At 40.0% G+C, this 288,358-nt stretch overlaps 11 protein-coding genes and 1 non-coding gene across 17 annotated transcripts; 7 read left to right on the top strand and 5 right to left on the bottom strand.

Moving 5' to 3' along the window:
* Positions 1-135,467: 135,467 nt before the first annotated feature.
* ttll7 (tubulin tyrosine ligase-like family, member 7) lies at positions 135,468-206,304 on the bottom strand. Its single transcript, XM_034146840.1, has 21 exons — positions 206,138-206,304; positions 199,306-199,686; positions 198,812-198,943; positions 196,130-196,251; positions 193,177-193,244; positions 192,724-192,882; positions 188,710-188,926; positions 186,327-186,491; positions 181,209-181,367; positions 170,681-170,775; positions 168,638-168,785; positions 167,188-167,261; positions 163,978-164,113; positions 158,069-158,155; positions 155,068-155,284; positions 152,789-153,084; positions 151,441-151,575; positions 147,900-147,980; positions 146,099-146,259; positions 143,070-143,243; positions 135,468-136,936 (listed from the first exon to the last, which is right to left on the bottom strand). Exons 2-21 carry the CDS (start codon positions 199,328-199,330, stop codon positions 136,816-136,818), a joined length of 2,772 nt encoding a protein of 923 aa, XP_034002731.1. The 5' UTR covers positions 199,331-199,686; positions 206,138-206,304; the 3' UTR covers positions 135,468-136,815.
* Positions 206,305-207,993: 1,689 nt separating this feature from the next.
* trnat-agu lies at positions 207,994-208,067 on the bottom strand. Its single transcript has one exon. It is a non-coding gene; the product is annotated as a tRNA-Thr (tRNA).
* Positions 208,068-211,527: 3,460 nt separating this feature from the next.
* On the top strand, positions 211,528-223,069 carry prkacba (protein kinase, cAMP-dependent, catalytic, beta a). 2 transcript variants are annotated; one of them, XM_034146837.1, is made up of 10 exons: positions 211,528-211,857; positions 215,095-215,156; positions 215,525-215,653; positions 217,080-217,178; positions 217,500-217,582; positions 217,749-217,875; positions 218,124-218,219; positions 218,762-218,884; positions 219,104-219,268; positions 219,689-223,069. In XM_034146837.1, exons 1-10 carry the CDS (start codon positions 211,812-211,814, stop codon positions 219,812-219,814), a joined length of 1,056 nt encoding a protein of 351 aa, XP_034002728.1. In that variant the 5' UTR covers positions 211,528-211,811; the 3' UTR covers positions 219,815-223,069. The 2 variants fall into 2 exon arrangements, with proteins under 2 accessions (XP_034002728.1, XP_034002727.1); XM_034146836.1 differs by lacking the exon at positions 211,528-211,857 and adding an exon at positions 213,110-213,553.
* Positions 223,070-223,595: 526 nt separating this feature from the next.
* samd13 (sterile alpha motif domain containing 13) lies at positions 223,596-227,632 on the top strand. The gene is made up of 7 exons (XM_034146838.1): positions 223,596-223,812; positions 224,163-224,282; positions 224,968-225,010; positions 225,125-225,236; positions 225,325-225,475; positions 225,630-225,637; positions 227,305-227,632. The coding sequence occupies exons 2-5, from the start codon at positions 224,255-224,257 to the stop codon at positions 225,466-225,468; spliced, it is 327 nt and encodes a 108-aa protein (XP_034002729.1). The 5' UTR covers positions 223,596-223,812; positions 224,163-224,254; the 3' UTR covers positions 225,469-225,475; positions 225,630-225,637; positions 227,305-227,632.
* uox (urate oxidase) lies at positions 226,240-231,501 on the bottom strand. The gene is given in 9 exon segments (XM_034146839.1): positions 226,240-227,741; positions 227,838-227,921; positions 228,427-228,550; positions 228,750-228,936; positions 229,339-229,417; positions 229,719-229,835; positions 230,284-230,378; positions 230,381-230,495; positions 231,455-231,501. Coding segments are annotated over 9 exon segments (897 nt in total). The 5' UTR covers positions 231,476-231,501; the 3' UTR covers positions 226,240-227,666.
* A 2,450-nt stretch (positions 231,502-233,951) lies between these two features.
* On the top strand, positions 233,952-239,155 carry LOC117495552 (deoxyribonuclease-2-beta-like). The gene is made up of 6 exons (XM_034146835.1): positions 233,952-234,121; positions 234,743-234,917; positions 236,103-236,181; positions 236,457-236,618; positions 237,655-237,852; positions 238,494-239,155. Exons 1-6 carry the CDS (start codon positions 234,012-234,014, stop codon positions 238,829-238,831), a joined length of 1,062 nt encoding a protein of 353 aa, XP_034002726.1. The 5' UTR covers positions 233,952-234,011; the 3' UTR covers positions 238,832-239,155.
* Positions 239,156-240,428: 1,273 nt separating this feature from the next.
* Positions 240,429-243,810, top strand: LOC117495551 (deoxyribonuclease-2-alpha-like). Of its 5 annotated transcripts, XR_004557189.1 has the most exons (9): positions 240,444-240,525; positions 241,208-241,305; positions 241,402-241,567; positions 241,650-241,728; positions 241,829-241,987; positions 242,074-242,265; positions 242,791-243,110; positions 243,230-243,406; positions 243,444-243,810. XR_004557189.1 is itself a non-coding variant. In XM_034146834.1 (8 exons), the coding sequence occupies exons 1-8, from the start codon at positions 240,514-240,516 to the stop codon at positions 243,263-243,265; spliced, it is 1,062 nt and encodes a 353-aa protein (XP_034002725.1). In that variant the 5' UTR covers positions 240,429-240,513; the 3' UTR covers positions 243,266-243,810. The 5 variants fall into 5 exon arrangements, 4 of the variants coding, with proteins under 4 accessions (XP_034002725.1, XP_034002723.1, XP_034002724.1 ...); XM_034146834.1 differs by having other exon boundaries at positions 240,429-240,525; positions 243,230-243,810; XM_034146832.1 differs by having other exon boundaries at positions 241,829-241,936; positions 243,230-243,810.
* Positions 243,811-245,148: 1,338 nt separating this feature from the next.
* On the top strand, positions 245,149-249,671 carry rpf1 (ribosome production factor 1 homolog). Its single transcript, XM_034146828.1, has 9 exons — positions 245,149-245,455; positions 245,924-245,980; positions 246,122-246,202; positions 246,295-246,390; positions 247,023-247,176; positions 247,842-247,924; positions 248,280-248,461; positions 248,590-248,716; positions 248,979-249,671. Exons 1-9 carry the CDS (start codon positions 245,225-245,227, stop codon positions 249,018-249,020), a joined length of 1,053 nt encoding a protein of 350 aa, XP_034002719.1. The 5' UTR covers positions 245,149-245,224; the 3' UTR covers positions 249,021-249,671.
* Positions 249,622-251,250, bottom strand: LOC117495549 (guanine nucleotide-binding protein G(I)/G(S)/G(O) subunit gamma-5). Its single transcript, XM_034146829.1, has 3 exons — positions 251,040-251,250; positions 250,750-250,905; positions 249,622-249,949 (listed from the first exon to the last, which is right to left on the bottom strand). The coding sequence occupies exons 1-2, from the start codon at positions 251,118-251,120 to the stop codon at positions 250,780-250,782; spliced, it is 207 nt and encodes a 68-aa protein (XP_034002720.1). The 5' UTR covers positions 251,121-251,250; the 3' UTR covers positions 249,622-249,949; positions 250,750-250,779.
* A 1,042-nt stretch (positions 251,251-252,292) lies between these two features.
* On the top strand, positions 252,293-258,564 carry spata1 (spermatogenesis associated 1). The gene is made up of 12 exons (XM_034146826.1): positions 252,293-252,352; positions 252,512-252,618; positions 253,299-253,416; positions 253,729-253,782; positions 254,617-255,001; positions 255,500-255,656; positions 255,752-255,812; positions 256,129-256,243; positions 256,325-256,450; positions 256,751-256,926; positions 257,262-257,360; positions 257,874-258,564. The coding sequence occupies exons 1-12, from the start codon at positions 252,293-252,295 to the stop codon at positions 258,021-258,023; spliced, it is 1,608 nt and encodes a 535-aa protein (XP_034002717.1). The 3' UTR covers positions 258,024-258,564.
* A 438-nt stretch (positions 258,565-259,002) lies between these two features.
* Positions 259,003-265,194, bottom strand: ctbs (chitobiase, di-N-acetyl-). The gene is made up of 7 exons (XM_034146827.1): positions 265,013-265,194; positions 262,708-262,846; positions 262,289-262,497; positions 262,001-262,172; positions 261,804-261,901; positions 260,756-260,917; positions 259,003-259,814 (listed from the first exon to the last, which is right to left on the bottom strand). Exons 1-7 carry the CDS (start codon positions 265,124-265,126, stop codon positions 259,626-259,628), a joined length of 1,083 nt encoding a protein of 360 aa, XP_034002718.1. The 5' UTR covers positions 265,127-265,194; the 3' UTR covers positions 259,003-259,625.
* Positions 265,195-267,087: 1,893 nt separating this feature from the next.
* LOC117495550 (vitellogenin-2-like) lies at positions 267,088-275,727 on the top strand. Its single transcript, XM_034146830.1, has 34 exons — positions 267,088-267,127; positions 267,400-267,420; positions 267,540-267,691; positions 267,810-268,061; positions 268,145-268,306; positions 268,396-268,544; positions 268,654-268,804; positions 268,896-269,053; positions 269,134-269,299; positions 269,389-269,514; positions 269,603-269,821; positions 269,912-270,129; positions 270,213-270,310; positions 270,395-270,519; positions 270,623-270,724; positions 270,837-270,956; positions 271,049-271,235; positions 271,320-271,413; positions 271,535-271,720; positions 271,807-271,914; positions 272,055-272,245; positions 272,332-272,690; positions 272,777-272,821; positions 272,902-272,967; positions 273,058-273,264; positions 273,346-273,488; positions 273,641-273,779; positions 273,887-274,016; positions 274,111-274,294; positions 274,402-274,496; positions 274,599-274,693; positions 274,775-274,940; positions 275,255-275,416; positions 275,504-275,727. Exons 1-34 carry the CDS (start codon positions 267,088-267,090, stop codon positions 275,614-275,616), a joined length of 4,929 nt encoding a protein of 1,642 aa, XP_034002721.1. The 3' UTR covers positions 275,617-275,727.
* Positions 275,728-288,358: the final 12,631 nt, after the last annotated feature.

Genomic DNA, 288,358 nt, shown 5'->3' with positions numbered 1-288,358 from the left:
GCACATTCACAGTCTGTATATTGCACAGTATGAATGTTATGCATCATATGGAATTTTTTGTTTTTGTTATTCTTAAGAATATTGGAATCTTTTGTCTTGTGGTTATATCTGATTTTGTAATACACGTTTACAGCTTTTTGCACAAAGACTTCATTTGTTTCATCTCTTCCAGTGATGTCATGGCACAAAAGGAAATAAACATCTTGCCAGCTCAGCTCAGGATGATTTTCATATTTCAAAAGGTGCTGTTTGGTTTAAACTCGTCAGTTTGTCAACCACTAATCAGGACAGTTGGAATCCCTCATGATTTTGAGTTTATCTTTGGACATTCATTTTATGATATGAAGTCGAAGTTATAGTGTGTGAAGCACCAAAACATCCACAAAGTGAGTGCAGGATGCTCATCGTGTAATCAAAGGTTTTTCATCAGACTCCTCTCTGTAAACATTGGCATCCCTAAGCAAACCACGCAGTGATTAAGAGGAGTCCGCTGTTTTCTCTGAGACTTTCAACTTCTGCCAAAAGTTTTAGAATGATCAAGAGAGGCATGTTGTTTTTTGTTCTCTCTCTGGATAGATAGTCATCAGTCGATGACTGAATTTAGCCCATAACCCCCCGATGATCAACTCTTGCCTGGTTTGTAGACCTCAGTTAATTATGTTGTAGTTGTGGAGTGACAACTCAAACGTCTTATTGATTTTGTATGTAGTTCATTGTATGGGATTGCAGGGCCTTTATTCTTTGAATTCAGAGTGGTGTATTCTGTGTTGTAATTCTTGGCTGCAAACCCACCTTGATGTTATATCACAGAGGACGGGTGTTGTATCCAAATCCCTAGCGTGTCTGACAGATAAAGAGTGAGTTGAATGATGATTTACATTTGTGTGCAGGTCAGATGACTCAAGAGTCAGGACTGAACATGACCACAAACCGCACTTTGATTAAAATTGAGCAGAATCCTTCACTACTTTCACGGCAAAATAACAACTAATGTCACCTCTTGACCTGACGTTGTTGGCCACTCCTCCTGCAGACATTCAACAAGATTAATGCCGGGCTTCACTCTAATCTGCTTTGTCTAGATAAGAGTGGACTCAATTGAGAAAGAAAAGCCAGAAATACAAAAATAGTCTGCCAGCTTTTCAACATGTTGAAGTGGTCGAGGTGACTGATATTACAATTTTGTAAAGAAGACATATTGAAGTGAGGCTGTGACTAGTCTTTGTAGGATTTATTGTACAATTCTTTCTCAGCGGTGTCCATGAGTTTGGATCAGAGCAACTTAAATGTTAAGCAACTCATTCAGTGATCTTATTAATGCCACAATCACAAAACCGCAAGTGACAAATCATGAATACACATGGCTGCAAGTGTATACTCTGTGAATGTGTGTAAATCACTTTAGCTTTTATCATTAAAGGCAGAAAAAGCTTTTGCATTGAATGCCAGTTTTGATCTTCGCTGCACCGCAAAAAAAATGAAATGTGGTAAAATCAGATCAAAAGCTGCTCAAACTGGAAAGTGTTTTCAGTGAGTAAGTGCTTTTCAGTTAAACAGACTTCCGCTTAAGGTTTCCCATATAAAAAGGTAGATGATTTGGCTGCATCCCGTAAGAGTGAATGATCTCACTTGCAAGATGATGTGCTGTTGCCAAGAACACAGAGTATGAAAACACAGGACATCATCTGATACATGCAGGCATTTAAAGGATGGGATAAATGACACAAACATGGACAAATGTCGTCTAACTTGAATGATTAGTGTCTTCATCAGTCAAGGCCTTGTTGATGAAAGCTTGAGGCTCTGAGAAGATCTTTGCCATTGCAGTGTGAGGGCCATCTGTCTCTATCGAACCCTCAGCCAGCGCTGCTACCTCTGAACCAATGGGTGCAGAAAAGCCAGGCAGGATTTATGGTGGACAATATACGGAGCCTGGCCGACTGCTCTGAAAGGAAATAAAAGAAGACAGATTTTCAGGCATTTGAGGAGGTGGTGCTGCTAAAGTTGTGCTGTCAGCAGGATGGAGGTGGAGCACTGGCAAGCTGCTGTTCCTGGCTAAAAAATGTTCAGACAAAGTGATCAATAGATCTTTGATAAGGCTTAACACGCCCTGGCATGTGGTTGTTCTTTCAAGTTGTGCATCGGCCAAGCACTCGTGTCAGCAAGGGCACGCATCAGTGAGCGGACCCTGCTGTGAAAACAACCGGCGCACTGTATCTCTTTACAATAGACCCATGAAACAATGTAGACAACGAATACTTAATTATTGATTAGCAGCTTCTCACTATGGTTGACAAATACGTGATATAAAGGTCATGTAATTTAGTGTGAGCAAATCAGAATTTGATAATTTTTCAAAAAGTGATAACCTAAGTTAACTGTCCATTTTCCGATAAATCAGATTATCTAAGTTTAAAATGTTAAGGTATTCCACACTTCTTTGAAAGGTTCTTGTTCAGTCATAAATATACGAGAAGTGCTAATAAAAAAGAGATCTATTTAAGGTCTGATAATACTTTTTCTAAGGCTTTATAAAGGACACTTGAATTGTGCAGCAGCATATAATATCATGAAACAAAACAAAGCACTTTGCTGTATTTCACATTGTTTTACAGTTTAAACTAACTGTGTCAGTCCACATTTGTTCTGTGTTTTATCTGGATGTATTTCGGCATCATGACGCCAGCATAATTTCCACTGCCAGCTCCAGTGTCTGTTTCTGATCATTTGACTAAGTTAGTCAAATTATCCACCACCCTGACGTCAGGACAAATTAGATGACCGAATAAGGAGAGTTTTAAAGACCAGTTCTGTTGTAAAATTACATTTCTTTAGAGTGATAGCGGTAATCTGAGGTTCAATTATATAATGTATGTCGCTCACTGTAATTTGGATGCAATGTTTTTCCAACATTCTCGACGGTAATGTACAAGAAATGCTGTGCGAATGGAAATGCATACGAGTGTTCACTTCTCCGCTGCACATACTGTATATAGCACAGGTTGCAAGGCACCGTAAGCCTCTGTTGTGAAGCGTTCCTGATGTATGGGTCTCTCTGGAGTATTTAAATCCAGCTGAGATGACTGATGACCGCGGCTGCCACAGAAGCCACACTGACATGTCCTTCTTGGTTTAAGCCAGCGTTGCAGGCCTTTGTAAAAGCAAAGATTTGGTAAATAAGTGCAGTGAAGCATTGAAGATAAATTGTTCCTCTCACCCAAATTCATTTATCTCTCTAGCCAATGATTTATTTAATTCATTTTCTACAAAAAGGGGCATAATACCATTGTGAGCAGCCACTGTGCATTTTCACATCGATGATGCCCACCAACTAGGCCAAGAATTTCCCTTAGATTTAACTCATCATTTTCCGGGCATGGAAACTATGTATTTTATATACATGTGTCAAGACTTTATTAAGGCACCATTAAAGGGGAAATCTGCGGTGAGTTCCTCAGAGATATTTAGTCTCTCTTTACCAATACTTAAAGTGTACTTTGACAAAAATCAGCTTTTGTTTTAAGTGATTGCCATTTTAGCAACCCTCCCTTGCCGGCAGACTTAAATAAACATATCACTACAACATTTGGCCTCAATTGTCCCCCCCCCCCCCCCCCCCCCCCCCTACTTATATAATTACCAGATTCTTTCCATCTAGGCCTGTTTGCAGCATTTGAACTGACAATCCCCCCCAAAAAGTCCCTCATCAGGTTTACCATATTTGAAATGGAGAAGTTGGGTCTTTCAGTCGCTCAGAGTTCAATATTGTGACTGTTAGCCCTGAGACAGTTATTCAAATTCATTCAGTGTGATTCATTTAACTCTCTGGCTAACATTGACGACATGGCACAGCATGTTGTTTCCACTGAGTCTGGGATATGTCAATTTGCTCAGGCACATAGCTTAAAATTAAACGGTTCTCATATTCCAAAATGAAACCCCTCCCTCGCCTGCCAATCAATTCATTCTGTCCCAAATAGAGGTGCCAGAAAAAACAAAAACATGGCTAATTCTAGTAAGTTCCTATATTTTAAACAAACCAATAAAGAGGAAACAGTGTTGTCAGAAAACTGTTGAATCGAACACGATTTGATAACTATTTTCTGAAACCAAATAGGGCAACCAATCAGCTCATCACCCTTCTTTAAAGGGAACGTTTGTGTGCATCACACATAACAACCACAATTAAACAATACAAACTATCTCTAGCCTTAAAATGTTTATAATAAGGTTTGTCATAAAATACCCTGGTTAGGGAAATGTCATGGTTCTGGCTAAAATAACTTGTAGGTTGCAAGGTTGAAGGACCTTTCTTGTTATAATTGAGTTATTGCAACTTGGCTTAGCTCGGGAAGGGGTCATAGTCATGGCTTGAAGAAGGTAGGAAACAGTAGAAAGCGGAAAAGTAATATCTTCTTTCCATGACCATTGACCCATACATCCACCGTGAACACAGCCCCCCACCCTCTCAGCGGACCTGTTATACAACGTGGTGTCAATCTCTAACAACGTCACTCTATTTCCTCATTTACTCCCAAAGGACAAGAGTCAGAAAATAACCACTAGAGATCTTTGTTACCTGAATGTAGACATGTTGCAATGCTGCAACCATAAATAATGCTGTTTTGTCTTTAGGTAAGGCACAGGCATCTCATTATCTTTGTGACTATGTGATGCTGGACATTCAATTATTTAACATGCATTAACAAAGACACAAAAACGTACTGAAACCCCATCAACTCATAAACTCAGGGATGTTGTCATTTAGGGGGTGGAATTTGTAATTCAAGGGAAACTCAGATCAACAGAAGTGTCATAGAACAGATATTAAAGGAATAATGTATAGTCCAAATAATTTACAGCACTGCATCTACCCTTTATCCTCCCATAGTTCTGATAATAATCAGAAAATTATAGTTACAGACAGTTCCTTATTGCTATTGTAACTTCACAGAATAAGAAAAGGGTAATCTATCAGAAAAGGGGCGTTTAGTACAATTTAAGGGGATTATACTTATTTTGAAAGAAGATTTAACGTTGGATTAGACAGAGGACTTTTTTTCCTTCTGTTATTGAAGGCAATTTTGCCTGACTGTATCATCTGGTTTATCTGTCATAATGTGCTCATCATATATCAAATTTTTATCTGGGCCACCTTGTTGACCAGCAGGTACAGATTTTACAGAAAAAACTTGACCGCTGTTTCTATTATCAGTACCAGAATACCCAGATAGACTCCAGTTTATTCAGCTTCCAGGCTCAATTGGAAGTGCACTTAAACAGATAATGGTTCATGGAAAAATTAAGGCCAGGAAGTTCTTCAGGTTTTTGTTTGGTCTAACAGAGCAGAGACTGTTTGCAGCATGGAAATGTGGGTTGGAGGAATATCTTACAGATGTTTACTTCATTGTTCACATCTGTATGATGTGATATCGGGCATCTTGTGTACTGAAAGAGATGTTTCAGTCTACCACCTCTGAAGCAACATGTGCTCCCTAACCAGCCTCGGATCAGATTCCAGCTGTTTGATGTCCTGTGTCTCCTTTGCTTTTTAAATCTTCAAACAGATAAGATAAAATGCAAAACATGTGCCTACCACAAAAATATATGGACACAAAAAAGTTTTTCTGATAAATAGCACACATTAAAGCACATTCAACATCCTGTGTCCAAATGAAACATACATTATCTATTTCAGATAAATTCAGCCATATGGCCTCCAAATGTTGTTTTAATGTATCTAAAACATTTGAATGGCATGCTGACAAGACATTAAGTGAGTAAGCGAGTAAGATTAATATGAAAGAAATACAATTAAATACTTTAAGGCAAGATTGTAGTTTGTGTTGTTGAAATATGTTGACATATTTTGTCACCTTGACAAATATATATGGTGATAACAGGAAAGCATTATGACTGTAGGTCTGTCTCCTAAATTGGTCATAAGAGTTGCACATATTCTGTATTAGAACAGATTTACACCGGAGAAATACAATTTCTCCAGTTATTGATATTATATAAAAAGGACATGCTGTGGAATGTAACCAAGCAAAACAATCAGATAACGTCCAATTTAAAATCATGTACAATTTTCTATCGGCTAAGTACACTTCTCACTGTAGTTACTGTGCACCCACCTGTTATTGTGACACTATCACAGAGTCCAGCGGTCTGCATCAGGTACGCTTCATAACAAATTCAAAACACTTTCCCAGGCAGTTGTAGCCTGAGGCTCTCAAGGTTTGTCTTTGTAACAATTTGATAATACTGGTCACACTGCATTGTGTGTCCTTGAGCTGCAACAAGGACGAGAGATTTGTTTTTGAGGTCCATACAGACGCAGAGAAAGAAACAAATTGTGAATCCAGGTAGCAGAAAGTCACCGCTATTGTTTTGAATGACAAGGTTGACAATTCTCAGAGTGCATTATTAAATATTACTTTTGAAGGAAGTGAAAGAGCAATGGAACAAGCCATTTGTTAAAGTAGGGGTTAGGAAATATATATGAAGGTAACAATAGATGTGTTTAATATAATCAGCTGTCATTCTGCGTGCAGGAGAAATGATTCATACCACCATACAAAATTCAATGAAATGTTATTGGCTATATGAAATTCTAATACACATGCATAATATGTAATAGTTTCTGCATCGTAGCCTACTTATTGTGTTTGTGTGCACAGAATAATTCCTTTGTTAACCCTTTCACTATCTGCTACTAGACCTGTTATCATGGTAACTGATGACTTGCTGAATCCACTAAGTAAGCAGCTTAGGGAGAAGAGCATGCCTACGGTATCTGTAATCCACTTATCAATCAGAAATTGGATTAATCTTCAACAACAAAACAAAAACACATAGTGGAGCGCGCTGAAAATGACAACGGTGCTGCACATGTATTGTCTGAAAGTTATTAAGCTTCTGAAATGAGAGAACATTTTTCATATACTCCCACATCCTCTCGCCCACTACTTGTAGCTCATCTTAGCTTTAAGAAGAAACTTCAACACTTTTCTTTTCCTCTGGCGAGTATTTCATTATCATACACTTCTCAAGTGTACACAAACCTTAAGTGCTACTTTTATTTTTCTTCTCTATTGTTGTCGCTAGCTGTCCTTATTGTTATGGTGGATAATTATGATTTTGTTTTGAAGGTTTTTAATTAATGAAGATTATTTTACAAAACAGTATTGTTAATTTTGCATCAGACACAGCAAGTCAAATTGTAGTTGTAGATTTTCAGTTTGAACTTCCCAGTTATAACTGTCAAAGTCAAAGTACCACAACTATTTATCTCAACATTTTTTTTTAATAATAATAGTCTAGTCTTGAATTCAAATATTCTGATTCATTGATTCTGAATTCCTACCATCCACACAATGAGAAATCAGGTATAGACAGACAGTTGTTTTGCAAATCCAACAATTGCATTCATTTTCTAATTTGAATCAGCACACACGTTCAGAATGAAACATTCTGTCTGAATTATGTTTCAGAATAATGGGAAAACATGAATTAACATATTTGCCAAGTAACAAAATGCTGTTGCTAAGAAATCTGCTGAATTTCCACAGTTGTTTTCCTGACAAAATTCCATTTTGTAATATAAATGCCACTCATAGCAACCACAGAATTAATAAACCTTTTTTTCTGAATGTGGGTTTAGGTATTCAATGTGGGTTTAGGTATTCACGAAAGTTTGTAAACGCCTAAAACAACAGAACTATATTTCTCTCTGCAGCAACTTCTCCTAAAGTTTGGTCAATCCTCTCTAAAGTCTGGGTAGGTGTTATCTACTGTACTTTATCCAGCAATATCTACTTATCCACCTAGAGTGCAGTGCCAAAAAATCAATGTGGCTGAGAGCAGTTGTGAGGGTTGATCACCTCGACCGGAGACTTGTTCTCAATCAATGAGTTTGATGTTGGTTCAGTTGCTGGGAACGATTGATTGGTGGGAGACGTAATTGGTCTCATTTGACACTGAAGCGGGTTCAATTCAGAGAGCTGGATGCAGGTTGAGGCGTGGATCATGTGTGCTCTTGAGTCCCGGAGAAATAAACACAGCCTTCCTCCTGAGTGAAGGACAGACCCTAGGAACTCGCCCTTGTAGCTTTCTACCAGTGTTTTTCTTTTGTATTTAAATGTGCTGCAAGATTGATTTGTGTCACTTAAGTACACGTGGCACAACCCTGTCTCCAGGGTTGCGTGGCATTACATCTGAGTTGTCTTGTCAAGGTAATGACAGTGATGCTCAGATATACTGAAGGATTAAGCTGGTATCTGCTTTATCAAAACGTAATCAACTCATAATGATGTAGCATGATTAAATACAGTAAATGCAATTTAAAAGGCCTTTTGTATGTATTGAAAGACAAGGTTTTACATATTAGTCTAGTTACACTGATGTGGGTTTTTATTGAAAAAAACTTCAATTAATAGTTCAAACATTTTTTTTTTTTAAATATATCTATATGTATTGTAAGATGTAAAGCATTCCTTTAAAAATTATATATACATATATTAATATAATGTGCATTACAGCATTACTTTGGATTATGAATACATGTTTGTGATTCAGCAACTGTCTTAAATTTGTCCTTTGTTTTAATCATCTAAATGAAGCGTCAGTGGTTTTATTAGCAAAGGTCAGAGTTAAATATTGGATTGTGAGAGGACACAGTAATTATGATAGTGAGTAATGGCAGACTAATGCGAATTTGGACCTCCTCACAAAATGGTCTCTGACTTCAAAAGAGCCCATGATCTTGTCTTTTGCTGAGCTCAATTTGTCAAACAAAGCAAATAAGAGTGGAAAGTCAAGGTGGATTACATATGAAAAAGTTGAGATGCAATTAACCTAGGATTCAACATTAGCCTGACTTTATGGAAATTATAAGCATAACACTTTGTTGAAAGACAAGGGTCTTTTTTAGACAAATAAAGACCCAACAAATAATGCCAAAAGAAAAGAGAAAGCGTGTAAATACATTCGAGATGCAAGCTCAAACGGTTTTTAAATAATTTGTCAAATAATTTGGGTAGTGCAGACTAATAGAAGATACTCTAAACCAAATGCAGTCCAATAATTGTGTCAGGATGTCAACCATTTTGTGCTAAGTGCAGTTTCCCGGTTGTTGAGCACATTTAGTTGCACCTTGAATTGGTCTTTGTAGGAGTTTTCGTAAAATGTCTCAAATCTTTGTGCTTTGAGTGCAACTTCTACAATGGCTTGGTAATTTTCTTTCTAATTCCCTCTGTCCTCAGGCAATGAATGTTTGTACGTGCGTAGCCTTCTTCCTCCCTCTGCCTCTCTTAGTGTCTCTCTCCCTCTAAACTCTCTCTCTTCCTTCTCCCTCTCTGTGCACATATCCAGCTAATTAAACAAAGCACACGATTTGATTAAACGAGTAAATTGTGCTAGTCTGTGTTTGCGATAATTAGGATAAGCCAGAGTTTCCTTAAGAACATTAACTGGGATGGATGTTTCATCCCCAACTTAGAATAGCTGTGCCTCGACGACACAAGAGGATACGGTGTGACAGAAAGAGAGAAAGAACATCAAGACTAAATCTGTTTAATAATCTCGGACGCAGATGGCCCAGCGATGCCATTTGGTGGAGATCAGGATTCTAAATAATGTATGTGCACAATATGTATGTGCTTTGGGTTGGGATGGCCTTGGGAAGGACTTCATGTTGAGTTAATCAGATAGTCTTGCCCGCCTTTACAATATTGTGACATGAATTTAAGTGTAATAGTACATGATATAGCCAATAAGCAATGTGTGAAGAAGTATAAAGAAACATGACTTAATTGAAATCTGAGAGACTGACAGCGGGCATTTTGCTGCCTAGTGAGCATTACTACTTGTAATACTTTAAGTACAAAATATTAAAATGTTTCTATTTGTTTTTCTGCAGTGTGATGCTTCTTCTTTTTCTCTTTATCACATTATTATTACTAAGACTAAGCAGCCTTTTAATAATGTATGACGTAAAGGCGGCGCTAGTGTTATTGTGTAAAAAGAATATTGTTTTTTACTGAATCGTAGTTGAGGGTTGACAGTAGGTGAAGAGTCCAGGGGTTCTCTAGAAAAGTATTTAAAATAATTAAAATAAATGAAACATCTTTCTGAAGTGGTTCTATTATCTCCCAAACCCTGAACCTGATAAAGAGGTTGGATAACTGAATGGATGAAGGGCTAATCATTTCAATAGCTTGTTAGATCTTTTGTTTTGCATTATACTTACAAAAAATAATAATAACTGATAGAAAATCAAGGACTTTCATCAAGTTTAATCACCTTCTCTTCAGTAACTTTACCAATTCAAACCTACAGTTTTGTGCAAACACATTTTGTCTCATTTATCTGTGTGGGTGGAAAAACGAATTACTTTTACAAGTATGTGATGAATGAGACGTATTGGGACATTGTTATTAAACACAACCATTTCTGTTCAGAGCCACTTTGTTTTCTGGGCTGCAGAGCAAAAGTTAGAACGAGAAGTACAGACAGTATTTCCACCCTACACAAGTATGGTTCACATTGGCTTCACTACCTTATTGTCTGGGGTCCTTAAACCCTAATTCTGTATCAGTAAAAACAAAATAACTGCAACAATTAACTTCAAATGTTTTTTTAATGTTTTTTCTTAATATGTAGAAATTAACTCTTTCAATTAACAATGAGTAGCAGCACAACACATTGATATTACAGCAAAAAAACACATCTAATCCCCAAAAACTACAAATGAACAAAGATACGGTTTATCCTTGTGTTTGCCACAGTCATTTACAGACCGAGTATGGTATACTACATACTGGTGTAACTTATGTAGAGATCTGTAAAAGGTCACATATGTCTAAAATGAAGAATGTGAACACCTATTAAGTTTCACAGCTGGGCTCCATGAAACCCTCAGAATGTCTGGACAGAGGTTGTCAAATGCTATACACACTTTAAAGACCCCTGAGAGAAATGTGTAATGTGTGATATTGGGCTATATAAATCAAATGTTATTGGTTGATTGATTGATTGAAAAATAATGTAACATTTTCAGTTCAAAATAATGTTTTTAAATAATACAATTGTGGGGGGAAAAAGTGACAAGATGATAAAAAAAAAACATTCTCCATCAACACAATTACAGCATAAGGGTTAAACATGAGTAAAACATAATCTCATAGCTTCAAAACCCTTTGCTGTCTAAAAGAGATACATTGATTCCATGATTCATTCTCTTTTCATTTATTTATTTATAAATGTCAGGGTCGTTGTGAAGAATCTAGCCAGTTGAAAAGCAGCGTGGCTGAACACGAAGAAGAGCAACCACTGGCTTTTTTTCTCCTTCTTCTATTATTTTCTTGCTCATCTCACAGATTGCAAGAGGATGAGAATGAGAGATAGAGGACAGAAGAGGAGGAGGAGGAGGAAGGAAGCTGCTAGGGGGTGCGGGTAGGGGAGGGGATAGGCAAGACCTGATTAAAGACTGTCTTTGTTATGTAATTAGCTCCAAGAGAAGAAGGCCCCGCTGCTGCAGGGACGGAGAGCAGCTGGCCCGAGGTTGTCTAATTGCCTGTTCGGATTCTTTCCAGGCCTCATCCTTGGGAGCTCACACCCGTAATGGCACAGATGTTTACTGCTGGGTACCGCGGCGAAGGCTACATGGTAACCACTGTCTGTTTCTACTGTTGTGATCCAGTCACACCTTTCTCTCTCCGGGGACCCCCGGATATCCATGGGGTTTGAATGGGCTCAGCTGCAACAGAGAGGAGAAGTGACTATTTATAGGGCCGACACTGAAGGGATCGCATTCATCCTTGAATCAGTGTGTTCTCATTTGAAATTGATAAATGATTCACTTGGTATTTTTCCACCATTTTAGAATCTCTTAACTCGTGAGTCAGTTTTTTATTTTAATTTTGACCTAAAGTGGTATTGACTCTTGATCTTGCTTGAAGGTAGACTGAGGGGCTGTTTATTAATGTTCTCAGCAGCTCTCTGCTGTAAGGAGGTGTTCACTGTTTTGCTTTGCAGATGACACACCTGGGCAGCTTCTATCTTTGTTAGGGAATAGTAAACTACATTACCTCAGGGCTCCTAACTATATTTAACAGCACCTTTTTCTAGTAATTCCTTCCCTGTCAATAAGAGATACTGTAAAGGATGTTGTGATTTTGTTTGGCTTGAACAATCTACTGTATTTTCTACTGATGATAAATGTTTAGAAATCCTACCCCAAGGCAATCAACTCTGATGCCAAACAATGACTAAAGAAAGTGTTTAAGAATGCAACTTATTATTTGCACATTACATTTTCTGCATCTAACAACTCACTGTGGATTATAATCTTTTGAACTGTTGCATAATCATAACCTATCCATACAAAAATTCAAATAATAATAATGAAAAAAACTAGTGCAGAGAAGGCAAATGGTACAACAAAACCTTCCCACCTGTGTAGGGTATGTCGTATGCTTGCTCGTGTGTATGTGTGTGTGTGTGGCATCCACATCCGTCTCCTCTGTGTGTGATGCAGCTCGCAAAGCCGGAGGTGTGCAGGTGTTGTTTTTTGAGGAAGGGCTCTAATGCGGAAATCATTTGCAGTCCCTCGTCAGAATTATTCCTCTCAATCTTAGTGGTGTCAGTGCTTATTTCAATATTTCGCTGGCTAGCATTACCCTTACGCCACAGTGTGCACACACACAACACCTGCTCCACAGAAAACAGCCAAACACCTGCATCGTCCTGTCTCCCCAGGTCTGCCCACACTTCCCTGATGGCCAGTGAGCCTCCTCTACTTCCCTCCTTTCTCATTTCTATCTGACTCACAGCTTGTGGCACTCAGACACATTTTGATGACCAATACCCACCTCCTACTCTCACAGACACACACATGCAGACACAAAAAGACATACACACACCTCTCATTCTTTGTATCTTTTGCTGATATTAAAAAGTAGAAAGCAGCTGGGTCTATGCAGAATAATGAGGTCAAAGCCATTCTAATAAGTCTGGGGGATGAGCCCGATGCGAGTAGGGAAAGAAGAATGAGAAATGAGGAAGAAAAGAATAAAAGGAAAGCCGTTCTCTAGGACAAATAAAGCTGTGGCTGGAAGCGCCATGGCTGGCTGGCTGGCTGGTCTCTTTAGATTTGGCTCTGGACACTTCTTTGAAACTTAAGCTGCAGCCTGGATTGAACTAAAGGTCCAGGAATCCTTCAAGTCCAATCTGACTGATGGAGTAAAAGTAAAAGTGTGACTGATTCTTACTGTGAATCATTATGTAGATGTTAATATGATCAATAAAATAAAGGCAAAATATGTGTTTCGTAAAATACAAAGGAATATTTTTTGGAGTCCTTTTTTATTGCACAGTCAATGTTTAATGTTCAGTCAAGTGTGAGTTTTTACCTTCTGTCTGCCTACTTACAGAGACAGAAGGTAAAGGCTCAGGGTCAGCTGTAAAGCCACACTTTGAGGTGCCTGTTACTCACTGATTTGAAAGCATTGCAGCAGCCTTGGCAGGTCTCAAGATGTAGAGTATTATAGTATCCACCCACCAGTCGAAATTGAGCCAACAGTCTTTCAGTTAATACACATTCTTGTTACCTATAAGCCAATCTGCCCCCCAAAGTTGTACTTATTTGAGGCTGATTCAATCTGAATTGAGGGCGTAATTCACCCCTGTGCAATGCCTGTGAATGCAGCAACAAATTCAAGTAGTAGGTAGAGGCTGTCAAATCCCTCCCTGCCCTGATAAATATCCATTTACTGTGAAATGGCAGCAGTATAGGGAGGGTGTACACACTGAGACACTCACAATGTTTTCTGGAAGTGTTTTCTCAGACAGCCGGTGTGGTGAAACTCAGCCTCAGCCGCACATGTCTTTGCTACACACTTGGCAATTGCCATAAAGCTTGACAGACTATCCTGGTGTTGGCAGGCGTGTCTGTAAATCACAATAAGGTGGTGACATCTGCAGAACTTTGCACTGAATATAGTGTCAATTATACAGTGCATCCAAAGATCTTTGCTCGATAATTGTTGAGACATCACACATATGTGTAAATGGCTGTGAATTGAGTAGTGCAAAGGATTTATCAAAAGTTAGGTAGCACTTGAAAAAACATGACAACAATTGGCTTGTACTGTACATGAGGGAGATAGAGAGATTTTTTTTTAAATGCAAATGTTAAAATTCAGTGAAGAGACACCTGTGCTTTCTCATTATCAGAAAACAAGTCAATGGTAAGATTTATATCGACATCCTCTGCAAACAGAAAGCTGAAACGCTAACCCCGGCAAAAAGAAACTGCAAAATCCATTTTCTTTTCCGTGGTTGAGCTGGTGATTTAAAATACCGTTGATTCAACAAGCTAATAAAGTCATCAGGAATCCAAAAGAGAATGAGATTAAGTTGTTACTCTGCATGCTGCTAGTAATGTCCTGACATAAAAGTGCACTGGACTGATGGGAGAAAAAGTTGTTAACCTCCTAATCTAAAGCCTTTAATTTAGTGCTGACGCAGAGCTGGATATACTGCAAACACATGTCTAAATGAGGAACTGTTTTTGTTAGAATGTTTGTGCGCTTACACCTGTTTGGGAATGCTGTGGCTGCAGATGAACCCACCTGAGCTGATGTTGGTGGAGTGGTGCAGCTGTTTATGCAGATTTGACAATGATGTGCAGTTGTAGTGCTTGTTTTGGCATGAAATTGGTGTAAACTGCAAAAAGTGATTTTCCAGTTTTTAAGGAATAACCAACCTCTCCAAAATTACACCATTGATACATTTTCACGCAAATGTTTATGTAGAACTGGTTAAAATCCATTTCAAAATGAAATTTGTAATGCAATTAAGAAAGAATCTGATCTGGTTAGAGTAACGTGTCAAACTTGCAAATCATGTCCACAGCTGCGTGTGAGATGAATAAGGTCCTTTGCATTGATTAAATACCTGAAGCCATTAAGCTACAGCTGCAAGAATGAAATGTGCGTTCCATCTGCAGTCTCTCATTTGAAGAATGTGCGGCACTTAATTATGCATGGGTCAAACACCGTGTACTGTATACCTTCGTTAATTAGTTGAATCTTCCGATGTGCATGAGGATCTAACATTAGTACACAGCCTTTTGTGCTTTTGTCTTAACAAGTCAACTAGTCCACAAACATTTTGCAGTGAGTTAATTTAGTGAATAGCAGCCATCTTCAGGAACACCAAAATCTCCATCACCATTAGAGGTATTTTGAGTATTTCTTCTGAAGAACAACAAGAGCATCCGTTGTTTCAGTAAATGGCCCGAAACAACATATATGTTCAAAGTGATTAAGGTGTCCAGAGGTCGTAGTAAATATGACTCATCCAGAGGAAGTGGGGGAGGAGAGGATGTGAGGTTGAATGGACAGGTCAACAAAACATAGGACAATACCAAACATCAGACACAGGAGATTGCTGTTCATTTCCCTATTTCAACCAACCTTGGTGTGTGTGACCGTGGCTTTTTCTAACCGTGACCAAGAGGTGGTTATTCCGCCCATAACAACAAAGTAACCTCCTCTTTTTGAAGTAGTCATTTTAAACCAAAACATGAACTTTCTTCAACCCCTTACCAGGTAGGTTGTCAGGTAGGAAGATCAGAAAACTGTTATATTTTTAAAACACATGACACCCTGTTGATAGTAGTGCCAGATTGGAAAAAATCATGTATGTGTCATTTTGGAGGGTAAAGATAAGGGATGTTTTTTGTAATTTAATTTGGACTTGTTTGGAAGACTAATGTGTGTTTACAGTATTTGTAGTGGTAACTAATAACTTTTAGATGGTCATACAATGAACAGAATATGGTGGGTCACACTTGGACTTGTTGCTCAAGTTTGATCTATAGCAAAGAGAAATACTTTTAAGAAAATGTTTAAGGTGACTGCACACAGTGGTTGAATCTGAAATCAGGTCCCATGATGTCCTCTTAATGCCTTTCACAATCATAACAAAACAATCATATGTTTTTTTTTATTTAGCCTTTATTTATACAGGTGTAAAATCTCATTGAGACACAAGGTCTCATTTTCAAGAGAGACCTGTTCAGTGGTAACACTACCACACAAAGTTACAGACAGACAGGACACTAAACACAGAGGCAACACTAAAATACAACATCGTAAAAAAAGTAGTCATTGAAATCCATATAAAGTAGTCAAACTGGTCAGCTTAAGTTCCTGCTGAAGTGTGTTCCAGGTCGAGGGGGCAGAGTATGATATGTCTTTTTTCCCAAGCACCGTGCGTACTGAGGGGACGGACAAAGTGATGTAATTTTGAGATCGTAGTCTATAGCTGTACTGTTTGTGTGATATGTAAGTGGATATGTAGAGGGGCAGCAGTCCAAGCATAGCGGTATAGATGAGTTTGTACCAGTGCAGTGATCTGCGCATTGATAATGATGTCCAGTTGACTAAAGAGTACAGCGTGCAATGGTGTGTGAGGGGTTTACAGTTGGTTATGAACCTCAGAGCCCCATGGTCGACAGCGTCCAGCAGATGAAGGGAGTGAGCTGAGGCGTTCATGTACACAACATCCCCGTAGTCCAAGAGCGGCAAAAATGTGGCAGCTACTGTACAAGCCGTTTCCTCGCACTTGTGGAGAAGCAGGCCTTATTTCTAAAAAAGAATCCCAGTTTTAATTTCAATTTCCTTAAGAGATTGTCAATATGTGGTTTGAAGCAGAGATTTTCATCTATAGTGATGCCTAAGTATCTGTAGGTGTTAACAGCTTCAATGGGGTTATGCTGTGCAGACATGATGCAGGGAAGAACAGTTGGTAACCTTTTCTTATTGGAAAACAACATGACTTTTGTCTTATCTGTAAAACCAAAGACGATCTGCTGAATGTCAGACATCTACAAACACATTTTGGAATCTTTACACTAGAAACAATGTATAATGGTATAAAGTTGATTCAGTATAGTGGACGAACAGTGGATCTCTGATCATACGGGGTCAGCCATATTGACCACATCTGTTTTATTATATTCACATTCTGCTCACAAAAACATTCTTGAATGCAAGTATTATATGAACTGAGAGTGAAAGAGCTTCCGCTGAATTTGAGCCAAGTGCGTCAGCATCGGTTTATCATGACTGACAAATTCCTGTATATTAATTGAGTTTTTAACTAATTCTAAACAGATTCTGCTTTGGCCTTTGTCTATTATGATTTGCAGTTGTTGCCTGAAACTAGAATAAAATATAAAACTAAAACAGCTTTCATAATGTCAATGAATATTACATTTTTGTACTGACATAATCATAATGTTATATCTGGCCCACAGTATACTGGATGTAATAAAGAAATCATGTGGTCCTACTTATGACCAGTACACATATCTTCCTTTTGGTTCCACACACATGCAATTCTCAATGTTCCCTTAGCATATGAAATAATTTAACTCAGGATGTAGGAACTTATCAAATAGAATATCAAACCACATATGCTTTGGATTGCTGGGCCTGTTTCCTGGTACCTATCTTTAGCTAGTGTCCCCCGTGGTCCTGTTTTTTAATGGCGAATATGCCTACCAAATGTCTGCCGAGCCTCCTGAGAAGAGAACAAAACATTCAGTAGACAAATAGACAGGGAGATGCACTGAGTGTCACAGTGTAAAACTCAGTATCATGTAAGACACCTTTTTAAGACAGCTGCTTTGTGAACCAATGGAGCACATAAGGAAGAAAATACAATGCTAACAGAATTGTTTGCTGAGAACTGTCTTGGTGGATAAATACTTTTTAATTTAGTCTTGTTCACAATCACTCTACTTTATTGCAAAATGTATACCTGTTTGCCGCAGAGCAAACTACATGCCATGCATATTTCAACACCATATATACCAAAACAATGGTTTAGTAATATCATCTTTCAGTCTTTCTAACAGGTTGAATCCCAACCTGAATGATTCATCAGGGTTATAGATGTTGTTTATAAGCGCACAGTTTTGATTCTGCTTTTTGTAAAAGCTTTATTCTTTTTGGCACTTTCCATTTTGTCTTTGTTGCAATTCATTTATAACCCTTTATTGTATGTTTACTGTTTGTCTTGTCACATACTGTATGACATATTATTTAAATATTTCATATCTCCATCACTTTAAGATGTACGTATTACTTTGTTGTAATTAAATAATTCAAATCATAATGAAATAATAATAAAACATGTAAATATAACATTTACATTTATAATTTTACATCATATATGCTATATAAAGTCATTGATTATTTACTTAATTCAAATGGACTAATTATTTTACGTCTATGAATAATAATACCTGATTTAACAAGCATTGTCACGCGCACACACACACACACACACACACACACACACACACACACACACACACACACACACACACACACACACACACACACACACACACACACACACACACACACACACACACACACACACACACACACACACACACACACACACACTTAAAGCCCAGTTCCAGATGGATTCACTGTACATGTGACAGACTCAGCTCTCCTCATGAACATCGGCCTTTATGGAGGGGGAGGTCAAAAGTACAGCACACAGCGGGACACCAGACAAGAAACGGCACCCAGACATATGGGAAAGTGTAATGTCATATGGCAGCTCTGGATATACAGCCACTCTATGGCTGCTGCGCCCACATAAAGTTTACCATGAATTTCTTTCCATGAGGAGATTCATGTTCACTTCATTTGGCTGTTAGTCTGTCTAACTAAATGCCTTTCAGAATGGCACAGGTGTACATTTTAGTGTAAATCAAGTCAATATTTATGGCAGCTCCTTTAGCAGGAAATACGTTTTTCTCCTCGGGGGGGAACATCGGTTATCTTCCGGCCGAGTGCAGACGGAGAGTCTGGTCGTAATATATCCAACTGCTACATAGTGAAGGAGGGAGAACAGATATTTTCCACAGCTGCACACAGTATTTTGTAGGCATCCTAGAATTGCAAAACAGTCATTCCAGGAGATGTTTCACATTGCAATCAATCTGAATTTTACTTTCAGCCTTGCAGCACAACAACTCTGCAGTCCGATGCTGAGTTTGGACAGAGGGAAGTGTAAAATCCAATGCTCATTTGTGACACATTTGAGTTTGATATTCACAACTCTGTCCTGGTCAGCTCCAGGCCACCTGTTATGTCAATGATGGATGCCAGTGTAAACACCCGACGAGTAGCTGAAATGTACAGTATACGAGAACTTTTCATAGTGTAAATGGTGTGGGCATTTGTCATGGTTCCTTATCATCACCCGCTGTGCGACCGAGAGCACACACACAATTGTTCTTACTCGGACAGAAACACATGCCCACACAGTTTCCGAGCCAATTAAGTTCACCAATTACTAGTACTTATTTATGACTCTTTATTTCCCTGATTTCAGAAGATTTTAATATACATAATGAATGCACTTTCCATCTAATATAAATGAAGAAAGAAAGATTTAATAATTGTTGAACACCCACACACACACACTCAGACTCGAATCAAGCATGAACACACAACTTTCTTATCTCTTTTGTTCCTGTTATCCATGGACAGACTTACCACAACCTTATTTGCCTACGAACGGGATATTTAATCACATTACACCTACAGTACCACCCCTGCAATGACTATGAAATTAAATAAAGTGTTTAAATGTATTAAATTAACAAGTCAAATGGAGTTGTTTTGATCATCATCATGCCTGCCTGCCTGCCTGCCTGCCTGCCTGCCTGCCTGCCTGCCTGCCTGCCTGCCTGCCTGCCTGCCTGCCTGCCTGCCTGCCTGCCTGCCTGCCTGCCTGCCTGCCTGCCTGCTTGCCTGCCTGCCTGCCTGCCTGCTTTAGATCTTTCTACAGGTTGAACCAAATTCTGTCAAGCACATTCAAATGTTTTATATTGTGCATGCAGGGTCTGGTGCACAAAAGCCTGAGTCATTGCATTGCATTTGATTTATTGGGCACCTTCTGCGTTACTTTTTAATCTATCCAAAATTGTGCTGAGCAGGAACCGCGGGAAATCAAATTGAATAGCAACTGAAATTGATTTGATACAGGAAGAACAGAATCATTTTTGTACACAGCAAAATCTCCAACACTGCACATGCCATGTGGGGCGCGAATACACACCTAAACACAGGTGTTTGCTTGTTGCTGCTCAGAAGCATGAACACATACAGGCGCACACAAACCCACACACACACACACACACACACACACACATACACACACACACACACACACACACACACACACACACACACACACACACACACACACACACACACACACACACACACACACACACACACATTGGGTGCTGTTTGTTGAGAAACCTGCTTGTTAGTATTGTGAGCTTTTACTTCTCCAACATTCTGTCAAAACAGAGAGATTCGCACCAGACATGGTGTGGTGTTCCATCTTTGGAAGAAAAAGTGTTTGATGAAAGTATTAACCAGACAGCTGTGCATGCACTGCAAAACCCACATAATACAACTTTAACTGGATCCAAAGTTTAACTAAAAATATTCTGTAACTCCATATATATACAGCCATGCCACATGGGATTTAACGCGGCTACTAAAGGCACTATTTGTTACTCTAAGCCTGAACTTTTGAGCAACCTAGACTAGCCTTGAATAACGTTATGTGTTTTTCTGTGGCCCTTGAATGAGATATTGATTTTTAAAAGGGCTTCTTTCATTAAAGCATTCCAGCAACATGATGTCTAAAAGAAAAGCACAAAAAGAAGCACATGTTCAAGACTCCTTTGGCCAGAGAGAGGATGATCGTCCTTTCTCCTATGAGATGCATTGTGTTGAGCATACTGTATGCGGTTTGGTGCTGGATATCTTGAGGCCTTTCTGCTCGATACATTCAGTTATCTGCATACATCCTGGCCCCGCCTCCTCTGATGCTGCGATGTCATTTACTCCAGTGACCCTGTAAAACCTCTAAGCTAAGGTTCAGCGACAGCGACAGAGATGGACCGACTGTTAATCTTAACCGATCTCCTCAGACACACTCACTCTGTCACAGATAGCCTCAAGCAGCAGCCGCCTCTTTTCCGCTTCTCCCTCGTGAACACTGACAGGTGAAAGAACTGGATGAGTCTTATATCCCGGTATCTCGTCAGATCAGGCACCATGAGTGTCTGCTACTGTATCTGAGTCTGTCAAGGTCACTTTAACTATTGTTCAATATGAACACTGATGGCGTTGCTCCCTTAACAAAGAGCCATACTTAATCAAGGCCATCGCCTGTAAATAAGCACTGGTTATATACTGTAGGGATGTAAGAAGTTATAACATGTTAAATTCAGTGAAACTTTAGAGTGTAGAAATAAATCTAAAAGTAAGAAAACTTTTCGTAAAATGTTTCCCAAATGATGGGATACTTTCAAGATAAAATCTTATTTCATTTCGCTTAAATTGTATTTATCTTACATAAGAAACTAGAGAGAAGAGGGGCAAATACCTACCAATTAAGGAAGTTGATATAAATAATTAAGACAAATATACGAATAAATTAGATAAAAGAAAACTGGAATCAAACAAGAAAGTGAAATCAAGAAAATGGGTTTATGATAGATGAAATACTGTGGTTGATTTCATAAGGCCTCTTTCAACATAATGGCTTCCATTAAGACACAGAGACGGGTGATCAAGTGAAGGAATAACAGCTAAACACTGATTGGATTCACTACCTTTTCAGTCCATTAATGAAGCACTTTAATTTAGCTGCTGGAGAACTTTGTCTGTGACCTTCTCCGCTGACCTCGTTCCAATATATTGAGCAGTGTTTGAGTAAAGAGGGCGAAAACACCTCTTCAAGGGAAATTAATATTCACAGAGGATGCTGTCCAACGCTGCACTAATCTGCATGAGATCTGACTTCCTTTCATTAATCAAGACGAGTATGCCCCGGTGCATCGGCATTGTTTACCTTCTGAGTTTGTTGTTTTCCCAGCCTGTTGACTCGAGGCAAACAGCATAAATCATATAACAATACATGACTTAACTTAACAGCCCACACCGGCTGCGTTGGTGTCGTATAGATGTGAAATATTCTTTAAGTTTTAGGGAAGATGCCTGAAGGCTAGGGCCGGGATTAATACATGTTTAATATATTCATATACCAATGTATTATTAATGTATTAATAATTCCTAAATTATAGGATCAACAGTCCCAGCTGGTTATACACTAATGTTCCCGCAAAATGACCTGTTAACAACAGAGAGAGTATTATGGCCTTTTATAAAAAGGTTACTTTGTCTATTATATTTTATATATTATGAACCTTTATCCTGAGTGATATATGCATAACCAAATTTGAATTAATAAAAATCCATCCTGCTGTGATTTATGTGAGCTATCAACATGCTAGTACGACATTTACTTACTAATAGGCTGCTTGACTGACACTACCTGTAATTATGTTTTAAAACATGAATGTGCGGATAATCGCAGAGGATTTCAAGTAAAAGCTTGGAATCCTGTTTTTTAAATAATTTGTGCTTTGCGCTGGTCATTTTGGTTTAGTTTCCAAGGACATTTTTAAAGGCTGAGCTCCTTTTGTTGGTGACATACACACAGTAAAAATAAAACAATCAAAAAGACTATGCATTTTAGTCATGTAATGTTAACTATTTCAGTTAATCTCCAGAAATGTTTGTTTGTTGTTTAAAGAAAAATATAACTGTTGAACATTTGTATTCCTTCAACACATGTTTAAGCTCATCCTTGCCTTTTGCATTTTGCAATGTTAAAACTTTCATTGTGCTCATCAAGCATTTACACACAGAGAACACGCAGTATTTCTGTCAGAAATATGATTTAGTGGCTCCTTTTCTAGCAGATGAGATACATATTATATGGTAATGTGTTATACAGAGCACCTGCTCCTCTACATTTCTTTAACAGAATAAGCAGAGCGACACAGGTTACAGCGTCGGTGTCACACTGAGTAGTTTCAGCTCTGCAGAGTCAGACGCAGAAGTATTAAACTGCACTTGAATTAAATCCTTTAGACGCTTGATCTGCCTTTATTTTCTTTATAAGAACATGTATTTTTCCTTTAAAGGTGCAGTGTGTTTAGGTTAAATGAAATCCATTCAAAACACATAAGAGTTTTAAAATGTACCGATCTGTTAACCAGACTGTTATACTGATGTTTAGAGTACACAAGGTTTACCTGTGACAGAAGGGCCCAGTGTCATTTGTCACTAAGCACTCGGCAAAGAGAACCAGTTTTTGTTCACGGCCTTATATAAAAGTGTTCTGCACTTCACTTCCTTTTGTAGCAAGCAAGGTCAACTACGCAAAATTGCTAGATTGAGAAGGTAGAATCAGCGATGTGAGAGAGAGAGAGTGTCATAAGAGGTGATCTAACCAGTTAAACCCCCACGGCCCACCTCCCACACATGGCCACACACTGATAAATGTAATAAGAATAATTAAAACAATTACCAGTAAAGGTGAACTCAAAGTGGCATTTCTTTACATTTTCATATTGGAATTTTTGTCTGTTACTCTAAAGACTGAAAGTCCTCATTTTTAGAGGGTTGGATAACCTGTTATTTGGTACGTTAAAAATGTTATTATATGGACGTGTGCCTACAAATGTAGGTACTTATAATTTCAATATTAAATGTAACCATTTTGTACCTCTCTGAATGCTGTATGTAAAGTCTGACTTTTAGGTTGGTAAATGATGGATTTTAACCATTTGAATAGAGAGGTATTCATCAAATGTATCCATTTATTTCTGCACTCCTGAACATGAGACAATTGTTAACAAAATTAGAACATTTGGACAATTTCAACGACCATTAGTTAACCAGCTTCAGTTAATCTGTTCAATGGTTGCAAATACATTCAACATGTAAGATTTATAGAGGTTCCAAGTACTGGTTCCAGTTTATTTGAAAAGTGTGTCTCAGCGACAGAGAAGCTACAGCACATTACAGTCGTCTTATTAATCCATTACATCACTGAACCCTGCGGGGAGTCCGCTTAGAGGTTAATAATTTCAGAAATATGGGCAAAACAGAGGAAGGATCCTTGAAACACAACACAAAGAGGAGAGAAATAGACCTAGGTTTAGCTTCATCTTTAATAAACTAATAAATTAAGGGCCCCACCTTTTATTACTTCAGAAATGGAATTAAAGTATAAATTCCTCCCTTTTACCTTTGATATGTTCTCTCATTAAGAAGGGGCTGAAATTGCACCTCCTGCTGCTTGGTGCTCTCTGAGCAATTGTTCTTTTACAGTGTTGTGCTTTCAAGGCAATAGTGTAATCAAAATCCTGAGCATTGCAATTAGATACAATGGCTTTCTCTATCCCTGTGTGGGCATCTGTCGAACAGAGCACGCAGGGAAAAGGCGGAGTGAATATATTGTGTCTGCATTGAAGGAGGGTGAGTAATCTGGTATGTATTGTGAGTGCACACTCCACAGACCACTGGCTGTGAATAGCCTTTGTTTTGTGAACTGGCTTTAAAGTTCTCAAAGTAATTTTAAATAGTGCTCGAACATGATTATATCGCTGGATTTTCTAGCCTTCAAAGAGAGAGAAGAGCGGGGAAAAAACCTCTTGATTGACACGTGAAGTCAATGAATATCCGATAGAGACAAAACAATAACACCCGCCTCAATTTAAAGATCATATCTAGGCTTCAGAAAATATCTCACATGGTTTAAATCTAATGCCCATATTCACTGACAGACCCCCATTGTATTATCTTATATATATATATATATAAATAACGTACAGTATATTAGTCATTTGTATTCTAGGCATTAATAGGATTGTTTAGCTTTCTTTATATGGTGCAACACTGATAATTACAGAATATCTAAGCAATCTAGTGGGTGAAAAGAAAAAAGCATGAAAGAATATGTATTGTGCAAAATTGGTCAAAAAAGACATTCCTGCTCCAATAGTTGTTTTGCTTTTTTCTCTCCTGACCTTTGACTGCTCCCTATTTCCTGTGGTGGAGGTCTGTTATGAGATGAGGCATTTTTGGGATGGGACACGTACTATTTGGACTTGACTTTTCCTTTTCACTTGTCTTACCAAACTGGAGGGATAATCAGACGCACATGTGTACATCGTGGAAAAGGAAAAAAGGACCGAGGTGGGTGTTGGATTTCAACACAGTAGACCCCACTTAAAGGAGAATATTCAGCAGGCACAAAATATTTGAAACTGACATAATTAACCCCGGGGGCAGACGGGAAACCAAAGCAGTTTGTGAGAAAAACAACCTGGGATTTGCCCTCCATTGTTCGGTCATGAATTAAGTTGCTGTTTTGCACAGTTAGGGCTAACTATGCATATGATGGTCTGGCTTTTTATTCATGTATTTTATTTGTTCATTTTAGAAGCAAGTATGAATATAAAGAAGAAAACATTCATGCTTTATTGTGTGTGTCTGTGCTCGTGCGTTTTGTTTGTTTGAGTGCCTGCGTTGTTAACTTCTTGCGTTCACACAAATGTGGCTACACATTGAGTTTGAAAGACTTAATGGGCAGGCTACCGATGTCTGATGCATGAAGTCATGCAGAGCGAAGCTAACTGAGTCTATGTTATGTTACCAATTATTGTCAGAAGAGGAGTGATGTTGTAAAGAATTGGTGCTATAAAGTCAGGAAGTCACTAATGAACCAATAATGAACATTCAAATTAAGAGAACTAGTGCACACAGGAGACTGGCTTTACACACATTCAGATCAAATTGCTCTGCCTGGCTTGGCTTATACCCTGGAAACAATTTGAAATCAATTCAGCAGTATTTAAGCTAATGCCTGAACGCTCACCGGGCTCTCTCTTTCCCTTTGAATTTTTTTTTTTATAGTTTTATGTGATCCTTTCATGCACCAAAAAGCTTACGAAAAACAGCAGTGGAATAAAGGCATCTCTTTGGGTTTGAGGAGGTGGGGAATTGGTGTGCTGGTGTAAAAAATCGTATTTGTTTCAACAATGGGAAATGGTGAACACAAATATTTTTGATGTAATGCCAAAAAGGGGTCTCAGCCGTGAATAAATCTTCTGCAGGTTATTGCCATTTCTCACACTGTCACACTGGGATTTCAGCATCTGGAATTGGTGGTGGTGGTTGGGGGTAACACCACCTTGGCAAGGGCTCACTTTGTCAGCTTATTACAGAGAGAGTAAAGTTTGTAGTTCTTCCTCATATTGCAAAAGCAAGTCCCAAATGCACAGTGAGACACACCATGGTAATAGAAACACAGTGTTGCCTTTTGTTTTCATTTTCGAGTCTTTTACAAGAAGCATGCTTTCAGCCTATTTTGCTTCAATATTCAAGGCCCTGGCGTATTATGTGACACTGAGTGCGTCTCATCTTGGAGATAAACGCCTCTTTTGGATCTTACTTTAGACGATCCATTTTATTTATGTGCAGCTTTCAAGTTTCTCAGACTGCCACACATTTGAGTTTCAACCAATTCTTGCCAAATGGAATGTGGAATGTGGAAATGTGAAATGCACAAAATCAAACATCTTTGTCACTGAGACAGGTGAAACCTGGCACCTGTAGAGTGTGAAGCTTTGCATGATTAAATGGAGGTAGATTCTAAATGACTTGTTTGTTATTTGTTATGTTGTGTTATTAAGTCAATGTGCTTCATTGGACTAAAAAGGCACCACAATCATATTTTAAGAACAAGTTTAGTTCACATTTTTTTTCGTCTTCAAATTTGTATCTGTGGTTATTTAGAAAGAATCTAGTGCTTCCAGATGAATTTCTCCAGGTGTCTGTTTAGATTAATATAAATATGGATTATCATGCCTTATCAGATGACATTAGGTTTTGCAGTCAGTCCTGATTTGCCATCTGCATCCCTGCTAAAACACTATGTACAGGATTTCCAAGGTTTGTAATACAGGAGGGATGTGGAACCAATTCCAGCAGACAGTGCCAGTTACTGTGAGCAGGGACACACTGAGGTGGTCAGATCAGGCCTATGTGAATCAGAAAGAATTAAGCTACGATGAGGTGAACCGTGATTGAGTGTTGATCTAAAGCAGCTGGGCGCCTTGGACTGCGTCCACACTAAACCATGAAAGACAGATTGTAGAACGGTCGCAGACACATATACCCGCCGCAACAGGCCACACACACTGGATCACACAAATACACACCTCACTTGCAGGCACAGAAGTAATGAAAATATAAACATAGATACACAAAACCACATATTCAATTATGTGCATGTAGATATACACACTTAATTACAAACTCACATGCCTAACGACATAATCTGACATGGACACACATGTGCATGTGTACCTGTGTGTGTGAATGTACAATCAGTGATACACTGCAGATTTACTGTCGGGGGTCCAATGCTGCAGACAGAATTGGTTGCAGATGCCATATCTCTTTCATGCATTCTGTGCGGCACATTCTTCTGGCCTCCCACAGAAATCCTTTTTCCATTCATGCTCTCAGTAACATTGCTTCTCTTTACGATTCAGAGCATAATAGGTGGACGTCATGCTCTGAAATCTTTTCCACATGCCAGTCGCATCTTCATTCAAAATGTGACCTGGGTCAGGAGAGCGGCATGAACAATGTGGCCTTCTGTGGATTTCATCCTTGATGAACCCTCGGTATCCAAAAGGCATCTTAGCTCATATAAATAGAAGCACATGGAGACAGTTTCTTAGACAAACAAAGAAAAAAGGATTAACAACAAGGCAAACAAACCACAATTATGTACGCTGATATATTAATTAAACATTGTGTCTATAGGACCACGGCAATGCCCCGGGTAATGAAGGCCTTAATGGACAGACACAAGCAGTCTTCTGATCACTTGTCAGTGATATTTGCGGAAACACTCCAGCATTGTCATCAGCATTTTATATCCCCGTGGTGGTTGTTAACACTGATGCCAGTATTGAGATTTATGGTAGCCAAGAGTGTCTACTGTTTCCCCTCTAGCTTATCAACATGATCCGATCATCATTAGGGGAATGATGCAGTGGTTGTGCAACTGCTGCAGTTTTACACGGCAGGCCTCGCTGCAGAACAGGAAAGCTCATTCTTTAGGCTTTTTATGGGGAATATATATTTCTGTGACTTTCTACATCATAGAAGGATGGACCAATTAAAAGTGATAATTGGGGATGCCTTTCTTGCTACAGGGAAGAATTGTGTTTTGTAGAATTTATTTATTGGGGTCTAATGAAATTCAAGGGTGGGAAAAGGATCAGGGGTTATTGAGAGGTGTTGAGAAGTGATCTGAGCAATTATCTCCCAACAATTATGTAGCGAAATTGCCAAGTTAACATTTGAAAACAAACATTAATAACATAAAAGGAGACCAAATCCTTTTTACATTTGCTTCATCTCAAAGGGCCACATTATAGTGCAGCCAGACAATGTCCTGAGCCCATCGCCATGTCCTGACAATGTTATTTTGAGGAATGAGAGCAATTTTTTATGGTTCCATAATGAGCATATGTTTCAGCAAAGTACTTCAAGCTGAGGAGGGGAAGTCAGCTGTCATCCTTTGTGGACTCTTACTATGGAGGTTAGCAATACAAATGGGCTCTCTCTTATAATGAGATGTTAGCCCAAGTATCACATAGAGCTTTTAATCGTCCGTAACATGCTCTGTGGGAAGATAAAGTGAGATAACAAGCTAAGTGTTGGAGTTCAAAGGAAGTCTTGCCGAGAGAATCACACTATGATGTCGGGTATGCGTTGGCCCTTGCAGAATTAATCTGCAATGTTTATGATGTAAACAGGCAGTGACTAAGCTCTTTAAAATATCAGAATGATAGATATATTTTCAGTAACATGTGGCCGCATCTATTTCTTTAGTTTTAGTAAATGATTTTTAAACATTTATTGTTTCTATAAATATTATTTTTTGGCAAGAACATACATTTTGCAAATGCATACTGATTTGTCAAACTTTTAACACCAGCAGCAATTTTTCCTGTGAAAAGAAAGACATCATGGTCCTTAACTATCTCCAGTGTTAAGAAATAGCCTGCAGTCTCTTCTCACTCTGACACTAACACACACGTACAAGTTTGCTTTACTTGAAAATAGTTCGATTTTAATGGAACCCAATACATATTGATATTCTTTGAGTTATTGTTCCAAAGTTAGAAATGCCAGTATCGTGACAACACTATTTCGAGTACACCTTAAGGGGAGTTTCGCTTCCTACGCTGTTTCCGCCCCATGTATCGACAATAAATTAATGGACTCCTGTAGCACTCAGCACTCAGCCAGTGAGTGGCACCCCATTGATTTCAAGGTGTACTCTTGCCCATATATGGCTTTCTGAATAACCCTTTAAGGTGCAGGAAGAGTGCTCAGACAGTCCACCGCAAGGATGAAGCTCTGTCTGGATAAATATTTCAACACTTGGACTTTGCTTATTGATTGGGGCAGTAATTTCCACACATGCCACCCTAGGGAGACAGGCACTAATGATGCTGGTTCCACCATGTCCAGCCAAGGCTTTCCCACAAAGACGTACTCCCAAGTCCCGGGCCTGTGAATTATGGGATAAAACATTAACAGCTTTAAAAGTGTTGCGCGTGTTTCTTTTTTCCCAGCCACGAACAAAGTCTGGTGTCTCTTATCAGCAGGCCCCAAAGAGGGTAATGGCATCCTTGGTTTGAGGCCAATTGCCTGGTGCAATAAGATATACGAAACAAAAAGAAGAAGTTTTCAACACTTTGAAAATAATTGTCTAAACACTTTTTGAAGTGTAAAGTTATGATTTGTAATATTGAAAAACTACAGCAACTGTTACAATCACAGTCATCTTAAGCATTAAAGCAAACAGCAGGTCTTATAAACCTTGTGGTCCATTAAATATCTTCCCCTCTCTGCTATGTGTGCCGTAAAATTGCAGCAAGACTTCATCCATGCAGGATCGCACATTAGGTAAATTCCTTCATCTCTTATTGTCTCAGAGCCCGTGGCATTGCCACCACTGATGCATTTGCCCAAAGCACTCCAATGGCTTGTCACTTTTCTTGCCTCTGGCAGAGGAACCACTCTAAATCTCAGTTGTTTGTATGCATGTCTTCGCCTGTGCCCCTCTAAAAGGGAGCTGTATTGGATTTGTGTGTCCCCCATGGGCTCCATAAAAAGTAAAATATCTCATGAAGACACTGGCCACATGCTGGGAGGATAGCGGTTTAATATATGTTGCTGTGTCTCACATCCTCTGGGGTGATGAGGTGATGAGAGCTAGTTTCCCACCTGTGGGGCGACAGTAACAATTTGTGCTAACGCTAAGGCAAGTCAGCCCAGCTCCAGCAGCAGGAGAGCAGAGAGGAGGAGCTCTGCTGTTACTCAGACGTGCTAATTACCTCTCCGGTAAAGTGTACAGTGACTTCCCCCCTCTCCCCTTGGCCTGGCGCCTCACGCCATCACCATAATGAGAACATAACTTTTTATTCTGAATATCTAAATATCTCCTTAAGTGATCGATAATGTGCATCATCATAAATCAAGTCTGAGATTGCCTGAAATTATTCCAGAAGTCAATACTGTGCGCCGCAGAATACTTTTGAGAGCGACTAATGGTGAGATATAGCTGCCTTTGGGGAGATATGAGGGATATTCCTGCATATGTATAGCGCAAAGTTTCTCACCCCCGAGCAGGAGTGAGAGCGGGGTTGGCGCTCGACAGGCACTTCTGGGCCCGCTGTGTGGCATTGGGCCCAGCAGGAAGAGCAGTGTAACCGTTGTCTGGTGGTAAGCTTGGCCGTGAAAACGCACCATTAATTCTTAACGCAATTAAGCCGGCTTCGAGAAGAGAAATTAAGAGAGCTTCTTATTTAGCAGACAGAGAAGTCTTTTGAAAAAGGGCACTAACACTGTGATTACTCAGATTTTAGGGAGATTATTCACAAAGGGGCCACATGGGAAGAATGGGAACTATGTTCATGCTTTGCTGGCATTTCAGAAAAGTTTATTCTCCCTTGTTTTGTTCTCACTTTGATACATTTTTTATTTAGTGAAGGTTGAATACAAAAGGCATTTTCTTGTTGTTATTATTTCCAACATTCTGCGTACATGGGCAAGAGACCTTTGTGAGGCTAATCAAGTCATAAATAGCCCCGATTCAGTTTTTTAAAAGCTTCTTGAGCACGGAGATTCAGCTCTCCAGTGGCACCGCACGCGATCAGCTGCAATCATTACTTGTTACTTGGGGTCGAACGGGGATTACCCCACGGCAACTCCAGGGCTGAGGGTTTGAATAATAAAAATGAAAAAAGAAATGTACACAGCAACAGCTTGCTGCACATGTGATTACCCAAATGAGGTTAGATGTTGACACTTGAAAATGTGTGTGTGTACATAATTATAATACAGTACACCATGACTGAGATAGGTGGAATTCACAAAGAATGGGAAACGAAGCGTGAAGAAAACCAATAATATATCAGTTATACCAAGGATAATCTCAACCTAATATATAAATGAATACATTTCAATAAATCACTTATATCTCCTTTGATAATTATCTAAAATTGTTTTCCCAATTACCGGAGAATAATAATAATAGAAATTCCATTATAATTTGTTACCTTCTTACTCCTTGAAAATAATAATTTATACTGTGACAAACACAAACATCTTTATTTATTAGACCCACATGATTGAAAATGGATTGTTACAATAAATGGGTGATCTTGTGTTGCCATTTGTTAAAAAATATGAAACAGTATCTTTATAACTAACACATTTTTTAATGCATCATACATTTTCCTAATTAATCTTGATAACTGATTCTAAAAATTAACAGCATTTAACAACTGTACCTCTCCTTTAATACATTTTATTAAACATTTGGTGCTGTATTTTATTGTTTTGTGGGTAAAGTTTAGTTTAGTTATTTTAGTTTTTCTCTTTCGTCATTATATTCATATTCATATTCATTTCATATCTCTGCTATTTAAATCTGAAAAATCCAACAAATTGTCAGGACAAGACAGTAGGCTGAGCAATGAGCAATCTCTGCTCCTTAGTATGCACATGGTATTGTGATGGACTTGGGAATACAGCTGTGGAGGCACCTGCAGGTTCATTTGCAAGCTAGCATTCAAAATCTCTGAGGAATCATTTCAAACTCCTGATTGGACACCTGTCAGCTCTTCCGATTCCTCACACATTATTAAATTGTAGCTAATGATTGGTACATTTCAGCCAATCACATGGATTGACAAGAGAACTTCATAAGGAGAGGAATTTGTGTCAGCGCTGCTGTGGAAAAGGCGAAAGCTCAGTAAATTAGTGTCTGTATGGATAATACATTTGATCCTGATTAGTGCATGCAAAATGTCAGCATATTTTGAGAAATGCTGACAACAAGCAGAACATCGTCTAAGAGCAGTCAAAAGTTTTTGTATGTGCAAGTATTTCGTGGGCATAGGAAAAAATGGAGAGCGTGGGTGTGTGTTATGTACAAGGCCTTTGTGAAAGCATGTTGTGTGAGTGAGCATGTGTGTGAGTTCGTGTGAGTGTGTGTGTGTGTGTGTGTGTGTGTGTGTGTGTGTGTGTGTGTGTGGTGTGTGTGTGTGTGTGTGTGTGTGTGTGTGTGTGTGTGTGTGTGTGTGTGTGTGTGTGTGTGTGTGTGTGTGTGTGTGTGTGTGTGTGAGAGAGTGTGTGAGAGAGAGAGAGAGAGAGAGAGAGAGAGAGAGAGAGAGTGTTTTCCTCCTGTCCCAGAGGGAGGGTGCTGAATAACAGGCCCTTTTTGACAGGCCGGGACGCTGAGAGCTGTCAGCCCCCTCGCCAGGACGGGGATGAGTAGTGAGAGAGAGAGGGTGACGAAGTGATAGAGAGAGAGGAATAGAGAGAGAGAGAAAGGAGATAGAGGGGATTGGGGGGCTCCATGTGTTTAGACTAATAGGAGGCCAGCGTTCAGCTTCTCCTCCAGCAAGAACAGACAGTTGAAATCTCTGGGCAGTTAGCACAGCGCTGCTTCTCAAAGATTTCCTGTCAGATCATGTCTATAAGAGGGGAAGAGGTTCTCAATACCAAGGAGAGCAAAAAGGATGAAGGAGAAAAAAAAACGCACCTGGAAAAATGGTGTGCTGTCATGAGAATTGAGCAGCCTGAATGGAGTTCTAAAGTTTGGCTTGATAAGACGCATGTGCTTCATATTTGACAAATTTAAATTCAAAAGGGCAGATAAGCTGAGGATGTCAAAGCAATTAATTACAAGAGCATTATGATATTTGGGATTAACGTGATAACATGCAGCTGTTGATGGGTTTAACCTTCTGGCCATTGGCACAAGTTGAATAAAATGTATCTGAATAGAATAATTTCCACAGCTTTCATATCTTCATTAGGCACAAAATCGGATGGAAATTATAATCAGTTACTGAGTGCAAGCATTCTGTCATAAATCTGAGAAATGTTAATTGCTTTACAAAAGTGAGTAACCTCATTTTGTCAAAATTATTGTCAACTTTAGTTACACAAAATGGTGCGTGTTTAAAGTTGAGGGCTAAATACTTTGTTTGGGTTTATTAACATATTATCATAATGTAAGATTATCTGCTGGAATGATTTCTTTATTGTGTTATTTTACAAACACAGCGTGTTTGTAATTTAAAAATGAAAGACGCTGTTAGTCATTTGGAAGATGTGGCAATGCATCCTAAAAAAGATTTTACTGCTGTCTAAAAATATCAACACAATGAGAGGGTGCTTTTAACTGACGCACACACAGGGAGCAGCAATCGAAGCAGGCTGTCTTTAGGCCAATGAAGTGTCTACCCCCTGCCTATATCCAAGCTTCACTTCTCCATATAGAGCATCTGTTTATTTGCACATATCAAAACAAATATTGTCTTTCGCTTGTTTATTCTTCCTATTACACTGGTTCCTGCAATAAGACATGTTTACAAAATGCCCTCATTTGGTTGCAAGAGATGCTGACAACACTGACCTTAAGCCCATTATGATGGGCTTTTCTGATTTCTAAATATTTAATTGCATCCTGTTATGTAAATGATGCAACACACAAATATCAATTACGGCACTCATTGTGTGCAAACATGTTGGTTTTCTGTGGTGACTCAGTTTTTATCTTTGGATAATTTAAGTATTCTCTAGGCAAGGAGCAAAGAAAGAGTTTAGAAAGCTACCTCATCGCAGAATAACATTACTTAATGCAAGAGTAAAATGTCAACATTACCATACATTGCTAATTGGATGCTTCATCTCCAGTTTTAAAAACTGGGGTTTTTCTCATAATACATTGTTAGTTTTAGTCAGTAGGAGTATTATATTAAATGCAAATATCTTCAATGTATTTTCTGGGTTGTTGTCAGAATTAGTAAATAAGTGTGGTGGTGACATCTGGCTGAATTCATTTTAAATGGATGCATTCAGCTTCATTTGTAGTCAGATCTCTGCCCAGGTTACACGGACAAATGCATTTCGTCTAATTAACAAAGCCTGCTTCGGAAACATTTGTACACGAGCAGACAGGAAGACAACGTGTACCCCGCATCAGATAGCTCAGACATACTGTTGGCAGGGAGGCGTGCCTTGAAGATCACATAAGACTTTAGATTAATTTGAATTGAAGTTAATCTGATTTGGAGATTATAGTAAGCCAAAAATAATGGCGCTCGCTTCCTGACAGTGTCCTTCACCCCTGACCCATCCGATTTCTCCCAAAAACATGAGTCATGCAGTCAGACCTAAATGGGCAACATTTACTTAAGATTATGTAGCTTTTGATTTAAAAGTTAACTGACAAGTTGATTTGGAACAACTTTTGAAAAAAATATTACAATGGAAATAACATTTATTGGATATTAATACAGAAAAATGAATAAAATAAATAATGTTAACATTACTATTGTATAAAAGGTGTGTCTTAATATTAGAAAATTACAATTAATACAAATTGAAAACAAAATGTCAGGTTCACTGTTATTCCAGCTTGAAGAGCTCCTCTGTTTGCATGTGGTCAAAATGATGTGATTTGTTTTGACCAGTGACAGTCATTTAGTTCAATTAATTTGTTCTTACAAAAGTGTAGCAAGATGGCTGCAGCTGAAGAAGCAATAGAAAGATAAACGTCCTGAAACAGAAAACAATTAACACACTGTCTGACCCACAACACTGACAGCCTTCCCAGCTTGCCACCGACGTGCTCCGTGGGCTGTCCAATCCTTTGCTTTCCGTTAGGATGTGTAGGAATGCCTGTCTGCTTATTGAATTGTTGAGAGGGGACCCTTGCCTGGGGGTTAATACAACAATTTACTCTGGACTGCCTGTGGATGTGTTGCCATGATTTGTTTGGTGAGCGTTGTCAGCCTGCAGGGTTTGGCGTACTCTTGCCTCCCTGTTAAGTGGGAAGATGTAGTGAGTTCCAGGGGAGCTCCATCATTTGCCTCCCAGAGTAACTCTGTTTAATAAGTCAATGGAAATGAAAGATGGCTCAATGCATCATGAATTTGTTTCTACACATCACCCTTACTCAGTTTTAATTTAATTCATCGTTTTTTTACTCACGCCTCATGGCCAAATCCTATTTCTCTGGGCTTTCTAAATATCCAAGTCTTAAATAAGCTTAGTTAAGTGTTGCATCAGGGCAGTCATCTTTTCACCCTCCATAAGCATCACTCTGCCTTAATAAATATATTCTATATTACTTTATCTATATCAATTAAAAAGTAACCATTATAACCCCAAAAGCATCTATAAAGACTATTTTATTGCTGTGTAAACAAAACATTTTCACTGGCTGTAATATAATTTCAAATTTCTGTAAATGCACTGCATTGTGTTCTGCAAAAGAAAAGTTGTCAGGCTCAGAATGTCATCTTGTGGGAATACAGTGAATAGTTTGATATACAGCATGCTGTTGATACCATCACATTCATTCATGACAGATTTTTGTTCCGTTGCAACCTCCATCTCTGCACCTCTGCCATTACTTTATGCCTCATGTGTCAATGAAGCTACGATGGCTTGGAGTATAATGAGGTTTATATTTAGCTCTTTTCTGTGTACAGCCTTACCGAAGGTTTGAATGCAAGTACAGTCTGTCAAAGAAAAGAAAGTACATTTTTTCCAAATACACCTTCTCGATACAAATGATTCATTCCTGGAGGATTTTTGGTTCTGGTCATGTCAGGGAGATCAACATTGAGCAGGTTTTTGCCAACTGTGCCTGTCCAATGCCAATAATGACCAATTCCAAGGCAAGAACACTTCCATTGTGGATTGTGTTTTACTGAAAACAAATCTCAGAAGCTTGCATTTAAAACAGATGAAATCAAAGCAGCTTTCCTTTATTTTGTAATTCAAAATAATGTCCGGATGGCAAACAACCACCGCTGGAGTTGTATCAAGTGTCCTTATCCTCAGTGATGGCATCAGAAAAATATCAGGTTGGAGCAACACAATATGCTGCTGATCTTGAGAAGCCATGAAGCAGCTTTTTGCCAAATAGAGGTGGAATCATCTTCCAGGTGGGTAGCTTCTCCTTCAATTTAAGATTTCCCTTTCATCAGGATAACTACTGTTTCACCGTTGTCCCCTTGAACAGAAGCTGAAAAAGACTGGGAAAAGGAATGTCTGCTGGCAGGTATGATTGTACTGCAACACAATGTTATCATCCGGACACAGTTTTGCTGAACATTTGGAGAAAATCATTTTGCTCGATCTTTGACTGTCTGCTGGGCTGCGAGGCAGCTGTTGGGAGACTCACCACCTGGTGAGCAGCTTTGAAGTACACTTTGAGGATTAAATTATTCATTCAGAATGGCGACATGTATCCAGCTTGCCTGAGACTGTGGAGAAGATTTTGCCTCCTGCAGCTCAGCTTTACCGGACAGTCTTTCAGCACTCCCAGCTTCATCCCGCCTCAGGAAAATAAAGACTTTTCACAAAAGTCCAAAGCCTTTGTAGACGAGACTTAGTAATAAAAAAGAACATTGTCTCCCACAGTCTAAATGGAAATTATGATCACTAGCATGATACAATAATATTGTACATGGAATGTTTTGATCTGTGGCCTTCCAGCAGGTCAGTATCCAAGATTAGGAAATGATTGTGTCCACCAGTGGGCTTTGTCTTTAAAAGAAATCCTGCTTCAATGAACATTAAGCCGGATATCCAGCTCTAAAAAAGAAATCAACTATTTTGACATTCAATGCAGCCACAGCACTTTGGAGATAAATCCTTGTGTGTTCACAAAGGTTTGAGGCTACACATAGAAAAAGCAATTTAGATTTTATTAATAATATGGGTGATTGACAGGAAATTAAAATGGGCCTGGACTTTGACAAGGAGACCCTGCAAAAGAAAAAACAATTATGCCATTAGTGAATGGGTTTGCCTATTTGATGGTCTGTTCGTTACTTGTTGTTCATTTATTTTTTAGAAATACTCTGTGCCTGGTTTTCTTACAAGTGAATGAAAGATGTTACATATTGTACACTATAAAGGTATCCATGTTCCATTATCATAGAAAAGGTTCAAATAGTACATTTTAATTTATTAAACTTTTTTAATCAGTAAATTGCTGAAAATGTTTGAGGGTATTTACAATTTATTGCAATAACAATTTGTATTTTTGTTTAATTATATCGGCTTTAAAAATAACTGCATGAGTTCAGACTTTGCAGGAATGGTGAGAAATGAGTAACAGTATCACAGGTTTCATGTACATAATAGGAATGTTATTATGTTCAGTGTTAAACTATTGTATGTTATTGTTTATGGTGTAAAGTGACAAAGGGAGAGAAAATGTGTGCTGGTGCAATATATTTAAATAGGTGTTTTTTCTTTTTTTCTAAATTAATGAATACACACTTCTTATTAACTAATTATGTCAGCATGCTGCATGCTCCTTTGATGGAGTAAATGAAGAAAAGATAAACAGAAGGTACAGACTTGAATGTAAATAAGGCCTAATTGTTATACAGAGAAGCTCTATATCTAACCATGAAAAATAGTTGTTTGAGGGGGATATGCATAGTTTCACAATTATGTCCTGCACACTAGGATGTCTCTGAAAATGAGCAGTCTTCCCTCATTCTGTCAAGATATACAATGTAACCTGTCAGCATATTTAACACGCTTGATGTGCAGTATGATTTACATCATGATTTTTTTGTCAGGAATTCCTGTGTTGCACACCCAGTTTTCCTCTGTAATATTAACTGGTAGGCAAAACCAGGAATAATTCAATAAGCATCCAGTGGGATACTGAAAGATGATATCTTTACTGACAGATTGGAGCAAATTATGAGAAGGCCCTAAAGGCCTGCATGCAACAGAAAAGTGTGAACCCTGTGGTTATGTCATAATTGTCTAGCCTGACTCAATACACCATTATTAGGAAATGTGGCAGCATTACTTGACCAACAGAATAAAGCAAATCCATATTGTTAACTGTGGCCATTTCTGACACTGGGTTTAGTGCCTGCTGACTGGTTTCTTCCTTATGGGATATAAAATAATCTATAGGGTAATGTCTAATATGTCACTTTCACTTTTTCTTTTTGACTTCATAAACTGCCTCCTGAAACAAAGAAACAAGACTTGATTGATTTATATTGAAGGTTGATCTGAGATGGTGTCAACTTGTAATTTGTCTTGTCAGCTTAATGATTATCCTGATGTAAGACTAAAGGCCCAGTGTACCATGATGTCTAACAATGTTACTGCAAAAGACCAATACACTGCGATTATATTCACGATGCTCCAGATCTCATGCTATATTCTCTCAGGTATACGTAGCTTCAGGGTACTTCCATGTGGCACAGATTTAATAATGTGCCATATTTAGACATACTTTAAACTGATTGGAGGGACACAAATAAATGATGGTCCAAATATTCCAATATGAAGCACAACTGCAGTCCGAAAAGCTGATAATCTGGTTGGGTAAGCTATCTATGTGGCTCTTAAAAGTCCCAGACAGGTTTCAAATTGTTGTTATTGAATTAGACAGTCATAGTTGAAAGACTATTATGGCTGACTTGAGATGAACTGGAGAACCCTTTACTCAAAAAAAGAGTTACTTGGCTGGTATTCCTGAATTCAGAGACCATAGGGAATGTCCTCTATAACATTTATATTCTGAGACGGAGGCAGAGGGCACCATATGTTATGAGATTCCTGTAAAGCTCCCTAGTAAGGGGGAATAATTCAACTTGTCACATCTGCTCAGAAACCAGTCCAAAAGGATTTATCACTAATTCAAGTGGTTTCTAAACTGTTTGAATTACAACCATGAAGGCTGTACTTTCCTCCATAATCTTCTTACATGATGTTGCCATCTGCACCACAGAAGACTTAATGTTTTTTTTCCTAAGAGGAAGGGGCCAGCAGGCCAATACCTATGATCATTGTTAATGGAAAATGGGGGCCATTTGAGCGAACTTGGCGTGGGTCAGACAGGGTGGCAGAAGACGTGGTGGTTATCCTGCAGACTGAGATAATGAATATGTCCAGGGAAAGTGGAATCTTTTGGTCACTTTGATACATTACACTAAAAGTCCAAAAGTATGTGGGGAATGTGATCCTATTCAGGGAAGCACATTTTGTTGTTTTTAATTTTTCTGAGTTAAAATAATACCGGCAAACAAACAGTTATTCAAATTCAAATACATGCAACCAAAAGTATCCCCATAACCCTGTAAAAACTGTGCTAAAACAAAATAGTTTGTCCTTGCAGAGGTGTCTGTGTGATGAGCCCCTCAGCCTATATTTGCAAATTGAGACGTAAAACTCAGCAGCCTAAATGACAATTGAAACTTTTCCAAATTAAAATATTACTGGTCTTGCAATGTAGCTACATAATTACACAAATCATCCCTAAATTATTTTTGCATAATGACTGTAGAAAAAAACATTGTGAGCAAGACTAACTTATTAAAAATATGTAGCTCTCTGTGAGTGTCCACCAGCTATGTTGGTAGAGTGCCAAAGAATGAACAATACATACAGTAATAATGGCACAAATGAGGAGCTCCAACTAAAGCGGTTGATGTGTGATGTAGGTAAGCAAACAAAGAAGAACAATCTATCAGTGTCTGAGTGCAAGATGTAAGTACTTCTTCCACCTCTGAATTCATGCACATACATTTTAATAAATGTAAATGTAAAAAGAGAAACATTGGTAAATATATTTATAAATGGAGGGTAAGAACACTGGAGCAGAACTTCATATGGTACACTTTAATACATTAACAGGAAGTTGAAGTCCGCCTCCACCTTCCATAAACCGTCAACTGGTGCAAGGAAAGCTAATGTTAGCATCTCAGCGGCTAGCATGCGTCAGGTGCAGCCTTTTTGGCCTGCTGCTGATCTGCTAACGTCAGACAACAACTCTGGATGTTTTTTTATGATGGACACACTACATTGAGTGCACAAACTCAAATGAGTTCCCCAGTCAATGCTTACAAATTAAAGACGCTCAGTGGATGTGATTTTAATGGATAACGTGATGGAGAAAAATTGAAACTGAACTTTGAAGAGCTGCTTCAACAACACACACGCAAGGCCCAGATGGCTTCCAGAGACCCTACCTGCAACTGGAATAATGACTGAAGCCTGCAGCTGTTTAAATAGTAAGTCAATCTTATTTTATTTTTTTATTTTACTTCAATGTAACCCCTGGCAATGTTGTGCGTCTGTTGTGCTGGAGATTAATTCGCACATCAGACACATCCGCATCTGTCTGCTTTCCACATTTAGTCATGATTGTTGTTGTCCGTGGTGTTGAATATTGGATTTAATAATACATGAGTACTTTGGATATACTGTAGAATAAACTTGTCTTTGCTTTCTGTTATGTTGACGCTTGATTTTATTGTTCATTCAATGTTGTTGGTTCTGGTTAGTAGGCCTATGGTTATTTCTTTCGTTTCAACAGCCTTGAAGCCTGTCTATTTAATGTTTTACCCTGAATGTTTCACTGACCGTTGTTTCTATGTTTCAAAGTCTGCTGCTAACCGCTTGGTGTTTTAAAGCCAAAAAGAAGGGCAGTAATAGCATCTGATTTGTTCCAGTGACCAGCCAAATGTTTTGATGATATTTTGACTTTGGTGGTTTAATTGACCAAACTTTTAGTGTTTTTCACATTTACACTGTCACCAAACTTTAGCAGGACATTGTTTTGTTGTTGGAAGATTCCTAACTTTTCCTTGAATTATTTTCTTTTTGTTCACTGACTGAGTCAATTACTTCCACAATAGTAGCACAGAGTTTTGCGTGACTTTCATTTCACCAGACACACTGCAGTGTTGAAAATCCTTATTTACTCCATTTTCTGTGCTGTTATCCCTCGGCTGCTCTTATTCTAGTTTGTAAGCTGCCATAGATTAGTTGACTTATTCATTACAGAGGGTGTCTGTTGTCGATTGCAGAGCTTATCGAGTGTGATTAATGTTGGGTTTGTGTTAGTACCAAAGCAAACACAGATTGGTCTTTTAAAGGGTCTTCGCTACCAAAGGATACATTTGAAAGCTATACTTACAGTACAATATGCCACACACTGTGCTTAGTTTATATTTTTTCTGTTAATGTTTTGTCCATGAACAGATGAAGCCACAGAGGTCTCTTTTTTTATGACATGCTTGTGTTACTGCAGCTGCACCATCCCAAGATAAACTGAATAATTTAAGTTTCCTTTTTCAGCTATTTGGCATTACAATAAATGGTCCAATAAGTAGTATTGTTTAAATACATACAGGTGTCAATCCTGACAAACATGAACAGTAATCATTTACCGTAGCCTGCACAGGAGATGCCATTTAATGCATGAATGACACATTTTACATTGTCCATCACTTGTAATTCTCTTTTACATTGTGTGTGTGGGTATGTCTACATGTACACTATGTGTGTGCACATTCATGAATACACACATATGTGTGCCCATAAAGCCTCAACACTGTTTCAGCTCAAGTTTAGTATTGGACATTGGCAATTCCCAGAGGCGAGGATCCGCTCTCCACCCAAACAATGAGGTGCAGCTTTTGCTCTCTCGGTGAAAGAGGGGAAGCAAGCCCGTTCAGGAGGTCAGCTCTGAGCTGTTGACATTGCTCCCTGGTTGCCTGTAGTTCTGGGCAGAGCCTCATTATCACAGGGTCTGCTTGGAAGAGAGTGGGCTTCGTTAGGAAGCAGCTGTCAGTGCTGAGGGGGCGAAGGCAAGGGGAAGGAGCAGAGAAAGCAGAGCCTACTCTGCGGTTCCTTCGCAGTGGCGCTCAAGGGCCAGTTGGCTGCAGTATTATAGTCTCCAATCGTATGCACACGCCCGTGCATGTGGCATTCTGGCACGTGTTTGCGCACGCAAGGGTTATGTTAATCCTGCAACTGTTTCTACAGAAGTCTAAATGTTAGCTCCTTTTTTATAGTATTTCGAATGTCAGGGACCATATGCTGGAATGAGATTGTTTTTCTCGCTGACACATCTAATGTTATTTTTGTTATTAAAATGCTATATGTAAATCTAAATTAAATATATCATTTGTATAATCCATGTAGATATAACAGACCCTTGGATTACATAAAAAAAAGACAGTTAAAATAAATGGTTTCCGTGTATACGTTTTGTGGCACATTTGCTTGACTCAAAACTTTCTCATCTGTGCAAGATTTAAAAACAAAAATCTCTTTCAAGGAGAAAAAAAGTTATTGAAAGATGCTCAAGCATGCAAATGGAAAAGAAAAGAATAACAATATAAGGACATATCTGAGGCAAGGGCAAAGGAAGAAAAATAATTACACACGCAGAAAGCCATTTTTCAAACATTATGGGAAACCAGATTAAATGTATAGTGGAGGTCTGCAGCATGTGTCAGGTTTCATGTCTGTCACACTCGATCAGTGACCGGATCTAATGAGATGCTGTTCTGGTGCACATTAGAATCTGGGGAATTCCAAAAATCTAGCATTTGGTGAAAAAACAGAGCAACCCTCTGTGGCACCGCGGTCATTAACTTCTGGGATTTACTGAGATACAATACCCTGTTGAGAAAAAGTTTCCACACTGATGAGAACAGTTCTTCCAACTTCACCAATTTTCTGCTCAGCGGAAGCTGCGCGAGTCAGGATAAGAAGCTGCCAATGCCTTTCTATTAGGAAATGTAATGGATATTAAATGATGACATACAGATGTAGTTGAAGACGTGTGTGCGCCGCAGTGAAGCGGATTAAGGCACAGATCAGCAAGCTGTAGAAATAGTAGAAGGATTGATATTGTGTCACTTGAGGAAAGTTTAGGCAAGACTTAAGGACATTCTGGGTTTAAACAGTTGGTGGATTTGTTGCATTTAAATACATTATTTAGAGAAAAACAATAGTAACATCATGTAGAGAGACCAATTTTGACATGCGATGCTTGTATTTTATTCAGTTGTCTGTTTATTCAGTTGTGCATTATACAAAACTTTGGAAAAAACAAAAACCCACTGGGCCTTTATTTAACATATTTTGAGGACATTTTTCCCAAGAGAGCTAGAAGAACCAAGAATAAATGCACTTTTTTTTTTGCATGAGTGGTCCCACTGGGAGTCGGACCCCCATGTCTAGTACTATTTGCAATGTGCTCTGCCTACTGATGTATGCAGAACCACACTGACATGAACAATTGTATATTTGAGTCTCGATTGACAACTGTCATGGGACATACTGCTGAAAAGAAGAATGGCACATTTCTACAACTATTTCCAGAGATTTTTAATCACTGACATAATGTGTCATTAAAAGTAGAGCTGAAACAATAACTATTTGATTCATCATTTCAGTAATTTTTCCAAAAATGTCTTTCACATCTGCTTCCTCAAATATGAGGATCTAATGCTTTTATTTGCCATAAACTGGATGATATCCATCCAAGCCATTTGATAGCAACTCCTTTACCTTTAGATATTTATTTGCTTTTTTTAAATTAAAAACAAAACAAACATTTAACCTATTGTTTATATTTTTGTTTTATTTCTCAACTATTTCTTCCTTGTTGGTGCAACTGCTGCACAAAACACAGCATATTATTTAAAATTCTCTTACAGTATCTATTCTTAATGTATGAATCTAGAAGAAGAGCATATTAATTGACAATGGAAATAATGTTTAGTTGTACCCCTATTTAAATCCCGACTTTTTTTCTTTCATGGTGAATTATTTGCTGTGAAATGTAAAATCATTGATTTAATCAAAATCGATCAGATTTAGATTTTAATTGTGTTATTTAAATGTAAGCCTGTCCTTCTATGAGACACAATGAAACTTAAAATGCATGTTTCTTTCCCTAATTCAATGTAGATGAAGTCAGGGCTCAACGCTAACCTTTAAAAGTGGTTGCCAGGCTGGCGCACACGTCACCAACACCAAGATGGCCGTCACGTTAGTACATTTCACTTCTTTCTTTCAGAATGAGGCGAAAAGTATTAAAAGAGGTGAAAATCACTACAAGTCTGGGCATGTTGAGAGCTGTACATACACAAAAGGGGAGTTAGTCGGTTCCGTAAGAGCCAGCATGCGGGACCGGGATTCTGGGATTTGTAGTCTTTCTAGTCTTTCTAGTTGCGTATTTTTCATAGTCTTATATTTCAACAGTTTTACGACAAACTGTGACTTTTTTGACATGGAAATTATTATTTAAGATTGACAAACATCATATGTGTAATTCGTGGCACAATTCAAACGGGATCGAAAGATAATCTTTCTCTCCCCATTGACTTCAATACATATTTTTTCCGAAATAAGGTCCCATGGGTCGGAAGTAGATGGGCGGGACTTCGCCTCTCTATAATAGAATGCACCGCGCACGCGAGTAAACATGCATCGCTTTCTGGCTCCGTAATCACACCAATGCACGTGCAACTTAAGTATCAGGTTCCGACTGGTCACAACAATAATTAAATATCACTCTTAATACAACAGATAATTCACATTTTTCTCTTTTGGGGTGCACATTTAGCTGTTTGCTGTCCTTATTTCTTTATGTTAAAAACTGGTTGCCATTGATGGCAACCAAAGGCCAAGAAGTGGTTGACATTTTTTCTGAATGGTTGCCAATGGCAACCTGGCAACCGTTACTGTCGAGCCCTGAGTTGCTTAGTTGTTTCCCTTTACCTAACAGTTCAAATTGTTTGTCACTTACTTGTGTAGCCATGACTCAGATGTGGATAGATTACAGTTCACCCAGGGCCTCACCTAGTGACCACCACATTGTGCTGGCTTGATTTCAAATCAAGGTAATCCCTCAGAAGATAACTGCCTCAGGAAGCCTTCACTTTTATTGTTGAAAGACGAGTCGCTCAGTCACTGAACTACTGCTGCCTAATCGATGGGGATCTTTAATAGCAATTTCCAGGAACTCCGATGCTATTGATTTCCGTCGACAAACATTTCACTCTGATCATTATGCCTTGCAGCACAATTGTTGGGGCTTCTCCTCATGAAAAGCGTATTGGTTTTGAAATGGCAATATACAGTAGTGATGAAAAAATGAGTGTTTACTGGCCACACTTATTTTTCTTTTTCTAATGTCTCTCTAGAATTCATCGTTTTCCAACTGTGTGTTAGAATATTCTGCCAGCTTGAGCCTATTCTCCTTCCTCTTTCTATTTTTTAAAATGGCTCATTACTTTCCCATGCACCCAATGGTTAGCCTTATTGTTGAGCAAACCAATATTATATGATGAGAGGAAGAACATGGAAGGAGCTCTAGAGACTAATTAGAAGTCCTCAAACTTAAAAATCTGTTCAAAGTATTGTTGTTGCCAACACACAGAGGCAGTGACCCGGGGTCTCATTTAATGTTTCTAAGTATCTATTAATGTTCCTTGGGTTATGTTTAGAGCTAGGGGAGGCACAGGAGCAGGAGCTGATGGATGAGAAACATTAGACGCCCGGCAGGCACTGAACTCTAATATAATGCAGTCATATGTCTTTTTTTTCTTTGGATGTACTTCATTACATTTCTCTTTGGTGGAATATGTTTCTGTTTAAATAATTAATTGTTCCCTTTTTTCCATGTTTTCTCTAAAATCAATTGGTGGCTGTCTTCTCAGAGATAAGCATACCTTATTAATGTTAGATCTTTATCGTGCCAAGAGGACCACCAGCACTGCTGCTGAGTCTGCTGATGATTGACATTTTCTCAAGATGAGGGTATTTATCATTCTATCATTGTCCATGGGAGGCCCCATAGCTGACCATACCCATACAATTTTCTGAAAAAAAAAGCTGGTATTTTGTACTCTGTATCCAGTATGTCATGCAGTATTCATGTTTCCTCACGAGGAGAAAGTTTGTTTCTTAAGGGAGAAAGGAAGGATTTCCATTGCAAAGCAAAGCATTGAGCAGAATAATACGGGTGATTGTGAGCTTTTGAAAAGGTGATATGCACAAAGTGACCTTTAAATCTCTCTCCTTTTTCAAATGACTTGGGAAGTGCCTTTCAGCCACACTTAAGTACACACGGAGCAATGTGACCAATGTCCCCCCTCCAGAGGACGCTGGATATTGGAAGCTTTCTCTGCAGCTGACAGTGATAATGGTATAACACTGACAGAGCAATGCCACTTTAACCATAATAATTTGCATTTTTATTACATAATTGGAATATTAGGGATTTGAATTGTATTATTCTGTGCAGATGTAATGACGTAGATTTGGATCCATCTAAAAAATAATGCACCCTCTAATCAAAGGTTTAGTTTGTATAACTCAATATTACTCAATCAGCATTGACTGAGAGCCATAGTAAGCTTTATTTTAGTCCTCTATAAAAAAGTTTTGATTTGAATTTGAGAGCAAATTGTTAGGAGGAAAACAGCCTTTTAGACAAATTGGCTTAATAATAGTCACTCTGGTCCATTCAGTGAAAACCAAGCAGCGATAGACACCAGGATAGGAAAAAGAGCAGCATCTGAGAAAAGACGCACTCTAATGTTTTTGCTTATTCAAAACAAACACCACAACAGTCTTTGATTGTTTTACTGTTCAGTTGCCATTGTCAATAGCACTTGATACAAGATGCAACACATCCAAATGAAAAGCTTAGGGGTAAGATTTGATACATTACTGAAATAAGTTCTATCAGGGAAATGCATTTTGAATGAGATCACTGTAACTGCATTTGACACGCTTCATTTCATCCTCATCTTTCAACCTTAGCGTCAGATGATGGTGGATATGCTTGCCTTAATGTCTGGGACGTGACGATTTATGAAGTTTGAATGCTGTCTGAGTGATTCTAGGTCACTTCTGTCTATTTAGAGTGAAAAAGCAGCATAAACTCCCTTTTTTGGTCACTGCTAAATTTAAACTGCTTAAAGAAATTCAAGCGTAGCGTAAACTCTCTCTCTTCCAGAAATCAAGATTAGGATAGGGTTTTAAGGATAAAATCCTCTTTCAATTGTGTATCATGAGATACTCAACATTATGACTGGATAATTAGCCAAATGATGTGGTAATAGCAAAATATCCAAAATGTGCATTTATTATAGGAAACAGTTTATAGATATAACAACTGGAAATGCCTTACAACACATTAAAAAGGCTACCTGAGAAATGTACGGTACTTCTTCATATTGAAGCTTCAGGCATATACAAAATGAGTATAGTACCATGGAATATTAAATGGGGTGGCAAAATGTCACTGACATAAATCCAATCGGACATTGTCTAAATAACAAACTAAGCCACTGGTTAAAATTGAGTATTTTTCCATTTATACATTTTACAGAAGAGATATATTCATAATCATTTCAAACAAGCAAAGGATGAACACAATTTTGGAGCTAACTTCTCTCTTTAAAGCAGACATTGTTATTCAATTGGAGTATCTATTCTTTGTTACATGGAACTACTGTGCCTTAACACACGGCAATGTTTTATTTACACGTATCATTTGCCGTGAAAACACGTCTCATTGGATAATCCATATCACCTTACCCGGCAGCCATGAATATCATCATGACACTTGAGTGAGTAAGAGGGTTCAGAAAGATTTAGATTTTTCCTCTCTGACAAACAAAATCTGATTATGGACCCCTGATAAAAGACTTCATTAGCACCACACTCATTTAACCCTGAATACACAACTCTGCAGTGAGTCAACAAGGCGAGGGAACTTGTTTGTGTCCGTCTGGTATATCACTCATCAAGGCTCTGCAATTCATGTCAACAGTAAAACTTTATTATATATCATTAATTTATTATAATAAAAAGCTAGACCCAGCACACGCTCAACATCTGGCCATCATTGGTCTAATTATTGCAAGTAATGAGATGCTAATTTCTACACTCATACTGCATGCATGAGCGGACAGATTTATGTGACACAGAACTTTATGACAAAACTAATAAATAAAACATCTTACTGATGGTAAACATTAAGCAACGGATGGTAAGCAAACAAAGTGGGGAGGAACATGGGCCAGATGATTAACAGTGCCTTTACATAATCACGCCTGTGCCTAAAGGATGGTTTATTTTGCCCTACTGTTTACTGGTTTATGAGGAGAGTGATGGGCCATTTCATTACCTCAGCAGTAATTCATGCACAAAATAAAGCAGCCTTTGATACATTCTAGGGGCCAGTCTTGTCAGGGATTTCATTATTTAACGACTAAATCTGTACTGGAACTGTATGCTAATAAGTTAGCGTGTCAGCATATTATTAAGGTACAGTAGAATGGGTAACCATGTCAGATTTAGTTTAACGTTGCTGTTGTCTGGCTACTGTGTCACACTAATAGAAAATGTTCAATCGTTAAGTCTGAGATCTGTGTCTTGGGAAATAAACTGGCTCAGTGCGGCAGAGTAAAAATGGTCTCATATCTCCCACGGTGAGGCACGGATCTCCCCTGCTTGCATAAAGAATAGATCTCTGGGGGACAATTCCACACGGCAAGATAAATGAGTCAACCAGAAAACTGTCATTCGTCAACACGCATATTAGTGCTAGAGCTTTGCTTGGTTCATCTACCTGTTGATAAGGCACTGGTAGGCACCCACTATTTGAAATGACTGCCATTGGTAATGACAGTTGTATTGGAGCTTTAAAAGAATCAGTAGTAATAAAGTGTGATCAAACACAGAAGGACAAATAACTCTTATAGTCTTATCTCAGATAGCTTAATGAACACTCCCTAAACATCGTCCTGTGTGCGTCTGTACTTTTCTCTTAGAGATGATATAACCTAGTTTATTTGTACAACGTTGTACTTTTTTTGTCTTTGGATGAAGATTGAGCTTTTTGATATGTATTATATTGCTCAGAAAAAACCTTTGCTGATCATGGATGTGGAATGAATTAAGTTGTTAATAATTAATTGATTTTGATATTATTGAACTTATTTGAGTACCATTTCTTAGAGTTAACACATTTACAGTGGAGTCTGATTAGTGAGGCAGTGGATCCAGTTGCAAAACAAGGATTAAAGGATCGGTACAATACAGCCAACATTTTCTTCCTCTGTGGTTTCGTTAGCATTTAAAGAATGTAAAACTTTAGGATGAAATATCAGTCCAAATGTGTGTTCATCTTTCTAAAGGAAAGTGAATGATACAAATTCTTCATCTCTTCTTCCTACTAACGCTTCTACATCTACAAATATCTTAAACTAAAACGGTCTGTACAGTATGGCTTGGTACCATTAGAGATACGAGGAAAAAGTAACATTTTATTTTGTTGTTTGGGGCAAACTAACCTCGTTCCTTTTGTATGAAAACAAGGTTTGTATTTGCAAAATGTAAAAGTATTCCTGACAAAGCACTTCTTCACACAAGCAACAGTAAAGCATTCAAAAAAAATAAAATAAAAGTCTTTGACTCATGAATTATTTCCTCCGGTTACTGCAGTCTTTGGCACTTGATCTCCAACTCTGTCGAGAGAAGGGATTTGAATTGATGTGACTAATGTAAAACAAGGCCAACTGTCAGATGTAAGCCAGTCACTGCTTGTGCACTTTTGCACCCTCCATTTCCAAGGCATAATGATGCATAGCCATCACACTTAAGCCCAGTCTAGTGCCTACATATGGAAAAGGTGTCAGTTGCAGACAGTGAAGAAAATTATGCAGTCCACTAGTTCCCTGTCTAGCGTGGCATCTCTGCTGCAAGCCGCTTTCCCTGAAGAAGAGATGACATGTTTATGAGTTATTCCCCTGATGGAGCCTACACCTATACAGACTTGTCCTTTACCCCTGACTGGCCCACTGAGGGAAGTCTATTATGAATAACTGAATACAAATATTATTTTCACCAAAACGACTATTTAGGCAAGCAAGCTGCTAAATAGTCATGCAAAAAGTATAATAATTAACTCAAAGACTATCCTCCCACTTATGATTCATATAATCAAATTAACCTTGAGGTTTCATCATTTGAACCATCTCTGCTGTATGAGTTGTTTAATAATGGCAGATGGGGGTGGGGGGGGGGTGAAATATTAGACATGAATGATATGCCATACCAGTCATTTCAGAAGCAGACTAACAGGATGAATAAGTGTTTTGAAAGCTTGTAGGCATGGTGTGTGAATGTTGAAGTGTCACTTGAATGAAACAAAGACCCCTAGGGCTGTTTCTCTTCTGTAACCAACTATTCCACTTTATAAAGCTCCCATGTTGAACATGATCTGGTTGCTTTCCTAAGTAGCAACCAGTTGAACACTATATGCGTTGTTGTGGAAGTAAAACGCGCCATTAGTTAGGTTAAAAGCCATCTTAAGAACTGCTCACAAAGTAGATATTAAGGGCATGTAATCATGTGGAAACACTGAGCAATGCATATGGACTAACAATGTGTTATCTATAAACTGACAGAAAGCATCTTAGAATGAAAGCATCTGTATATTCTACAGTCCCACATGAATAACCAGGGCTTTTGAGAAGAAGAGGAAAATAACCTGTAATAATTTGTCCCTCTAGTCGTGTGGAGATACTGCTGTGGCGTTCCTCTATTTGTCACTGTCAGCCTCCAGACTGAGGATATGAGAAGGCGGCAGAAAGAATGGGGGGGGGGGGGGGGGTCGTGGTGGTGATAGGAAGGGGAGTGTGAAGAAAACGCTGAAGTATGTGATTAAGAATAATGAGTAAAAAATTGCATAAAGCCTTCTCCCAAATCACATATCAACTCCACGCCTGGCATTATCCCTGAAGCATCTCATCAGTCCTGGACCAAGTCCCCGTCGTTCTGTGATGCAAGTACTCGCGCGCACACACACACACACACACACACACACACACACACACACACACACACACACACACACACACACACACACACACACACACACACACACACACACACACACACACACACACACACACACACACACACACACACACACACACACACACACACACACACACACACACACACACACACACACACACACACACCATTAGCAGCTAACACATGAGCCAACATCTCCCTCTGTCTCTCTTTCTCCCTCTGTCTCTCCGTAGCTATCTTTCTCTCCGTAGCTATCTTTCTCTCAGTGGATCTACATTCTCTTGGATAGTAAAAGCAAAGGCAGGAACAAGACCTGTCAAGTCTCATATCAATACGGTGACCCTCCGTCCCCTGCTGCTGTCCCACCATTACAGCAAACACTGCCAGGCCTGCCTCTTATCTCCAAACCACTGTTTGGAGAGGCATCTCTATCGGAACCGTGGGAAAACATCCAATGCATATCAATTGGAAGACTTTGATTTTTATTTGTTCTGCATTTCCTCTGTCTTGCTATAGTACACAGAAATGTCAGCATGGTCCACTGTATAAACTCTCAAACCACTTGATTCTTGTTGGACTTTGGTGAAGAAATTCAATCTGTAAATGTTAAACATTTGAGTCATCTCTCATTTTGCCTTCCCTTTTCACCTTTGTTACACAATATATGCCACAGAGGGCTGAAAATCTTTTTTTCAGTGGGAACATTTGATCAAATGCCGAGCCCCTTTTTAGTCTGTTAATTTGGAGATGTTTTAAAAGAAAAAACATGTCATGAACTTCATGTAACTTAATGAACACGGACTTATCCAGTTCTTTAACAACAATTTGCCTATTTCCTGCAGGATAGGTCACATACAACTGGCTCATGGGGGTTTTGTGTGGCAAGCTGTTCCTGGTTCCAGCTGTTCTTTGTCATTTATGATAGTTAAATGAATGTCTTTTGAGCGTTGGACTGTTGGCCGATATGTTTCATTATTTCATGACATTTTAGAGTCAAAATGAAATCTGTCTTACAATGCTTAACATAGCCTTTTACATATAATGTATATAACAACAGCTGGCTATCATACAAATATATTTGGCTAATAACCTGTTTATAACATCATATTACCTTATGTTATCATACAATATTCCTCTTATACATGATCTAAAGAAGGTAATCCCCCACAGTGGATCAACAAATCATCACCAAATAGAAAATGCTGCTTATATCCCACTGTTAATCTTGTTATAGCGGAGCCGCAGAAATGTGTCCTCCTACTTTCCAAAGCAATTTAGATTACAGCTTGAATGTAATATGCTACTCGGTGTTGGGGGAAACGGAGCAAACTAGTCAGATATACGTTGAAGAGATTGTCTCATTTCCAACTATGAGATCCAGAAATCCTCCACAGCAAGTCAATATCTAGTAAAATAAATGCAATCATTTATAGATGAGGGGACAAACTGCAGTTTAATTTGAATGTGATTGACGGACGGACTTGCTGAATCAAGCATAAGTAAATAGTGTGTTAGTGCTTCAATGCAAATCTTTTTCATTCTGGCATTGCATTTTTAAAACTACTGGTCGTGGTCCATGCCATTTTCAAAACAATCACTCGCACATTATGTGATAATACACAAGTGTGGTTCCAGACACCTGCTGCTGTAAGTGAACAATGACACCAGGTGGGGGATGAAAGCCATCTGTTAATAGACGGGTCATATTGACTGCCTCTGGATAGAGAAGCTAACTATCAGCTCCGTAGGACGCTGATGAAGATGTAATATTAAGAGCCTCATGGCACAAAAAGGCCCTGATATTTTAATTAAAATGCTGCATAATTTCAGTGAAAGAGTGATACAAGACTGGACTTATCTGCTTTTCAGCTGGTTTTATATTTATGCCTCATTGCAGAAATAGCTATTCTTTACCTTGTACTTCAATTGTTTTCATTTCGTATCCATCCATCTCTCCTCTGCCAAACCAATCACCTGGGGAGGACATCGCATTTTGAGAGTGTGAGACGACGACATAATATCTGTCAACATCAACCTCTCTCTCCCTTGTTGTCAGCGAACACTGTGTTCTCTCCTCTTTCACACCGTCCTCTTCTCTCACCTTCCATTTCTTTCTTTTTCAGTATTCAGACGTTAAGAAATGAAGAAAATCTCCTGACCAATGTGCACTTGCTATAGTTTATTTTGGACTTGAGTCATAATGTATGTATAAGTATTGAATTAATTAAGAATGATTAGACTTGGTAACGAAACTTTTGTAAAGCTTTAGACTTGTGAATTAATTGGCCTTTAATACAAATTACTACTCAGATGGGAATGACCAACCCAATAGAGAAAAGGCTAATAATCACAAATTATAGGTAATTATTGGATATTTTTCTGATCAAACTGTTGTTTTTCATTTTTGGTAAATCTAGAAATTGTGTATTACTTTTTTCATATTCATACTGTACCAGTAATATTGAGACATGTTAATAATTTATGGTCGTGCACAATTATGCCTCACAAGGTCCACGCACATAATACACTATACAGCACTTTATTAGGAGCCAAACAATATTTTTGTGTGCAATTATTATATATGTGCACCCCTGGCATGCAACATAGTTCTACAATGCATTGTTTTTTGAGGTTGTGTAGCACCTTTTTGTTTATCAACAGTTCTCTCTCCCTAAGGTGTTAAAATGTAAAAATACTCATCGAAGAGCAAAAGACCATTGTGATAATGAATGGGCATGGTGGTGCTTGTTTTGGGGGCTTTAAAGCTTGTTAAAAGGGTTAACCATGTTTCCAATAGTCAGTGTCAGTTCTTTACTTGAATAATTTAGGGGCACGGATCTATAGCCGCTTTCACACCAAGTACTTTGCCGTACTTAGTGCCGGCACTTAGTGCCCCGGCACTTATTACCCCAGGGCACTAAGTACCAATCACGTTCACACCGGAGTACTTTTCCCTGAGGGAAGATTACGCAAATGAGCCGCTGGCGTCACTTCGTCTTCTTCTGCTTTGGGTTTACTGGCAGGCCGCAAACAACTTCACGGCGTATACTGCCACCCGGAGTCCCCGGCCGGAAGTCCCCGGAGTTGGGGACTGGCTTCAGTAGAAGCTGCTGGGACTCCCAGCAGCTTCTACTGAAGCCTTCCGAGTAAATCGCCAGAACGCCGACATCTCCTCATCTCCACCGCTCCCATGTTTTCTTTTGTGTTGCCATAAGTTAGTCTCTCTGCGTTTCTGCGCTGGGCTAATGCTAATGCTAATAATGCTAATGCGAGGATAATAAAATGGCGGCTTCACAAACTTTTTGGGAGTTTTACGGGGCGTGGTTTGCAATTCGCCCAGCCAATAGAAATTGGTACTTTTTTGGTACCACCTCTCTAGCAGGCACTGGAAATGGGGGTACATTTCCCGGCACCAAGTACTCTTTTTGGTGTGAACGCGACATCAGGGGTACTAACGGAACTAAACGGGAAAAGTACGGGGTAAAAGTACTCCGGTGTGAACGCGCCTTATATAACACTCCTAATGTCATTATCATTCAAGTAAATATCACAACACATGGGGTTTCTGTTAAAAGTTACAAATGTAGGAAAATGTATATTTGAAGTGGTTGCCGGGCAGGTTATCCACGTTCTTATGTTTATGCCTCTAGTCTATTTTCTTCTGTTTTATACTCAACTTCTATACAGTGATTGGGTATTGGACTCTGAGCGCTGACCTGATACATCCTGTGGAGACACAGATGTTTCTTTTGACTTTACACTTTTGGTGAAAGACTTAAAACAAAGTACCAATTAAGCTACTATGCTTTGTTCGATTTGTAAGGGTGGTTAGAGACATTTCATTCAAGGAAAGGGGTTGTCTTTCTGAAATGGGAATGGCTATAATAGTGTTTCATGGCTTATTAGTGAAGATTATTCACAGTGTCTTTATTAATTCAGAATCTTATCTAATTTAATTCGCTTGTTGCACAGAATACATGCTCAACATTAAGGGTAGGATCTATGGTGACAGCATAATACTCTTTTAACAGTGAACCAAAGATTATTAATGCAATCGGATAAATCTGGTATTCTTAAAACATTATTGATGCTCATGCAGAAACTGAGATTTTGTAGCAGGAAATAATTAGCTACATATTAAGAAGGCCATCATAGATGTAAAGCTCATAGCTTAATAAAATAAAGAGCAGCAACAGTTGGGGTTTTTCAACTTTGTACATATATTTCTGTTTAATTTTCCCAACATGCATCTACAATGTTTGTAGACATTCTTTATTTTCTATATGGAATAGTTGAAAAAAAAAATCACATTGGGACATTTTGAACACTTATATTTCTCATATTGAAGAACAGCATTCCACTGCAGGCCACCGTGAAGGCAAAAGTATATTTATTGTAGCCTTCAGCAGACTAATAAAAATAAGGGATTTACCGCAGGGCTTACTTACTTACTTACATTTCCAACAATTTATGAATGTATAGCAGTCAAACTTTAGGCGCAAACTTGAGCATACTGAAAATGATTGTGGCCAAGCGTTCCAGTGCCCAAAAACAAATCTACTCTTGCCCAAAATACAAATGAGAAACAAATGATTATAATTAATGGCAACAAAAGAAATTGGGCCTATTTTTAACAGTTGCTGGAAGTTTAAAAATATACTGAAAATGTTAGAAAGGTGAAAGTGGGAGCTAAGCAAGTAAATGTTAACATTGCCTATTAGCCCATGTTAATAATCATACTGTAACCATAAACAGCTTAATGTTCTTATCTAACATATGTATTGTGTTGCAACAACAAATGTGTTAACTATACGATTCTCCCTTCAAAGATGTTTCAGTATTCCTGTTATCTGTATTCATTGGTTGATAATAATAATTGTATTTAAGACATTTTTCTTTTCACCATCAACTTTTCTAAATATTTGATTGCCATCATTTTGTTCCTTGTCAAACAGAGACAACATTATAACCTTTTTAGAGAGTACACTGGCTTGAACAAATCAGGAACGTGTAATGTTCATCTCACCTTTTCCTTTCACCTTGACAGGAATTCCAGTACATCTATTGACTTGTATCACAGTTTGACAGGTCTAGCTGGTAACAGACGTATCCTTAGACTAATAGACTGAATACATGGACTCGGCTCATAAGACTGTTTAAAGTGGAGTTAATCCTCCAAAAGCTGTCAAAATGGAAAGTAATATATTCTTGCTCATCGTTTTTCAAGCACTTTATTCTCCAGTTCCTTCCTATTCCCCAAGTTGAGAGCTTCAACAGTTGTGTCTCTTCTCGAAGTGAAGCAATATTTACCTTTAGGAATACAAATCAAAATGAACATGACAGAATGCACAGAACACTGTGAAATGAGATCAACAGTAAGCTTTGGAAGAAATAAACTGAATGCAAACTGAATACATTCTAATAGACAGACAGGCATGTTGTATAGGATCCAGAAATAGATGTATGCGTCACACCCTTAGGATTAAACAAAAAAAAAAGTAGAATATATTCTGCAGCTTACCCTTGTTCATCAATGGGGGGTTACAGCTCTTGATAATTAGCACTACTACTACTACAACAGTTTCTGCATATGATTCTGCTTCAACCAATGAGCCTGAGTTGCAAATGTCACTTTCACATGTGTCCAAGTGTGTGTGTGTTAGTGTGTGTATTAAAATGTGTCTGAATGAGGAAGCAAGGAATACTTGTCACCGCTGACACTCTGTGGGTCTCTAGAAGTGTCAAGGCGCTCACTGCTGCTGGCATAATTGAGTGGAAAGATTTCATTTCCACTAACATGGAGCGAGACAAGCTACTCACACAAACACCTTGTGGAGTCAAATATCGCATGGACGACTTTAGTTCACATTTTATCACGGGCCACAAATGAAACACGTATACACCATGACACAGGGACACAGGCAATCCTTTTCGGTGCTTTGCGCCAATTGATTTCTACATCTGTAGGGAATTCTCACGGTTAACCACGATCTCCACTTCCTGCGAATGTTTTTAATTTAGGTCTGAGTCATAACATTTTCTACAAGATATACATGGGTCCATGGGATGTCACATTTATGATTGTATGATAGTGACATTGTGACCCAACATGTAGGAGCAAGAACAAAAAGAAAGTTGGCACCAGCCCCCTGGGGAGAAACCATTGTGAGGTGTCCATATAGGCAACATCGGAGGCTGCTGCTGGTGAGAGAGATGGAATGAAAGGACAAATCTAACAACAACTCACAGGTGAAGACATTTTTATGATGTGTCCTTTCTGTTGTTAGCTGTATTTTTGTCCTTTCCGCCATTGCATTTTAAAAATAAAATAAAATAAAATGCAGTTTTATAAATAATTCTTGCTTCTTTTGAAAACTTGTAATGGTTTTACATTATTTGCGAGATAGCCACTCACCTAATGTTTGTACTCCTAATATTCTAGCAGCATTCTTATTTTACTATCCGTGTGTGTGTGCGTTTGTGTGTAAAGAGGCGTGTGTTGCAAAGCACAAACAGTTTAATCATGCCTGCAAACTCTAATGCAGCGTTTCAGAGCAGCGCGGCACACTAAGGCCCGTCTGGGGAGCCGGCCTCCCAACTGCGTCTCACATGAGCAGTCCAGTAAAATTAGTTGATGATTGATCCCACTCTAGTGGGAGTGGAATGTTTTTCTTTTTCTAACTCCTAAATAGATATTGTATACAAATAGAAGAACAACCATTGACTTTGTAATCCCTGAGCAACTGTAGCTGACGAGCAGGAAGAGTCAAGTGTTGTATTTGTCTGTGTGCCACGCTTATCTCCTCTGCTCCCCACAGGCCTGGCTTGTCAATGTCTGTAGCTTCAAGCTACGCTTAGCTGTCTCTGATATTAAAGAGCACTATCTCTGAGGTGGCCATTTGGGGAGACAGGTTTCCTTTCAATACAACAAAGAAAGTCTCTGCCATAATATTGGTAGCATTTTTAAAGTGTCAAGCTGAATGCACTTTCACCAGAATATGACATTTGTGGTCTTTATCTCTCTGGATATGGTTTCCACTCCCATCCTGCCCTTCATGCAGATTTATAAAATATCCATACAATGACTGTGTTTTAATCAATTGAATTTTCAATATTTTAATCTCAAAATGTAATCAAGTGTATTAAAAAGATGCGTTACATTTTACAAATAAACTACTTGAAAAATGAATAAATACACTCATAAATAATCATCCTGATTGTATTTAGTGGCTGTAAAATGTTTTAATCAAGGGTTCTAACAATTTTTGATGAAATGCAAAGGTTTTTTTTTTGTCTTTTGAAATCCTGCATTAAAATCAGCCGCCCTGCATGCCCCAATTAAGCAGTAATTACAAAAGCATCCAGTTTTATCTCTACTTGCGTGAGTCCGGTGGACTGTTATGTACTTATTAAAGTGAATTATCCCTGATAATCATTCTAATCGAGGTTCAGCTCATGTTAGCAGGCTTCCTGCTGGGTGCTAATGTCTAATTACGGTGAAGCACGTCCTGATGGGAAGGGTGCCCCGCAGCCCTCCAGCGCCATGTTCTGGTGTGCCTCTCTATCCTTGTCTAATCACACACTGGACTGTCAAGTACATATCGTGGCCAATCACTGATGATAAGCAGTTGATCAAAGACACTAGAAAGAAACTGATCAAAAAGACTGAGAGATGTGGGCAGGGAGTACATTCTTGTGAGATTATATTTTTACCCTCAAGATGACCTTGATACCCTGAAGATGAGCCCGTCATACACTTTGCTCCTTTTCTGTGCGTGTATGTGTGGCTATCGTGCGTCTTCATGTGTGTCCATCGATGTATGTGCACACGTATGGGATAGATGGAGGGTGCGTTGTATTTGGCAACGACTTGAATGTGGGTGTACACTCTCCGCAGGCAATCAATAACATACTGTGCAGCTCTAAAGAGACATGCAGATACTCTGTTAAATACCCCCATGTAGGTGAAATGCTGACAAAAAGGAAAGTACAACTTTATATACATGTTCCTTAAAGTAATGAGCATTGCAGAAAATGTATTTACCTTTTTTATATTGTAGGCAATCCATCATTACCAAGACAGGCGGTGTACATATAGTCAGCATATTAAAGAATATTATAAATATGAATCTTCCTATAAAAACTCTTTGTCTAGAACAGAGACGTTTATTTCCCTTACTGTTGTCTTTCATGAAAATAAATTGAGTGGAAATCCACTTCCAAGGTTGGTCATTACCAGTGGTAGGTAGAGTGATTTCATGGCAGCAGATTGGAAAATGCCCCTTTTGTAGCTACTGCATTTACATAGAGAAGTGCTGATGGTTCACAATAACAAATGTGCCATAGTCGACAGAGAGCAGCTCGGCCCGTTGTCTTTCACTGACACTTGATAGTAGTGCATGTACAATTATGCATAATGCACTAATGGCGGTTTCTCATAACTGTCAGAGAAGCCGTGGGTAAAGTGTTTCCTTTGCAGACAATTTGATGCTAGGTCTACCGCCGGCACGTTTTGATTGTGCTGACGCCAGTACCCTTGACAACAAAATAGCATTGTATCAGCTGAACGCCTGCCTCGGCCATCCTTGCAAAGTTATTGAAAAACGTTTTTTTTGGTTTTCTGTGCTTATTGGACTGGAAATAATATCACAATAGTGAGCAAATTTAAGACGGTTCAATATCTAAATGTTTGCAATTATTTAACATTGTTTTTATTTAGTGAAGGTTAAATATCCTCGTTTGACTAACTTAAAGGCTTTCCCGAACTGTGGGGAGCGAGGCACACATCAGCACAACATTAAAGTATTTATGGAGATATATATTTCATGCTGACTGGTCCATAAGGATTACAGCGGGACACATTAATGGGGAGAAGCAACCATTACAACAACAAGCTGATGAAAAATTGATTATGTTTTCTTGCTTAACTCTGTTAACTATGTCAGAAGGTAATTAATGACAACAGTTACAGTTTAAATTATACTATATTGCTCTAAAACACGTCTTAGCAATTACAACTGGAAACATCTGAAAAACAATTAAAACTTTATACATTTTGTAAATTACACTGTTTATTACTTTACTGTTTTTTAAGAGATACATTTGGAAATAACAATTGCACAGTTCAATTGATTCAGTAGATATGTTAAAATAATTTCAAGCATTTATTTAGTTTTTACCATCTACAGTTCTTCAGAGCAAAATGAACAAAAGCACATCAAATAAATCCTTACAATGTCATTCACAATAAGAGAATTTCTGAGAATATTTTATTCTGATTAACCCACTGATAACACAGTATTGCGTACATCATTTTTATTCCAACAGTTAAAACAGCAGGTGTATTTGGGATTCCACTTTGTATTTCTTAGAATTATTTTTACGTATTATGATTTTTACAAACTTAACTTAAGTTTTGTATTCTTTGCATCGACACATCTGCCTTCTGTTTGTCACATTGAAAATCTGACAACCATCCATGTCAAGTTCTGCTTCACTAAGTCTAAAACTTTGGAGGCGACATTGATCTAATATAAGAATAAAGTGGCATGTCTCGTGAAAAAAAAGTCAAACTCTCAAAAAGTACCCCTTAATTCAGAACAAGTTGTTAGTCCAGCTGTGGTTGCCACTATAACGGTTTTCTTTGTGATAAGAGGGAAGAAGGTTTTGGTCCAGTGTGAAGAAATTATAGTGGCAGATCCAAGTTTTTTAATCATTGCCACAGGAATTTACTTGCCAGTGTCTCATGAACTCCGCTGTCACACAAAGAGCAGTCTGAGTGGCACTGCCACAAACTCACTGAATTAGAAACAGTAGTCTCACACTCTGGTCCTTAGAAGAAAATGTTATTTATTTATTCTGGGCCTCCCCTCGAGTCCATCTCCAAAATCACGTAGCAAAACTCTGGGGGTGTGATGTTTCTCAATCGTTTCCATTCCACTGTTCACAGTTCAAATGAATTTCTCTGAAGACTTATTCTTCACAGCTAATCACTTGTTACTTTGATCGAATGAGTACAGTAAGTCACACTTGCTTGCACTTTAAAGAAAAAGAAAATAACTGACTGAATCATCGCCTGGCGTGAGAGGATTCACTCAAAAGTTATTTCAGAGATTTTCAGAGAATCCCCCCACCCCCATCTAATGTATGAGCACCTCATTGCTTTTTAATTTAAGATTAACTTTACTTTGTATGTCTCTAACAAAGACGAGGGTTTATATCTGTTGGCTCTCTCTCCCTGGCTCTCCCCCTAATATGTTTTGTTCGTTCAGTGCCATCGGTTACATGTCTGCCAAGCATCACACGTCGTCAGCTTGCTCCCAATGACATCCCACTGTTCTGACCATTGATTGGCAGGTCAAGCAGCGAGTGCAAGCAGGAAATCAATAGCAGAGGACCTCTAGACAGTACAGGGGGAGTCTTCAAGGAACTGGCCCACTGGACACTGCCAATCACCAACCACAAAATGTAAGGCCAGCCAGCCATGAACAAAAGCTATCTCCAGGCAGAAACGCCAGCATGGAACACAGATGGATTTATGTTGAGGTAGAACTTTCTCCGATAGTCTGAGAGAAGGAAGGAAAGCGAGGCAAAGTTTTCTTGACATATATTTGCATTACTTATGCTCATTCATATGCTAAAACTCAAGTGGAATCGGGGACCTTTGGGATTTGGCATTACCGAATGTAGGCTCTTTATCTTAACATGCAGTTGCACCAGGTCTGACAGTCTAAGCATGACAGAGCAAGCTTATTAGCATCTAGTCAGCCATTTCCAAACAGTGAAAGACATAGAAGATACAAGCGGCATATACACAGCTATATTCACCCGCTAGCCTCCTTAAAATATGGCCTGGGGGACCCTTGAGGCTTAGTGGAGTTATGTTTTGTCCTCCTTGGTGATGCTTTTCCCATTTTTTCTCAGACACACTTTTGGATGCTTTTGGCGTATAACCAAAACAAACACAAAACTGACACCGGTGACAATAATTCTGGAGCAGATTTGAAAATAAAACCTGGAAGGGAAATGGGAAGACTGTAAATTTAGCAGTGGCACTCGGGTCTGCCGCCTCGTGAGAAACAGTGTTATAGCTTAGGCTCTTGGAGGACCCAAAGGAATGTTTTTTTTTCCCCTTCTTCCAGACAGCACACACTTCTCTTTGAGACATTCCTGATGGTCTACTGTTAAAGCCAAGATCACGTTGTGCTTCTTTGTCTTGTCCTTCAGTGGTTGAGCTATGTTCCACAACCCTTGCAATTTTATCCTCGCACTCCTGCCTCACAATCAATGACCTTTGAACCTGGTCATTTATCTCACTGGTCAAGACGTATTGAGATGATTCATCGTGCACCCTGCTCAAGGGTGTGAGCGTGATGAATCAATAGAACAAAGAATAAAATGTATACAACACTTAGGGCACGTGTGATGCAATATTCACAACAAGCCTACATTTGTCAATTGTATAGATGGCTGCACTTTTGTTTTTTACACTGTTTAAGTAAGGTTTGCTTTTTAATTGAGGTGTCTGCCAAGCCGATATGATTTCATTGGAAAGTGCATTACTTCTACATTAGATTCCAGTCTCTAGTAAATCATCACATCATTATATATAATATAAAACATCACGGCAGACAGGGAATAATCTTATGTCTGTAATTCGTACATTTGCAATTCAAAGATTGCAAAATGATGGTAGAGGATATTTGTTTGTTCTGAGGTTCGTTCCTTCAGAGTAAAAATAGAAATGCTATGACCTTGCTTCTGGCCCCTGGCAGTCGCTGAAACATTTGAACGCCTCTCAGCTACTGTCACTTTGGGTCCCCGCCATGCACCTGCCTTTCACAGTGCAGCTGACAAAAAAAACCTGCATTTCCATGGTAACCACTGGAATTAAAAATGCATCAAAACTTCCCAGTGCAAAAGAAGAATGGCAGCAGAAAGACGTAATGACAGCAGGTGGTAGCGTATTCTCCGGATGCCTGACAGAATTGTACCACATTACGCCAATGTACGAAACAACCTCTCCCTCACATACATGCACCAATGTACTAACGATCACATACACATATCATCACCCTCACCTCACCTCTCGTGTGCACAAAACAATGGAACTGCTTTCACTATAAATTCCACTGTTGCTGACAATGGCTTCTCCCCAGCCTCTGCCCATCTTTTTACGAGCTCTTGTATCCACACCACATTCCTAATGCTTTGTGGATGGATGTTGTACTCTGAGCTCTTGCCTTCACCCTACATTCCAAATGTGGATGTTTGTTAAATGGACTGGAATGAAATGGAAAAAATAACCTGTGTCTTATTTCCACCTCTCACCATCTCGTCCTCTCACTTCAGTTTCATTTGCCTCTCTCTCTCTCTTAGATTAATGATAAAATGTTCTGGATTTGAAATGTTGTCTTCCCTTCCCCTTCAATGACTGTTCATGACAGGGTGATCATAGCAATCACTGAAATGGTACATTATACCAATGACTGACACAAAGTGATCCGACATGGAGGCTGTTAAAAGGCTCTAAGTAGAAAATCTCCAATCCTCAATTTCTTGCTCCACTTCTCTTGAAATTGTGAGTATCTATCAAACCTAATTTTGGCTGTTGATTCCTTATCCAGTATCACAATATGGAGGAATATGTAATATTGCGGCTGCCTCTGAAGGGCAGCATATTCTGGGCAGAGTATGACGTGTCAAAACAACAACATCTTCTGATTTCTAGTGACGTCATGACGTGTGCCATCGCAGGTTGTTTTGTTTCGCCGCATCAAGATACTCTTATTTCCTAGTGTCACTATGCATCAACGCTCAAAAATAATAGTCATTTTATCACGTTCACTTCCTAGATGCACACATCCTGTTTATTATGCAGAGAGTATTATTCTGTCTCCACGCCGTGTCGAGTGTGTGCTACAGGCGTCTCATGACACGACGTTACGTTTCGCAGCCTGCCGGTGTGTTTTCCCCTTATGAATAGTCAGACTGTGACATCACCAGGCGCTGCACACTCCTGTATATTACAAGCATGGCAGGTACCTTCCTGATTTGCCTCATAAGCTTTCCACATTACTATAAAGATTCCGTCCATAAAGTATAGGTCTGAAAGTTTTTGTCGCACATAAAATTGAGCTGTAGTTTTTCATTGCTTTATATTTCCTTACTAACTTTAAGGTGTTAAGGAAGAGTGCAGCAAATACATTCAACAATAATCTTATTTGGTGTTTGTTTGGTTTTGTACAATTGAAAAATGTAATTTGCATTGAATTCTAAAGTTGGCACATAATCCATTTTAATAAACATTTGAGTGAGCCAAAACTCTTAAATACAGACATCAAATTACATCAAATTGTGAACCTTTTATTTGTCTACTATAAATTATGATTTTGAGCTGTGCTGCATGCATCTTTCTTAAACTAATTCTGCATCTTCTCTGGAAACTGCCATGTGAAAAAATATGGCATTTGTAGTGAATTACTGTGTCTTTTTCATGAAAAGGAGTATCTGTGACACGGCTTGAAATAATACATAGTCTTGTAAAAAAAGATAATTTAATTGTTTCCTTTCTTCAAATAAATCAGAATGGGGTAAATTAATACAAGTAAGACATGCTGTAGCAATTATCCTCTGAGAATGAATCATAGCTATCATTGTTGGTGTACCAGCTCTGTTGGTAACCCATTTTACGCATTGGAAAAGCATTACACAGCACTGATTTGCTTTATTTACCTTTTTAATTGAGGCTTTTAATCCTGATTGAAATTGACAGTTGTGTAAAAACGATTTTATCCATCCCAAGTAATACATTTAACACATTTATTGTAAACGGGGCTATTTCGATAGTTGCTTTTTATAGTACAAAGACCCATTGACTGAGTTTATAGAACTGGAAGAAAGGGACAGGTACACTATGTACATCATTTTGAGTTTTAATTGCAGCAATTCAAACCTAAAGAATACCTTTGATTTCTCTAACAAGGCAACATTTATGCATAAAGGCAGACCATTTGACTAAGATGGTACAACAGAATCACAATGTAATTTACAACCACCCATGTGTAACAATATACATTTTTAAGCAGACAAAACTGGTTATCTGTGGGTACATCCCTGAAAAATGTTCTACACTGCAGACAATGAACCATGTCTGTCAGGGTCAGAAGATCACCAACAATAAAATCTCCTTTAAAGTAGAGAGTACATCAGCAGCTCCCAAAGTCCATGCTGACAAGCCAGGGACTTCTCAGACAACCGTTGTGCTGACAGGGCAATGTTTTGGTGCTCTGGTCTTGAGATGTTCTTCTTCTATGCCTTCATTTTTGCTGCCTGCAAGCCACATGTCATGGGTCAAGCAGAAGAAAATACTTAACTGCTTGTTATTCCTCTCTGCTGGTACTGGAAAATGATCTGGTGAGAGACAGATGAGCCTGTCTGCCTCAATAGAAAGGCAGAAGGCTAATAAAGCACTGCTGCCTATGCCAGTACCTTTGTGTGTGTTTTTTTGCCGCTTTTCACCTTTGGGAGACTGGATGGAAATATTAAGAGCGGGGTTTAAAGGTACAACTCGGGGACAAACATTTCTCTGAGTCAGAGGGGAACAATGAAAGACGAATATTTCTCTTATTGTACCCAACTCCAGTGAACGGTTTAATTACTTTTTTAGTGAAAAGTAAATAGTGTCACTGAAACAGGAAAGTTTCCTACTATCCAATTCATGAAAATGAAGAAAATGATAACCCCTAACTTAGACCCCAAAAATGAATGGCAAAAAACTCCCCTGGATACATACCTGTAGGTTAACTGCCGTCAAACTTTAACATAGCAATTGTTGCCAGATCGTAAGCTCACATCCTAGAGGAAGTTACTTACTAAATTATTGTTCTTTAACAAGATCAAATTGGGGCTGGCTGGCAAGCACCTGTCCTAAACCCTCATTGAAGCGGAGAGGAGGCCAACTTTAACCGTTGTTTACAAAACATGGCATGACAAATCAATTTATTCTGCCCTTCAATATTGATTTAAAAATGGTGTGAAGATGTGTTGAAACAACTGCAATGTTAGTGCACAGTCAGAGCAACTTGTTACAAAGTGTTGGCAAATAGTTTTTGCATCTTAATTGGCCATGTTTATTAATAAGTAAGTCAAAAAGCATTGATTTTGACAGTGGAGGGTGAGCTTCTTGCTGTGCGATAGCTAGAACTCATGCTGTTCACTGTGAGCAGGACTCTTGCTGTGTAGCAGTGATTGCAACATATCCTTCTGATTACTGTCAGTGAATGTTATTAGGTGTTTTCTGATTGGGCTTGCATCGGCTGCATGGTTCACTCTACGGGCTTCATGGGAATATGCAAAGTGCTTTGGCAAGTAAACCACCATCTTAAATACAATGCCGCTACTGCTTTGCTTTTGTAGACATAATTTGACACAGATGCTGGGTCTGTCACAAAGCAGTGGAAAACACATTAAGCGATGGAAAAGCCAGCATGTCCTTTCACCCAAAGACAAAGCTGTTTGAGGATTGTGGTTTAACCACCAAAGGATGCCTCTTGATTTGTCTCCATACCATTCCCTCGTTTTCTTTAGTCCCGAAAGTACCGCTTGCTTGTGTGATTATGGAATCACTGGACTGAAAGCATATGTTGCTGGACACTCTCTAATAATTGGTGCGGCTTTAAAAGAATGATATTCATTATTTGTTTTGGAAGATGATGCTTGGTGTTGATCTCCTTGTCAAGCTCCGGGAGGTTCCTCGACCACAAAAAAAGTAACTTCTAAGAAAACAGAATCCTTTTTTCTCCACTCCACATTTCTGAGCAATGAAATACCACCAAACACTCTAGGCCCTGACACACCAAGCCGATTTCGGCCGTCGATAGATGTCTGGCCGTCGATGAGCGTCCTGTCGCCCTACTCAGATTGGTGTGTCCCGCACCGTCGTGTCTTTTCGGCCGTGCCGACGCCTTCCGCTGCCATCTTGGTGTGTGGTGCGAGACGGGAGATGTAGTTCATTGAGCGGTTTCACACAAAAAAAGTGTTACTTCACAGTTTTACGACACATTTTTATTTTTTTGACTTGTAAAATTATCTTTTAAATTGACAAACATCATATGTGTATTTCGTGGCACAATTCAAACGGGATCGAAAGATAATCTTTCTCTCTCCATTGACTTCAATGCATAACCTTTCCGAAATAAGGTCCCATGGAGCTCGACCGGAAGGGGAGGGACTTCGCCTCTCTATACACACTACGACGTTCTTTGGTGTCAGTTTGGTGTGTCAGGGCTTTTAACGTTTGCAGCTTTCCTCTCACTATATCTTTAGCAATAAGACAAGTAAAGAAGTGGGGATATACAGTATCGTCCCAGTGTGCCTCAGATGTTGTTCCACCTCCACAGGCAGTTCTCAGAGGATTACAAACACACTGAAGTATTGTGTGTGTGTGTGTGTGTGTGTGTGTGTGTGTCCTAGTATTCAAAAACCTGACCAGTATTATTTCTTGTTGAGCTGAGAACCACATTCTCTCATTGAAGACTGGCATTTTCACTTCCTACAGAGTTTTACCTGTATAATAGTTTTATAACACTCTTAATTGTAGCTCTAACAAATTCAAACCATCATCTCATCTTTCCAGTTTATTTTCTCTTCCGACATGTAATGCTGGTCATTCAATCTGAAAGCAATTTAGCCCCTTAGCTTGATGTTTAGGAGGCTAACTAAGCCATACAGTATGCAGCTATTCTCCACCTTTCCTATGGAACTGAGGGGTCATTTGTTTGTTAATAATCCAAGCAGTTTTTCTCTGTGTTGGAAACGGAGCACTTGTGAAAATAATGCAAACAACAGGATGTATGGAGGGATTGTGCAAATGCTCATTGAGCAGGAGGAACCATTTACAGAGATTTCCACAAGGTTAATTGGCCAGGTTATGTTCAACACTGTAAGCTCTGTAATTAGTAAGGTACTTTTTCCGTTGAACTATTGTTTTAAGTTACTACAGCCTGTGTGTATTCAGTTACCCCAAGACAGAGACTCTCTAAATTATCCCCTCTTAGAGTATGGTTTTATACTTTTGCAAACAGACCTTTTTAAAAATCAGCTCTTATAATCCAGTTTATCAAGACCATTCACTATTAGTGGTTTCCAGACTTTTTGGCCATAGTCATTTTTTTTTTACTGTGATTGTTTGATGGAAGTCAACTTACAAACGTATTGGCATGGGTTATATAACATAGCCGCATACAAAAGCACTTATGACAATTTAAACATCTAAAATAAAAGAACCAGAAAACTGTTCTGGGTGATTTGAAGTAAGAAATGGACGAACATAACTGGCAACTAAAATGCATCTAGTCATTGACATGGCACCATTAATTGCTGTTTGTCATTATTATCGTCTGCTCTTTCCGTTTACCAAAGAAAACACTTTTCTTTAAATGTTATTTAATCAGGGAAATCATCAAAAATATTCCTGCCAACTACTGGCTACACTCCAGCCAATTAACATTTTAATTAATTCATGCTAGCTTTAAAGAAATTGATCTGAATTATTGCACTTTGAATTTGAGACCTTACTAAGGGTTTATTAAACTGAAGGGTTTTTCTGCAATTTTATCCACTTAACAGAGGCAGTGGAATAGTGTAAATGGATTTTACGATCAACTCTTTTCAATGCGGGTTTTCTGATAAACAATAAATAAAGACAGTTGCAACTTGTCTTAAGTGACCAGATGATTGTGTTATTGTGGCATTATAATGGATTTGCATTTGAGAATAAAGATCCTGTACACTCTTGTTTGAGGTGCTTCAGCCTCGATCGAGCCGCAGAATCAAACATGCAAGCCATTTATTCTCAATATCCAATTATGATCTGTGTGCTTTCCGCATGTGAAGAGTGTTTCTGTGCTATAGACGCACTTGAAGCTTTCAGGTAAAGACTCATCAATCACTGGCCCTCTTCTGACATTAACTTTTTTGTCAATGCCACTGTCTCCAGTTTGTCTGCAGACTGAAAGATTTGAGAGGCCTTTTTTATTTGCACGCTTTTAACTCCGCCCAGCTGGGGTAATGGAGCTGGTTGTGTGCAAGCAATTAATGCAACCACAATGCCAAAAGTGGTGATTTGTCATACACCGGTGATACATAATCATTATATGGAATGTAACTCTGCTAAACTGCCCAGCCATGGTTGATGTTGTGATTCTGTCCTTGGGTTTCTTATGGTCCTGCCCGGTACTCCCATTTCCACATTCCCAGTCAAACAGACACAAGCAAAAAAATAGCACTGTTTCCTGTAATACAGTGCGTGTTGCTTTTTTTCTAGCTTACCGAAATCTGTCTTCATCTGTGGTATCTTTTATGTAAAGCAATATAAGGCTGAAATAACCCTCTTAAAACACATTTAACCTCCTTGTCTGACTTTTTCCTTTTAACTAATAATTAAAATGCAGCTTTTGCATGTTGTTGTATAATTCCTGACTGTCATTAGTTTTCACTGTAAAGCAACAGAGCTGCTAATTTATCGTACCTCTAATTTTAACTCCCTGGACTCTCTACCTCCTGTCTACTCTTACCCTTAATATGAAGGCATTTCACATGCAATGAAGCCCCTAGGCTGACAGCCATGAGATTAGTATGAATGTATTACCCCCTTGGGTGCCATAGGCTGTAATAAGTTCCCCATTAATCGTCTCCTTTAGGGAAAATTTGTTTAGGCCTTAATTACATATCATTAAAATTGGTCTTGATTCTGTGAGATTTAAGCTCAGAATTAGACTGCACATTCTTGCTTTCTTTGCCTTTGGCCATTCAACACATTTATATTACTTTGCTTCCTCCACCAATGTGATTTCTCATGGCCTCCATGATTACACTAATGTTTTCCTGAGGCTTGAAACACAATCGTTTTCACTGGCATTTTAATTCATAATTTCATAGTTTATTCTGTATGTGTCTGTACTTTACACCTAGCCTTATTTTTGTTATTGTTTTAAATGAACTAATCTCTTAGAAATGTGCTTTATTAATAGTTAACTTACACTATTAATGTGGATAGGGAGAAACTGTGAGCAAAAAAAGGTTAATCGTTTCAAATGCAAACCTTGTCAAGCTCAGTTTGACCACGTATCTGGGAAACACATGTTAAATGGAGGCTTGCATTTCATACTACTTTCTGCTTGGGAACACTCTGTTTACACTATTGGAGCTCGAAGCAGAATCATGGTTGTCTTTAAATCCCTTTCCTTGACTTGCCAAAATTCTTTGAAGTCTGCTGCCAGCAGTGGAGTTCACATCTGACTCGCTGAAATGAGCAGGGGGAGGAACTGGTGACCTCTAAGGGTTCTGCATGGCCGCTAATCCATATCAAATGATTCCAGAATATTCTGCATGGAAATACCTCTGCTATCCAAGGGCCCTATTGTGGCTCATTACAAAGGCCTTTTATAATTGTACTGTGTTCACATCCATGAGACCCAGCTGAGCGCAACGGGTTATATTGTGAAATATTATCATCGTGGTTTGAAATTGATTACGTGTTCTGGTTTAACAGTAACTTGATAACGGTATATGATTAGTCAGTTATTCTTCCTTTTTATTTTAGAAGCCGCTTTACAAATGCAACCTTTTCATACTTACCTAGAGTATATATACATTGACATAATTGTTGAAGTCCTCCAGCTATAATAATATTGAATAATTAATCATGCCAGTTAAACACATTACTGGCAGTGGTAGAAAGTGGCATTTCAGGGGTTTAAGTCCCTGAAAGTAATTAGGGCAACAGTGCCTCAGAAATGACGATGATTTGGTGATTGCTGATGACTCATTACTTATTCAAGTCCCTGTCCCTTTTCGAGGATGTCAAGTAAGTGACTCATAATGAAAACCTCATTAGGCAGTAAGTCTTAACTGGGCATTGTTATTTTGTTTTCAATGTTTTGCCTAAGTTTATGATACATGAACCAGATGTTCAAAAGGTGTATATGCTAATTTCATTTGTTGTTGTTGTAGTCTAGTAGGGATTCAATGTGTTTATAAGAATGTTTTATATATGGTTTAACATCTTACTTTAAACATTATTTTATATGTTAAATTCTGTTGCAGGAATCAGACTTTGTGGCATGTTATGTTTAGACATAGGAAATGTTATTTTTGTCGATTCCTACTTGGCCAGGGAAGTCTAAGTTTCTCTATAGCGTTCACGTTATTTTTTAGAATACATACATTTGTATTGTTCTATAGAATGTGTAAAATAATGGAGCAGGCATTTCTTTAAACAAAATTGTTGTTAATAAAAAAACACTTTTAAAAACCGCATTAGTAAAGTATTGGATTTCAACAGACAGAAATATATTGTTTTGTAGTCAAGTTTTATATTGAATTAAATCCAGCTTTTTAGTTTGGTTTAAGATGAACCGTAGTAATATAATACAGATTATCATAATATGTAAGAGATAGAACAACAAAGATTGATGTACAATCTTGGTGGTTCACTGTCATTTTTTCAAAAATGGGGACATCGGAGTTTCTTGTCAAGGTGCTTTTATTTTAGGTTTATGGAACACATTTTGGTCAAATGAATTGCCACCAATTCATAGTTTCAAAATGTTGTCTTATTCAAGTCTTTTTATTCCCTAATTTCAAACGTATCTGAATAAAGCCAATAATAACATGTGCAATGTCTACAGCACAAGATGTGTACATTCCCTGATAGCGTGTAGCATGAGAGGAGCACTCAGGCAGGGACCCACATAATGAGCAGTGTGTTGACTTGTCAGCAGTAACCTTTTCACAGCTCCCCCCCTCACACAGACCACCTGTAGAGCGGTGGATATTTGTTTGGCTTTATTAAAGATTCAAGGTAGAACCATCATGCCTTTTTATTTTGGCTGTTTTAAGACTCTATCTCCAGCAATAAGGCACAACATTTCAGCTGACAACTCTGTTTTACAAGTCTCAACAGTAATAAAGGAGAGAAAATAGACTTGTAGGGGATTAAGGGTTATTTACATTGGCCTGCAGTATAGTCTGCTCCTCTAGTCAGGAACATGGGAATGGCAACAGTTCGTTGGAGCAATCTGACTCGATATGCCGATGATTTATCAGACCACTGGGACCATTTGGGCTTGTAAAACATGAGGTGAAGCCAAGACCATTAAGCTATGTAATCAGCCATGGTGAGCCTGATACCACACTCTTTTAGTTCAATACATTTACGGTCCACGGACCAAGGCAAATACTTGTAAAATTGTTCCTACTGCACTTCAATGTTTTTCTTCTGTTTGTCTGAGCAACTATTTCCTCCTTACAAAAGCGTCTTGTTTGGGAACCAGGCATTTCCTCTCATTGCATTTAATGTTGTTGTTTTAATGTAGTCACACAGCACTAGAGACAGCGTTAAGTTTGCCACATGTTTGTTCCACATGCTCCTGCTTGAAAAACATGATATACTCCAATAACAGCGCCTTCTAAATTACTGCAAGCTTCCATCAGAGCTAAGCACATGGACATTGCTTAATAGAAGCTCAGACTGAGTTATTATTCACATGGACTGGTTCAGCAATATAAAAGGCTGTTCCACAAACTATTTTTAAGGAATTGTATTGACTTATTCTTCCTAATGATGCCTCTCATGGAGACTGTTGTATTTGTAAGCAGCTACTTAACTATAGCTTTGAGTTTTCAGTGAAGGTTCATTACAGTTACATAATGGTTAAACTTGTGGAGAGATGTCAGGGCAATGGTAATTTGTCAAATGTGTTTTTATCTTGCCATACAAGATGAATTTCCATATCCCATAGTAGTTCCCTAAAGACTCTTCTTTTCAGTTGGCAAGCTCTAGGTCATGAAGGTATTCAGCAAGACCAGAACAAATACTATACATGTATATGACTTACTCAGGCATCACCTTCCCACTACTTTCATATAGCTGTATGCTTTCTTGTAGAAAGAAAACCATAGAAAAAAGTAGGTCTTCAACAAAGTTTCTCCATTTGCAGTAGATGCATTGCGAACTTCAAGGTTCATTTTTATTAGCATTATAGAAAACAGGATGCACAATGAGATGCACTTAATATAGAATTTAAAAGGAAAACATGACATTTACTAGAAAGATGTACAGTTACGTATATGAATATAGAGAACATTTGAACTATTTGCAATTTAATTTGTTCTTACATTTGTGTGTAGACTACACTCAATAAAGTGTATATATATGTAAAGAGGATAACAATTATGGACACTTTGATATGGGGTTGCCTGTGAATCAGCTCTACAATCTATGACCTGAATTCATTTCAGACAATTTTAAGCAAAAACTGATTATATCTGTAAACGTACACCATTTAGCAGAGATTTGCTTTTGATTGCAGAGCTCCACCTAATACAGTGGCCCATGAGTTGTTGTTTTCTTCTGGAGGTTGCTTTATAGCCTTGTCGCAGGGATTGTCATTAAAGGTGGCCTGTAGCGCTTTCTTGTTAACAGTTATGTTTACATGCAGTGTTACTAAACAAGGCGCATTGTGTGTAACCTTCAGGCATGTCAAAAACATTGAATGCATTTACATTTTAACAAAACATTTGCAGAGCAATTGCTCTTGAATATTTCCAATTGTTTACATCCAAGGTTGCTTGTTGTTGTCTTTCTCTCTGCCATTGTTGGAGCATTGCTATGCTTCTTTGTGTTTGAAGGCTTGATGCAATGGATGCTGTGTACTACTTGTGCTACCTCCTTGGTTTGGAAGCTCAACATAAACCTTTCCTTGCTTTTCTTCTCTTTAAATACTATAACTGTCATTTATTTATAGGGCCTTGTATCTGCGACTGATTCTGCGGTTGCAAATCGTCTTGATCTATCATTGCCTCAGTTCTCTCAGAAAGCGCTTACCTCTCAGAAGGGAAGCCTAAAAATGGCTTTTCCATTAGCTACCATAAAATAGGTGTTTTCTTTTGATTACTACGATAAAAGAAGTGAGGGGTTGGAAGCTGTTCAAGGACTTGGCCTCACACCCCTCATTGGAGATATTGTGTATTTTAACATGACTGTATGGAAAATACATTTGTTCAACCACAAGTTCATGTGTAAACAAGAGATTTCATAAACCCCAAGGTAGGGTACTTTTAGAAGGGGGAGATTTAAGGTCATGTTCCTCACATCTGTGGGATGGATTCCTGTTAAAGTCAATACTGTCAGGGGCTGTGCAAATATTGTGAGGGGCAGGGAAGTAAATGTTAAATGTTATTCAGGTTGAAAAAGGCCATACATTGTTACTTTCACTTGATCCTTTTTTTCAATAAATGAACTGTAGAAATTCTCTTTTTTAAATAAAAAACAAATCTTATGTTTTCAACTGCTCTTATGATATGTATCTTAGTCTTATATAACTGAAGTAAACAACAAAACAAGATATTTAAATTATGTTACTTTCTGTTATCTTACATTTTATAACACACGTTAATAATGAATGACTCGAGATAATGAGTGGCAGATAAATCAATAACAAAAATAATCATTAGTTACTGCCCTATTCATATTATTAACACATCTAAAGAAAGGACCTTGGGTTTATCAAAAAATAAGTGACCAGAAAAATAAAAACTACATTTTAAGGCAAAAGAGAACGACATAAAAGTTGTCTTTATTAAAGGTGGGGTAGGTAAGTTTGAGAAACCGGCTCGAGATACACTTTTTGTTATATTCCATGGAATGCTCTTAACATCCCGATAGCAATGAATATCTTAAGTGCTTTGACAAAATATCCATAAAAAAATGTCATCTGTGGAAGCCGTAGTACTGTAAAAAGTACGACCAATCATCTGAGCCGGCCCGGCTAAAATAACTGGATGGCCTACCTGCCTGTCAGCCTTCCATCTGTGCACAAACTTATCTCGTGCCCTCATTGGTCATGTGCGCGTTCGTGTGTGTTGGAGGAGGGGCTCTGTAAGGAAGTGGCAGATCTTTTCCGGTTGTGTATTTTCAAATTCTAGCGCACTCGAGCTGGTTTCTCCAAAATTACCTACCCCACCTTTAAGCTTTCTGAACGTTATTTTGTAATGTTGATAATGTGTCGGTGAGATTTTTAAACAGCTTCATTATAATGTGATCCAACACTACACCATCATAAGTTGTTAAGCCTCAAACTGTTGCTGTCCTGTCCACATATGGCCCTCTAAGCAGGCATGACCACATGCAAGAAAACCTCGGAGCAGACTTGTTGCTGCATGTCTGCGACTATCTGCTGCTCACAAGTCGGCGGTCCGCCTCCTGTGAACCTCTCCACCCCGTCCCTTCCCAGAATTCCTCCCTGTATTTCAACCGTCTACTGGTCTTCTCATTTCACTGTGGGAGGTTGGAGAGCAGAGGAAGGAAGCCTTTTGTGGTTCACTTGAACCGGAGTGCAATCCAAGACCTTATCAGCGTGTGGCTGCTTCAGACAATGGAAAGTACATCTGTCTGTGAATGTGCTGCATGACCATCAGCACTTCCCTCCGTCTTCTCTTGGAGAAACTTACACTCTGTAACACTGTGTTTATTGACCAAATATATGGCAGCACAATGCATTTTATGTGTTGCCATTAATTTTGTGAAGTTCATCCATCTGAGAAATACTTGACCTCTGCATTTATTGTTTAAACACACTCCGTTTGTCACTGATATATTTCAAACTATTAAAGTATAACTGTCTCTAAATGATTCTTAATTCTTCCACATACTCTAAGTGACTGTATCTTTATTTGACTCAGCCTGGAGCTGCAGAAGCGCTTGTCCTTCTGGGGTTTAGTGATATTAAGACATGGCTGTTGCACATTGTGCAGTGCAGGCCCTCTGGAAGAGACTCTCCTCTATCTGTGAGGCTTTGAACTGAGGCCAGATGGCCCGCAGTCACCGAGTGCAGCAGGAGGTGTTCGCTGCTGTGGAAGTCAATGGCCTCCTCTGGGTGGAGAAACAAGGAAGCTAACAAGACAGAAATCACAATCCACCTACCCACTTTGAGATGATAAGTAAATGTGTCAGTCTGGAAGTGTGACTTTTAATGCCAGTCAACAACAATGTCCAAAGGCATGTTCTTGTTGAGCATAACGGATCTCTGCAGGAGAAGATTATCAGTAAAATAATGTGTAGCAAAGTATACTCATAAATGTATGGCTCCTCTGATCAGACAGATTTAATGTGACTTGTTTTTTTACTTTTTTAGATAGTTTTTTCCTCTTTTTATCTTATAAATACAAATGCATGTATTCATATTCATTGTGGCTTGACGATGGGTTATCTCTCAAAATGTTTTTTTCTTTTTCTTCCTTTTTTGTTACATGCACGTTTAGGTTCCACATTACTTTTGAACTATTGTAAAAAAAAGAAAAAGGTACAAACATAAATTTCATAATAAAAAGATTGTTATTTTGTGTGCCATTTTGGAAAAACTGGAATTTTGAAAAACAGGTTGTTGGTGTTTTTCCTTTCGTATGCAAATGAAAAATGAAGGCCACGTAAATTATACAAACAACAAATGTAGATGGTGTTGCTAGGCGACACTGTTAGCTAAACAATGGATCACTGCCATACACTGTAGAGTGTATGGCCGGTTGGATACCGGAGTAAAACACATTTATATAAAGTCATGGATGTGGGTGTGAAAAATAAATATATATAATAATGTAATGTAAATATATATTTTCTTTCTGGAGAGATTTAAATGATGGTGCAGTATCTTTAACGTCACGATAAGTGAATCTGGAACATTTGGATAATGCTGTTTGCTGCACATTCTTGGCCGTACAGTGTGGAAGATCTTCCACGTCTCATGTGAGGGTTGAAATAGTACAAGGTATGCACTTTAAAACTTTTTATAGGAACGTCCTGTACTGTACAATCTTAAGAGTGCAGATTTTTGTCAGGAGAGTTTTTTCGGTGCACCAGTTATTGACACCCACTATCAGCTGTATCATGGTAATTGGCTTGAGTTAGCAAAGCTCAGTTGTCAAACTATATGCTGACATGGGTTTTGCTGGCAGGTTTGTCTGTGGATAAAAAATATTCAAACATTAATTTACGGAGGCATAACCTAAATGTGTCCTTTAGCAGAATTAAACTATAATAGACTGAAAGGTGAGTCTTTCTTCCCACAGCTCTGCAGCTTCAGGGGGTGAACAGGGGGTTAGAAAGTCTGCGTCTGCGGCCCTTTGCTCAGACAAAGCTTGGGAAAAGGCGACTCCACAGGAATTCCTTTTGAATAAATAGTAAAAAAGCACACATCCAACTGTGAATTTTGTGTACCGTTCCCCCCTTTATTGTCAGTGTTTCCAAAGCTACGTTTAAGAGGCCGACACCGAGTTGTCTGAGAGAGAAAGATATATTATCTGATATGTATGGCACTGCTCTGGGAGAAAGTATAACTTGTGGTTCTTTCTTGTGGGATACTGTTTCATCCATCTTGAGAAGACAAAAGTCACACTCCCTCTATTATAGTCTTCAGGATCTCTCGACACATTCTCCCTGTCTCTGTGAAGGCAAATGTGCTAATGAGTGAAATCCCACAGATGGGCAGTCATTGTTAAAATGCTTAAGCAGTCAGATGAAGACTTCAACCCTGACTTAACACATGCCACGGGTGGCTACTGTGATTTGGAGTCATCAGAGGAGAGAAATATGGAACCCTGGGAAATCAGGGCAAATAATAAGGCTATTGTTCTGGGCAGAGTTGCAACGCCACAGATTTCCCCTCTGTAAGGTTGATGACTGAAGCCATAAACGGCTCTAACAACTGAGACATTATCGGACTTGAATAGTCTTTCATGCAGGAATGGAATTGATGTAGTGACACCGACACATTTACAACACAGCAAACTTTGATTTCAGCTCCTTTTTATTTGTTCTGTTTGCAGTATTCAGTGGAAGTTCATCCCTTGTTTGCTGTTCCAGCAGTTAATGATGTAGTAGGGAGGGAATACATTGGGTTCACACTCTCCTTTTTTTTCTTTTCTCTTTGTTGTGCCTCATTTTCAAAGGCAACATGTACATAACCCAGTAGTTGATGAAAGGAGAGGAAAAAAGACCAGCCAGCAGGTTTTATTTATGGATTCACTGAGACTGTTTTTTTTCTTTTCTGACCAGGCCCAGCTATGGGCATTCAGGCCACCAGTGAATTTATTCCACACTCTCTAAAATGATGACATACACCAGGCTTTGTCGTGGGGGGGTGTGTTTACTGTGAGGCTGTAAGCTTCCCTGTGCAGTTGTTTGGTCTGACCTCTCCTCCCCGTCAGTGACATACCATTAACTACTACACATGCTTCTCTGTGCACCTACCATCCCTCATCAGCGCAGGCTATATATTTTGTTTGTCTTTTTCAAAGGTGGCCCTGCAGGCACTATACTCCCAGCCGCTTGCTCCACTGCTTACCATACACTATGTTAATGGACCCTTACAGATGTCCTTCAAAGGATGGGGAAAAAGGGGTTTATTTTGTAGTCATGTCACATTACTGTTCTTTCAGAAGTGATGTCAGCTGCTGACAGTTACAATTAAGTGTAAAATAACATGTCGTTCCTTTCCTGTCAAAGCAAAGGGCTTGGGCAGAGGGATAACTCTTCTGCACGGCCCCATTTATAGAGATGGTAGAGTGTGCCAGTGGCTTTTCCAAAAAACTATGGTTGCTAGATTATTTATTTTGCCATTTTTTTTCTTCTTCTGTTGTGACACCTATTCAGTCAATTTCACTACCCCTCTATCTTTGCTGCACACTATCCTGCTGTGTCAGGAGAGGGCTGTAAACTCATCTGACACTCAAGTTGAGATTTAATGTAAAAGTGTAATAAGAGCTTTGAAGAGAGTCAGCTCCCCTCTTAAATGCCGTCCCTTCAGAATTCGTTGTTTTTGGAGGGTATTGTTATGGGTCGTTCAGGAACCGGTGCTTCTCTCCGGTGAGAGTGGCGTCCAACATATTGGCCTGTCGTCCTTGGTGATGGTGGAGTCCATTCTTTATGGGGGTTGCTCTCTAAGTGAAACTGAGAGGCGTTCCTGCAAAATGGGAGATGGAGGGGCCGTGGGGTCACAGTGATGGCAACTTTATTCCCAGCGGCCAATTTCAACTTTGATATGAGTGTTTGGACTCCCGTGGTATCAAGGAGATCAAAATTACTTTTCAGCATCCAGACGCGAGATGTGTGTTTCTCTTACGCGTAAAGTCTCAAATCCAAATAACCTCGTCAATAAAACGGTTAATATTCAAACATTGTTGGTGACATTTGCTACAAAATGGACACTTGAAGATGGGCTACAAGCTCGTGGTTTGGAAGGACTTTATCATGGGGAAATGTAAATGAACCCTATAAATCCTTGAGTATAAAAAAAAAAACCTTCATAACTCCAATGTTTTCATACTTCGAGTCAACATCAAGTCAATACATTTTTGATATTGTTACCTGCTCTGTTCATTATATTGTAACTGGATACTAAAAACAAGGTGAATCCAACACGGTAGATGTCATGTTTCTTATACTTTTAACTACTGTGGCCTTGCTTTATTTTGTATGCCTTACCAAGTTGATAGAATATGCTTTGAATCTCTTTTGATGTATGTATGATTATAGTACACAAATTAATTTCCCAATAAAACAGCAGAACCGTTCTATTGTGGCTGCTGTTCTGCATTTTTCTTCACTACATTTAAAAAAGCATTGTAGAGTTTAATGATTGGCTTGGGCTATCTTTTAATTAGGTTTTTTTGCATTCCACTGTTGCACAAAAACTACAACGACAGAAGTGTCAAGGTCAGAACAAGTTGTATTTCAATGTTATATTAAGACAGGGAAGAAATTGTTTTGTGAAAAGCACTGTCTCTGTTTTTTTGGGGTGGAGATGGGGGGGGCAAAGTTTGGAAACTAGAGAGTAGGAATTGCTAATCAGAATGCGGTTTCTCTCGCAGGATTGTATAAATATAATATATAAACCGCACCCTCAAGTGTCAAGAAATGTGTGTTTGTCATGTCTGTGTTAGTTAGGCTGACAGTGCTTCCTCCAAAGTGGGCAATCTGGATCAGGTTTGACTTTCTATATGACAAGACCCACATTGTTATAACAGAATAATGTGCTTTGTGCTCACTCAGTTAGAAGCTGAAAGGCGGTTTGATTTGAATCTCATTTAAATTGAGTGCTAGAGATTCTTGGAATATAGTGTGACTCTTGAGTTGGAAATGAAAATAAAGAAAAACATTTCAACAACACCACAAACAGCTTCAGAACCGACCTTGAAAAACCTTAACATAACCCTTGTGAAGATTCATTGTCTTGGATAACATTAGCTTTATATAGATGTGCCTAATTTACTTGGAACTGGATCCATGGTTTCCTAGAAAAGTCTTTGCTATGTTTGCAGCATAAATGTATATTATTTTGTGCTGTATGTCTATTTGGTCCACTAGTTATTTGCATTGGTAAGCTATTTATCCGTTGTCTCTTCATTATTGTGAGTGTACTGTATGAGATGTGACAAAACCAGTAAGAAGGGGTAGATGAGAATTGCCAAGCTTTTCTGCCATAATCTGTCCCTTGAGAGTATGGCGTTATTTTTGCAGTAGAATATTAGAGAAATAAAGGAAACCCCTAAAATATCACATTTTTCATCGGTCCTGACAAGTGATCCAAAAAGATCCTGCTTTTTAAGCACATTAAGAACCTGAAAAATGTGAGTCATTTATAGGAATAATAATAACCCTAGGGATCTCCATAGGTCCTTCGCTCTGGCTCCGTTGGTGCTCCGGCCCTAATAAGTCTGCTATACTGCAGTTTACAACCTGGCCTTGACAACACTGAGTGAGTGTACAGAGAGACGGGGTGGAGGGGTTGCATTTGTGCAACTGGGGAGCAGAGAGTCAGGAAAGGTTCTGCATTGTTGATCCAGTATGACATTGATAGACAGCAGCTGAAGGAAAGCTGATAGCCATGTTTGGCGTGCTGGTTTTTAAAGGACGGACGCGACTGGCGATTCAAAGTCGACTGAGCATGAATTCAGCAGGTGATCGCCCCGAGTGGTTGTGCTGAACAGAGGTGAGGAAGGAAACTTTCACATCTGACTTGCTTGACTTTCCATCTTTTTCACCATTATTATTCTCCCCTTGAACTGCTTGTTTCTGCCAGGGTTGTTTAACGTGTGCCTATTTCTCTCTGATACAAGTCTGCTTTTTCTTGTACACTTGTCACAAATGTCAAACTTCCCTGCTGAAAGAATTGGTTGCAGAACGAGTTGTCCACATTAAATGAAGTTGTCTTTCCTTATCTTGTGGTCATCTCGTCAGTAGTGTCATGAGACTATATCTTTTTTTATAGTTTTGACGTCAGTGCCTGGTATGTTGTGTCAAGTTTTTCTAATAATGGTTTAAAGGGTATAAACCTTGCTGCAAAAGATATACACACCATAAATACTGCTTATAACACTATCAACAACAAAATGCCACTGAATTTAAGGATTTGTTATCCTCTTGTGAGATAATTCCCAAAACATTGTCTATAATGGACTGAGAGACATATAGTTTTATCGGAATTATATAGGTCATGCACCTCATACAGTTGTTAGTATATGAATTTAATTGTTTAAAAAAAAATCAAATTAGATAAATGAATGAGTAAAACAACTGTAAGGGGTGCATGACCGTATGCGTTTTGTAAGGTCAACTGATGTGAAAAAGATTTTGCTTTTGAATGAACTCGTGATGCATTGCCTTGAGGTTTCTGTATTCTGTACAGCGTGAGAAACTGTACCTCATCTCAGGGAGTACTTAGCATTGTGTCAAATCCTAACAAAAACAATATCAAATGTAGTTAGCTATCTCGCTACAGCAGGTCTCTGGTTAGCCTCAATTTCTTTAAAGGCCACTTGACACTCTTTTGGGGGGCCTATAGCAGCTGCTGTTTTTCCAACCAAAACAGTGTAATGCAAGCTAAAACACCAACTAAAAGCCCCCGGCAAATTCATCTTAAATGGGGACTGAAGGCCAGCAAATGGACTGCTGTAGAGTTTGTGAGGTTCTCTGGGCTGCCTTTACTCTATCAATTCAGCTGGTTCATTCAATAACCCATGGACCACTACTAAGTCATTTTTTAAATAATAGAATGAATTAATACAACTAAATCTCTCTAAGTTATTTGGACTGAGAACAACTATTTAAATGTTGTGTATTGTAACCAGAGTTTTACTGTTTTTTTCCCGGGAAGACATTGGTAAAAAGCGCTTAATTTATTCTGTGTGAAGAAACTTGGTTTTAGAGAACTGTTGAATAAATCAACTAAGTTATTAGTCCACAAAAAAAGTATCCTCGACAGCAAAAGCATAATATTTGACTTGGGCTATAGTTACCCTACATCTTTCTTTTTCTGTCTGCAACCAAAAATATTCCAAATATGAATCAATTCACAAGTGATCAAAGACTACTGCGTTACATCATAAGAGAACATTGCCTGTCATTCTGCTCAGTTCACTGGGGAGTTTCTATGAAGCCAGTGTGCAGATTGATGACAGTGAAACATTGATGTCTGTTAAGTAAAGAAACAGCATAAACTAAACGACAGGCCATTATACCTTGCTAAGTGAGTTGTGTTTCCTTACATTTTCGGAGCCCTGAGTGGTTGAAGACTAATTAATTCAAGAACAAACGTCCCCAAAGGCTGCAATTAATGATAAACTTATTAGACATGATGGTGCCCATGAGGTCTGGATCTCATTGTGATTTCAACGCTGCTGGTGGCGTTGCTTACCCAGCTGTCGCTTCAAATAAAGAAAAAGGGTACTTAACGTGTTTTTCTGCATACGTGTACGAGTCTGATCATGCTTTATTCCAATCTTCAAGACACAGTTGGCCTTCAAATAACCCTTCACTGTAGTTCTATCATTTGACATTACTCTGTTGAGTTATGACACCAAGGCCAACACTGAGGTGAAGCGATATTAATGGTAACATATAGACCAGTGGTGTTAGTGCTTTTATAATGAGTGTGTCAAAACTGGCGTTTCAGGAGCGTGGACGTCTTCCATACTGCCTTGCAGAGTGTGTCAATGCCCCAGAATGAAGGGTGACTCAATGACCTCCTTCCTTGCTAACTCTTTCAGGCTAGAACAGATGCACCCAGGCCAGCTACACTTGACTTAAATTGTCCCCTTGTTCACGGTCAGCCTACCTTTACGTGCTAAATAAAGAATTGAAAGTGAGTGTATACGTTTACGTGAGAGAGAGGAGAGACGGAGAGTCTGAGAAAAATAAGATATGAATCTCAATTCAGGCAGACTTTGTTCAGGGTAGCCTCACGCCTCACTAGTTTCACCTCAGTTTTACATCCTCAGGAGTTAATTCCTCTCGATGCGCTGCCCTGCTCCCTCTAACGGTGCCACAGGATGTCACAGATGTAGAGCCAGTGTCAACAGATGTGAACGCTGTTTGCGAAGTACTTAAAACAGGTGATGAAGGGACTTTGGCTCTTAAAAGTTCTACTTGCACACATGACTTGACTTTACCAACAGGAATTCCTCAAAAAGAATATTAAACCTTTGTTGAATTAATAAAACTAATACCTCACAGCTTCACTTTATGTACCCTCTATGCTGAATCCAGCAATTTATCAGCGAAGGCAGCCAGAACCTTCCTGCGCATTGAGATGCACAACTGTTTTATAAGCAAACGTTAAGACACACATTTCCATGACAACCCTAAATACTGGGTATTCTTTTCAGCAAAAACATACAAACAGTTCACACGTAGCTTGTGGAACTTAGTGGACTCAAGGATGGAATTTCAAGCAGGAATACTTCGAGGGTGGCCTCTCATAATAGGTGTATTAATCTTTGCCGTTAGATGTGGTCGTACGACCTGGGCTATGAACTCATTTATTTAAGCGTGCTGAACCCTTTCCACACCTTGACGCCGCCCTGTAAAATGACTGAATAAACTGCCAAGCAGCCAGTTCTTTGCTTAAGGGCTCCTCAGTGCTGGTAAAATGGAAGAGGCAACTTCTTTACACCATGGTTTTTTCCCAATTTGATAAACATCAGCCATCTGGCTACTTACATGTTGAAGTTAACTTGCTGAAAGACTGCCAAACTTTCTTAATGTTTATAAGCAGTGCAGCACTCGTTTTTTCCATTTTGCAAAGTTGTCAAACTGAAGAAAGCCAAATGTATAAAAGTAAACCTGGCTCACATTATGGCAGGTTAACCAAGGTACAAATCAGATATATGAGCTCTTTGCTTCATTTCTTTGGAGCCGCACATTCCGGTCTTTGCTACGTGACATCCTCCAGCCACTTTCAGAGCCTCTCCCAGTAGCTAAGGCCAAATAAGCTTTCCAAAAGTGCAAAGAGTTTAATCCAACTTCCAGATCCTCCCAACTACTTGATGACAATCCTCCTTCTCTTCCCAGCTCCTGCTTCCTGTCTTAGAAAAGGAGTCTGCATGGGGGAGTCTGTCTCACTTTTAAAACAGCTAAATTAGGAGTTGGACGGGTTGTGGGCGAGAAGGATGTGGTTGTGGTGGGTTGTGCTGCTGCCAAAGGGCGTGTCAGGGCAATTTATTAGCTTTCTATGCATGTGTGTGTATGTGTGAGTGTGAGAGTGTGTGTTCCCAGCCCTTGGCGGCTTTGCAAACTTAATGGCAGAGGCTTTGCAAACGCAATGGCAGAGGCACAGCTGTACCACTATCCTAATATGGTGTCATTATGGCCATCCACGGTGTGCTTCCAGTTAATTTACAAAATTGAAAAAAAATTCATAAACTTTTTTTTTGGTTAAATTAGCCTGAAGCAATGGGGTTACCTCACTTTTTTGGCCTGGTTTGCGTGTACCGCTCTGACCATGCAATACATGCACAGTAGGTAACAGGTGTTCAACATAAAACATAGATTGGTCCCTCTGGGAGGGGGAGTTTGAGTATATGCTGTCAGTGCTGTAGTTTTCTCTGTGTGTGTGAATACTTGGTTGTGTGTAATTACATGTTAATGACCCCCCTCCTGTATTCAGCTGTGTGTCGAGGAGAGTAGGAGCCACCTGATCAAGGCTCAAATCGCGGAGGAACATCCTGATAAGGTTTACATACTGCCGGCACCTGCTCCGCTCCCAACTTCCTTCAGCTTTCTTTAGAGGCCAAAACAGATGCTCGGGGACACTTAGCCTGCAAAATGCAATCTGCAAGACATGTTCACTGTGTTTCGGGAGCAAACAAAACAAAACAAAAAGCACAATTAGGCTTGGTATCAATGTCCATAAGCACCTGCAGGTTTTGCTCACACTGAAACATTTTAATTGACCAAGCAAAAAATCAACCGGTACAGGGAAGCGCCTGGACAAACATCTCCAACGTGTCTGAACCAATGGCTGGTTTCAAAGCCCCATCAGCAGTCCTTTGCTGTAATGAGGGAGTTTGGGGGAAAATTGGGATATGGTGTCAGTTTGCCGTCTCTGAGTTGTGGGTCCTGCTGTCCAAAACGTGGAATAGCGGCAGATAGGTGCTGTCAAAACACAATAGGCGCAGACATCAGCACAAAGTTAGAGAGAGGGAATCCATGTCACCATGCCTAGACATGCAGTTCTTTTGAGCGCCACACAAATGAAGTCTCTAGACTATTAAGAAGCAAACAAAAACACACACACTTACTGAGTCAGTCACAACAGCAACACAAGTTATTTTTCCCCAGCTTGTTGATTGACTAAGTTTTACAGCGGAACCAACGTCCCTTGTTTGTCATTTATTTGGAAAGTAATCATTGCTCACCAAGGCACAGTGGAGGTAATACATATGTATACCTCTTTTTGGAAATGTAGACCATATCAATTTTTTCCAACCTTTGCTTTTAGAGCAGCTGCCCTTGATGATAACGGTATCATTTAAATGTCTTTTCTCTCCATTTCTCCTTGTTTTCTCTCTCCCATTATCTCACTCTGTTCGCTCCTTTTTCCTGCAACACAATGTTAACAAGCTCCTTTTCTGCCCTATCTGATGTGGGTGAGACAACTCCACAAAATGACAAGGTCAGAGGGTGCCTATGTGTGTTGTGTGTCTATTATCTCTCTGTGTGTGTGTGCATGTGTTTGTGTAAGTGTTTTTGTGTGTGTACTTGTGCACTGAGGGCCCTGTGTGACCACCAACCACTGTCAGGGCTCATGTTGCCCCGACAGTAACAATAATCATGGGATTTGATTGCCAGTTCCCTCACCTTCCATAATTGATGACTCCAATATTTACTCTGTTACCTGTGTGTTGTAAACATTCATTATGGGGTTCCTTCCCTGATAGGTGAGCGGGAGAATAGGACAAGTCCGGCCTGCAGGGACCAGCTGTCAGTTTGACTAATGACAGAAATGAATAAAATCTCATAATTGCTTTAGAAAAAAAGGACAGTCTCCACCTTATCTCGGGCCAATATGCATTTAACATTTTTTGGGAGGGTTTATTAAATTCCACCCCCACCACCACCACCACCTCCGCCACCCAGTCCCCACCATAATACATTACAGACAAAGGCAAGTTCTCAAATTTCAAATTTAATTTTCGGCTCGTCATACACACACGGCTCTGTAATCAGATTAGGACATTATTGTGTTTCTATTGACATTAGCATTGTTATTATTTTGTACTGTGTAAATATCAGTAACCGGTGCACGCCTGCTGTGCCAGGAAGGGGTTATTTTGTGTATTTATTTGGTTGTAATGTTCTCAAGAATTATCTTTTCAAGACGATATCTCATACATTCTATTATCAGGAGATGCTGTCTCTGAATGCTATGATGTCGTATTATTAATGTAGAGCTGCGCCTAACTAAATTAAATTGGCTACCTGGAGTTTTCATGTCTTCCTCATTGTGACACCAAATACATGTGATGAGACACAGCCACTACAGGGACCTGTTGTATGCTACAGGGCCCCAAAATGGGATATGAATGAGACACACCACATTTGCTATTAGACAGAAAACCACCACAGGTCAGTTCATGCTTTTAAAGCTTCTTCTTGTGTGTACTGTTTGTGTGTGTATAATTGAATAAGTTTCCAATAATGCGTATGTGTTTTTAAGTTGGTGCACTGTGAACCACCGTGCACTAAGTCTCAGGAAAGAGCAGAAGTGTAGTGAAGTGCAAAGCTCTCAGCCAAATCAGGTATTCAAGATAGAGGGATGGAGGGATAGATTAATGGCACAGGGGATGGAGAGAGAGCAGAGGGGTGGGAGGGACAGATATGGGGAGAGACAGTGCAGTGATATACAGTAGGCTCTACTTAGACAAGTCGACTCCTCCGTGCCATTAGGCCTAACAGAGGGGGCCGCCTGTGGAAGAGCCAAAGTGTAGGAGTAAAAGAGCGGACTGCTGTCAAATAAGCATCTACCACTGTATGTTTGTCTTTGTACACATTCATAATTTCTACCATCTTCTTTCTTTTTAATACGGATGCAACTCTTAATATCAGGCAAAACTCTATTCAAACTAATTCCATATGAGCTGCTTTTCTCTAATGTCTTTTTTTTTGTGTGGAATCCCACATAGAAGCGTGTAATACGGCATATTTTTGTCCTATGGAGGCAGACGGCTGCTCATGTCCATTTGTCATGCTGTCAAGTTAATTACTAGATTGAAAAGGAAAATGAGATTACCCTCTCCCCTTCCAACGGACACTCACACCTCCACACTTGGCACACACACACACATGCACATGAACAAGCACACACAATCACTCAAAAACCCCCACTTCAGTGTCACACTGCCATTGTAGCTCTACCAGAGTGAGGGAACAACATCAGAAATGAAGGGAAGAAACTGCACTAGGTCAGGCTAATGTCTTCTGCTGTGAGTGTGTGTGTCTGTGTGTGAATGATGCAGCAGGATACCTTTTACATATTCTACTTCATTTCCAGCGTGGGGAAAATCTTGTGGCTCCTTTGAAGGTCTCCTTAAAATGTTCTTTGGCTTGATTCCTGTTCTCCCTCCCAGTGAGAAACTAGATATTTGTCGCAAGAGAAAACTAATTATTATGTACTTCAACTGTGTTCTGTGCAAAGAAGTTGGTGTCTGTACTTGTATAATCAAAGTGGACACTTTGAAAAAGCAGACGGATCATTAGAGCATAATGAGCTGAAGTACTTTGGGCAGTGAGGTGGATTTCCTCAATAAGTGATGGCTTAAGGAGATGGATACAACAGGGTGGAAATCAGATTCTCTCAGCTGCAGACAACCTTTCTTCTCCCCAGGTGAGTCCTATGTCTATGTGCATGTTTGAAGTAAAGTAGAGCCCAAACAAGCTGGCTAAGAGAATTAATAAAGCCTTTTGGCACCCCGACAGTTTGTCTCCAGGTCTTGATAGTTCTCTTCGCTCCTATTATGATGTGGCATGCTGAAGATCTGAGTTATATGTTCACTAGGCTCCAGACATGTGAGGACGGCGCCTACAAAGAGTTTCAGCCTCTGCAATAATTCCAGGATGAAAAACGCCATGTTTCACTGATAAACAGAAGTATCATAGGGAAGAGCAAGAGGCTTTGATTTGCTTCTAGTGGTACTGTATGAGTTACAACAAAGGACACAAGCGGGCTTGTTGCAAACTTGGAAGACAACCCAAGACCCTTGGGAGCAAAGACAAAGTGTAAAGGGATATCAAACAAGTGCTAAAAGGGAGGTGATTCAGTCCTGTGCATGCGAGAAGCTTACATATTCATTAAAACCTTGATTAAACGCCAACTATCCCTCTTTCTGTCTCGTCCTGACAGCCAGGCTTTTTATCTGAGAGGCCGGGGTAATTTGTTTACCTGTTTCAGAGCAGACCCTCTAATGCAACCATTTTTTAATATCCTTGCCGATTATGTAACTATGCAGCTCTATTAATATCCGTCTCCCCGCAGGGTTTTAAAAAGTCATGGACTGCTTAGTTAAGACGTGATGAGGCTCGGTGACGGCACCCAGCTGGCCAAAGTTATGCCAGTATGGCCTCGGTGACATCACAGCAAGTGGCGCGTGACAAACCGCCAGCATGCCAGTCGCGACCCACAAAATAATCTCCGACAGACGAGGACAAGGGCCATCTTGGCTCGCACTCCCACCCGATGCCTTTTCCCCCCATCCTCTGCCATGACGAGAGGCAGGCTGGGCTTTCAGAGAGGTGTCAAATGCACAGCGTGTATCGCCAAAAGGAAAGTTGCTTCCTGTCAGGGGATGACAAGTACGTGGCAGGGGAGGAGAAATTAAACCCATCACCCGGAATTCTTTTTTTCATCACTACTTTCTCATGCTGTCAATTAGTCTCAATCAATCCCGTCGTTCCTGTTTAGAGTTGTTATAACAGCTCCAGTCCGTCTTCCCATCCATCAACGCATAATAAATATGCTGTACAATAAATGTTATCTCACACTTCTGTCAACTGTTGGCAGCAGCGGCCCTCAGTAATTGTCCTGCCACGCTGGACAAAATATGCGCTGCTTCATTTGATCTCTACTGGAGTGAATACAAAACAAGAGAAACCCCAGGCCTGTTTTGTTGGTTTGTCAGGACATGATGCTCTCGCGAGACACTCTAATGGGATCTGAGTCTTCTGATCGTAGATGTGAGACAGGACTTGGGAAAAAAAAAGTGTCAGAAAAAGTAATCTCCTCACACGGGAAGACGTGATTGGCTTCTAACGACTTTCCTCTCGGCTGTATTTGACTAAAGTGTGAGTTGAGGCGGTGAATCAGTAAATTAAGTCTGCAGCAATGTATTATTAACAGGTGACGGCGTGCAGGGAGTTGTTTGGCTAAAAAGGACTTAAGTGATGTGGTAGCACCGTTGTCAATCTTAGTCTTCCTCTGAGAGTCAATTAGGTGATAAACAGGACTACTTTTCTTTGGCAGTGGGGATAATGCTGATAGGCTGTCCTGTGGATGTCCTGGGGCAAGGTAAACTGACAGTGCAGCTCTGCCCTCAGGGAGAGGGTCACAGAGAGCAATGTGCAGCCACTTTGAAGAGAAGGCTATGTGTGTTTTATGGCTGTATGTATGCTATAATGCGCTGGCTATTTATTGTGTGTGTGTGGTTGCCTGCTCAACTGAATGATAAAAAAACTGAATGTGGTAATGATGTTTGCATGATAACATGATTGGATGGCTGTGAATATTGATTAGTCATTTTTCTATACAAACACATTCATATTTACTGCTCCAAACGTATATATAGAAAGTGTAAATAGCGTTCACGCACATGTTTATAGTGTATGGATGTGTGAATACATTTTATGCATTGGTTTTCATGAGAGAAAAACATGAAAAAAACTGAATAGGCAATACTCAAATAACAGAACAGTCTCTATGCATTATTTATATAAATACACTAAACATATTTGTTCTATGTAGTGTGCGTTGTAAAGTCAGAAGTCAAAGTCAAAAGCATGATTACTCATTAAATATGTTCATCACAAGGTCACATATAGCAGCCCTTTCCATAGAATACAATAAATATCTAGAAACAGTGTATTGCATGTAATCAGTGTTGCATTATGCGTGGTCCTGGTACAGTTAACTGTTTTTCACCAATGTATTTTTAGCCAGCATGGCAAAGCGACAATTTGGTTATGTGAGGGAATTGTTGCATGCTCATTAAGTATATAGATATTCAAGTCATACTCCAATAGTGGCTTTTTTCATTTAATTAAGTGTGTCAATATAATGAGATAGTATTTTAATATCTTCTTTCTCCATGTTATTGCATTCACACTCAATACTAAATTGAAAAAAAGCAGGCTCAACAGATGAATTTTAATGAGTGGTGAGCCATTATTACCCTCATTATTTTCCAATTAGCAAACTGTACACTACATCAGCACAGCACAGAAAGATCAACTACTGTGCCATACCATAAATACATCTCCTCTCTTATCTGTAAATAACAAGAAACCCAATACTAAGCACTGAAAGACTTCACAAAGGAAGGATCATTGTGAGTGCACAGCACGTGAAACAATTTCAGTGAGCTAGGATAAAATGCATTAAAGATAATGAAAGCTATGTTAGCCCCAACCAAGAGCCATCCAAGGCTAGAAATACAAATAGAAAATAAAGGAATATCTGAATTAGTAGCATTAATTCCGCAGCGTGGCTTATAAAACATGAAATGTAAGAAAGAGGGCAACAGAAAAACCCTGACTTGGCATGACCCTGCCTGTTTCAATCTTTATAATGGCAACAGGCTGGTTAGTCTTGTCACAGTGAATTAGCAAAGTAATGGTTTTGTGGTTTGAACGGAGAGATCTAAGTTAAAGGAAGCACATTCCTTCCAAGGTTTCAAGTCGAAGGCATGGTCATATATATAAAAGACGGAAATCCTTAAGAAATAGAACTAAAGAAATATCAACACTGAGCTGAAAAGGATGGGCGTTATTGATAAAGGTAAATGTTCATTCAGGAATAAAGAAATTAGCCCACTCTTTTCGTCAAAATAAACCAGAAGGATGCTTTTATTATAAAATGTTGATGGGCTGTGGGTAAAGTTAGAGCGCCGCCCATGTCTGCTCAGTGCTATTGCAGCCGTTCAGTGTGATAAACACACCCTCCACAGCAGCCATTTTCAATTGAACCACATCTGCATGGTGTTTGACCTATTTTTCTGCCATCTTGCCTTCTTCGTGTTAAAGAAAATATACAAACGGCGTCACTGTATTTCAGTCAGCTCAGTTATTTGGGGCCGCATATGTAGCGTGAAATGCAAGTGGCGGACGAGTGACACTGTCAGCTCGTGTTCTCCACCTTGTCTGTTGGTCGTGGAGCGTAAGGGCTGGTTGGCCAGACAGGCGGGGGCTATGGGGTCATTGTGTGTGTATGAAGAGATGCGCTGAGTGAATAACCTTCCCTGGTAACGGCTGTCAGATCCACCGGAGCAGAGCAGAGGACGGAGAGCAGGCCCGTCCCAGATACCAGACTGATAGGGGTGGATGGCAGAGGGGTGGGCTGTTCTGTCTGCCAGCCTCCAACGCCGGGCTCAAGGGTTTCTGATGGGTGGCCACACCGAGCCTCCTGACGGGGGTCGCAGCACCCGGGCAGCTTTTTGTTTAACACATTGCTCATCTCTTTTATTCCCCCCAATGCAGATTCCATGCACAGCAGTGCAGAGCACACAGGCCCAACAGTGGCCCGGGACGCAGCTTTTGTGGAGGTGTCAGTTGCCAACGCAGCGTCTCAGCATGGTTCACCACTGGGCCTGACAGGGGATGCAGGCCCCATGAAGGGGGATTAGCACCGCACCTATTGTCTGAAGGCACAGCGGTGCTGGATTTGTCTGCATGGCTATTCAACGACTGTATTTCTATTCTTTGGCAGTTGACAGGGACGCTCAGTGGCCCCGCTTTTGTTCCGCTGCAGTATCAGAATGTGTTCATGTCATGCCCCCAGCCGAGGCCCTTATTATCTCAGTTGACATGACGAGGAAAGGTGCGATGGTAGATTCTGTTATTGCTGTCTGCTGCCTGACCTGCAGGTTAGGCTGTTTTTTAATGGGTTAGCTAGAACCTTGCTTCTCATGTATAATTTACTGTTGATTCTGTTAACGCTGAAAGGAGAGCATGTTGACCGAGACTTAACCTATGAGGGTTTGATGTTATGAATACAAAATTAAGGGATTTTTGGGGGGTTTGTTTGTTTTGTTTTATTTGCCTTCTTTTATCATTCAAATTAAATCTCATCCATTCTGTTTCACATGAAGCGCTTTCATTTAATCACATCATTTCCAAATGACAGATCTGGTAGTGAAATACTTTTTTCTTTCATTTGCAAGACTAATCATTTTAAATATATATATATAAAAAAAAGGGATAACTACATGACACATAAATGTAATCGGATTTTAATAATAAATAAAACGCCATGCATTTAAGATTTTCATAAAATGTAATGAATTGTTTTTATCAGTCTAAAAAAATCCAATCTAAAAACAATGAGGTAATGGATGTTTAGTTTACCTCGCTGCGTGTGTCGAGTTTTTCCATAAGCCAGAGACCTCTGCTCCGACCCACAATGCTTATTTCTATGTTGAGAGAGCAGTTTGGGCTGTAAAGCACTGGAAAATAGTGATGGATGGCTCCTTAGTCTCTCCTAGAATAGAGAGGCAGTGGAAGTTTTTTATTTTTTAGATTAAGGCAGCAGCTCTAGAAGATACAGGTTTACAGTAAATGTATTTGGTCCCTGCTGTGCTGTCTGAAAAACCTTTTCAACTTCAGAGTTTCTTACAGTTTTGGGCATTTGGGGCCACTCATGCCAACTCTATTACCACAACATGCTGACTCTATTTATCTCAACCTTTGCATCTTAAGAGATAAAGCATATATAGGTTGTCTGAAATCTTACTTAGCTCTTGACTCATTATTTTTGACAATAAACAATGAGTCATTTGTACGATTTCCCCCTGTGAAGATATATAAAAAACATTTTCACATGCAAACAGATTATGTGATCGTTCTGCAAATGTGCAAGCTTTGCCAAAGCATGCTCCAATGTTGATGATACAGTAAACAAAACTCCATTGTGACTTCATCCGGACTTAAATCTGAATTGCAGACATATGCTTCGTTGTACACTCTCCTGGTCTGAATTTGAGTTTTTCCCCCCCTCTCAGCTCTGTTTATCGAAAGATTTTCCACATACCTTTCCAGCAGATGTTAAAATAAAGACAAAAAGAAATCCTGTGAAGCATAGCTCACCCGTGCTTTGCAACGAAGCAATCCCCAGACAAAAGGAGCTTCATTCCTCAGAAGAACTATAAGTGCTGAAATGGATATTTCTATTACCAGCCATTACAAACAATGTTGCCTCACAACTGCTTCTCATTTTTGGGGATTAAGAGGAAATACTCAGAGAATGCCTTCTTTTGTTTTTCTCCCTCATCTCTCCCACTTGTCGTGGAGTTAATGTCACTGCAAGGTGAGCGACTGGGTCATGGGTAGCTCAGAGGTTGTAGAGGTTTTTCTGGCCTTGATCCCTGTCAGGCAGCCATAATGAGGAGGTTCCGCGTTCCCCATCGACTGAGGGTAATGGCCGCCGTAAAGGCCTTGATTGCAGCTGCTGCAGAACACTCCTCCACATTGCAGCATGGCTCTTGAACTCCCTCAATCATCTGTCTGGCTCATATACAACCTGCCATCCCATCAGACCACTTTGTCATGTATATATCACTTGTAGACCCGCCACTCCTTAAACATGCCAAGTGAAACTATAATGTCAAGCACTTAAAATGTAAAAACGAAATGTTCTCCCATGACACAGGATAATAGCTTTCTGAACTGTTACATAAAGTGCTAATGTTGTTTTACCTCTTTGAAATTCAGCCTAAATGGACATTTATAATGTAATTATTATATTAATCATATATATAATTACTTTATAATTGTTAGTTGCTTTTGATTTGTTTCACTTTTTTTTTGTTGGTCCAAAAAACAATATTATTTTTAAATTCAAGGCGGTCAATTGCTAAGCTATTTCTCTCAAATCACCCAAAGGAGAGACGGCATGAAGGTTGAGGGTGGAAACATACAGTGAACCTGCTGATCTCTCTTTATACAGGCTGAGCAAAACACAAATGTTTTCACGTTTACCTGTTAGACAGAGCATCATGTCTTATTAAAGCCACAGTCCATGACAGCAGGGTGTCTCCGGCTGCTGTAAAAATGCCGACAGGCTGTGCTTACACAGGGATTTACAGTGTTACAAATATAGATTGCATTTTTGATTTGCTGTGCTTTCATTAAACTGACAACGCCAGCCTAAAAAACATTTGGTATAAACGTAGTAAGGACATAAAGAAAATGTTGCTAAATACATAAATCAAATCAAGATTTACATGTTTTAATTATAACATTTAACAGTGTATAATTATCCATGACATTTAGATGGCTAAATAAATTCCAGCTTGCCTTGTATCTCTAACAGGATAATATGAGTGTGGTGTAGGGGGCCGGGCAGGGGAAGATTTCTTCACCGTCATTGTGCAGCCACAACAGTGAGTGGGCGGTGACCAGACATGGCAGAAATCTGAAAGAGGTGTTCCACTATGTGTAGGTGGCTTCCAATTCACTGGATCACCATGTTCATTTACAATCAGCCCCATAATTAAGGGAAACCAACCCAGAAATTATCAATCAGTTAATTACTGGGATGCTGCAAAACAAATCCAGCTCCTGATTGAAGCCCACTGGCTGACCTCACAAGATGCTGCCGTCATCCAAAAGAAACCAGAAGGTTCGTGAATTTTGCAAAACAAACAATTGTCATTCAGTGTGGCAATGTATCATTGTTTAAAAAAAAAGTTGTATGTTTGCTTTGCCAATATGTCCTACCTTTTTTTTAATTTAGATTAGTTAAAGATAATTCATTTATATTTTTAAAGCTGCTCAGATTTAGCTAAGATTGCCCTTTTTCTGACTGTTAAATTATTTTTAGGGTGAGGTGAAAATGTAATCCACCTTTTAATTTAAAGTGCTGTTCCAGTGGCTTGGCGACCTTCCAGGTTTGAAGCACTGGTGTGTTTATTTTGCAGTCTTGCAACCATTGGCACAATAAATATGTCATACAACATGTAGAGGTAACATGTAACCAGCTATTAACTCCCCAATGACTGGGAAATAGAGAAGTAATTCAATTGTGGGATGCCATGTTTAGTGGTTTCCTTGTGTTTGAAAATTGTACAGTAGGAAAATGCTTGTGCTGTAAAAAGGCAAATAATCTTGAAGCTTGGTTGGAAAAACTTGGTATTTATTTCACTTTAGTGGTGGATAGAAAAAAAGGGCATGCAAAAAAATACACACACTTATAGAGCTGGGATATACGTCCTTTCCTTGTTATATTTATTTCTCACACCCTCATTGATTAGCTTATTATTATACATTTTTTATTAATTCATTTATTGCACATAAATGCATAAAATCTCCAAACAATTATATTGCTGCTTTATGCATTTTCAGTACATTTAAACGCAGTTAATACGTCATCTTTGTATCTAAAGCAAGCATTTGTAAACACTCCTTCAGAAGCAGTGGGGCCCCAGCTGGAAGCTCTGCACACCACAGTGCTTATTGAGATTCACTTAACTTTTTCCCATAGCTCAAAGGGAAAGACTTTTTTTTAAATTGCTTGACTCGGGACGTCTATTTCCCATCAATACATTTCCTCTGCATTGGACCATCAGAACTCACATCAATCCCCTGATAGTGTCAGCAGCTCATCTCTTAAGTAAATGCTGGTCAGATGGAATTAAAGGGAGGTCCTGGGTTTTTCTTGGCAAAAACATTTTCGCACCATTCCTCTATTAGAGAGATGTCATCGCAGGAGACAGAAACAAAAAAAAGAAAATCAGATTAGCAGTCCAGCAGATGACAACCCATCAGGCACCTACTATATGTGAATACTGAAGTCCCTCAGATAAGGCCTGTGCAATAATAGATCTATTAATAATATTCCCAGAGCCCCAATCTTTCTGGCCTCCACATATATTATGATAACACCTATCATTGCTAAGAGAATAATATTTCCTTACAAAGGCTCTAGATCCACCGTTGCCATGATTGCTTTTCTTTTCTCTTTTTTGTCTTTTTCAACTGCTGTTTCTCTTAAGTCACATCTTGTAATTGGTTTCCTCATGGCTTCTCGGAGTATAACGAAGATTGCAGAGTGCCACCGATTTGAGCTTGTTCCGACTTGTTTGAAATGACCCCATAGTCAGTGACTTCATGTTTTTTTTTCTTCTGGTAAGTGCATCCGAACGGGGCTGCAGCAGGAAAAGGTTCCTGTGCATGGGGGACAGCATGGGGGAAGATTGGAATGAGACTCGAGAGGCAACACAACCAAATCTGGGTCCAGGGTTTTTCGGCAGGCAGCAGAGTTACATGTACAGAATTTCTCATGTTAGTTGTGCAGCTGCCTCTTTGCTATCTCCTCAGTATTGTCAGACTGGCTCTGGGAGAAGATTTAAGGGCTGGATAGAGGCAGTGGGAGAATTCAGATGTTATGTTTTGCCAGCTTTTGTACAACATATTACAATGCAACAAAGAGTTGGTTGGTGACATTGAGTTTTGATTTTTGAATTCAGTGAAAACACTGGCTGATTGAATTATTTTTAATTATTTCTATTGTTTCGATAACTTTTGTACGTCTGTCTTTGTAGTTAATAGAAAAAAAGAAAATTGACTTTGCAAACACTTTAAAATCAGCCATAACTGCAAAATAAGAAGTGGCAAGAATCAAGAATGAGCTTGTAAAAAAAAGGAGGGAGAACCATTTCAGTACTTCACGTTTTCTCCTTTATTCCTCTTTACCCTGTTTTCCTTTTCTGACTCCTTGTCACAACCCAAAGCCACTTATATTTACATGGCAAAAGAGGTGGAAGTGCTGCAGCATGCCTAATTTGCAGCAGGCCCCATGTTTTCTTTACAAATTGCAGTCACATATCATTTAGTTTCCCTGTATTATTGCTAAGAAAAACAATCAGAAAACCTCAAATGGGGGGCCACCGTACTCTGATCTCATCCCTGGCTCCGGCTCCCCTCCCAGTTCATCTCACTAACTGTCTCTGCCTCTGCCAGGATTTGCTGGAACAGATGCCTTCTTATTTTTGACGGCCTGCTGCTTGCCTCAGTCAGTTGGGCAGCGGGTCACAAATGCTGACATATTCGCAAGGACACATGGGCACACACACTCACAGACAACGACACACACACACACAGACCTACGCAGCGATGGCTGAAGCATGTGTGTTTAACTTACTGGTTGTTTAAGTAAGCTGAGAAGAATCCCCTCAGGTGATTAGTTCATTTGCAAGTCCCCGGCTGTGGAGGCTAGTACAGGCCTGCTGCCCCACTCGCTGCCTCTCTCTGTTTAGCCCTTATTATGTTTCTGTCTTGTTCTTTTGCGACCAGCCTCGCTGCCTCCATCCTCTTTCTCCGCTCTGTTCTGCTGTTTGTTTGTGTTTCTCTGGACTCGGAGGGAGGAGGAAGAGACAGAAAGAAGAAAGGAAAAAAAAGCAAGGCAGAGAAATGTTAAGCCAGCTAGAGTAATAGCGCCGGTCTTTGTCCGGCACTCATTATTTTCGCTTTGATTACAATCTGGAGCAGCTCAAGTTACCCTAATTCGGCCGGCTGAGGCTCCGGCTGAAATTGTGCTGTGCTGAGTGATGGTTGAATTGAAGCTGCCGGGGGGGGGGGGTCAGCACTGGATCGGGTGTGGAAAGGAAAAAATCATAATAATAAAATAAATAGATACATAAAAATGCAAAACAAAGGCAATATCTGTGGTAATGATGTGACAAACGCGCAGCATCATAATAAACGCATTCTCCGTGTAAATTTCAGACTCATCCAGCATGGAGGAGATGTAAAACGATGAGACCAACCGTGTAATTCCTTGAGGGACACTTTCATGCCAACGGGACGTCTTGTTTATGCCAGAATGAGAATGTTGAGAAATGGTTTTGGTGTTGCACAGCGCAGGGTGGATGGAAGAACAGGCAGGCATGCTGGGATTTTCAGGGCAGTAGCGGTGGTTCCCTGGGAGGGGAATGAGTGCTGAGGACGCCGCCTAAGGGCCAACAGCCACTAGACACTAAGCACTGCGGAGGCCTGGTCCCCATGTAGCTCTAATCACTACCCCATGCCCCATCCATCTGTTCTCCATCAGCGGCCTTACAGTACCACTCCACCGCTCTGCCACTATCCACCCTCCATCCTCCATCCTCTTCCCTTCTGGCGATCAATCTCAGTGTCTCTTAACCTCCCCTCGTTTTCAGTTTCTAGATATTTCCCTGTCTGGTATTTTTTAAACTTTTTAACAGGATGTGTTAAATCTAGCAAGGGCAGACACTTTAACCCTCAATTTCAGTCTGTGTTTTCAAGCTATTTCCTCCTGAAGCTAAACTAAAACACCTATAAAACACAATTTATTGATCCGGCTCTCGCACTTTCTCTCCCTCTTGCACCATGTTGGTCAATAAACGTCCCTTTTGCCTCCTGGTCACAGCATGTAATCTAGTAGAGATGGCAGAAAGTGTCATCAGACAGATGTGAGTTTTCTAACTACCACGCCGCTGTCACTTCAATTACTAGCAGTGTTCACAGTTGTACTATAGCTATGGTGATTTTGTTCTGCCCCTAATGATCAGATAAGAGGTACTAATTAAAAAAAAAAAAAAGGAGAAGGGAAAAAAAAAACAATATTACGAGCTGCCCTAACGCTTCTCTGGGTGGTGATGAGTGAGCGCAAAGTTATTATTCTTTTGAACTCCTGCGGTGTGGGGGAAAGACGGCAGACATTCAAAGCAGCATGACGTTTGGTGTTTGTTATTTCATTTTCACTTTTTTTAATTCCTGGGCTAGAGATTTATGGCTTGATAAGTGCCTGAAACTTTTCTTTTTTTTTCAAATGGGGATAATTTAAATACACCTACACACAGGCAGATGGGTCTTTTTTCTCCGTTTCTCTTTTTCTCTCTGTTCGTCTGTTTTTCTCTGTCTTGCTGTGTTGCTCTGGTCTTTGCTCTTCTCCTTTATTTTAGCCAAGGTTTTATTCCCTGCCATCTGTAACATAGTGACCGAATCTGTACCTCTACAGATTTGAAGGCAATTCAATCTCAGTTCTTTAGAGAAAAAAAAAACATGCAGCTTTGTAGTCATGTTCAGAAGCTCATGTGTTCTTGCTTGTGAAAAAATGTCACAAGCAAGAACACATGAGCTAGAGAGAACTGTAAATAAAACATGTTTGAGGCCAAGAAAATGACCCGCTCTGACAGACATGCTCTCCCGCTGTGCTTTTAATCCATTTCACCCACTTGCCTCAGATTTGAACAACTCTCTCAGAACTTTTGGTCTTTTTTCCAGAGCAAGTGTGAAAAAAAACTTTGATGTAGGTCTGAATTTTTGGACCGAATATATTTCTCATACATTTACATACATACTTACTTATATCATCTCACCCAGTAGCTTCCTGTGGTTGCTAACTGAGGTATCGGCAAATGGTACTTCCTCATTCAGCCATTACATCATTTGTTTCCATTTCCTGTCAAGCGTGACTGCTCGACAGCCCATCCGTATAATTAAAACAACCTTTAAGCAATTTGCTGCAGAGTTTCTAATATTTTTAGCCTGGTCATTATTCCCGATGTACAGATGTGGCATGTCAATGAGGAAATGAGGGCCTGACAGCATCTCACTCCTATTGTTCATTGGGAGAAAAAAAAAATTGGGTGTAGGTAGTCAGGTTGGTGATGGAGCTATTGCCCAATTTATTCATTCAATTGTCAGATTTACCGACAAATATGTGTAGCGCCAATGTGGGGCTGAATTTTGAAACTGTTACAGCCTGTCAACATAGTGAGAGCGCGGTCATTAATCACCATACATTTGATCAGAATGCAGCAAACCTCTACTGTTTCCTGTGATGGAAGGACAATGGAAGGCTGTGTTAGATCTTGTTCCGCTAATTGGGTTAGTGCAGCTAATGGCCATTTAGATGGAGGATAACAGGGAGGCATTTTACTCCACAAATGTGGTGATGGAAGCAGAAGCTATCATGTATTTGAACTCGAGATACTTGAGATAAAAAAAAAAAGAGCTTAGATTTGTTGTAATGCTTGCTTCACACTTCTTAGTGAGTTTACTTTGGTCAATTCTGCAGTGCATTGGTGCCTTGGTTGTGAAATCATAATTGTTCAAAGTGTATACTCTGCAGGTATTTGTTTTAATTCATTTTTTTCTCATATTAAATCTGTGATGAGTTTGACAGCATAAGTATGCTTAAAAGTGTGTAGAGTGAAAATCAGGAACGGACTAAGTGGTTTATAATTTGAGGAAAATGCTATGTGAAATCACATCACCCGCTACTCCATAAACCCCAGTTTCAGCACTCAGAGCAATTTGAAAGAAATGTTACCTCAAACTTGTTTGAGAAGAACAACAGCCCACTGTACAAGGATGTGGGAATTGAGAAAGGAATTAAAATTACAATACCTGCATGCTCTGCTGCCCTACTCAAATTGCTCGGCTGTTCTATGCTTCTCCACACAATATCCTGCCATCGAGCTCTGGGCAAAGGACGATAATAATGGAGCCGTCTCTGGCTTCAGGATTTCCGTGTGCAGGTCATGAACATTGGAATAGAGGGGATATATATGTGACTGTGCCGACCTAAATGGGCTAAGGGGTTTGCTATTCCCCAACCAAAGTTACGGCTACTGTTTCTGTTGTGTCCAGTAGACATGTCTGCCCAGTTGCTGCATACAAATGGCTTCTACTAAGAGCAACCCAAAAAGTGATAACAACCCCAGGAATATTAAAGCACACACAGCTGTTATTAAAAAAAGATAGAGAAAGACTAAAAAACAAACAAAGACTGGCTGGCGTCCTTGGTTGAGAGTAGTTCTGGGCGCAGTTTTAGTTTGGCTGCCAGTGCATTTTCTGGCCCCGTTATTTCCTTCCAAATGAGATAGAAATGTTGTTTGTCCCCACCATGAGATGAGGAATAGGCCTACTGCTTCACACAGACTAACGTGACAGGCTGCATGACATCACTTAGCCAAAATGGATTGCCACTTCAAAATGGGACTGTTCTGCCCAGTGTTAGCAAGGCTCTCACTGGAAGAAAATAATTGACTCTGAAACGTATTCAATGTATTTTCATTTTGTTTTAGTTCTGGCAGCGGTGTTGTTATTCTGTGGGTGGCAAAGATTAGTTGGCAGCTTTGGTATCTTCATTCTTGTTGGGAAAGTGAATTAAAGACAAAAATGTAGATCCCCTAATTTGAGCTGTTGACGTTTTTTTCAAGACGTCCTATCGTGTTTAATTACTTTCGTTCAGCTGTATTTCCCAGGTATGATTTCTAACTAGTGAAAATTACCCTGTAAACTTGACACAGACTTCATTTAGGGAAATCATATTGGTTGAAAATGTTTGAATATTGCACACCCTGGGATGCCAATAGTCAAAGTCTGACGGCAAAAGACTGCCGGTATTAGATTATTAACTCCCACACGGTCAAAAAATAGTCATGTCTGTTGGCTAATTTGAAAGGACGAAAATGTAATCAACAATATTTCTCTTCAGGAATCTCGTTTTATATTTATATACTCGGTATAAACATAGACCCAGCTCTCACCAATATTTGTTACATGGATGAAAACTAGTATCTCAAAACTTTGGAAAGAAAACAAAAAATAACTGGAAGTCTAGATACCTCTTGGTAAACTGGGGAAATGTGTTCTTTTGTAATGTATGTATTGTTCCCAATATGTATTAAAACAATGGAAAAAAACAGCATGCAAGAGGAATGGAGACTTGAACATACTGTCTATAGATAAGTAAATCCTAGAAAAAAATACAAAGCAAGGTCACCTGATCTGTAACCCTTTTTGGGAGGTTCATATTAGTCAGATGAAATGTTAAATGCATATAGCTGTTTTCCCAGGAGTGTGTCGGAGTGTGTGTGTGATCCTCCTCCCCACTCCACTCTTTCTTAGTTGACCTGTGCACCACTCAGGCCCTGGGGGCTCAGGCAAACACATGGCCTGATCTGTTGCTCCTAAACACTTTCACCCTGGCCAGCGCATATACACATGCACACAAATACACACAAACTCTCACAGAACGAGCACATCTGGTTTCCAGGGCGGCTCTCATGAATGCGGACCTTTTAGCTGCCAGTGCAGGCAGGCTGGTGGTGTTAATGACTGGGGCATTCCTCTGGTCCCAGGATGAAAATGGTGAGAGGATGCAAAACAGAGGCAGCGATCGCTTCTAAGGGGTAACCCAATCCATCCAGCAAGAGCCGTGGTGTGTGTCTGAATTAATGGCCGAAGGGGGTAGGCCAGCAAAAAGGTCCTTGGGGTCAGGACAGGCTGCCGCAACACCCCAGCCCGTATGTGCCAGGTCTGGCTTCCTCCCAAAAGCACAGAGAGGTCACAGCAATTTCCCTAAGTCAGGAGTGGGTCAGGGTCCCACTTCCCTTACGTATCAGTCACTAAGAATGAGGGGGAGAGCGCAAGGCATGGTCTTTGTAGAATAACCTCCCCTAATCCCCAGAGTGTCAGTACTGCGAGGAAAGTATGCATTTGTTTGGCAGAGGTTATGTGAGGAGAAAATGTGAAAGCTACATAGACTGTATTTTCCAGCCTGCAACTTTGAATGTAATTATTCTATTCATAATGGGTGGGAAATGTCCTCACAGGTGTCATTATCTTTCTGATAATTGGCACGGTCCCTGATGCTTTCCGTTAAGTTGTTCTCTAACGTCAGCACGTCACCTCACCTCACTTGGCAGCACTAAGTGAACTGGGATACTTTGCTCAGGAACTGAAAGTGAATACATTAAGGGTGGAAGTAAAACGTTGCCCCGAAAAAGCTCAATAATGATTTAAGTAGCTTGCGGTAGAAGGGATTATATTACTGATCTTTTGCTTTTTTTTCAAGTTTTTACTTGACCCAAATACCCCTCATCTCTCTGTCTCTTTTCCGCTCACGTCTTCTTTCTGGTTCACTTTTGAATCACATAAAAAAGGTAGCAGTCCAAACATACTCCACATTCATTGAGACTGGTCATTGCTAAAAAAAAAACATAGGTACATTTCTGTGATGATTCACCATCATAAAAATCTACGCTAAATATAACTTTTACTGCAGCCTCAAAACATTTGCTGAAGGGCATAGATGTACTTTCCACTAGTGGCAAAAAAACAAAATGTTATTGGTGGTCTCTCCATGATTAATATGAACATATATATATATTTATGTATTTAATTTCTTGATAAGGAAATGCAAAAGCATTCAGATATTCCAAACTTGTGGCCTAAGACGACTCAATCGATATCTGGAGCAGGAACGACTCTAAGCAATAGGGGATAGTAAGGAACATTTCTTTATATGCAAGAAAAGTTTTCCAAGGGCAGAAAATAAACACCAAGAGCCATGAAACCTCCCTTGATATTCTTTCATATTTATTTTTGTTTATTTCTAAATGTGCTACAGCATTTAATGTTCCGGCAGAAACGTTACGTTTTACTGTGCACACACCCAGCCCATGTCATTAACAAGTAAGAAGTATTTATTGGCACATGTAACAAATGATAAACACGTATCCAGGGATAGTTTCGTGCTCTGCCGCTCGGGGAGCCGCTGCCCTGCTCAGATCGAAACCCATCAGAGCTCTGTTCTTTCCAGCTGCCAGAATAAATCTTGACATGAGCGCCCAGTGCTAATCCCGCAGTGTGTGTGTGTGTGCCATAAATAAAATAAGAGAAAAAATTGAAGTGGTTAAAATTCTCACATGCAAATAAACCATGAAATAAATGCAAAGAAAAACAAGTGCTTTCCTTCTTCCTCTCATGGTCTGTGTTGCAAAAACACATATCAATGGATGCATGATTAACTTCACATCTGAAAGCAGGACCCGGCCGCCCAGACGCTGCAACAAGCAGGCAGGCTACGTGGCACTCGAGCTGTTGATAACAAAAGCCATCACCCTGTGCACCGCTAAGCAGTTACCACATGATTTTATGAGAGCCATGCTCATTTATGAGTGCAATCAGTTGCAACCCAATGCCCCATAGGATGTCAGTGTTAGCGCCCCTCTTTGTCCTATGATGATGGACTGTCTGTTCAATGGCGTTATTGTAGCTCTAGTGGCCATCCAGGGAGTAATACATTGATAACAATATCAGCTCATAAAGACGGGCCGTTGAAGAAAAGGTCACTCCCTTTCTTACGTGTTCTGTATCTCCCTCTCCCCTCGCTGGGTCTCATTTCCCTGTCACTCCCTCTCTCTCTCTGTCTCTCTGTGTCTCTCTATCGCACTCGCTCTGGGTGACGACGGCTGGCCCTCGTGTGTAAGGAAGCTGGAATGTCATGTTTTAACTGGAGTTAGAGGTATGTTGACAGGCCAGACAGAGGGAACAGATGGCAGCGTGACATGCCCAAGGTCATCTGGCATGCCACTGTCGGGAGCGCTGGGTTTGAAACCCAACACTTTATCGCCTGCTTCCTTTTTCTTTCTTTAGGCTTTCTGCTGTCCCCCTGCCTCCCCTCCTTCCTCCCTCCCTCCTTCCTTCCTTCCTTCCTTCCATTTCATTCATTTTCTCACCTCCATCTCTCCCCTCTTTATCACTTACTCCTTTCTCAGTTTGTTGTTCCCCAACCTCCCTCCTCTGCTTGCTGTGTCTCTCACTCCTTTTATCTGTTTATCACCCCTTCCCTTCTCAATGTAGGTCACAAAGCCTCCTGTACAGGCTGCTGCCTATCTCTGCTTAAACACACTGCCCCCTAAACTCTCCTGACTACTCTACACACACACACACACACACACACACACACACACACACACACACACACACACACACACCGCTCCAAGAACCTCCGTATTCTTTCGCTCTTCCTTTGCTCATTCTCTCCCACACATGCTCCTATGGAGTCACATCGGCCCCGTTACCTTTTGTCTCCCGGAGTCTCGCCCCCAAAAAGCCCTGTCAGCTGGGATGTAGAAAGAATCCAAATGAGTTTTAATTACCTGTGCAGCCATGCCTGGAAGGTCGTGCACCGGAAATCCCAACCACATCGGTACAGTTAGCATGCCATGTCGCAACACATGGCTTCTTTGTCTTCCAGCTAATTTCTAACAGAAGCATGAAATAGAAAGAGAGAAAAAACACAGTGGGAAAAGGAGGGAGGGAGAGAGAGGATGCAAAGGGAGAAAACCGCTGTTTCCGCTTGCTGCTTACCCATCTTTTCTAAATGTTTTTTAGGGCTCGTACCAAAATCAGAAACAGAGCAGGTCATAGAACAATGTCCTTACTTTACCCAAAATGTGTCAGGAGTGTTTGTTTCAGCTCAGCAGGCAGAGCCGTTTGTCCCAAAACAACATTGGCTTTTTTCTCTGATAAAGAAAACATTGCAACACTGATGCAAAAGGCGGTTTGAAAGGGTTAAAAGTCATTCATGTAATCAACGTGTTGGGAATTACCAGCTGCACTCGGTACAGTGTGTTCGAGATTTGATTGTTTATCGAGCATGTCAGAGAGCGCATGTCCACCCCGCCCCGTAGTAACCCCTTGTTATATGTTTAATGTTCCCCGGTGAGACTCTTACGGGTGCTTTAGCTCCATTTGCAGCTTTCACAGGCAGCTCTCAGCTACACAAAGAGCGGCCCGTTACGAATTCTAACGAGGTGAGAAGTACACCATGACAACAGCAGCCGCCTGAGGTGACGTTTCCTCGACATGAGCAGCTCCAACAAATATATAAACAAATTTGTTTTTTAGAGACCTCTTTTAACTACGTCTCACCCCCCTGCCCTGGATCACTGACTCAAAACAGTCTGCGTTGTGTTTATGAGCATGTGTTTACGGTCGGTATTTGTAGTCATCAGGGCTGTTGTCACTGCTGTTGCTCAGGCCCTGTGATTATGCCTGTTGTTTTTTTTGGCAGAGGGTTGTCTGAATATTAACAACAATGCTAGGGCTGATTAGTCTTGAACGCATGCATAGACGGCAGATCTCTATCTGGGTGATACAGCATTAAAAATCATACATGGGAGAAGTAGAGAGAGAGGAAGCCGAACAAGAGGGGAAAGAGGGAGGAAGGGAGGGAAAAACTGTTTCAAATCTTCTCATCTACAAAGGTTATTTTCTGAATAGTAAGTCTTTCAGCATAAAACCGCATGTTTTTCCTTGAATAGAAATATGCATAGCCACAAACAGAAAGCATATGGATGTATTTATGGCAGGGCTTTGTTCTTGCAGTGTTGAATGTGTAATGTAGAGACTTTAAAAAGCCTCTTTTCATCTCTTGTTTTTTTCCTGCTTTCCTTCTGCGTTTTCAAAAAGGCATTTTACTCGGCGAGAATGGAATTACAAGGTATATTACAAGTAAACGCTAGAATAATTTGTCGCAATTACACCTTATAAACCTAGTCGCTGCTCGGTATATCCCGGACTCTAGCAGATTCCCTGCGGTTGTGGGAATGCGGAACATTTGGAGTTAGTTAAAAAGAAAAAAAGGAGAAAGATTTGTTTTAAAAGCTGCATTTGTCCACTGCGGACAACAAAAGTCTGTGGCAGTCAAAGTTGGTCCGTATTGACGTCTCGGTGAGAAATTTGATTTTGTGAACAACTCCAAAGTTGTTGCTTCGGCCATTAATCACCCGTCCCTGGAGAGGGGAACTCAGCGGAGCACAGGGCCCTCTCTGTGCTGCACGACAGACTGAAAGCCAAACCCAGCGTTCTTGAACAATAGATGCCCCAACGTGACACCATTTTGCTACAGTGTGTGAGTGCATGTGTTTGTGCAAGGGGGCAGGACAGATTCTTGAAAGTACAGTGACACCTAAAGGCCTAATCCTATAGGCCCTCTCCGTCTCCCTCTCTCCCACGAACACTTGAGTCAAGGACACGGTGAAATTTGGAGAAAACTGATGAGTTTTCACTTTTACTGCACTTGATAGTTCTAGGCGCTTGTACAGGGCATCAAATTCCTCTCCTAATGACATGCCTCGGGCTGCCTGCAGGAGAAGTGGCATTTTCATCTTCCATCCTGAGCATCTGATTGGACATTGGGTGGAAGAGCCAAAAAAAATGGATCTTGTGCTTTTTTAATGTTCAATGTGCAATTGGATTGCACTGTGTGGGTGCTGTTTTTATGCCCTCGAACCAGTTATTTCTTCTTATTTTTCTTATTTTATTACTTTGTATTTGTCTTAAATGTTGCCAAGCTGAGATCTCAAGTACCTCTTGTGTAAGTATTTGGGCAGCTTTTTCTATTACGGTATACACACAGGACGGACTGAATAACCAAAAACGAGTTTACCTCTTAATTAATTATAAATAATTATTTTACTCACCATTTTATTGTCACATAAATTCACAGGTAAACTACAGAAAGACGTAGGCCTGAAGAACACAAACATCATGAGATTTAAGATATCTTTTAAGGCTTTTTTATTTGTATTTATATATTATTGTTGGGATGTCCTAATATGACCAACTGAAGGTCATATTTTATCTTTATTTCCCTCTCCACAACACAGTGCTATTTGTTTTCCAACTGAGTCTATTTAAATGTACAAATCTCTCATAACGCACACACACACACACACACACACACACACACACACACACACACACACACACACACACACACATTCCCCAGCTGAACAGTACCACTGTGGTGTTGAGGTCCTCACTGGGCAGTCCTTTGATCTCGCAGCGTCTCTTGTGTCTACTTTCACGGCCAGCTCTGCATGCAGAGCCAGTTTTTAATATGGCAGCGCACCCTGGGTCTCAGAGTTACAATAAACTGTACCTTCAACTGTCAGCAGGTCTTAATCACTGGGATTACGGCAGCACTAAATGTTGGATTCCTGTTAATATTCCTGCCGGTGAAAAAAGGTAAACAGACCCAGAGAGATAAATATCGCCCTTCGTCTCAACAGAAATATCCTTTGGAGTTCACGATCTCATTTTCATCACTTGCAAATATGGCGCGGAAGTCAAAAGGGGAAAGAATAAGCCTCAGTTTCGATGAATGTGGACAAACACAATGGAATTCTTTTTAGGCGGTAAGCTTTCTCCTGCAAATGTACAATCGGTCATTTTCAAAGAGCCTTCAGCAGAGCTGTTATTTGCTGTCCCGGGAGGAACCATAGCTGGAGCTCACCAAGCTAATGGAGCTTCAGAGGCCTGCGAGTGGCAGGCAGCGTGCTCTGTGGGCAAGAGGGATTTAGATATCCATTTAATTTAGTATCAACAAGGAAAATATTACAGAAACAAACTTCAATTATTATATTATAGTAATAAAAAATATAGATGTTTTTATTATTATTAATATTATCAACTGTAGCTAATTCATAATAATATTAGTTGATCGGACAATCATACTGTATTTTTTTTCAAAATAATTTATCATAATTATTCATTTGTCGCAATGTTTTAATTTAATAAATGTTTATTATAAATAAAATGTTAAAGGGGTGCATTTAGTGTTTTGATACCTTTAGTTATTTCGTTGACAACATTGCATCTCTGTGTGTAGGGTTTCCTTACATTCTCCATAACAGGCAAAATATTCAAAATGAGCCCGAACCCAATTTGACAAAAGCCAGTTTCATCCATATATTCACACACCCTACAAATGGCGTCTAGTGGAGTGGAGCGTGCTGTTTCAGAAGCTAAATCTGTGCTCTGCTGGGTCCAAATATTTTACCATAGCTTAGCTGCTCCACTAAAATCTGCACTTGTGTGCACTCCATTGCCCCTTCATCTTCCTTTGAAAACACCACTGGATTAGAGGCCGTTGTCTCAGGATTCAGGCGGCTTGACTCCTTGGCGACACGGGTCCCATGGCTGTGTCGTGGTGGGGGAATAGAGAGAGAGAGATCTAAACAATTCAAGAGTACAGAGTCTTCAGGGACGAGCCACTGCAGGCTCTGAAAGGTTGGGCCTGTGAACAAGTGTTCATGCATTTTCAACAGTGAGATAATTCACAGGGAATTCAGGTTGGTTTGAATACATTAAGTATCAAGGGGCAGCCATTTTTTAGATTGTTCTGTATAGTGAATGTTTAGGCTGTGCATGGCTGCGCTCTGGTTACATGAGAAAATGATTTACTCCGTGCATTTCTTTTCCTTCACTCTTTTTCATCCTCTTTCATCCAATTGTATTCCATGAAAGTGACCCTACATCTGTTCTTTGTAGCACCCTTAAACATATTTGAATGTATGAATAAACCCATGCAATCACATGCCTGCAAGATCCCCAAAACTAGAAGCACATGCATATTTTCATAAATATAAAGGAAAGAAAGGCTAGTTTTTCTCGTACGTTTGTCTTTGCTTTTTGATGCAAAGCTTGGCGAGTAAAGCGAATATTAGCAGGCAGAGACGTTTCCCACCCCTATTCCTTTTAGTTAATTGAATCGCCAGGAATCCTGCTATCACAGTGTTAGCACCACGGATATATGATGGCAGTCTTTATTGAAATTATTTCCATGGGTGTTTGTCTCACTCCTGGCTCTGTGTCAGGCTTTTAGGAAGGGAGACAGAGGGAAAGAGGCAGGTTAGACAGAGGGGACGTGGGGAAAAGAGAATATGAAATTGATTAGTTAGCTGGGATGGAAAATAAAGACTTCATCAGGATCACTTTGTGCAGTCTTCACAATCAGCTGTGAGACAATACAGCCTCCCTAATGAGGACAGAGAGGCAGGGACTGTTCGTACTTGTGTACCTGCATTACATTTGTGTGTGTGTGTGTGTGTGTGTGTGTGCTACTGTAATAACAGTGAAGGGGATCAGAAAGAGAGAGTATTGAGAATGGTAATTCACTCAGATTGTACCCATCTTTCACAAGAGCTTTCATTAATCAAAAAAATAAGCATTGCTGTTTCTTTTTCCTGTAGGTATGGATCCAAACAGATGTCCTTTTATGTTCTCACTGTTGAATACTTGTTCAAGTCAGAATACAGGTAGGAAGTGTGGTGTGTGTGGTGTGGTGTGTGTGTGTGTGTGGTGTGTGTGGTGTGTGGTGTGTGTGTGTGTGTGGTTGTGTGGTGTGTGTGTGTGTGGTGTGTGTGTGTGTGTGTGTGTGTGTGTGTGTGGTGTGTGTGGTGTGTGTGTGTGTGTGTGTGTGTGTGTGTGTGTGTGTGGTTGTGTGGTGTGTGTGTTGTGTGTGTGTGTGTGTGTGTGTGTGTGTGTGTGTGTGTGTGTGTGTGTGTGTGTGTGTGTGTGTTTGTGTGTGTGTGTGTGTGTGTGTGTGTGTGTGTGTGGTGTGTGTGTGTGAAAACCTAATAGGGTTCCGACTATAATATTAATTAATATTTCCTTTTGGCTGGATAGAAGAAGAAAAAAATAATAATACAATTGTAATATTAATAATGATATAACATCTTCCAGTGAGCCACTGTCAATTCTGGTAATTCAATTATATTCCAGTCCTTATTTAGGATGATCAGTATTTAGAACAAAAATATTTGGCGACAATTATTTAATCTTCTATCCTAATACTTTGTTCTTCTTGAATTAAATAAACATTTATTTTATGATTATTTACTAAGCATAGCTATCTGTGCAGTGTACTCTGTTGATGCATTTACAATTAAAATAATCTCTAACAATTTAGATTTGACTCCTCATTGTGAGCTTTTGTAGAAATGTATTTCATTTTCATTAACGAATATATAAATGATGTGATACACATTAATAACTACATTGTTTACCTTACTATTAAACAACTTCAATTGAAGATCTCACTTAAAATGTTCTCATTATAATGAATAGAAAAGCAATCTGAGGAAACAAACCATCTGTATTTCCGTACTGGTCACAGTAAGGTAGTTCCTGTTTCTTCTTCTCTCTCCGTATAATGACAGCTTGACATTATGTATTCAGCCGTGTAGTCGCTGCTATGGGAACATTAACGGCAGACCTCCATATACCTGAAAGCCCACCGAAATGATTGAATAACCCTGCAGTGATAGCAGGAGATACAACTTGAACACAGAAGCAATAATTGACACATTTTCAGAATAACAAATGTTCTCGCTGTGCAAAACAATAATACATTAAAATACATTTACCGAGCAATCATAAATGAACAAGATGTAATATTCTCAATTTTCTCAATTTGCCTCTCTTTAGCTCATCATCAGGGTGCCAATAACGCTGCAAGCCTCTGTATTTATAACACTTCAATACACAAGACCATCATTTAAAGGATAATTGTGAAGTTGTTATTATCAACACCATGGACAGTTTTGAGATTCATTAAACTCAAGTCTCTAACCGTGAGGGAAAGATATGCACCAAATTGGAGCAGGTTGTAACATCCAATCAGGACAGAGCACTGACAACAGGCGTCCAATCAGGAGCCTTCTCTGGGTCATGCTGATGAATCACTCTAAACTTTCTTTCTCTCTTCATTCCCCCCTCCTTACTTATCTCTATGCTGATAGAGTTTTCTGACTGAATGCGAGGATGTCTGTATTGCCACAGAGTTGCTCTCACACTCTCCCCTCCCCTGGTTATTTTGGTATGGTACAGAAACTGTGGCTGACTCCTGGAAGAAACCCTCTGGCGGCTGCTATTTATAGGGAAGGGACACAGTCACATTTGCATCTGGAGCTTATGAGACACAGTAAGACAGAAAGAGAATGAGAGAGAAGCATGAAGGAAACAGTCAATTAAAAAAAATAAATAACAATTTATCCTGTAACCCAAGCCATTTCTTTCCAGAACAAAAAAAGGACGAGAGCAGAGAATAATAAAAAGGGAGGGGGTGGGGGGGATACAGGCGGGAGAGTGTAAGAGACACTTTGTCCAGATTCTCTTTTTCTTGCCCGTGAGTGAAAGAAAAAAAAAACCCACCTTGAAATAAGACAGGCTGACCCAAATTGAATTAAATCGATTTGGATTCTCCTGAGCCAGCTTTTTCCACAGTGTACACAGTATTATCCTCCATTTCCTGTGACAGTGTCATGAGCAGTATGCATTACTCAGCTCCTTATAAAAATACTCCGGAGCTGCGCTATCGATTCTTGGGCTCCAATAATTGAGCCGCCAATGCAGAACAATGACGTCGCCATTGTTCCCGTTTATGCCGTTAAAAGCACATCTCCCTTAAGTCCTGCACAGGGGGGAATAGCAGCGGCCTGTAGGCACGGGAGGCATGCGTGACGCTCACCATGGCATCGGCACAATATCTATGGATGATTACTAAGACCATAGGACAATCCCTGGGTCTGCCTCCTTAAACCACGGGGCCTGAATGCTCATTACAACCTGGTTTATTTCAGGATTCAGTGGAGAAAATGATGGGTAGAAGAAAAATCTAAAACCGCCTTGATGGTTTAAACCCATTTTCCGCCAGTGTTCGTTTGCTATGCTTGCATGTGGAAGTGGGGTGCAATCTGCATGAGTCGTGTGCAAAACTCAACATAAAATGGAGTGTACAAATGCACCAATCGCTACGTCACTTGGTGCATCATAGAGGAGCGCATCAGGGCCTGTGTGACAGATCACAGCACCTTAATCTCCTACCACAAGGCGAGACACCGAGTGTGTGTGTATAGGACCTCTCTACATGACAACCACAGCAGCCAAAACATCCAAATGACCGTTCCTGGAGCAGACTTCGTGCGCGTTAGGGATCACCGGCACATTAAGAGGGCATAATTAAAGAGCGGCGTCGAAGTGTGAAAGGAGTTGTGTTCTCAAAGCTTTCAAATGAGCCCATTTACATTGGCGTTGTTGTCACCATTTTTTTCGGATTGGGGCTTAAGATATAAATGTTAATGCATCTTTACCCCCATTCACCACAAGGGCACGGGCACATTGAGTGTGGTGGAAGGGGGCTGAATGGGGAGAGAGGCAGAGGGAGAAGTGGGGATAAAAAGACGGAGGGGGAAGGGGGGGGAGGATGGCGTATACATTATTAACTACGACTTCATCACATGTTCCCAGTTTCTTGGGGACTTATTATTCCGAGGCGCTTTAATGAATAACAAGAAGAGAGGGCAGAGGGAGAGAAAGCGAGTGATTGATGAAGCGAGTGCAGACACCGCCACCAGCTGGTCTGCTCCAGTACTACTCCACCAATAGCTGGGAGATGTTTGAGAAAATAGCCACAGAGGGCATCAACCTCTAAAGTGTCCCTGGCATTAGCATTTGACAAGGTCCCCGCCTGCCACGCTGCATATAGATTGGGATTTGCTTTGTCAAGGATACCTGTCAGGCGGACGCATGACAGCCAGATTTCATGAGCTCTGCGCAGCGAGGTTGGACATGGAGTCGGGCGCTCTGCACAGCCCCCCAGTTGGTGTGTGTATCAGTTGGTGTGTGCGCCTGCAGAATAGAGAAAGAAAGTATATTTGAGTTAGAATAAGTCTTTGTGACTTTGTGTGTTTGCAGGTTTGTGTGCCAGTGTCCGTACAAGTTTGTGTGATTGCTAAATAAAATTGGAGGGTAAGGTGACCGCTGCCGTTTCTTTTTCCTTTCTAAGAGTGGGTGGGGGCACTTCTGATCACCAGCGTTCTACTTTCCACAAAGTGTATCCTCTAACGTAAGAGATATGGACATTTCTGTGTAATTCCCCAACATATTACTCACTGTCTGCTGGTCATTATGAATGCAGAAAGGTAGATGGGAAGAACAGAAGCAGAGGAAGTTAGAAGGAAGAGCAACTTTCTTGCTTAACAACCTTTGGACATATGAAAAGGTTGTTCTTAAAATGTGTATTTCACCGTTGGCAATGTGATCTTTTGAGAACTTGGTCATTTGAACATTCTGCATATCTGGATGTAAGACAAACTTTCCAAAAGAGTTGCCACTGAGCGGCCTCTGCGCACTGCAGGGCCTCCGACAGAAGAACGAAGAGAGACTGAGTGAGCGGGGGGGGGGGGGAAGAGTGGGCCTTTCAGGGAGAGAGGGAGATGAAGGGATATCAGAGATGTTCAGGTCAGTTTACAGGGTGCTGAGACTCAGGCCTGTGTGCCCCCTGCTGCGGCTGCCTTTCATTTTGACTCAATGGGGAAAGTGTGGCATGTGTCGAGGATTATTACATGGGAATTCATAAGAGAAGAACATCTTTTCCACTTCTATGTGATCCCTTCATTTGTCCAGTCCGCTGACCCTTCTCAGCTTTTTTTTTTTTACCTTAAGCTCTTCCTGACTCCTATCCATACAAATGAACGGACTGGGCGTTTATGACCAACATATTTTATCATGAAATGGGTCATTTAATATTATTTATAATGATATCTCACAATATTGCGTGTCTTCTGGTAAGTCATTCATTAAATTGTGTAGACCGTTTTTTGTATACTCCAATACAATTTCAAAGTACATTTCTTCCTCATTTTATAAAGAACTCCAGATCAATACCACACCTTCGAGAGAAATATAAATAATATTTCCAGCTACTCGCCTTTACTTTTCTACTTTTTTATTTTGAGTAATTGCTATAACAAATTGGAGCAGATGTAATAACTGTAATTTTTCCAGTTTAAGTTCAGTTCATAAATTGCATTGCATTTGATTTGAAATAAAAAATGTGATCTTCAAATATTTCCTCAAAGATTATGAAATATATTTTGGGTGAATTGTAGGTGCTTGTTATGAATTTAGACAACTTTCTTGTGTTTTTCATTTCATCATGGTACGATTTGATTTAAAAGACAATTAATTATCATATTGACTTATCAATCAGGGATGTGGGGCATAACCACGCGTATGCCAGACGTATCCGAAACTGTCGATGGTTCATAATAAAGAATCACTCCGAAACATTCATTATTATTTTTGTAATGAGGGCATCTGGGTTTCTGACTGATCGTCGGACAAAATAAGCATTCTGAAGGTGACAACTTAGAGTTTAGGAAATAGGGATTTGCAAGCTGAATTAAGTTTTGGCAGGTTACAAGATAGAAAAGCATTAGTTTCAGCACAAAGTAAAAGCAAACCATCATACCAGAAAATCCATTAGTCTTCAGGAATGTGCATGAAGAAATGTTCCACATGTGGCAAAAGAGGAAGTCAAAACAGCAGGAGTGTTTGCATTGAGGAATGACAATAAATGAAAAGACAGGGTGCATAATAAGCTCAGTCGTCGCCTCAGTTTTGATGCCACTCCAGATCAGAAGCAATTTTGCCGGCAATAGTTAGTGAAAGGTGACATCTTGTCAAAACTTGAATACCAGTCCCTCTGTAATGGCTTTAGACTTCGACAGTCAGTCTCCCACAAATGACCACAGTCTGGCCTGGTCCTTGTCATCTTTATTTTGTAACTCTAACCCCATCTGCAGCTGTTTTCGCAGCCCTTTGATTTCCCTTTTCTTCCCAACAATCAGACCAACTGGTACTGTGGTGCACAAAAGGCTGCTACTTGTCTCCTCTGATGTGTGACAGCTTAACTGTTTCTCTGCTTGGCCAAAGACTAAGTGCAGCAAACAAGCAGCAAAGACCCAAGGATTCAGCTGGTGACTACCGGCAGCCAGACTTCATAGGCCTGGCTAACCGTGTTTATTACACAGGGTCAGAGGTCATGCGTTGCCTAATAACCTCAGGCGGGGCACGCCGCCGCGGCTGGCTGCGAAGACAAGGCGGTCGCCACCAAGAACGGCTGTCGCACTTGTTCCCTCAGAAGAAGAAGAAAGAAGGGGAGTGTCTGGAGAGCTTGAGTTTAAGAGTTTTGGGAATTGGGAGGGTCTACACCTGTAACCCGTCACTCAAAGCCTGTCATCACCGATATCAGCCATTCATCATGTTTGTAAAATCATTAATCTCATTCCTCCCAAGGAGCAACTGGCTGCAGATGGGATCCATCTCTGTCTTGTTCTGCTAAGCGATACCTTCATCTGTTGTGTCTTGGTACTGAGGCAGCTTACATCCATGCTGACAAGCTACAATCTGAAATGAAGGCCTGTAGCCGCTCTTGTAAAAACTCTTCTCTTTTGTCCCAAGGTTGTAGAACGCACTAGCAATAAGCTGTGACATATAAAGGCATCAGAGTTTTCTCCAGGTGATGAGAACCAGGATGCGTTCACATGCAGCCTCGAGACTAAATCATCTATCATTTTGTCGCACAAGACCAGACAAAAAGATCACACGCACAGACCAGAAAGCAATGGCTTTGTACGCTGGCAGGAGCAGAGGAAATCTCCTAAGACTCGGCTTTATTGCCTCTCTCAGCCCTATAATGATGTTAGGACTCTGGGCTGCTTTGGTTTGTCGCGCTCCGGCTCCCCAATCAACCTCCATTTGGCTTTGGGGAAGAAGCTGATATTGGACCGGCTGCATTGAAACTACCCCGAACAGGTTAAACCCCAGACTGCAGACACACACAATGAAAATATGCATGTTCACACACACACACACACACACAATGAGATTTAAACTCAAGATAAACCCATAATTACTCACCCGCCTCTATATGTTAAAACTCCTTAATATAGTTTCCCCTGTTTGCTATATCTCAAAAAAATACATACACACACACACCGTCAAATATTTAAACCCAATACTTTTTTATGGCTGCACCAGTACACCATGTTCTAATTTCCTAGATTCATGCATTCATTATTTATAACTATTTCCCAAAATTCTGCCTGAAATATTTTGTATGTTTTAAAAACTTGGGCAAAGTTCTGTTGGTTTGAATTTCGTTTTTTGTTCACAGCATGAGTTTGTAATGACCGACCGTTGCTTGTTTAAAGGGTTTGAAATACGAGTTAGGATTAAAGAAGGATAAAACGTTTTGGTTTGTGTCTTTGGTCTTATTTTCTTTTGCCTTGGTTACCAGGGGTAATGATAACGCTGTACCTACCAAACGAATTGCTGAGATTTTGGAACATTGTGGCTATCTTACTACTAGGCCGTTTAAGAGAGCCAGAAACACGAGCATTCAGATGATCAGACAGGTTGTAAATAAGAAAGATCCCATTACCATAAAACTCTGGGTTAACACATTAAACTTTAACTCCAGCCTAAACTGTGATGGATGTTTACAATGAACAGTTTGGGAATTACTTTACGGTTCACCTTTCTTCTGTCTTATCTTTGGCTGCTCATATTTCTCATCTTGTCCAACTTTTTTATGTCTCCAGACCTTAGCAGTTAACTTTGTGAGTATAAACATATTACAAATAGGATTGATGGCCAAATGTAAGAAAATAAGACCCTCTTTAATAAAAGTGGAATTTCCTTTTAAAATCATTGGGAGGATAGAGTGGGTGTAAATGTGTACATGTTACTGTTGCCAAACAAAAATTATTAAATGATGCAATTACTTAAAATGTACTACACATCCCTCTCCCAAATTGCACAGCTGTGACCATGTGTGTGTCTTTGTTAGTGTGTGGCCGCTCGTTCACAGGCTGTCTTCTGAATTTATCATGTCACATCAACTCATAGTTGCTTAACTCATCAGGGGGCCCTTTTAAGAGCCGTATTCTCTCACAGATACACACAATCTCACAAAATATGAAAACACACAACCAAAGCCCCGCTTCTGGGGTTCAACAGTTCACATGGTCACCTTGTGAACTATCCTTCAACCTCCGTTAGACATCAGTGGTCCCTCTTCTCTCCAGAGCGAAGGGAGGACTTAAATGAAATAATAAATATCCGCAGTATGGCTCCCACTTGCACACCAGGCCACTCTGACCCCTCTCAGGACCTTCCAGAGCAGGCAGGAAGAGCCAGCGAGGGGCAGGGAGTGGGAGGAAGTAGGGGAGGGGGGGCTGTACGCTGCTCAGGTGACCCAGGAAATGCCTGGAAAAGGCTGGGGACCATATGATTGTTTCAACGGGGCCGGATGGTTCAGCAATGGCCAACAGAAAAAACTGGAGCCATGACTGAGCTGGGGTGAGCCAAGTTAAGCCAGGCAGCTGGCAGACATCACAGAAAATATGTTTGTGTGCTCTGGACACAGCAGGTCAGGAGGGCGATGATCCAGGAGGGAGTGGGAGATGGAGGAGGCAATGAAATAAGGAGATAAAAAGACAAATAAACTGGAGGAAAAGGCAAGAGAAGAGGGACCTGGAACAGCTCATAAGTTACAAAGATCAACAAGAGAGAAAGTCTTTTCCACAATATAGACTTCATGTTTTTTTTATAAGCTTAGTGTGGAACTGAATTCATATTTAGGTAGTAGAAAGAAGGTGTTATTTCTAAAACTTATAGAGGAAATCTATAAGATACCTCACAGCAACATCTTCGTATGTTAACACTCGTTCATCCACTTCACCAAGGTATATTTTCTTTACCAAGTGATATATGTCGACTCCTTTTTGATCCTCGAATGTGTCCTTGACCCCAAACAGGACACCGTAGGTGTGACGTCTACAGGCCCAGATGCTGCGGTCTGTGAAAACACGGTGTGGGCGAGCCCCCTCTCTCCGAGGGCTAGGGTTCAGAGCTGTTATAACACGAGAGGACAGCGGGACTGGGTGAAAACCTACAGCTGAAGCTGGAGTGTGTGTGGGGTAGAAAGAAAGGATACAAAAGATTGAAGGATGGGCGGCAGATTGAAGGATGGAAAGATTGTGTTTGACATTTGTATGTAAGGAGGTATATGCATGCTCTTGCATATGTGTGTGTACATATGGAGGGGTGACAGGTTAGTTGCTAGCGAACGGAAGATGACTGTAATTTACTGGGCAGGTTTCAGTCATGAATGTGTGGAAGTTTAAATGGAAATATGTGTTATGATGAGGGCAACCAGGCACAGTGTCCTTCAAAGGATGAATACAGATGTTTGTAAACCTATGAAACTATAGAAAATATACATGTGTACGTGTGGATTTAGTAAGTGTGTATACAAAAGTCAAGTATGTGCCTTTGTAATGATTTCCAGTACAAGAAAATTACAGTCTATTTCCCCTCTAAATTTAGTAGGTCTGTAATTGTTTTTGGAAATGTGCCGAACTCTCTCAGTCTGAGGGTCACGCTTTGCTGAATACAGTGAACGCAGATTGATCTGTGTTATAAGGAACCAAAGTTCACAGCTGCCAGTTCCACACAAAAGGATAAATGATACGCTATTATCCCAAAAACAAACGTCTATTGTTCTGAAAATACACACACTCAGTCCGAGACATACTGAGAAAAACAGACACACTTACGTGACCAAGCGAGTTCTGCAGGCTAAAATGCGTCTTCATCCTGACTTTAACAGCGCGTGTATGTCTTTATGCAGATAGCACATGGATGGTAATAATTAAAAGGAACATTTAAATGCCTGGAAAGAACAGTCAAACAGCAGAAAACATGGCAGCAGCGTCAAATCGTCCACCACATCCTGAACTGAATCCAAACCGAGCTGTTTGCCAAAACTCATGCCAGGAACCAAATAACCAGCTATGTCACTTACAGAGCTGACATCAACCAACATCCAAACATCAGAACATTTCTGATCAATTGTTGCTACAAAGTGCTGTAATTCAAGCCCAGGAAAAACACTGCTCTGTGTTTTTACACACGGTAATCACCGGTAAAAACAATTAGCATTTTCTCACAGCTGTCACAGTCTTGTTTTCTCACTGTACCTGTCTTTTACTTTATTTCTCCCTCCAAAAGGCATTCAGGGACAGGCTTCAGTACAGTGCATCTCTAAACAGCCTGTCTATGGGGGGTTTGTTTGTTTTACTGTCCCAGCAGGAGGCTTGATGGGAGTCAACCGGGGTCAGGGCAGGCTGAGACTTCAGAGCAGTAGTTTGACAGAGGGGCATAGCCTCTTCAGACCCCACAGATTGCTGGTTCAATAACGGTGTCGGGGAGTTTGTATACCCTTTTATAGAGGACAACTTTAATCAGCCATGGGTGAGCTGTTTGTGTTATTGTTTTAAAGGAGTAGTATGTCTGTTGTTTTTTGACCGTGTCAGTTTTTTATTTAGGTGTAAAGGGAATGCCTCAAAACTTTCCACAACTTGCAACATTTATGGCCTCAATACGGGGAACGGAGAACAATCTGATGAAGATAGTTTTTAATTTGAAGGTTAACGTAAAACTTTCCTGTTCCATATGGAAAAACGATATAGGAAAATGAGGATGTTATTAAAAATTCAAGCAGCACGCCAGTTTAGCACAGATGAAGTTACTTTTTGCGTTGGGGGATGTATTGAGGCCAGAGTTTTTACCCAGCATTCTCGTCGTCTTGCATTGTGATGTCCCGCCCCTGGAGGATGTGTGAGAGGAGTTTACGGGCATGGCGAACAGCTCTTGGCAGATGTGAGCAGCTGGGCTCTGCAGAAGGGCTACTTAAAGAGGCCTTACAGGTGCTGTAATGAGCAGGTTTTTAAAATCCCCTCGCCGCCTCGCTCCTAATCAGCCTCGGGGCTATTTTTACCAACCCCTACGGGCCCCTCGGGCTCATCCACTTTGAGATGCACTGAGAGGGCACATTGTTCACACTGAAATACAGTGACACAGCACACACACTCATGTACGTAGATGCAAATTCAATATAAGTCGAGACACACTTTCCCACTATTATGAAGCCAAAGGCAAGACAGTAGTCTGATGTTTTGTTTGACAAGAAGAATAGGATTTAACTTTATCTCTCAAGACAACGGTACTGTTTACATTTAAACCAAATCAAACCAATTAAAGCCAAAGGAATGATTTCTCACAAACTTATGAGAAGTATTTAAAACTGTCTTGAAGTATTGTTAGATTATCCAGTAGACGTGTTTTTTTATGTGGTGTAACACTGAGAATAATATATCATCATTTGAAAAAGAAATGTACAGTGATAATAATCCCAGAGCTACAGAATAAGCTGCTGGGACTGAAGTGTCCTGAAATGAGTCCTAAAAATGTGCAGTGAACACAGATTATGGCACATTATTACATGGTTTAGTTGAATACTCGATTCTGATTGGTCAATTCAGAACACGTGACACGTTGTTAATCCAGAACAGACAGACCGCTGTCAAGGATTTATTGACCGTTGTTAAGGACGCTCACATCTGCACAAACAAGTCCGGTCGATTGAACTGTATACAGTTTGGCCGAAAAGCAAACTTCATGCAGTTTGCTTTTCTAACTGACAAGACAAGAGCGACAAGAAAACAGCGGAGAAGTAACGGGCAGAAACCCTCCTTTTTACGCAGCGGTCCAGACATAGACATCAAACGGCGACACATATTCAGTGTGCAGTTCCTTTGGCATTAGGGCAGGGATATCTAGATACTTTCCAAGGTTTGACATAATGAATTGTGCTAATTTTAAAGCAAGCAACGATGTTTTCAAATCTGTAATCAAAAAGCTCCGCCTTCCTGCCGTTGCGTTGCCACGTTTTTTTTTTCAAACGGTAACAACAGACTATTTTCCTTAGCGGATGCATGTCAATTTAAATCAATACATACAACTATTTTTTAAATCAATAAAATCATTTTCTAAATCCATAAAAGCATTTCAATGAATAGTGGGAGTTATATCATTACTTTGTTGAGAATGTGGCCATGTAATAAGCGGGATAATGTGCAGCGACTTGGTCATTATGGGGAAAAGAACACCTTCATGCAGATCTAGATCCCTCCGCTTCGCGTCGGGCTCCTGATCAGCCTGTCGGTGTTCTTTTCCCCATAATGGCCGCGTCGCTGCACATTATCCCTTACATAACAAACAGATGAATATGGTTGCCCTCAGTAGCAAACGTGTTACAACGGCCCTTTACACTTCCATTCGAAGAAACAAGCATCAGTTTCAAAAACCATGCAAATAAAATCTTCTATCATTATTTCAGATCTTCTGTCAGCTAGATAGCTAACTTAGCTAACCTTCATATCAAATCAAATCAGGTTTTATTTATATAGCACATTTTAAAATGATTTTTGGTCGAGCCAAAGTGCTGTACATGCAAATAATAAATAACACATTACTACAATTGCAAAACAGAAGACAATAAATTACAACAGCACATATAAAAATCAAACACAGGGAAATGTCAGGAATCGTACTCCGCTCTGACTAGAAGGCCAGGGAGAAGAAGTGAGTTTTTAGTGTATATACTGACAAAACACTTACAATTATGAAACAGACTACCTCTGCAACAGTGACAGTTGGCCAACTTTAAACCTTGAAACGGCAACAAGCGCACCAATCCTAGCTGTGTGCATCACTTTTCAGTGTCCCCGTTCCCGGCGTGTTTTAAGCTTCTTGCAGCGTTTTGTGTTTGCAGTGTTTCGTTTATGCAGGGCTTGTAGTTAATCCTGCGCATGTTTCGTCAAGTTGGCAAATGTTTTCTTTCCTGTTGTTAAAGGTGGGGTAGGTAATTCACTTCAGAAACACTTTTTGTTATATTCCATGGAATGCTCTTAACATCCCGATAGCAATGAATACATTAAATGCTTTGACAATAAATACATACAAAAATGTCATCTGTGGAAGCCGTGGCGCTGTAAAAAGCACGACCAATCATTTTAGCCGGCCCAGCTAAAATAACTGGATGGCCTACCTGCCTGTCAGCCTTCCATCTGTGCACAAACTTATCTCGTGCCCTCATTGGTCATGTGCGCGTTCGTGTGTGTTGGAGGAGGGTCTCTGTAAGGAAGTCTGAAGAAAGGGGCAGATTGCGTATTTTCTAATTCTACCGCACTCGAGCTGGTTTCTCCATTCTTACCTACCCTACCTTTAAGTTGCTGAAGATGTTTGTTCATTTGCATGTGTTTTGGCTCATTTGTGTTTTTATATTTACATTGTTTTTGTAAGTTCAGCACGTTTTCCCTCATGCAAGTGTTTGCACCTGCCAGCCACCATAGAAGATATACAAACAACACTGGATTGAAAAAGAGCAAAGATTAGCTTGAATTCACAAAATTGGTCATCATTGTATCAAGCACTCTGCTGTACCTTCTCAATGCCCTCTAATGACTCCTACTACAGCTTTTCAAACCTTTTTGTCTCTCTGTTTCTCTGCTTTACTGACACTGTGGAAGGTCAGCAACATGCTCAGTACACGATGCTACAGAGAAATGATATGTAATGTTCTGCAGACGTACTGTACACACACTAACCCACAAAATGACACGTGGCAGCGGTCCTCCACCATATAAAAGGAAGCGGATGCCTCGCGCTGGTCACGTTGCCATGGCAGCAGCTAACATTTTGTCTGTTTGAGCTCTGTTAGGTTGTTACCCGGGTGACTGCGATTAACACTGGTTGTAAGGATGGAGATGGAGATATTCACACAATTAGATTTTTAAACATGAAACACTAAAGTTGTGTTTTATGCGTACAGTCTGGTGCTGGTGCAGGCTTGTTACTTGTGTATTGACGTGTTTACTTCCCCCAAAAAAATATTGTGCTCCCCATCTGTCTCTCGGTCTGTCTGTCAGGGAGAGCCAGCTATGTGTCTCTGTGTCTTTATCTGATACTTTTCATTTCCACCTTACATTACGACTGACCGCAGTTGGTCATTCAGAAGGATAAAGAGACGGAAGAGGACCTTGCTCACATTTGTAATGCAAGATTCAAGGCAGCTCTCTCTTTGCCTTCCACTATTGATGGAGTTTCAAGCCCCTGAAAACCTCATGTGATTTGTGAAGTTTCAATCTGCGCAAGGCCTTGGAAATAAATGCACAGCAAAGGATGCTCATTTAGATATCATGTTACAAATGTACCCTTTGCTTGACTTGACTTTGTCCCATTCGTTTGCATTGAAAGTCCTACATTGCAGCAGAGATGCTTATCGTCTCTGGTGCAACAACGCTGACAAAACCAGGACTTTCACTTCCTAGAGCTGCAGAGCCTATAGCCTAAGTGCATATATTCCTCGATGACAAAAAAGGAACAGAAATAGATTATTAATCCGGTCATTCATCCCCCAGTGACAGGCTAACGCAAGAGATCTGCACCCACAGCTGTAACCCCGGGCTATCGTTGTTCTGACACCCTTACCCATTAGCCTGGCATCGTATCCATGTGGATTCCTAAATTACTGAGTAGATTTAAACACCTACTCATCTTCACTGTCCTTCAAAAAACTCATGGGAATGCTGTGTAGTATTTATATTTTATATAATATATATATATTTATGTTTTCTTAAAGGGGACATACTTTAGGTATTCCCTTTTTTTAAGGACTACTACTAGAACATATGTACATGCTTTATTGTAAGAAAATACGTTATTTTTTCTCATACTGTCTGTCTTAATAAAGTTCTGTACTCCCACGACTGAAACGCTCCGTTAAAGCCCAGCCCACGTCTCTTTGAAACCCCTCCCATAAAAGTCTAGTCTGCTCTGATTGGCTTACGAGAATAATATGTCGCACCTTTATTGTAATGAGTTTGGGGGGGAAATCTGAGTGTCTTGTTGAATCCCAAGTTTTCTGTCAAAAACTAAAATAATTATCCTATTTCACATCTATGTGCGAAACCAGGCCTAGTTTTTTTCATACATTTTTTTTATGTCAACACATCAATTCAAAAGGGCTCACAATAATGTCTGATAGGATCCTACTGAAGACATACGCAGAAAGAAAAAACAAGCCCAGTAATTTCTGGCAAACATGACTTAAACAGGGATAAATAGTAATATTAAAAGTGCATTTGTTGAAGACTATTTACAACTGCAGATGAATACAAATGTGGTGCTTGAGTAAGTATTTAGGTGGTGTACGTGGGATTTACACATATTATAAACTGTTTGTTCATGGTAATGAGGAGGGAACATGTCACCTAGTGCAACAGTATGTATTTAAGCTCTATGGCAAAGAGGAATAAGCCACATCAGGCTTTAACTACACAGAAAATACTTAATAGTAGGATCAAATCATTGTTGGATTTGGTCTTTTCATGGGATTAGTTGACAAAAAATATAAATATATCACCAGTCTTTATCCTCTAATGCTTTCTCATGTGAGCATATGCACTAGCTCTCACTAAGCTGTCGTGTCACAATATAAGTGGTGTAAGATCTTCAGCAAAACAGCAATGTTTTAAATGTATAATTATTACAAGTTTCAGTGTGTGTGACGGGTCTTTTGATGGCTGAACTATAGTCAGTGTCCATTATGTCTGAAAGCAGAGTAACACTGCTCCACTGTTGTTAATGCTTTTAAGATCAGCTATCAAGTCCAAAATAAATCTATTGATTATTTATTTGTGTGTATTAGAGTATCAATAACCACTCTGTTGGAATACATATTCAGATAATGTACAGTATTCAAGTAATAGTAGCATGAGCACTATAGTAAATGCATATTCATGAGAAATCTTTCTTTGCCTAATTATGGCTGAATTTTCTGGCTTTTTCTGAACAGCGAGTAAGGAGTGACATTTACTGTGTTATGGTAAATGCTAAAACATTGAGTAAGATGTACTTTGTGTACTATTCAACAACAACATGCATGTTGTCAGTGGCTTTAATCTAAATGTCCGCTAACCCAAAGTGTGACAGGAAAAAAAATGTATATACTGATACTGATATATGACTGATCGGTGGTTATAGCTGATATGAGCAGCTCTACAAGTAAAAGTACATCCTAATTGTTCTATTTCTAGTTTAGAGCTTGAGTAAATTCCACCACTGTATATAAAACAAAAAGAAAATCTACAAGCAAGTGAGACAAAGCTACATTTCACCCCCGTTAGTGATTGGCATGCTAAGAAGGGGTTGAATTAATGACACTTCTGTGTTTTATGTAATTGTATTGAACTTTGTAGGTGTTCTATATGCATGCTGTTTCATGATAAATAATGTCAGTTATCATCGAAGTGACGTTGCGCAGGAAAAGCATCGGGTTCAAGGATGAAGCTGTACAGGCTGAGAGCTGCAGACACACCGGCAGTCTGCGAAGCCAATTATTTCCAGTTTCAGAGGCTGTGAGAATGCTCCACTAATTATCCAAAGCTGAGCTTGTTCAGTTGCTGAAAAGCTGCAGATACTCCAGAACAATTTGCACCCATTGAGTACCTAGGCTAATTAACGTCAGCCTTACATTTGAAAGAAAGTTTGTTTTTTAGCCATCCATTCACGTAAGCTACTTTGATGTACTACCTTAACTTCTAAAGTATTTAGAGCATCTGCAACACCAGTTTCCCCACCGCTGAAAGAAAACAAAAGTTTGAGGGACCTTGAGTGGTGCGCATCTTCCTGTGGGTACGTATATTTAAAATGTCAGCTTCCAAAGAGTGGCTTTCTGAGACATAATGGGAGCAAGATAACAGCTATATTTACTAAAGTGATTTCATGCAAAATGATCACACTGCCAGTGAAGCACAAACACTGATTTGCTTAAATACACACAGTGAGCACACATACACACACATATAAACACTCCAAAACATAAATGCACACACAAATCTGACTAAATCTGGGGAGTCTCATCACGTGAAACCATGCTGTTTAGCCTCTCACGTTTTTTAAAAGAAAGTCCTGAATTTATTTAAGTGAGAAAACTGCTGTGAAGTAAAACATCACAACATGTCCCCTCTGAAAGGACTTACACAAACGAACAAATCAGACTCACGATGTGACAGCGGACATTATATACAAGATATGTGGATCACTCTCTGGCAGAGTTGTGGGTCACTCTGGGATATTTAGCACACCAGATATGTTTGTCTTCACTTTACCAGAGAGGACCTGAGCACCCAAAGGATCACCAGAGAGGTCATTAACACCGGTGACCTGTGTCGGCTTATTGCTGCACGATAATGGCTTGGACAAAATGGATGGGGAGCCGTAACAGAGACAGTGAGACTCGTGAAGTGGAGTCAGAAAGGCAAAGGGGATTGCACAGACGTAGGGAGGGAAAAAGCTTTCAGTTTTTTAAGAGGGTTCGCAGGGTTACCATTTTTGTATTCCTCCTGTTTTTTTCTTCCAAAAGATGAGGTCACAGAAACGGCTGTTTAAGCCATCTGAGGGGGATTCAAAATGGCTGCTGGCTCCAGAGACCAAGCTGTGGTTTCTGTTGAGGGTTTCTCCAGTTTCCTTCATGCAGGCGCTGAGAGCAGATCGGCCAGAGAGCTGTCCCTGTGAATCATCAAGGTTAAAGGAAAGATTGGGAATGATTTGGCATTCGTGTAGCTGGCAGCAATGAGAGGGGAAAGCTGAAATAATGACCATACGTTGAACATTAGACAGTTTCTCAGTGAGGGATACATTTATTACCCTGTACATCTATATTGGATCTATATTTTACATATAAAGCCTGTTGAGATATGTTTTCATCTACAGTATACACATCTGTATCTTTCAGAAGACAGAAAATACATTCAAATGAAATTCATTCAAAAACAACCATTTCAAACCATTTTAGAGAAAGAACGAATGTCGAGTTCTTTGGCTTCTGTTCAACAAACACAAGGTCAAACTCATTACACAAATGGAATTTCAAATAACTGTGAAGCAAAGTAGAGATGGAGGATTTAAAAAATACAGAGTAATGATACGAGAGAGGTTCAAAAAGCATTCCCCGAGAAGCAAAGCTCTTAAGAAGAGGCGCGTGTAATTACAGCAGCGGGCAGCTCGTTGCAAATGTGGGCGCACCTTGGCACCGTCAAAGGCTGGGAGGGGAATGGGCAAGAACAAAAAGCGGAAGAATGGTGTTAAAATGATAAAAAAAAAGATCTGTGAGAGAAGGAGTAAGGCCAGAGGAGGGACAGTACATTTAAGGGTGTGGAAGAAGGAAACAAACAAAAGAAGAGGAGGGTCAGAAAGACCATGAGCAGGAATGGATGAGGCGAAGATGGAGGTCTGGTTGGCTGAGCCCCCCTACTCTCCCAACACTGATGCTCAGCAGTAGACTAATAGGCAGAGCGAGTCAATGGCTCTGCCTTTAGTCTCCCAGGCTGCCTGGAGGGGCTGTATTGATAATATCCCAGCCTGCTCAATCCGTCCCCCGGGGCGTTCAGCAGCTCCTGCACGAAGAGTCCCCGGACGGTCTTTTGGCTCCACAGCTGCAGCTAGAGGAAGAGATCTGAACGCCATAGAAGGCAGGTACATGCACACAAACAGCCACTGCCCGAACGCCTTCCCTCATTTATTCTCATTTTGAGTCTCCCCTCTCACACTCTCTGCAGAGTGAGGGGCAGAGGAAGAGGAGAATGACAGCCTCATGCCGAGGATCGTCGTCCTCTCTTCTCTCCCATCAGAAGTGCTAATCAAGCCAGCGGAGGTGTGGACCACCGCTCACACCTGCCTGCTCCTCTCCATCTTGTTAGGGGCCATATAGGAGAGAAAGTGACTTCCCGCTGCACTTCCACCACAGGGCTCGTTCCTTCACATTAATACCTTCACTGCTCGGCTCCATTTGTTACACACACTCAAGACACACACTCAGGGGGAGCCCAGGGCTGTGAAGGATGGCCATATGCAGAAATGTGCTCATCTGTAACCCCCTGTGGGTGGAACAAAGTACAGTAGACTCCTTGAGTGTTGAAACCAAGGTGAACATTTTGAATTGGTGCAGTGCAGTGTGATCCAGCGGCTCTGCGGAGAGATACAGGGTCGACAAGTCCATAAAGGTTAGTGAAGTGGATTAATAGGCAGAAGGTCACTGGTTTATATTTATGTGTGTGAGTGTGTTTAAATGTCTGGAAGGGAAGGTGAATGAGGAACTCGCTGCTCAGGTGTGAAAGTGTGTTTATCTGTGAATGGAAGAGTAAAGAGCATGCACACTCAGCATAACCCTCCCCCTGGTAAATAGAGGCAACCAGACCAACCCCAGCTTACCAATACATCTCCAAAAGAAGTGTAAGGACACTTATACACAATGATATCTGTGTGTGTTTGGCCCTGAATCAAACCATGAAAAATCATCCTTTACAATACACAGGATGCAAGGTTTTCTATAGTGTGTTGATTAATGTAGCCTTTTGTGCTCGTTGAAGAAAGCCTGACGTGTGATGACCTCTGCATGATTACAGTAAAGACACATTACCTTGAATTAGCTGTGTGTGTGTGTGCAAATATGACTTTCTCTTAAACTGCACCTCGTATGTTTGAATCACAGTTGAATTTAATAATGTATTACAAATCAGAAAAGAATAGAACTGTTTAAATTATTTTCATTATTCATTAATTTTCTAATTTTGTCTATAAAATGTCATAGAGCTCTAGAAAACATATTGAACTTGTCAACTTTTCAACTGGTCATTTGTTCTGGGAATGTCATTTTCGAGCCTGAGACCTGAAAAACAGGCTCAGGGCTTAAGAGGTTAATATAATATATGACAAAGAAGAACTTAAAATCCTCCCATTTGAGAAGTTGGAGGCAGCAAATATTTTCTTATTTGATTGATATTGATTTGATTTAAAAATGACTGGAATCCATTACAATCTGCAGCTCATTCTCTAATAGGTAAAAATCTGTCAGTCAGCGTCATTCATGTTCCCTGTTTTTCATCTCTGAACTAAATGATCACATCTCCATGATAGAGGCTGAATTTAGCTGGAAAGTCCAAACGGGCTGTAATTAATATGACTTTTCATTGTTGACTTATCTGCTTTAGTTTTAGTATGGAGTGTTCTTTTAATTATTTAGTATATCAATTATCAATGGTGACACTTTTAGTTGTTGTCTTTGTTTAAACAGTACTTTACAAATGGCTCCAATTCAAAGGGATTGTTGTCGTATTCCAGCACCCCTTTTATATGCATCCACTCGCATCCACTGTGGCAACCCTCGCTGTTCTTATTTGAGAGAAGATGATAATGTTATTTTTTTCCATTTGTACTTGATAAATGACTTAGACAACTCATTCAAATTGCTTCTTTATTAGTTTAGTGATGATTTACTAATGAATTAGTGTTTAGTTTCATACAACTTAATCCCCTAATTATGTTACTCTGAGTATTTAAATCATCTACGACCACCATGTGAATTAAACAAATAAACAAACAAGCAAAAATGAGATTTTAATAGTTTTACTCCCTGCCTGAACTGTCCAGCAGAATTCATTTTAGTTAAAGAGAAAATGAAATGTGTCGCAGAGTAAACAGAAATGTGTTTGCAGTAAATAACCCGAGCCAGTGGGACCGGCTGAGTGAAAACCATCCAGGCTCCTCTGTGTGTGTGTGTGTGTGTGCGTGCGTGTGTGCGTGCGTGCGTGCGTGCGTGTCTAAATAATTAAGACAATGAGACGAAGGCTGTCATTAGTTGACGGTGTGGATGTCAAACATATTCCATAGCAAATATGACTTTCTCTTAAACTGCACCTCGTATGTTTGAATCACAGTTGAATTTAATAATGTATTACAAATCAGAAAAGAAAAGAACTGTTTAAATTATTTTCATTATTCATTAATTTTCTAATTTTGTCTATAAAATGTCATAGAGCTCTAGAAAACATATTCAACTTGTTTTTTTGTTGAAAGAAAATGGCAAAATAAAAATGTATTCATCTTAACCTCTTAAGCACGGCGGTCCCCCCATTGGACCCCTCCCACCGTTTTTTTTTCGAGACAATGTCTCAGGGCTTCTTAACATTTATGAAACTATTAATGTGTAGCACCAGATTAACGGGAAGAATCTCAGCTAACTGAAGATATGAACCATTTTTACCAAAACAAATCACAAGTCTCATAAGAAGCGTCTAAATGACCCCTGAGCGAAAAAATTCGAACGCACTGCGGCACACAATTCAAGAGAAAGATACCCTTATTACTTATCGTAGCTGCACATACAATATAGCCGATTAAAGCTGAGACTCCACTGATTATTTAGGTATAGTATCATCACTGAGCGATCCGAATTTGCGACAGGGGAAGCAAACACAGACATCACAACACGTACCTTTACGGAGCATTTACGGCAGATCGTCTCACCGTAGCTGTCAATTAGGTCAAAAGACGTGTTCAATGGCATTAAAACGAAAAAAAAAAATGCTACAACTGTTGATCCATAGGTTGATAATGTACCTGTGTCTTTTAAAAAATTATTTATAATCCATAAATCCATTTTTATGTAAAAATCGGAGCGGAAAAGTTAGCTGCTAATGGTAGCCACCAGAGTGTATGCAGCTTCCGGTTTTGGTAACGCGTCACTCTCACTCCTTATTTGTTAACGTTTTGGTGTGTATATAACTTTCCCTCGATTCCATTGGCTCTAGCGGTTATAAAGAGATTTCATTCATCAAAATCGACCAAGGGGGGCCAGAGATAGGTCAAATCCACCCAAATGACCCCAGAAGTGGGTTTTTTTGGCTAAATCTCTCTTAAAAAGGTCAAATTTCACTTGTTTTGCATCAATCTTGATACAGGGTACTTATTATATGTTGTACTTTGGATTCCTAAAGCTTTTAGTCTACTAACCCATCATCCAAGGGTAGTTTTCACTATAAGTACAAAAGACATTTTGGACGGACACTATAATTTACAGTTTTTTACTATGTAAAATCTGAATTTTCTTTAAAATAAAAAACATCTATATTGATTCTGACTTTTCTACATCCAACTCACAGGTTTATCATTACTTTGAGAAAAAAGATTATTAATTTAACCCTTTTAGAAGGGAAGATATGGTCATTTGTTCTGGGAATGTCATTTTCGAGCCTGAGACCTGAAAAACAGGCTCAGGGCTTAAGAGGTTAATATAATATATGACAAAGAAGAACTTAAAATCCTCCCATTTGAGAAGCTGGAGGCAGCAAATATTTTCTTATTTGATTGATATTGATTTGATTTAAAAATGACTGGAATCCATTACAATCTGCAGCTCATTCTCTAATAGGTAAAAATCTGTCAGTCAGCGTCATTCATGTTCCCTGTTTTTCATCTCTGAACTAAATGATCACATCTCCATGATAGAGGCTGAATTTAGCTGGAAAGTCCAAACGGGCTGTAATTAATATGACTTTTCATTGTTGACTTATCTGCTTTAGTTTTAGTATGGAGTGTTCTTTAATTATTTAGTATATCAATTATCAATGGTGACACTTTTAGTTGTTGTCTTTGTTTAAACAGTACTTTACAAATGGCTCCAATTCAAAGGGATTGTTGTCGTATTCCAGCACCCCTTTTATATGCATCCACTCGCATCCACTGTGGCAACCCTCGCTGTTCTTATTTGAGAGAAGATGATAATGTTATTTTTTTCCATTTGTACTTGATAAATGACTTAGACAACTCATTCAAATTGCTTCTTTATTGGTTTAGTGATGATTTACTAATGAATTAGTGTTTAGTTTCATACAACTTAATCCCCTAATTATGTTACTCTGAGTATTTAAATCATCTACGACCACCATGTGAATTAAACAAATAAACAAACAAGCAAAAATGAGATTTTAATAGTTTTACTCCCTGCCTGAACTGTCCAGCAGAATTCATTTTAGTTAAAGAGAAAATGAAATGTGTCGCAGAGTAAACAGAAATGTGTTTGCAGTAAATAACCCGAGCCAGTGGGACCGGCTGAGTGAAGACCATCCAGGCTCCTCAGTGTGTGTGTGTGTGTGTGTTTATCTGTTGGTTTATGTGTCAGTTACAGGCAGGACCCCTGCTGAGAGCAAAGATGTTGTCAACGAGGCTCCGCAGATAATGTATTGCAGCGGGTGTCATTGAATGTGTCCCTTTGAGAATACACATAAAACACACAAACACACAAATGTCAAGGGACAGAGACAGGTGTGAGGCCCGGAAAACTAATAAAACACAGCAGTGAACATATGTGAGCATGCTATCCACACGCATACATTCATACAGCACGGTACACGTTGGCATTTCACACACAGTGGGTAGGAGGGATACATAATCCTGCACATACACACCTTTTCTATACACGGGCTGTACACAGGCAAAATGTGTCTGATAAGAAAGGTCATTTTTGTTATTTGAAAGCACAAAAAACACCACAGGCTCCACTTTTAGAGCTTCACTAGAAAAGGAAAGGAGGCTCTGGACACCTCACTCAGCCAGTCATAATTCCCGAACAAATCACACTGCTCTTTTCCCTCCATGTCATTTTAAATAGTGGATTAAGTGCACACAAAAAAGCTGAATTTTTTTAAGGGTCGGTCATCTGTGTTTGCTGCGAGAGCTTGTGTGTGGGTGTGTGTATGTGTGTGTGTTTCCTTATCTCATCTGAACCATCCACCTCTCTCACACAGCTCCCGCTCGCTTTTATACTCTCCAAGCCGAGAGGTCGGCTCAGGGCCCTGAAATTGGGTCATCTGGGGTTGAAAAAAAAGTAAAAAGCTGGATTGTGGCTGCAGCGCTGCCTGGACCACGCTCAGGTGGAGGAGGGAAGCCATTGATGGCGCTGAGGAGAGTGATGAGTGGAAAGGTCAGGACAGAACAGCACAGCCCCGTTGCTGGGGGAGATATTTTTGGACAGCACGTCTGGGTCGCAGTGCCAGACTGTCAGCCTCCGCTCTCTTTGGTTACAGGGGCCGCGGCGAAAGAAGAGGCCGGAGAGCCTCAAGGTCACGGCCCTGCACCTCTTCTGCTGACAGAAAGAGGGACGGAGAGAGGGATGGGGGGTGAAAAGGTCACAAGAAGCTGGACCCCATGCTGCTGTTCCATGTCTAAATAAAACCCACTCTGTTCTTGTTGAGCAAAGGCGTGGGGGCTCACATGATCCTCCGTGCAGGGAGGCTTTCGGGGTCAAGATGAGAGTGTGTACCCAGAAGCCCTTCCATTTTTGGAGGCGAGTGACAGTTCAGGAGTGTCACCTGTCCGCTGAGGCCCCTCTGGTGTGAAATGTGATATCACTCAGAGGCTGACCCAGATAGCCTGAGAGCTCCTCGAGTAATAATATCATGTGGACAGGAAGTTGTATTACCATTGAATCAAGAGCAATTAAATTCAATGGTTCTAATTAGTTCCACTTGATTTAGCTCAATTATTTGTTTATTATATCCTACTTTCATTGATTCTCAGATAATTAATTGTTAATTAAACAGACTATCAGGTTGAAAGTGCTCCTTTGTTTTTGTAAAAAAAAACTGTTGCTTATACGCTGCACATTTTGCAAAGAATATTAATAAATAATTTAAATTGATATAAATTGTATTGGCTAAATGTATAGGCTATTATAGTATGTCCTGATTTTCATAATAAATGATAATTTATAAAATTAGCTTTATATTCCTATCATTCAAATGAAAGGCAAAAGTGATGATTCTCCTTAATGTTTACAAAATTAGACTCAAGTCTTATGACATACTATAGCTTTCAGTGCTGAAAAAATATTATTTTAAATCGAATCAATTCATGAACTGAAAATGAAGCGTCAAATGAAATCATGGATTTGGAGAATTTAGCACCATTACCAATTACCTTGAATGTGAGTCTGTGCTGCATTGATTTCTCTCATGACCTTTAAAGCAGTTTTATGTTTTGATCACCACAACATACCCGTTTCTATTCCAGTAGGGACCGTTGTTGCATCATGAAAATAGAGAGCAACCAAGTTGTTCATTCGAAACTCTCTGCAGGTTAAAAATAATTTTAGGTACAAATAATGTCTACTTGAAGAAAACAAATGACAAAAAGAGAAAATGTGTGTGTTTAAACTTTTTATTGCTATGTAAAATAAAAAATCTCACCTTCAATGAAAAAAATACTTAATATCTTAACACAAATGAAATCAGGCAAAAAAAGACATTTGGCATTGTGATGTTCAGAGTATTGGGGGGGGGTTAAGTAGATTTAGCGTAGCATTGCTGCTACACTTGTTAGTCAGGCTTAGAGAATGCACCGTGTGCTGAAACACTGCCGTCTTTAAATGTCTAGTATTATCAAAGGGGGGGGGGGGGGGGGGGTAGTACACAGAGCCAAGTAAACTACAAATCATATAACACTGCGTTTCTCCCTATTGACATTAAATACTGTACTTAACTGAGGTCCTACAGTAGTTTTATGATATATTAACATTAAATAAAACCCAACTGAACACATGAAGTAGATGTGTTATTATTGGCACATCCACAATCTCCCTGGCACTTGTACCTAGAGTGCGGTGAAAAAGAAAAAAAGGCTGCGGCTGCTTGTCCCAGGCAAATCACCGTGGTTACAGTACATAACATTTGGGCCTATTAGCCATTCAACGTGCCGCACAATCTGCAAGTGATGCAACAAATCCTCATTATCTTCTACACATCTGTACTCCAGACTACAAATCTAAAAGACTCTCCTTCTGAGTGAGGGCGATACAAAGACATCATAATTAATAATGACAACACAAAACTTCAAGTATATTCCAAACGCAGCTCTTCTAACCACTAAATCCGGGCGAGGGACTAAATTCTAAACATGCAAACACTACTGAAATGTGCACCAACTTCTTCTTTCTGTAACATACTGCAAAGTGCATATTAGGAACTGGGTGCTCTCTTAACATTTGAGTTTGGCTCTTTTGCGCTGTGGCCGCTGTCAGCTCTCTCTCTACGAGGCAAAGAGGCTTGGCTTTAAAACTACATTGACATTCTTAACATTGCGTTGCTTTACAGTGCTGCCCTTAATATCACACAGGTAAAACATGAAGCGTTAGCATTCAGAAGCTACACAGTTCCCTGGGCACCACCTCCACTGTAAAAACTGAAACATAAAGTGACTGTTGAAACATAAAGCCTCTGATATAAGTTATTAAATAAATAAAAATTCTGACATATAATAACTAATTACAGCCAGCAAAAATAAGCTTTTTAATTTTTTTTAGATCCACTTTATCAAAAAAGGGATAGTTTTGTTTATCATTCCATATGCATTATGCGTCAGCATTCACTGCATTCATGGAATACCTTACAAAATACATAATCCTTGCATTGTTTAGTAGTTGTAATCCTTTTCTTTTACAGTACCATGACTTGTAACTGTACATTGAGTAAGTATAATACAGCAATTACAATGAGATAAGAGGGGAAACCCATTGTCTGGTGTAACTGGGGTCAGGGGTGCGGGTGGTCTGCTGGTCTAGGTCTAAACTGAACGAGGCCCTTAAGAAATCCCATATCATCCGGACTTTCCTTGTTTATCTTTCAAGGATTTAGGCCCAGGTTGTGGCGCCGGACTTGCTGAGATCAGAGTGGTTGGGTGAGAGTCAGGGGAGAGGGATTGAGGTCAAAAAGCGAGGTGTTGAAAGCCAGAGTTGCCATGGTGACTTCAGAAGTGGCCCATCCTGGCGGCGAAAAGGCTGCGTGAGCGTAGCCTGGCCGAGGAGATGCGGCCAAAGTTGGACGAAGGCCACTTCATGATGAACTGAGAGGTCACTGGCAGCAGATACCTGGACAGACGGGCAGAAAGCAGGGATTGTGGGATTAAGGGAAAGGATGAACATAATGAGAGGATCAGATATGCAAAGTTCATTATTTAGAGGTCAGGGCTCCTTGGTGTTCGGCACCACATATTGCACACCTTTCATATATTGATTCTACAGTTTTATGGCCGTCTTTGTTTGCACTTTTACACTTTATAATGACCTGGTGATTTCAAGATATTAAAACCTCACCCTCCCAAAGAATAAACCTGTGAGATACATATGATTTGGGGTTGTGTGGGGCTGCCTCTACAGCCAATTTAAGATTAAGATGTATTGTTTACCACACACACAGATTTGTCTTGTTTTGTCTGACCAACAGTCCAAAACCAAAATATATATTCACTGTAATACAATGTATGGTAAAGAAAAGCCTAAAATTCTCATATATATGAAGCTGAAAACAGCAATTCATTGTTTTTTTGGTTCGAAAGAATTATCAGTGATTATCATCAACCATTTTTACTACCCCATCATCACAATACTTGATGAAAAATACGATGCATTTGATTGAATAATTGATAAATCATTACAGCTTTAATTGTATGGAATGTACCAAATCTAAAATTATATTTACACCGTACTCTCAGTTACAATCGTTCTTAATTAGGTTGTATGCAGTATTAATGTAGGTGCTTGTAGAATGATACATTATTGACCATATACAGGCAGAAGCAGATCTATTTTCTTCTTTCAGGACAACGGTATTTTTCAACTTCGACCCTTTTAAAAAAAAAAAATCTTTGGTATCATGAACATAAAATCCTCACCTATCATTCCGTGGTATAGGCTTCAGTATCTTTCTAAGACTTTTCTATGACACCTTCCACCGAGACAGAGCAGTGAGGCAGCTCCTGCTAACAGCGTTCCAGTACCTGAGAATGAGACCAGCGTCAGGTTGAGATGAGTGAGGAGGGGCTGAACCCTGCTCCCATGATCCTTAGCTACTGGAAATGAGTCAGATATGGTTGTCAGAGCAATGTCAGATGATATGATCAAATCCTGGACAAGGTTAACTGAAGGTTACGCAAATGTTGGGTTACTGTTCAGAAACATGAGACAAGGGAAAGTTCTTCCAGACTCATCAGTTGGAAGAGTGACTTACATTCTTTTGCGGCAATCATATTGGGATGGCGTACATTATGTGACCTTATTGCCGCAAATGCAGCAAGGATCTTTAGCTAATAAAAAATACATCTAATACTCCTTTAGTTAAATGAGTACAACGGACCAAAGAAATAGTCCCTGTGGAAATGTTAAAGATGTGACAATCTAATCAAAAGGGAGCCACTGGGGCCGAGGATTACAGAATGAAGAAATAATATCTTCTTTTAAACTGGTGCGGAGATAGCATACTTTTCTCTGACAGCTCTCTCTCTCTCCTTGTGAAATAGCTCTTGAACAAATTAGCCGAGCAGTTTCTTCTAAAGTCGACCGGAAAGAGAAAGAAAAAAAAGCCCATGTCGCTAAGGGCGTCCGCTTCCACACAGTCCCAGACTCAGGAGAGTTAGAAGGCTTTTAAATTAACTTCATTTAGTTCAACAAGAGTGTCCTTGAAGCAGCTTCAAGTGGGCCGTAGGAATCCCTCCAGCACATCTTCTTCTTCTCTGACTGGACTCGAACAAGGGCTCAGAACAAGGTCCGCCACTACTTCTTAAACTCCCACACTCAAACCCAAGAGAGCAGGCGGGCAGGATTGCTGTAAGCCATTTACTGATTCCATGATTATGTGTCACCTTTTGGATTAATTTCTTCTACATTTTTCATGTTTCCCTTCCCCACCACCTATGAGATTCCACGTGTTCATCCATTGGGATTCTGTTCATGGATATGTGGTGTGATTTTTTTTCCCTTTATTTCCATAAGGCCTTTACTAGAAAAATACCAAGCCCAGGTATGGAAATGCCATTAAAATAAAAGACTATCAAATATTGAACATTCATCGAGGGCCCGAGTGTGTGTTCTTCAGAGATCCTCTGCTATTCACTTTGAGAATATTCTGCTCATAGATAGCATCGCGTTGCTGGTAGTGGCGGGGGGTTGGGTAGGAGGGCTTCTCACGTCCAAGCGGCTGCTGTCTCTGCAGGCTATATTTAATTGGACTCTCATTCCGGTATCTTCCAGGTCCGTCCTCCTTTTGATCATCAAGAAGGTATTGGCAACAACGTGCATGCTTGAAAGCCAGAGGGAGGCTTGTTCATGCACTTGTGCTTTGCTTCAATCAATCAGTTGACAGGGAGACAGAAAGATGCTCCCCTGCTCCGCTCCTTACATGCAAAGCTACAATCTACCACTGTTTGTACTGACAGGCCTTCCATGCCACTCCTGAGCGCTCCATCGATATGCAACTGCCACAGCAAATTAAGAGGAGGACGGACAGAAAGCAATACCATGACTTAGGATGGAGAGGATGACTGCCGAAGCAGCTGACGCAATCGTAAACCAAGAGGTACAAAGAGGCTTGAAGGTTATCTGCAACCCAGATTCAGCTCAACACCCCAATTAACCCTAATTACTGCCGCACTTTTCAGACTGATGAAAGTTAATAGAATCTGAAACTTTTGTCATCATGGGAAAATTGTCTTTGGGTAGTGACAGTAATTCCAGGCTTAACAAGAAAGTCATTAGAGTAGCTATTTGGCGACTTCCTCTCATCTGCCCACGCCAACTGAAGGACTTTGCTAAGACTCATGGGGCTGTTGACACACCTGATCAGGGCACTCAGCAGAGGAAGGATGCTTGAACAAGAGCGGGCAGGTGTGGTCAACAATGGAGACCCCGAAGACCCCGGCCTGCAGACCCACTTTGATGTGTGCCTGCAAGAGCTGCCAAGAGCTCTGTGAGTGTATGTGTTGCACGTGTGTGTGTGTGTGCATGCACAAGAGACGGCGTGGTGTGGATATTCAGAAGCTACACTTATGTATGATTTATTATAATATTTTATATTTGATTTCAGTAGTTACATTAACCAGAATTTGGAAGTTTGTCAAACAGGTCTTTCAGATATGACATTGTTTTTGAATTATTTAACTGTAAACTGTAAGACATCAATGAAATCAGCCTTCAATAGATGAGTAAATAGTTAACAGGTGTCATACGGGAGTGTCCACACAAATGCAGAAGAATGCAGAACATGTTGCTCTGTCTGTTGAGAAGTGCCTGGGTTTGGCTTGAATGTTTTTAACGTGGCTGCCAGGTCAAATGCATTTAACAGCAAGACAGTGAAGAAAAGGAGAGAAATTCAGTGCAGTCACAGAATCTTGTTTCATTTTTTACAAGCATTAGATTTGTTTGCTTAAACGGTGCCAAGTACAGGCAATTGGTTGAAGCTGGTCAAAGTTGATATAAATGAGTTTTGTTCCCTGAAGTGAATGTTTTATTTGCCCCTGCGCTCTCATGGAATAGAAAATGGGAGGTAAATATTCGCCAATGCATTTTTGAAGCATGTGTGACCGTGCCCTAATGGTAGTGTTCTCAAAAAAGGCTGGTCCGTAGCTAGATCTGTAGAATATATCACATTTCTTATCATTTAAAACAACCCATCTCATTGGATGTTGGCCCTCCATTGCAAGTTATTGAGTCCCAGCATTTATTCAACGCTGGCCTTACTAATGCTAGTGACAAAAAGGACAACATTAACAATCCTCTTTTAATGTTAGATACATGAACAAGTTCAGCTGTAGCTAATGTGAAGCTTCAGCAATCTGAAACCAGTGGGTGGGTTTCCAAAGTGTTTAGTACTAAATTGCCTTATTTTGTGTTTCCCATGTCAATAGGAAAACATTGTTAAGAATTATTGAAGGAAGGATGGACTGGAAATGTAAGGATGTGATCTCTTTAGAGCCACATTGTAGAGCATGTAAGTAGTGTTTCAAACATAACCTATGGTTTAAATGTACTTCTCAGTGGGATGTGGGCACAGTAATTAAGGAGGGATGGATGAACAGCCACATGATGTGCATGCAGACGCACACACTCTCACACACTCTCATACACACCCTCTCATAGAAACGTATGCATCAATGAGAGAATAATCGTAATTGCTTCTCATCCATCTGAAGTGGCGGCGGTTTGCGACTCTTCCCTGCATGCCTGATGGAGAGATGTGAACCGCTGGTGTTGTGAAACTGTAAAACACGTGATGCAAGCAGAGCCATTTTCTGTCTTCTTGTGACAAGAAGAGTGCGGTGCTCAGGTTGACACTGATGTGGTGCAGGTGAGGTGCTCAGTTCCCACTGAGGCCACTCGTTTTGAAAATGCACTCAGGGTAAGATGCTCTTGATAAAAGCGTTGAGTGAAAGGCATAGTTAAAAGCATGTGGCAGCAGGGTGATTGGCTGGTGATGTACAGCAAGCTGGCCGGATGGTTGCGCTATAGACAAACAGTGCTTCAAACAGTCTTCATATGCTTCCTTCTCCTGTCTCCTTCCTTTCAAATCCATCATTTATTGTTTTGGGCATCAGGTGGTTTAATACACATCTGATTATCATGCTGTATAAGTCAATTCAAACTTGAATATTAGTGAGGGAAAGGAGAGGAGGCCATGCTAGACTGTTGGTTGTGCAGCGAAAGCAACCATCATTGGGCAGGTGGGACCAAGCCTTGGTTACAGCTATGAGGTGGTGGGCAGCAGAAGAGAGCAGGGGACGGGGACGGTGCTGGAGGATGGGGGGTTTAGCAGAACTAAACCAAGCAAGAGACCTGCGTCGAGGGGCGAAGAGACGGAGGAAGAGGAGGAAGAAGCGGCAGCGACAGCAGCAGGTGTAGTGGAGCCATGGGTAGAGGCTGGTCCAGCAGCAAATGGTAAGCTTTTTTACAGACATATATAGACACAGAAGAAATAAGGAGAGACAGACCAATGCATGCTTTTTATGGACTCTAAAGGATACCTACTGCAAACATACTGATACACCAGAGTGTTCATTGTGTGCCTGCGAGTTATAAAATCCAATTGGTCCTCCCATATACCCCTGATTAATGTATCATCCTGAATCCATCCTCAAAACAAATATACTCATGATAAAACAATCAATAGCCACAATGCCAGATGAATCAAAAACATAAGGAGCTTTACAATTGTACACAAACCCCACATGCTTTTTTTCTTTTAACAGCTAAGGTTTTCATACTGTAGGCGCAAAGTGATAGCCTGTTTAAATATGCGTAAGAGTTATGAATCATGTAAAGCGAGGCCCGAGGAAAAAAAGAGCGCTCTCTTTCTCTCATAAGGTCATTTGCTACACAGGCTCATCTGGGCTCTAATTGAATTAAGCAGGCCTCGGGGGGCCTCGGGCTAACCTGAGCGCTAATCTGTGGGCCATTATTTCCTGTTAACGGCACACTCCCTCACTCCCCTCTCCTCGCCCTCCTCCCTCCCTGTCTGCCAGCCCAAAGCATATGTTCTTTAAAAGTTTGCTCACTCCAAACCTGAGCTGCTGTCTCCTGCGGGGACCAACCTTAAAAATAGAATGAGGCAGATATTTTTTTTTGTTTGTTTTATCGAGGTTATGTGATTAGGATGATGGCTCTAAGTCTCCATGGAGGGGAAAGGGGGAATGCTTTCTGAAAGAGGTTTCATGATGAAAGCTGTTGAAACCAAAGTTTTATGTCTTTGTGTCAAAGTGTCTTCTTTCAGTGCCTTCTAAAGGGAGTTTTAACAAAGCTTATTGAGACATCTATGTTACTTGTTCTGCGTTAACAAACTCGGATTTAACCAGTTTCCTTCTGGACCAAAATAAATATTCCCAACACCAAGGACGTCTTCTGTTTATCTAACCCAGGTTCAGTATCCTGATGGGCTTATTTTCCTGCTCCTAACATGTGTTTGTTGTGATATTTCTGATACTTTTATGAACATTTATGTAAACTAGAGCAAAAATAAACTCCAAAACTTTTCAAGCAACAAGGTTAATGCCTTGCACGAAGACACAGCTTTAACCGGGGGACCTACCAGTAAGATCTTGAATCCCATTGTGTCTCTGAAGCATATCCAGCTACTGCATAATGAACTATATATTACAGCAAGAAAGATATAAGAATCTTTCAAAAAAAAAGAAAGAGCTAAGTGGGAAGACATCAAAGGCTTGGGTGTCCTTCTCACCTGGTGTCGTCCCATTCGGGGCTGAGTCCGGTCAAAGAGCCGCGGGACTCTGAGACAAACTTGAAGACGACTACCAGGCAGTCTCTGCACAGCTGGACCAGCCGGCGGCAGCACTGCAGCTCCTGCGGGGACACCACCTCGCTGCTCTTACTGAAGACGCTCTCCCACGAAGAACTGGAGAGCAAAGAGGAAGAACATGCACAGAGAGGGAAATGAAGTGAATAGTCAGAGTCTCTGTCTCAATGTATTCACTAATAGGAACAAAACATATATATCTCCAGTGTGCTCCAGTGGTTATTTTAGCTAGCTTTTTACGATTGAGTCGTGTTCTGTTGACTAAAATTCAGTAACATTTCAATCATTTTCATCTTTCGTAGCTTTGGTCTAATTGAAGCGCATGAAACTCCAAACTGTTTGTCTTGTTATTTCAGCTGTCAGCTTTTTTTTCTCAAATGTGATTCTTAATGTGTCAAAAATGTACTTTTTTTGTCATCAATTTGTATTCAATTTTGTTGAGCCTAAACCAGCAATGTTGTAATTTTAGTCCAACTTATTTAATATAAAATGTAATCTTATCATCATCTGACTACCCTATAAATAGGAATAAAATCTGGTGGAAACACACGCCTGTCATTATTTTTCATGAATTAAATAAACACTAATATGCATGATGCAGGCACACAGATTAAGTAACATTCATTCATATGTATGGAAACATGTTATCTAATGTGTGGCTTTTACTGTTCATGTATGTGTGCATGAACATGTGCCCACACACAGACACACAGACACACAGAGACACACAGACACACAGACACACAGACACACAGACACACAGACACACAGACACACAGACACACAGAGACACAGACACACAGAGACACAGAGACACACAGACACACAGACACACAGACACACAGACACACAGAGACACAGAGACACAGAGACACACAGACACACAGACACACAGACACACAGACACACAGACACACAGACACACAGACACACACACACACAGACACACAGACACACAGAGACACAGAGAGGAAGGATAAAACAAATCCAAGTACAGTTAACCCCCTTTACAGCCCCGGACATACCCCTGACTGTGAGAGAGCTTCCACAACTGAGACACACAACCCCAGGGGGGACGTTTGATGTCTACCCCCTTTCTCTCCACGGGAGATGGGGGGGGGGGGGGGGGGCTTCCACTGAAAGGGCTCAAAACTGTGTGTGTTTCCATTCTCTTTCTCTAAGTCTTTTTCAAAGCCTGTTGAATTCATCGCCCACAATAGCTGCTAGGCCGTTTGATTGTTGTTAAGTCCCTTAGATAAAATATCAAACAAGAGACCTAGAGGAACAGGGGGGGGCTGCACTCGGATTTGGAGCGTGCTTTTGGAGGTGCACTGCTTCTCCGTCTCTGCGTGACATCGGGGCCCCCCTGTTGGTTTCATCCATGTTGGGGCCATGGCCTGTTGTAAGGAGCAGCCAGGACGAAAGGCTACCAAGCTAGCTGGATCAACGAGGCAGGCTGCAGTCAGACAAAAGCTGCATGGGGCGCATCATACTGGGGGGGTGGGGGAGGCTAGGCTAGGCTAGGCTAGGCTAGGCTAGGCTAATCCACCCAGCCATCTACTACAAACAACGCTACCATTTTTTTTACTTCGTCTCATTTTCAATCAGTCGTCTCTCTGCTTCTCTCTGTCACCGGGTCACTTGCCTTCTCTCATTCTGCTTATCCCCCCCTTCATCTCTGTCACCTGCCCACTGACTTCCTCTCTCTCCCTCAATTACGACTGACATGAAGTAAGGGAGGAGAAAATGTAGAGCTGTGGGCTGCGACTTCAGTTACACCCTCTGAGCCCTCTGTGCCGAGGGAAACACGGTCACTGAACAACTGAACTGTAAAGAATATGGAGAGGAGGAGATGCAGGAAGGTCACACCTTCATCACAGACGAGACGAAAAGCTACCAGCACAGCAGCTGTCTGCATGTCAGGGTTGCATAGACAGGGAATTGTGTGTGAGTGTGTGTGTGTGTGTGTGTGTTGCTGCATGTGTGGCTCTGTTTAAGAGGGCTAATGCCTGTGAAATATATGTGTGGAGGCTTCATACATCTTTTAGGGAAGCAAAATATGTGTTTAAGAAGGCCTTTGTGAACAACAAATGCAAATAGTAGTTTACTGTGTGTGTTTTTGTGTGTGTGTGCGTGTGTGTGCCTCTGCCATTTCAGAGTTTATATAAGAACATGATCAAGTTGGCTCTCCCTGCAGTGACTCATCTTGTAGAAAGCCACTTACTGTCGCATCAAAAAAGTAGGAAAAATAAATAAATAAGAAGAAGCCAAATGAAAACTTCAAAGTATCTGATAACAAACCATGGTAAAAGAACTAAGAGGCCTGCGTTCACCTCCTTCCTGCTTCCACTCTTCCCCTCTCCTTTTCTTGCTCTCACCTGTGAAAAAGCTCTGATTAACAGCCCAGATCTGTGACCTTAATTTGCACCCTGTCTCCACGGAGTAACATGTTTCTTTCATCCCCGAGAGCTTTCAGGAAGGTGCAGCGGGGTCTGGTTGGTCTGTCACTCATTCTCTGTCATTCAGATGCTGTTGCCTCCCTCGTCATACTGAATATAAAACCCTGCTGTCACTGAAAATGATATATTGAAAAACACAGGGCTTAAGGACATGGGGAGATTGCGTAGAGCGTGAACTTCAAGGTATGGAGATGAAAGAGCAGGGTTATATAATGAATAGAGTGGTAATTGGCCTGCAGTGTGATCATTTGTATGTGAGCAGTTAGTGAATGAACATCTTCAGCACTCAAGAGTGTTCTCAGTGATACTTTGACATTTTCAACATCGTCCGATTTTTCATGTTCTTGGTTTAAGTCACCAATAGCAGTCATAATATCGACATATCTTGTATTTCTTCTCTCAATAAGGGCGGCCTATTCATACCACCTAGGATTGTGACCCTAGCCATTCCCCTCGTATCTTCTCCCAGTGTATAACTTGATCATGCTGGCCTACCCAGTGTTGGAGAAGCAGTTCCACAGGCCCTGTCCGTGGCTCCACAGCAGCCGGTTGAAGACGCGGTTAAAGAGCCGGTAGAGGTGGAGACTGTCTACGTCGGGCTCCCTCCAGATCCGCTGCAGCGCTGAGCGGACATTGGTACGGACAATATCCAAGACCTGAGAGAGACGGAGATAGTGAGATATGGGAGAGGAAATGAGAGAGAAAGAACGCTTTAAATCAAGCATGCGATAATGAAGGAAATTAATGCTGCGACACAAAAGGTGACGGCATTTCTATTTGATATGCGTGAGTTGGCATTTGTTCCAACCGTAAGATTTTTCGGTTAAAATTAGCAATCACAGAGGCTAATGCATTCACTCAGTAACAGAGAGCAAAGTTGCATTAATGAATAAACAAGCGCACACACTTCCCACCAACACATATAGTATTTTTTGCACATAATGTTTTCCCTGAACACATCCTGAAACTAGTTTAATCAGACCTTGTGTAGTGAGGAGTTGAGGAGGTTTATCCTGCTCAACTCCTCACTACATGTCTAAAGCATGCTCAGACATAAAGCTTATGTGAACTGTGTGTGTTAGAGTGTGTGTGGTAGAAGCAAGACAAAAAATGCTGGGGCAGACAGTGGAGAGGACTAATTGCTGCAGCGACGTCAGTCTTGGAGAGAAGGTGTCCCAGCGGTCTGAGGACACCTGCGCCAGTCTTCCATCTTCCCTCCTTCCTTTTTCCCCATCCCTACCCTCCTCACTGCCTTCTCTTCCTTCTCTTTTCACCCAGCTCAGAGTGCAGCGCTTGTGGCTCTTTTGACTTTGATTCCTCGCTCCTCATTACTGACGTGCCCGTCTCACTGTGTGTGCGTGCATGTGTTTGCGATGCGGAGAGGCGAGGTTTCCCTGCAGCAATATGAGGCGACCGAGTCACACGCATACACACTCAAGACAAACTGATAGATGAGTAAACACACACACAGATATGTTTTGGTATGGTAATCAGATGGCGGAGCGGTGGGCGCTGCATTCCTGACCTCTGCCTGCTGCTCATTAGGCTGCTCCACTCCGAATAAAACATCGGCTCGCAGCGCCACAGCCCACAACACAGTGGTGCAGAAAGCAGTGGCGGAGAGATCACATCATTACTGACACGCCCACCGGATGCCTTTTCACGTCTTGTCCCGTCTTCTGTTTTGTTTACATCCTTTTTGGTGTCTCTCTCCCTGTCACTGTCTGACATGATAATGATCTTCAGGCTTGTCTTTTTTTCTCTCTTTGTCTGAAGTTTGATTGCGGATTATTTTCCTATTTTAAAAGTTCTTCGAAAGCATTCAAATGAATAGGTAGGAGCTGTGACATTTTGTCATTTCACCGGGTTTTAATAATGTCCATTCTATACACAGTGACAGTAAGTATAGACTGGGAGCAAGGACGAAGGCGGCGGATTTATACAGGTGTCAAAAGATGAATGTGGCCCATTGTTTAGACTATAAGACGTATCAATAAATGAAGCATGATTTCTGAATCTACCTGGTATTAATTGCTATAAGTTATTGTCTTCTCTTCTCATCAATTGTCTGTCTTTGTCTATTGGGGTCAGCCTAGGAAGCAGTGACCCCTTTTCTAGCTTCTAGCAAAAATTGTATACAAAGGTTGAATACAATTGTGTGGCGTTGAGCGTATCTTGAAGTTGTTCAGTATTCTGCTGAGCATCTCTAGCTACTGAAGACCTGAAGCGAGAAATATCTTCCAATTCTCTGGAAAGGCAAAGGAATCTTTAGATGTGATTAAGGCATAGGACTAACCTTTCGTTGTTTAGTAGAGTCCAGCTTCACCAGCCAATAGGAAGCCACCTTTGACTTATGGTATTTCCAGTTGTCGTGCATCTATGGAAGAAAAGTTGGAATAAAAAAGTCAAAAAAGTATCCTTTAAACATGCATACAATTTGTTTTAAAGTAATAAGTAGGACAATAAAGCAACACATTTAAAAAAAATCTGTTTTCATTTTTAAGGTATCATTTTAGCAAAAACAAATATTGCAAGTGAGCGCCACTGTGTTTTTTGCTCTAAAACCCAGGGTTACTACAGTAAATCATCCAGTGAGGAAAACACCTGCCAAGATGGAGCCCAGTTTAACTCTAGTTCTTTCTTTTAGTGTGGGATCAGGAATGTACAAAGACTGGAGCTCATTCCCACCATCACACATTCCTCCTGGCAGACCTTCTTTCACACTTAGGCCCAGACACGGGATCACTGCCGGGTTTTTAAGCTTCTGTCTAGTAATGTTTTTTTGGTTTTCACACATAAGACATCCATTATAGAAAAGTTCCAGGTTCAAACATGACAGTACCATTACGGACAGCGCTGCAATGCTTGTGAGATATTCGGAATCTTGCACATGATACTAGGTAACACAGGAAATATAATGCAAGAGGGGAGAGATTGTTTACAGCACATATTAACGGTGTGTTGTTATTTTGTCTGCAGAGTCAGCTTCAAGTCAGTTTGACAAAACAATTGTCAATTCTTCTCGTCAGAGTCAAATCTCCTGCTTCACAAAAAACTCCATAGGTAAGGAGGACTTTTAAATGTTAAGTTGTTCGTGCTTTTACTGGAACAAGACTACGTGTCTTTACTTCAAAACCTGTTAAAAAATTCAAATTGTATTTAGCTTAAAGTAAGTGGCCTGCCAAATAGATTTCTTTAATAAATAAAAACAATTTAAGTATTTACAAGATGCATTGCTTTTCTGTAGAAGACTCTTGCGGTACTTTTTTGTATCACAACACAGGGATAATAGAATAATTGAGTCGTGATCTTGGGTTCTTGAGCAGAAACACCCAATGTGTTGCGGGTGTGTCGGAAAATCCTTGGGGTATGTGTCATTATGCTCAAAAGCTGTGCTGGATATTCCCTTGCACTTGCTCCTGGTGCCAACATCACTGTGTACCTACAGGCACTGTTATTGTTGCTCTGTTGACTAAGTCTACATATCCCCACTGGTGCACATAAACCTCTCACATATCACGTGGATCCCCTGCAAACAGTGCTCCCATTGGGAGGCTCCAGTGTAAACTTGATGTTTACTCACACACACACACAAACAGTGACGCATGCATAAAAACAATCCACAAGGATTCACAGATGCAGATCTAGGTATACAGTAAACACTTTTGTTCGCTTTCCAAGAAGGTAGTTGTTTGTCGTTTCGTGTTCTCTCTTATTAAGAACCTTATGAACCATCTGGTCCGATGTACACCAATTTGTCACATTTGTTTTTGACATACATAAATTAGCCTCAAAGCAAAACAAAACCCACTCCATACATTTCACCTGCCGATGGTTTTGAGTGAAAGATAAAGGAGCAAATGAATCCAATAAAAACATATCATTAGCCCAATTACACCTCAATTTTAAGAGGGAAACATAAATTGCCAAAGATTGTTTTCCTGCCAGGTGAGCGCTCTTTGTTTCTCACGACGCAAACCCTGAATAGTACAGGTGCGGTTGCTCATCTGCGTTTCCATGGTGCTCTCATTAGGGTTTGTTAACAGTACAGATGTGCTAATAATTGTCTCTCATGACCTCAACACATCCAGATGTCACACACACATAAACAGATTTAGCTGTTCTTGTGATGGGAATGTATGGGCTCACATTAATTACATGGGGGCTTGCCCTTACCTAACCGAAATCATTACAATCACATGCTTTCCCTTAACCCTTAAATGATCTTACAGATGCCTGATTTGTATTATGTATTGTATTGTCCCCTGTTGTGGCATTATGAGATGCCATATTACTATTATTATTAATTATGTTTAAAAGGTTGCAATGGTTCAGTGCTATACATTTCACATAATAAGAATGTAAAAGCTGAACCATAAACATTAATAATGCAAAGCATCAGTCACATCGCTGCTCTTAAAAGAAGAAAACATGCATAGGATTCATTGAGCATACTGTACGTAGATAAACGCAGGATTTCCACTTGGCCTATATTTATTGGATTGTTTCCATGGTACCTTACACCAGTATAACATCTCTACAAAAACTGTAAATATTTTTGACAAAACTACATCTAAATTAAACTATGAAATCATCATGCAATGTTGTTGACTAAAAAACACCTTTTGAAAATGTAGTAAAAAATATTAAATCTTTAAAAAACTAAATTCGTGTCTCCATCTTCTTAACTTTGGCCTGAAGGTGACAATAAACTGAAAAAATCCTGTATGGTTCTCATGTAGCCAACTAAGGAACTCTTTGTCCTTTGACCATGTTGTTGTGGTGGTCTTTCTGTCATTAGTCAGCGGTGAAGACAGTCTGACCGGCTGCTGTCCTTTCAGCACCGTGGGACTGTGGTGCTGAAAGGACAGCTGGTTCTGAGGACAGTGACGGCCGTAAATGAGGTCAGAGTGGACCGGACAGACGCTTCAATTGTCAGCTAATTTTCTCACGCTGTGCTGTTGCTCCCGGTGTGAGTCAAAGGTGAGCCCCTGCCGCTGTGTGGATTTATGACTTATTTATTGCTTTGACAAAATGCGATATCCATTTCCTTTTTTTCTTGTTTTACATTTTTCATAAACAAAAATACATAACTTCAGGTAATTGATGTATTAAGCTTAAACTGTGTATGGCTCGTCATAAAGAAACACATAGTTATGGTAATTGGAGGTATAGCTACTAATTACTAGCTATTAGTTAACTAATAGGTGCTCTGGAATTCTTGGGCAAACTGTTATAATAGTATATACTTAATAAACATCATATACATCCATTAACCTGGGATTTTTCTGTCCACTTAAACAGTTTTTCTAATTATTTTAGATGCGCATCTTTACAAAACGTAGATTTAAGCAATGGCTTGAGCATTAGCACAAACACACAATTACAAAGACTGGTTCAGATGGAAGGACACAGAGATCTGAGCAGAAATAGAGGATGCACTGATTAATACAAAGGAGCAGTGGGGAATAGCACGGGGCTCCAAACTGACCGACAAGTTGTCACTGGGGTCATTTGAAAGACAATGGGAGCCAAGCCAGAGCGGCAGGCTATTGTAGAGGGAGGCAAGGAGGTCACTTTTAGTTAGACTGCAGAGTGACCGCACCTGGCCGCAGAGGGGGCTTTGGGAATACAGTGGGTCCAGATTTCTGTTCACCGCTTGTACTCCATGTTCACTCCCACTCTATCTGTCCTTGTTAAGTTCAGTCTTACTTTACTTTGTTCCATTTTCACACCCTGTTACTGCCTCGGAATCCTTTTTGATACACTGAAAAATGTTGATTTTCATATTGTATAAGGTAGTGAACACAGAAATAAATTATAAATAGTGCACACACCTCATCCAGCACAGCCTCAGCCTCCTCCTCGGTTTTTCCCGGAAACCTGATCCTCATGGCGGTGAGCGCGGACAGAGTCTGACGCACCAGCTCGGCCTCCTGCTCTTTACTCCTCAGGTTTATCAGCGGATCGCCCTACACACACACACACACACACACGCACACACACACACACACACACACACACGCACACACACACACACACACACACGCACACACACACACACACACACACACACACACAGAGAAACCAATTCAGTGTACTGACACACATTAATATTAAGCAAAAGGTCTCATTACAAAATATAGTATCACACCTACTGTATCCAAACGGACTGTTTAATACATCATGTTATTAACAGAAAATACATTTTAAATGTAACATTTAATCTATCCCAATTGACGCAGAGGGCTCTTCCAAATCACCAAGGCACAACAGATTATAAAGCTGAATTCACATATTGTTTACACTATAAAACAATGTTAGCAGGGTGTGATGCTTTATTACTGTATAATAACTATTAGCCAATATTATTAGTTATCAGGCATCATCGACAGACATTTTTGCCCTCTTAAATGTATTATCCTCCTGCCACCTCCTATAGTCCCAACTCAGTATTTCTTCTACAAGCAGTTGGCTCAGAGTGGTATCAGGAACACGCTTTGTTTAAAAATAATGATGTTTTCCTTCTATAGCACTTGCTCACTGGTGAACGTATATCCAATTTCAGATTTCCTGTACCAGCATGTCCTTATCCCCAGGGGTGTGATTCCCATAGAGAAGTCAGTATGCAAAGACAGTAAAATAAGTAAAATGTAAGAAAGTTCTCCTGTCATTTTGTTTACAAGTGAGTCAGGATACAAACGTACAACCAACACTGTGGACTTTCTCAGTACAAAGGTTTTCCAAGTATTTATATTCTTAATGTTGAAGAAGGTTTTCTGCTCCGTGTTATTTTGTTCCACTTGACCAAAGGTTAGCAGAGTGCTTGTATAGAAGGAGGGTGAATGGAGGAGGCAGGCGGAAAGCAACAGATGGCCACATGATAGAAGAATACAGTACGCCTATACAGTATTGAAGGAGCTGCTTAACAGATTCCTACTGGGCCAGGCTACAATGTATGCAACAAGGGGAAAAAAGCAACAATGGTGAATGTGTGTGGATTCGGGGAGTAACTCTTGATTGTTTCCTTCAAACTATTTGGAGTAGTGGATCAGTAGAGGATTGCCTCCTTGAAAAATGTGACAGTTTGAATCTTTCAAAAATGAATTCTTACTTTTCTGTGACTGACAACTTATCTGACACATTCTGAATTGTAAAGACTTCTTTGTGTGTCGCGTTTCTTACGATGTTGGAGTGGATGGTCCCCAGGCTGTTGCTGTGAGGGACACGGTGGGCGGAGCCACTGCGGCTCAGCGAATGAGAGCGCAGCGTCGCGGAGCTCGGCCTGACGAGAGGCGTGGCCATGGGAACTGTGGGAGAAGGCCTGGAGGACAACGCCCGCACCTCATTGGGCGACGAGAGGGAGGCGATGGATCGAGGGCAGGAGATGGAGCGCCTGATTGGTCCAGAAAGTGTTGGGGAAGCTGAGGGGGCGGGGCTGGTTTTGTGTGACTTGATTGGAGGTTTCCAGTGCATGCGACCTGCAGAGAAACAGAAGTGAGGGGAGAGGGAGGGGGGAGAAACACTGAATCACTGTCACACTTCAAATTATTTTCTTCCCTGATCCTGTCTCAATGTCACTGTCAAGCTCTCCTCTCTGTTTTCCATCCGTTGCCTGGTGGCTTTGGAGATGAAGTGTGGCTTTAAGACTCCCATTGCAGCGCTCTGGCACACTGGCCCAGTGGCGTGTGTGTGTGTTTTTTTGTGTGTGTGTGGGTGTGGGTGTGTGTTATTATTGACCACAGCATATGTAGTCAAAACCAGAAACTAAACAGTAGTTCTGTCTGGTTTGGGGATGGATTAAAGAGCAGCTCTCTCTCAGACAAACACATGAACACACGCAAATGCACACACACACACGCATGCAAACACACAAGAAATAAAGCTACAAATCTGCACTAGCACACTCCGTTACCCTTGAAATTGCCAACCAGCATATTAAAGTGTGTTTCCGGGCAGTGTGTGTGCGTGTTTAACATCAAGTGCGCAGACGTGTGTGTGTGTGTGTGTGTGTGTGTGTGTGTGTGTGTGTGTGTGTGTGTGTGTGTGTGTGTGTGTGTGTGTGTGTGTGTGTGTGTGTGTGTGTGTGTGTGTGTGTGTGTGTGTGTGTGTGGGTGTGTGGGTGGGTGGGTGGGTGGGTGGGTTGGGTGTCTGAGGTTTGGATATTTTTTATTTTTTGCCAAATGAGAGCATTATGGGGCTTAGTCCGAGCAGCCCTTTGGTGGCTTGGTATGGAGTAGGGCTTGGCAGTGATGCCGTCTCCTCTATGCACACACACACACACACCACACACACACACACACACACACACACACACACACACACAGATCCAAAACTTATGTTTTTCAATGGCTTTGTCCCTTATTTTGTGACCAATAGAATGAGCTCATGCAAGTGTATTTTCTATTGAGCAGTATAACTGTCGGCCCACAATGCAACTGAAGATTTTTTTCTTTCCAAGGTCGCCATATAAGGCTTCTGTGAAAGGTACCCTGTCTCTCACTTCAGAGAGGCAAACGTGAGTTGATGTTTGTGACCTATACGAATTGGTGTAAGACTTATCCCTCTCACTATAAAACTAGGAATATTTCAGCATTAAACTCAAGGAGATCTAAAGGTAAACAATATAAGGCGTCTTTTTTCCTTTTTTTCTCCTTTTCCCTTTGAATCAAATTCCTCCTCTCTGGCGTCACCCTTCATTAATTGGAAATGAACTGTTCAGGGCACCTTTCTTTACTCAAGTGCTTTTCAATGCTTCAACGTGTATGTGCTTGTGTTTGTGTTTGTGTTTGTCCAATGTGAAGCTAGAAAACCAGTTTATATAGATACTCAGCAACAAAGCGCCACTTATAATGAGTTGCAGACTGTGATCACCCTGTTTACTTTAAATCCAAGGACCTTTTAACATTGTATCACAACAATCAGGCACATATATACTGGCATGGCTGATGAAGATCTGTAATGTGCCGCCTGCTGGCTACCCCATCTCAACCTTCAGCTTGCTGCACTATAGGTACTGATCAAAGCAAAACTCTGCATTTGTATTTTGAAAAAGTGTGTTTCCATGTATATGTAAATGTGGTCTGTACAACTATGAATACATTTCAAACTGTAATAGTTAAAAGGGTCCAAGGGAAGGGTGTTGTGTACTTGTAGCATCACAGGATCAATTTAAATGTCCCTGTAGCATCATTATATGCGTTAACATATATCTCACGTCTGCACTTTGTTCTGTTGGAGTCAGAGAAGATGGAAAATGGAGACAGAAACTTAAAAATGTGAATTTGTGTGAGCAAATTTGCACATCTGAATTAAGCTATCCGCTGTAATCAGATGGAAGCAAGCAAAAAAAAAAACAAAGCAAACAAGAAGGATTGCAGGAAACGAGGTCTCTGTCAAACCCCCACAGTCTGGCTTCCTAATGAAGACATCGTCAGACACTTTTGTACTTCCTGCTGGTTTACCTGAGCGCTCAGACAAGTTCTTCTCCTTGCTCTCCCCGAGGTCATAGGAAACTTTCTTCTCCCTCTTCTCTCCTCCTCCTGCTTTCCTCCTCTCCTCCTCTTCTTCGTCTGAGGAGGAGCAGGAGTTATCGCCACTGCTGCCACTGGTGAAGTCAGCCAGGTAGTCCGGCCGCTGACGTCTGGGAGTCTGACTGCTCTCTGGCATGGCTGTCATTGGCTGGCAGAAACAAACACATATACACAGACATGATATAAGATGTACACATAGATTGGGTAATGTGTGCATTCATACACAGATTAAACAGACATGATCATACACAAATGCTGTTTTTCTCCCTCCCATCCTCTGTATCACACACACACACACACACACACACACACACACACACACACACACAGAGATATCCTTCTACCGTTTTCACTGACTGAATTCACTTCATTTCCCAACACCATCCTAAATGTTTGTAAATCCTCAAAAAGCATCTCACAAGGACGTTCAAACACAAACACACACACACATACAGAAAGACATTAAGATGTTGTCAGCCTCTCCTCACCCCCAGCCCATCACCATCTGTCACTGGTGACACGGCTAGCCCACGTCTATGTTTGTTTGCAGGCTCATTATGCACAGATACATAAAAACACACAGAAGCCTGGCTACAACCCTGAATGGGAACACAAGTGGCATAGTAGCCCTTAACAAATTTGACCTGAGTCATTGACATGTAAAAGTTCAAAGTCTGTATTTATTACATTTTTTTACATATCTGTGTCAACCAATAAACTGTAAATGCAACTGTGAGGCAGCTTTTATTCGGAAAATGTTATTTTTCATATGCAATTTTGATAATAACCAGACATTTTAATCTCAGCTAAGTAAACATGTCTGCGTATATCCTGACCTCCTTCAGCCATAAAACACAGAGACATTTAGTAAGGAGTTCATTAAAGCTGAGTGTCTATCTCACATCCTGGAAGGGGACACACTGATAGGATTAATAAGGCATGTATACATCTGTTATTCAACGGTTAGCTAGGGCAGGGCTGTCAGGCCACCCAAATGAATGGGCAGGAAGTGATCACAGGGCTTACACAGTCACCGCTGGGTAGCTGTGAGTGTGAGAGGATGATAGAGACAGAGAGAGATTAAACACATTAGAAGGGTATAAAGGCGAAGATGGGAACAGCAGATTGATGGGGAGAGAAATAAAGAGGAGGACGAGTTAAATCTGACAGATTCAACAGAGAGGAGGCATTGAATAGCAGGGAGAACGGAAATGAGCACAGAGGGAGAAAAAAGGGACACTGAACATCGGAGTGGGGAGAGAGAAAAGGAGACGGGAACAGACAGCGGATAAACAGTGGAGAGCAAAGACAAAGAGAGAGGCAGACACCGAGCAGATGAGGAGAAAGAAAGAGAAATGTAGGATGAATGAGTGAGAGGGTAAATCAAGCTCGACGGTGAGGAAGGGGGGGGGGGGGGGGGGGGGGGCAACACCAAGAGCAACAAATGTGATAAGGTACACATCATAATTACAGAGGTGGACAGTTAGAAAGACGATTTACTTGAGAAATGTAGTAAAGTACAAATGTCATGTTCTTTACTTGAGTATTTCCCTTTCCTGGTACTTTTAAATGTGTTAAATATTGTACTTTTTACTCCTCCACATGTATTTCATCCCTACCCAACAGCTGCAACATGTGTTCAGTGTGTGATAAACACTTTACAGCATCAATATAATAATTCAATAACTTTATATATATATTAATCTGAATGATGAGTCCTTTTATCATTGTTGCTTGGGCAACCAGTGCCTTTATTTGAGCCAACATCCGCCCACTTTAACTATTCATGCTAATACTTGTGTACTATTACTTCAGTTAAGTTTTGAATGCAGGGCTTTTACTTGTATTATAATATTCGTACACTAAGTACAAATACTAATGTGTACGTTTACTTATGTAAGAGATCTGAGCACTTGGTCCAGCTCGACATAATAAGGAAGACATGAGTTAAAAAGACAATCAAATAAAAACATAAGAAAGAGAAAAATAACACTTGAGGGCCCTCTCCTCCCTCTCACTATTTCATTTCCTGCCTCCCTTGCCATCTACCACTCGTCCTCTGCGTCTGAACATTTCCTCAGCGATAGCAAACCTTAGCGGCCCTTCCTTCCTTCCTTCAAAATCCGGTCTCTAATCCCTCCGGCTCTCTCCTCTCTTCTAGCTCTCGCAAACTCTCTGGTTCACTCTCACCAGATGGCTTGCGAGCGCTACACCCAGAGGAGTGAATCTATCCGTCACAGCTCTTTCTTTCCCCTGCTATCAATGTCTCTCACAGCCCACTCTGCAACATCGAAACTGACGGGGGCCAAATTAATTTGGACAACAGTGATTGTGTCTGAACAAGTCCTCATTCTGGCTAAGGCCTCTCTAATGCAGCACTGAACTGCCCTGTCGAGTCCCTAACACACTCTTTGAGTGTTCCAGTCAATGTAGCCCTCAAGTGAGGGATGGGTGCAGTTCTGCAGAGGGAGAGCAAGGGAAGGAGAGGTGAAGGGAGAGAAGTGAAGCAAGGTGATGGAGGGAGTAATGTGCTGTCGTGGGAAATTGAGGGGGCGTATAGGTATATGTGACAGAGGGGGAGAGGGAAAAAGAGGGAGATGGACAGAAACAAAGATAGCACGTAGGGAGAGAGCGGGAGAGACAGGCTGACAGCTGTCCCCTCGGGGAGTTGGCTCTTTTCTTTGGGCCGTTTTCTGATTCTTTTCTTTCTCGCCTAACCCGCAACCCCCTTCTTTATTTTCCTGAATCACGTCCTATATGCTTTCTGGGGGTGTTAGCTCCAGGCATCTGCCTACCTGCCTCCCCCCCCCTCTCTCTTTCTCTCCCTCTGACACTCTTTGCACTTTTCTTAGTTCCCTTGAGACATGTGGCCCTTTTTCTCCCTCCTCCCTCTTGGAGTCTGTCTTCCTTCCCCTCTCACACTCTCACCCACCTTCGGGCCTCGTTGCCTGGAGGTTTTGCCCATCAGCTTCTCATCGTCCAGTTCGCACTGCTCCAGCAGATCCAATATGTCCTCCTCCTAAACACCAACGCAAGACACACAAGGTCGATTAGAGTAGGTCAAAGGTGATGATTTATGTCACATGAGGAACATACATCGTCAAGCATCAGCAAGAACTAACCCGTCAGTTCAATCTTTGTGTAACACTATTAAGGAATAATTAACATTCTTTGATGGTTCATATCACTAGTAATTACTTTGAAGTCAAAGCGAGGTAGGAAAAAAAAGAAACTTCAATTATTATCTAAAAAAATGGGGATGAAAAAGTGAGACTTTACAGGCATATGCACCTTATCTGGGGGTTATAAAAAAGGCCCTGGCGGAACATGCCTTGCTATTTGGCAGCGCTCATAGAGGCTGAATTTGGAAAAGGCAGCGTCATGGCCATTGCCAATATACTGGGGCCTTGGCCATTTGGCCGGAGCTGAAATGCAAGCAAAGGTGATTAATGTTGCTTCACGGCCGGGACATAAAAGGCTCCCACTTGACGCTCAAATACAGATGAAAAGTGATTGTTTTCTCTCTGCTTAGCCATAAAGCTGCATTCTGGGGTCCGTGAATAGGTCACTGTGCCCGAGGCTCTCTGTGTCGGTGTGTAAGTGCTGAATATTTGTACAGCGGCATTCTTGCAAGTCTGGAAGTCTTGAAGTACACATCATTGGGCGCAGACATTTCTTTTCTTTCTTTTTTTATGAACTTTTGCCTTTTTGTAAATGTGTGACTTTTTAGTTTTGATATACCTGTTTATGTGTATGAGAGTATGAGAGAAATATAAAACATTATAAAGAACCATTCATTGTAAGGATAGGATGCACTAAATATTTTTTTGAAGTAGTCTTGAGGAGCTAACAACCAACATTTGATATGTTAATGTTTATTTAACTTGATAATTAAAAACAGCACTTTGCCTTGCTTTGAAGAATTTATTTTTATTTAAGTAAAAGTCTGCTGATTTAATAACCTTTTACGACGTGAAAGCTTCCCCGCCCACTGTGGTTTAAAACCACCGGAGGCCCATTACCTTGTAAAATTGCACCAAAGCAGATTACATGGATGTCTTGACATGGTATACACTATGGAAGAAACAGAACTTGACACGTATAAAGAAATGACAGTTTAACTGAAAGCTACTCTCTCTCTTTCTAAAGTTAAAGTTTTTCTAACAGAGTGAGTCTACATCAAATGATGCTCCTCTATAGATCGGCTCTTATTTTGCGATCTCTGGCTCCACCGTCACTAACGATTATTTCCCAACTTGCTTGAATTTGAATTTGTAATGATCACTTGCAAATTAAACATTCTATACCCAGCATGTCTGCATTCATAATATGTAGCTGCCTGTTAAACTTCTTTGCCAACAGTCTTTGTACATGTCAGCTCTGAAACTACACTGTCCAAACAAAGTACTTTGTTGGCACTGGAGGACCAAGTGTGTAGTCCTGTCCAGAAAGATTTGCATCTTTTTTTTTTGTTAAAAAGGCAGTCATTTATTTCTCATCCTGGCAGATTCTGGCCGTTTCTCAATCGCGAGGATATTGGCTTCCAAGCCAATATTTCAAGGATGCTACGTCATCGAGTGCCGCCGAAGGACCGTTCCAATCTCCAGCATACTTGGAATTCCACCGAGGCCGCGTCCTTGGTTTGGGGGAAATTTCGAGGCTGCACATGGGTAGACTTCGCGTCCTTAAAATCCCCACAATGCTTTGCGCATGGACCAATTTCCCCAAATCTGTGGCGGAAGATGTAAGGCGGGGCCTCTCATATGACGCACACTTGCTAGCCTGTTCCACTCTTTGTTTTCCGAATGCCAGGAAGTATTCTTGCCTTGCTTCTGAAGCAAGATGCTCGGCTCGGCTGTGCTACCAAGCCAGCATCCTCGCGATTGAGAAACGGCCCCTGCCTTGACATTCTCCGACTTCATATGTCTTGGCTGTTTGACAGATGACGCTGTCTCGTCCATTTCTGTGGTTAGGAATTCACTTCCTCCATTGTAAAAAAACTAATAATATACACATACCCCTGAGCCAGAAGAAAACTGGGCTTATTCCTTTAGACAAATAAAAAAAAGCCCTAAGGACCCCTCTCATTTCTTCTTCAAAGCAAGAGAGATAGACTTTATGGAGAGAGGATAGACTGTGACACCTCTACTCCCACTGTTCAGCAGAAAATAATATGTTCCAATTTTTCCACAAGATTCTTGCATAACAAACAGCAGCTGTAAAAACGCACTTCCTACACTCATTGCATGTACGTAGGTGGCTTGTGTTACAAGAGCAGGAGCTATTACTTTAGTGGCATGTACATCGTGCTGTAGGGTTATTTTTTTATTTTGTGTTGGCTGGTTGTACTGGAACTCCAGGTTAAAATGCTGTGCGCAGGATAAAACCGACCCATTCAGTTTCAGGCCATGTGCATCAGTAATCATGTGTTTTTAATTCTGCATGCTGTGCAACATGATTAGCAGCTAATGTGCAGTTTATGGTTCCCACCCATTTTTCTCTTAACCATCAAATGATTGAAGTTCATTTTGAGCTGTCCTCACCAAAAATACCCGGTAAATAGGTAAAACTACTTCTTCATTTCATTTCATTTCAAACCTTTATTTATCCAGATTGTCCCTTGAGATCATAGATCTCTTTTTCAAGGGAGACCTGCAGCAATTACTGTAGGTTCCACATGAAACATAAAACAACATAAAACAATAGAAGATATCATACAACATATTTGCAAGCTACATTTACATACTTATCAACATCTACAAATACCCATAGTTTCAATGAGCATTTCATTTAGACTTGCTTTAAAAACATTCAGAGGAATAAAATTGCTCAGTTTCAATTTTAGCTGTAGACTGTTCCAAGCAAGTGGCGCTGCGCACATAAAAGCTGTCTTACCTAAGACAGTCCTTGCTCTTGGCACATCTAACAATACTACTGTACATCATGCGAGCTCAGTCAATAGCTGCTTGCAACTCTCTGTGTTATCAATGAACAGATGTAATACGGGAGTTTACCCAACATAGCTTTATCTAAACTTCTAGATTTGTGATAACATAAAATCCATTTGAAGATCAATGTAAAACTATGAACTCTTCTTTAAACCAGACTACCAACAGCCCTTTAAAGGCTGTTTGTATCCCTCTGCTTAATGTGCATTTCCAGAGCTTGAAGACCACTTTGATTGGATCTGCACTGACTTTGAACTGCTGCCACACAACTTTTGCAGTTTGTGTACTGCTGCTAGTTCATCATATTGGCAGAGCCACAGGCCAGCTGAGCATGCACCTGCATTTTTATTTGTATTTCCATTATCTATGAGAGCAAAATAGAGGAATGGGAATACATCAACTGAGCCAGGCGGGAAACATAGAAAGCTAAGAACAGAACTAACAATTTGATGCATACCTGTCAACCAAACTGTAATGGAAGAGGGGAGAAGGGTGATGCAAACCCTGTAGAAGCAAGTGTAACAGCCATGAAGCCTGGCTGTGCCATGTGTCAGCATGTTATCCCTGGGATAACAAAACATGCTTTATTTTTCTTTGATAGTGTGACAATCCATGACAATTTTCAATTCATGGCCCTGAGACGCCAACAAAGGCAGCAAACAAGAGTCTAGCGGGTACAATGTCAGTCAGACTTGACAGATATGGAAGGCTGGCAAATGACCTCTGGCCCCTTGCAACACGAAGAACCAGCCAAACAGGCAATGCACGTCACAAGATGACTTATGGATCCCACCAGGGTTATAGTCCAAAGCACTTTGACTGACCGGTGCACAAAATTAGAGGTTTGGTTTATTATGAGATCATTAACTGTTGTGTTTACAGATAGAGACCTAAAGATGGGTACGTTTAGCTACAAAGTTTAAAAGTGTATTGTTAAAGTTGGAATTGGTATTTGGCAGAAGCTTAAATCTACCAAGAGGTGAATTGTGGCCGGAAGAAAAAAGTGGGAGTTGGAGTGAGGAGTGCCAGGAAGAGTTTGTTGTGTTGGAGTACAGAATGTGTAACCTAATGTTATCGAAAACATTTTCAATGTCAAGGCTAAATACTTGGCTGGTTTTAACAATATCAGGCCTTGAATTGGGAACTTGAAGATCTTTTAGAAGTACTTTATTTGCAACAAAAGCATTCAAACTTGTGCAGGTTATAAATAAAGTAGTTTTTGAGTCTCCACAGTCAGTGTGAGCAATGAGAATGGAGTATGAATATTAGTTTTGTCTAGAGCTCAAATAGGAACATGTGGGAGGAAAATGATAACAATAACGAAGCTGAAGGGCACAAACAAACCCACCTAAAGTCTGTCAAGAAACTCAAATCATATTACATTCTTCCCTGGTCTGCTGAATATCATATTTGAATTCATTAACATAATTTATTTTAAAAGATTGACGAGATTGGTATCTCACACTGTCACTGACAATCCAGTATATACTCATGATCATGTTATGAGTTAGCAAACATTAGATCGATTTGCCTTTGTTCTTATCATCTTTCTCGCTTTCTACATTGACTGAGAGCCACATTTCTGTGTTGAACATACCTCGGCCAGTTGTATGCCTGATCTTTGATTGACATCTCCACAAAAAGGTATCTATTTATCAAAGATTCCCCTGTTGAAAGGACACCCAATAACTTTCTGAAACCAGATTGCAAGTGGGTGGAAGCTGTAGGTTTGTTTCTACAAAAGCTGCAGTAGTTGTACCACTGTCAGAAATATCCATTATAAGCATTCATTTTTAATATTTGTTTGCCAAAAGCAGTATGTGTCTTTGTTTGATCTGCATATTTGCTACTCATCAATGCCTTTTCCCTCCATGTGTTGTAATATCCCACAATCCTTTCTCTGTGTCTTTTTGATGAATTGATTTGTTATTTCTGAATACATAACCAGACTTCAAAACAGAACAGTGCCTCTTTCTTGTGCATATATTTTTTGGAACTTGACTCAACTCCTCAAGTACGTCCTTAATAGTCTTATCATAATTCTCTCTATTTATCAGCTTCTCACCATCTTTATACTTTATGACTATTATTGTCAACCTTCTTCTGTCACCATTTAAACCCTTCACATTTCTCACTGTTCGGCCTCTCTCTACCAACGTTGTTAGGTCTAGAAATGAACTTCTCTTAATTGCAAAGTCTCTCCATACCTTGAGGTTCAGCTGAAGCTAGATCCCTCCTGGTACCAGACCGGCATTGGCATTTATATGCATGCAATGACTTCTACCCCACATACAAACATGCATGTGTCTCAGTATACTGCAAAACAAGTTTGCGTGTATGTACTATACTATATGTTCCAATGTGTATCCCTGAATCTAAATAAATAATCTCCCTGAAGGAAAGTAAACCAATATACGTGGGCAGCAACTGTAATCAACTTTGAAGCCTCTCCATAACTAACTCTGACAGGAATATATAGGAAGAGGACAAGAGAAACTGAAAAGAGTGTCTAAATGTAAATAAATAAAAATGACACTGTTGTGTCGGTTTGATTTGCTTCTAAAAGCTCATGTGCACGGCACAATAAATATTTTCAAAGTGAATGACAGTGGAAAAGCTCTGCAGAGATAGAAGAAGAAGGACATTCTGTCAGACGTTCCTACAAATCTGAAGGACTGCAGCACACTTTCCACATTATTTGCGCATCCTTTCTTGCCTCTGTGGACAGAATCTTAATAGAAATGCATGTGTATTTGTTTTTCTTTTGCATGTGCTTGTCCACAAGTGTCTGCGTGTTTTTGTGTGTGTGTGTGTGTGTGTGTGTGTGTGTGTGTGTGTGTGTGTGTGTGTGTGTGTGTGTGTGTGTCTGACAGTCTGCCACTGACGTACGTGCCTTCATTCGTTTCAGAGGATTATTCATTTCCTTTTGAAGTGAAGCAGCTCGCCCGGCGAGGAAGGTCTGAAAGGCGGCCGAGAGCAGGCTTTCATACTTCTCCAACAGCAGCTTGTCGTCTGGGGGGTAAATACGTCTGTAGGCCGCAGAGACACAGAGAGAAAAGCAAGGAGAGTGAGCGAGGAGTGGGGAAAGAAAAGGCAAAAAAAGGAGGGTCATCAGTACAGGGAGAAATGGGATGAGAAGGGTGAGAGAAGACATGATGAAATAGAGAAAACAGAGTATGGGTTCACAGAGGAGAGGGTGGGAGTGATTGGGTGGAGGAAAAGAAAGAGAAGAAGGGGATTGGGGTTCAGCAAAAAAGGGATACGAGGTGAGAGGAGGAGTGGTGACAGAAGTGGGAGGGAGGGAGTCGGATAAAAGACAGAAAAAAGGAGGGTAAGAAAGAAGTGAAAAGATAGAAAGATGAAGAAAAAGAGCACGAAGACAGAGAAAAGCAATACAGAGATTGAGAGGGGGAGAGATTGATGAAAGAAGAGGTGATGGAGTGAGGCACAGAGAGGTCGAGGCACAGCGGGTGAGAGTGGTAGATGGACAAAAAAAGAGAGCAAGCAGGAGGGGAAACACAGGCGGAGAGAATTATAAGTATTTCAATGAGAGGTGTGGAATGATGGAGAGACAAATGAAGGTGAGGGGCAGATGGAGGGAGCAAAGAGAAAAGACAGACAGAAGGAAAGAAGTATTAATGGAGACCTTGAGTCAAGAAACTGTACAAACTTCAATCCATTATTTTCACATGGTGTAATACATCAATGCAACTGCTTCACACACACACACACACACTCACTCTCACTGAAAAGTGCACTTCAAAGTGTGTCACAGTCTTTGCTGATGTGCCCATTCACACCTTCTGTATACTTCTGCTTGGTTTTAACAGTGCTCAGTGTTTATCTTAGGCCTGGGAGGATTAGGAAAAAGTATAAAGCTCTGCCTGGTTATCCTCATAATACATCTCCAAATGCTCCCATGTCATTGCCATCAAATCAAAACAATGACACTTAAGCACAGAGAGGAGTGTAAAGGCAGAGAGACATTTACAGACACATTAGAGCCAGACTCCTCTTCAGTTGGCCTTCTGAATGAACATAGTGTTAACTTAAGGGGAGTAAAGTACAGACATCATTTTACTGTCAAACACACAGATATAAAGTTGGCTTCACTGTTTATGCGGCTGCATGACGTTTTCTAAGGCATTACTGTTAGGCTTTTCACACATCAGCATCTGAGCTGTAGATTGTAGTAAGGGTATGATGCCAAGTAAAGTTTAACATTGCCCAATTTCATCATTAAACATTTTACTGCACCCCACCTGCCGTTTAAACACTTAATGCAGACATGCTGTTTTAAGTACATGATTTCTGTATAGTTGAAACGTTGACCCAATTCTATGCATTACTTTAGTTACTGCAGTTCAAATCAGGAAGCTACTGAATGTTAAGAAACCTCACTTTATTACCTTCCCTTGGCACTATACTATAGGACTGTTTTATTTAAACCACCTTTAAGGTACATGGACCAGATTATTGTCTTCCTCCTGAGAGACTCTGAGAGCAGTGAAAAAAATATTCACAACAGTGGGATATACTGAATTTAAATAACAATATATGAAAAGAGACAGAAATTGTCGACTCTCAAAAAGCAACATAAATCAGTGAAAAGTAAAAGGTCTTTTATCGTTTTTACACTTTTATAGTGGGTGTTAACTGCTCCCTCTTTTTGGCACTCACCCTCTCTGAACATATGGACGTTTTATTTGAGGTTGACCCTGCAATGTTGTTTTTAAAATAAAACGTTTGTGCTGAGGCTTATTTTCCTCCCACATGTTCCCAGTTGGGCGATAGAGAAAACTAATATTCATATTCCACTTACATTAGTTTAAAACTATCTCTGTTAAGGTCAAAAGGCTCCTGATTCCAACTGTGTAAGTGATGTTAAATGCACATCAACAATGGCAGTTACCAGCTGGGTTTCCCTCCGGTTCATCAGGGTCTTGGCTTGTCTGTAACTGAGGCAAGTTTCATCTAATCGCTGAATGTAAGTAAGTTCATTACCCAAACTCATCTAATGAGTAGCAGTGTGTTAATCAGACTCCAGTGCCGCGCCGGGACACCATTTGAATGCTAAGAGGTCTTTATTAGGGGCGCTCCAGACAGACCTCAGCCTCTCTGATTGACTGTCTGGCTGCATGTCTGAAAAGAGGAAGGAGGTGACAGCACTTCATGCAGCCTGCCATCTGCATTCTGACTAGCCATTCAGTCAAGTGATGAGTCAAGAAGTCACTTACACTTCAGGTTACAGCAAAAAGCCCAGTGTGTGTCTGTGTGAGCCCATTGTCTAGGTGTGTGTGTGTGTGTGTGTGTGTGTGTGTGTGTGTGTGTGTGTGTGTGTGTGTGTGTGTGTGTGTGTGTGGTGTGTGTGTGTGTGTGTGTGTGTGTGTGTGTGTGTGTGTGTGTGTGTGTGTGTGTGTGTGTGTGTGTGTGTGTGTGTGTGTGTGTGTGTACAACTTAGAGAGAGAAAGAGAAAGCAAGACCTATAAATGTGTGTGCACATGTTGGATACAGAGATACTGTAGAGGCAGGAAGAAAAACCTGAGGGAGTGAAGGAGCGTTAGCAATTTGCAAGGGATAAGCGGCAAATCAAACTCGGTGTTGCTGAGTCATGCTCTAAGATGGATCTGCTCCATCTGAGAGGTGAATATAAAAAATTGTCACACACGATGTCTTCCAAAATCCCAGCTGGAGTCAGAGGATAAAACAGTAGAGGTGTGTGGGGGATAGAAGAGATGGGGAAAGGCTTGCAGTAGGCAGGCATATTTACATATACATATAAAGTATACATGGTCATTTGAATTTCCGAATTGCACTGCGTTTAAGGGAGTATCCATTTATACCTCCACATAACACACTCTGTTTTCCTTTCTCCCTTTCCATTTAACATATTCTCTCAGTCTTAATTCTTCCACCTCGTGCTCTTTTAAAACAGTGGGTGTTCTCTTTTGTTTGTTCTCTCTGCAGCTCCATTATGTATTCTCCTGGGAGCGTGGCACTCTGCAGATGACCCCCTAAATGTAAGTGGAGATGGTACCAGAATACTGGGTGGGGTTCCTGAAGGGAGGGCCCCCTCTGCCCGGCGGGTTTGCCTCTTCCTTACCTGTAGTTCCCCAGATGTTGCTTTTCATGCTCTTCCCTAGAGATCTGCTTGCGGACCTGTGCCAGTCTCTCTTTCTAAAAAAATAGGAGAAACAAAATATATTTCTCAGGTTCACTGCCTTCTGACCTTATCCTGTAATAGGAATACAGAAAGAATGATGGAGAAAGATGAGAAAACAACGGTCTCAAATGCCTCATAATTAAGAGGCATTTGTCCATATAGTCTGTAATTGTAATGTTTAGAAGATATAATGGTGGAGCTCAGTCAGACAATTGAGTATAAAACAAAGAGGTTTTCACTCCGATTATAGGTTCTGAGCAATATGTGAGTTAAATACACCTGAACCTGGTCTTGCACGTCAGCCATAACAGCACTCAAACACGAGGTGGTCCCCCTTTCAAAGTAGTGCCTGTACACCCTCTTTTCTTATGCCACTGATTACTGTCATGGCTTATCAAAAGGCTAATCAAAGAGCGCACAAAGCGTATGTACCAGTAATTGCCACTTTCCCCCTATATATATATACATATATATGTGAGAAAAGCTCCCTGACTTCATTTCAAAGAGAACATAATTCAATGGTATGCTTATCTAAGAAAACTTTGACGCTTTTGATCAAATCAAATCAAATCAAGTTTTATTTATATAGCACATTTAAAAGCGATTTTTGGTCGAGCCAAAGTGCTGTACATGTAATAAAAACACTTTACTACAATCACAATAAAAGACAATAATTTACAACAGAAATATAAAAAACTAAAACACAGGGAATAGTCAGGTGTCATTCTCCGCTCTGACTAGAAGGCCAGAGAGAAGACTCTTTTGATGTAGAGTAAGAAGTAAGAAACTGAATTTCTGCTCCAGCTTTTCTTCTTGTTTAAATCCTGTGCAGAACACAAACCTATAGATTGTTGGGTTGTTTACTGAAGTAACACATCGTATGAAATAAGAATTTCTAATTTGTGCTTTTTTACAAACAGGTTGATGTGCTAACTAAATGTATCTGTTGATATCTATGAGCATTTATCTGATGATTGCCTGTACCTGCATTTCTTTTTGTAGTTAGCTACATTTTAAGGGTCATGTTTCTTTACCACACCCTTAAGAGCCTTTAATGGAGTAGGGTTGTCTCCCACATGACTTGAAAATTAGAAAAACCTCAATTAAGTGTTAGTGCATAATATAAAGCATTATCTAGCTAAAGGGGGAAAAAAACCTCTCTCAATGATGATGTTACAATCTGCGTTGTGATATCCAAAGTTAACGCCTTTATTTATGTGACTTCTTAAGCACATTTAGATATGAAAATAACGAGCTTTGTACATGTCTTACTTTTATCTAACGATTAAACAGCAACTCCAAAGCTCATTAGAAGGCTCTCTGAGGCTCACCAGTGAACCAGATGCTGTAGTTATAATAATATGATATAAATAATGTGTCTGTGCCTCACCAGCTCCTCTCTCCTGCGCTCCAGCGTGTGCCGTTGTTTCTCCCAGTCTGAGGAAGCAGCTGAGAGTTTCTTCACGGAGCCGTGTCCATAGAGCCGGCGCTGAGCCTCTGCTTTCTGCTGGGCCAGGTTGCGTTTCTTATCACTGGCTCTGGAACAACATATCAAAAGTTAAGATTCACAAGAGTGCAGATTTGAGTACGAAAAAAAAGAGCACATTATCTGAGAATTCAATTTTTTTCAATAATAGCTCTGACAACTGTGTTTTCCAATAACACTTTGCATCTTCGATTATTTTTCTTGACAGTTTTAGCTGCTGTTGCTGAGAAATAAATGTACTTTGCACCATCGACTTAAACCGTTTAGATGCTCTTTATCTTTCTCATTTCTGTTTCATAACCGCACACAGTAATAGTTATTTCGGGAAACACAAGACTTATTTTATCGCTACATAGCTCTCAGTTGAAAACAGATGTTATCTGCAGAAAAAGGTTTTCATGAATGCTGTAAACAAAGAAGAAAGAAGAAAGAAAATCCCTCACAAAACATTTAACAATACAGAGATAAAGATAGAGCCCAGACACAAACAAAGTGACAACCACAAGATGAACAGGACCAGACAGCTAATTCTGAACAAGTGGGCCATTGCGGTCTGGAGAAAGGGCAATTCATTTTAGTCAATCGCTGGCCCTTTAAATTGGATATTGAGTGCTGTTGGGGGGCTGAGGTTTATCAATGTCCATGCCCAGCCGGGTCTGAATTGATCCCACGTTGATACAGTTGGGGTTGTGAGCCGACCCTACCTCTACACACCACCAACCCCTCCCTTTGGGGAGCAAAGCCATTACTATATAAGGAAAAGTGAGCGAGGTAGAACAAAACCCTCATTCACTCCAGCATGAACATAAGCAGTTTGTCCAGTGGAAAAAGCTCCCCGCCGCCTTTCAAGCCCTCCTACGATTTATTTGTCAGGAAATAATCAAATCTAGGCTTTTAATCTGTGGGAACACAGCAAACATCAGCCATGAAACAAATCATTTTGATAAGAGATTTGTTTGTGTCGACTGAGGCTGAGCAGGAGGACGGAGTGAGTTTTTGTGTTGGATGGCTGCACCACGCTCCACACTTGGCCAAACTAGATCTCTGCTGCGTGTAATTGATCCATTGATGTGTGCGTTTGTGTGTGCTCTACATTTGTGTGCTGCATTTGTGCATGTGTGTCACTGGAGTTGAGACTATATTTGGAGCAGTAAGCACAAAGAGAGAGAGACAAAAAGAGAGCAGAGAGGTCTAGAGGTCTGGTGTACGATGATCAATCAGTGGACAGGCTCGCTGTAGCCAGGGGACAGAAAAGCATGCCAGCAAACACACACGCACACACAAACACAACGTACACAAATAAATACATGACACAACAAATATGACAATGTGCATAACCTAAACAGGCAAATAAATACAAAGCAAAGTGAAAAAAGCAAAACAGTAACCTTATATTAATAAATACAGTAAACTTTGAAATACAGATAACACAACTCACTGTTATCCTGTTCCTATCTCACACACACACACACACGCACACGCACACGCACACGCACACGCACACGCACACAAACACAAACACAAACACACACACACACACACACACACACACACACACACACACACACACACACACACACACACGTCTGATTGAAGGGTGCACAGTAGAAGCTTAGTTTTGTATCTTGGCATTGTTTTTGTCCATAGCTCAAAGCTGCTGTTAGTCTCTGAATAATGTCACTGCTTTGCCATCAGTCTAAAAACAAAGCAGGAAGAAAGTCGAATTGTTCTGTGCATTAAAACGTAATTCAAAAGTTTTCAGCGTTGGTAAATAAAGAAAACTGGACGAATCAATCAAATTGTTTTAACCTTTACAGCCCTGTAGAATAACATTTGATGTGAGCTTTGCTTCTCTCTGCACATTAAACTTAACGGGCCACACAATTCATGTGTGTCTATCTGCAATCATGTGTCACGCGTGTGTGTGACAGTGGTGGAGAATATTACCGAATGTTGAGGAGTTTCAGAGCATCGAGCAGTACCCCTTTCTTCACATCGTAATCAATCTTCTGATCGGTCCCAAAGCTCGGAGCTCGATTGATCTGCCAGAGAGGAGAGAACAGAAACATTCAGAGAATATTCAGGTTTTTTTTTTTCTACTTCATCTAATTTTTGTTCTTTCTTCTCAATTCAGCAGACAGAAATGCTATGCAATTACAGGAGTGGGTTTAGGGTATCTTTGGAAAAAAGAGCACTGTTCACACAAGAAGGAGAGGAAAGAGTAGAGAGATGGAAAGGACGTTTTTTTCTCTTTGAAGGACACTTTGAAACTCTTAGCCTTTGGCTGGGAATAAATCCTGTCTGACATTGATGTGTGTTGGGGGGCCTGAAGAAGAGCTCTTGTGTGTATGAGTGCTCGCATATGAACAGATTGTGTAGGGTAAACTGTCACTAGATTTGTGACCCTGCTAGCCTTAGCAAGCAGTCCATGACTGTAACTTGAGTATGCCGGGCACTGCGACACCTATCCTTACAACTGCCACAAATAATCTCTTTGTGAGCATTAGTGAATTACCAGCGCTCAACTCAATCCCATCATATAAAAATCAAGAGCGCTCAGAGAGTCAACTGAGCGAGAACAGAATAAGCCACCTGTGATTTTAGATACAAAAGCCAGTATCACCAAGGGAAAAATTCAAGAGCAGCTTTACCTTTCTTAACAGAACAATTTCCAGCACCGGTGCAAGGTATTCAGATAGCAGTTATTATACCTGACACAACAAATCAAATGTTTCCTTTTTACTCTTTGTTATGTTCCCAAGGTAAAAAAGAGATTGTGCGAGACTACAAAAGGACCAGCAAATGGAGAGCGGTGCGGAAGGAGGGTGAACGGACTGGCAACCGTGAATGGTGTCTTCCTAAGAGCTGTCCAGATGACAATGCAACAGATGCACACTGGAAGGCTGGCTGTGGTTAGTAAGCCTTGATTTTTGAGATAAGTCAGGTTTCCTTTTAATGATTTTTTTATGTGGGAACACCAGTATTGTTGGCACCTTTTAGATTTGCAATATTTTCATAAATGTAGGTATTTAAAAATGTGATTTAGAATATATGTGTTATAATTGTTAACAAATAATTATTTGAAATGTATAGTTGATATATAGAGGTTATTATCAAGTGGAAATTAGCATTTGTTAACTGACAAAGACATGCTGTGTCTCACTCTGCAGTGTATAGAGTTCACTACTGCTGTATTTTGACATAAAATGTCTGCATCCGTTGATGAAAATCAATCATTTTCAATCAAATAAAAATCACTGCTAATAGTGTTCCAGCTGCAGCTGGATAGTCAGTAAGATTTGGGTCGGATACATTATTTTCTTCCTAGCTTTCTTTAGAAAAGGGCAGTTGGATAAAGATATACTCATCAAAGCAGCACGGCAGCCAATCACACGTCTTGATTTCAATAACAGAGAAATACTGAGACAATCTGAGCTTTTTGAGCATATTATAGATTTTTTCTATCCACCAATCAGGAACTTAGGTGAAGAATAGTGAAAGAGGCTAATCGGCTTGGTGTTAAAAATCAAGCTATTTGCAACCATAAAGATATTTGGGCTGAAAATAAGCAACAAAAGCTCCTTTACAGAGATGTGCAAAGCACCTCAAAGGTTGGGGGGGCTTGGCTCTCAGAATCTCCATCCCTCTTTCTCTTCCTCTCCTCTGAACTAGCCATTACTAATTCCAACCCAAAGGTGCTTATTGCTGTGAGGCAGATTTGGGAACCGTGCTCTACGATAATATTTACATCACAACCAGGCTCCAAGGAACGGCTGCTCTCTACATCAAGGGCTAAATTGTCCTTCAGTCAGAAACCTAAACTCCCACAATATGAATACGATTGTGCAAGGATGCTTTTATGTTGAATTGCATGTAGATAAGCATAGGTGAATAAAAGTAATCAAAGATATTTAAACATATACCGCACTGTAGCTGTCTATATTAACCTTAAGATACTGTATAACTTTCTCTGAAGTGGTTGCTCCACTCTTCAACTAGTGAATAGATCCAAAAATGCCACAAGTAAGCTATGGAGTCTGCACCAGCATGACATGGGTCTGAATGGCCCTGCCTTTGTAAATGTGCGCGTTCACCCACATGTGCGTTTTTCTATCCAGCAACCATTTATCAGAAGGAGGGTGGGTGGATGATGAATGTCTACCAGTGCAAAGAGGAAAAAAAGACCTTATCAAACTCTTTCACTCAATAGAAAGAAGTCTACAATACATTCCTCTGTGTGCGGAGAAGGACAGAGCTCCACTTCAACCTACAGTACCTTACCTAAGGAAAAGAAAAAACACCACAAAAGGAAAAGAGTGAAGAGGTCTGTTTTCATTTAGAGCACTCCTTCGATATGACAGCCACGATGAAAAGAGTATGGCTTTAGAGCGCTGTAGCCTATAGGTAAAAGCCAGACTGGCAGTGATCCTGGCGACGGTTGTCTCGTTACTTGTTTTCATTTCTTAGTTTGATTTGTGGTGTCAAGCTGTCACAGAGAAGACTGGCATTGCAGGACTCGCTGTCTCTCTTTGCTCTCCTTCAATCTTTCCTCTCTCCTACTCTCTGCCTGTCACCCTCTCCCTCTGGTTAGTTTCTTTTCCCACTCTGTTTCTTCCAGTCTCTCAACCTATTTTCTGTCTGGTCACTCACCCCCACCCCTCCTCTGCTAGCCAGCCCTCACTCTCTGGTCGTTACCTTTCTTATTCATTTCTTTCTCCATGTTGCTGTGTTCTCCTTTTCCTCTCTGGCAGAGGAAGTTGGACCAGTCTGGTCCTAATGAACCCCTGCAGGCTCCCCAAACCCCCCCTCTGATTTCCTTAAGTGACTCTGGCAGGGTCTTAAAGGAGCCCTCGGTTGCTTCAAGCCGCATTCAATAAAAATGTCAGATGAAAAGATTAGAAAGTCCTTTTTACCTATGTTTTGATTCGATTCAGCATCAGAATCACATCAATGTCTTCCAAAAATCACTTGATTTAACATTAGAATCAGCATGAATGAGAGGAACATATCAGTCAGTAATTTCTCCCAAGATAGGTTTATACTCATCTGATCACCCAGTTAAACATACACAGTTCAGAGGGTGAGCTGTAAATCATAAACATACCCTATAAAGAACATGTAACTTTTTATTTTCTGCACCTGGAGGTGTGTGTCTGAGACACATAAGAAACCCCCTTATAAAACTAAATCAAGCTTCTGGTCCATTTATTGTAAAACTGTCTGTGAAATGCAATCCTGTCTACCGATCTTTATTGCAGGTTCTTAAGGAAAAAACATAAGTGAAGGTGCAACCAGCTTATTCTGCATGCTTTTTTTGAGTTGATATAGTTGATTATAGCCATAGTAGTTCATATTTGTAAAACAAAAAGCATTTAATGTTGGCCCGTCCTTCCCGACTCAACAAACAAGAGAGTGTTGGCGAGAATAAAGCAGTTAATCAGAGAAATGAAATGTTAATTCTTGATTGTTTTACAACCGTTATGTTCTAAAGCAAAAACAATAAACGGTACCGTGCTTCTGTATTAGATACCAGGAGGCAGGACAAAGTGGCAGGATTTAACGGCCTGGGAATGAGAACGGGCTGTACACCGTGCTAGGGAACGCTTTTTACCCCCTGTGTTGGATGCAGCCTCGTATGTTTGTCCCTCGTAGTGGGGGTGTATTGCTCAAGGAGCGTTAATAAGCGGCAAAATCAAACGCTAACAATACCACTTTTATTAACCTAGCCAAAGGCCATTCTTTACACCAAGAGATAATTTATTTTGGTTCATACTATGGTATGGGAATAACTCAGATCCCAATACATCTAACAATTCATTGTTAACACTTTAATTATGAATAAACCCAGTAAAAAGTTATTTGCAATGATCACACGTTTTACTCCAAATGTAGTGGGCATCCAACAGTTTGCGCCTGTGGCCTCTGCTGTGTCACAGCGACCCTAATAACATAGCAACAGAAATGGATAAACAACAATCAGCTGCTTTCTTTCCACAACAAATTGCTTCCCCCGATCGACATCCATTCTGTGTCTGGAATACTCGTAAAACAAGTGCAGTGGCTGCTCATGATTAATCGGTTCAGAAAAACGACCCCCTCTTATTATTCCTGGCAGAGTGTAAACAACCACTGCTTTGACAAGCCTCCCATTCTGCCCCGCACACTCGAGGGTATCGGCACAGTTCAACCGCTGTCAGAATGGAGTGTTTGTTGCCGCACAATGGTGGAATGAGAAAGCGAGGCAGAGAGGGAGAGCATGAGAAGCAGAGCGACAGAAAGACAGACAGCTGGCCGCCATGTTAAGTCGCTCTCTTGTTTCAGCCGTCTTATCAATCACTGTTTTGTTCTTTTTTTTTTGGCGTTTTTAGTGATCCAGTCAGACACAGGGAAACTCTAGCTGAGCATGCTGAGCCGCTGGTAAAGGTCCTGGGAGTGAGCGGGCCAACGCTTAGCTCAGCCACCAGTCAGCCTGACCTGCTGACTGTCTGGCTGGCAGGGAGCAGGAAGGGTTGCTTTTGTTGTTGCTATTTATTTTTTTCTAAGACACACAGAGATACAATTTGACACAGCCACACAAAGTAAAAGACGCTCCGAAGGTGGACAAGATGTGTAAAAGTGAACAGAGATATGCAGCTGGACTCAAACACACACACGGAATTCCCAACTTAGTACCCACAAACGTTAGAATATATCAACAAAACACACCTCCGGTCTGAGACAGACAGGCATAAATATGCAAGGGTATATATATCTCCCTTTAATGTCACTCACACACTGAACCACCACACACACTACAGTTCCATATGTCACTCATAAACAACCGACATATATCTTCAATCACACACACACACTCAAACACAGTGACACACACACAATCACTGGTGCTGCCAAACATGGCTGATGATAAATGACTAAATGTTGGGGGGTGTTTTCAACTGCCCCACATACGAGGCCTGTGCGCTCCTAATTTGATACTTATTCCATGAAATAGTCATGTTGGGGGAAAATGGATGTGGATGGAGACAGACAGTCCCATACATCATTCTAATTATTCTTTAATAAACCTGGTATAATCCAAAGAGTGGCTCGTAGGTAACTACTGCCACCTAGGGGTTCACAGGGCGAAAGACTCAGAGCTGAGGCCGAGATCCATGGACATTAAAATAAGAATGAATCCAACAAAGTACCAAAGATGAATCAAAAGCAAAAGGTCAATGAAGCGTGCAAGATTGACTGTAAGATAATTGCGTATCAAACTGTATGTATACTCAATCTTTTTCACCCTAGAAACTTCTTTTTGAGAGCAATGAGTAAATTCCTCCTTAATCACCCAGGATACACAAAGATGTTTGACTCTGCTGTTGTAGGGGTTAGAAAACACTCCTCAAATTTCCTGAGCAAATATCTGAAAGGCAGGCTAACCTCTAAATCTTCTAAATCTCATAGGAAAACAGCTACGTTTTGAATGGCTACTCTTCAAACTTTTATGGGAAGGCTGTCATAACATAACATTTTCATCTCCTACTGCAGAGATGAAATAGAATTTCAATCGAAAACTTTCATAAGTGTGAGGTGCAATTTATTCCACACAGCAAGTCCACAGTGTTTTCAGTCATTGTAATTAATTTACAGTCTCTGTTAACGTGTGTGAGGGATGTAAGAGAGAGAAAAAAAAATATCCATGTGTTTGTTTCTATGTGTATCGTGGCATCTGTTTACACTTGCCAGCGCAGATTACTCTCCACAAACACACCCCCAACATAAACACACACACACACACATACACTTGCACTCAAAAGAAAAGGAAGTCTGGATTATGTTGGCTCTGAGGGATGGACAGGCAAACCAAACTCATCTTGAAACAATCGGGGACAGAGCCCAGAAAGAGGAAAGTTGCAGGAAGGGAGAAGGGAGGGAGAGGTGGGGTGAGGAATCACCGCCCTTAGGGGAGCAGTCCAGCTGCAGTCTGTTGGTCTGTTGTCGTGAAGCCCATTCACTCACACACACACAAACACAGTTAGACACAAACAAACCAGTGCCACGGTTGACCTAACCATGCCCGCCTCATTAGCTGCCAATCACTCTGCACATGCCGTCCTAAAGGGGGAGCAGGAGGGAGAGAAAGGGAAGGAGATGGATGAGGAGATGGTAGTTACAGTACGTTGCAGCTATCAATAATCGAGCTGCCTAAGCTCCGTGTCCTATAGTGTCTCAATACGGAAACGTTACATTAAGTAAAACACCATGAAAGTTGGAAAATAACGTGTTTCCTCCTTGCTTTATTTCATTAGACACTGAATTGGTCTGTTTCAGTGTTTTAAGCATGATACTCCATTACTCGAACGCGATAAAAAGACGGGCTGGGGGTAAGGTAGGTAGATCAGGATGACCAAGCATGCTCTCACACACACACACACACACACACACACACACACACACACACACACACACACACACACACACACACACACACACACACACACACACACACACACACACACACACACACACACACACACACACACACACACACACACACACACACACACACACACACACACACACACCACAGAGGGCTATTCCCAGAGGGACAAAGACCACACGTCTAGATACACACACCCCCACACACTGAGTGTAGACACATTCACACGAGACACAGAAGCACCCCCAGTTGCATGTGGTGGCTTTCATACTACATGTGTGTTTATACTGCAGGCAAACACTCATACAGTACCTACAGTATGCACCTATTCAAACACCACACACACTGACACAGCATAAATCTAATTCAGATTCACACACACACACAAGGGGACTGTGGCCCTAACAAGCAGACCGACCAGCCTTCATGCAGCCTGACACTAGAGAGATGGCTTTCTAATTATGTGTGCTTCCTACAAACAGTTGTTTCTTCCTTTTTAGAGTTTACCAGCTTAAGCGTATTTGCTTTCTGTGTTGTTTTTTTTAATGAAATGAGTCTGTAATGAGGCTGGGCTTCAATCAACCTGTCTTTGTGTTGTTGTCCATGGACACCAATCAGTACCCCATGAGAACAATGCATTTTCCTATGTCGGTTCAGTTTCAGTAACAAAGGACAGACCATTTAAATGAATCGTTTTTTTGTGTGTGTATGTATTCCTCTTGTCCCAGACCATCACCCACCAAACCTTTAGTATATTTTTCCCATTTTCTTCACTCCATTTGACGTTATTTGTCATGCCGGCTTACAGCAAATGGGCCCTGGATGAACTTGACAGAGGGGGTGCGGGGGTGATAATGCTGTCTGATTGCTATATTCTGTCATTGAGTTAATGCAGTCCTTATGGCTCATACTGGTTTTGGAGACGGCTGCTGTTCGGTTTGACCCAACACCCCAATTTTAAAGCACCACCACGTTTGAGCAGAATTCATGAGCAAAGCCTGTATCATAATAGTGTTCCTAGGCTATATTAAACGTATACTTATTTTTGCATCAATTATGTTGTCAATTGTATTTCTTGTTTTGCTTTTCTTTATTATTTTGCTTTCAAAAGACAAAGCAAACACTCAATAGAGCCCTCAAAGCAAAAGCCTTGGCAACACAAACCAAAGTCTTAGGCAGTCGTGCGTGTGAATGTGTCCGTGTGTGTGTGTGTGTGTGTGTGTCTGTGTGAAGCGAAGAACACGGCTCAATGAAATGCCTTGCCTATACGAGACACAGATGCTGTCTGGGCTGGTTTAATGAAAGTGAATGTCTCGGGTTACACCATTTGAGCAAGTGTGTGTGTAGCGCTGATGTTTTGAATGTCAATAGGAGGTAAAACTAGTGTTGAAAACCCTGCTGAATTAAGATAAGGATCACACAAAAGCCCGTCTCTCTCTTTTTACCTTCTTTTTATCTCCCCTGCTATACCTGCTCTCAGCACAATGCGCCTATTTGATGCCTAGCCTTGGTTTGAGAATCCTCACTCCAGCCTTCTCTGTTTTCACCCCTGTGACAAGCTATTTAGCAGGTGGGCGCTGCTCTGTGGCTTTTGCCTCCCGAGTCTCACTGTTCGTTATCAGTATATTTGCAATGATGTCTTTGTGCATGTTCTCTTACAAACAGCTGGCGAATTGTATCTTGCACAGAAGTTTTATTGAAATGTTGGATAGAGGCGAGTTGTCCTCTAATCATGGGACTTGCACTATTTTGAATACCTTGTCTGAAAAAAACATTGGAGGATGTGAGGGGCAATCATGTTCCTTTTCCCTCACCAGCCTACTACATACACTCAGGAAATGACAAACAAAAATACAAATACAAAGGGCAGGATTAATGTCATCTGACAGTTTCTTATATATGATACCATCTAGCTTTCAGGTACCCGACTGGTTTTGAGTTTACACAGGTTGAACTCTCATTTCCTGGCTGCGAGTCTGCATGTCCAGCAACCAACTTTGACGTTTTAAAGAGTAAGAGAGGAAGACATTGTCGGAACAGCAGTCTGGGTAAAGCCCCAACGAGGCGTGGCACACGTAATTCACAGTGACACCAATAAGAAACCTGAGAGCTGGAGTCCGCAAATTCAAAACAAACCTGTAAGGTCTAGATTGTGTTGCAATTCCTGCCACAAGTTTTACTGTTTTGTAACTCAAAGGGGTGGCAGAAATACATAAAAAAAAGAAAATGGTGAAACGCAGTGAAATAGATTCAATTTACCACAAAATTCCGCAAAGCGATCTGCTTCACATTTTAATTTGGACCTGAGGGCTTGCTATAGGGTACAGTTTGTGGAAACCAGCCTATGGGCTCGGCTGCATCCCTGCAGAATAGAAAAGAACGTTGACAGGCTAAAAAGTGGTAATAAAGTTATTTTCAGGCTTGACAGCGTACGCAGTGAGGATTTGAGAAGTGGTCTCCATGCTTGCAACTATCCCCCGACTAATCAGTTGAATTTTGGAAATAAATGATTGTTGCTGTAAATGTTGCGTGAAAGAGAAGCAGGGCTGTGTGTGCGTGTGTGTGTGTGTGCGTGGGATGTTAATTGATGAGAGTTATAGAGAGCTGCTAGTAGCACAGGGGGGATCATTACTGCTGGAGTGGAACAACTGCATTCACGGCTGTTTCCCATGTCTCATACATACATAAACACACACACACACACATACACACACTTACTCTCGCTGTGCACCAGCAGTCAGAAGGAACACCACCTTCTTGCTCCCTTTTGTACATCCTTTTGTCATGAAGTACAACGACGCAACCACACGTAAAGCGTCAGGTAATTATAACACCCTAATTCGACTACGACTTTCTTCTAAAAACACCAACAAACTATCAAAATGCCACTTTTATCCAAATCAGGGGCTTTCTGAAAATCGCAAGATTTATTTTGAGCTGTCACAATGGGGGAAAACAATTATCCCAGAGGCATTTCCCATCCTTCAGTCAATTTGTGGGGAAGAGGGGGAAAAAGGCGCGCAGCCACTTTGGGTGAAAGGATTTAGGTCACGCTTTAACTGACTGATATCAGAACAGTGAGACAGAAATCCTGGAGTGGACTCTGAACTCGAATCCATCTCCTGAATGACTGACACTTGAGAGACTGACACTGAGAGAATGAGGCGCGGTGGTGTATCTACTCAACCTGCTATTCTGACCTATATTTTCCTACTGTGATTCTGCCTATAAACGAGAAAGAGACGTTTTGTTGTGACTTTTATGCAGCTGTGTATGCATGCACATATTCACCTCATTGTGTGTGCATGTTCGTTGTCGTTTACACTCCTATTATTTTACACGGGAATGTGTCTCTGCTTATGTTCCGATGTGCATAAATGCATACTTGAGACATTGTTGGTGTTTCTGTGTGTTTCTCTGCACCGGGGAAGGGTGTGTGTAAGCAAAATCAGTGTGTGTTTATGCTTTCTGTCAGTGTGGAGCAACATCTCTCTCTCTCCTGCTGATGCATCATTACTTCAGTTTAGGAGCCGCTGTCACTTTAGTCGCTGCATAGACAGGTGAGACTGCACAGACTGCAGCCAGCCTCTTTCTGGCTGACACACACACAGTGAGACACACACACTCACACACACAATATCATAAATGTAAATCTAAATATCCTACAGTACTATCACTATCTTTTATTTTATACATTTTAAAGAATATGATTGGAATAATATACTACCGGTACGTAAAAGTAGGACATTTATAAATATTACTTTTACAAAAATGAATAAATAACATTTTAATTATAATGTATTCAAGTATTAAATATATATATATTTTTTTTACAATAAATGTAATCAAAATAGTTTTTTATATATATAAAAAAAATTGTTTTGTATTTATACTTTACATATATAAAGTATAAAAAAATTATAATTGAATAACGGGCACGCACGCACGCACGCACGCACGCACGCACGCACGCACGCACGCACGCACACACACACACACACACACACACACACACACACACACACACACACACACACACAGACTGAGTTGTACCTCCAGTAGCCAGGGTTTGAGTTTGCGGTCCAGGATGATGTCGAAGCCCAGCACCTCAAAGCAGACACTGTCGCTCCCTGGTGGTTGTCCGGGGCGACACATGCGATAGGCGTGCAGCACGTGGGGCTCTGCCACTATTATGGTCTTCACCACCAGCTCCTGGCAGGACACAAACACAAAGAGAGAGAGAATGACCGAGCTGAGCTGACAGAGTGAGCGCGACTCTTACTTTGTTTTTAGTCAGTTGCTTTCATCCTGAAAAAGGAACGTTTTAGAGCAGCTGATAAAAGGCTTCTTTAACTGAAAATGTTGCAATTAATCCGGTTTTAATTGTGGCTGCAAACAAATGCTTGAACCTTTAGATTTATGACTAAACTCTGACAATTAAGTAATCATGACACGTTCAAGACCCATGAGATACAGTCCTGCTTTAAGGAGGTAGGACTGCAACCCCTTCTCCTGAGTCCCAAAATACTCAGTTTAAAATTCAACGAGAAACAGAAAGTGTTACTGGCACAGAACCTTTTAAATGTCCCTCATACACACACTTTCACCAGGTTGGTGGTGGTCCATCAGTGTGGCTGATGGCTCCTAACCTGTTTCCGTGTGTGTGCTGGATGCTACCTGCCTGCTTACTCCCACTGTGCAGCTGGTGTAAACATGCTCACTCCGACACACACACTCTGCACAAAGCTTCCCCTCAACAGTCAAGCCCCACGCAGAGCTGTTGGCCTGCAGTCTGCCCGGCTCAGTCTGACTGCTGGGTGCAGGAGAGGGGTTTGGTGGTCTGGCCCAGGCCTGATAAGGTGGCAGCCCCCTCCCTTTTCAATGTGTCTGTTGCTCACACACCTCCGTCTTTCAATCCATCCACCCGTCTGACCCACAGGCTGCCCAGCACAAACACCTGCTCCCCCTACAGTTAATGCCTGAAGTCCCCAGTACTGGCTGATATCTGTGTGTGTGTGTGTGTGTGTGTGTGTGTGTGTGTGTGTGTGTGTGTGTGTGTGTGTGTGTGTGTGTGTGTGTGTGTGTGTGTGTGTGTGTGTGTGTGTGTGTGTGTGTGTGTGTGTGTGTGTGTGTGTGTGTGTGTGTGTGTGTGTGTGTGTGTGTGTGTGTGTGTGTGTGTGTGTGTGTGCTGTCCTTGCCCCCATAAACTCTCTCCTTATCCTGAGCCCCCAGCCCAGTAGCCACTGCCGAGCACTGCCTCTGTTTTGTAAGCTTTGGGTTGGAATGGGTTTATAAGCCTCTTTGAAATATTTTATATTTTTATTTATTTTCATGCATACCAGCTCTATATTATTATCATGTAGGCTATTTGATGTACTGTATGTATAATGCATTTATCGTATCTCTCATCAATAATGTAACTTCTTCTTTTTGCCTCTAATTAGTAAAACAGCCATGGACAGAGAGTAGGAGAGAGAGGGCTTCAATCCAGATTCAAACCCGAGCTGCTGCAGCAAAGACTCTAGCTCTACCTAAGCTACCCAGACGTGTGTCCCTTCTCTTTCTATCTCGGTGTAGTAGACACAGCAAGATGTCTGATATTTAAAGGGAACCTATCATGCAAAATGCACTTTTTGATGTCTTTTATACATAAATATGTGTCCCCGGTGTGTCGGGGAACTCACGCAGCGTCAGAAAATAAAACCCTCTCTCTTTTCCTCCGTACCCAAATCTCTAAAAACGGGGCTACAACGGAGCTGATCCAGATTTGCGTCCGATATGACGTAATATCAGAAACGTTGCTATCAGAAACAATGCCTGACTGTTTTGGACGTAATATGGTCGGTGTTCACATTAGCATCGCTAACACTCAGAGCTAACCTGTACTGGAGAGAGCATGTGTGTGAAGAAGCAGGATATAAAAAGGAATTCACCTTGTGGTATAACCGGCAAGAGAGAAAGCCTTTGAGCTCCATACTGTTTCAGAAATAATCCTTGATAATCCATGATATGGTATTTCATCACCGGAGTATCTGCCGGTAGAATCTCCCGCATGAGCTCAGTCCCCTCCTCCTCTTTTTTTTTTATCAATTTACTTTTTTTAAAGCTTTATACCCCAAATCAGCACTTTTGAAAAAGGAAGTGAAATAGAGGGATATGAGGCATGGCTATAATGGGTGATCTGTTTGGTATTTTGAGCAAAACACTTCATAGACATGTTTTTTATATTTATAGACCTATGCTATTGCCTAAAAATAGCATGATAGGTGCACTTTAATCTATGAGCAGGATTAAGTAAATAATACATATTTGAATACGAATTAAAGTAGATCAAACTAAACTGATAATTGAAAACTGTTTAATTTTGAAGGCATTAACTGCTTGGAATAAGAATTAAGGGCTCATTCCTTAAAGCAGTGGTTCTCAAACTTTTTCTGTCCGGCGTGGGGGGCCTTTTTTTATGGAGAAAAAAAAAAGTCGGGCCCCCCCAACACAAGTCAGGCTCAGTGGCGGCGCCAGAGATTTTTTTGGGGGGTGCTGTGGGGTAGCTTGACGTTTCATAGAGGGTGCTCAAACATTTAGGGTTTCCCATTAATGTACCGGTCGCTACAGTTGAATTTTCTACTGCAACAATCCCCACACATATACACAATGTACCCGCGACTGTTACAATGAAGGCTCGATAATCAGCTCACGGCATATAGGTGTAAGCGGGGGTAAAGTGCTATTTTTATAGGTGGTGTGTGGACCTCACATAGGGGGGTCCGGGGGCAAGCTCCCCCAGGAAGATTTATTTTTAAATATTGAAGTTAAATGCATCAATCTGGTGCACTTTGAGAGCAAAATGAAGAGATCTATGGATACCTCTCTCAACACCCATTGAAACAGAACTGTAAACAGATTTACTTTTTCTTTATGGATATTTTACAAATCACCCTTTTAAACTTTATTCTTTTTTTACTGTCATATAGTATTTTATACCTGTTTTTCATTTATTCTCTTATTTTTTTATAACTATAATGATCATATAAACGTATGCCTCGGAAATACATTAATGGTGACCAAAAACTTTTGAGACCCACTGAGATAACACTGAGAGAGTCCTTTAGCTCACTGAGCCTCTCAGTCTGACAGGAGAGGACTCTCCTCCACTTTGTTGTTGAAAAAACTCCTTATATCCGTTAGCGTAGCTCGCTAGCACCAGAAGCTAACAACAACGATCTCCGGTACCGGTGCGCTCTCTCTCTCTCGCTCGCGCACGCACACAAAATGGCTCGTTCCACACACACACAGAGCCGAGCTTTAATGAAACACAGAGACCCAGACGTAATAGTACTGTACTGTATCATATTATTTTCGAATCAATAATTTTTCAAATTATGATTTTCTTTTTTTTTTAAATCTTTTTTTTTTTTTTAAATAACCATTTTTCCTCCTGGTCTCTCGCGCCCCCCCCCTGTCATGCCTCTGTGCCCCCCAGGGGGGGAGCGCCCCCCACTTTGGGAACCACTGCCTTAAAGTGAGATATTATTGTGTAAATATACATTTGTACACAAAAACAGAAGCCTCAAAAACTTGATTTAAATGGTTACGTCTTTTGTTGGAAAGATGTGATAACAAATAGTATTCTTCAAAGCGACACAAATGTCTAAATGTCCACCAAAAAAAAAATCAATAGAACTAACGCATCAGAGAATGAGCGTTAATGTCAATCTAATGGTACCCTCCGAGGAGACAAAGTGTAACTATTTCGATGCACTGATAACTACATGCTCACACACACACACACACACACACACACACACACACACACACACACACACACACACACACACACACACACACACACACACACACACACACACACACACACACACACACACACACACACACACACACACACTCACACACACACACACACACACACACACACACACACACACACACCATATGCGCTGTGCCTTCCCTTGTCAGTCAAGCCCCATGCAGAACTGCTAGCCTGCACTTTTCTCAGTCCAGTATCTGCTGGGTGCAGAGATCGTTACGGTTATATAGCTGTGTCCTCTATAACTAGCACATTGCTAGACAGACACTGCTCTCAAAATGACACACACATAAAAAAGCATTGCTGGTCAAACCTGCGACACTCTGCCCTACACAGCACATCAATAGTACCTCAGTATGAAAGAGATGTCAGTGAGACTTGGGGGGAAAAAAACACATACACGATATTCTTAACCCCCTCAGAAAATCTTTTGGCAAACAAACTCTCTGACTCTCTGACCGAGACCGTTGGCGAAGAGTCAGGGCAGCCTGCTACGTCTGTACGGGAACAAAATGTAAGAGGAGAGATGAAAAGAGAAGGAGAGAGGGTGACACTCTGATGTGTCCCTGTGAGACAAGATAGATAAAAGAAAAACAAACTTTCACAAAAGAGTGAAAAAATAACTAGAACTTTAACGCCATGACAAAATGGAGCAAACAGGGAGATGACATCAGATGGATAAGAAAGGAGAATAAACTAAAAAATGACATTACATAAAAAAGAACAGAAGCCACACTGTTCCACCTACAGAAAAGTAAAAGCTGATGTAAAGAAGAGAGCAAAATAGCCAATGGGATTAGACTTTTTAGGTTGATAGCTTGTGGCAAGAAACAACAAAACAGAGAACAAACACTGAAGGCCCATACAACCCAAATAGCTGTGGACGGAGTCAAAAAGGAATAGTAACAATAGGGAAGGGCTATATACTGTATTGAAATGGATGGAAAGAAAGTGAATGTATCAGGTCCATAAGAATAGAAAACTGTTGTGGTAAAGGTGTTTGGATGAGAGCTCAGCCTCCAGGAATTATGTTTTTGCTGAGTTCTTCCTGGAGTCAAACAAAGCTCTGAAGCTCACTGAGTTACTGTCATAACAAATCATATCAAACCTTTTGCCGGTCCTCTTGTGTTCTGTTTCTAACGTGTGTTGGTTAGTAGCAAGAGCATGTGTATATATGAAGGCATGCTTACAGATTACACTTATAGATGCCTCCATGTGGTGTTAGCGTCTCTTGTGTTTTTGTTATCATGACGCACATCCTTTGTAGAATTACACATCCGGCATGATATGTCTGCATGTAACTGTGTTTCTGTGTTTGTGTGTGTTTGGGAGGACTACCCACGTACAGAGACGTCTCCCCAGAACTTGGCCACGTCGTAGTCGTTGGCGCGGAGAAACTCGTTGAACCAGCTGATGGACCTCTTACTGCCTTTGTCCACTGTCTCGTCTCGCTCGAAGTTCTCGTTGTGTTTGTTGACTGAGTAGTTAGTCAGATGCATGTAGAGCTGGCTCTGTGGAGAGAAACTGGAGTTAGGAGGGCCTTGATGCATTATCAACGTATGCATGTTTACACCTGACAGTAATGATTTCTAGATTTATTTGATAACTACATGAGATGTCTCTTTCATAGGAACACAGATCTGGCTTTAAGGGGCTGCTGACACTGGTACATTACTACCAATATGTGTTGGTAGTAATGTACTTTTATTTGAATCAAAAAGACAATTTGACCAGATGTAGAGTCACTGGTCTTGGTGTACTTGTAAAACAAGTAAACGTCTTGCTATAAGCTGTGACAACATTAATAACTGAATGTCATAGCAACAGCATGCAGAGAGAACATGCATCTATTTGCACCAGATGGCATGTTTTGTTTGTTGTTGCATACAAATCATTCTCGTCTTCTTTCCACTGAATTCCTTTATTTACTAGGCTGAAGAAGAAATGAAGCTCTCGTTCACTTGCTTCCTCCTCCTGTTTATCCAATGTAACCACATTATAATACTAATAGCTGCAAATATCTCCATTGAAGCAGGTGCAATTGTATATGCAATGAAATGTTATTTTAATACATGGGGTATATGTTATACTCAAATGGCTGTTGTACCTTTGATGGTGCTCTTTAGTCAAATTATACCTTTGTCAGTGATGATAATCATCACAGGAAACTATGTCCTCAAGGGTATACATGCATTATTCCCTGAGTGCACATACACAAATTGTAAAGTAAAGCATTTTCTCCTTAGTAATATGTGTAGACAAAAATAATGGAAAAAGAAAAAACATCACAAATGTGTCCCTAGGAAATGACTAAAGAGGGTAAGAAATGTAGTAAGAGAAGTGAAGAACAGCTGACTGTGTTATATGGGAATTATAAATGCTCTGTTCTAACGCTGGTTCTTATACTCTTATGGGATTGACAGATAAAGAGCGCAACAGCAGAACAAGCTTATAATCATAGATCCCTGAAATCTCAAGCACTCAGTGATAAGATAAGTCAGAGCCATAGTGCCTCACAGTTCAAACAGAGCCTGGCTTAAATGTGCCAATGTGCATCCCTCTCTTTACACACTATCCTTCACAGTTGAAGACAATACATCCTTGTCCTTAGCCTACAAGGTAATAACGCCGTGACCGGAGGCCACTCCAGCCCATGATGGCTGTCTAGGAGCCACTCTCTGTGGGATTGAACATGCATCTCCATGGCACGCCTCACTCCATCACGTGTCACAGACTGGGTAAGACAATACGCATTTGTGTCGCAGGAGGGGGTCCATATGTCGATGTGAGCGTGTGTTCATATTGTAGATAAGCATCACGCTTGATAGGGAGCTGTGTGTGTGTGCTTGTACATCCCATCATCAGCAACAAACTGTGCTTCAGCAGGTGCAGAACCTCAAGGCAAATATGAACGGGTTGATATTACTGGAGACATCTGGCATGTGGACATTTGCGCTCAGCTGTGTGCATACAGTATGCCTGCTTGCCCAATCTGTGTGTGTGCGTGTGTGTGTGCCTGGGTGTGTGAACACAACAGTTGTTGGCCCTGTTGACTGTGTATATGAGTACATGCATGTTTGTGTGATCATATGGAGATTACACTGTGTTTCCTAACCTCTGTCCCCCAGTGTGTTTGTGTGTCGAATTTGATTTCATTGAGTTGCACAAGCCCATGGCTCCGACGAGCATGGCAAATACATTTTTCTGCAAATGTACTTCTACTTAAGGCTGCTTCGGATGTCACTTTGTGTTATATTCAAAGCTTTTTTCAAATGTGAGTCGTCATTTTTTATGATTTCATCACTCTATAAAAATGGAAACATCTTTTGTTAATGTGGTTATATAAATGTTATGTATGCTGGTGCTAGATGGCTCTGTGCATACAGGTGCATGCCTTTCTTTGTGGACATTCTTGATTCAGAATGTAAATGTCAACAGCATGAATGAATCTTTGAGGCCTTGAATTACTCTTTTCTACTATCTGTCTCTTTATGAATGGCCACACACTAAGTACTGTATATACATGAACAGTTGTACTTATTCCTACAACTCATCAAATGGGACTGCACAAATAGCAATCAGATAAAGATGTTTGTCCTGTTATTAGTTTGTTAAGATATGTGTCTATGATCATATGTGCTGCTTCTGTGAGGCACTTTCTATTTTCATTTTTGAACAATTCTACACAATAAATTATTCTTTTTTAGTAGTACTATGTCTGTGACTCACCAGGTTGGCCTCACTGGGTGCATGGTACTTCTCTGTGCCCATGCGAACCAGGCCGTCGTTGTAGAGGAAAATGCGGAGTGGGTCGCAGGAAGTGACGAGGATGTAGATTCGCAGGTCAAACTTGTAGCCCTCCATCAGGAAGGGCTTGTCCAGGTACTCCTGAACGATGAAGTGCTCGTGGGCTGGCAGCTTCTCACAGTTACGGATAAGTGAGATCCTGGATGGACAGAAACTGTATTAATCCTCAGGGGGGAAATTGGGGTGTCGTCAGCAGCATAATAAAATATGGCAAAGTAAGACGAAAAAGATAATTGAAAAAATGATAGATGGCAGCATAGAAAGGACCATGAACATGATTGATGACATTGGCAATGTCTTATATACATGTTGAAGCAAATACTGTGCCAAACAGTATACAGATTTTATGGGGTCCCGCACAATCTTTCATGTTTAATCATCTGGAAAAGTTGGGGCTATTTAACTCTGGTGCCTTATCTGCCAATAATGGTGAAGCTTTCAGTCATCACAATCTAAGATGACCTTTTGGAGCAATGGACAGTAAGTACCAGTATGAGCAATAGATGCAATCAGAAGGAGAACGTCCTTGCTGTGCATAGAATGACTCTTGCAATAACAATGAAGAGGTTTAGCCCGTATGAGTGACAGGGTCAGAGCCATTGTGCCCTGATGGTATTGACGTGACCTTGCCCTGCTACAGAAACTTTGCTGAAAACATATGTTAATGAGTTCGCTCAGCACGCCTCAGGTCTAGTTTGAGCAGGACAAGCTGTTTGGCTCTGAGGTACTTTGAGCATTCCAAACTTTTGTTATTCTGTTCAATACCTGGCTAAATAAAACAGCTGAAAAATAAATTCACAAAAAACAGACAGGTACTACACAAATGCTGGTTTGTCTGAGAAATACCCAGTGAGCATCTGGAGAACATTGTGATTTCCAGAAGCCAAACTCTGCTCTCTCTGAATGGCACAGTGCATCAAATGCTTTGGCCGGGTCTTTCAGCAGGTTAATAGGAGCAGACATTGCACTCCGGTTCAACCTCCACTCTAATTCTTTTGCTTTGGTCTCATGTCACTGGCACTCAGGCATTATAGTACGCAGGCCATTGCTAGCTGGACTCAAGAATGAGTTGTGTTAGTTTGTGTGCATCGATGTGGCTGTGCACGCAAGGGTGAGGGGCAATATTTTAGTGTATGTCTGTTCACATGTGTGTGGGAGTATGCATATGTGCAGCGAGGGTGAGGGGTCGTTTCTAAACAATCTCCCACTATGCAGAGGCATTGCATCTGACCTGTATCACCATCATTCATAGTTAAGGCAGACTTGGCCTAAATTAGTTACATGCTCTGCCTGGAAGGCTACATTATAGACCATGCAAGCAGGCTCACCACACACACAAACACAATATTTAGCCAAGATGTAAAGAGTTGATTGTTCAAAAAGTACACTTTGAGGTAGTAAGATATTGTGGCACCAAGCCCCCGGAGGGCAAACATTGTAATGCTCTTTAATTACAGCCAGAACATACAGTATCCTGGGAACAGTGCAGTCTATGAGGTTGTTATTTAACATTAGAATTCACCCGCTCAGTGGACGCAAAAACACTGGAGCATTGTTGATGAGCTTCTAAGTGTGAATCCAGATTGGGATCAGGTATTGCCTTTCAGGTTATTGTTTTTGTTCAGCAGTTCCCTTCAGAGGTTTGATACAATGTTCCCAGTTGCTGTAGTGTGATGTTGTTGTTACTCTCAGGTTTATCAATCATTCCTCATCACGGTTCAGCACTCCACTTTAATGCTCTCGTATTATAAAGGATCATTTCATTGGCCTGCTTATATCTTGGAACAGAAAATAACAGGGGCCAGTTGATGGCACATTGACCAACAATGTGAGGGCCCTCCTAACAGTGAGGCAGCGAGTTGAGTGATGAGGACAGGGTTAACGGTGTTAGTTAGTCAAGGAGGAGTAGCTGAGGAGAAGACGACATGATTGATGAGCTGTGGTGTCAGATAATCACAGCCCACTCTCCCCTGCCTATTTAGTTTGGCACCGGAGGGGATCTCGCCTTTTTAAGCCCTGCACGCGCTTTTATTTTGTTTCCCTTATAACAAGCTGCGCTTCAGACACAAACAATAACTTCATTTAGTTGGCCGACGGAAAAATAAATTACAGGGGGGAGATATAACTTAATTTCCTGCCTCGTCACACCATGCGAAAATAATTGAGAAAAATCTAATCTTGTGAGCCGCCCGCCGTTGAGTGGTCGAACTAAACTCATCATCTTTCATATTCTTAATATATTGCTATGATTCAGCCTTTGTTGTCTTTTATTCTTTAATAAATAAGGGCTTAGTGCAGCATGCAGTTATAAGTAATGCTCACATTATACCAGAAAGGACACATTCAAAGAGAATTCGAGGGAGAGGTGAAGCACAGTAAGCTATTTGTACTTCAATATCCCCACCTATTGGTGCCAGTGATATATGCAATCCAAGGTTATTTCTTTACACATGCACTACAGGGATCACATTTTTAAAAGAATAAGAAATTAAAGCAAATACTTGCTTCATAATGTTTTTGAAATCTGGGCAGTCTGAAGTGTTTTTAAGAGAACTATGTACGACATACAAATAAAAAACAAATCATTTTCAGAGGAAGTTATACTGTAGCAAATCCTAATATTGAGTTTGGCCTGTCTTATACTTAATTTTATGATACTGAATTATTTTCAAAGCCAACCACACTTCAAACTTTGAACCAGAAAACACTTGGCATTTTCCACTTTATTTTAGTCATGTCTGTGCAGGCTTGACCTCCACACAGGTCAAATCACAGCTCAGTGGAATTCTGTTTTGGGTTTCAAATGAGTTGGCTATGGCTCATACATAGAACATTAGAAAGAGTTAATGTGTTCATTTTAGAAACGATTTAGGATACTTGTTTAAGTGACCACTTCTGTTCTTCAGCAATTTTTTTAGTCTATTATACAGATCAGAAGTCTGAGCAGAGGCCCAAATGTCCCGAGAGATTTCTTCTTTCTTCTTGTTTTTTCGTAATAAATGACCAAACCAGCTCAACAGGCTTTTCTCTAAGCAAAGGCACTTAAAATAACATCCCCACCCAGGCTAAGGATGATCAGTTTCGTTGACACTTTGTCAAAGGGCGGCCAATTCAACTCTTGGTAAACTTTGGTTTGTAATGTTTTTGTTTCCACCCATATTTACACACATTTGGACAAAAGCTTCACATCAGTTGGGTTGAGCGATTGAACACTTGAGTTGAACACTTGATAACTTTAGAGTGCACAGGTGTACCTAATAAATTGGTAAATAGTCAGTATCAAGGCATCACCATGTCACCATGCCTTTTTACTGATTTTCTAAATACTTCACGATGACAACAGTCAGAATAGTGAAAACATGCCATAGAGATGTGACATCACAACCTGAAATAACCTCTCACCTCATGGGGCTTCAAGCATGAAATATGCATTCATGTACCACAGCCTGCTCATCTTTTGATAAAGAGATGCTATTGTGAGACAGAGTCCCCTGCAGCAGCCATGGCCATTGGTCCATTTTCTAGTCTGAGTGGTCCCTGCTGATGATGCCTCATAAAGGAATCCAATAATCACATGCATAAACCTTTAGGGGAGGAACCTCACTTACTGCCAAAAATTGTGTGTGTCTGTGTGTTTGTCTGTGTGTGTGTGTGTGTGTCTTCTACTTGCAACGATAACCTCTGATTTATGGAGTGTGACCATCGAGGACAATGAGGGCAATGAGATTCACCACACCCTCTCATCTACTCAACCTGATCCCAGCCATAATGCTATTTCCATTGACACCCACATCAGGGTCACACACCTCTTATTGTCTTGTTTTGTTGTGCTTGTCCTCTATTTTCTCTAGTGCTAATATCCTCCCCTCAGTATGTTGTTTAGTTCCTGCATCAGTCTCTCTCGTTCTCTTTCATGGATCGGCTTTCGTGACTTACCCGTGACCCATGGCTCCGTTGGCGGGTTTGACGATGAAGGTCTTCTGCTTGCGTTTCCTGCGTAGCTCCTTGACATAATTCTGGAACTGAGTGTACTCGGCGGGGAAGATCCAGGTTTTGGGTATGAAGCTGTACTCTTGAGACTGGCACTTGATCATTCTGAAGAAGAAAAGAAAGGGGTGTGTGTGGGAGTAAAGCATCATTTTAAACCATCTGCAGTCTTGCACTTATTTTGAACGATAACGTGCATTTTGCATTTTTTATTCACTATAAAGATTCATTTTATGCTTTTATAGTAGTTACTTTTACTCGTTCGGCTTGTAATGATGTAATGTAATGACGCTACAAGTACACAGTTGTGACTTATTAGAGTGCTAGCTGGCTACAAATCGAGCTTTGACATTCTTGTGTTTTTGCACATCTGAACCAAAGGACTCTCATTTGAAAACTTACTTGGACATGTTTCTTGCTAGGCAGTCTTTCCGGCAGATTTCGCCCATGCCAGGGAAATGGTTAATTCTCTGCAGAGGGACAGGCAGACATAATAATGTTGTTAGGGCCATTACGCCACTCAATTCCACCCCCACCCCTTCATAAAAATGAGCACATTAAAGGCAGCAACCTGAAGTGAGCTTACAATGTTCTGACATTTATGCCCAATTACGGACTCAAAACAAAAAGGTGACGCTGAGACCTTTCTCAACCCTTATTTAGTTTACCGTGTTTTTTTTATACTTTAAAGGTTGGGGAGGGAAGAGGCGAGAAAAAAAAAACACGATCAATCTCAACTCCGAGGGGCCGAGGTAATTGGTTCTGCATCGCAAGCTCCTGCAGTGACAGTTGAATGAATTGCTTTGAATGCGCCGAAAGGGGGGTGGGGGGTAAAGGAAAAACTCTGGGTTTTCTGTATTCTTTGACCAAATGAGCCTGAACAGGGGCGTTAATTAGGCTCGTATGAACTGAAACTTGACAGCAAACTCTCACAGTACATCACTAAATGGGGGGGAAAAAGGAAAGAATCAAAAGAGGGAGAGAGAGAGAGAAGCAGAGGGAGAAAAAAACAAGAACGCAGAGTGTAAAAGGATCCTGTGATTATTATCCAAACGAGACAGACGTAATTAGGGATTCGGAAGAGATTGCACAATTATGCCAATGCCGCGAGACGACGTGGCTTGTGAGGGGAAATCAAAACCAATTGTTGAGGGACTTCTACTTTTCTTCTGAGAAATTATCACATGAAACAGCGCAGCAGCGCGAGAGAGCAAGTGAAAACAATTGACAGCAAATCACCAGCTCTATGGTAAAACATTAGCCACATTGCTACACGTTAAGCTGTTACAGTATTTGTAATATTCAATCTACTTTGCTGAACTCTGGCTGCCCCTGTCCTAACAAGCCATACTCCTTCCTGTCTGTGATTTAATCGATCATTAGTGCCCAGTCTAATCAAATAAGCGATCGGGAAGATGGATGGCTAACGCTCGGAGCTAAGGGGGAGCAGCGGCGGCAAGTTCAGTCAGCAGGACAGGGGGGTCAAACAGAGGTAAGATCACTTTCAGACGAGTACACAGAACTCAGAGCTAGCCTTGTTGTTTAGGCCCGTCTTGTCATCATCACTAGTGACATGTGAAACCTGCCTCCCACCCCCTGCTGCTCACAACTTGTCAGTCGACCTGTCAATCTTCCTATCTGTCTCTGTGTACGCTCTGTTGTTCCCTCTCCCTCTGTCCACCTCTCTTCTCTATCTACTGTCTGCCTCTTACCTCCCAGGGTCTAAGGGAAAGCACATGGACACATCCAGAGTCTTACGTCCAGCTTCACCTATTTCATTTCTTTCCATTCTATTTTATTTCATTCTGACATCTACTATCACTACTTTAAACCTAATCTTCTTTTCCCAGCTCCATCTGTCTCTATACACTGTCCCCTTTCATCTGGTCTAATCTTCTTTTTTATTATATTTTCCTTTACCTATTCTTATATTTGTACTAAAAAACTTAATTTAAGGCAGATTGGTGTGCAAACATACATTAAAGAAGTAAAAATCCTGTGATACATTCAAGATGTTATGATTTTTCTCTCTTTGCAGTTTGAAATTTGACAAAAACTCAATAAATTGTTTTGTTGCAGTTCAGATTTCATAACATTTTAGTGTAAATTATGTAAAGGCTTGGGAGAAAGGCATCACTCTGATAAGTGGATTGTGCTTTCTATAAGAGTGTAAATAACTGCTGTGATTGTTTGAAGAATCTGCAGGAAATGGTGTCATGTTGCCTCTAATCAAAGGAGTGTATTTTAAAGAAGGGATTTTGTTTTCTTTATAGCAAAAGAGGTTTAAATAATATTCTCTAAGCACGGAAGGGTTGTGGTAGCTGTCATGTTTGTTTCATCTTATTATTATCTTTCTCTTTGGTCCACTGTTTCATTTCCTCTGCATCTTTTCCTTTAACACTAGAACCGCCAGAGGTCGCTGTATACCTAAAACCGCCAACGGGTCAAATTTACCCGCTATTGATTTTCAAGGTACAATGTTCTTTTATTTATCATGTAGAACAGTGAGTTTTGATCGCACAGGGATGAAACATATACCAATAGAATCTGTGGACTCTCAGCTTTTCATATGATATAGTTTGTGCAGATAGCATGAAGTATAGAATATCGCTAACACTGCTGATTTAAACGCTTGGTGTTAGACTTGTGTTTTGTTTAGGTACAAATCTCTCTGCTCTCTCTCTATAACTATATATCGATCTATCTATAACTATCTATCTGTCTATCTCTCTCTATCTCTCTCTCTCTCTATCTATCAATCTATCTATCTATCTATCTATCTCTCTCTCAATCTATCTCTCTATCTATAAGGAACCGCAGTAGACAAAAGACGTCATGTTTATGCTGCATTTTCTATGAGGTAAATATTACCCGCTGGCGGATATAGGTATAAATGGCATTTTTTGGGCTATTTTTTCAATCTGACTTCATATTGACCATTTTTAACAACAAAGGGTGCTACATAACACACTTTCAGGAAAAGTCACGGACTGGGAAACTTGAATATTTTTATTGAAAAAAAGTTACATACAATCAAAAAACAGCTGCGGGTAAAATTGACCCGTTGGTGGTTCTAGTGTTAAGGTAAAATCCTTCCTCACCTTACCAGTGCTATACAAATCAGAGGCGGCTGATTTTATTTTGACTATTTGGTTAAGCAAACATATCATATATTTTACATTCATCCAGCTGATCAGTATCATGGTCTTCGGCTGCTACAGTACTGTAAAGGTTAAGTTCCAGTTGTTCTTCCTGTTCAGTGCAGTAATTGGAACTGACACCCTTATTCTCACTCCTTATATCTTAGCTCAAGACTACGGTGCTCCCGGACAATGTGTGCTGACATGCAGTGTACCTGATAGTTCCTGAGGTCAGCGATTCTCTCATGCTGCACGGCCGAGTCATTCCAGATGAGGTTGGCAGTCTCATCATCTTCCCGGGCCTTGATGTAGTCCACCTCGTTGATTACTATACGAACTGGGGAAAAACATTCACATTAGATCGTATTACAATATTAAAATTAACTATGCAGTAATTTCAAAACTTGTTTCACCCATGACCAGAAAGTCCTCAAAGACAAAGAGGCATAATATTCTTAGAAAATAAATGAGGAATATTGGGGGTTCAATTTGTAAATTTACATTAAAAAGAAATCAGGAAATGTTTGTTTTTTGTCAAGAACCAACATCGCTTGAATTTGCATGGTTAGATAAACCATATCTCACCACAGACGCCACCGCTTGCTATGTATTATGTCTGAAGTTGATGTCCTAATCAAATTATACTTTGTTATTGGATTTAGCAATAAGGAAACTGAGTTTTCAGCCCAGAATTAGCACATTATTATAAGCATCCAAACTTTGAAGAGACATTGTCGTGATTTGGACCTATTCACAAGAAAACAACATACTGTAGTTTGGATGAGGGGATTTATTTTGTGGATCAGCATTTACAATGCAGTGAACAGATTCAAGAATATAGTCATGTCACATACTGTTGCACCTTCTCACTAACTTGTCACAATTGTATAACTTTAATTTCAAAAAGTATATGTATTTTCTATGAATATTACCCCCCTCCACTGGTTTCTTAGGCCTTTATTTTTTAACCCAAAGTAGCACTCACAGGCCTTCATTGAGCAGGATGTGACTTTGACCCACGTATCAAATATTTCTAGTGAACGGATCAATATTTCACTCTTTGCTGGCCTTAATTTCTGTTTTTGCAGACATTAAGAGAGGAATCAGTCCAGGAGATAATAGATCAAAAAAGCTCCCAGTAATATTTACCATTAATGGAATGGTTGCAGAGCAGCCAATCGTAATGCTTCTCTTCAAAAAGATGAATTAATTGTCTGTAATGCATTCAAATCCCACTGGAAACCCCATAGTATGAGAGATGGGTGGCGAGCCCATTTGGACATTCATCCGACAACTATTCATTATTCAGTGAGTAATGAAATATTCATATGCCCTAACGAAACAGGGTATTAATTAATTTCTTGAAAGCCTTCACAAACCTGGAGAAGGCTTGCCTAATGTTGCATGGTGGCACTTGAATGGGAAAAAGGTGTTTCCGATGTAACTTCATCCATCTGTTAACGTCAGTAGAGGCTAACAGTGTTTTGCTAACTGGAACAGGGAGGGTTTACATCACAGCAGGTCTATGCTTACATTTACCAGTAGGGTCTTAGTACCAGCTGTAATCAATCCTTTCTAACACGTCTCACGTAACAGTCATCCTTAGAGCCAGAGTGTTCATTGCCTTCTCAGAGGGTGTAAAGCAAACCAACAGCATTTTCTCTGACCTTTAACCCATACCTGCAATACTATAAATTCCGAAACAAAAAAAAAGACAGCTGCGTAAAAGGTAACAGCAAAAATGAGCCATCCATCTGGCCCTTAGTGTTAATTTTCCTTCTTAATAGCTCCACACTGCTCTCAGAATGGCCACTGTGAGACTCTCGTCACAGCAAGCGAACTAACTCACAGCTAGACTCCCATCTACCTACAGGATCCAGGCAGCCCTCAACTTGTACTTGCTGCTGCTGACTCCTTAGTTTCATAGGTTGTAGTTCACCCCTGAGAGCTGGAGCTGCCACACTGGCATATACTGTCTATGTGAGGAGTGCTTACTGCTTCTGTTTGCCCTTCTCAAAAAACATCACTGCCAAGTTAAATTACCTCAATAAAGATTTATGTTTGTATGTAAGGCCGAGCTGTCTCTGTGTGAACTGTTGCAGGTCTGCAACTCTATTAGGTTTAATTTAAAACATTAAATAACAACGGTCTACTTCAAACAATCCACCACAGCAAAATTAGATTTTATTGTTGCGAGTCAAATCTGCAGTGTATTTTTGTTTATTGCTGAGATAACATTGTGATTAGATTTGCTGTGTTTTGATGGACTGACTGAGTCATACTGAGAGCTGTTTCCAAAATTAATTTACAATTCACTGTGTCACACACTACACTTATCTTACGTGAAAGACAACCCAACTTTAAATATAAACTCAGAAGCTTGAAATGTGAGGCTTTGGAGTACATGCTTAGCGTACACAATTTAGCTAGATCAGACATAAAGGTACCAGACAATTATCCTTTACTTTGTATGAAAGTTAATAGCACATCTAACAACATCTAATAACTGTGAGTAATTACCTGCAAAAAGAATAGGTAAAGGTATACTACAACTGAAACTACAATAGGAATACTACTGCTAAACCATTTCAAGCACTACCTTGTTTTCTGACAAAAACATCAATAGGATAATATACATCAATGAAAGGGTTTCATCACCCATCTCAAAGAAAGCCTCTTTTCATCCTGCACTAGCTCCATTAAGACAAACTCTATGATCAAAAGATATCTTATCTTTGTAGACTGACATTTCTGTGATGCATGGTCCTGTTTCTGTTTTAGCTCTTTTTTCAAACTTGTTTCAGATACATTTTTATCTTAATTTAACAGATATATGTATTGTTGTGGAACTGTCATTTCAAAAGCGAATTCAAATCATTAGAAATAGTTTACCGTACCAATCTCATATTTGGTGCCAGTGATGTTGGCGGAGATGGTGCCTTTCTTCTTTTTGGTGCGCACCTTCCTCTTCCCACTGCTCTGGTAGGAGCCCACAGATGGCCTGTTCACGGGGGACGCTCCTTGATCCTCTGGAGGAAGAGACGGCATACAACAACACTAGATTCAGTCACAGCTTGTGCTCCGGACTGGGAGGGGAGCATGAGTTGCTGGAGAATTGTAACATATTTGACACTGTCTGCAGGGGATTTAGTAGGTTTTGTTTATGGGGCTGGGGTGTAAATAAATTGCGCGTATATGCTATAGCTGCATGTATCATGATCGTTCTGTCATAATCTTGTGTGTGTGTGTAGTTTCTATGCATGGGGGAATAGTATGATGATGATGGCAGGCAGGTAAATGAGCAGGTGGTCAGGTGTGTGTGCAGAAAACATGTAACCATCTAACAGAATAACTCTGTCAGTCCTGAGAGAGTTGGACCTCTCTTACTCACCTCCTTCATTGGGAGGAGAGGGCATCTCAGAGTCTGGAGGAATGAGGGGGCAAGCCGAGCTTTCAGCCAGGCTTGGTGTGCGGGTGGGCCTCACAGGGTACTCGCAGCCCCTCCAAGGGCTCTGTCACACTCTCTGTTGTTGGTCTTCACTGTCTTGGGCTACCGACGATGTTGTGCGAGATGGCCCAATGGATCATCTGAGCATCTCCCTGGCGCCTCTCAGCAACATAAAGAGCAGCAGCAAAATCTCAGAGGGCAGGGGAGTAAGAAAGGGGGTAGCAGTGGTGGAGAAGAGTGGGAGGGGGAGGGCTCTCAAGGGTCTATACAGCCCCAAGAGGAGAGAGGGAGGGAGGGGATGGACAGAGGGATGGATAGGAATGCCTGTGGAAGAGAAGAAAAAAGATGGTAGTATTAAGCTCAGGGGGTGAGTACAGTGCACACTAAGGATCTGTGTGTATATTCTCACCGGACTGAAGTGCATTGGACATGCTTTTGATGTAACGCAGTAGCCGCTAGCAGGCCTATCACAGGCTACATCAGTCAGCCTGACACCCAGCGTAACAGTTCAGTGAGAGCTCCGTACAGCTCTGACACCGCAGTACTGCTAATGAAATAATCCAAAGCCGTGTGACGTTCACTGGACTAATTGGTATTCCGTGGAACAATTGTGAAATATTAATGTGGTTGTCAGGTGAAGGGTTTGCAGAATCTCACTGTGTGTGATGCTGGTGCCAGCTTGGATTCATTGTATGGCTGAGAGGTCACTTCATTCAAACAGATGGCATCTTTACAGTGGTTTGTTAAAAGGATGCTTCAGGCTATGAAGTGGTGTGGGAAATGAACACCAGTCAACAGCCAAATTCTGTTCAAATCAAATCAAATCAAGGTTTATTTATAGAGCACATTTAAAAGCGATTTTTGGTCGGGCCAAAGTGCTGTACATGTAATAACTACAATCACAAAAAAAACACATTTCTATAAGCACAATTATAGTTGTTATGTTATTGTTTGGCTGCAGTCAGAGTGTGTCGTCTAACCACTTTTGGGGGTAATCAACCATTGCATGAGATGCCCTGTCACATCGTTTATTGCTGGTAGGGGCAGCATAGTGACTCATGGTTATTAGCAATGTTGCCTCAAAACAAGTGAGGGACTATGTTTGCAGGTTATCGTGTTGTCCCTGTGGTCTCATGTCCAGGTGCTTCAAATTCTTCAAATTAACTAAGACAAAGCAGCATTCAGGTGGCCCCGAGACTTCAAACTGCCCACAGGGTATGAATCTCTGTGAGTCTGTACAGTGAATCCATACACATAAAGCATGCTTGGAACAATTCCAGCTGCTTATGGTCCTTTAAAGTCACATAGTGCAAGTAGCTGCTCAATTTGAGGCGAAATTATCAATGCAAGTGGATTTAGCCCACAACAACTGGAGGACTAATCTGAAGTGTTGTGAGAGGGTTAAAAGAGAAACAAGTATAGTATATGTATCTTAGCCTGCTTTGATTTTTCTTTATTATTATTAGTTTAATAGTTCTTAAAATTAAAATACAGGAAGGGAAAATATATAACAGTTATATTTTTAACTTTACTTTGCAGTTTAACTGAATAAACTAGTAATCCTATACACCAGTTAGGCTACATGCACAGTACACTTGCTTATGTTGCCACTTCTGCCTTTCATACAGAGATCAACAGTAGCCTCTAGTGGTGAGAAAACTGAAAAGCACATTTCCTATTTTCAAATGTTTTACTTACTTACCCATACGTACACATGTACAGATACACAGACTAACTTAAAAAGCAACCCTATCGATTCGATCAGCATCCACTGGACAAATTGGAACGGGGAAACAATCCAATCGCATGACTTTATCACACAGTGGTCTTCACTGTCAGCCTCTGGGTCTGCTTGTGGTAAGCACGAGACATTGATCCGGGGGAGGACAGAGACTGGAATGAGATCAGCACAGAGGGGGAGAGCAACAACAAAGAGTCAGGGTGATAAAGTGAGGCAGGCTGTGTTGTTGACAACCTGCCCCCACATCCCAGTGGTGTGCTGGCTCTGTGTACAGGAGGCAGGAAGCACTGTTGCTATAGGAGCACTGGACCTCGCTGTCATGTAATCCCACCGGAACAAGGGGGGGGGGGGGATCTGACAGGCACATATAATGCCACTGAACTCAAAACAAACATATGACTTTACACTTAATTCAAGTTATCTTTGAAAAATACACACAATGTAGTACTCAATTCCAGCACCAGAAACTTTTTTACGCTGCTATGGACAATCTTGCACTATGTACATTCCCTAACATATTGAAGTGACTGTTATTTTGTTATTTTGTATATATTGATTGTTGTGTTTTATCTTAATGTGTGCATATGTGTATACAGTCTAGATTGTATATATAGAGGATATACATATTTATACATATTTGTATTATGTATTCGGGATTGTTGGATACGTTATTTCGATCTCTCTGTCTGTACAAACACACAGAAAAATGTACATTAAAGTTGACTTTGACGTTGACTAATGTTAATCCTAATTATTTAGCAAAATGCCAGATTATGAATCTTCAGAATTTAGATTTTATCTTCTTTTTCAACATCAGTATTGTCAACAAAAGTAGACATACTGGAACATTATTTGTATTATCTCCTATTATGTCAGAATGAATTATTGTTGATGTTAACCGCATTGTTTCAAATCTTAAATGCTACAATTTAATATACTACCATGGCCAAAAATGAAGCTTCGAAAATAACTGAGAGAGAAGCACATTTTGCAAATAGAAATTTAGTTTTCAAAGATACTCTCTGGTAATGTGAAAAAAATGAATTCATTGCGGTTCGTAGAGTGAAATGTCAACATAGATTCCTATCTAGGCTTGTTTGCCTGACTACCATATAAGGTCACAGTGGAGCCCCTTTGGTAGCCAGCAGAGGGAGGCTCTGTCCTGTTTTGCTCATTCCTCTTGGTGGTAGTTATTAGCTGCAAGAGAGCCTTTTACATGCATTCACATAATAGAAGTGAGAATTCAGTGTAATCGGACAACAGACTACAGTGTGTCACTGACTGATAGAAGGATTTCAGCAGGACATCCTGTTGTAATGTCACAGATGTAAAATGAGCTCAGTGAATGTTGTTGCATGCCATTAGTCTCCTATCACTGCACTAATTGTACTTACCGTTCATAAAATAGAAAATATATATTATTTAAATAGAGACAATCCTTTAGATTAAAATAATTGTATTTGTCACTTTCGTGTTAAGTATATAGTGTTTTATGCAAAAGCATGTGCTACAGTAGCTGCTGTTAGGTTTGCCCCGTCTTAAAGGTTTCTACAAACCTTTAAGTCACTGTTTACAAGATTTAAGGGAATACAACATTAAAACAAACTAAAAAAAAAAGTAAACTTTGAAAGAATTTAATTCCAATATAATAATAATACATTTAATTTCAAAGCGCTTTTTCAGGTGCTCAAAGACGCTTTACAGTGGTGATAAAAACGAGATAAAATAGAATACAAAAATATTAAAACAGCAACACAACATAATTCACAAATTAAAAGCCAGTCTGAAGAGGTGTGTTTTGGTCAGTGTTTTGAAAGTGGGGGGGGTCGGTGCAGTCTCTGATGTGTTGTGGAAGGGAGTTCCAGAGGGTGGGGGCAGCGATGGAGAAGGCTCTGTCCCCCCAGGTTCGGAGCTTGGTTCGTGTGGGGATAGAGAGGAGGTTCGCTTCTGATGAACGAAGGCTGCGGGAAGGGGTGTAGTGGTGGATCAGGTCGGTGAGGTAGGTGGGGGCCTGGTTATTGAGAACTTTGTGTGTTAGCAGAAGGATTTTGAAGTGTATTCGAAGATGTAATATATTTTGCTGCTAGCATCATCATTAATAATCCTTCAGTGTAGTATTACATCTTTACTAAATCCCTTCCACTAAACACTGTATCTACTGTTAATCCTCCGGTGCAGTGACGTTTCTTCTCCAACAGAGTGAGCCAAAGCGCCACAACAGCAGAGAAGAGCTGAATAGGCCCAGCTCCTAATGATGCTGATCTCATGCACTTCCCCTTTGCCACACACAACACAGAAAGGCCTCATTGTAGAGAGTCAGCTTTTCATGCTGCTCATCTGCATCACTTTCTGTCTCACAAGCCCTAAAGGCATGACAAAAGCCTGTCTGTCTTTTAGGGTGTTGTTATGCATGTTTGTCGAATTAACCAGCACAAGTTGTTAATACATGTGTTTCATTACTGTACGCCACCCTTCTCATATATATTTATTTGGCCTGCAGAATTTAAACTACATCACAAGGATATTTTGAAACTAATATACGGAAGTCAAGTATTGCAAAACTCTTCCTAGATATTCCTCTTCACTGTTATCATATTCCTCTATCTTAAGACAATGGTACTACCTTTTATATCAAAAGCAACTTCAGAAGGACAGCAAAAATAGCTTTACAATAAGGGTGCCAAGGAAGAAAGCTTTACCAAAACAGCAGACTGTTTATTTATGACAAGCGGTGTCACACCTATTACACAAGTCCCTTCAACAGCCAGCAGTACTTCCCTGGAGGGTTTGTTTTATGTTCTCCCTGCCTAACATGGAACTACATCTTGAAAGCAGTCGTCAAATACAGAATCAATACAAAAAGGCTTGGGGAACCACCACTTAGCCTTATGTCAGCAGGATTTGCAGACACAAGTTATTTTCTGTACATGCAGTATGCACCAGTCTTGCCACTATAGCAGTGCAGGGACCTCAGGGTATGTAACACCATTTAAACGGACAAAGACACCAACTAAGAAGAAGACATGGTGTACTATTACACATCCTTGAAAAGCAAATGTAAACAAAATACTTTTCAAGTAGAAAATAGAGCTTTTGTTATAAAAATAGTACAAATCCTTTTGACAATACATTTTCTTACACTCTAAAGACACAATGCCAATGTTCACAAAAATGTAGTATGTTTTACAAGAAACTATTTCCTTTCATTATCTATTTTGCAGCTACAACCACTTTGTCCTCCAGTGAAAAATGATAGCTGAGTTTGCGGATTACTCTCACAGGAAAGTAGCTGGTGTAGAATTGCCAGTGGATCTAAACTTAGCTCCAACCACTGACCCATCTCTGGCTTCCTGCCTTTTCCCAGATATGAGTAGGAGCTAGTGTGGGAGATGTCAGCCCACAGGATACTGAAATACACCAACAAACAACAGAATGCTAATCTTAACTTTTTCAGAAATAATCTAAAGTGATACTGGCAAAATGTCCCATTGTAAAATTCCACTTTTTTGTATAATTTATATTAATTACAATCTTGCCTGAACTTGTTTTCTGTAAGACAAAGAGCGGCAAATAACTTACGGTTGCAATAAGAATTTTGTTTTAAAGCAATGCATTGTTATAACGAAGTATGCTTGAAATGTGTACAGTGCAACAACACATATAAAAAGGGTTTCAAATGTTAATCAAACACCTTGGTTTAAATGTATACCTAAGCTAGTGTGATCATTGCCAGATAAAAGAGAATGCCCCTGTCAAGCAAAGCCTACCAGGTCAAACAAACCAGCTGCTGACACAAACATTAAATGAACTGTTGTGCATTTGGCATGTCATTCAAAAATGTAAACCTGTCTAAATGAATCTGTCTTTGAATTGAGTTGAGTCTTTGTTTTTTGGGTTTATACATCATTGTTGTGCTGTTTGCAGCAGTGCGCCTACAACATGTAGGCCATTTGTTTTGTTTTTTATGTATTATCATTATTATTATAACGATAAAAAATAATAAATCGAAATTGAGCCAACCCCAATAAAAAATAAAATAAAAACCAACTGGCTCTGATGCTGTAGGTGCTGTGCTGGAATAAGCACTACAATCCTGTAGTAACTTTAACTGTAATAACAATTGCAGAATGCGTAATGTAGCCTGAATGAAAATAAAATATTGTAAATATCATATCCTTCTTATTAGCCTTATCTATTAGAATAGGTCCAGGACGCAGGATGCCATCCATACCTCTAGCATATGTTAGGTTGTTATTATTATGTAATCCCCTTGCTCTTTAGGAATTGGTCATCTCTAGGGTGCTTTATCAGCATGTGGTTTCTAAGTGGCACACAATACTACAAACAGACCTCTAAATCAAACGGCTCTTCAAACAACCTCCCTCGTGTAATTAACCAGGGTCTGAGCATCCACAGCTAAACGTCAGCAAAAGTATTGCATACCAAGACAGATGCAAAGCTAGCCTGAGCTAAAAAGCTATGCAGCGAGAGGACATATGCTTGTCACAGCAAAGCAAGCAATATGGTATGTCCCAGACCACTGTAAGGATAGTAGGCCATCCCCCTTTAATACATATTGTCTGTATTTTAAGATTGGTGCAAGATGTATTTCTTAAACACGCATGTTATATCTTGGATATCAAGATATTTCGGGATATTGTTGTTGCATGACAAAATGTAATGTCACAAAACGTAAGCAGGTGTATGCAATAAGTTGCTAGCAAGCGTTAGCACACGTTCGCCTAGCCACTAGCCAGTGTACTATAAGTCAGGTGGAAGGATCACACAAGGAAGCAATCTGGCAATGTTGCTTTCCATCAAATGCAGCGTGACCGCAACGTTAACGTTTAACTGCACTGTGAACGAGGGCCTTTTCAGTTAATGTAACATCGAAATGAAATAAACACTCCTGAATGAGATGCAGTTTAATGATTCAGAAGGAACATGATGACCCTGGGCTACTCTACAGTTAGCTTAGCCGCACTACCTAGCAAAGGATGGAGAGGGTAACGCGAAGTAGCCCGTTAACGTTACCTTATGTATTCCAGGCAGTGCAGCTCCCTGCTGGTCACATCCAACCGACACAGCCGCCGTTAAGTGCGACACTGGGGCCTCTTTTAAAGAAACAGCCCTGTCCTGAGTGTATAATAAACAATATGGCAGTGTTTATGTTGTGTTACTACTGAAAACTGACGTTGGTTGACAGACAAAAAAATCTGTATCTTGTAGTCCTCTTGTGTGCTGGAGCGAGTCCATGGGCTAAACCATTCGTTCCCTAAGAGAGGGGGTGGCTGATTGAAGTGCTGAAGTTTGCATTCTCAATTTGGTAATAGCATGACGTTTGGTGTACTGTAAAACGTACAAGAAAAGTCAGCACATATTATATTCAACTCGTAACTAGCTGTAAGGGGCAACAAAAGGCTTACCAAAGCCGCAAGGAATATTTCATACACTTTTGGGTCAGGTTTCGATGCAGCTCGTCTGCCACAACTAGCTGATGCAAACACAGGGAAGCTACCTAGCAACCGTGTCGCTGACCATGGTGCTAAAAAACAACCCTGCGGATTATGGGTACGTCCTGCTCAGAGGTCACAAGGTGCCACTCACTTATTGTTAGCTGTTCGATGTAATAACGCATACATATTCCTCAAACTGTGTCGGATTCTTGCTTGCCTACTTATATTTTCAGATTTTTTATTTCTTTTTCTAAGCAAGATAAGACACATTTATTTTTATTTAATAATAATTCTAATAAAGCTTTATATAGCACTTTTCATACAACACATGCAGCTCAAAGCGCTTTACAAAATGGCACACATCACAAGTTAAAAATAAACAACAAGAAATTCCCCTCAGATTAGATGTTAAAAACTGTACAGGTGCACGCAGCAAAATATAAAATGTTAACAGGTTAAGAGACACAAGGAGGTAAAAGGTATGATAATAAAAATAAAATACAATAAAATAAATAATGATTTCTCTCCGACAGATAAGACACAAGACAACTGAATCGATGCAACAATATAAATATTTAGCACACTTTATACAGCAGGTCCTCCATACTGTAAAAAGACACAAGCATAACAAACTTAATGAAAACAATTCAAGCAAACAGGAAAAAACACACAAGTTAAAAAGTTATTTATAATTAAAATCCATTAAAAGCTATAGCACAAACGGTCTTGAATTTAAAAGAAGTCCGCATTTCTTAAAGTTTTTTATTTATTGGCAATTCGTCACAATTTGAGCAGCATTGAAGCTTAAAGGTGGGGTAGGTAAGTTTGAGAAACCGGCTCGAGATACACTTTTTGTTATATTCCATGGAATGCTCTTAACATCCCGATAGCAATGAATATATAAATGTGAGTGTTTGAAAAAGGTAAATATTCTACAGAATAAGGAGTGGAATTTATATTGTAGGGGAAGATCAACAGCAACAAGGCTTTCAGTATTTTCCTCTGAAATCTGAAAACCAGTGAGCCCAGAAATATTCCTTCTTACTGAAAACAATTACAGAAATATAATAATGTTTATATAACCTCTGTTTGTCAATTTGTATCCCCAAAATCAGCAATTGTTTCTATGACGCTCACCATATCAATGCACATGAGTTAAAAATATCATTAACATTATTTTTTTAAATAAACATAAACAGTAAATACATGCATGTCTACAGCAGACATGGCATGACAGTAATAATACTATTTAAAAGACCAATTTACAACTTTAACAAAATAATATAAACATTGGATATACTATAGTTTAAAACAAGTGTGTGCAATCTGAAATTAAAAAACTATGAATTTGAGTTTTTGGGTCATCTATCAGCATTGTCTCAAATCTAAAGAGGCATCTTCAGGTTATTCAGTTAAACTGCTCTCTTTTACATGAGGCGCTGCTGGGATTTGAACCCAGGACCTCCTGTTTACTAAACAGGCGCTTTGACCAACTAAGCCACAGCACCTGCATTAATGCTCCTAATATTGAAGATCTGATCATATTTTGAAAACGTGTGTGGACTGAGATGAGGAAGTTAATGACAGCACACTGCAAAAACTTGAAATCTGGCCAAGTGTAATTGTCTAATTTCTAGTCAGATATGTCTTTATACTTAAGACATACTCAGGATTAGAAGCAGGTTTATAGCCAACTCAGTTTACACATATGAGGACTTTGCCTTGGTTAAAGGTGGGGTAGGTAAGTTTGAGAAACTGGCTCGAGATACACTTTTTGTTATATTCCATGGAATGCTCTTAACATCCCGATAGCAATGAATATCTTAAGTGCTTTGACAAAAAATCCATTAAAAAATGTCATCTGTGGAAGCCGTAGCACGACCAATCATTTTAGCCGGCCCGGCTAAAATAACTGGATGGCCTACCTGCCTGTCAGCCTTCTATCTGTGCACAAACTTATCTCGTGCCCTCATTGGTCATGTGCGCGTTCGTGTGTGTTGGAGGAGGGGCTCTGTAAGGAAGTGGCAGATTTTCTCCGGTTGTGTATTTTCAAATTCAATAGAGATTTTTAAAAGATTTAAAAAATCTCTATTGGGCTCAGGGAAATCTGTAAATTAGCTTAGATGGCCCACAGGGCCATCTCCCAAAATCCTTAATGTCATGCACTGTGACTGTATAAGAAGGTAGCTAACATTATGTTATATGACAATCGTGTTTCTCGCCACTAAATTATGTTTATTTAATTAAAGTTAAAAACTTGATAGTTAACTGTCAGCGCCAGCTAACATGTAGTAACCTAGGTTCTAGCTTAGTCCTAAACTAACAATAATCTGCCTTTGACTCATATAGAAGATACATCAATGATGACAATCATAACATGTGTATCACTAAAGCCACTAAATTATATAGGTGTCGACATTAGACTGACAATATATATATATATATATATATATATATAGCTTATATAAGATGCATAATACGGATACAGGAGGCTATACAAATAGATAAATAGTATACAAATCAAACGATAAAAAAGAGACAGGGGTATATCAGATGGTTTATATTAAAACCGTATACTTTATATACGGTTTTAATATATATATATATATATATATATTGATTTATTTGATCATTCAAAGACAATGAATATTTTAGGATATGGGCATCCTGACTCAACGAACTTGTGCGTTTGTCATTTTTGACATTTTGCATTTGACAGTGCATGTGTGCACAAAACATGTATAAGTCAGTTTCAATAAGGCAAGGCAAGGCAAGGCAAGTTTATTTATATAGCACCTTTCAACACAAGGTAATTCAAAGTGCTTTACAAAAATGGAAGACATTTTAAAAATGGCATTTAAAATCAGTCATTAAAAAGGAAAGATAATAAAATAAACATTAAAAGAAAAAATACATGGATAAAAGTTAAAAGTTACAGTGCAGTTTAAGATGTGAATAGTTCAATTAAAAGCAGCGGCAAAAAGAAAAGTCTTCAGCCTGGATTTAAAAGTAGTAAGAGTTGCAGCGGACCTGCAGGTTTCTGGGAGTTTGTTCCAGATATTCGGAGCATAATAACTGAATGCTGCTTTACCATGTTTAGTTCTGACTCTGGGGACAGAAAGCTGACCAGTCCCTGAAGACCTGAGGGTTCTGGATGGTTCATAATTTAGCAGTAGGTCAGACATGTATTTTGGGCCTAAACCATTCAAAGCTTTATAAACCAGCAACAATATTTTTGAAATCTATTCTTTGACACACAGGAAGCCAGTGTAAAGACTTCAGAACAGGAGTGATGTGATCCACTTTCTTAGTGTTAGTGAGGACTCGAGCAGCGGCGTTCTGAATTAGCTGCAGCTTTCTAATAGATTTTTTAGTGAGGCCTGTAAAGACACCATTGCAGTAGTCGAGTCTACTGAAGATAAAAGCATGGACAAGTTTTTCCAAATCCTGCTGTGACATTAGTCCTTTAATCCTAGATATGTTCTTTAATAATAATAAGACTACCTATAGAGTTGACCTTTGTTTATTTTGGTAAGATGAACATGTAGTCACTTACTATTTAAAGTGGATCTATCATGCTATATTTGAATAATATAGTGTAGGACCATACCTATATAAGGCATATTTATACTTTTTTTTTTTCAAAATACCAAACAGATCATGCATTTTAGCCATGCCTCATTTAGCTCAATTTGAAAAATGTTAGCTCTGTTTTTGCAAGGGTTGATTCTGTGAGCAACAGCACCATCTAGAGGCCTGGCATATGTACTACAGCGTCTCCAGCGCTTTCGAACGGCAATGCCGTGGTTGTCTCCTCCTGATTGGTGGAGTTGGCCCAATAGCCGTAGCCCCACCGTCCTGACGTCAGGACAGTGTTCAAATCTGGATCAGTTTTTATCAGATCCGTTGCAGCCCCTTTTTTAGAGATTTGGGTATGGAGGAAAATAGAGAGGGTTGTGTTTTCTGACACTTGGTGAGTTCCCTGGAACACCGGGGACACATATTCATGTATAAAAGACGTACAAAAGTGCATTTTGCATGATAGGTCCCCTTTAACTTAAAATGAAGAATTGAAAAGTTCCAAGTGACTGCTAATGCCTCTCACCACAAGGATACACTTTTTTTTAAATGTTTTTTCTTTTGTGTCCTCAAATCCACCCGCATAACTGCGCGGTGTCAATGGTCTGCATCAGAGGCTCTGGTCTGCATGTTTTCTTCCAAAACCACTTGACTCTGAGGATTACATCACTTCCTGTGTGCGCAAAGTTGTTTGTAACCGTTCTGTCAAAAATGCTGCATTCAAGACGTGTGGGAAATGCCATAAACCATAACTTGCAAGATGTTCATCACTCCATTTTTCGATGCCAATTCCTAACTGTAGGATTAAACGGGATATTTCTAATAAGGTAGATACTGGGAGGGTGGTTTTGTTATTTTGGAAATGAACAATGGAATGAATGAACGAAATAACTTTATGAGTGGTGGTATTTCAAAGCTGCATTCATCCATGGCCTGTCAGAAAACTTTAATGATGAAAGATGTTTTTAAATGACCAAACACCTCAAAAACATTGTGAAAGTCGTGACTTCCTTGCATGTGATGGCCACAATGTCCATCTACAATTGTATACAGTATGTCATGCACCTCTTACACTGATCCTAATAAGTAAGGGACAGGTAAAATAAGACTTTCCTCTCACTGCTCCTTTCCATCATTTTCTACAAAAAAAAAGCTTACAGAGTATACTAGTTTTGCTTTATAATAATTGCCATGAGTGGAATAAAAACTAAAAACTAAATAAAAATCTTAACAATCTAAAATCCAAATATCAATATACTTTATATTTTAGCCACTGATTGATCACTGGTCATACAGTAAACGTGATGTATGAGTGTATATGATTTACAACCGGCCCTTGAAAGCTGCGTTTCATCCATTAATTCTGTTCTGTGGGTATTCCCATATGACGTGAACGCAGCACAAGACGACAGCAGGCAGAGGTGAAAAGTCTGGATCATGTTTTCATTCCAGCGGAGGAATACTTGAACCACAAAGGACATTGTAAATAACGATCATCTGGGCGGTTAGCAAAGCACGTCGAGGTTCGGTCCACAAGGAGAAGACATTAATGTTGTTGTTAGCCAACCCGCTAGCACAAGCTGATATTTGTTAGCTAGCTAACGGAGGACCCTGTTAGCTAACGGCCACCATCATCGCTCCTAGACAGCTGTGCATCGCCCTGTCTTCCTACGATGGGAAACGCAGCAACTGCCAAGAAAGGCAACGAGCAAGAAAGCGGTGAGTACCTGAAAGCCATCCAGCTAGCCTGTCAGCCATCTAACCTTATCATGAAGTCAGGGAGCCTTTAGCAGTGTCCAGTGTTAGCAGTCAGTACAGTAACATGGGCTGCAGAGAATAACCATCTTTGGTATGGTACTCTACAAGGTTTGTTAGCTCCCTCGTAATGGTGTCTGTTTGCTTATTCCACCTGGTGCCACAGATGATGCAGCTACCTAGTTCTTGAAAGTGACATTCGAGCAGACAGTGAGGTCCTCCTAATAATCCTGTTGAAGGTTTCCCACATGCAGATACAAATAATTGAATCAACGAAATGAAAGATGTTCTTATTGTTCACTCTGTACAACTGAAGTTATCAATGCACCATGTTTAATTTCCAAAGTGTTTTTTTCAGCTGCCTGGAGCATGATAACATCAGCAAACATTGGTTTCTACTTAAGCTGCATATAAGGCCTAGTCAATGCCAAGTATAACGACTGGCAGACAAGTTGGCTGCTTAATGTGTTTAAAATGTGCTATTGATGTTAATGATAAACAAGTGTTTTTTTGGTTAGGGCCTACACAATGGCTTAAAACATTTTCTATTCAACCAACAAGTTAACTCTAAATTACATTGTTATGCTTCTATTTCTGCTTTCTTACAGTGACATTAACTTGTTTTGTTGATGCTATAACATAGAGGAACGGTCGCACGTCCTAGTCAAATTACACCTGTCTAATATCAATTTTGCAATCTGAAGTGCTCCATCAATCATTTGAAAGCAGAAGCCGAAGGGCACTCTGTTGTGTCTAGTGAGCATTTGCCAGTAATGACCAAAGTAATCCACTAAACTGTCTGTCTGGAGCTCTGATCTTGGCCTGCTTTCTGATTGGCATTAGTCCAGAAGTTTTACAGCCTCAAGCCACCTGTAGTTTATGTAGGGACGGGCTGAGGGTTGTGTACAATAACATTGTGATGCAAACAACAACCTATAGAAACACATTGTTTACAATTTAAGTATTATCCAGAGGAGCCCACCCCGATGTCAGTACAAAACAAACCCACATTTGTGGAAAACAACTTTTTTTTCTAGATGAGGGTTTGTTCATAAGGTTGACTTTTCAGCACAGGGCAGAGCTCTTTGAAGCACTGCATTGTTAAAGTTTACCACCAGAGAGCAGGATAACCTTGAGGTAACTTCCCTCTAAGTCAGTCAGTGAGTGTTACAGGTCTACTGTTCCTTATCAGCACTCTGAATGCACCACAGCTGTGTGATTTTTCTGACATAACCTTAGGAGGCTGGCCTGTGTGCTTCGCTTCCTTTGTATACCTTTTGTCAAAGCAACGTCACATTGGAGACCTATTAGAGTTTTCCACACCATGTAAAAGAGTAGACATACAGTTGTCCGCTGAAACTGAAGCAGAGTACTCGAACAGGAAGCTCGACTTTATGTGGTTAGCCAAGCATTGCAGTGCGCTCGGCTGCATACAGGAAGTTCGTATCACTCGTTGGTCTTCAGGGTGAAAAGTTGTCTTTGTCTGTGAGCCTTTTCGTGCCGCGCGCCTCAGGGAATTTGTCTCAAATGGCCCAGGGAAAGGACCAATCCTTCGCAAGCCGCCTTTTCCATAGATGTCGTAAGAGTAGCCAAGAGCAAAAAGGACTAGAGAGTGAGGTGCCTTATATCTCTGAGTTCACCATCATGTGGGATAAGTTCAGTAAGTGTGATGTGTTGCTTTTACACAGAAAAATGTGTTTGCCACGATCTGCAGCTTTGACAAGTCTCGGCTTGCTTTTCTAGTTCTCGTATGTCGGAAAACTATTTTGATGAAGCGTATATAATAACCCAGTTGGTGTTTGAGTCTAAACTATTCAGGTCTGTTAATTGGTTTACATTTGATTAAGTCGTTTTTATTTTTAATATACATGGTTGATTATTAGTTTGTTGGTTCTTTAGGCACACATTCCTGATTCACCAGAGACATCCGTATTAAGCAGCTTTGTAGGGGAAGCCATTTGTGGTGCTTCAGTCGCTTGCATCATCTTTGTCCTTTCATTTTTGTGTGCTGCAAGTTTAAAATGTGTTTTACGTGTGCTTATTACAATGTCCTTTCAATCACTGTTTTTTTTATAGTCTTTGTGACAGATGTGTAGTGTAGGATAATGAAAAACCTCTCCAATTCTGTCAAGAAAGAGAAACTTAAAAGAGAAAATTAGGTGTACATATTGAAGAATACCTGATGTAATTGATAAGATTTCAAACTCTATGACTTAGTTTTAGCCATTTTTTTCATGTTTAAGTTATAGTAGTTTTCCAACCCAAATAGTGGTGTTGTTACAAATGTAGAATATTGTATTCAGGTGTTAATTGTCTTCTTCAGTGTCATTTTGTTGTGTGTTTCATTTAAACCACTTGAATCCCAAATGTTCTTGTTTTAAGCTCTTCATAAATGTTTCTTCCTCTCTTTCTCTTCTCCATCATTTCCATCCATGTGGGTGAATGTTCCTGCAAACTCCTTGGTGAACTGTAGAGACTTTTGGTATGCTAATTATTCCATGAGTGATCCTTAGTCACAGAGGATAGTCGTTCAGCAGTTTAGGCCTACCAGGCTTGTATTATCCTTCATCTTAATATTACAAAGATTGAGGTAATTTGGGTAGCCGGTTAACATACAGCTTCCACATAGTACTTTAATGCCAGGTATTGTTTAAATCAGCAACTTCATACCAAGTGCAACACCAACTAGACATTAGATACCTGCCGTGACTCTGTGACTTTGGACATCTCATGTCTGCTGTGACTTTCACAATGCACTCTTTCTACTGCCTGCACTGTGGCCTCAGTTGTGTTTTGCATTTTGTATTTTGTTCTCTGCACTATTACTGCCTTCCCCACTTTACTTCCACCTTCTCCTGAAAGGGATGCAGAATAGCTTGTCTACGAATTGGCCATTTCTGTAAAGTCCACAAAAAAGCTCTTTGCATCGCTTTAAGAATTAGAATATCCTACGTGTGGTTTTAAGTATTTTTTTAAGGAGATTTTATTTTGTTCCAGTTTAAGTAAAGTCCTGCATCCCCAGTACTTGACATTTGCCTGACCTTAAAATGCCTTTGTTTCCCTGAAAATATGAACTGCCTTTGTTTATTTTCCCAAACACGGTAAAGTGCCCCAGTTTGTTTTTTTCCCTTAAAATGTTAACTGAACTTCTGTGAAAACCAAATACTTGTTGATAAGTCACACTTGTGTCTCTTTTTACAGTGAAAGAGTTCTTAGCTAAAGCCAAAGAAGATTTTTTAAGAACATGGGAGTCTCCACCACAGGTAAGTTGTTCCCTGTGAATAATTTTCTTTATAGAATTCAAACTTTAATTTCACTTAACTCACTGGACTCAACTATTTTCCATGAGTGAACACAAATATGACACATATTCACTTTGTTTAACCACTTCCTGCTTTAAATGTTGTTGACTGAAATGCTTACTGATTATGAAATTGTACTGTGATCCTAAAGGGCATCTATTGTAAAACATCTCCATTCATCTTGTGTTTTTACTCTGAGCTTCACGGAGGCAAAATGTTGTTCCAGTTGGATCGATTAGAGAGGCAATTACACTAAACTGATAAGCAAAAAAGGAAGCATTCAAATCACAATTGTTCTGTCTTCACTTTGACTGATAATCTTTCCACAGAGCACAACTGGCCTGGATGACTTCGATAGGTTCAAGACTCTGGGCACTGGCTCATTCGGGCGAGTTATGCTTGTCAAACATAAAGAATCAAATCAGTTCTACGCCATGAAGATCTTGGACAAACAGAAAGTAAGTGTATTTCTTTAAAGAAAAACTGTTCACCAATCTCAAAGAGTGGTGTTGTAAATCTGGATAGTCTGTGAAAAGCAAACCCCTGCATGCAATTTTAGAACTACATGAATGCTGTGCATCTTGTAAAAGGAAATGGTACGCTTCCTCTCATGCACTAAGAGCGTGTTATCGTTGAAAACCTCAGAGGCGCTTCACATTAGAGTTTCGATTTTAAATACTGATGTGAGAGTTGTAGGAGGAGGTAAGTGTGTCCTCTATGGGCTGCTCATGTAGCGGTGCACTGCTTCTTTGAATTTTACACGGTGGAATTAAAAGATAAATGTGTCTGACTTTCTGTTCCAGCTGAACTACTGTCTGCTTTCTTGTTCTGTTTTCTTCTTCACACTTTGTATGGGGAACCTTTATAACCAACACATATCTTTTTTCATTTATTTATTATTCAGTTTTTTTACTTTTTATCCCACTTGCTACTACTAATAATGTAATAATAATACATTTATTTTGTAAGCGCTTTTACAGGTGCTCAAAGTACAGAGGTAGTAAAAACAAAAAAAGAACAACAATTAAATATAGTAAAGATCCCATTAAAATCTAGCAATAGAACAACAATCACACATTAAAAGCCAGTTTGAAGAGGTGAGTTTTTGTAAGTCTTTTTTAAGGTGGTGAGGTCAGTGCAGTCTCTGATGGGTTGTGGGAGTGAGTTTCAGAGGGAGTGTATATTTTACATTGGTACTTACCATTTCCCAAAGTATGCTATGCAATTTACAGGTTCTTAAACGTGAATGTATTGTATCACAGGGCGGCATTGTTTTCCATTCAGATGTTTTGCTATGCAAATTCAATTAGAAAAACATGCCTGAGATACAGCAGGTATTTCATTAATTGTCTTAGCCAGCTGTTATATAAGTGTGTGGTAATGCAGTTAAACTGGATTGAGTTCATGTCTGACAGTCTTTTTAAACCAAGGCCCTGGAATTTTTTTTCCTTAATGATAGGTTGAGTTCAGATTAAACGCCAACCAGATACAAAGATTGTCAATACAAATGCCTGAATAGAAAGACAAATTGCACTTTTAACCATCTTGCAGTGTAAAAAGTCAAACTGAAAAAGAATAGAATTGAATCTCTGGTTTATTACGCCTTCAGTCTGTACAAGTTGCTTTGTACATTTTACTGAAATGAAGGGAAACTGACTGTCCAATCCAAGATAATGTAATGCATTGAAAATAAATCTTTCATATTTGGGCGGAAATTAGCAAAACATGTGTGTTTATTAACTTTTTTATTTGGCGTAGCTCTCTTTTATTTACTTTAGATTTTGCTTTGATTGAACTGGAAAATAATGCAATACACTCAATTATTAGAACATCTTTTGCTTAATATACACTTAGTTATAATATTGTGCCTTGTTTTCTCTTCAGGTGGTGAAGTTGAAGCAGATAGAACACACACTAAATGAGAAGAGAATACTACAGGCCGTGTCTTTCCCCTTCCTCGTCAGATTGGAGTACGCTTTCAAGGTACATTCAGACGCCTTCCTCCTGCAACCAACTACATGGTTACCACATTACCACTGTTTTTATATGTTTCATCAAGACATCCAAAAGTAATCTAACAGACCTTTTGTGTTCACCTGTCACAGTGCTAAAGCTGTTACAGTACAAATAGCCAGGCAACTTCATTTGATTTAACAACAACCTTAACAGAATGGGCACCCCCATAATGTTCTATTATTTGGGTTACAGTGTTTCATTTACCTACGTGAAGAACTCTTATTATTTAACATGTTAGCAGTGGTTTTGCCCTGGACTTAGTTTTTGTTCTCCTTTTTTAATGAACAGGACAACTCGAACCTCTACATGGTGATGGAATACGTGCCGGGTGGTGAGATGTTCTCACACCTCAGACGTATTGGAAGGTTCAGGTATAGAGCACACATTTTTTGTTTTATTTGTTATCATGAGCACTTTATCTGACACTAATAGCTGGACAAAGCTGTGAAAACCATATCTCTAAATGATTGAGTTTGCACCTTCACTCAGAAGAGAACTGTGTTTATATATATTTCTGTCTGACTGTCCTTTTTTCAGTGAAAACCATGCAAGATTTTATGCAGCTCAGATAGTACTCACCTTTGAGTACCTTCACTCCTTAGACCTCATCTACAGAGACCTGAAGCCTGAAAACCTGCTCATAGATCAACATGGGTACATCCAGGTAAACAGTTCATGTAAACGTTGTAAAATAAAAAAATTAACTGAATGCAAATGTTTGTTGTGACTTTGAGGGTACTCGGTAAAACGGTTGAGTGAAAAAAATGGTTTATGAACGAAAAACTTTGGTTTGGATTTTCTTTTTTAAACTGAAAATCTGGCGTGAGTTTGTGCTGATAGACGTACATGTAGTACATGTTAACTTTGTCCTTAGTTTATTTTCTTATCGTGCTCTTATTGTTCTATGTTCAGGTCACAGACTTTGGCTTTGCCAAAAGAGTAAAAGGCAGGACCTGGACATTGTGTGGGACTCCTGAGTACCTGGCTCCAGAGATCATCCTCAGCAAGGTGAAACCGTTATACCCAATGTAGCCTGCATGCATGTTATGACATTAGATTTAGAAAGTAATAAAACAGTAACTCCAGCACAATAGATTTTAAATGTGTTATGCATGGTTCATCTTTCTATTCATACTTCACAAATTAGTATTTGAAACTAGCAAGACTTGTAGCTAGCTGCAGTTTACGCCCAGCAGAAACAACTGTCTGGTGATGATTTAGGATGTATACATTTACATCAGCCATAAAATCCAAAAGACCTTAGTAAGTCAAAATACTTTGTGTATTAAAATTGGCTGACGATTTCAGGGATACAGTCACTAGTCATATGATGTGAATGTAAAAACCCACAAACTAAAGCTAAGTGTAGAGCCAACACAACGGGAAAACGGTCTGTCCTTGTGAATACCTGACTGCTCTGTATGTCTCAAACCTTTCTGACTGTCATCATCAGTCATTATCCAAGGTAGTTTGTCAACATTAAGGTTGAGCCAAGCCTACAGTCTTTTCAAAATATTGGGTTTTTTCATTTCTGTTTCTGACTCTTCCAGGGCTACAACAAAGCTGTGGACTGGTGGGCCCTTGGAGTTCTCGTCTATGAAATGGCTGCTGGTTATCCTCCCTTTTTTGCTGATCAGCCTATCCAGATCTACGAAAAGATTGTGTCTGGCAAGGTATGCAGAGATACACACACACACACATCCTTAAGTTTAAATATAATAGTGTCATTATGCCGCTGCCTTGAAACCACAAGTATCAACTTGCCTTTGTTTCTCTAGTATTGCTTTTTATATGTAACCAAGTATGTTATAATAAATAGGTGGCTTTCACACATGTTTTTATATAGATTGTGCTTGTTAATCCAAAGTGCCCTGCTATTTTTGCTCCTGTAGGTACGATTTCCCTCTCACTTTAGCTCTGACCTGAAGGATCTGCTGAGAAACCTCCTCCAGGTCGACCTGACAAAGAGATTTGGCAACCTGAAGAATGGTGTGAATGACATAAAAAATCACAAGTGGTTCTCCGCAACAGACTGGATTGCCATCTACGAGAGAAAGGTATGATTTTATTGTGACATTACATGTTTCTGATGACACATCTGTTACTGTTCATCATTTAGTCTTTTAGTAAATATGATAAACAATCATATAAAATCATACACAAACCGTAAAGCTTAAATTGAAGCCTTTTACTCGTTTGTTTACACATTTTGACAAATACACAGGTCTTAATCAGACATTGAGTACCCTTTGTCAGTATCGACACGCTTAACATTATTAGAACGGTTAGATCTTCCCCAATTCCATTTAACGGAAAACCCTGAGCACCAAAGTATAATTCATTCTGATCTACCGGCATGGCGACTTCCTACCTTTTGAAGCTGTCATCTGCATCTTATTCACAGTAAATAAACAACAGACCTTGTGTGACCCCGGTAAAATAATGATAAGAAAACAATTTCTTGTTCTCATTCTTAGGTTGAAGCCCCCTTCTTGCCAAAGTGTAGAGGACCAGGCGACACAAGCAACTTTGACGACTACGAAGAGGAGGACATTCGTGTCTCACAAACAGAAAAGTGTGCAAAAGAGTTTGCTGAGTTCTAGTGAGTGGGCAGGAGTCCCATCAGGGCTCACGTGCTTCGGGATATTTGCACTCTCCTGAGGGTTAAGGTGGAACTGAGGCCGTCGCGTGTTCAAAACAAATGCCTCGTTCCTTCATTCCACACAGCTGAATGAGGTCCTTCTTGCCATGATCCTGCGTGCAGTTAGCACTAACCTATACACAGGCACATTATGCAGACACCCCTCGTGCTGCGACACATAAATACTAGACCACGTGCTCATCTTCTGTCTTTTTGCTTTCCTCTTTTTACGTTTGGCACTTTTGAATAGCCTCCGTCCTTAATGTTTCAATTCAAATAATTCATTCAAAAGCAACATAAAAATCTAAAATAATTGAATGCCCTTTTTCAAATGGCACAAAAAGTGATTGATTGATTGTATTAACTGGTATTGCACATATTGTGATTTAAGCTTTGGGAAAATAGAAGGATTTTTAAATTTATTTCTAAAATACATTTTTGCCTGTTATCTGTTACATACCTGAGTGTGATTCAGGGTTCTGTTTGTGATTAACCACGGACACTTCAACCTATAACAATATTCATCATTCTGATGTCCTTAAGACCTAGATCCTTGTATTTGTGCATCTAGAAAGATACATATATGAGACATAAGACTTTGTGTTGTTAAAGCATGACCAAATTTCCAACAAAGAAACTAGTGTTTATTGAAGAAACAGTATCACTGATGCTGGGTTCTTGACGTTTCAGAGTTTCAGCACTCGGGCATTGAATCCTTAAAGAGATGGATTAACAGTGACAGGTGTTATTATGGAGCAGAAACGTGTCAGCGCTGATTTAACTCAATTATAGGTTTTCTTTATCTATATCTGGTTTCATCTTAGATAGAGTGGTATTATATGAAAGGAACAGAATGATATATTTTTCAGGTACAACTTTGTTTCACGAGAAAGTAAAACCGAAGGGGTTTGAGTAGTTACTCCACACAACAGGTCAACTGTCCTTTATACGGCCAGAACTGTATGAAGTGCACGGACATGGCATCTTTAAATAGCTGAAAGGTAAAACATTTTCTTGAGAGTATGTTGTAGTAAATGCAAATAAGTGTTGGTCCCAAATGTCCATTCTGGGTTGCTTTTCAATTTAGTTTTAAAATGTTGCTTTGAAATAGCACTCAAAAGACATTATGTTACTGCCATATTTGTTTTAATTGTATTTTTACGTTTGCATGTTATGTTTGTACAGCAGTGTCACAACAAGCGTATAGTGCCCTGAAAGATTTCCCATCTTTTTGTTGTTATTTTCTTGTGTTTTGTTACCTTTTTAAATTGTGTCATGGCCTGTGACATTGGAGCATTAGATAGGCAATGTTTATCTGAGTGACATATTCCCCAGCATAATCCCACTAAAGCAAATCTATACCATTAACCATGAAATGTTAACAGAAAACTGAAATATCATAACCTATATAAGTATTCATTCATCTTGGGCATCACTTCGTTGGAACATATACTTACCTCAACTATAGCTTATAGTCTCTTTCCATCATGTTTAACCAATTTGTACACTGTGATGGAGCAATATTTGCTCATTCTTCCTTGCAACATTGCTCAGGCTGGGTCAGATCAGTAAGAGAACGTTAACATACAAAAAAATGTTGGTCTTGTTTCAGATTTTTAAAGGGAATAAGGTCCAGAGTCTGGCTTTTGAAGAATATTTTAACTTTTCATTGTAAATCACTCCTTTTAAGTTGTTGTCTAAACATATTTAATACATATTTCCCCCCTTTAAGACAAATCTAGGTTTTATGAGGGATTTGTCTATACTGAGCACCATTCATCATTTCCCATGAGTTCTGACCCATTGCTCCTTCCTTGCTGCTGGAATGTATTTCATTTTCTGCAAACTCCTCACTGCGTTGACTTAGTGTTTTTAACAGGTTATCATACAATCTGTTTGTGAAAGGTTCAATACCTACAAAGCCAAGGTGTCCACTTGTTAAACTTCCAGATGTCAGAAAAGTCCTTAGTGCTCCTGCGATCCTCTGATTCTTTAGAGGGGATTCTCTGCCGTCCTCGGGGGGTCCGATTTTGAGGTCATTCCTGCAGGTCGGGCACTCAGGGTTGAAGGGGAAATCAAAGTTTTTCATTTCACATCTTGTTGCAAACAATAATGCATCATTGACAGTCTTTCAATTTAACATCTCTTAAATCTTCTGAAACTTTGATCATTATTTGACATGGTGCTCAAGTGTATGTAGATGAACAATGCAATTTAATCTAGTTCAACAATCTTTGACAACCAAATGTGAAAAGGTTTGGTGACGGAATCCTTTTTTTAAGGTACTGATGTACTGTATATTGATATTGACTATGCCTGAACTTTTATTCATATATTGAGCACATGATGTGATTTTTTATTTAGCCCTGATTTCATTTTAAAGGCACAATTGTTTATTATGCTATTTTATATTTAAATTAGAGATGTATTCTAAAACATATTTTTAATTATTTAAACTCGCAAAGTTCTCAGAATATATAAGAAAACTTCAACTGTTGTATTCAGAAAAGTGCTATGAACAGTTAATATAATAGATTATTTATTTGTACCATGCTTTTTTATTTGCCCTTATTCAAAATAAAATGAAAATATTTAACACAGTAAATATACATTGATGCCACTCAAGCCTATACAAAATTGTAGCCTATTAGTTTAACTTATTTTATTATTCGTCTTTATTCTTTTCTTTTTTTTCTTTACTTGACTTGAAATGACCTTTTATTAAAGGGTGTCCAACATTATTTTCCAAGTTTGAAGGATGAACAGAATGTAATTGCAGGATTTATGACATTTTTTATCTGGAAAAACTTTGAAAACTGGGAATTCAGCATGTTTCAATCCAAACTGCCTGTGTATAAATCCTCCCATAAAACATATGTAGGAAATCCTCGGCTCTTCTTATGTGTCATTTATATCCCATGTGTGTAATAATGTTTGTCATATTTGATGTAAATGATGGCATTTTTCCCTGAACCACTTCACACTCCTGACTGAAGGAAATCAGTTAGACTTCTTTGTAGCTAGTCACACATGCCAGTATGGGATCAATAATCTGAAATGTGTCTGTATTTAGTTTGTGGGATATTTTGCACATCATTTAAAAGGCTGACACGTTTTTTCCCACCTATATTTACTTGTGTTTGCAAGGGGGATATACTTTGCTGTAGCAGATTTTATGTAACGAAAGATATGTCACTATAATAAATTCTTTTTATTAAAAAAAAAACTGTAATTTGTCATCAATGTGCTGAGAAATGTTGCTTTATGTGCAATGCTGGAAAGTAGCTAAGTACATTTACTCAAGTTCTGTACTTAAATACACATTTGAGGCACTCGTGTAGTCTACCCGAAACAATTATTTGGTATAGATGAAACCATCCAACCTTATACTTAAGTAACTAAAACCATGAGTGGCTTAACAGAAAATGTATTTGCAGTATTGTGTTTATGTTGCTGACACAAGATATTCGCTGCTTTTACTTTCAAATAATTAAATATTTTTTTAGTTTTTTTGAGAGTCCTTTTACTCATAATACTTTAAGTACATTTTCCTCGTCGTACTTGAATACTTGTACTTGATGCAGTACTTTTACTTCAAATTGAGTATTTTTACAGTGTGGTATTGGTATTTCTTTCAAGAACAGAATCTGAATACTTTTTCCCCCAGTGTTTATGTGTAGTAAGTCAGCAGGAGTTTGATCAGACTCAAATACAAACGCTGGCGTTGAAACAAAAAAGAACTTCACTTCCCATGATTCTCTGCTGTCGTGGGCGAAGGAAGCTGAACCAATGAAGAGGGGCTAGTTGCCTTTAGTTGATTACATCTAGATTTTATCAAATGAATATCGCCGTTTATTTATTTGTAAAATATCCTCGTGAATAGAAAACGTTTGTGTCCTCTTGAGAACGTGTCTTGCTCGGACGCAGTGTTTTTGTCAAACAGGAATCATCCTAAATAAGGTAACTGTTCTGTGTTGTATTAGCAAACCCAGCTAACTATAACTGTTAGCTTAATACGAGATACGAAGAGGCAGCGATTAAATAATATCGTCTTTTATCCTGACGTTTTTTGTATACTGTGCCTCAACTCTGACAACTGAATAGCCTTTTCTGCTTGATTTATATACGTGTCAATTAAGGCAATTATATAAATATGTAACGTTATTTGTATTGCAGCTAATCGTGAGCTTTTTCTTATTTTCCAAGCACTGCATCCCTCCCTAATGTCAGTCATCGACACAGTGCTAGCTTTGTTTTGGTCTCGTGCCGTGTGTTTTTTTAACAACTGTTTTATTTGAATTGTATTGCAGAGAAGAGACCTAGTGAATGGCAGACTGCGAAAGAGAAACAAAGATGGTGTTTGAGCTGCCAATCCACTAAACTCTGCGAGAGAAGACATCTGATGAGAAATTACTGCAACCTAACAGATTGTAAGAGACTGATGCATTATGCATTAGGGCTTTAACTTAAAACCACATCGGCTCAATGAGAACACGTTTCCTTAATCCCCAGCAGTGTCACCTAATGGTTTCTGTTTGAGAGTAACAGCAGCTTGTATTGAAATAATATGTATACATTGATTGATACCTTTCCTCCTCCTACGCTTTGCTAGCTTAATCTCGTTTTTTGTGACCAAGCAGTACCGTTTAAATGAGCCTCCATCTAAAAATGTAGATTCATCTATAGACATTTTGTTTTGTATTTGTGTTGTATTGCATGTTTTGTAGGGCTGTTACTATTGATTAACAATTATTTAATCCCTGTTTAATGTTATAATTATGTTTCGCTTAATATTGGAAATTATTGAAAATTGCCTATGGTGAATTCTTTTTTCTCAGGGTTGTAACCAAATTAAATTTACGAAAATAATATTGTTTGATCCTAAATCTAGTTTATTCTACAGCTTTGAATTGCTCTTCGCTATCTTTGATTTTAGATTATTTTTATTAAAAAAAAATTCCATTTTATTTTCCTTTGGGAAAAACATTTTGACACCATTTAAGGATAGTTTTGTGATGAATGTTTGACTTTGCATTGTAGTGTGTACATATTATAATGCATCTTTTGATTTGATGATTGCTATTGTTTTTATTTCTTCTCCATTTTTGTTGACAGCCAGCATGGGAGACAAGGCAAATGGCTCTGTTGACACAAAAAGGTATAATTTTCAATAAGTATAATAAATAGTTTATTGTTTTTGAGTATTTGGAGGAACTGTTACAGTTGAAAATGCTTGCACACTAATATGAATACCTTCACTGTGACCTCACAGCCCAGTGGAGAACGGACAGCTGCCGGACCCTGCAAACTGGGGGGTTGCCGACGTTGTCAACTACTTCAAAGCAACAGGGTTCGAGGAGCAAGCGACGGCTTTCCAAGATCAGGTTGGGTGGCTCTTCCTGCTCAAAATTCTCAACACATGATTAAAGCAAACTAGGATGTCAGTCAAAAATGTCTCTCTCCGCCTGACAGGAAATTGATGGCAAGTCTCTGCTGCTGATGACCCGAAACGACGTCCTGACGGGGCTGTCGATAAAGCTAGGCCCTGCACTGAAAATCTATGAGTATCATGTGAAGCAGCTGCAAACCCAACACCTGAAGAGCAATGCCTCTTAGCACCCCCCCCCCCCCCCCCCCCCCCCCCCCCCCCTCCCCCGCCCCCCCCCCCCCCAGCTCAGTGACAATCATCGCGTCAAGAGAACCCAGGTTAGCTGCCACTTAACTCCTCTGGCCACAGTGGCACCTTAACAGAATTTGAATGCTGTATGTTTTTATAAGCTCAGAGCCCAAAAAACTGGTTTTCTCAGCGGTTTACCCTTTCAGCCATTCTTATTTCTGCTTGAGATTTGTATTTTATATTTTGTGTGTTTAATTTTAAAGAAAGAAATGTAGGTTGGAATTGTTTGCCGACATGATTTCTGTGTGTGTGTGTGTGTGTGTGTGTGTGTGTACACTACCAGTTAAAAGTTTGGACACACCTTCAAATATGAAGTTTTTTATTTATTCTAATTTGTTCTACTTTGTAGATTAATACTGAAGACATCAAAACTATGAAAGAACACATATGGAATTATCTAGTTAACAAAAAAGTGTTAAAAATCCAGAATATGATTTTTATTTGATATTCTTCAAAGTAGCCCCCTTTTGCCTTGATGACAGCTTTGCACACTCTTGGTTTCTCTCAGTCAGCTTCATGAGGTAGACACCTGGAATGGTTTTCAATTAACACGTGTGCCTTGTCAAGAGTCAATTTGTGGAATTACTTGCCTTCTTAATGTGTTTGAGACCATCAGTTGTGTTGTGCAGAGGTAGGGTTAGTGCACAGTGGAGAGCCCTATTTGACTACTGTTGTAATCCATATTATGGCAAGAACGTCTCAACTCAGAAAAGAGATCATCACTTTAATAAATGAAGGCCAGTCGATCCGGAAAATGTCAAGAACTTTGAATTTACCCTCAAGTGCAGTCGCAAAAACCATCGAACGCTATGATGAAACTGGCTCTCATGAGGACCCCCCCAGGAAATGAAGAGCAAGAGTTACCTCTGCTGCATAGGATAAATACACAAGAGTTACCAGCCTCAGAAACCGCACATTAAAGCACCTCAGATTAGAGCCCACATAAATGATCACACGAGCTCAAGTAGCAGACAATCTCAACATCCTCTGTTCAGAGGAGACTGCGTGAATCAGGCCTTCATGGTCCAATTGCTGCAAATATCCACTACTGAGGATGAAGAACAAGAAGAAGAGAATCGTTTGGGCCAAGAAACACAAGGACTGGACATTAGAAAGTGGAAATCTGTACTTTGATCTGATGGGTCCACATTTTTGATTTTTGGTTCCAACCTCCGTGTCATTGTGAGATGCAGAGAAGTTGAGCGGATGGTTTCTGCATGTGTGGTTCCACCGTGAAGCATGGAGGAGGAAGTGTGATGGTGTGGGGGGGCTTTGCTGGTGACACGGTTGGTGATTTATTCAGAATTCAAGGCACACTTAACCAGCATGGCTAACACAGCATTCTGCAGTAGCCAGCAACATATAAATCATATTCTGGATTTTTTTAACACTTTTTTGTTAACTAGATAATTCCATATGGGTTCTTTTATAGTTGTGATGTCAACTTTTGACTGGTACTGTATGTACAAAGTGAGTTAACCCACGACGGTTTATAAAAACAAGTATTTGTATATAAGATGATATATAGTTGAAAACTGTGTATGTTGTCATACCCAAACCCTTTGATACTTGCAGAAAATGATTCTGGAATATCCGTTTTGCCCTAAATCACTTTTTATGCTCTAATCTCTGCAGCTGAGTCACTAAAACGTCCTTAGCATGTAACAGTGAACACATTTTTTCCCCAGAAACAAGTTTATTAAAGGCCCTGTTCCTGCACACCTAAATATCTAGGCTCAAGGCTGTTTATAAAAAAAAATGTTTATGTGTTTATAGAATTTTTATGTTCCCACCTGTGGTGCTTTCAGTATTGTCAAATAGACAGCTGTTTAAATTGTGTATGACCAATGAATATGTGTAACATAACACTGGAGATTGACCATCTGAATCAAAGATTTGCAATAAATGGTGCTCTTTTCTCACAAAAGAACAATATTAGTAAAGTCCTTTATTTCATTATATTTACTTACAGATAAAGCCAGAATCATGTTCGGATATCTTGAGTTGTAGTTGTTATTCGGAAATATTTAAAAGTTAATATTTTGTTGTCAGAACTTTACTATTATTTGATCAAGTAGCTTATTTAGATTGACATGTAAACCAGAGCAGTAGCATTTCCTGGTTTATGTAGGTGCCTTCACAGCTTGGCTTTCTGTTTCCTACGGACCGTCCCTGTGATGCTGCCTGAAGGGTTATCCAAGGCAAGAAGAACCTGTGAGGGGAAAAGCATTACAGTAAGTAATAGTAAATAATAAAAAAACTAGTAAACAACTCAACTTAAAACATAATTCTTTATAACAGAGCTTACTTCATCTTTGTTGTTGATCCCCATTTTCGTCATGTCTATGGTGATGTAATGCTGGTTGGGCATGACCATCTCTATTTCATCAACCTAAAAGACAGAACACTTACAGCATGAGTTTGTCTGAATGAGCTTGTTGGGCATGTGGCATAATATTGAACTCAACATTGTTTTATTGGATGTTAAACAAATCTACAACTGTAAGTGCTTAAACTATGCATTCCTTTATCTGTTGTAGATGCATGATACAGAATGTGTACCATACAGTCACTGATGTTGTGTGCAAAAGTAATCAGGCATGAGTTATTGTTTTATGCACCACCTGTGTCGAGAAACTCTGGTCGCAAAATAACCTTTATACATTTCTCAAACTTTTCCATGTTGAGGCATGTGATGGTATTGGGCTTTGAAAGTCCTTGGATTATATGTTTTAGTTTAAGAGGAGTCGTAGCCCATTTTTCTTTTTAAATGAGTATTGCGGACAATTTGGTATGTTCATGTACTGTTAAATTCCTGCTTTCTTCTTTTGTTATGTCTTAAACAGATTATACCTAGGGGTTTGATATTAATCTTGTAATTGAGCATGTGTACTTACCTCAGGAATTCGATCCAGGACCAGAACCTGTGTTTCATAAAGGGTCTTCTGCACAGAGGGGGAGAACTCTCCAAGATCATAAGGACCAGCAAACTTCTCAATGATCGTCTCCTTCACACACTTCCTATGAGGACAGCGATGTGAGTCATTAGATTAGGAGATTATTCTTCATTCCCTTTTAGTATTTCTTATTTTCCTTCTATTTTGTGTTCAGATCTCATAACATGTTTTTTCTTCTTCTTTGACAGATAAAGTTACAGACAACTAAGATGTGAATTGTAAGCCTAATTGTGTCCTACGCAACTCTCTTCACAGATAATTACCATGCAGCATCGAAGTCGACATCCTGACTCTTGCTGTAGCGCCACCTAGCCATGACAGAGGTGCAGAAACACCTGTCCTTGGTCTCTTGCAGAGTAGTGAAGCGGTCTTTGTGGAAACCCTCAAAGCCAGACTGGGTGGTTTTCAGCAGCGTCATGTTCTTTACCCCGCTGTGTACCACCGGGATGCCTGCGCACAGAGTCAGTGAGTATGCAGTAATCATAAACATCAAGTAACATTTGGATATGACTGAAGCCCGTCATCAGTGATATGCAGCAATGCCAAGCTCATAAAACTCATCCATTTATAATAATTCCAAAACATCTAAACCAAATAGACTTTAGTTCAAACTGGACACAGATGAGGCCATGGCATCCAATTACTCCAAATCATTTTTCACATGTACTTCTTAGCTAGTAAAATCATTGAGGGTGCGACAAGATAACACCGTCTGATCCCAGCCCAGGCAAGTACAAAGATGGTTTATCTTTAGAAGTTTAAACTCAGTCATATGAGATTTATAAAGCCCCTCACAAAAAACTAGGATATGCATTTTTTAACTATATAAGGTGAAGTGGGTGTTGTGCTTACCATTGAGATTCTGTTCAGCATCACAGAAGCGACAAGCTTCAGGGCTAAAGATGAATGCATGAGCATGCTCTACCCCATTCTGAGAAACCATACAACAACGGCAAACGTGATGAAAATCATGTTCAAATTATTTAAGGTGTTCTTCATTCATGGTGTTACTTTAAAAATAGAAATGATGGAAACACATGGCAATATGTCACATGTCTGAAACTGATTATAATAACCACGGCTTAACAATTATTTCCCATCATCCATCAGTGATGCTTGGTGTGCTCTGAGGTTAAAAAGACTTGTTCTTTAGTTTCATTGGTTCCACTTGTGCTTTTCCCTTCATGAAAAGTCAAATATCTTATAACTGATCACTGAACCCTGTGCTTTACCTTCTCCAACCGTCTCCATGGAGCCTCCTCCATGTGAACTCTGGCCTTCAGCACATGGTTGAAGGAGGTCAGGAAATGATGACAGATATCCAGAGAAAACTGCTCAATGGTCTTAACCTGAACAGAGGAGTATAGCATAAAAAGCATGCTGTAAGTAAAAGCATCTAAAAATATCTAAATAGATACATAAAGGAAGTGCAGGGTTTGTTAAACCTTGATTGTATTTGATCAGTGTGTGGACAAGGTTCACTTTGGCAGTGAGGTAAAAATAGTGACTTTAGTAGAAGTCTCCTAGTTTAAAAAAATGCTTTCTGAATATACAAATAAACCTTTAAAAGGAGCAATAAGGTAATGTAACAGAACAGTTTGTTTACATGAAGGCTGCTGAATTTCTCCCCAGACTTTTGTGTCGCTGCATTTAGTTGTTTAAAACTGCCTGACAAATAAATAAATATTTGTCTTGAAGTCTTCTCCGGATAGACGTTGTTTTTAATGGAGTGATAGAAGTGTGACACGAGTAGAAAGTGGAAAGAGTGTAGTGGACGGTCTTGGAGGAGGACCTTACCCCCTTGAGCTTGGCCAGGCCATGGACGGTGTTTTTGATGGTGTCGGTGGGGATGATGTCTGAGTTGTCTCCAGTTAGATAATCTTTGCGGGATTGAGAGTGAGCTCCACGTCAGCTTTCAGCTCGATGATGTAGTGATGGCTGCCCTGTCTCCTGATCACCAGCACCTTCACTTTGTTCTTGCCGTAGCCTGTTCGCACAAACTCCACATTCTGCAGACACAGAGAACTTCGGTTTCCATTCATACTGCATGTTTAATTATGTTTGCAGGGAGTTTTATTTACTAGTGTTTCACATTTGCTAACATCCCTGTGCAATTATATTTGTATATATAATTCATAGGACATAATAGTGTTTAATGGAGGAGAAATTAAACATATTTAGATTTATATTGTTAGATTGTTCCTAGTGGATCAGTAACAGCAGCCTCATGTGGCAACCTGGTATCCACAAAGGGACATTTTTAAAAATAAATCAATCAATATGAACCAACATTAATATTTAACTCAGGGTCTCTGCAGATTCTCAAAAAGTAAAAAAGAAAAGAAAAAGGTATTGAATTCATAAATCTAAAAATAACACTTTAATGTGCAATAAAGTTCCTTTACCAAATACATTTTCAAAGTCTTTTAAAATGCTTATACGTCAAAAGACATTGCAATTTCTAACCCCAAAATCACTTTTTTTTAAATAACTTTGTAAATGCCTCTTGCATTAACATGGTGCAGATCAGGACATGCCTCATATATCAAATGTTTGTATTTGTATCTGCTAGCAAACAGCTACATAATGAAATAGTTCATGTTGCAATAAATTATTTTTCCTAACTATCAGTCATGGATTCCAATTCTTTCTTCAATTTTTGTGGGGTAAATTTGGTCTTAAATTTAATTCAGCGTTGCATTAATACAATCCTAAATATCCATTGCCTTAAGCTGTACAAATTAATATACTGTTTGTTTACAGCATCAGGTTAGACCAATAGTTTGTGATTTAGACTTTACTTTATTTATATGAGACATGTCCACTGGTTTGTCCCCCAGTCGCCCCATGGTCATTCACCCCAAACCTGAGATAACCTCCAGAGCTGAATAATGTAAGGTCTCCTCTTATAGTCTATAACACATCTTATCTCTTTGTTTTAATTTCTGTAAACATTATGAATGATTACCTGATCTGAAGCCGCTGCCATGGTAACTTTCTTTCCTTCCTTCACCTGCTGCCTGTCTGTCCTCTGTTCCTCCAGCAAAAGGTGTCTCTACCCATTGAGGAGGATTTTGTAGAGAGGGCGGGGCCACCTTTGCTCTTTTCTTTTTGTCATTGAAAGTTATGTTGCATGTCACGTAATGTTCAACCCGTCTTACCCGTTGCAGCGTGTGTAATTCAAATTTCAGGCATGCAGATGTATACACCCACTCTCTTGCTTTATTACACACACGTGTAGTTGCAGAGAAGACCACAAGTACATGTCTTATCAATAAATACAGACATTTTTGTTGTGTTGTATTCTAAACCCCCTGTGGTTTCATCTATCAGTGTGTAAAACATTTTTGCAGTTATATATATATTAGTTGAGTTATTTGTAATACTACATATATGCAGATCAAATATCTGGTTGCCAGGTTTTGAAATACCAAAGGAAGTAAGCCTATTGTGTTAGATAACTCGATTGTCTACCATGTTTAGCTGTAAATGAACCAATGGTTGGGCTGATGGTTTGGAAGCTCAATAATATGGTTAAAAACTAAATGGCAATATGATTTGCACATATTGTATTTTTTTTGGATACATATTTAATCTAATTTATTTGCCTTGTGTATCCATTTAATAACGCGGCTTTTTACATGACTTGGCTGTTTGTCTTGTTTACCATTTACAGTAAACTGTAATTTTTAGAAATGTTTGGTGTCGAAATGTTCCGTGTTAAATCAGTTTGACACCTAAAGAAACTACATTTGTATAGCATTTATAATTGTTTAGAAGTATCAAATTCAGTTTGATAAACATCAAGTCTGCCTTCTTCAGTCATTAACAAATGATCATGGGTTAGGCACCTTATTTTAAACCATCAAGTATGCAGTTTTTATATTTAAAATATGTATATGTTACTTTATTATTACATTACATGTTATTTAGCTGACACTTTTATCCGAAGCGACTCACACTACAAAAAACATGTGTCTACTGTAAACATGCCTACGGGTGCAGTTTGTGGTTAGGATTTTTACCCAAGGACACTCCGACATGTTGACTGGGATTGAACCCCTGACCTCTGATTGATTCTCTGCAGACCTTTTCCAAAAGGTAAATGTTCAAACAGTCCAAACCAGTCAAGGATTTTTTTCACCATCTGGCAACCCAAGAAGTTGTTCTTATTTGATCTCTTGATCTCCTGAGCTCCTAACTTTACATCTAAGCTGTCATTTTACATTTCATACTCACTGTTTTACTTACTGTTTAGACCTCTGTTTATATATGTATTTATTTATTCACACTCGTACATTTACCACATTCCTGTTAACGTTGAACTTATTAATTTTCAATTGCCGTCTACAACAAATGTATATTACTTTATTATATGTTTTATTCATATATTCTTAGCCTACATTTTCCCCTTCACTTTCTTTTATAAATATGTCATTATTATAAATAACGTAAAACTGATTACTTACACTTTATACTGTTAATGGGACCTTTTTAGTGAGTGGTATTGATATATCTTAAAATATACAGAAATCAATTCCAGATAACATTAATAGATGTCCCTTTTTATGTGAACATAATGACTGGATACGATCTGGTAATACAGTTTCTGTACAGGTGTGTCTCACCCATGTGTGAGGACCAAAGAGGATACATTTATCTTAACAGTTGTGTTTTTACGTTTGATTCACTTTCTCTAAAAACAAAATCCCCTTGTGACCAAAGACTATATTGAGAGAGAAAAGAGATGCAAAGAATGACACAGGTTTTTTGTGGTGTGGACATGCAGCCACAAAGTCAATGGGCTTGTTTGTTTTAGAGGAAGTGACTATGTTCCCTGATTTTTAAAACCTTTTTCCGAATCTTGCACATACAGTATAGGTCATATTGAAGTAGGAATATATATTATTTGTTTAGTTTAAATGTAGTCTTCTGTATAACCTTCAAAAAAGTACTTATCTTTCAAAGTTTTTTATCGTCTTGTGTCTATTCACTTTTGGTTTTATTTTTTTATTTTTAGCAACATGTTTGATTTAGTTTGATGTCAGCCAAAAGTTACAGACAGAAAAGCAGAATGCAAATTTCAGTAAAATATTTTTATTTCACTTCTTTATTACAAGGTAAAGGAAACATTTGGGCCAGATGTTTTCCATTTCAGTAAGTTTCAAATTCGATACCATAGCAAAAAAAAGAAAAAAGGTTTGCATTTAGAATCTTCCAGATGGGAACCGGTGAAATAGTTGTAATGTGAATAACTGTTTAAAAAGGATAAACTGTTTTAATAACCCTTTAAAAGGGGAATCTGTGTAACGGGTATTCCCACATATTAGGGCAGTTTAAAGCCTCCAAACCTTTTATTTTATTTAATACAGCCCCAAAAAACCTTCCCATCATGTGACCATATCTTGTGACTTCCTGTTTTGTATCTACATGCAGCTGTATCTCCACTCTCAAAGTTACTCAATCATAAAGCACACCACAAAACAAGATTTCTAATTCCCTTTTGTGTTCACTTCGCCTGCAGGATGGACACGCGCCTCAGTTCACGCTTACAGATCATTATCCTGTGTGTGTGTTGCACAGAGTGTAGTACTGACATTTCCTGTAGAAATGAAGCTGGTGAACCAGTTGATTGGTGAGTTGATATGATTCATTACAGCAGAGTTTACATCAAGGTTTTTAGTCAGGTTGCTTGAAAATCCATGTCGTTTTTTAGGGTAATCAGATTTGGTTTGTACTTTGCTTTTTACTTACTTCTATAGACCTAGTTTGGAGCTAAACATATGTTATAGGCCTATGGTTTGCAATTGTGTGACTGTTCAACGTATGTTAAATTGTTTGCTATTTTGTTTTTGCACAGCAATGTTCAGGCATTGAGAATATGTGTATTACCAAGTAAAAGTTTCTGCAATACCACCATTTTGGGGGTTAACAGTTTTGTTATGCAGCATTTCTCACAGGCCAATAGATTTGACTGTTTGGGCATTGAAATTAAAGGTTTTGTACTTAGTGATACACCGGTGACTTTATGTGTTATGCAGTAAAATAAACCGACTGTCCACATATGAGGACAACAAATACAATACTTAGGTTGTACACTTATTAGGTCCTACTAACCCTAAATAGATTGGAGAAATTAAAAATGCATACAAAAAAAAAGCTTGGGTCTCAGGAAGTTAATGGGGCATGGAATCAACAAACATAAGTTATTGTTATTGCTGAATAAAAAGTATATTTCTCTCTTTTTCCACTGCAGGTTTATCATCTACAAACTGCCCATGTATAAGATTGGTGAGGTTGGCAGTGGGGTGGACTACATGTACCTGGACTCCTCAGTAGGGAGCTGGCAGATGAGTAAATACATGGTGAACACCAGTCAAGGAGCCATAGGAAGCACACTGAAGCAGCTTTACACGGGACAGGCCTACAAGGTGAGATCATGTCCCTGTTCTCCAAGTGGGTTTTGTATTCACTCATTCCTGTGTTTAGGAAAGTAGAGCATGCTGAGTAGTTTTTTTCTTTCCCTACGGGGAACCGAGCTGAAGTTGGTAATTAAACAAGCTTCCCCAGACAGATGAAGTAAATTACTCAGTCTTTCCTCATGTCGGTTATTTTTTATAAGTAATTGCACATTATAGATTTTAAAGATCAATTGTGGCATCAGGAAAGTAATCTAGACACATTTTAAATAACTGATAATAAACTAGGAAAAATGCTTTGATAAAGCATTGTTTTTTGGACAATTGAGAAATTATGCCAATTCACTTTCATGCCATTAGTTACTGTAGACAAGGAGAGTAATTCCCCTGGCAGCAAACGGTTGACTTTAGAATAAAGACTGAACATAACTACATGGCTTTGTTCAAAGGTACACAAATCCACAAACTAAGACCCTTGAACCTCACTCATTAATAAGTTGCAGCTTTTGAAAACAAATGACAGAAAAATAACATGTGGTTGTTTTTGCAGGGGGTTATGTGCCAAACTATTTCTAGGCCAGGAGCAGTAACTTCCTGAAGACTTGTCATCAAGTAGAGACTGTATCAGAAATTGGTTAGCTCTTGTCTTTATGCTATGCTATGCTAAGCTAATCCTTTGCTGGCTCAGATAAGCCCCCTGTTTCCTAAAAAAACTGTTATTCCTTGGTCTGTGTTAAAATACATATTGGAAACTAACAATACCCTTACATACAATTAGAGAGACAAAAGAAAAAACAGACAGACAGTAGTGGATCATTACCTCTATAAATTCAGGGCTTTCTGCCTGAAATCTCCTGAGGTTTAGGCAACACAAGAACTTGGTGAGGTTTAGAAAAAGGTCAGAAAGCTTTCTGGCAGAAGGCCTGAAGGCTAACTTCTCCCATGTGTGGCTAAGAGTAATTAATTAGTTTGAAGATAAAAAATAGACATGCTCCTGCTGACTGATGCCTTATTTTTAGAAGATTTGGAAATGTTCCTCTATAACTTTAGTTGAGAAAGCATATAATGTTTCCCATATGTCAAACAATTTATTTTGGAAATAAACAGATACTGTTTACAGAAAATAACAAAAAAACGAAATACTCAGAAGTGCTTTTCTTGACAAATACTGTATGCATAAAACAAGTATTTCCCCAGTCCAACAGTTCAGTGTATGCACTCTACAATGATGGACCCCCAATCCTGGATTACATGAAAGGATACGGACACACTAAAGGTACAGTGCACTACCATCATTCATTTTTCTTGCCTTGATTTTTTGTGTCTATTATAATTAATGATGGGTTTACTTACAAGCTGCTTTTAAACTTTGCAATGCTAAGATTTTACAAAAAAGTTAAATAAGGTTTTTTGGTGTCAGGGGGAGGAAACGGGCAAAGAGCACCCGTCTGATAACTGCTGTGGACTCTGGATTATCGACTGCACTGCCATGACCTTGATGGGAATGTCTTACATGTATGTGCACATGTTGTACTTGTGTGCATTTTGCAGGAGTACTGCTCTTTGACCATTCTCAAGGTTTTTGGCTTTCGCACAGCATTCCCCATTTCCCCTCATTCCCTGAGAGAGGCTACCTTTACCCCTCCTCAGGCAAAGTCAACGGCCAAACTGCTCTCTGCGTGACTTACGGCTATGACCAGTTCCTCAGTATAGGTGAGTGAACGCTCATGAAGCAACAGGGCTTTACTCCCGCTCTGTACACATCCCAGACTTCAGCTTACAAAAGTCTCTATTTGCTCAACAAAAGAAAACATTTACACAGTGACCAGGCATTACGCTAGTTCCTTAGATGTGTCTCCAACAGAACCTCCAAAGTATTTGTCTATGGTCTTTGACGGCATACTTTATTCTGACAATGAAAAAATATTCATTATCCAGTTGCCGTCCAATATATGAAGTAAGATACATTGTTAATCCAATAGTTAAACTTAAAATAGTTAAAGGAAAGAAATAAGCCAATTCATAGATAGCTGATTATTTAATGACGGATATGGAATACATTTTTCAACAATGTAATTGAATTATTCATATTTTTTATAGTTTTAGTAGTCATTGCATACGTTTTAAAAGGGTAAAACAAAAATAAACTGTTACATTGTCAATTAATGTCTCCAGTGTTGTCCTTTGTCGTGTATCGTGTTAGTCTGTCTTGGACATAAGTACATAAGTTAACGTTTTAGCAGCTGAAGACACATTTTAATAGCCAGCAGCACTTTAAAGGAAATCCACCTTGCTTACCATCAAACAAAGAATAGGAAGAGAAAAGGGAAAATAGTCTCATTGATGAAACTGACTCACTTACATTTTCAACCCCTGAGGTTTCATATAAGATTGGTAAGGAAAAATCCAGACATGTAGCATTTAACAAATACGTAAATACATTAAAGCACAAATGAAAGAAAGACATGTATGTAGCTGTGCTCTCACTAAAATGCATCCATTCATCAGAAAGTGTAGACACTGTTGGGTATAAGCAGTGTTTATTCAAATTGGTAGTGGTATATCAGCAGAACAATTCTTAATTGAATCCCCATCAGATAAAAACATACAAGAATCTGATTTATTTTCTTTTGTTTTGAATACATAAAGTCCATATAGTACAGAACCATCCAACAGTGCACTCTTTAGTTTTAATACACAGCATCTCTCATTTGTTTCCTTCCTGTAATCCTCTATCCTTACTCTCCAGCGAAGCAGATGGTGTACCTTTACCCACGTTTCTATAACTGCTCTGTGCCGGCTGCATTCACCCCCGACCTGTCGCAGTTGGCCCAGTTATGTGAGGGCTCCAAACCCAGACTGGCCTCGGATAGGAATGTGGAGCATCTTAGCTCTATCAAAGGAGAAAAGTTTGTCAGTTTTGTCAAATCTGAACACTTTGTTGATGGTAAGATATCACTCATCATCATTCATTTCAACAAAAGTGCAGTTTTTGGTATTTTGGAACATTTATTGGACAAAAAACACCCAACAGCTAAACTCCAGTTGTTAACTAAACTTAACAAAAACCTCTATCTGCTACTCTTTTGTTAGCACATTTTGCCTCATTATCAGTTGCAGACACACTATCATCTCAGACCCATGAAGCGAATGAGCACACCACACCCAGGCCTCCAAAAGTTCTCTCAGCTCCCTCAACGTTTTCAGCATGTGACGCTCTTTACATTTTAAAGTGTGTGCACAGTTGTGAGCAATCCTTTCAGATAATTTTCAAAGGCCTTGTTTTTTTCCTCAAATAATATGTCAACATTACGTGCCCCGGGCATAAGGGTAATATTTCTGCAGTTGAACTTCACAGAGCTCATCTAAAATAAAAAACCCCGTCCTCAGAGCTAAATCACACATCTTATCTTAATATTTCCATTTTTATCCAAAAGTTGAATAGATTTACTCCATAAAGTGACATCAAATACATCCTTAACTATTAACCTACTCTAGGGCATAATAATACACAATCTCACCTTTTTAATTAATGTCATTTTCTATCATAATGCAGCTGAACTAACCCTTTCACTGGCAATCCTTCAGACATCTACACGGGGTGGGTGGCTCAGGCTCTGGGTGCCGACCTGCTGGTGGAGTCCTGGCAGAGTTCACGAGTTCACGAGCTGCCCTCCAACTGCTCCCTGCCGAAACACGTCATGAACATCAAGAGGATTCGGCTTCCTGGGCCAGTCCTGTTCCATTCCCACTACGACCACTCAAAGTGGTGCGTGTCGCAGGCCTATGAAGACCAGGTGACCTGCCTGGGGGATCTGAACAGGGAGAAGATGCAGCTTTGGCGTGGTGGGGGGCTGGTCTGCACTTTCAACCCCCTCATTTACAAGGCCTTCAGACAGGAGGTGGACTGGTACTTGGGCTGTTGATTGAGAGAGAAAGATAGGATGATTAGGACTAGATTGTTCTGACACCGCATGGGTTTAATCTTGTTACTGTTAAAGCAACCGACATACAAGCAACAGAAAATGCAGTTGTCCAATTCCCAATCAATTTCAGAATACCCATGAACTTGTTTGACTTGTGTTTTTGTGTTATAGTACAAATTAGAAGTACCTGAATGTGGTTTTGAGAATGATAGCAACAGGTCAAGTCTTGGTTCATTTCCTGACAATGAGGGCTTATCATGTGACTATGTTAAATGACTCAAGATACAATAAAGAAAGTGCTTTTATGTGTTTTCCTTTACAAAGCGCCAATCTACATTTCTGCTGATTCTGAAAATGTTTACACTTTAAAGTAAAGGGACAGTGCTGGCACAAAGATCAGGAAATTGGTCAAATCTCAGTGCGTAAAGTGAAGGAGCATCCCCTTCTTTGAAAATGCATCTCCCTTATTCCCACCTCATGCTCTATCTTAAGTAAGACCCTCAACCCCCACACTTCTGCAATGGACTTGCACAGTCGTCAGCTGGAAATCAAACTGTATAACTTCCAAATATCAATAGTTTTGGGTAAACAGTGTCACCTTGTGGACTGGTAGAATCATTATGTGTAGTAGGACAAAGGAATTTTGTTCCTGGGTTACAAAATATTTCATGTTTTAATACCGGCCCACTTATTTCCAGGGTTTTCTGAAAATGTGTCACATTCTTATCACAAAGAAAAATACTCTCCTTTTTAATTTTTACACCTTTCCTGATTGTAGAAAATATTACACTGGTAGCAATATGAAATCACAATTTTAATCCCAGCCGCCTCTCAGCTTTTGATTCACTGTACATCTGCTACTTGGTTTTGCTGATGGATATTTCTTAACCCCTAGTCCTACTGTGCTGTAGGGCAAGTGTACAGTTAATAACACTGACATGAAAAACACTTTCAATTCAAACACAGCAAGTATGTGTTCAGTTCTGTATTTGGTTCTCCTTCACAGTCTCAGACACTTTCACACTCCATATGATTCTCATAAAACTCTAGTCCCTGAAGGTATTGTATCTTGTGTAACTGATCGGAATCAGAATATCTTTATTCGTCCCACAGAGGGGAAATTTACATCAATGGGGGATTTAAAGTCATACATTTGTATGTAAAACTAAATCAGCCAATGGCCTTAAAAGGCAGGCAGTACCATCGAAACAACAAAGTGTGTTATCATCAAATATATCAAAAATCTAATATAATGTTGCGGTTTTTCCTCCTCTAGGATACAATGCTAGTATACACTATGAAAAAAACAGGTTTATCGGGGAGAGGCAAAGTGAACAAACACGTTTTTTGTGTGTATATGTTTGTGCGTTTAGTTCCTGCTAAATTTCAGCTTCAAATTCAACATCCATGTTATATTATTTCCGTAATGACTATTCTTTCAAATAAATACCCAGAACTGTGTCTTGAATCTTCAAAATATGTTACATGTGGATATACGTAGAACTTCTATCAAAGCAGGTAGATGAAAACATGTGTAACGTGGCAACTAATCATTGAATCATCTCAAATGAAGTGTCCGGAAAAGGAACAAGTAGGAGGTGACGAATGAGAGATGTGGGTGTAAATTCATAATAATAACAGCTTTGATTAACAGATGCACAGCTGACAGAAGAGAGCTGACGATGGCTGGATATGTAAGTAAAATGTTAATTTGTTAAACAATGATTCTAAAAATAATAATAGTAGACATAGGATGATATTTTGTATATTAGCATACTGACAGAAGTGTAAAGTATCAGAAAATGAAAATAATTAAAAAACAAAACTCTTACAGAACTCTTAAAGGCTTGCAACATTACTCAAACACCACATCTGAAATTGTTGGAAGAACCTTGAAATGAATTATACTACTGTATATACTTTGAAGAATAGTATTCAGATCTACAGGGACTGAAATATCTAAAACAAAGCTTTGAGGTTGCATTCACCTTACTGACTCCTTGACTTTCATGATCAGAGATGTGTCATGTGAAAGTTGTACCTTTAAAGAACAGTAGTTTGACCAAATAAATCTTAATTCAGGTTACATTTAAAGTTGTTTCTGTCAACATGTCACACCCTTGTTCAGCATATGGAATTGTTTGTTTCATACGCTTTTGGTCACTACATGAATTTGAACAAGGTTGAAAGCTCTGGATATTTATGCTTATATTCAAAGTTAAGTTAAATAACATTTGTGTGATGGCCTTATCTAATTACCATACTCCAAATTAAACCAGTATTTGTCAAAAATGTTAAGGCCCAGCGTTTGGTAATTATCTGTGACTTTAATCTGAGAAAACAGGACTGCCTCATAAATATGTCTGAATGTTTCAGAGAACAATGATGGGGTTGCTCTTGACTGTTGGGATTGTTTTTCAACTGTCAGAGTCACGTGTGACATGCAGGAATGATGAAGGAAACGAGGTGGACTGGTTGGTGGACATTTTGATTTGTGGCATTTTAGAGTATCCACCATTTCAGAGTGTCTGCCGAGAATGTAATAAAATATATTTTCTCTGCATGATTAGGTATATTCTGTACAAGTTGCCCCTGGGGCATTCCGATAACGGTTTGTCCTATCTGTACATGGATGAGAGCACCGATGGATGGAAACTCAGCAAACATACCATTGACAGTTCATCTGGCACTCTTGCAAACACCCTGGAACCTCTTTTGGACTACTACGTCAGAAAGGTTTAGTATGCAGATGTGTGTCTCTTTTGCACAGTAGTGTTTAATTTGCAAACTGATGCAGTCTCATATATTTTTGTTGTAGACTGAAGGTTTTGGATACATTTTATATAATGATCAACTTGAAAAAAAAACAGTTTCTTCATCATATGGACACAGTAAAGGTGAGTGCAACAATCTTCCACTTCATTGTGGTTCAAGATACAGAAAAATAATATAATGTGACAAAGCTCTGTTTTTGCTCCTCTGTTTGACTTCCTAAAGGTGTTGTGATGTTGGACAGAGCAACAGGAGTCTGGCTCTCACACTCTACACCGAAATTTCCAACAGATCAAAGTAAAAGCTTCTGGCCAGAAAGTGGAAACGTTAATGGTCAGACATTTTTGTGTGTGACTTACTCCTATGGTACATTTAAAGAAATAGGTGGGATACTGTTACATTTCTGACTTGTTATAAAACATATTTTAAGGAATACATGTGCTAAACATTTTACTAATTTGAATTTGTAGGATTACAGCTCATGTACATTCATCCCTATGCATATGACTATGTCATCCCGAAAACCTTTCACATGGAGCTGCAAAAGGTTGCACTGAAAACTGGTTACCCAGGAAAAGAACCCTTTTCTAGTGTGACATTTCTGAGATCAGAAGGAGGAGAATTTTTCCACAGCTTTGCAAAATACACACGTTTTAATGATGGTAAGAGTTTGCACTCAATCAGGTTCCAAGTGTTAAAATGTCAAGTTAAATTGATGATGAACCTAAAAAGTTTTTTTATCAGAGCAAAATAAGGAAAACATTAGTTTTTCTCTTTACAATGAAATACCGTTTGCCTGTTGATCATTACATTCGCTTGAGTCAATGCTTTTTTATTTTGTTTGCAGTTTAGTTTTGTTATGCATGTCTGAATGTTTTCAGGATAAGATTTTTTTGTGCATTTATAAGAATGTTAAAATAAAATGAGTAGACTAACATTAAAAAAAAATAGGGAAGCACTTGTTGATATTATCAGATGAAATAAGTAAACATTACTTTTATATGGTGAATAAAAGTAACAGCATTATGAAAGTAAGTGAACGTTTAAAAGAAATGAATTAGGAGTCAGTAATAACACACTTTTGGATTTGTTGTTGCAAAAAGTGTGTACCACATGAGCCGTTATTGAATTTCTTAATATTAATTGATAACAGAATTGTATTTTGTTTTGTTTAAATTATTTTGTAGATCTTTATTCTGGCCTTATTGTGGATGATATGGAGGAGAATCTGTACGTGAAAGGCTGGGGAAACAAGGGTCGCTCAGTTCTGCTGCCGTCTGACTGCAGCACACCGCATCATCATGTGTACAACGTAAAGAAGGTTAAACTCCTGGAAACGGTCTACAATGATACTCAAGATCACTCCAAGTGGTGTGTGGCTCCTATTAGTGGATGGACCTGCATTGCTGATTTGAACAGGCATGAGAGTCAGAAGTATAGAGGTGGAGGAGCAATATGCATTAAAGACGTTGCAGTTGCAAAAGCTTTCTGGACCACAATCAAAACTTATGTATGAACCATGTCCATCCCCTGTTATTCCACATTCTTCTGAACTTTAAACGCACACCACTTTATGGAAATATATCTGCAATACCCAGAACTAAGAAACAAGAATGTTATCACCAGTGGTGGAAGAAGTACTCAGATCTTGTACCTACTTAAGTAAAAGTTGCAACACTAAATTGTGAAAATACTCTGGTACAAATAAAAGTCCTGCATTCGAAATCTTATTTAAGTAAAAGTAGAACAATTATTCACATTAACATATAGTTAAAATAACAAAAGTTAATAGTAAAGAAAAGTTCACGAGGGACGTCTTTAAACAGGTGGTCTAGGGGTAGAGGAATGTGAGAATTTGGTTAGGGATATTGCCAAATATCTGGAACAAACTACCAGAAACCTGCCGGTCCGCTGCAACTCTTACTACTTTTAAATCCAGGCTAGAGACTTTTCTTTTTGCCGCTGCTTTTAATTGAACTATTCACATCTTACACTGCACTGTAACTTGTATTCATGTACCTGTGTTATTCATGTTTTATTATCTTTGCTTTTTAATGTTTCTAATGTGTTTTATGTCTTTCATTTTTGTAAAGCACTTTGAATTGCCTTGTGTTGAAAAGTGCTATATAAATAAACTTGCCCTGCCTTGCCTAGTACTCAATATGCGTAATGGCGTATTTCGGAATAAAATATATTGTATGACTGGATTATGATTATTGATGAATGTTTATCACAATTGGTACATTTGGAGCTAATTTGAATCACTTTGTATATCAGGATGTCTCAACCTAAAAATAAAAAATATTAATATTTTATTGTTAGTTGATTTATATTTTGTTTTAGCTAATATTCTGAATCTATAAAGTAACCAACTAAAGGGGCCAAATGATGTAGTAAAGTATAAAGTACAATATTGGCTGCTAAAATGTAGTAAAGTGCATTACTTGAGTAAATGTATTACTTATACCACTGTAAGATTTACATTTTAAAAGGTTTACAAAGCAAGGTTTTGGTGAATGTTTGTGAACATTTTTTATTCTGTATTTTGTATTTTAATCAATGAAAAATACAAAGTTTTTACTTTTTCAAAATCATGTCTTAAGAACTAATTTCCATGCAAATACAATACAATACATTTTGATGAAATTAATGAATAAATTAATATTACATTTCAAACTCTACAGTACATGTTGCTGCAGTTGTTTTTATTTAAATAAGATAAGAAGATTAATGAATGTGTACATGTATATCCAAAGTTATTCAACGTTTCATATTAATAATCGCTGTGTGGACTTATAATGTGACTATACGATAAGATAAAATGGACCTTTATTGATGCCCATAGTAGGGAAATCTAGGTGTTCTACTGTAGCAGCAACAGAATAAGAGAGAAACACAGATAGTCCACATGATAATATGAAAAAAATAAAATAAGAATAATCATAGTAACGGTATTAATAGAGATAAACCGGGTGTCCGGTGCCTTGCTCAAGGGCACCACAGCAGGGCAGGAGGTGAACTGGGACCTCTCCAAGTAGCAGTCCACACTCCATATTTAGGTCTGGTCGAGGACTTGAACCGGCAACCCTACCCTTACGACTCACAGTCCAAGCCCCTACTGACTGAGCCACTGCCGGACAAGCTGGTAAAGGTGCAGCTTATTTTAATCACTTTTTGTACTGCAGGGTAGCTCGTGAATGTTAATGCAGGTGTAACGAATGTCTTATTTAAGTGTAGTTTATATTTCACATCATCAAACAACATCTGCAAAGAAACTAAATATATTAAATAAACGTAGTGGAGTAAAAGTACACGATTTACCACTGAATTGTAGTGGGGTGGAAGTACAAAGTAGCAACAAATTGAAATACTCAAGTAGAGTACAGGTCTGTCAAAATTGTACTTAAGAAAAGTAAGTAATGTACTTAGTTACTTACTTTACACCAGTGCACCTTTTCTATCAATTTATTATTTTGAGTTGTTCTTACTCCTCCTCACCACTAGGTGTCCTCGCGATTTTTTTTATCCACAACTCAGTCACTTCCGGTCCCCAGTCGTGAGCCACGAACAGGAAACCAGCTCCACACACGTGAAACACTCAGCCATAACATCTGACACAAGATGGACATTACAGAGGTTCCCGTGAGTAATGACAATAAAGGTAAGAAAAATAAGTATAAGAAGCCAAAGAACAAGAGTGTGACGAAGGAGCGAAATGCAGTGGAGCCGAAGCTGGAGGTGAAGATGGAGGCGAGCGAGGCTGCCTTCCCCCCCACCTTCAGTGTGTCCGAAATCAAGAATAAACAGCGAAGACACCACATGTTCATGAAATTCAAGCTGGAGAAAAGCAAGGTAAACACACAGTTACGTTGTCATTGAGCAAGTAAATCACACATAGCTGCCATTGTATTGGGTATTACCTAGTTTGAACGAATGCAGTCAGATAAAATGCCCTGCTATTAGTAGCCTACTACATTACTGAAGGTTCAGGTCTGGGTAAAACCTCTTCTTTTAGTGGTGTTGATTTAACTTTTTTTTCGGTATTTTTAATCGTGTGACTCTCCTCACTCATGTTTCAAAGTGAGTCGGTTAATATGTGTTTGTACTGTGCACATTTTACACTTTTACTTTACTTGTATGATTATTCTATTAACAGAAAAATAACATTGTCAACAAATGTCATAACACAATTGTATAAAATGTTCTTTTCAATCTCTCAAATGTGTTCGTTTCTTTCTTATGTCTGCTTTATATAATTAAACTGAACATCTAATGTACTTTTTTTTCAGTGTTAATATGTCTTATTTCTTCATATTTCAGCTAAAGTTGCAAGTGAAGAAAAAGAAGAAAAAAGAAAGGGAAGCTTTAGGTGACAAGGTGAGTTTGTTTACCCTCTCTATTTTGTTCAATTTCTTAAGGAATTACAAACGTTTGTTATGTTACCTCTAAATCATACCATTCAGCAAGGTGAGAACATGAATAGCACTAATTGTATCTTTTATTCTGTCCCTCATGTAGGCACCACCTAAAGAAGTCCCAAAGACGATAGAAAACCAGAGGGTTTACGACGAGACAACAGTCGACCCAGAAGATGAAGAGGTGAGGAGCGAGTTTGGCTGAGCTTATTCTAACTATCTCAGGTTAAATTGTTACTGAATATGCATTTATTTGTTTGTTTTCCTGTCATGCAGATTGCATTTGACGAGGGAACTGATGAATTTTCTGCCTATTTCAACGGGTTGACAAACCCAAAAGTGCTCATCACAACATCGGACAGACCAAGAGGGGTGAGTGGCTGCTGCCCGGCATCATACATGTCTATTACTTTTGACTCTTTTCAGTTTCCAGAACCTGTCACCCTTTACAATATCAAAATGCAAAAAAAACACACTCTTGAAGGAAATTAGGCCTGGAGCTCAAATTCATTTTTTTCAAATCAATAAAATGACAATGACAGCACTTCTGATATATTTTGCAAGGAATATTACTAGTTACTTATTACTTATACTATTATTACTAGATGAAATACATTTTTATGATGTTCTACTGGTAGATTTGGAAACACTTGTATACTATGCCCCTATATTGTGTTGATGTATATACAAAAAATACAACTGGACTATGTACTTTATTTCAGCCCCACTTTATTGGCAGTTTTTATATAGGAGCTTCAACCTGTCTTAGTTACTAAATAATGATAAGCTTTGTCTTTGTCTGCTCTTTGTACATAAACTGGGTTAGCATAACGCAGCAGATAATGAAACGTTGAGGCTGTTTAACATCCAGTGTGTGTGTGTAATTGACATTTGAGGTGCTTTGTGAATTGTTACTGAGGTGGGAATTGGAGTCTGCTTAGGCTTTTTCTTACTCGTCATCAGTTTATTAACACTTTGATATCTCTAATGTTTTTTTCTTGTAGAGGACGGTGAGATTTTGTGAGCAGCTGGCCACAGTAGTCCCGAACGCCCACGTGTACTACAGAAGAGGTTTGGCCCTGAAGAAGATCATCCCTCAGTGTGTCGCCAGGAACTTCACCTACCTCATGGTCATCAATGAGGATCGCAAAATGCCCAGTATCCTCAAAGGCAGCAAATACTAATCCCTGTAATCCAGTATTTATTTTGTATTCTTATTCTTTATTAGGATCCCCATTAGCACTAGCATGATCATTGGCTATTCTTCCTGGGGTCCTCACACACACAAAACATACATAAAATAATACAGCTCATAATTTCATGACATTTACTGTGCTATATGAAATGAAAACGTTCATTGCTGTTATTTAGATTATTAATTAAGTCTATGTGATTTTGATCACATTTTTTAAAGATAAGATGTACTTTATTGATCCCAAATTGGGAAATGTTTGCTTTGCAGGAGCATACAAAACCAAACAAGGCATTGCACATGAGTAGAAATAAACAATTCCAAAATGTAAACATCTCAAAAGAGAAATAAACGGCACTAAAAAGTACAAAATATACAGTAGACCATGAAGATAAAAAAATCGATAAACTCTGCTAATAAAACACTATTGAAGGGCCTGTTTTCAGTTAAAAAAAATAACTATAGAGACTACTATATTAGGGGAAGGCTGAGTGTTGAATGTAAAACTTTATAAGTATCTAAATAAGTGAAATAGCTCTACACTGGCATTATAACTAGGCAAGCTATTCAAAGTTCTAGCTCACTTGTTCATACCTTTTTTAATGTCACCTTCCTTAACCATGACTTTAAGATGGATTGGTTCTTTGTCATCTTCCTGATGGGCCAACTGCACACTTCAAGATCAGCAGCGTTCGACTGCGCAAGGAGATGAAGGCAAGTGGATATCTTTTGTTTCTGTTTTTGATTAAATGGCACATTTGTAATTCCATGACAATAATAAGCATCTCTTTAAAACTGACTGTAGGAGAAGAGTTGCAGTGTTCAATGTATTATACTGCCTTTCCATTGGGGTCGTTCCCATTTCTTGTGAAGGTGTAATCTCAGTAACACATGTTGGGAATTTCTTCAACTTCATTGCAAAAAAAATTCTTGTAGCATAAAATGAGGTGATACCATTTTGGATAGAAATGGATGTGAACTGTAACCTGACTGATAAGCGAAGGCTGTACTTCTAGTTGTATATACAGAGCAAGTGTTGCTCATCATTACTTATATTTTCCCTCGGCAGAGACGAGGCAAAGATCCAACTGAACACTCCCCGGAGGTGATCCTCAACAACTTCACCACACGTCTGGGCCACAGCATCGGCCGGCTGTTCGCTGCCCTCTTCCCACAGGACCCTCAGTTTGTGGGTCGACAGGTCGCCACCTTCCACAACCAGAGAGACTTCATCTTCTTCAGGTTTCACAGGTGAGTTATCTTAAGTAATTCTGATTGTATGCCTATTCATATCACACATTACCTTTTTTTTGTATTTGTTCAATCCATTGCATCTTAAATGTAGAGTGTCTAATAAACAATTATTTGTATTTCTGAAGGTACATCTTCAAGAATGAGAAGAGGGTTGGTATTCAAGAGCTCGGCCCTCGCTTCACCCTCAAACTCCGCTCTCTCCAGAAAGGCACCTTTGACTCAAAGTTTGGAGAGTATGAGTGGGTCCTTAAGGTTAGTCTCTCAGTGTTTACTTTTATTTGAAAAATAGCCGTTATAGTGAAACTTAGACAGCACTTTAATATTAGTAAATTGCTCTGTGCCATCTGCATGGTATTGATGTTTGAATACATTTGGTAGACTGATTTGCTGCCAGGTTTTCCGTTATTCATAAAGGATTGCAATGAACTTCAATGACTTGAAAATGAGAGGTAAAATAGGTGTACTGTCCCAGTCTCTTTCTGTAAAGCTAAAAATACCCTTTTTTTGTTTCCAGCGCCATGAGATGGATGCCTGCAGAAGGAAGTTCCAGCTTTAAGTGCAAAATAACATCCAGCGCTTTGGGTCAGGAAAGGACGGCCGTGTATATTATCCAAGAAATGACTACCGTTTGTGGCAAATGGACTTTATAGTGGATATCCGGATCTTTGTGGACAACCATTTACTTTGATGTGAAGCTTTGATCACTGGATTTAATGAGATCACATCATGCTAGATTCACACATGTCCTGAAAGGGACCTTTACTGTATAAAGCTGTATCTGCAGACCAAGTGTGGGACAGCTGCTTGTTGTAAAGACTTTCACACATTGGCAGACAAACAGAGGATAAATGCAGCCCTCCACATGGACCCAATAACCTGAACAATTTGACCTGTGTGTGAAACTCATTAATGGATGTGCAGTTCCTTTAAATGTATCTCGAAACGTAATGAATGTGACCCAAATTAAATTCAGAAAATGGGAGCTTTTCCTGGTCACAACCTGTAGTGCATACAGACATACTGTTACGTCCTGTGTAAATAACATAATGAGCAGTGAATTAAGTGCAACAGTGTCTGGAAATTGGTAGATGGTTCCAATTGTGTCTACAGTGCTTTAGTATTTGATAAAGATTTTAAAATAAGACGCATTTCACAGGTTTCTTAATGTAAATACTCATTTTAATAAAACATGTTGCTGCAACTTAAACATGTGGAAAATACATTTATTTATTCTCAAAAATCAGGCATGGAAAATGTACAATTCAAAAAGGCACGATATGCGTTAGTTATTTCCAAGCAAGAAGGTTAAGACTTGTATTGTGCCATATAAGCACCTGGAAATGTTTTTATCACAGTTTACAAAGGCAACCATTTTAAAAAAACACCATAGGTTTAGGTTAGTTTCTTGTTCCCAAATTCCCATACGCTCCTGAGACAAATCAGTCCACAGCGCAAGTCCAACAACGCTTCACAATGTCCAAAAACCTGCAAGAATGTCACATGCATTAGTCGGACCCAATGAGAATTTTACTTGAAGATACTGCAGTACTGTACACCTAAAATCAAGATACAACAATTGTCCCCAAAGTGTATGGGCTCTAACAGGATGATTGAGAGTGGAGCATAAAAAGAAGCTGTGTGAAAATTAAATGTTTTTTTGAAGTCGACTAAGATACTGCAAACAATGTGGCTATAAATTGCAATCTTTTGAAAGCTATGAGTAATAATGGTGCAGGTTTTTACTTAAATTCAATACTTATTACATTGATAAATATACAACATGTTGGCATCATCTCAGTTACAGGTGGGTTAACCGCGTTATTTTTTTAACTTTAGTTTTTATCGAAACGTTATTAAATCCTTGTCAAGACTATTAGTATAACTATTTGACAGAATTACAAACTACAATATGTATGTGTCCTTAGTAAGGCCAAATGTATGTGGTGTAAGAACCAGAACCCAATGAAGAAAATAATGTGCTTTTTGACATTGTATGTGCAGTCTTAAACATATTTCCTTTTTCCTAAGCGACTTCATTATAACAATAATTGCATGATAAAGGGTTGAGGCCTTTGGCTAAAGAGTGTAATTTAACAAAAAAGTGGTTGGCTCGTAAGAATCTTATTGTTTCCCATTACCTCCTCAGTAGGTAATGATGGTACTGAAAGAGCACATCAGCACATTGTATACAGTCCCTATTATACGTTTTGCTTTTGTTTTAACATTACTAATGTGTGGAGAAAATGACGGAGCTTTCTGAGCAGAATGAGTGCAGTAGTACTCACAGAGGCAGAGGGTTTGCAGGTGTGTTGGTGCTATAGGAAGGAGCAGACCTTCTGCGGTCTGAACGGGTTGGTGCTGGTGGCCATGCCGCAGAGCAGAGGGTCCTGCTGGGCGTGCTGCAGGCAGAACTGCTGCAGGTCCGCGGCGGCCTGGGACACCTGTGGGAGACAACACCGGAGAGTTAATAAACCAGCAATCCTAAAAATTCAAATTACACAGTTGAACGACATTATCTGTGTTAGAAAGAGAAACTAGCAACAAATAACAACACTAAAGAGTGACGTTAACTCACCTTTACTCGGTTGATGCCCGCTTCGAGACGTAACTGTTGGACGACTTTCTTCATCGCCACAATGCTCGATGAGCCCGACATTGTAAAGATTGTGAGGGTTTGTGATTTTAATAAAGACGATTAAGAAACTTTTACAAACAAATCGCTTTTGGTATGTAGCCTGCTGACCACTCCTTCTTCATCGCAGAGTTTCCGGTTTTCTTTAAAGGAGTGTCAGTCGGTGCTGCCTTCAGGGAGTGTTGTTCAAATGGAAATAATATTTTCACTTTATTCCCCCCACAGTTATAACATAGAATTTACACCAAATGCCATTGCGAAGATGTACAGATTAGTTTTTATAGTTTATTTGGAACTCAACCTAACTATGTACGCTATAAATTCAGAGCAATGAAAGAAATAAGCGCAGTTTTTACATTACTAAAGCTTTGGTTAATTTATCACCCAAAATGTGTCTTATACCTCGTCTTTATTATCGATTGTTGACGTATGTAAACTCTGTGGTTTCTTCAAAACTGAAATAAATATCTTTTTTTTTTTTGGGGGGGCGGGGACTTTTATTTTGTATCGTTAAAAATTATAATTACGACGACCTCCAGTGTGCTTGAAAGCTGCATTAAAGCTTAATGAAACAAAATTGCGACCACTAGTGGTGATGAAGCATTATCACAGTCAGACACCCAAATTACATTTAAACCTGAATGTTATCCTGTGCGGTATTATTTATAAAAGGTGTCTTTAAATGAAAAAGTTATGCAAGCAGTAAATTAGATTAAGAACAAAATAAAACAAACATCTGTGTGTGGGTAAAGATAACTTTAAACCACAGACGGGTCGCCAAGTCTTTATATACAATTTTCCAATTTTTAAGTAGGCTATATTCAAAATAATGTAAAGTAAAATGGTTTAACTTCCATACCTATTCAACTTTCGAAATCGGTTCATTAATATAAAAAAAAACGCACGAATGTGTCCAAATTCTGAATATAACTGCAAAACCGAAGCAACTTGTGGACAATGCGGGCTCTGGTCCTTCTTTCTGCACAAGTTGTCATCACCAGCACCAGAGCAACCAGCGCTGGCACGCTCATAAAACAAACTCCACGGGACCGTGTTTGATCCACCAGATAGGTACTAACTGAGCAGTCCACGCCTTCACAGCTAACACAAACAAAGCTTACTGCGAATAAACCTAACCAAAATCTACCGTCATTTAGTGAGTTATCAGCTTCTCTTCATGCTGCGCTGGACTGATAATGCAGCTGTCCTGTGAGTCAGTGAGACATGCAGAGGACAGAAGACCGGCCAGCTGCAAGGTACGGTGAGGGAATCCATGCATCATTGCAAAAAGTCGTAGTATGCTGCAGGAATGTGAATGTATTAGAGTGAACAAAAGTTAATTATAAAAGCAAATACAGCAATTTACTTTCACTGCTCATAATGAAAGTATACTGAAATGTGTTGTATGTGTTTAGTTCTTAGAGCTCCATGTGCTGTATGTGCCAGGTGACCAGTGGAATGTGAAGCTGAATAAAGTCCCTGCTGAAGCCATAGAGAGCTTCATATCTGCCGGATTCATCAGGTGAAACTGCTGCACATGTTTCATTTGATGCAAGAAACCAAACTCAGAAGATATTACTGTTGACTGACTATGTTTAAATGGCAACGTTAAGTGTTCAAATTCCCTTCAAATGCTGCATTAGAACATGAAAAAAACATATTTACTTTAGGTAAAGGAGTAATAACACATCTTTGAGTGTTATTTATTGTTGTGACATGTAACAGTCTGTTGCAGCTGGTTAAGGTGGTGTACAGTTGGATTGTTACAGATATAGAACTGCTGATGTAAACTGTATCTATCTATATATATATATATATATATATATAAAACTATAACAGTTTTAACATATTTTACAGTCCTATTCTGCAAAGTAACCACAACTGCTAGACAAACACAGTGAAGTAAAAAGCATCATATTTTTCTCTGAATTTTGGTTGGATGAATCTATACAGCCTCAGAATAGCCTACTTCACGTTTCAGTATCTCAAAGTTTTCAAATGTACTTACCTTTCACCTGCATCATTACTGCTTTCAAATACTGATTTGTTAATCATATTGAAACTGAAGAACCTGAAAGCATTTTTCTATTCCACTGAAGATTACTGACTGTTTCTCATGTTCTGTTTCAATGTCTTGTGCACCTATAATTATATGTTGTATAACAGATATCTAAAATATCCTTTTCATCACTGTGATGTCAGGGTTTATCCTGATATCACCCTGAAAACTCTGAGGACAGAGCTGAGAGCTTTTCTTGGCGCTGAGAGGAGCATCGACAAATTCTCTTTTCTGAAATGTGTGGGGCGCAGTTTAGCTCTGGTGAGTGCAGCTGGCGTTTTACTGTCGTTTTATATAGCTGGTTGTGTTTCACCAGGCAGACAATAGAGAGAAACGAGGCAGACAGTTGGATTGACAAGTTTACTATTCAAGCTGCAGTGCTGACACAAAAGGGTGTAAAGCGTGTGTGTGTGTGTGTGTGTGTGTGTGTGTGTGTGTGTGTGTGTGTGTGTGTGTGTGTGTGTGTGTGTGTGTGTGTGTGTGTGTGTGTGTGTGTGTGTGTGTGTGTGTGTGTGTGTGTGTAAACCGTTTTTACTACCACGCTTTCTATAACAACATTCTTTAATACTGCAGGTCAAGAGCAATCAGGAGAGGGATCTTAAAGTGAAGACATTCGCGCCACCGTATGTATGTAGAATCCATGTCCAAATTCACATTGTTTTTCTTTGGAATAGTCTGATGCATAATGTATTGACTAAACACAGGTTGATGTAATTTAAATAATTTCCTTACCATTTTGCTTTTTTCTTACATTGTTATTGAAATCCCTTATATTTTCGGTTTGATAGAAAATAGTATTTGGATTTTTCAAAAAAATCTAAATGTCTAAATAACTCTTCTCTTCTGCTTCCAAACCCAGTGGATGGATTACAGAGATATGTTGTTGCCATGTTTAACCTTTAACTACAAAATTACCATTTCCATATCAATAACTCACATGAGACTACTTGTGTGGAAATATTTCAAAAGTGAAAAAAATTTCTTTTTGGAAAGTATTTAGCAAACAGCTGGATAAATGACACTGCAATTATACTGCACAAGTTGTGCGGTAAGCTGGTAAACTTAGGTTTAGTTTGGTTGTTGTTACAGTAAACATGGCCGTCATTTACTTAAATTCATCAAGACTTTTCTCAGTGTTTTGATTATTTATTTGCCATATTATTTGGCATGTTTAAAGAAGGTTCTTTGAAATAATTCAAATTAACAAAGGGTGAGTTTTTGGTATATAAATGGTAATTTTGTGAGTGAAGTATTCCTTAAATTATATTATTGTATTCCATTTTATGCCATCTACAACACAATTTTCCCTTGTTTTGTATGAACAATGATTTTTTGTTTGTCATTGTTTGTTAACCTTGTAGTTGCATATTATCCTGTGATCTACAGATGTCAATAATAGTACCTCTGCCTCTTTATGTTCCTGTTTGGCTGCACTAATGTGTTGCTGTCACCTGTCGGCAGGCCCCGCAGCCGGAGCTCTACCTGCTGTCCGCTGTGGAGAGCGACAGCAGTGTTTGCTCCCAGTCTCTCACCCCAGACACCAGCAGCAGCTCGCCGGACCAGCAGACCTATTACCAGCCTCCAAAGACCTGCAGCCAGCTAGCAGGAACAAAGGAGCCTGTTAAATTCCCCCTCATCCCCCAGTGTTCCCATCAGCCACCTCCCACCCCCAGCCTGGGAGAGGAGGAAGAAGAGGAGGCAGATGAGGAGCAAAGCTATAGTTCTTCAGAGGCAGAAGAAGACAATGAAGAGGGTCTGTCTTCCAACTTAGAGTGGGCAGAGCAGCAATGTTGCACAAAGAAGCATCACAATCAAAGGGCACCACAGCCTGTTTCACAAAATAACGGTAAAATATACTGAAGTTTTCTGTGCAGCATTAAAAGCATTGTCCTTTCCAACTTTCCGAATGTGGTGCCTCACACTTTACATTCATCTTGGTAGGCCATCTCTCTTAAAATCGGCCAAATCTAGGGTTTTTTGCAGTTATTTTATGTGAAAAAAGTGCAGGTTTCTGTTACTTAAACCTGCTGAAATTCACTATGTTTTAGGACAGATCTTGTTACCCATATCCTTATGGTATACTGTAAGTCAAAAGAAAATGGCTTTTCAGTCTTGTATATATAAAACATCAACATCCCCATGTTCTTTAAAAAGCATATTTCAGCAAACGCACAAGAACGCAAACACAAAACTATACTGTACATTACAAAGTTATTTTCGGATTAAATGTGAACATCACATTGGCCACCCAACATCTTAACATTGACATTTTTTAAGCCCTTTTAAAACTAATCCTATTGATCTCATTACTATACTCAGCTATTCAGTCTCTATACATCTAAAGCTTTACAGCGTTGTGAGGCAGATTCAGATGAGGTGAAGGAAAATGAAGAAACCTGCAGAAAGAAGAAACAGCACCAGAGACAGAACAGAGGAGCCAGAGACTCAGGAGTCGTCCAGCCTCTGGAGGACAGAGATTCAGGCTTTTCTCTCTCAGATGGGTACTGAGCAGCATTACTGAGAGCCATACTTGTACTCTGCAGTGAATACCAGTTTGTTCGGTTGCTGCTTGTTCTAACAGTGTGTTGTTTTGCAGGCTGGGGAAATCAAAAGACGCACATGCACTGAAGTACATCAGGAATAAACAAAGCAGTGATGTAAAGTATTGCATTACTTATGTCCCAGCTTCTTCCCATGCATCAGTTATCATTCATTCTGTACTCTTGAGTGTAACACTTTGAGAAAAGTTGCTCTTGATTGATTTTACAGGGCTTTTAAAACAAGTAGGAAATGTCCAGTTTGTTGAAAGTTGTTTTGGTGTAGTGATAAGTCCAAATTCCACAACCAGCAGGTGGGTCTAGTCAGTGAAGTGTGGGAGGTCTTTAAAGTGAACAAAGAACAGGAATAAAGACTAGTCCATTAAAATCCTTTGAGATATAGACTCATGTTGTTGTGTTTGTTGCTTGTTTTAAGGTGAAAGAAAGTCCTGCTGTGTTGTCCCGGCCTGGGTTCTCTTCTCCTCCTCAAGGACTAGACTTGCCCATAGTCACTCCAAAAAAACCTATCCATCGTGTCTTTCACACAAACAGTAAGCTGTCACTTTGGCCTCATACCAAGGATTCATGTTTTTTATTTTGTATTGATCCAAACTGACATGTTTGTGTGTTAGGAGAGGAACTGATTGAGGAAATAAAAATGGTGAGGGAGGAGAGAAAGCAGCTGGAGTGGACAAGGCAGGAGTTGCTAAGAAAGGGGAAGGATTTATTGGCTCAAAACAGACACCGCAGGAACCAAGGTGAGCAATAAAAAAAACTGAATAAGAAAGAAATAACATCTTACAAGGAATCATCCATCAAGTTCTTAATGTTGCCAGCAGTCAGTGAATATCAAGAATAAAGATACATGTTCCTTGTGTACCATAACTGTTTTAAAGTGAACATTTCATTTCCTACTAATTCATGTTCTGCCACTAAAGCCTTACTTGATAGATTGTGGACGACATATGAGAAAGTAAAATTGTTAGTCCAATTTCTTTTAATAGGTCAACTTTTTCAAAAGTAACTAAATTCTGCTGCAATTTTTCTTCAACGTAAAGCCCGTGACAGTTGGAAGAAGAAATATTTTGAAACTAAAAAGGCCACAGCGCCATTGGAGGAAAATCTGAGAAACCTAAGACAGGAATTGGAGACATTTTACAACAAACTCTTGCACCAGCTCCAGGCCAGAGATAACAGAGGGAAGCCGAGACGACAGGGCAGGTCTTCCATAAAGGTAAAACTGAAGACATATTGATTAAATGTTGTAGTGTTTGTTAAGACTAATTCCTAAAAGAGACTAAATATTGATTGGTTTCCCAAAAAATTGGGAACACTGACATTTTAAAATAAAAATGTAAATTGCCAATATGCATTTATTACAGCAATAAAATCTACTTTTAACAGGAAAATAACAGTTTGTTATGCATTTTACCCAAGCCTTTCAAATGGAACACCTGTGCTTTTTAAGTAGAAATAATTAAGTTCAATAAAACCCACTTTATTTTGCTTAAACACAATTTCAAGCTTTTTTTTTCTTCTCGATAAAGGCCTTTATATCATTCATTTCAGAACGAGCTCATCATTCAGATCATGACGGAGAGCCATGAGATTGACAACTTAAAGAGGAAGGTAGAGGATGCCAAGATGAAGCTGATAACAGAGATAAAGGTATCTGATTGTATATGAGTCTACCTAAATGTTTCTAAAACCCCTGAACAAAAGTATAGCTGTTGAACTACAAAGGAAGTTTTAACTAGTTGTCCAAGAAGCATATCTGAAAAATATGCTTTGTTGCACACATCTGTGTTCTACATATTTCATGTATCCGTTAAATTAGCTGTTTTGTTCAGGTTGGATGGCCTTATAGCAGTGGGGGGATTATAGTTATCCTGAACTCTGTGATTTACGAAGTCTCCCGATGAACAGAAAGCCTTCCTTTTTGCTAAAGTAAGGCTAACCGCTGCTAACTGTATAGCTGCAGTTAGCCGTTAGCGAATGAACTCTGCTGACAGGACAGGACTCTCAGAAATCTAGGAGTGTCTGTGTTAACACACATATAAATGTTGTTTACTATTTAGTGTTCAGTACTTGAGTAAATGTTCTTCATTACATCCAACAGCTACTGTGTAATCTGCTGAATTATAATAACAAACCAGGTTATTTTTTCCTGAATGCCGATAGTTGAGGAAACAGGCTGCCACAGAGCTGAGGGCCCTGAAGGCTGAGCTGGCCCAGAAGAAGAGTCAGTCCTCTCATCCCGGCCCCATGTCCTCTCTGGGATTTGGAAGTACCACACGGGAAACACCGCAGGCTCAACGAACCTCCATCTGATTCAGTGCATACCATGGTTCCTACTGTTTAAGGCAAGCTAGATTAAAGTCTGTTTGGGATTTGTTTTAATGCCATTCAATTCAGGACCAAAACTGAAAAAACACAAGAATTATCAATTTATCATGCCAGGTTTTAAACACTTCCTGCTATAGTGAAGCACAAGTCAGGTTTTTTTTAATATACAAAAATAGAGGTTACCAATTATTTAGAGATTTTATATTACAATGTCAGACAAAAAGGATTCATAAAACCTGTATTGTCATGACATTTGAACGATTGATTTAAGACATTTTTATACCATTTAAGGCCTTGTTTTAGTTGTTTGGCCTTAACCATGCGGGGACTGGACAGCACTTGATTTGTTTTATTTTAAGCAGCTGTGCTTTCCACATGTCATTCTTTTTTTTACCTGAGTTTTGTGCTGATACTTTTCCCGCTTTTTATTATTATTTGTATTACTAAGTTGGTACTTTGACTTTCCTCAGGTGCTGTAAAAAAAATCGTTTAACTGGTTGTGTAACTTCAATAAGGCCCAATCCCAAACCGCCCCCTACACCCTACCCCTCCGTTTGCGCGTTCGCGCGGAGGGTCCGCCACATTAAGGGCTGTTCCAAACCAACGAGTGTGGAGCGGTGTGGAGGGGGAGTGGGCTATCAAGCCCTCAAACAGCGAGTCTGCAGCGGTGCTGACTGGAGACCGGTCTCTACCTGACCGGTCTCAACGCTGTATGTGTCCGTCAGGAAACACGCTGTTTACAAACAGTTCCAGCAAACATCCACTGATAAACTGCGATGTTAACAATCTCATGATAACCTCATATTTTTTTAACTTAGGATCATACCTGTGATTAGTCTAGAGAAAGGTAAATGTGTGCATTTTATTATAAAGTTGTGTATATTTACAGACTGTTGCAAAAACTAAGAAGCTTATAAACATCAGGTTTAAAACTAAAAGAGCTTTACAAAAAAGTAACACAATGAAAGATGTTTGGAGTTTTATTTGAGTTATTAATTTACATTTTTTGTCTAAGAGATGCTGATTTGAAACCGTTGTTACATACAGTTACGGCATTTCCTGTTTCTGCCGGAGAGAGGGGAGTTTGTCCCAAAGCTTGCCGCTGTATTTACTCCCTCCATCTGACAGGAGGGAGCCTCATTCAGCTGCGAGTGTGGCTACAGACGGAGTTCACTCCGTCACGGAGGGGTAGGGTTGAGGGAGTGGTTTGGGATTGGGCCTAACTTACAGAATTATCAGAACATGTTTTATTGATCATAAGCATAAAGCAATAAAAAAGTGCAGGAATCTGAGTAAGCTCAATATCATAAAATCTAAAATACTGTTTGTGTCACATTGAAAAGATCGGTTGTCTTTTCTTTTCTTCCAAGAATCAGTTATTTCAGTTTGCACAGAGGAATGTCTGCCGTGTAACTACATTCAATGACAACACCAATAAAAGCCACAATAACCTCTGAAGTGCAAGTATGCATCCCTGAATAGAGGGAAGCCCCACCCCATTACTGCCACAAAGGGTTATATTGACCTAGCAACAAACAGGAGGGGTGATGTACATTTCTGCAACCGTGTCAAGTGTATCCAAGCTTCTTAGCATCCTAAGAGAGAATTCCACATCACTGCGGTCTGCTGCCTGGCGACCGGTTCATCGCTGTAGTCCAAGATGTTTCCGTTCCACATGCCAATGCCCCTCAAACCTTTGGATTTCACCGCCTCCGCCTTGGGACAAATACTCTGTGGGTCGTCATACCAAACCTGATGGATCTGCCCTTCCTGGTCCTAAAGGAGAACAAGAATCCTGAGGTTAACATAATACGTTTTCATTTCAACGTTTCCATATCCTCATCCCGACTTTGAGTAATAACATGTTGAACCAGTGTTAAACTTCCACTTACATTAACTATAAATTGACTTTAAGATAGCACAACTGAAAAGTCTCAGTTTATGATAACTCCTTGTATCAATGAATAAAACAGATAGATGAAGTGGTAACATAGCACAAGAAATGTATTACAAATATTAGGTCAAAGTCATATTTTTTATAAAAGAGGGCTAGAAACACAAGCCTGTTTCCTATTCAAAAGAATTGATGATATATATAAATATAAATAAAAAACCTTGTTGTTAGGATAGTATATTTTCATTCCTTTTGTTATACTTATTATAATTTACATTTTGTGTTATGTAATACATAATGAACACCAACTACATAATGTATTACCTGATAAAATGGAGGTTAAGTCTGTTTAACACTTTAAGGGCCTCTATTTTGCATTTATTGTATACTGTATTATTAACTTTAAGTACTCTTTAAGGTCCTGCGGAAACACAGCTAGAAGTACAGATGATGGACAATAAATAAGATGCACCATCTTATAATGATTTGTATAAAAGCCAACAAGAAGTCAGGAATGTTTTATGGCTAAGGGGTGATTTGTTTTGTTTGGGAAGTGACACTGTGGGAGCTCGGTCGGACGCCAGCCCTCTGGACAAACAGACTGGAAAAACCATGCCTGAAATCCCTGCCTGACTTGTGAAGTCGTAACTTATCAGGAATAAAAGAGCAGCAGTCAGACGAGTCGGGACCACACAGAGAGACAAACCATGAAATTGGCACCTACTTTGCTAACTACTAAAATATCTAACCCAAACATAGCTTTACATCTTTGAGCAAATTAAATAAGAATTCAAAGTTAAAATATATAATAAAGACAACGCACCTTGTAATTGAAGTATGGAGCTTTCTGCTTGTCGTCCCAGAGCCTGCCGGACAAAGAGCCGTTGACCTGCGTCATGATCCACTTGTATGTCTTCTGTGTTCCTGCTGCATCACTGCAGGGGGCTCCACGGAAAGGCACTTTCATTAATGAACAAACTCCCTCCTGGTATGGGTAAAGACATTAAGAGATATCTGTGATTGCATCTTAGAAAGAACAACTTCTATATACTCAAACATTACAATAAGTATAAATAAATGATTGAAGTAGAATCCTTAAGAAAACGGTATTTGTTTTCGCTATATTCATAATATGAGACAGCCTATTTCAAGGGGAAACTGAGCGATTACATCCATCTTTACCCTTTTAATAAGCCACCCCACTCAGTTGAAAAAAGTCATTTTGAAGTAATGTACATGTGGGTGTTTGAAGTTGGGTATTATTATTATTACCCGTGTTACTTTCTCCAAACAACTCAAATTATCCCTTTATAGTTTTTGGACAACAATGAAGGGAACAAATATATCAGGCTTTGGCTACACAGGCACTACTTGGAAGTAGAATCAATTCATGGTAATTATAGGTATTTTATGGGATTTGTTGACACTAAAACAAGAATGAGGGACTACAGCCACAGCGGCACTGTGATGATAAACATCCGTGCTTAGTGCTAACGTGCAAACCACATCAATGATGAAAACTTCCTCACAATTATAATGCTAAATGAGGCTGATCATAAGTGGTATTCGACACATGTATTTTTCCGACCAGAAGATGGGGCTAGATACAAAGTTAAAGGATCACCATACTTGGACATGAAAGTCTTTGTCGAATGTCACTGAAATCCGTCCAAAGTTGTGAAGACATTTCACTTAAAACCAACTGTTCTGATCTCACGATGGCTGTAGTGGAAAAGTAAGATTATCTCCAAAGTGATTCATCCATTGGGTACCATGGATATTTGTATCATATTTTATACCAGACCTCAATAAACTAAAACATAACCCAAGTTTTTTATATTTATCTTTTAAATAAACATACTGTATCTTACCTGGGAAAAGTTAAGGCATGGGTAGTCATAGCCGTACCATGGCACTCCCATCACTAGCTTCTTTGGATTGATTTTTAGACTCAAAAACTGGTCATAACCTTAAAATAAACATAACAGGCATAAGGTGGTGATGAGTAGTTGACTGCATTGACAAGCTGATTTATTCTCATTCATAACGTAAAAACTGGACAACAAACCATTCAGTGTTTGAGAGAGTGGGGCATTTGCCATTGCAATACAGTCCCCCATGATCTGGCTCTGTTCATCATAGGACATCACAAACAGCAGGTCGCAGGACTCAGCGATGGCAATGTAATCATAGCAGCGCTTGTCGATACAATTTGGTGACCAGGCAACATCAAATGAGACCTTGAGATAAGGAATAAGATTCATTTAAAGAAGCCACTAGGTCAAATGAATAAAGCATAGAGTTAAACCAAACTACATGTTTTTATGGTGACATTTGTTGAAAACATTGTGTTCACCTGGGAACCTGGGATCTCCCTGTGGAAGGCCTCAGTGGTCCCTTTGACCAGGTCTGTCAAAGCACGGTACTCTGACGACCCCTCGTCCATGGCCTGCTCGATGTCAATGTTGATCCCATCCATGAATTGACTCTTTGCTAGGTTCACTTTCTCTGTTATCCACGCCGTCCTGTTGTCTTGGTCCACAATGTAGGGTAGGTGAACGTCACCTTTTCAAACAAACAAAGAGAAAGATGGACATCATTATGAGGACAATATGGCCATGAACTTTTAACAGTTCAAGAAGTAGCATCAAAGATTACCAAAAGTTTGAGGTTGCTTATAACACTGACTGGATGAATTTAACAAATATCAATGAAATGATTTTTCCCCCTTTTCCAATCTATCTCTTTAATAAAGGCAAAAAGCCCAAATTCTACCTTTAAGTACAAGCCGCGCTCCTTTGGAGTGAGCGTAACACATGAGTTCAGCATCATATTTTCCAAATGCTGCCACTGTCGTCACCATACTCCAGTTGTAGGACTTCCATGTCTTTCCACCAACGTCAAACACATACACCTGAAAACACACAGACCACACAGACTCATGACTGGAAGAGTAACTGCTGCTTTTACATACATTTAATGTCCCACTTTCACAGCATTTTGTTGTTTGTTTATTCATACATCTCCATGTTTGACACTGTGATTTCAGTCTCTTACTTCTCTTTATCTTAACACAGTAAAGGTTCTCAAACTATAAGAAACAGGCCGGCCTGAATTATGATAGCTGCAACCTTTTTTTGAATTGCCAATTCATGTATGGATTGTTGATTATAAATGACTCATTAAGTCTAGCCTGAATTTGTCCATCACAGGTTACCAGAGCCCAAGCTGATATTTTAAAACTAAAGTCTGACATGGTCTGGATTGTATAATAGTGAAATTCAGGCAATGTGTGGTACTTGACAGTAGGCTAAAAAAACACTAGTTGATGTTGAAAATGGCTATTTTTCTGGTGACTGACCAATAGGCTACTTTCAGATAAAATCACATCCCTTCTACCCGAGTTAGGTCAGTATTGCTGCATGGGTGCACTGTGGTCTCAAAAACATAACAAATACAAGTCTCCTTTAATAATAAAAGGCAGACTAGGGTTTGTGCAAAATGTAAATGCCTTAATTTAAAATAGCTAAATGTACTAATTACAATCATTAGAAGAGTAAAAAGCTAATGTCTAAGGCACAGTAAGTCATACCAGTGAGTGACACTATCAGGGCTCTAGCACAAAACTGGAATGCAGTTGTTATTGAGGTTATTAATTACCCCTGTATTCCTCAAGTATAATGTTCTTCTGTGAGAAAGGTCTTTAATAATATATAAATATTGAACATTAAGTATTGTACAATTACAAAATTAGTCTTTAAATTAACACTTTGATATGTGAGTTTCTAAGCATGAGTCACCTCACAGAAGTCCAAGAGGCCCAAGAGGCCACTCTTTCTCAAATATCACACAACCATTAAACAAACACAGCCAGGCTGGTTAGATAAAGAGGAACAGCAGTCCCAATCTGAAACTTATAACAGAAAGCACAGTAGACAAGTTCAGCTAATATTGTGTATAGCCATGCATGCCATTCACTCACAACACTGTTCACTGCTATCTCTTTTTCATGTAACTTTTAAAGCACCTTATCATAAGATGGCTATTTAAAAAAAATAGCAAAACCAAGAGTTCTAATTTTTTTAATTTTTTTTTTACTTTATGTATGTCTATTATAGGCTGTGATAGGTAGTGGTGGTCTAATGGATAGTGAGGTGGGCTGAAGATTGGAAGGTTGTGAGTTCAAATCCCACCTGGAACACCACCACTAGTGTGCCCTTGAGTAAGGCCCTTAGTTACTCCAGGGAAAATGTCCCTGTAATTGGTAATTGTAAGTCGCTTTGGATAAAAGCGTCAGCTAAATGAAATGTAATAATGATAAATTCATACTTGAATATGCCAGTTTAATACTCAATATGCAAAGCAAAACAAATGGATAGTGGAAATGATTTAAAAATGCTATTTGGTGTACCAAATACGTTGATGCTACACGTCAATAAAGTTATAATAAACATATTAAAATACATTTTGATCACTGACGTGTCTTGAATTAATTTTACATAAACATTTTAATAGATTTATTTTATAAAGCGACTCCAAATCCATATCAGAAATGACTACTACACCTGACAAATAAGAAACACCCCTTTGTTATTGGATTTACAGTGCTTATTTTATTTTATATGATAAATAAATCATCAGCTGTTTTTACTACTTGAGTATTTCAATATTTCAATCCATGTAATGTGACCTAAGGCCTTCAAATCAATGCAGAATTGTATTACTACACTAGGTATGATGACACACCTCTTTTTCGTGGATTTGAGAGTACTCTCTATTTTATATAATATAAAGAAAATGTAGTTTTTTTTAGAAACTTAGTGAATGTCTGTCGAGTACCCAACCTAGAACTAACTTCAATTACATTAAATACACCTAATTTCAGTTATCGATAAGCAACTATGGTCTTGTTTTGACCAGATTTGCCTTTCTCTGATTATCTCTTTAGTAATGTGCTATTGGTTTGTAGCCGCTCTAAAGTTATTAACAGTATATTTAAATCCAGAATTATCAGTGATGTGCTGCAGGTGGATGTTGAACACCAGTTTATGTCACTGACAGACGTGAACTACCGAACTACCTCAAAGTCTCTCTCGTCCCGGATCTGTTCACAGAGCTCCGGTCTCTCACACGGACACACGGTAGCTCTGCAGACCAGGAATATCGACGATGAAAACAGGAGAAAGTAAAACATTTTCGCAGCAGGAGGAAGTTGAAGTCGGCCCAGATCACCCGGAGTTTTAACTGTAAACAAATCACGAGTTCAATGAATCACTGCTGTACGGAGGCTGACATGGTACAAACTTCATACAGTTAATTTACACAGCGACATTGATAGTAGGCCTCACCAAACATGTAAGGTTTTCAATTCGATTTTAACCATAATTACAATATAGTTATACATTTTAGTTATTTAGCATGATTTGAAAAACATATTAAAAACAACAATTTGACCACACAGGGTCTAACATCAGTTGGGTGTAGAGTAACAAAGTAGATACTCAAGTACTTTACTTAAGGACAATTGTGAGGTTATCGTAGGCCTACTTACCTTGAGCATTTCAATGTTTTACTACTTTGTACTTCTACCCCACTACATTCAGAGGTTAATCGTGTCCCTTAAGTTACTTTGCAGATTGTGTTTAATAATTTGCAATATAATCAACACTTAAATAAGACTTTAGCTTATTACTTATTACCAGATATCCAGTGTATTCCTACACTCTGGTACTTCCACTTTTACTTAAGTACAAGCTCTAAGTACTTCTTCCCCATCTGTTAACAATGTTCCTCTCAAATCAATGCAGACTAGAAGGCCTATTTACTACACTAGACAAGTAGGACACAACTTCTTTGGATTTGTAACCAGACCTATAATAAGATTGCACTTTTAAGTGTTTTTCAGTGTTTGAATAATCATAGAAAAACATACCAAAAACTTGACAAAACAGGGGTCTTACAATGCTCTTTTATATATAAATATTCCTATGAAAATTCTGCTGTTTTATACTGAAAAGTCTTGATTTAAAAAAATCATTTTATAATTTGACCCACCTCTTTTTAATGAACTTTAGTCCACCTTCTATTTTACAGTATAAATAAACATAATACAATATTCAAGGTTATTCAAGGTTGTTATATTACATTCATTTTATTAAAACAAGAACGATTTGATAACAAAATTGTTTCCAAACAACAATCATACAAATAATGTATTTAAATATGCAATATATTACCATCACTTTTTTTGTTGATGCAATTATTTACAAAGCAGTCGCTTTAGATACATGTTTTGTTTTATGATGTATGATACTGTACATTAAGGCCTGAATAATTAGCAGAACATCTTAATTTACTCCATACATGTAATTGTTTTAAATAAAATCTGCCCATGCCTTATATCTAATTAATATGCATGTTTCCAAAAGACTAAATGCCTGTAAAAAAAAAATAGGGAAAATAAACCAAATTAATAACATGTTTTAACTATACAGGCTGGTTATGAGTTTGATTTTAATTTGGGTGTATAATTAATTTATAATATCTTGCAAGCTGAGTAAACAAATGGTGGATTTTTGTTTCGAGAGTCAACAGTTACTGGACCGGGCTGATAGGAGTGTGATGAAATTGCAGGGCACAATGACATTTTATACAAGACTGACATTTATGCAACCAAAGCCATTTAAAAAAAGCATTCTACAATAATCTTTTATTTATCAATATTAATAATTTATGTGATTTTAAGTCATTAGATGATTACGTTTAATTTAAGCTCTTTATTTAATAAAACATATAAGAAAACATGTAAATTACATTTTAGTGAAATGTAACGATTTATGTATTAAAATCATAGATTCAAATGTGTGATACCATAAAATAGTATAAAACAGCTTTAAATGTTTTCTGTTAAAATGTATTCTTCGGATTTTGGTCATCAAGCAGTTTGTTCCAGGCAGTCAGGTCAAAACAACTTGTTTCGTGACATTTTCCATTTGTGTCACCCTCACTTTGTTTAGTTTTCATGGTCAGGGCAAGGTAACATTAATGACAATCAAGCTGATATTTAGTTAATGATACATTTCGAGTTTGGCCCACAGTCAGCAAAACTGCCTTTAAAAGGAAGCCTCTGTTAGCAGTAACTCACATTCACTAACCATGAAGGTCCTTGTGTTTGCCTTAACTGTGGCTCTTGCCGGTGAGTAAATGTCTATTTAAAATGTAATCAACTAAGATTCAAATTTAAATTGAATGTCATTTCTGAAAATGTTGCCTTTTGTTTAGATGCCCTGATGAGTACATTGTAGCAATTCTCCACTGATATTGTTCTTTATTAGGATAAAAATAAGAAAAAAACTAAACATTTTACAGAACTTTACACTTGTTGAAAGTGTATACTTGTTGTTTTTTAACCAATGGTAAAGCAGAAAAATAGACACAAAAATATCATTTTTTCTCCTTTTTCGCTAGCTGGTCACCAAGTGAACTTTGGTAAGTTGCGTTCTTTCTTTCCTTTTAGAATTCTGTTGTATAAAAATACAAAGTCTCTATTTCTTAACTGTTGAAGTAAAAATGCAATCTCTAATTGGTTTTCTGGTCTGTCATTACAGTTCCAGAGTTGGCCACAGGGAAGACCTACGTCTTCAAATATGAAGCCCTTGTTATGGGGGGATTGCCTGAGCAGGGTCTAGCACGGGCTGGAGTGAAAGTGCTTAGCAAAGTTATGATCAGTGCATTGTCTGCCAACACCTTCATTCTGAAGGTAACAACCAATTCAATGTTAAAGAACAATTTCATTATTATGTATAACGTATGCACCAGAAGAATGATTTTCCAATCCAATGCTCACAATGTATTCAAACTGTCTCTCTCCTTTACAGCTTGAAGACCCTGAAATATTTGAGTACAGTGGCATCTGGCCGAAAGACTCTTTCATCCCAGCCACCAAGCTCACCTCAGCCCTGGCTGCTCAGCTCTTGACACCCATCAAGTTTGAGTATGTCAACGGTGTTGTCGGCAAACTCTTTGCACCAGCTGGTATCTCTACCACTGTGCTGAATTTCCACAGAGGAATCCTCAACATCTTCCAGCTGAATGTCAAGAAGACGCAGAATGTCTATGAGCTGCAAGAGGTACTGATATCTAATTTTCATAAAGTTAAAGTTAACAAAATGAAAGAATACCAAAACTGATAAGCTGATTTTGTTGCCACTAGCTTGGTGTACAGGGTGTGTGCAAGACCCACTACGTCATCAGTGAGGACGCAAAGGCCGAGCGCATCCTGTTGACCAAGACTAAGGACCTGAACAACTGCCAGGAGAGAATCATTAAGGATATCGGCTTGGCATACACAGAGAGATGCCCTGAGTGTGAGGCTGTAAGTGCACTTTTCCCACTGGCTTCATACTCTCTACTACACTCATGTACAATGCTGGTGTGATGACGTTGTGCTTCTTTTGAATGCAGAGAGCAAAGACCCTGAAGGGAACCGCTGCTTTTAACTACGTCCTGAAGCCATCAGCCACAGGTGCTCACATCTTGGAGGCAACCGTTACAGAGCTCATCCAGTACTCACCCATCAACATCTTTAATGGCGCTGCCCAGATGGCGTCAAAGTATGCGTTTTAATGAAAGAAAAATTAATGCAATTAAAGTGTTTACCACACTATCCTCCTCGAAAAGAGCCACAATGCATGTTGATGGGGTGATTATATATATTTATAGGCAAAATCTGACCTTCTTGGAGGCCACGAAGACCCCAGTGGAGCCCATCAGAGCTGAATATCTTCACAGTGGATCCCTGAAGTACGAGTTTGGCAGTGAGCTTCTCCAGATACCCATCCAGCTTTTGAGGATCAGCAATGTTGAGGCTCAGGTACTCCAGGAAATATTCCACCTTTTCAAATGTTGTTGAAATGATCCTGTAGCAACAAATTGAAGATAGGAAATCTTTTTTTTTCTGACAGATTGTTGAGGTTCTGCACCACCTGGTTACCTTCAATGTTGCCAAGGTGCACGAAGATGCCCCTCTGAAGTTCATTGAACTAATCCAGCTGCTGCGTGTGGCCAGAACTGAGAGCATTGAGGTCCTCTGGACTCAATACAAAAATAGAGCCGATTACAGGTAACTATCATTTAGAGAAGAGACATTAAAATAAAAACAACGTGCGGTGGAAAATATATTGATATCATTATTTTCCCCAGACACTGGATCCTGAATGCCGTCCCTGCCATTGGTACTCATGTTACTCTGAAGTTCACCAAGGAGAAGTTCCTTGCTGGAGAGCTGACTATTTCCGAAGTTTCTCAAGCCCTGCTGGCCTCTGTTCACATGGTCACAGCAGACCTCGAAGCCATCAAGCTGGCCGAGGCAGGTCAACGTTTAAGTTTTTATTTTGTATTTGTAGTGATGTGAGTACTGGGACGTATAATCACTTATTTATTTACACCACTATTCAGGGCTTGGCTATGAACGCTAAGATCCAAGAAAACCCAATCCTGCGTGAGATTGCCATGCTTGGATACGGCACCCTTGTTGCTAAATACTGTGCAGAGAACCCAACTTGCCCAGTTGAGCTTGTTAGGGTATGTATTGTATTTTCCCATGTGTAATATATAACTTCAATTGAGTTCAAACATCTGTGATATGAATGTTTTTCTGTCCCTTCCACAGCCGATCCATGAACTCGCCATTCAGGCTGTTGCCAAAGGTGAAATTGAGGAGCTCATCATGACTCTCAAGGTTCTGGGTAACGCTGGACATCCTGGCAGTTTGAAGACAATCATGAAGCTCCTGCCTGGCTTTGGCAGTGCTGCTGCTTCTCTGCCTCTCAGAGTTCACATTGAGGCCGTTCTGGCCCTGAGGAACATGGCTAAGAGGGAGCCCAAGATGGTGAGACTACATTTTCCGCTTCCTTCCATTATTAATAAGAATACAGTGAAAACCAGTTTTATTTATAACGTACATCATCTTTGTGATTAGATCCAAGAAATGGCTATTCAGCTGTTCATGGACAAGGCTCTCCACCCAGAGCTCCGCATGGTCACTGCTATCGTACTCTTTGAGACCAAGATGCCCATGGGTCTGGTGACTACTCTTGCTGATGCCATCCTGAAAGAAACAAATCTGCAGATTGGTAGCTTTGTCTTCTCTTACATGAAGTCCATGACCAAGAGTACCGCTCCTGATCTTGCCTCCGTGTAAGAACATTAAATATGTATTTTGTAGATTTTTTTGTTATGTTAGCACCAATAATCAAATTAATTTTTGTATCTTCTTGCAGTGCTGCCGCCTGTAACGTTGCTGTGAAGATCCTCAACCCCAAATTCGGAAGACTGAGCTACCGCTACAGCAAAGCCCTCTATGCAGATACCTACCAGAGTAAGTTGATAACAGGATAATAATTTGCCGTCAGAGATTTAAGAAAAATACGTTATTTGATGGTTTTCTTACTTTGCCCTGCAGGCCCCTGGATGATTGGTGCCGCTGCCAGCGCCTTCTATGTTAATGATGCTGCAACTCTGTTGCCAAGAGCCATTGTGGCCAAAGCTCGCACCTACTTTGCAGGAGCTTATGCTGATGTTCTTGAGGTATAACAAATATGTCTTACATCACTAGTTAACACAACAAAAGGCTAATTTATTTAGCATGTGCTTAAAAAAATACTAAGGCTTTACATTTTGTTTTTCTCAGGTTGGAGTGAGAACTGAGGGAGTGCAAGAGGCCCTTCTGAAAATCAAGGATGTTCCTGCGAACGCTGACAGGATGACCAAGATGAAACGCGTTATGAAGGCTGTACGTTTAACAGATCACACTGAACAATTTTTTTAAATTATTACAAATTATGATTGCATTTTATTAAGAGAAGTATTATACTCTGTTGAATTGTACCTTTTCCTTTACACAGCTTTCTGATTGGAGGGCTCAGCCTTCCAGCCAGCCCCTGGCCTCCATCTATGTGAAGTTCTTCGGACAGGAAATGGCATTTGTCAACCTTAACAAAGCCATTGTTGATCAGGTTATCGAGGTAATGCATATTTTACTGTACACATGACTGCTTAGTAATAAATGTATTATGAACTTAATATCTAATGTCTTACGACAATGTTGTGTTGACAGCTCGCTAATGCACCAGCAATTCAGACTGCTGGCAGGAAGGCTTTGGATGTTCTGCTGGGAGGTTTCGCTCTGCATTACGCTAAACCAATGCTGGTTGCTGAGGTTCGTCGCATCTTTCCCACCGCAGTTGGTCTGCCAATGGAGCTCGCTTTCTATACTGCTGCCGTGGCTGCTGCATCTGTTGAATGTAAGTTGCAGTTGTTCAGCTTAACCGTTGCTGATTTGGGAAAATTATTCATACTGATACAGAACATTTTTGGTTTTCTTCCAGTCGAAGCAACTGTGTCACCACCTCTGCCTGCGAACTTCCATGTTTCCCAGCTTCTGAAGTCCGACATCAACATCAGGGCTGCCATTACTCCAAGGTAATCCACGTGTTGCTTACTTGAGCAATGATTAAGACTTTTCTCATCACTTTTACTATGAAAAATAAATGTATTCGTGAAGACTACCCTTAAAATCAATAATATGTTCTGTCCCTTGCAGCGTTTCCATGCATACCTACGCAGTTATGGGAGTGAACACTGCTTTCATCCAGGCTGCCCTGCTCTCAAGAGCAAGAGTACACACCGTCATTCCCGCAAAAGTTGAATTAAGAATGGACATGATTAAGGGTAACTTCAAGCTTGACCTTCTGCCGGTTAAGGGCATCGACAAGATTGCTTCTGCAATGTAAGTATTTGTCCTTGCTTAAAGTCACAAGTATCACCCAGTTCTGAATAATAATTTTTTTAACTATATATTTTCTTCTTCAAAAGTGTTGAGACTTATGCTGTTGCAAGAAACGTGGAAGACCTCGCAGCCGCCAAAATGACACCAATGATCCCAGCTGCAGCACAGATGCCAAGCGAGACTTTCTCTTCAAAGATTTCAAAAATGGCATCCTCTCTGGCTGACAGCATGGTGAGCTTGATTTACTGACCACCATTTCCAGCACTAGCATTTACTCTGTAATTAATCTGGTGCCCTCTGTTTTACAGTCAGCATCATCTGAAATCATTCCCGTTGATCTGACAAGTAAAATGGCCAGCCAACTGAACCTCCCCAAGCCCTTCGAGAAGAAACTGTGCGCCGAAATTAAAACCTTCGGAATCAAGGCATGCACTGAGATCAAATCTCGCAATGCTCTCTTCATCAAATCCTGCCCACTATACGCCATGATCGGAAAACATGCTGTCACCGTTGAGGTTGCTCCAGGCAAGTGACATGGATAACAACAAAATTCCAGTATTTTGAAGAAGTTTATAAAAAGGTAACATATGTAATTATCAATTTTGTTGCAGCTGAAGGACCAGTCATCGAGAAGATTGAAATTGAGATTCAGGTTGGAGAAAAAGCAGCAGAAAAGATCATCAAAGTGATTAACATGAGCGAGGAAGAGGAAGTTATCGAGGACAAGAACGTCCTGATGAAACTGAGGAAAATCTTGGTTCCTGGTCTGACGAACAGGTCATCATCTTCATCCAGCTCCAGCAGCTCTCGTTCAAGCCTTTCATCATCTGCTTCATCTAACTCTTCATCCAAGTCTTCCTCCAGTTCCTCCTCTGAACGCAAGAGCAAGATGGTGGACCTTCTCTCTCTACTCATCAGGGCATTAAAGAGACAGAGCAGTTCCTCCAGCCAGTCCAACTCCTTGTCTAAGGTAAGTTGGCTTTACCTATGAACATATACAATACAGCACGTTTAAAAAAAAGTATGTGCAGGAATGATTCTATTTGTCTATTGCAGCAACAACTGAATGAGATGAAGTTTATCAAGAACCATGTCCATCAGGTAATTATCAGATTAATGAGACAGAGACATTGTGTATGTCAAGTCTTAGTATGCTTAATGTATGGTTTCTTTGTTTGCAGCATGCCCTCTCCACTGCTCGTGCCAGCAAGAGCAGTGCCTCCAGCTTCGAGTCCATCTACAATAAGGTAAGTCAACAGACCAAGCCATTCCAAACTTGTTTTTGGTTTGATATACTTAAACTTTCGTTAATATCAATATCTTGTTTGCACTTTAAGGCCAAGTACCTCGCTAACGCCGTCGCTCCTGCTGTGACCATCCTCATCCGCGCTGTGAGAGCCGACCACAAGGTTCAGGGATACCAGATCACAGTTTACTTTGACAGAGCTACCGACAGACTTCAGGTCATTTTTGCCAACCTTGCTGAGGAGGACCACTACAGAATCTGTGCTGACGGTGTCATGCTGAGCAAAAACAAGCTGATGGTAAACACATTGATTTTATGATTAGGCAATAGTTGTGTGATGCATGAGATTTTAACTCGTTGATTTAAAAAATCCTCCTAGGCCAAGGTTGCCTGGGGCATTGAGTGCAAAGAGTACGGAACTGAGATCACAGCTGAGACTGGTGTTGTCGGTAAAAATCCTGCAGTCAGCGTGAAGGTTACCTGGGAGAAACTTCCAAAGAGCTTGAAGTGCTACGCAAAGGAGTAAGTCTCACACTTATGCAGATTTCAAACATTTTAAAAACAGAGTAATGAGTTCCTACGTACTCTGGGAAACTTTATTTGAAATGCAACATTTCAACTTCATTACATTGTTTACTTAAACACGAAAATAACCATAATCTTTATGCTTATAGGATCTCTGAGTACATCTACTGCATTGCTAAGGAATACGGAATAAACCTGGACAAGACCACAAATATTGCCAATGAGATTAAACTGTCTGTGGCTGTTGCTTCTGAGAAAAGCCTGAATATTGTGATGAAGACACCAAAGGTTCAACTTTTATTGCCCATCATTCACACAAAACACTTTTTTGAATCATATTTTGCCTCCCAGTTTGTATGAAAACACTAAATCGCTTTGTTGTTTTTTTATTACAGATGACAGTCTACAAACTTGGCGTGAGTCTCCCTTTTTCTCTGCCAATTGGAAACACCGCTGCTGAGCTGGAACCCTACGAGGACGACTTGCCTGAGCAGATCTCTTACATTTTCGCCAAGGCTAACGCAGGTGAAAATATTTTGAAGAACAGGTTTAACTGAATAGCCAGACTGATCAGTGAAAAGCTAACTTGCTGTTTTATCTTTTCTTCCGGCTCCTCCAGATGAGTGCACCTTAGTCAAGGACAGACTGGTCACATTCAACAACAGGAGATACAAGATGGAGATGCCACTCTCTTGCTACCAGGTTTTGGCTCAGGATTGCACCTCAGAACTTAAATTCATTGTTCTGCTGAAGAGGGATCAAGCACAGGGGCAGAACCTGATCAATGTGAAGATCGCAGACATGTGAGGACAACACTCATTTATATCTAAAGTGTAGGATCTGTCCATGTACAAAAAGGCAAGAATACAGCAATGACTGTGAAACATGTATTTCAATTGTCTTCACACAGTGATGTGGACCTGTACCCTAAGGACAACGTTATCATGGTTAAGGTTAACGGAGTAGAAATCCCCATCAGCAACCTGCCATACCAGCATCCCAAAGGTTTGTTTTTATATGGACTCAAATGTAACTGTCATACTAATATTATTACATTTTTTTAAAGTTAAAAATCACATTTATATATGTATTTGCATTCATTTTTAGGCCAAATTCAGATCAGACAGAAAGATCAGGGCGTCGCTCTCCATGCTCCCAGATACGGTCTCCAGGAGGTCTTCCTGGACCAGAACGCACTGAAGGTGATAAAAGATCATCAAGATTAAGATTGATTAATCTCCATACTGTTGAGGGAGGAAACGCTGAACTGTTTATTTCTCCAGGTGAGAGTTGTGGACTGGATGAAGGGACAGGTCTGTGGACTCTGTGGAAGGGCTGACGGAGAAGTCAGACAGGAGTTCCACACACCCAATGAACGCGTGACCAAGGACGCAGTCAGCTACGCTCACTCCTGGGTGGTGGCTGGAATGAGCTGCCGTGATGCCTCTGGTAAAACTCAATGATAATACCTCTATTCCGCCTATCGTATATAATTCAACGATATCTGTTTAGTTCAAACCTCAAAACAATTGTGAAGTTATCCTTCATTTGTAACCTTTATTTTCCTTTTAGTATTCTTGTATCCTTATTATTGTGCAGTTGTATTTCTTGTTCTCGGGTCTCTCTTGAAAAATTACATTAAAATATAAGAATATCATTTAAACTCAGAATGGCAAAATAGCATATTAAGAAATTAATAAAAACTTCTGTAGGTCAACAACATATGTATATTTACAGTGCTTACCTTTTTTAATCTTTTCCAGAGTGTTACATCAAGCTTGAATCTGTGAATCTGGAGAAGCAGGTGATGCTCCATGGCCAGGAATCCAAATGCTACTCTGTTGAGCCCGTGCTGCGCTGCCTGCCCGGCTGCGTGCCAGTGAGGACCACCCTCGTCACTGTTGGATTCCACTGCCTGCCCATTGGTGAGTCTGCAAGAAATCAAAGCTGTCTTACAACATCTTTTTTGATATGTTATGATGCCTAACTACTTTACACTCTCCTCTTTGCAGATTCTAACCTGAACATGTCTGTAAGTCTGAGCAGCATCTACAAGAAGAGTATTGACCTGAGGGAAACAGCAGAAGCCCACCTGGCCTGTCACTGCACTGCTCAGTGCGCTTAATGTTAAAGCCTTCAGTCATATCATGTTTGACTTTTTGTTGTATTATTCATGCAAGTAAATTAAATTACTTTGTTTGAACTGTATTAAATGAATAAATGACGGAAGCATCTATACTGTGTGTTGTCCAAAGTTCTTCTTCAATAAAGCAAACTGAAAGATAATTGATACAGAAGCCCAATGCCAAACCACCCCCTACAACCTACCCCTACACACTACCCCTCCGTTTGCGCGTTCCCGCAGAGGGTCCGCCACATTAAGTGCTGTTCCAAACCAACGAGTGTGGAGGGATAGTGGGTTATCAAGCCCTCAAACAACGAGTCTGCGTCGCACCTAACTTCACCTGCTGCTCCACCTGACAGGAACACTGTGTTTGTCCGTCATGAAACAAGCTGTTTACAAACAGTTCCGTCGAAACATTCACTGATAAACTGCACAACAAGGGCTATTTAATATCTTCATACAGATGTTAACAACTTCATGGTTACCTCGTATTTGTTTAAACTTGTTTAAAATAATTTACTCATGTCTAGTCTAGAAAACGGTAAAAGTTGTGTATATTTACACAGACTTTTGCTAAAAACTAAACGGCTTATTAACATCAGATTTTAAAACAAAAATATGTTTACAAAAAATATATGCCATAAAAGATTTTTAGAGTTTTATTTTTTATATTTGTGATCCAAGAGATGCTGATTTGAAACCATTGTTTCGTATTATGGCATTTCCTGTTTCTGCTGGAGAGAGGGGAGTTCGTCCCAAAGCTTGCAACTGTATTTACATCCTCCATCTGAAAGGAGGGAGCCTCGTTAAGCTACGAGTGTGACTACAGACAGAGTTCACTCCATCATGGGGGGGGAGTGGGTAGGGTGTGGTTTGGAATTGGGTCAGAGAGTTGATTCTTTACTTAGTATTTACACTATACACACCAAAGTATTGGGACACTCCTCTTAATCATTGCATTCAGGTGTTTCATTCAGTCCCATTGCCACAGGTGTATACAATCAAGCACCTAGCTATGCAGTCTGCCTTTACAAACATTTGTGAAAGAATGAGTCATTCTAAATAGCTCACTGAATTTGAACCTGGTACTGTAATAAGATGATACCTTTGCAACAAGTCAGTTCATGACATTTCTTCTCTCCTAGATATTCCACGATCAACTGTAAGTGGTATTATTGCAAAGTGGAAACATTTAGGAACCACAGCAACTCAGCCACGTAAAGTTACAGAGCGGGGTCGCCGAGTGCTGAGGCGCATAGTGCGTAAAAGTTGCCAAAGCTCTGCTGACTCAATAACTGCAGAGTTCCAAACCAGCTCTGGCATTAATATCAGCACCAAAACTGTGCACCGGGAGCTTCATGGCATGGGTTTTCCTGGCCGAGCAGCTGCATGCAAGCCTTACATCACCAAGCACAATGCCAAGCGTTGGATGGAGTTGGGGAAGAACCTTTTATTTTCCAGCATGACAGTGCACAAAGCAAGGTCCATAAAGGCATGGTTGGATGAGTTTGGTGTGGAAGAACTTGACTGGCCCGCACAGAGCCCTGACCTCAGCCCAATTGAACACCTTTGTGATGAACTAGAATGGAGATTGCGAGTCAGGCCCTCTCGTCCAACATCAGTGCCTGACCTCACAAATGCTCTTCTGGATGAATGGGCAAAGATTCCCACAGACAGACTCCACAATCTTGTAGAAAGCCTTCCCAGAAGAGTGGAAGCTGTTATAGCTGCAACTTCATATTAATGCCTAAGAATTTGGAATGGGATCTCATAAAAGCTCCTGTAGATGTAAAGTGTAGGTGGCCCAATCCTTTTGTCTATATAGTGTATATAATATAGGTGAAATAAATATATACATTTCTTAATCAGGCAGCAGCCATTCTCAAAAAAGAAAGAAAGGAAAGCTCTTCCATGCAACCAGTGGCGACTCGTCATTAGGGGCAGGTGGGGCACAGCCCCACCTACAGTCAGCAGAAAATCATTAAAATAATAATTCCAAAAATATGTGTAAAGATATATGTTAAAATATATTTTAAGATCATGTTTAGTAGTCTCTACATTACTGCTTTGGACTGCGTTCTTCTGATTAGTGTCCACCGTGTGCTTATTGAGCCGGATTGAGCGATGTGGGGCAAGCCCCGGGCTGCCCCTCTCTCGCTGTCAAAATGAACGTGTACTGTGAAAACTACACTGCGCATGCTCAGAGAATTTTTGTATTCAATGTGTGCGGCAAAAAAATGATCACAAATGGGGCAAAGCGCTCGCAGCCCCACTAAAACGTCATCTCATAATTCAGAGAGCTGATTGGCTGTAAGTATACGTGTGCCGCGAAAAGTGTAGTTGTGAAGAGGAGACGAGAGAGAGCAGCGTATAGCTCACATCACCAGCGATTACAATCAGTAAAACTGAAAGAAAATGAATGAACCATGGAGGTCCCGCGAAAAGGGAGGGACTTCAGCTCTCTATAGCAGCGGGTCCCAACCTGTGGGCCCCCTAGTGGTCCGCGGAGGCATTGCAAGTGGGCCGCCAAATAATTTAAAACTTTTTTTTTTGTACATGCTAAAGACACAAACATGGACATAACAATAACAACCTGGTCTCACCAGAATGCGTGACTCCACCACGACTCCTCAACACCGCAGTGCGTGGTGGAGTCACGAACTTTGCTACATTTACGTGTCTGCACCACGCAAACAACCCCAATGTAAAGTGAATGAGGCTCCTTTGTCGTGGTGCACACACGCATTTCTACAACGTCCCGCAGTGAGCTTTTATTCTATAAAACGTTTGTAAAATCTACTTTATAGCTTGTAGTAACTCACGGGAGGCTTCTTTTATTTTATTTGTATTCATAATAATTTTTATTTTTCGTCAGAATGTATTATGGTGCATTAGTTACGAATTTTTGTTCTCAAAAAACAGTGCATTGTGTGTAATACAACTGTGATTTTTATTAAATTAGTTAGTTTTTAAGGAAGGCCAGAGCTTCAGCTGTGTCAAATAGATTGTTCCCTTTAGTTAACGTTATTTAAAAGATAATTATATTCCTATTTGATCATGTCCCCTTTATTGTATTACGGACGCAGAGAGCAATGTGAGCGTCCATTCCCATTGGATAACGGAGGATTTTACACCCGGAAGTAAGTATTCTCCTTACTGTCGATTGATTTTACAGTGATATCTGCACTACTCATCAACTCAAAAACACCAGATTATCCTTGTTAATTACACAACATTGATTGGTTTAAATTGTGTACAATGCTTTTGTAATTTTCCCCTTCGATTCGGAGAAACAAATATTTGTTCAGAGTTTAGGATGGCAGAAGACACTACACTACCCAGAATCCTCAGCTATTGTTCCGCTTTGCCTCAAGCTCTGTGATTGGTTGACCTCCAACTGCATTCCATATGAAAAAAAAACGTTTCGTAAAAGATAAAATCATACTTTATTCAGCAGTGCTTGCTTTACTCTTTGAAAGTCATCACATGAATGCATTGTAATGAATGGTTTGGCTGCATTAAACATTACACATCTGTCGTAGTTCTTTATTTATCTACAGAGATCGGGCCTCAGAATAGACCGGAAACTATTCTTTTACCGTTCTGTTTTAATTTCACAATAAAGTTAGTAGTAATAATTTGTTTTGATATTATTGTTTTGTATTAACTACTAGACCGCTGGGTCATGTTAAGACCATCTTTTCTGTGTTGCTGTGGGTTTTTTACATCGCTTGTCGTAGAAACAGCAGTATATTTTATTTTGTTAACACTGTAAACTTGACAGCTTTTTAACCCGCACCTCCTACTGGTTAAAGCACGTTATTACACGTTTAGAGTAATTGCAATGCAGGTAGATTGTGTTGCGTAGACTGTTTTAAAATGCCTTTTTCTTAATGTCTTTCATTTTTGTAAAGCACTTTTGAATGTGTTATATTTGATGAAAACATTTAAATATTAAGAGTACATACTCTTAATATAGTGGGACAGTGGAAGGTCAATGATATAAATAATATAGAATAGAAAATATCAAGAAGATACTGTAAGTGATCTCTACAATAAAACAGTTTAGTGCCTGATAGGAGGATGTGCAAAACAGACAAACTAATAAGGCTTTATTTAAACATTAAAGAATACTTTAGGTTAAGGTCTTCTTTTAAATAAGAAAAAAGCTTTGGGGGTATCTACAGATATTAAGCCTGACAAAGTACTTAACGTCTAATATATTGCATGGTTTGTTTTGGAACTTGACCATCAACTTTCCTGCAATGTTAACTATGTTGAAGCACTTATTTTAACTGATATTATACATATTAATTATACTCTTATAAGATGTATGTAGATAGTATAAGAAAGGTGCAGAATATGTTTAATGGTGGAGGTACACAGATATCGATAGATGTCTTGTAATGCACTGTTGTGAACTTGTGTATATCAATAAACCTTAGAAAATCTTGAAATCTTGAAAGGGATCTGCAAAATAGCCATTATATACAGTTTTTAATTAACTATTAGTAGAGAATAACGAGTAATGAATATGCTTTATAGGGATCTGCAGATAAATATTTAGTCTTCTCAAGCACCCACTACCAAATATCTCGCCTGATTGTTGGCTGAATTCACTGAATTTTACTCAGGTGTAACTAAAGTCTGATTTAAGGGTTGTTTATATTTCACATCATTAATCCAAATCTGTAAAGTAACTAAAATAAATGTAGTGGAGTAAAAATACCAGGTTAACCTTAAAGAAAGCCCTCAGGATTATAAAAGACCCCCATCACCCCAGCCACAAACTGTTCTGTCTGCTGCCGTCTGGCAGGCGGTACCGCAGCATCCGGACTAAAACCACAAGACTCAGGGACAGTTTCATCCCACAGGCCAGAAGACTATTAAACACCTGAACTTTGAAACAACATCCATAACATTCATCTGGCTGCTACTTAGAAATTATTTATCTAATATATCATATTCCAATCACTTGTAGACTCTTATTGCACTATTTCACTTTTTACTATTTTTCTTTTTGTATTTACTTGCACTATTTTGTCTGTGTATCTGTTTTATTGTGTTGCACTGTTGTAGGAGCCTGTGACCTAAGGGGGGGGGGGGGGTAGGACACATTCTAAGCACATGCTGTAGTCCCATAGCTGAGGATTCTGGGTAGTGTAGTGTCTTTTGCCATCCACACACTACGAAAAGATATTTGTTTCTCCGAATCGAAAGGGGAAAATACAAAAGCATTGTACACAATTTAAACCAATCAATGTTGTGTAATTAACAAGGATAATCTGGTGTTTTTGAGTTGATGAGTAGTGCAGATATCACTGTAAATAAAATCAATCGACAGTAAGGAGAATACTTACTTCCGGGTGTAAAATCCTCCGTTATCCAATGGGAATGGACGCTTACATTGCTCTTTGGGTCCGTAATACAATAAACGGGACTTGATCAAATAGGAATATAATTATCTTTTAAATAACGTTAACTAAAGGGAACAATCTATTTGACACAGCTGAAGCTCTGGCCTTCCTTAAAAACGAACTAATTTAATAAAAATCACAGTTGTATTACACACAATGCACTGTTTTTTGAGAACAAAAATTGGTGAATAATGCACCATAATACATTCTGACGAAAAATAAAAATTATTTTGAATACAAATAAAATAAAAGAAGCCTCCCGTGAGTTACTACAAGCTATAAAGTAGATTTTAAAAACGTTTTATAGAATAAAAGCTCAATGTTGGACGTTGTAGAAATGCGTATGTGCACCACGACAAAGGAGCCTCATTCACTTTACATTGGGGTTGTTTGCGTGGTGCAGACACGTAAATGTAGCAAAGTTCGTGACTCCACCACGCACTGCGGTGTAAAGGAGTCGTGGTGGAGTCACGCATTCTGGTGAGACCAGAGGCCTGTACTACGAAGCCGGATTTTCCTAACCTGGATATGTTTGAGTTGGCCCAATCCAAAACATACGCGCTCTGGCTAAACTGTACTACGACGCTGGTTATCAAGTGGATCGCTCAAGCCAGCCGTGTCCTATCTAGTTAGGTGCGCGTTCATATAAAAGGCGTGGTATTTGGAGCATTCGACCAATCTCAAACATAGACAAGCGTACTGACAGCGCAGCGTCATACTTCCTGAATGAAAAGTGAACTTTAATATTAGTCAAATATGAAGAAGTTAAACTTTAAACATCCATGACTTAAACACTTTATCCAGGATAAAAGCCACATAGCTGCACCTGCAAGGTGAATACAGCTGGTAAAAGAAAAAGCGTTTGAATGCGTACATTAACAGGTTTATGAAATCACTGCCCCGTAGACACGAGTGGATCTGACTTTAATTAGGAGAATTTGACTCAAGTGTTTCGTCAACTTAATGTGTTGCTTAAAATAATACTTCTGCATACAGTATGTGACACTGTGAGTGTTGCACGGCCAGATACGGCTCAAGAAGCTGACTCAAATAAGGAAATATATGATACATTATGATGTGATATGATATGAATGAAAATGGGACACATCGACGTCTGCACTCACAGTGCCGCGGACTGTACTTAATGTTATATCTCTCACAGGCTCCGCCCTCTACTGGACTCTATGGGTACTACCTTATCCCGCGTGCATTCTCCCACTGAGACTTCTATAGACGTAGCCGGCCCAGGGCGGGCCTACCTGAATGCGCGCGCATCACACCGTATAAAAGGAGGCCTCGCCTCCTGACTGCCATCCTTTTTCTCTTCAGCTAAGCGGAAGTGATTCCACAGAAGACGTAAGACGTATTGAAGTGAAAGTAATAGAGAGAGAGTATGGCTGGACCATAGGACCTGCCCGAATTGTCCGAACCTGATTTCGGGAGCCGATCCGCACCCCCTCTGCTTCACGTGTTTGGGGCCCGACCACGCGAAGAACGGTATGGGCTCGACGCCGGCGTGCTTGGCCTGCGAGGGAGCATCGTGGGCAGCACTTCCTGGAGAAGATTGCCCCGCAGGAGGAGTCGGAGGAGCTGGATCTCGACGTCGTGGACATGGGCGATTCGGGAAGCGAGGGGACATCGTTCCGGTTCCCCCTGCCGTGGGGCCAGACGGTCCCGGTTCTGATGATCGACGACGAGGACGCCTCGCTATCCGGAGGTCCAACTCTCAGGTCTGCGCGGATGGATTTCCCGGCGGTGAGGACTCTGGCGGCGGAGCATGTAGGCTTACCGCTTCCCCCACAGCTGCCACGAGGCCTGTAAACCTCCTAAGATTTACGGCCCGGTGCGTCCGGCGCAGCCGACCTTCGTTTCGCCCCAGCTGCCAGAGGTATAGCGGTGTGTGGAGGCGACATGGCAGCAGCCATTTAAAACGAAGGCCCCGGCTGCAGCCGATAATCTTGGCGTGTTGGCGTCTTCCTGATCACCCTCAGGCAGACGCCCCCGCCCTCCCGTCTCGGGACGAGAGCGAATATTCGGACCGCGCTGTTAGTCAGATGAGTAATCTGATTTATGGCGTGGCCACCGCAGCAGGGCGGATGATTTCCCTGGCCACAGTGGCGTCTCGTCACTTGTGGCCAGGGCTCACGGCCCTATCTAAGAAGGACCGAGAAGATCTCCTCGGAGCCCCCGTGTCCACGGAGGGGCTCTTTGGGTCGGTCTCCTCGGTCACCCAGTTCAGCCGCCTAGAGGAGGAGAGAGTCCAGCTTAGCCGCATGCTATCGCTGGCTCCTCCTCAGGCCCCGCTACGTGCCCCCCTCGCGTTGCCATGCAGGGGAGGGAGCGTAGTACGAAAGTGAAGCGGAGGGAGAGGCGCCGGCACGGGGGTCCCGTAGCTGCAGCGCCCTCCACCTCTACGGCCCACCCCGTGGTACCGGCATACCGGCAATCACGGGGAAGGGCTGCCCGACCGAGGCAGGCTCCGCAACAGCATAGCACCCGGGTGGGGAGCTCCATCTTCGCGGAGTTATCTGCCTATTTAATGCCCAGATCTCTGTCAAAACTTTTAAAATAAAGATGGTGTTGATCTGTATCCAAGTCTGAGTGTCCTTTGTTTCCACAATACACTTGCACATGTTGATGACTGTACAAATTCCCCACTCGCTGCCCCAGCTAATAGCTCCCGTTAGGGAGGAGGCTAGTGGGAGTGCGCAGATGAGAGTGATAAACCGCAGGCAGCACTGTTATAGTGCGGTGCGGGTACAGGGACTTTATGGCCGACGTTTTTCTGTTAGAAAACATTCTATGCCTGAAACTAAGACTCCAAATAATGCTGTTTACTATAGTGATAGGGGCTTCATTATAGCAACGCCCGCACTTGTAAAGAGGCGCGTGGCGGTGCGTTCAGGGGCCTTAGTAAAACACACTACGCCTGTAAGAACTCCGGTTAATGCTGTTTTCCATAGTGAGGAAAATAGCATTATAGAAAAACGGCCCTTTCTGTGTCAGCCCCCCATGGGTCAAACTTCCTTTTATGGAGGGTTTGACGGCGGAGTGGGCCACCAGAGAGTACCACAGCTTCATAGCTGCGGCCCCACAGCTGAGGGCTTGCCCATTAACACAATGTTATGGGGAATGGAAACTCAGCTGTGTACTGACAAGGTGGATGGACAGGACGCTGAAACGGGGCTATTCACTCCAGTTTTGCAGCATCCCAAGGTTCAAGGTTCAAGGTTCTTTATTGTCAATCTGACATAGCTACAGAGTAATTATGCAGTTGAAAATGTTATGTCACAGGCTTCTCCAACAATGCAACATAATAACATAACATAATAACAATAAGAGCATGAGCAATACAAAAATAATAATAGTTATAAAAATGAAATAAAGTTATGATGTGGAATAGTGCAGTATGAGTCTATATACAAGTTATTGGAATGATATATATATTAGGTATTAGATACATACTACTGAGTAGCAGTTGAATGTTTGAAGTTGTTTCAACAGTTCAATTTTTTAACAGTCTCACTGCCCGCGGGAAGAAACTGTCTCCGAATCTTCTTGTCCTTGCCAGGATGCTGCGGTAACGTCTGCCAGACGGCAACAGAAAGAACAGTTTGTAGCTGGGGTGATGGGGGTCTTTGATAATCCGTAGTGATTTCTTCCTGAGCCGCTGGGAGTAAAGGTCCTCCATGGATGGCAGCTCCGTCCTGGTGATGTGCTGTGCAGTTTTCACCACCCTCTGTAAAGCCTTACGATCGAGGTCGGTGCAGCTGCCGTACCAGGCCGTCATGCTGCCAGTGAGGATACTCTCTATCGTGCACCTGTAGAAGTTGCAGAGTATCCTGGAATCCATTTTGAACCTCCTCAACCTGCGGAGGAAGAAGAGCCGCTGTCGAGCTTTCTTGGTGATGGTGGTGGTGTGAAGAGACCATGTCAGGTCCTCAGTGATGTGGACCCCAAGGAACCTGAAGCTTTTGACTCTCTCCACCGTAGTCCCATTGATGGCGATGGGGGCGTGTCCCTCTCCCTGCTGCTTCCTGTAGTCCACAATCAGCTCCTTTGTTTTGCTGATGTTGAGATGGAGGTTGTTCTCCTGGCACCAAGATGTCAGGTTTTCGACCTCCTCTCTGTACGCCATCTCGTCATCGTCTGTGATCTGGCCGATGACGGTCGTGTCATCAGCAAACTTCACGATGGTGTTGGAGCTGTGTGTGGCCACGCAGTCGTGGGTGAACAGGGAGTAGAGGAGAGGGCTGAGCACGCAGCCTTGAGGGGCACCGGTGTTGAGAATCAGGGTGGAGGATGTGATATTTCCCACCCGCACTGCCTGGGGTCTGCCCGTCAGGAAGTTCAGGATCCAGTCACAGAGGGCGCTGTTGAGCCCGAGGTCTCTGAGCTTGATGGCCAGCTTGGAGGGCACAATGGCGTTGAATGCTGAACTGTAGTCAATGAACAGCATTCTCACATATGTGTTCCTGTTCTTCGGGTCCAGGTGTGAGAGCGCAGTGTGGAGGGTGAGGGCTATGGCGTCGTCTGTGGACCTGTTTGCTCTGTAGGCAAACTGCAGGGGGTCCAGAGATTCAGGGAGGGAGGAGGTGATGAATAATTTGACTAACCGCTCAAAGCACTTCATTATGATGGAGGTGAGTGCTACTGGGCGGTAGTCGTTGGGGCAGGTGATGATTGTCTTTTTGGGGACAGGAATGATGGTGGAGTGTTTAAGACATGTGGGGACTACAGACTGCAGCAGGGACCTGTTGAAGATGTCTGTGAACACCTCTGCCAGCTGAACTGCACACACCCTGAGAACACGGCCAGGGATGCCATCAGGTCCAGGAGCCTTGTGTGGGTTAACCCTTTTAAAGGATTTACACACATCTGCCCTATTTAAAACAAAAGGGCAGTGTAGCTCCTGGTCCCTCTGTACCTCCACAGCCTGGCTGCTCTCAAAGCGTGCAAAAAAACTGTTTAGCTCATCTGGGAGAGATGCGCACTCAGACACTCCCGCAGCACCCCCCCGCTGCTCCTTTGTAGTCAGTCATTGTCCTTAGTCCCGCCCACATATTCCTAGTGTTACAGCCTTTGAAGTCAGATTCCACCTTGTCTTTGTACTGTCTCTTTGCATTTTTAATTGCTCTCCGGAGATCATACCTAGACTTCCTGTACTCCTCCAAATCTCCCGCTGTGTGCGCGAGAGTGCGCGCTTTCAGTTTGCCGCGCACCTCACCGTTTACCCAGGGCTTTTGATTTGGGAATGTCCGTACAGAAACCTTCGGTACCACGTCATCGATGCATTTCCCAATGTAGCAGATGACAGTGTCAGTGTGTGTGTTGATGTTATTGTCCTCAAACACACTCCAATCCGTAGATGCAAAGCAATCCTGCAGTGCTGAATCTGACTCCTCGCTCCATCGTTGTACTGTCCTTGTTATCGGTCTGTCCCTTTTAAGTTTCTGCTTGTACGCAGGCAACAACAGTAGTGAGATATGGTCTGATTTGCCGAAGGGAGGGCGAGGGAGAGCCTTATATCCATTCCGGAAAGGGGAATAAACATGGTCCAGTATGTTTCCCCCGCGCGTCGGGAAGTTGATGTGTTGGTAATATTTTGGCAAAACCTTCTTCATGTTGGCGGTGTTGAAATCTCCGGCCACAACGAACGCCGCATCTGGCCGTGAAGTCTCGGTTTTATCAATAAACCCAAACAGCTGATCGAGTGCCGTGTTGTTGTCGGCGAGTGGCTGCGGCTGTTATCACAACAGATGTGAATTCCCTCGGCAGATGGAAGGCCCGACATGAGATCATGAGGTGCTCTAGCTGTGCGGAACAGTCCGATGAAATAATCTTCACATCTGAGCACCAGTTGTTGTTAGTCATTACACACACACCGCCTCCCTTACTTTTCCCCGAGTTAGCAGTCCGGTCCTGACGAAAAATAGAGAATCCGTCAGGGACAATAGCGGAGTCCGGGATAGCGGGGTTGAGCCAAGTCTCAGTGAGAATTAACACGTTACAGTTCTTAATGTCCCGTTGAAAAGCAATCCGGCTTCTGAGTTCATCTAGCTTATTTTCAATGGATTGAACATTAGCCAGAAGAATACTCGGAAGAGGGGGGCCGATTCTCTCGTTTTCTCAGTCTGACCAGCAACCCGGCCCGGCATCCCCGCTTTGTCTTCTTCTTGCGTCTCTCAGGTAGAACAGCAACAGGTAGCCATGGTGAATCTCCATTGTTTGTCGGAGGGTTAATATTGTCCACGAAGTTTCGCAATTGGAAAAGTTCCTCTCTGCTATATTGTATGGCAGAGTAGGTGCGGTCGGCTAGCATGTTGCGAACCATGTTAAAAGTAAAACGGCAAAAGTAAAAGAAATATGTACAAAATACGAAAATGGGCAAAGTTGGAGAGGAGCACAAAGACGATGCGGCCATCTTCACCGGCGCATACTCCACAATGATCCCACCTCCTTTTATGGGCATGCGAGAGGTAAATCTGTCTTCCCAGGAGGAGATGGGTTTCCTCTCAGCAGAGATTCAGGCTCTGGTGCAGAAACAGGCTGTGTCTGTTGTGCATCCTCAGCACAGAGAGAGGGGTCATTATTCCATGTATTTCCTGGTTCTCAAGAAAACAGGGGAATTCAGACCTATTCTAGATCTCCGGGGCCTGAATCGTCATATTTCCAGCAGGAAATTCCACATGTTAACTGTGAAACAGTTACTAGGGCTTGTGCAGCCAGGCGATTGGTTCACCACCATCGACCTGAAAGACGCATACTTTCATGTGGAAATTGTTCCAGAGCACAGAAGGTATCTGCGTTTTGCCTTCCAGGGAATAGCCTACGAATACAACAGGCTGCCGTTCGGTTATTCCCTATCCCCACGCACATTCAGCAAATGTGTGGCCACAGCGCCTCAACCGCTGCGCGCACACGGCATGAGAGTTTTCTTTTACATAGACAACCTCATAGTCATGGCTGGGTCCCGGGAACAGGCAATGTTTTGCACAGCACAATTGATCACACACCTAACCAAATTAGGTTTTGCGATCGATGGGAAAGAAAGAGCACCCCCATACCTCGCCAACAGGCGTTGTATTTGGGTGTGGTGCTCGATGCAGACGCGCTGCGTGCCACCCTGTCAGAGAGCAGACGTGCGCCCCGTCTCAGGGCGGCGCACAGGCTGCGACAGGGGGCAACAGTGACAGCTTTAACTAGGTTTAAGAGGTGGTTCCCCAGCCTGCGTTTGGAGGCACAAACGACGGCTGGTGACCATTCCTCCCCCCCCTCAGTGGGGGCAACCTCCGGTTTTGGGGGTCTCCGGACCACCTCCGGAG

The sequence above is a fragment of the Trematomus bernacchii genome, unplaced genomic scaffold (genome assembly GCF_902827165.1).
Source record: "Trematomus bernacchii unplaced genomic scaffold, fTreBer1.1, whole genome shotgun sequence".
Lineage (NCBI taxonomy): Eukaryota > Metazoa > Chordata > Actinopteri > Perciformes > Nototheniidae > Trematomus > Trematomus bernacchii.
The sequence above is the reverse complement of the archived record's forward strand: the minus strand, read 5'-3'. Positions and strand labels throughout refer to the sequence as shown.

Coding starts and splice junctions, on each gene's coding strand:
- LOC117495549 (XM_034146829.1), bottom strand. CDS start 251,120: ATGTCGGGCTCATCGAGCATTGTGGCGATGAAGAAAGTCGTCCAACAG. Junction 250,906..251,039: donor CGGGCATCAACCGAGTAAAG/GTGAGTTAACGT, acceptor TGTCTCCCACAG/GTGTCCCAGGCCGCCGCGGA.
- LOC117495552 (XM_034146835.1), top strand. CDS start 234,012: ATGGACACGCGCCTCAGTTCACGCTTACAGATCATTATCCTGTGTGTG. Junction 236,619..237,654: donor TGACCAGTTCCTCAGTATAG/GTGAGTGAACGC, acceptor CTTACTCTCCAG/CGAAGCAGATGGTGTACCTT. Junction 237,853..238,493: donor ATCTGAACACTTTGTTGATG/GTAAGATATCAC, acceptor GCAATCCTTCAG/ACATCTACACGGGGTGGGTG.
- LOC117495550 (XM_034146830.1), top strand. CDS start 267,088: ATGAAGGTCCTTGTGTTTGCCTTAACTGTGGCTCTTGCCG. Junction 269,822..269,911: donor CTAAGAGGGAGCCCAAGATG/GTGAGACTACAT, acceptor CTTTGTGATTAG/ATCCAAGAAATGGCTATTCA. Junction 273,489..273,640: donor TTGAAGTGCTACGCAAAGGA/GTAAGTCTCACA, acceptor TTATGCTTATAG/GATCTCTGAGTACATCTACT.
- samd13 (XM_034146838.1), top strand. CDS start 224,255: ATGAGAAATTACTGCAACCTAACAGATT. Junction 224,283..224,967: donor TTACTGCAACCTAACAGATT/GTAAGAGACTGA, acceptor TTTTGTTGACAG/CCAGCATGGGAGACAAGGCA. Junction 225,011..225,124: donor GGCTCTGTTGACACAAAAAG/GTATAATTTTCA, acceptor GTGACCTCACAG/CCCAGTGGAGAACGGACAGC.
- LOC117495551 (XM_034146834.1), top strand. Junction 241,568..241,649: donor TGGACTACTACGTCAGAAAG/GTTTAGTATGCA, acceptor TTTTTGTTGTAG/ACTGAAGGTTTTGGATACAT. Junction 242,266..242,790: donor ATACACACGTTTTAATGATG/GTAAGAGTTTGC, acceptor ATTATTTTGTAG/ATCTTTATTCTGGCCTTATT.
- prkacba (XM_034146836.1), top strand. CDS start 213,421: ATGGCCCAGGGAAAGGACCAATCCTTCGCAAGCCGCCTTTTCCATAGA. Junction 215,654..217,079: donor AGATCTTGGACAAACAGAAA/GTAAGTGTATTT, acceptor TTTTCTCTTCAG/GTGGTGAAGTTGAAGCAGAT. Junction 219,269..219,688: donor TTGCCATCTACGAGAGAAAG/GTATGATTTTAT, acceptor TCTCATTCTTAG/GTTGAAGCCCCCTTCTTGCC.
- ttll7 (XM_034146840.1), bottom strand. CDS start 199,330: ATGCCCTCTCCTCCCAATGAAGGAG. Junction 153,085..155,067: donor GAACTTGTCTGAGCGCTCAG/GTAAACCAGCAG, acceptor GTTTCTCTGCAG/GTCGCATGCACTGGAAACCT. Junction 143,244..146,098: donor AACTGCTTCTCCAACACTGG/GTAGGCCAGCAT, acceptor TTTGCTCTCCAG/TTCTTCGTGGGAGAGCGTCT.
- rpf1 (XM_034146828.1), top strand. CDS start 245,225: ATGGACATTACAGAGGTTCCCGTGAGTAATGACAATAAAGGTAAGAAA. Junction 246,391..247,022: donor CATCGGACAGACCAAGAGGG/GTGAGTGGCTGC, acceptor TTTTTCTTGTAG/AGGACGGTGAGATTTTGTGA. Junction 247,925..248,279: donor GACTGCGCAAGGAGATGAAG/GCAAGTGGATAT, acceptor TTCCCTCGGCAG/AGACGAGGCAAAGATCCAAC.
- spata1 (XM_034146826.1), top strand. CDS start 252,293: ATGCAGCTGTCCTGTGAGTCAGTGAGACATGCAGAGGACAGAAGACCG. Junction 252,353..252,511: donor GAAGACCGGCCAGCTGCAAG/GTACGGTGAGGG, acceptor GTATGTGTTTAG/TTCTTAGAGCTCCATGTGCT. Junction 253,417..253,728: donor TGGGGCGCAGTTTAGCTCTG/GTGAGTGCAGCT, acceptor TTAATACTGCAG/GTCAAGAGCAATCAGGAGAG.
- ctbs (XM_034146827.1), bottom strand. CDS start 265,126: ATGTTTTACTTTCTCCTGTTTTCATCGTCGATATTCCTGGTCTGCAGA. Junction 262,173..262,288: donor GGGAGATCCCAGGTTCCCAG/GTGAACACAATG, acceptor CCTTATCTCAAG/GTCTCATTTGATGTTGCCTG. Junction 259,815..260,755: donor CTCCATACTTCAATTACAAG/GTGCGTTGTCTT, acceptor GTTCTCCTTTAG/GACCAGGAAGGGCAGATCCA.